The sequence below is a fragment of the Balaenoptera ricei genome, chromosome 3 (assembly GCF_028023285.1).
Source record: "Balaenoptera ricei isolate mBalRic1 chromosome 3, mBalRic1.hap2, whole genome shotgun sequence".
In the NCBI taxonomy this organism is placed as follows: domain Eukaryota; kingdom Metazoa; phylum Chordata; class Mammalia; order Artiodactyla; family Balaenopteridae; genus Balaenoptera; species Balaenoptera ricei.
In genome coordinates, this window is record NC_082641.1 from 11,264,466 (window position 1) to 11,552,823 (window position 288,358).

Below are 288,358 nucleotides of genomic sequence, written 5' to 3' on the forward strand. Positions count from 1 at the left end.
GAAGATGAACTGTACTTAAAGATCAAGATGACACTGATCAGACCACCGATGACCAATTTTGAGATGACCGTCAGAGCTGACTGAGCTGTTTCTGCATGTAGCTCCCTCCTTCAGCTTATAAAAGCTCTTGCCCCCTGGTTGGAGCAGGAGGGGGGAGTCAGCCTTTGGACAGGCGTCCTCCCTCCCCCCGCCCCCCGACCCAGGTTGCAGGCATCCAAAGTAAAGCAAACTTTCTTTTCCATCAACCTTCCCTCTTTATTGGCTTTTGAGTGGTGAGCAGCCGGACCCCACTTTCTGTTACAATTGCAGGGAGGTACAGACCATAGGCAGCAGCACAAGGCTCTGCTCGGTGTTGGATTTCTCCCATAAGATGTATTGTTATAAATTACAAAGAGGCTGGCATGAAATTATACTAAGGTCTATTTAATTCCCAGGTGATTTCTCATTCTCTTTTACAATTCACTTAAAGACCCTCTCATATTATGTAAAAAAGGGATTTAAATTTTTCTGAAATAAGCTATTTGATTTTCATTCACACACAAGACACAGATTTTAGAACATTACATATTTGTTCTTTGTGTTGTACATAATACATATTTGTATTAGCAGTAGCAAGCTTACATCTAAATGCAAACATGTTAGTATTAGCAAGTTTCAAAATAAGTAAATGTGCAATGATGCCATACCTCTAACATCCGCTAAGAAAAGTTGTCTCACCGCTCCAAACACCATGAACATGAGAACGTACTCAAATGTATAGCTGACTGGGGCCTGTGGGTATGAGATTCAAAGAGTGCAACTCATTTTAGCAAACCCTGAATGAATCAGTAAATTATGGTATAGTATAACTGATGTTTATAATATCGAAACATGAGTCTTTAAGAAAATATCAATTTATATTACAAGTACTGGTTTAAAATCAGTGATGCTGAAGGCAATGTGGACCATGTATTGGTTCTTGGAACAGTAAAAGAATCTTAGTGGGAAAACTGGTGAAATGTATATCAAGTCTGCAGTTTGGTTAATAGTCGTGCACCAGTGTTAATCTCCTAGTATAATATTCTGTGTATGATGGAACCTTAAGGGAGGCTGGGTGAAGGGTAATGGAAACTCTCTTTACTATCTCTGCAACTTCTCTGTAAACCTAAAATTGTTCCTAATTAAAAAGTTTATTTTAAAATATGTGACCCCCCCCAAAAAAATAAGATAAAATTCCCCCCCAAAAAAAAGAAAAAAGAAAAGTTGTATCATTATTCCACACTCAGCCCAAATTTATCAGTACATTCCCCACTCTTACATGGTATCCAGAAGGGTCAAATAATATATTCTGCTTTTTTCCACTGAAGACTATTGGTAGGCTTAGCATGGGGAAAACAGATTAGGAAAGCAAACAATACAAATAAAAATAAACCAAAGTAGGCTACAGCAAACTTGACATATTCATTAGCTATATTCTCCAATTAATACTTAATCTTCTAATTTCTAATATAACCAACATTTTTGTTCTCCAAGAACATAATTCAGCTTACAGCAATCATCTTTTTTTAAAGCCCCTCATTTGTGCCACTTATAAATCTTTGTGATCAGTGGTGTGTTGTATCAGTGGTTGTAAGATGTGAACAATCGCAATTTATGATGTTCCTGAGACACTAAAAACATTTTCACTATTTGCTAGAATAGCAGAAAGTTTCATTGATGCATGCAAATGATCTCTTTTCAAATGATAAAACACTAAAATGTTTTATAAGCTCTTTTTCTACAGGCCTCCTGGGATTTGCTGTAAGTATTTGCACAAATAGATTATAAATGGCTACATCACAGCAGACTGAAAGGAGCAAGGTGACGCTAACAGAGTGAACTTAAACTGCACCCAGCAGTATAGACGAGTGTCCAGCCTCAGCTGGATCACAGGTTCTGTTTCACAGTCCTTCACAAACCTCCCCAGCCCGTGACTTCCCACGTAATCTCTTCGGTGTCCTTCACCACGTTTAGTCTTTCTCCCTTCCCAACTACTCGTGGACGCTCTATGTGGTCATTAAAATCGACCCCAGCGCAAAATACTGGGGAAAACCTAATTGGCTTTTGTGTTTGTGATCATATTTGATGTGAATGCTATGCATATTAGCCTAAGCGAAGAAATAAATGAAGAAAGGTATTAACCGTAATCATAAAACGTTACTAGAGCAGGGGCAAGCATCATGCAGCAAATATGTCCTGGCTGTACCCACAGGACACACAGCAAGGAGCAACACGGTGCAGCCCAGTAAGAAACGGCATTTGGCACGCAAACCAAAAGGAGGGCAAGTCTCCCAGGCTGGGCACTGCAACCACCCAACATAAACTCAAGCTTGGAAACCATGAAGCTTGCCTATCAGTCCTGAGCCTTGGGAAACTAAGTGGAGCTCTAAATCAAAACAGGCACAAAGCAGGCACAGGAAGAATACATATGAGGCAACTCCACATGGTGGTTTTATGGTGTTACTAAGAGCGCATAGGACTTTATAAAACTTCAGATTAAATCCTTTAAGGCATTGAAATTATACTATTAGATCGTAATACTGTTGGCATTTTGTAACAAAAACTTTGAAATCCAGGGCATAAGCTATTTTTTAAAGGCTCATTCGAGGACTTTGGAGATTATTCATTCATCATCTGCTAGATCTGCTAGAGTTATTGCTAATAACTGAATTTTAACAGCGTCTGAAGAAAAGAAACGTGACTCTCCTTCTTATCCCCCATCCCGCCCTGCTCAGGATACATCCTTTCTGCCTTCTGGTTCCTTAGTCACTATATTTTCAGGATGCAACTTGTCATTACTGTCTATCTGGCTGCTCAGTTTTATGGTTTTCCAGGCTGAAGAACTGAACCAGAAAAGCCCCTCGGTTGCAGATGGGGTAGCAATGCATTCTGCTCTTGCATTGATAAGGTTCACTGTGTTTAAAGCGCATCACAGAATGAGGCTCCCATTTAAGACAGGTGAGGACCTGTTTGTGGATTCACAGTGTCTTAGCCAAATCTCATAGCTGATTCTAAAGCTAACCTTGAATTCTCTCCTATCCTTCACTGGAGGTATATGTGGACACTTAATACGCACATGTTGGATACAGCAAATGTCAGTCGATTAACCGGAGCGTATAAACTTCAAAAATTACTAGAACTCAACACTAGAGCAATTACAAGCCGAAACTACTACATTTCCTCATACTTTCACAACCTACTGGTTTGTTTATTGGCTTCACCCAATCTGGAAGACCATATTGTGAATATAAGCATACCTTTTGTTTTCCCTTAAGAGGCATTATTTTGACGTGTTGATGGGGGCTACTAATCAACAGTAATCAATTACACAATACAATTTTTAAAAATCACTCCTAATACCTGCAAGAGTAAAGTATTTTAAATGTTAAAGCCATCATGGACCTCACCAGGGCCTGACATAGGAGAAAAAAATTGTGTCGCTGATTTGGAGGTGAGGGGAAACTGTGTCTTTAAGATAAAATTACTCATGTATATATATTTGACTATTTTTATGATTACTAAAGACTTTTGTGTTACAAAAATTTTATAAACTACGTTGTCAGGATGCATAAGTAATTTTTTAATAATGCCACGCCTTTGAACACAAATTTATCATTGACAAAGACATCTTTGATTCTGTGTATTTTGTCTAAACTGGAGAATCCTGCAAGCTACCTAATTATAACATTCATGGTTTGTCTCGTCAGGCCTCTTAACGTTGAATTATTTACAAGATTTTTCCACCGCAAATAGCGTTTAACACAAAGAAGTTCTTCTCGCTCCAGTGACTTAGAAACACATGATTTCCATCAGCCACTATGCTGTAGTTGGCAGCGGTTAGAAAAAGGCTTGCAATTTCATTTAGAAAGCAGCTCTCCTCAGCCCTGTACTCCAGGCCGGTTTCCTGTCACTTTTCCATCAGGCACCAAGCATACCTCCTCCTTTTAGGCAGCAAGATGTGAGTCCCCAGTACTTGTGGGTCTGAGATATTCCCTCCCTCCTTCAGATCTGAAGGAGACGTCACCTCCACAGAGCTGCCTTTCCTTTTGTCCCAATCAAACTAGGTCCCTGCAGGGAAACATCATCCATGGTAGAGATGCTGCTCAAGAACTCCTGGGCTATGGCTCTGCTCTGCCCCCCACCCCCCGATGGGGACGGGGCCTCGCTGATGCTGAGTTGGTTTGATATTTGCCAACATGCCTTTAAAGGGAAGCTCAGAGAAGACTGGGGTAAGTTGCTGTGGAAAGGTGATGAAAACCCCCAAGCATAAAAGGTCAATTCTAATGCGACTTTAAAAGGTAGTCTTCTGCCTCAATTCTGGGAGGACTTTACTTGCACAGCTGCAAGCTGCACAGGGGAACCTGAGGACCAGGAAAAGCCAGGTAAGGATGTGCAGCGGCTGCTCCATCTCAGGGGAGCTCCTCGCTACTGTTATGTTCTGTGTCCTTAGCAAAAAAAAAATACTACTACTACTACTAATAAATTAACAAAGAAATGGGGACACTATAGTGTGGCTTCTACCTGCTAATCCATGACCCCTGAATAGCTGCCATCTCCCTCATGGAATCCAATGTTTTCCTCATAGCACTTAACCCCCAGTCTTTATATCTTTCTCTATGTATTGCTCACACATGTCAGCTTATCCAGTTGTAAACTGAGATCATGTAAAATTACCTGCCTGAATAACTGCTTATTTTCTGTGTCTCGTCCTCTTATGTGAATTCCATGGAATCAGGGACTGTGGAAATTTTTTCCCCACCATCATTCCACCAGGGCGCCAGAGTGCCTGACACGCAGGAGGTGCAACATAAATATCTTATATAAGTCAGTATTGAGACAGATGAAAAAGATGGCTCTATCACCCTGCAATGGCAACGGGACCCTCACTGTAGTTTTCTCCACATCCAAGGCGGTCAGCGACTCTCTCTGTCAACTGGAAAATTCAGTCAGTTGGTCTTCCCTTGATCCCCTGATTCAGTAGGATACTGAGCACCCTTCAGCGGGTGGGAGCTGGGGAGCGGGGAGTGGAGGTGAAGCGGGAAGGGGCCTCACTGGCACCTCCATGCTTTAGTCATGTCCCTTGCTGAATTAGTTCCTAAAAATTTCTAGTTGTTTTCATGGTGTTCTTTTCTACTTTGGGTCTCCAAAACTCATACATATATACCAATGGAGTATATCACAAAATTATAGGAGTTATACATTTTCAAGTTATTTGATTAAAAAAGCCAGTTTTGAAAGCTTATTTCTGGTTACCCAATGGCACTCACCCCCTTGCTCATAAATAGCAATTACAATTCAGACATTCACTAACAACTTTTTATTAATCTGCATTATTTTTATATTTTCATTATGTATTCTTCAAAATAAAATGATTGTTTTACAGCAATTCACACAAATCAACTGATATATTAATTCAGACCAAAAGAAGCTACTCAAATGAAAATAGTATTGTCCAGGATGGGTAGGTATCACATGAACCACTCAGGCCTAATTCTCATCATACTTAGCATAAAATGATACTTGTCACAGAGCAAATCCTAGTGAGAGGGACCCACACTGGTCTCCTTGTAACCCTTCCTCCCTGTAAAAAACTTTTTATCATCAGAAGCATGAAGTTACACAGATCTGAAGTTACCCAATTCTAAGCTGCAATTCTAAGTTAACACTGACCAAGTTCCCTAGTCAACAGGTTATAGATGAAACAATTTTATAATTTATAATCATAATTTAAAATAAAAATATGTGAAAAGTTCCTTAGGTAGTATTTTCCTAATTAATAAAAACTTACGTGAAGTTCCCACCCACTATCTACGACTTTTATCCTTTCTCTACTTTTTTCTTCCAGTTATTACATTTGTTCAAGTCAACTGAAACCTTTACCATTGGATCATACCTGTTTTTATTTTCCATGTTATTTTCTAATTTTTGTCCACACCAGATACATTTTACAGTTATAATCACAGTGTACTTGATATTTTGTTAACTATGTCTTTCAATTAACAGTATGTGCTCACCATTTCTGTGTTATGAAATCTTCATTATTGTTTTTCATGATTGCCAAATGCTTCTAATTTCCTTAAGATAGACTTATTTTTGAACTTTTAGGGTATTTATTTTTTATGCTATTAAATATATATATATATTTCTTCAGTCTTTTAAATTGTTTCCTGGGTATAGATTTTCAGGAGAGAAAATAAGGATCAAGGCATGGAATGTTTTTATGATTCTTTCTGTGCTTAGTTATTTAATCATTTTACCAAAAGAATGGGTCAATTTACATTGCTCAAGGAGGCTGTGAGTGTATCACTTTTACAAAGACCTCACCACGATTCACTTTAGCTTTAATTTTTTAATTCTAACAAATATCAGTTAGTATCTCATTAATAATTATCAGTGGGGTTGAACCCTATTCTAAATGTTTATTCTATAGGATTAACTGAATTGTCTATTCATCTATTCACATTCTTAACCCACCCTTCTATTTCCTTCCATTTTTTTTAAAAGGTCTATTTAATTGGCTACTTGAGCCATGAAAACAAATCTCTTACCTGACCCAAATGCAAAAGGCAACAGAAGCAGAATCAGCACAAACTTGTCATGATACCTTAGAGAATTGGGCTGTCACTAGGACCACTACATTAACAGAAGAATAATCCCTTCAAGGGAAATACCATCTGTTTAGCCTAGTCAGTCCTTGGAGTTGAAGGAAGAAGAAAATGTATTATTGTGGATTTGAGGGCTGTACTTCATTAGAAAGTTGTAAATTTTATTTTTAAATCACCAAATAACTTTTCAGAAAAACACAGTGATTGGTCATGAACGATGAAACAGGCTAAATGTAATCAAGCATCCAACTAGAGTAGGGAACACTGATACAGCTCTCATTGCATGATCAACCTGATTTACACACTGTCCACACAGAAGAAAAAGGTTATGATACTTTAGATCCTGCATTTACTGGGTGAGAGACATGCCCCGTGTTACTTGACATCACAGAGAAGGGCGACCCCACGGAGCACCCAGTGTTCGGGGGCCTGGGCCGTCCTGAGGTCCACAGCAGCGATGTAGTTCAGATCTGTTCGGACTGGCTTCTTGTAGATGGGACAGGAGTACAACCGAGGGTCTCTTACAGCTACAAAAAAAATTCATAAAAATACCTTGATGAATTTCTAATTTAAGCAGCTCCAAGCCCAAACAGAGTGCAGAGCCAAATCTGTGCACTCGGAAGGTCCTTCCAAAGAGAGATGGGTTTAGTAGAATGAGGGAAATTCTTCCTGAGGTCAGATAATCCCTAGATGCGAAGCAGAGGCTACCACAGGTTTCCAGTGGGTGTGACAAGACACCCAGACATCCTCACGTTTACCCCACTCACCCCTTGTCACATGTCCTTGACATTAAGCCCTGCCCATGTGACATGACCGCGAACCTCCCATTGCTTCCTCCCTCTCCTTTCCACCTGTCAATTCAACACCCCTCCAACACCCTGTCCCCTGTACTTCCCCACCAAATCTTGTGCCCACACACCCTCTCTATATTTCCCTTGTGACTTGCCTTTGTCTTTTCATCAGACATCCAGCACCAATGCTCACTATTATTATTGCAAAATCCCATCTTCAACCCTCCGTGCCATAGTCCAAACCACATTTGAAATCACAGGACAGAGAATGTTCCCCACGCCTACCAGGTGTTGAGAATTCTCCATGTGCGCAGACACATAAAAATGGCAGGGAAGCAGGGAGGCCTGGCGCAGTTCGGCTCTCTAAGATTCAATCTACCTTTCTGGAGCAGGGGAACAGAGGGAGCCTCCAAAATCACATATGCGATGAAAGACAATCCGTGTGTCCCTTCTTCAAAGGTCTTCTCTTATGCATTCTGTCCAGCCTTGGAATCCCCATATTGAGGACAGATGCAGGTCTTATGGGGCCTCAAACGTACACAGTTTGGGGGAGGGGCTTCTTTTAAGAAAAAAAACTACAATTTGCAAATATAAAATTAAGCTTTGGAAGGAGCCTCTGCATTGAGCGTTAGAGTTTAACCTTCACCAGCTTCTTGTTAAGTCCACTCTACCTATAGTAGTTTATTTGCACATCTTGTAACACCCATCTCGGGAAGCAGTATATTATTTCCTCTGCTCTCCCAGACTATAAATTATTTCAGGACAAAAGTGGTGTCTGCACTCATCCGTGTACTTCTCTGGAAGGCCAATATTATAAATGACCCTCACATAATTATTGAGATGAAAACATACTTAACTAAGAGGATAACTTAGCTTTGGTGACTTAGTGTAACAAACATGCAACTTTCAAAATGCAATATTAATATATTAATGATACTGAATTTATTTCCCCAAACGAACTTACTCAGTAATTTAGCTTTTCCTAACACACCAAAAATGTAAGGCACTATCAGAAATTAAAGTCTCATTTTTTGACCCAAAATAACCTTCAACCTGCTGTGCCATGTGTTTTTATACCTCCACTAAATTTAATTAATTTTATTGGAAGAAGTTAAACATTTGAATATGATAATATTATACAAAAGTTTCAATATAAGATAATCTAAAGCTGTAATTCTTAACCAGGTGTGATTTTTACCAGGGGACATTTGCCAATATCTAGAGAAATTTTTAGTTATCACAACTGGGAAGGTGCTACTGGCAACAAGTAGGTCGAGGCCAGGAATGCGGCTAACATCCTATAATGCACAAGACAGCCCCTCACAACAAGAGTTATCTGGACCAAAAATGTCAATAATACAAAGGTTGAGAAATGTTGTTCTAAAACAAAGTCATGACATATATACACTAATATGTATAAAATAAATAGCTAATAAGAACCCACTGTATAATAAATAAATTAAATTAAATTTTTTAAAAAATAAAGAAAAACAATAAAGTATTTAAATATTAAAAAAAAAACAAAGATGGTTCAATGTCAGAAAATCTACCCATGTAATTCACCACATTACACAACTAAGATAGAAGGAGATATGATTATCTCAATGTAGAAAACATCGTTTAATAAAGTTCAGTACAATTTATAATTAAAAATTCTGAGCAAACCAGGAATAAAAAGGAACTTCCTAAACTTAGTAAAGGTTATAATATTAAAATTTATAGCATATAATATACTTAGAGAAATTTTACATGGATTTTCTTGAGGCTCAGAAATTTGATCAAAAACATTAAGAAGAGAAAAATAAATAAAATTGGTAAGAATTAGAAGAGCAGAGAATCAACTATCATAATTTGTAAATGATATGACATCTCCCTAGAAAAACAAAATCAACAAACTTTTAGAACAATTAAGAATCTTCACCAACTAGTAAGGATCTTGCTGGATTCAAGATCAACCTGTGCTGGCAACTGCCAACTAAAAGTTTTAATAAAAAATAGGATACAGTTTTTAATATTGACAAAACCATAAAGTATCAGGGAATTAACCAAGAGATCTGTATAGAAAATACTTTAAAACTTTAATAAAAGATATAATAAGGATGATCTGAAAAAATTAAAAAATAAATAAAACAAAGTCGCAGATATTTTACAGTACATTAAAATTATGTATTTGCTTAATCCCATGAAATTAATTATTAGAAACCGTCTAAATTAATGTGACACCTAATTTTAAGTCTAGTTGCTATTTTTTAATTACCATGAGAATGTCATTAGTGATAATAATTAGGCAAACATACAAAAAAATCTGATTAAATAACTGAATGACAGTGAATTTGAGGAGTGCAGTTAATGCTAACTACACTGATATATTTAAACCCTTTAATCCTAAGATCTGAACATATAACAAATATTTAACTAATCGTTCTTCTTGATGCACACTTGACCAACAATCATTTTATAAATCTTGATGTAAGCCCTTGGAGTTTTACATTTGAATCAAGTGATAATTATAATAATTGTACCTTGGGAAGTATTTGATTACTTGGGTTTTAATCCCAAAATAAAAATAGAATTGGAAAAAAGAGCATTCTTTTCAAGAAGCAGTAAAAAAAAAGCAATTCTCTGAAATATTTATCCAATTTTATTTATTTTTAATTGCTTCACAAGGGAAGGAGCCCACACCAAGTCACAGCATGCAGCAACCTTCTGCAGCAGGATTAGAAACCACTGAAAATATGATTTCATGGTAAAAGTGCTGACAGATGCTAAACAAGCACATAAAGAGATGATTTGAAACCGTTACCTCTGGTTAGACAAATAACTTTGGAGACAAAAATAAACATGCTAAGTAGGTAGAACAAACTAGCTAAATATGTTTAAAGCCTTGGGGCTCCAGAAGGAGGAGCAGAGAGAAGAGGGTATCTAAATTGGCAAGCTATGTGCTTTAGGATGCTAAAGGTTTTAATAAAACGCCTTGAGGAAATTTCATTTTCTAACTCTATAACTTCCGTCTCTAGCCTACATTTTTCACCCAAATTAAGTATATCATTACATCATATATTCCTTCTAATATCCAAAATAACCAAGTTACATAGAGATTCCTTATGTCATTCCTTTATTTAGTCCCTCTTTTGCTAATAACATTTAGGTTATTAAACAGTGCACTCTTCCATGTGTTATTTCTTTTAATTCTTCAACAAGCATGAGAGTTATCGTATTAATAATAATAATTTTTTATTGTTATCTATTGTATGCTAATTATGTGCTGGACATTGTCAGTTTAATTCTCTCAACAACCCAATGAGATGGGTACCATGATTAAATCCATTTTACAGATGAGAAAACTGGAAGACATAAGGAGGTGAGTTACTTATCCAAGGTTGCAGAGCTGTAGGTGATGAGTCAAACCTGGCCAGAATGGATCCAGAGCCTAAGTTCTTAATCTCAGCAATAGTGTGACGTACTGTGTGTATGTGTCTCCATATCTTTGCAGAAATATGTAAGTGTGGACCAGAGATAACTGGATACCTGACTTCAACTTGTGGCATAGCTGAGACTCCTCCAAAGCTACATGACTAACTGCTAAGGTGATAAAGCCATGAAAGCACCCCAAATATCCAGGCTCCTGGCTCACTGCCTTTTACCTGAGGACATGTGCCCCCCTATGGGGCAGGGAGGTGACCACCTTAACCTTCAGCATGGGGAGAGGAGGCCACAGGGGGTGACAGCTCTCATCTACATAGGGCAGAGGCCTTTACTGTGTCTACTTCACCAGGTACCTGAGAAATATTAATACATGACTTCAAAATGCAAGGAAACCGTCCTCATTTCCAATTTAGCCTTTATTTTCAAGCTTCATCCCTAAGTGCAGAGTCTTGAGTAGAACACTACCACAAGAATTCCCAGAGACTTGCATTCATCCCACAACAGACAAATGTGATTCTGAGAGTAGCTTTGGTAGCCAGGAATCATAGGCAAATTACCTAATATCTCTAAACCTTCATTTCCCCATCTGCAAAATCGTCATGATACATCTTACAGAGTTGTTGTAAAGACTAAATAAGTTAATATATGTGAATGCCTGGCATAGTATAATGCTTGCAATGCAGTAGTTGCCCAAGATGTGTTAGATTTCTCCCCTCTCTCCCTGTACACACACACACACACACACACATGCACATATACACTTACCTTTTCACTAAAACAAATTCCCCAGTCTCAGGTTCCCCATGACTTTAACACAGTTCAGGTTTACAAACTGAAAGTGGATTAAACGCTGCGGGGCTCAGGAGTTAGGAGGTCTCCAGCTCCGGGTCGCTGCGCGGGGCTATTCCCACCCCCGGCCCACAACTGCACAGTGTTGGATCAAGGTGGGTCCTAGGGCATTCTTAGAAACACTGTTCCTCTAGCAGGAAATAGCCTCATTAGCTGCAGGGACCCTGAGATTCTTCACATCTTACTTAGTGACCAGAGATACATGTGTCTTGCTTTGTTCCCCCCAAATTCTAACCACTGCTTTCCCATCACATGGGCTTCAGCACCGAAGTTATTAGAAGCATCACTCTCTCTCTATAGGAGACATATATTTCCTATAGCTGCCTCTTTTCAACTTCCTTTGAGAACAGAGGATCTAGAGTGGGTACGGGTGGCTTTACTCTCTTGGAGTATTTAGTACTATTTGGGTGACTCTCCCGTGACAAGAAACATAAATAAAATAAACATTTGGGGATATAGCTCAACATATCAATATATCAATTTTGATATATCGATAAACTCAATTTTTAGCTTTGAAATAAATATCTAGACTTCCTTTTAAACACAAATAAACCAGGTCTATATGTAAAATTCAGTGGTGAATTATTTAAACTGAAATTGCCCTTCCTATTAACATAAAAAACAACCCATTACAAGAATTTTAATTTTAAAACACTACACTTTTGGAGCGTCCTCTAGCCATTAATGATGTTAAACCTCTTTAGCTCAATTAGAGCCCTATTTAGTCATCAAAATTGAATGCAAATTAGATTTACAGTACGAAAAGAGCAATGGAATGTTAGTTTTCGATCAGGAACAAAACACCTCTTCCACCACAAAGCTATTTGGCAAAAAGTTTCCACCAACTTCTACTGAAGCCAAAAAAAAAAAAAGAGAATTATAGTTTTCCTTCACTTTTTTCTTAGTACTTTGAATGAGTGAGTCACTTTCTCCTTTGCTTATTTTTATTTCCTCCCCTAACCCTACAGCTAACGAGCGTCACCGATGACTAAAGCCCAGCAGCATGAGTACAGTTCTTCCACACCAACGTATCCTTGAATCATAAAGGGTTGCCTGTATTATAAATTTATTGCTTTATTACTACCATGCTGAGATGTTCAATGTCATGTGGCAATGGATTTTTACAATTTAGTCACAAGAAATAAAGTAACACCTAACTGAACGTGAGAAAGATTTGTCTTTCACTTTATAAGGGAAACATTTTTCCAACAATGTTGACTAGATGCAACAAAATTTCTAAAATAGTACTTTTGGCTAAAAGAACATTTGATTATTATTTCTATAAAATAATCACTGTCCTGGGACTTCACACGGCCGTAAGGATTAATGAACATGAAGCCACAGGCAGTGTGTTTGCTGAAGCCCAGGCAGACACGTGGATACCTTCAGACGCAGCTGGGGTATAATGAGCGACACCCTGTACCAAGAGGGACACTGAGCACCCTTACGTCTCTCTTCTGATGCCCAGCTCTCTTCATGGGCTCCCCTTCCTGCACACACCGTCTTTCTGTTCCTCAAACACAGCGCATTCGTTGCTGCCTCTTGCCTCTGCACTCTTGCCTTTGCCCCATGGATACTAGTCCAATGTTCAATGTTCTCTCCTCAGCAAAGCCTTCCCTGAACCCCTGAATTCTCTCACTCCCTGACACACCATGTGTGTGTGTTCTTTACAGAAACAAGAACTATCTGAAATCGGTATGTTCATTTACACTTGATCCTCATTATTCCTGGGACTTATGTATCTAAAGTCTCACGGAGTCTGAATTACCGATGGCTGCTCGGGGAAATACAGGGTCAGGTTCCTGTAAGCCTCTGGTCACAGCATTTCCATCAACCCATCAATACGTAACCTTGTCTTATGTGTGTTTCTGTTTAAAGTCACCTTATTAATATACACTGTTGTTTCATTCACATTGAACTCAAGGTCGACAGCACTATGACTCATGCCTGATCAAAGCATGTCTAACACACATGTTTTCTCCATAAGGCACATCACCACCTTCTTGCGCTCAGGAACACTAGACAACACTTCAGCACTACACACGGGGGCCATTCTCAACAATGAAAAGCAGAAAAATGTGAAAAACATAGCACGAAATAGACCATGGAAAGGACACTTGTTTATGGTCTGAGCTGAAACAAGAAGCAGAGCACAGGCTTGTTCAACCTCAACTGGGAACACTCATGTCAGGAGACTCAAATGTTTCACTGCTTTGTACATGTCCATGAAAGACTGTGAAAGTGCCACAAGGCATTGACATTGAGGTCACAAATAAATTTTAGAGTGTAGGCAAAATCATACAGAATCCTTGCGTAACAAGGATTGACTATATTTGCTTATTTTTTCAGCTACCTTCCCTCTTTGAGACTGAGCTCCTTGCAAATGGGGATTCTGCTTGGCCTTTTCCCATTGTTGCATCCCCAGCAATAGAGTGGTGTGTGTCAGATGGTCAACACCAGATAAATATTAAAGGCATGACCCAGTGAGCCAAAGCTCTTTCCCTCTGCCAAGAAAGTCTAACTCTAATGCCCTCTCATGCTCACCCTTATTCCCCAAAACTCATCTCAAAAGCAGTCTCCACCAACCTCCCAGGCCTAGCTATGTTCTACTTCTAGATTCCCTGACCATCCTGACAGCATCTCTATCATAACATGTGTCAAATTCTACTTAAATTATTTATTGACTTAATCAGGCTCCCTCACCAGACTGTGAGTCCCTTGTGGGTGTGATCTGATTCATAATTATCTTTGTCTCTTGCGGGTAAGCTTGTGGCTGGTATAATTAGTCATGCAGCAAACATCAATATTTGCCTAAAAAATACCCAAAGTTTATACACTCTCTTCCCTTGACATATGTTTACAAATGTGGTACTTATCTAAGGGATGGAGATACTAAAAGCTCTCTTTTAAAGAGAGATTGTTTTATCCCTTCCTTGTTTAAAGAAAAGTCTTTTGTGCTTCTGTTGTAAAATTAGTACTTCCTTGGGATCCACTATCCTGGCTAAACCTCTTGAGTTTATGGCTTATAGTGATCATCTCACTATGTATATGTATGTCAAATCATCATGTTACACACCTTAAATATATGCAATTTTTATTTAAAAAGGAAAATAAATAAATTTTTTTAAAAATAAAAAGAACAGGGAATCTCCTCATATGGTGAACGGTGGTTACTGCTGAGGAGATGTTAGCTGAGTGAAATGTAACAACAAAAACCTCTAGAAAACATCAAGCCAACAATGGAAAATAGTTAGGTGTTTTTAGACTTGTCAAACAGAGCTTTGATAACTTTGTCAAAGTATTCTTCTTTGACATGTGTGTTTCATAGAAGTGTTATCACATTCATAGGCTGATATGTGAACCCAGCGTTTTACCATTAGCTACTGGATTAAGCTGAATGTCCCTGAATTCAAACTGGATTTCACAACCTGGCTTAAATCTCCAAGCTGGTGGAGACACCACCTCCCGTAGCCCTGTGCAGTCCTGCCTGGAAAGCCTTCTTTCCACCACTTACCTCGTCATCCAAGCCCCATCCATCCTTCCAAGCCCATCCATCCTTCCAAGCCCATCCAGACCCAACTGCCCCTGAGATCCAGCCCCTGACTATTTCATCCCACTGTTATCTCACCCTCCTTTCTCACCACTTATTTACTATTCCAAACACCTGTTTCTTATCTCATTAGCTAATGCTATTTTATCTGCTTTATTAGATAGGCAAGAACTATCTAGAACCATTGCCTCCCAGGAGCGTTCAAGAAAGAGTCCAGCAGTCCGTCAGTACTCATTAAACACAGGTGTGAATGTGAAGCCACTTGATAACATAGTATAATCCTTATCACATGGTAACAAAAATAACGATATCCTGTGTTTATAACATCATCCAACCTGATAATACCAACCATCCCTCAACGTGCAAGACAACTTACTGTTGTTTTCGGCATAAATTCTTATGACAGGCATTAACTCGAAGAGCACTTTCGGTTTGGACTCGATGAGTTTCATGTTCCTCTTGTCCCAGCCAGCACCTTCAAGATACAAGCCGTAGACGTAGATGCCCTCTGTGGGAGGGGCACAAATGTCATCCTTCATCCACTTGGTGACTTCGTTGCAGAGCACCATATTGTCCAGAGCCCAACCTTCGTTGGCCCGAGTTATTTCCTACTCAGGGCAAGAGCAAAAGCAAAGGATGAATGAAATCAGCAACTAGAGGTTTGTGTTAATATAAAGAGCATTATCGTGATGACAGTGTAGCCCCAAATTATCGAGATTCAAAGAAGGTAGGATAGCATTTAAAGAGTTTTAAAAGATTCTCTTATAAGCAATACCCATGTCCTAATTTAACCCCTTGTACTTTAAAAGAAATATCAAATCAAATCAAATATAACAATAACAAATATTGTGAAATCCCAGCTAGCAGCCTGAGAACAAGCGGGATTTATGTTCAGGACAAAGTAACTGCTGGTGTTAAAAAGAGACAATCATTCTCTGTCTTATTCTACTCTTTAAAACTATAGTGAAAGAAGAAAGCCTGGTAGAGGAAAATTATAATAACACAACAAGTGAAAATCAGAGCTATTACCTGTCGCATTGCAGTTAAAAATCCTTGGGGGTTAAAAAAGCCTGTCATCCAGAAGCAGTGGGGCCGGTCATTGAAAACCCAAGAGGTAAACTGGCAGTTTCTTTCAATAAGCTCAGTAAACCAGAAACCCAACGTACTTGAAACCCAAGATTCCTGAAATGCATACATTAAACCATGAATTAATACAGGTTTAATCCTGCTGTGTAACTGGCTACGTTCACAGAAGAAAACAGTGGTGAAATAACAATTTCACTCTTAGAATTTAGAAGTCCCTAAGACATAAATTTTCCTTGGGTTATGACATTTAAGTTTTCAAATTATTCTTCCTCCTTAATGATATGAAATAGGATAGAATCAGCTAGTCATCACATGGATTTCAGATCAATCCAGTTCAGCACACTGTTCAAGACATCTGTTTTCAGTAGAATCTCCTTCCACATACAAATATAGTCATGACCAATTCTGCCATAAAGCAATGAAAACAATTAATTGAATTAAATTTGACAGGTTTCAACTATTTTTCCTTAGGCTACATTTTCAATAGATACACTATAAAATAAGATTTCTATTTATATAAATGTGCTCATGGCCTTATCAGCACTTTAAAATATATTTTGTGAATGATAAATCATAGAAGGCTTTCTCCACTTATCATTTTTTTATGAGGCAAACAACAGTTATTTTCTCAAGTTTTTGTCCCTTAGACTGCACTTTTATTTCCTCTGATGAAGGGGTAGAAATGGAAACACAGGTCTCTTTACCACAAACAAATTAATTGCATTCATTGCCTGTAACGTTCTGCCTGAATTCACGTGTGGAACTCCTACTACTACAACTGGCATGGAAATGTCATTAACGTCAGCAGCAGCCACACTAGAAGGTATCTCCAAATCATATTTTATAACATTTTACCGTAGCTGCAATATTTTATGTGTGAATAAATGTAGTGATCAACCTGGATAAACTACTTGAATTTCAAATATCTTAAGAATTGATATGCCTATTTTTCAAGAGACAGTGAGATTCCCAAAGACTGATAATAAGTAGAATAAAAACCTGTATAAAATGATTTTAATTTAAAAGTGAGGTAACTCGCTCTATCACATCTTTATAGATGTGTTAACTGAAAGAGGTGTGTTTATATGACATTTGATCTGAGGGCACAGGGACCCATTAATGAGGGGATGTCTCCAGGCAAGGATCCCTGTTCCAGAGCCTGCAGGTGCTGACCAAGCTGGGTGAGCTGGTTTAGTGGAAAATGAGCCTGCAAGGGCCAGTGACCATGGAGGTTCTTTCTCTGTCATTGGCAATGAGAAGAGTGAATTCATATAGAAAACTCTCTGGCCTTGGCAATGAATTTTTTGAAGGTGGGGAGAGAAAGGAGTCTGGTCAAAGCTGATTTTGAGTTTCTAGGCTGCGTGACTAGAGGGATGGATGGTGGGTCACCAGATAAGATGGAGAAGACAGTAGAAGAACACTCCCCAGTTACCATATACTGCCTTTGGGACCCACGGCCTTGGAATCTGCCAAAGCCCTGGGTGAGATATCAGAGTCTCAGCACTAAGTGAATCTCTTCTGAGAGACTCTCAGTTCTAACCCCATCCTGTCTCACCATCCCATTTACCTGAGTATCCTCCAGAAGGTTCCAGTCACCCCAGGACCCAATATCGTCTCTATAAGGTGCCCTCCCTGGATAACCCCACCCTCCTGCCTCCCAGGTCCTTCCCCTGGACCCTCAGCATCTTCAGAGCCATGATCAGCAAACGCCTCTACAGAGACACTCAAATACTCATTTTACTTTTCCAAGTAAAAAAAAATGTCTTAAAACCACATCTACCATACAAACTGTTATATGTAGAATGGATAAACAACAGGTCCTACTGTAGAGCACAGGGAACTACATTCAATATCCTGTAATAAACCACAATGGAAAAGAATTTTTTTTAAAAACCCACATCTTGGTGCATATATAGAATGGAATATTACTCAGCCATTAAAAAGAATGAAATAATGCCATTTGCAGCAACACGGATGGACCTAGAGATGATCATATGAAGCCAAGTAAGTCAGAAAGAGAAAGACAAATACCATATATCACTTATATGTTGAATCTAAAATACAACACAAACAAACATACCTACGAAACAGAAACAGATTCACAGACATAGAGAACAGACATGCAGCTGCCAAGGGAGAGGGGCTTCGGGGGAAGGACTGGGAGTTTGGGGTTAGCAGATGCAAACTATTATATATAGGATGGATAAACAACAAGGTCCTACTGTAGAGCACAGGGAACTACATTCAATAGATTGCGATAAACCATAATGAAAAAGAATATGAAACAGAATATATATGTATAACTGAGTCACTTTGCTGTGCAGCAGAAATTAACACAACATTGCAAACCAACTATACTTCAATAAAATTTAAAAAACCCACACCTGTCATTTAGCACAATTAACAATACATAATCAATAAGCATACTGTTAAATTATTATCTTGTTATCTTGAGAGATACATACTCACATATTTACAGACAAAGCAAGGAAAAATGTGTCTCTGGTGTGACTTTTGATATCTGCGTGTGTCTAGGAACGTTCCCTTCTATAAGACTAACATCATGAGCTTTGAAGTCCATGCGCTTGGGTTTACATTCTGATTCTTAGACTTCTAAGGTGTGCGATCTGGGAAAAGATTTAACACCCCCCCAACCTCAAGTTCCTCATCTGTAAAATAAGGGTAATAAATTGCAAGATTTAAATGAAACAGTGCATATAAATTGCCTAGCAGAGAACCTGAGATGTGGGAGATGCTAAATTATTTCCTTCCCTACCTACAATCCAAAAATACAGGGCTCTAAGGAGATTAGTCCCTAAGCAAAAGAACACTCTTAAGTACATTATTCTTACATGCTTTTCACTTGCCAATTACAACTATTCACAACAATAAAGTGATTAGGCAGAATAAGAGCTGAGTTAAACGTACTTTTTTCCACCGAGCAGGAATTCTGGCATCAAACATGCAATTCAGGGCGTCTTGTAGATTTTCACTCATGATGATGGTGCCATCAATGGCAAGTTTTAGCTCGGTCAGGGTGCTTCGGACTAGGGTGAGTACCCTTTGCATTCTGTCTATCTCCTGCCTGAGGAAAATGTTCATCGGCTGGAATGGCCCCATCTTTTGCAGCCTCTCCTTTACCTGCCACGGAGACACCCAGCACGTGAAAAAGTAGACAGCTACTAACGTTGTGTAACTGGTACCCTAGGGCTTTTGAAAGGGCCCCAAATTTTACAGTTCCATAAACAGTAAGCTTTTATTTTTTTTCACTGCCAGAAAACAAAGAAGAAATAAAGAAGAAACGTCTGTTAAATGACCAGCTGATTTTTCATCCCATGTGGCAGAAGACAGGCCTCCATAAATTCACAGAAGAATATACAATCCATGTCCACAAACATGTAGCCTTCCAAACAGCAACTGCACTTACTGGGAAATATTCACTACTGCCACTCCAAGACTTGCAGATACACACATGGACACACACTAGTAGATGTGTACACATACACAATAATTCTTAAGGCTGCCTCAAAACACTAGACTTCTGTTTTAAAAGCTTTCTGTTCTTTCCATCAAAGCATCTATCCATCCACCCACCCATTCATTTCTGTCTTACAAGTATTTATTCAGAGTCTTTTGTGGATCAGATATCATGCCACGTTGAATTGCTTTATCCTAAGCAAATTTAGCAAAAGGAAGGTGTCTCTTCTAAACCCCATACTTACCATGTTTATTTATGTAATTATTATTATATTTTTAAGGCATTTTTATTGCTTTATAAATATTTCAACCACTGTTAGACATGAATGACCACTTTCCTGATACTATAATGAAAGGTGCTTACGAAAGCTGATAGCAGTATTGATTTTCTCCGAGCAAGTGATCAGAGATTCTTCCAAGGGAAATGAGTCCCTTGGTGACAGTTCCTTGAGTTCAGACTGTAGTACTAGCATCCAAAATGGCCTGCTTCATGGAAAATAATAGGATGCTCAAGTAACAAAATGCTGCAGACTTCCTTCTGAAAACCAGGTGGAAAGGGCAATATATAAAGAAACATGGTGGTCTTGTGACAAAAATGTCACAAGGTTAGTCCAGGTCATCTCTTAAGACTACATGGATGGGACTTCCCTGGTGGTCCAGTGGTTAAGACTCAGCACTTCCAGTGCAGAGGGCATGGGTTCAATCCCTGGCTGGGGAACTAAGATCCCGCATGCCGTGGGGTACAGCCAAAAAAAAAAAAAAAAACTGCATGGAAAGTAAGCCACTTACTTTTGCTTTTCTCAAAGACTTAAACATGTTATCAGGGTAAACCTTTTCACAATATTTGCTAAAATGTCAAAAAAAGTTAACTTTCACAATCATCAATTTTGCTTAGAAGTTACTTGCGTATTAAAAAGACAAATCAATTTTCCAAACCCATGAGATGAAGAAGCTGCAGAGTTAACGATATAACTATAGACTCCCTGAAATTAAGAAGGCCTGAATTACACAACATTTTTCTAAATAATCAATGCTTTACTCTAAGAATACATTTTTTTTCCTCTGAACAAATGACAATGTGAAGTGCCTCCAGGGAACATGTTAGAAAACCAATCCTAACCCATCGGTCCACACTTGTAATTTAATTATGAAGATTAACGTTCTCATCAGGTTTCTTTATTATTTCTCTTTTGAGATGATTACATTTATAAATTCAAACACTTCTTTTTCTGGTTCTTCAAGAAGTAAGTTTTTTAAATGATTTTTTTTAATTTCAGAAAAATTATTTTTTGCCCTCCTCCCTTCGTCCTCACTCCCCCAACCAACCAGACACATCCACAGCTGACGTTTTGTCAGGATGCCATCAACTCACTTCAAATGGACCATAGTCCGGGGGCAGCTTCTCTAGCATGTCATCAGCCAGCCGGGCCACCACCGCCTCCCGGGTCTCATCCCCTCCACCAGAGCTGTCCTTGGGCTGCATGCCCAGAATGGTGTCCAGCACGTCCTTGGCCAGCTTGCTCTGGTAGGTGATGTCGGCATTGGGGTGCAGCCAGAACACCTCAGGGCTGTCGTAGGTGGGCAAGCTCTGAACAAACACAGACTGTAAGCACAGACTGCTGACACAAGTACCAGTTAAATTACACTGTCTTAGCAAATAAACACATTTGTATTAGGATAAGCATTTACATGATATGTCTTATTCGTGGCAGGCTGCAACCTCAACAATTTCTCCAGGAAGGAATCAAAAGTTGTCTTGAAAAACAATTAACATAATAGGCTCGTGGTTCTTTAATATCTGCACTTCAAGCAAATTCAATCAAAAAGACGCTATCTTGTTTTATAATATATTTGTAAGATGGAAAGGGAACTATGGATTGGCATTTTGTTTTTTGAAGGTCTCGTCTAATTCAAACCAATTGTTTAAATAAATGGTGTATAACTAATTGTTACTAAAAATGACAGTTTTAGCAATTATGGCCCAATAAGAGCAGAGGTGGGAAATGTACTTTCCCAAGGAGAAGGACAGAGACTAAGAAAAACGAGAAATATTGAAAGAGCAACAAAGTTACAGAGAAAAACAGACAGCAAGAGACAATGAGAAACAGAACTAGCAATTACCAGCAGGTAAATACTCCCCCCGCTACTTGAAAAAAAGAAGATTTACCTACAATTTGACATATAATTTTATGTGTGAATTGTATCCTTAACTTTATTCATGGTTTCCCTCTCTTCTAGTCCACTATTTTATTCCTTTTTACATAATGCCTTTTTATGAGCTACCTCAAATTCATTGTGAAATGAGGCACATGTAAATAAATATAATGGGCAGGTATACCTAAATTTATACCTTCACAGGCATTCTCCTATTCAGTGCTAATGATTTAAAGACACATATAGTACAGTTAAGACAAATATATTTGTAGATTTGAATTAATAAAAGTGTAGGGGTGGTGATATATGATAAACTCATCACACTTATATATCACGGAACCTCTAAATATACTGATAAATTGAGCTCTTGGCGGGCTGTTGTGCTTTACTTTGTTCATCCGGAGATAAACTTTAGAGGCAAAAGAGATCGCTAAATGACGATCTAACGAATTCAAGGTACTGAGACAGAAAATGTAGTTACCTGGAAGGACAAATCAGATTTTTTTCCCCAAATTTCCTGTCAAAATCCTATTCTTACTTAGAGCAGTGCTTCTCAGTTGGAGGTGATTTTGCCCCCGCCAGGGACATTTGGCAATGTCTGGAGACATCGTAGGTTGTCACAACTGGGTAGAGAGTGAAACTGACATCTAGTGGGTAGAGGGGAGAGATGCCGCCAGCCATTCTACACAGGTCAGTCCCCCACTCAAGGAAGCATCCAGCCCTGAACGTCAACGGAGCCGAGGCTGAGAAACCCAGTCTTAGAGGAAGCGCTTCTACAGAGCGCGTTCCTGAACATACTCATAAGCTGTCCATTAGGCCAGGATTAAGGAACAGATGTCACGGGATAAGGCAAGTGGATTGAAACTGAACAGATTGCGTCTAGAGGCTGCCTTTGGGTAGAGAGCTCCAGGGGATTTGCGTAGGTTCCCTGGTTCTAAATCTGCCCAGTCTATCACCTCTCCAAAGAATATTCCTCACTGGGGCATTAAAAGGGGAGGAAAGAAGGGAATTCACATAAAGCACACCCTCAGAACAAATATAAGCAGTTTAATCACTAGGTGACTATAAACATATGAAGACAGCATCTATGGTGCCTGGAACCTTCCACGTTCAGTATGCATCACCGTTAAAATTTATTTGCAAAGAAGTACATACAGTATAAATAAATATCAAAAAAGTCAACTTGCTATAGATACTTGCTCTATACAAAAAATTCTCAAGATGACAAACCTGAATATACTGAAGATAGTTATCCACCGTGCTGCATTTTGGAATATTATATCCGTGGTAAAAGCTAAAATCCGGTCCAAACATATTTTCACTGAACCAAACCTTAGCAAGTGTGTTCAGCAATCTCTTGTCATAGTCATCAGTGACTCTGCCTCCGTACTGAATCTCTCCTATCATGTAGCGTACGGTGGTCCAGGAGACGCCCTGGGAAAATTTATAGAATGATTGTGCACTGACTACTGTCTCACCCCCATTTTCCCTGCCAAGTAACACCCATGTAATCACTGTCACCAATGTCATTTACTCATTCATTTATTCACTCCTCAGTAATGTGAAAAGTGCAGAAAGAAAATTAAATAGGCAGACATGAGGGGTAACTCAAAGCTCGTGATCCTGACTTGAAATAGATTCTCTTGGTACATTCATATGTTTCTATACTTTGATTTCAATAGAAAAAAAATTGTTTAATTTTTGAGAATATAGAGGTTCTTTAAAAAGCACACACTCCAAAAGTAATCTAGACTCTACATGTTCATGTTTTAGGATTTTAAAAAGCACACTTCTTCACCCATTCCCCCCTCCCTCCAAGAGACCCCATTAGGTTGTCTTACTTGTAATGTCAACTTGTCTTTGAGAAGTAAAAACATAATCAAAATTTGTTCCTTTTTTCCCCTAAAATCAAGAGGCTAGTGTGACCCAAGCTGCTATGACTTAAAGAGAATGACTTTGCCAGCACAGAAAATCATCACTCTTACAGGATTTACGCCAAGGCTGGGCGGTCATGTTAGCTCAAGGACCCAAGTCCACAATCACCGGGGGCACGAAGCAGTGTGTGCGCAGTACCTTTTTGAGATCCATGTCGTCTAAGTGGTTTTGGATGAACTGCACCGTGGCATTAAAGTCGGCTTGGTTAAACTCATAGGGTATGTTCCACCCCAGGGGGCCGAACTTGCGCCTCTCCTGGACCGTGGAGTGCAGGAAAGCCACGGCATACAGCATGGGCTGCCACTGGGCTACAGCGCTCACGTCCAGCAGGTCTTGGCTCACGCCTGTTGTGGTCAGTTAGGTGAAAAACTCTATCATCTCTCAAACATCTTTACTTTCTACTACTTTTATAAGCTATTAATTATTTTTGTAAATTCCTGATATTAAACTTCACTTATCTTGAATTACTCTTACCATATTCATATGACAATTATAATTTAACTTTCGGGTACCCAGAGGGCATTCCTCCCTGAAAAATATGCACAGAGATTTGAGGCGGTTGGGGGCTTGCTAACATGGATCAAGTTCTTGCCAACCTAACAAGATAATGTGGGGATAAAATAGAGATGGAAGAATAGTGGCAGTAAAATAAATATTGCTACTATTACTACCACTACTACTACTAATAATAATAATACCTATTACTACTACTACTACTAGGGGCATGTACACAGGTTGCAATGGCTTCTATATACTCTTTTAACAATTTAATATTAATTAAAATCATGTATATAGAAGCCCATTGCTATTGAAAAGTATGAACTATTAGATATAAAATAAGCTGCAAGGATATATTGTACAACACGGGGAATATAGGCAATATTTTATAATAACTATAAATGGAGTAGAGTCTTTAAAAATTGTGGGGCTTCCCTGGTGGCACAGTGGTTGAGAATCTGCCTGCCAATGCAGGGGACACGGTTTCGAGCCCTGGTCTGGGAAGATCCCACATGCCGCGGAGCAACTGGGCCCGTGAGCCACAACTACTGAGCCTGCGCGTCTGGAGCCTGTGCTCCGCAACAGGAGAGGCCGCGATAGTGAGAGGCCCGCGAACCATGATGAAGAGTGGCCCCCACTCGCCACGACCAGAGGAAGCCCTCGCACAGAAACGAAGACCCAACACAGCCAAAAGTAAATAAATAAATTAATTAATTTAAAAAAAATTGTGAATCACTATATTACACACCTGTAACATATAATATTGTACAGCAACTATATCTTAATTAAAAAGAATAATAAAATATAATAATAAAATAAAAAAGAAGCCCATTGCAACCTGAGTATACTCCCCCAAAATAATTATGATTACTATATATGTACATATTACATTGCATATATAATTATAAATTTTTTCACTTGAAATCTTTTTTTACTGACATCATCCTTCCACATCTATTTTATTGGCAAAAATTTGAGACTTGTTGACAACTCCAAAAAAATTTCTTTGTAGATTTTTCAGATTGCTATGTAATAATTATTATATTGATGATTATTATTAAATACACTATTTTAAATTAAATTTATTCCAATTGTCCTGGATAGTTTTTGTTATCACTATTTTACAAGAAAACTGGAACTCAGGTTGCTTGAGTGATTAGCACACAAGAGAACAAAGCATTTGCTCAGGCAGTATCAGAGCCGGGATTTCTAACTCCAAGTCCATACTCTTTCTGTGACCATGAGCCTCAGACAGGGAGCTATGACACAGAAGGAGCAAATGAACAGAGAGTAATCTCAGCTCCAGTTGTGACAGGAGGGGCATTTTGGTCTGGTTTGGTGGCCGTTGTCGGATTTCTAACTTAGCTCACATTCTGACATCCTGACACACAACCTCATGCAATGAAAGCAGAGACCATAATTGTGACTCAGCCTCTCCTCTTGCAAGAGGCTACTGCCCTACATTAGGTATGGAGCACGAAGACCATAAACGACATTATCCATTTTAGATGTTAACATAGAAAGGCAAGTGTCTAGCAGAGAATAGCATAGGCCAAAGTAGAGCGATAGTGGGGAAATAGCAAAAATGTAAGGTGGAAACCTGAGCTCTGATGCCCTAACACGGCCAGAGGATATTCCACATGGAGCAGGACAGAGGGGGCTATCCCCTCACCATCATGTTAAGTCATAGCACCACTTCCTATAACTAATCCTAGCTAATTCATTGTTCATAATTTCTTTAAGAAAACAATTTAAGCACAAGAACTCCTGTAAACTTGGAAGTATTCCTCGACTCACCACCATATGTTCTTTTCAGTCCTGCCCGGAGTCCCTGGGGGGGCTCATTGGCAAATTTAATGGACATCTGAAGGAGGGTAATGGGAAACTGCTTATGAGCCTCGGTCGTCATCCACAGGCGGAAAGCATCATGTACAATCTCGGTTTCTATAATTATGTCCATTAGCTCATCCATGAAATCGAGTCCCAGATGGCAGTTCTGCAAAAGTGCCCATCCTCCCTACATCAACAACAGTACATGGAAATTAGTCGATTTTGTGTTTCACCCAGAGATTTAAATTAGTACGTTCTCTAGAAATTAAGTAATTAAAATTTAATAGAAAAGCATGCTAACTCCTTTAAAGTAATCTAGGTCAAATCTAAGGATATGATCATGTTGAACTGAGATAGGTTACATTTCTTCTTATTCCATGTATGTGTCTCACAGTATACTAGCATGCCACTTGTAGTAATAATATATGGTGGGGGTCATGAACATCACCAAAGTGAAACATAAAAAGAGATAATGGCACTTCCAAGTAAAGATGGTTGACTGAAAACTGTCACTTAGCTCAGCTGCCTCCCCAAATTCCATGAAAAGTACAATGAAGGGACTTTTTTTAAAGGTATGAATTCTGAAGGACAAAGATAGTGAAGGTGAAGACAATGTCAATAACACTGAAAACAGACTCAAGAAAGCTGAACCCTAAACTGACCATTCGGGGAGAGCTGAGACGTAAACTGATTTATACCATATAACTCCCAAAACACTCAAGAAGAGGTGACGAAGTTCCTTCTGGAAGTGGGGGAAGATGATGGCCTAATACAAGAAGATTGAAAGTCCAGACCCCCGACATGTTTCCTTAATGAAAGATGGAAAGTTGATTTTCTTTAGAAGGCAAAACAGACAGGGTTTGCAGTAGAGGACAGCAGCCTGTTAAGAGTGTAGGAACCTCACTGAAAACAGGTAAAGGAAAGCTTACCTATTGAATTTGGAGACCTATTACCTTCCTTCTCCCACTGAGTTCCCAGAATACGGACAGCAAGGTATATACCCTCTAGAATAAGGGAAGAACCTTCTCTGGGGAATCTGACCACTCTAACACCAAGAGCCTTAGAAAATAAAAAGCCATATCTCTTGTATAAATTATTCTATGAGCATAAGAAGATTCTTGTATAAAGCAACACAGGCAAAAATTTAGGTCATGAAATAATAATTTATTCAATACCTAACCTATAGAACATTTTTTTGCTAAAACCATCTACCATACCCAGATCATAACCTTGAGTTGTTTTCTTGACTCTCTGACTCTGGATCACTTAGATTTGATTAGTGTAACCTGAGATATTTTTCTTTCCAAGAAACAAACTAAGCACCAGATCTAAAATCTTACTCAAGTTACATGTAAAACTGATCATTCTGGAATGTCACATATTCCCTTACATTTTCTTCAGAAGTATATAGCACTGCTGAATAAATAACTATTTATTTATCCTATGAAAATTTAATTGACACTATCCACAATTCAAAAAAAAGGGAAATTAAATATAAAACATAACTACAAAAAGGCTTCAGATGCTCTCTTTCATCCAGCATACAAGTGACTCCTGATCTAAGTCTCTTAGGTGAGAACTTGGAAGGTTCGATCTTCACCCACGGAAAGGAATCTTTGGCCAAGGTTGTTTCTTTGGCATTGCCACACTCTGTATGAATGTTTTGTGTTCTTACTGAGCAGATCATCCATTTTGCTATTCTTGGGTAATTGGTTCACTCTGTCATAAAACACTATTGTCTCTGACACTTTTATAAGCATGCTAATAATAATAAAGATTTTTAAAATTTTTTACTTGAAATTAAACTACTAAACAAAAAACACAGATAAATTGAAGGCTAAAAACATTCCATTTAAATTCTAATTTAGTTGCCTGAAGCTATTAGTTACACCATTATTTATTTTAAATTCAAGTTAAATCCATGTCCTGTGAATGTCAGTGTTTTTGCTCTAAGTACAGTACTATGCAGAGGAAGGAAGTCAAGGGGGAGGGAGGATGAGGGGGGAGAGGCCAGAATGGAGGCCCACCAAGCCCTCGTGTCAGACCAGACCTAGGATTCTGAATCATGGATTTATTTTTTCATCTCTAAACATATTTAAATCAGGTGCCTTCTGCCCTCCCCCTCCCAACTACAAACTAAGTGCATCAGACAGAGCACAGCACACATGAGAGACCTCTCCCTTTCACCAAAGCTGGGGGCAGGGCACAGCTTGAGGATGGAAGAGGTAAATATGGAGGTTCTAGAACCCAGTGAGCTCAGTTCCAGACCAGGGGGAGGGGACCAGGATGCAGCATAGTGGTAAGATTCTAGAGTCAGCAGCTGGGACCTAGAACCCAATGGTTTCAGGGTGAGCTTAGTGTTTGGTCTGCTCTGTACACTGTTGAATTTGCAAGCTGCAAAGGGCTCTAGGAGACCCACTTGGAAGGCAACAGGCCAGGTTTCCTGCAAACCTCTGGTACCACCACAGGATAACAGCAGATTCCTGGCCTCTGGGATTGAGGGCAGGCCTAGGGGACCCCAGGGCACAGATGATGCATTCTGGAACTCAAGAAAGGTATGGTGTTGTAGATTCTGGAGAGTTATGGATTCCAAGAGCAGAGCTGGAGGGGTTGGAGCGTATGGCAGAGAGAAGGAACTATGAACCCTATAGAACGTTCGGGACCTGGAGTGGGGTTTAGCGTTATGCAAACTGGTCAGGGAATAGGATGTTCTGATTGGGCAAGTTTTCCATAAGTCAAGGCTCAGCAGAAAAAGTTTTAAGTGTGTCCATTTTTCCATGGAAATTTTCTAATAGATATCATGCTTTTTCCTGTTTAGTAAACAGAATACAATACATAAGTTTAAACTATTAAGGATTCATAAGCTCTCTGCATCGTTATTCTATAACCTGTAATGTCAACATCATAACACAAAAGTAGACATCTGGTCTCACATTCGCCATGGTCTGCTGCAGGAGCTTGCGAGCGTGGACCTCCTGGCCCTGCCCCATGGACACGTAGCGGGTTTCTATTTTTAATCTCTTCCCCAAGGCGATGATGGAACCTGTGGGGTCTGAGCCCATAGACAGGACACAGATGAGTGGTGTCCGTGGATCAGATTCCTCCCATGTCTTTTCCAAGTCCAGGATAACACCTTCCGCATACTTTTCTCCCATGGAGTCCACGATGTACTTACGCGCCTGCCAAAAACAGTACACGAGTCACCAAAACTAGCTCCAGCTCCTTCTTGTGCATAATTCAATGTGGTTTCCAAAATTCATTTTTGTAGACTATCTCAATGATGTCTACAGTAACCCTGCCAGGAAAATAGGGCAGAAGCTTTTTTCTTGTTGGTTTATCTGTTTGTTTGCTTGCTTGCTTATTTGAATCCTCACTCTGTAGAAGCTGAGTTACTTGCCAAAAACACAATCACCCACTTAAAAGACTAGAACCCAGGTTGGCTGACTCCTTATCTGGGACCCGTTTCAATACACCGGCTGCTTCATGCTGTACAAAAGATTTAAAATATTAGGCAACTCTATTATTGAGGATGCTTTAAGGGAAAAGTATATGCATTCAAATAATCAAGTAAACAGTACAATGCCTGGGATTTAATGGGTTCTTAACAAATAGATAATTACTGCTGAGTGACTACTTACGTAGTGAAATTTATTGCATACTTATCAAATTAATTAATTTTTAAAGATTTAATCCAATTGCATTTGGAGCACACGGTACCACTTATTTTTGTATCTCTTAATATTTTTTCAAGGTTGGCCAGATCCTGTATTGAATTCTCTAACCTAAGTATAAATGCCTGCACATTTTTTACAGCTTTCTGAAAGGTACTTTACAAGTTTGCCTGACATGTTCTTTGGCTTCTCCAAAAGTCTACTTGTTTACACATTCATCACAGCCACTGGGCAGTGTGCTTCGTGATCAGGAAGGACTTCAAAGGCTGGACGCTCAGGTGTTCCACAAATTGCAGTTGTTTCTCAGCCACAGGCACCTGGGTACCTGCCATCATTGCAGCATTTCTCAAGATCCAGGTGTTTTGTCCTCTGGCATAGCAAGAAGCTCAAAATGGTCAATCTTGCTATAGAACTCAGCACTGACCCCCACCTGGACATTTCCATCCAAGCTATGAGCTAACTTACTGTTACCTATACATACATCAGGGGCCAGGTGGTAAATATATTAGGCTTTCATGGCCGTACAGACTCTGTTGCCCAACTCAACCTACCACTGCAGCATAAACAAATGATAGTTCATAAATAAATGAGCATGGCTATGTTCCCATAAAAGTTTACAGACACTGGACTTTGAATGTTATATAATTTTCACATATCACAAAATATTATTATTCTTGGCTTTTTTTCAAGCATTTAAAACTATAAAAACCATTCTTAGCTCACAGCTGTACATAAACAGGCAGTAGCACAAGACACCCTCTGATAGCGTGTTCTTCTTGCAACCAGGCTTTTGAATGTCCCTGGACATGCACTCATGCTCAGCCAAAATGCTACGAACAAGCCTGATGTTGCTTGTGGGGAATGGGGATTAAATATGTCCACATTGTCGACCTTGTAATATGCTTCCCCAAATGGTGTCTGGTTGAAAATCACAAAAGGAATCTAATGTGAGAATAAAAACTTCAGAGGAGACAACATTTTTCCAAGGGGCCTTCTAGATCTTGCTTAAGACTTGGGTGTTACCATAAGGGCCAGGGGAAGCCATTAAAGGAATACCATAATGATATTTCTGTTTCTTCTAGAATATACAAGATGGATTAGAGTGGGCAAGAATGAACTACAGGAGACCAGTTAGAAAGACATGGCTGTCATCAGCCTAAGGGTGACAGAGGCCAGAATGAAGATGACAAAGTTACAAAGGGGTGGGAGACACTTAAATTTCAGCACTGAACCCAATAAAGTGTTATATGAAAAAAATAAAAAGGGAAGGAAGGAAGAGTGGGAGGGAAGGGAGGGAGGGAGGGAGGAAGGAGAGAAGGAAGGGGAAAAGAAAAGTCTACTTGAAACTTCTACACTCCCCTTAAATAAGGCAACTGTTTGACAATTCATTTGGTCAGGATAAAAGTAATGACGTTGAGAAGAAAAACCAAAGGAAGGGTGATCTCAGTGCCCTGAGTTGCAAAACTCATTTTTCTTTTCTCAATAAATGATTGAATCTAGTTGTTTTCATGATTCCACAGTACCTAGGTGAACTTGGAGGTGGTTACTCCATATGTTTTTAACACTCCCTCTGGAGAGTGAAGGGGAAAAATTCCTACATTCTATTAGAAACCCCAGCCTACTGTTATTTTATGACTTATTTAAAGAAGTCTGTAAAAAAAAAAAAAAATCAATGTCTGTGAATAGTAGAGTTTAACTTTTAGCTGTGAAGGCAAGACACCACAAGTCTGTTTCATGGGTAAATTTCCATGACGGTAAGGCCAACAGATTAAAAGTCTTTGAAAAGATGGATCTTGTAGAGGCAGGGTTTACATTTAAACCATATGCATCATTCAAAGAAATTTAGGCAAACCTTCTTTCTCACATCGAGGTTTGTGACACATCCTGGGGTAATGGCTACAGATTTGGGGATGCTATACTGCCCTGTAGTCTTCCTCTCCCCTCCCCAGTACCTGAGCAGTCTTCCTATTTAAGAAACATCACTTTACTACTAGCAAAATGGAGTAGCCATATCTTTTTTGAGTTAATATAAAAATGATATGGAAAAACAATGCATTACCTTCACATTAGACCTATATAACCACCTTACAAACATAGTTTCCTCTTTCACTCTTATTGTATCACTTAGACCAAAGAAAATTATTAAATTACTTAGCCCAAATATACACCTCTGTACACTTATTTGTTGTTTATTTTTCCATTTTTCACAATTGTATTGCTAGAAAATTACACAGAAGCCTACACAAAAATTCTCATGGGGATTAACATTTTAAATATTCTTTTAAATTTAAAAGGAAATGTTCCTTTAAAATATTCTCCTATTTTTAAAATATGTACTTTTTACCTGGGCAATGGTTCTGTCGGGACACCAGGATCTAATAAGGAGAAGACGTCTAAAGCAGTCTAGAGATTTATCATAGGCATTTGGAAGGGGTTCCTCCTCAGGGTTTTCCTTATCAAACCAAATTTTCCACATTTTCTCATTTCTCGATATCTGAAAATACCAGGGGATAAGAAAAATGTCACACCACAGAAAAATCTTTCAGTAAGCATTCACAGATATTTTTCCTCTTTCTGACCATTCCAGGCATGTGTGAATGCTATTCCTTGAGTATTTTTTAAAATTTTATATCCTAGCACCAAAAAGTTGAGAGTCTAAAATCAAATGTGATTTGCTCTAAAGTCAGTCTGTACTAACACCAGCCTCCGGCTCCCTCTTAAAGGAGGGAGAGCCCTGGGTTGTGGAATTTCTTCTATGACTTTGTGGGAACAAATCTGCAAAGAATAAAGAAATCAATGGAAATTCATTTTCATTATTTTAAGGAAATCTGTTTTGCTCCATGAGATCCCTTATGATGAAGAACCAAGTCTCAGGCTTCCCTGGTGGCGCAGTGGTTAAGAATCCGCCTGCCAATGCAGGGTACATGGGTTCGAGCCCTGGTCTGGGAAGATCCCACACATTGGGAAGCAACTAGGCCCGTGCGCCACAGCTACTGAGCCTGCACTCTAGAGCCCTCGAGCCACAACTACTCAGCCCACGTGCCACAACTACTGAAGCCCGCTATCCTAGAGCCCGTGCTCCGCAACAAGAGGAGCCACTGCAACGTGCACCGCAACGAGGAGTAGCCCCCGCTCGCCGCAACTAGAGAGAGCCCGCGCGCAGCGAAGACCCAATGCAGCCAAAAATAAAATAAATAAATTTATTATTTTTTAAATTAATTAATTAATTAATTTATCTTTTTATTTTTGGCTGCATTGGGTCTTCATTGCTGTGCGCGGGCTCCCTCTAGTTGCGGCGAGTGGGGGCTACTCTTCGTTGCGGTGCACGGGCTTCTCACTGCGGTGGCTTCTCTTGTTGCGGAGCACAGGCTCTAGGCGTATGGGCTTCAGTAGTCGTGGCTCCCAGGCTCTAGAGCACAGGCTCAGTAGCTGTGGTGCATGGGCTTAGTTGCTCCATGGCATGTGGGATCTTCCTGGACCAGGGCTCGAACCCATGTCCGCTGCACTGGCAGGCGGATTCTTAACCACTGTGTCACCAGGGAAGTCCCAAAATAAAATAAATAAATTTATTAAAAAAAAAAAAAAGAACCAAGTCTCATTCACTTATGTTTCCTCATTTCCCAGGACCATTCTTGGAACAAAAGAAGACATTTAATACATGTTTATTATTGAAGTCTCTTGGTCAATACTCTATTAATCTAGAGTAATTTGAAATACACCACTTAATATCAGCATTAAATGAATAATCACACTTGCTTCCTTTAGGCAATTGATAAAGGAAAAAAACACAGTCCATTATCACTTGAAGCTTAAAAAACCAAAGAGGGGCAAGCATTATATGGGCAAGCATCTCAAAATCATAGAATAAATCACATCGGCAGATAAACATGATCTTATGTTCTCTGGTATATTCCCTTTGATTAAAGCCCCAAGTGTAATCCTTGGAGATCTAATCAAAGGAAAAACCATTTGGGTTCATATTTAGAAAGTATCATGTAAGAATAAAAAAATAACCTCTTTCAATCATGAAAGACTACATAATATGGAGGGATTTCAGGTATAAAGTATAATCTCCAGAAGACAGCTACTTCAATAACTGATAATAGTCCAGGAAAGGTCACTAGGAGTCATCCCATGGGGGAACAAGCTAGAATGCATTAAAATCTCCCCCTCAAAAAGCTATTTAACCCAAAAGAATGGCTTATACCCTAATTACATGGCAATCACCAGGTGTAAGCCAAAACATAAAAAATACAGCAGAACTTAAGCTTCCAGTCAACCTAAACTGGCAAAGTCAAGAATGAGCATTAGGACAAATACCATATGATATCATTTATATGTGGAACCTAAAATACGATACAAATAAATTTATCTATGAAACAGAAACAGACTCACAGACATAGAACACAAACTTAACAGCTACCAAAGGGGAAAGGGGGTGGGGGAGGGAGAAATTAGGAGCTTGGGATTAACAGATACAAACGACTGCATATAAAATAGATAAACAACAAGGTCCTACTACATAGCACAGGGAACTATAGTCGATATCTTGTAATAAACCCTAATGGAAAAGAATATATGTATATATATACACAACTAAATCACTTTCTTGTACACCAGAAACTAACGTAACATTGTAAATCAACTATACTTTAATGATTAAAAAAAAAAAAGCCACCTTGCTGTCCATGCAGCTTCTCGCTGGTCATCAGATTCTCAAGAAGCTATTTCCTGGCTTGTCCCAATTCAACTTTCTATACCCAAGTTCCACAATACCAATATATACACAATTCATCAGGAACTTGCTGCTTATGAAAGGACAACGACTTCTAAAGATAAAAGGCCAGGTGTTTGTGTTAGATTTAGACCCAGATGCCTAGCTAAGGCACTATAACGAAGAGAGGAAGAAGAGAGAAACAAGAGGTAAGAATGGATGTTTATCACTTAGAGGAAGGGTGTTCTTATTACTTTTCATTTCATCTTTAGAAAGACGGCAAAACCTTTTAATCATATCTAATCATTTAATCTAATTGAATCTGTTTTCCCACTTACTTATGGGTCTCTAATTGGTGATACTGACATACCATCCAGGTCAGCGTTGGTTAAACTTCCTGGGTAACTAATTTCTTCCTGCGAGACCAGCCTGCCATGGATGGAGTGTGCTTTATCAGAGTATGAGTGAGCGGTGAGGAAAGTCAAGCACTGGTCATACCATTTTAAGAGTGACAAAGAAATCTCTCTCTTCCCCAAGTAGTGTAGCCAAATGATAAATCAAGAAGCTGCTCACTGTGACGTTATCATAAGTTTACTCAAAGCACAAGTTACCTGATCAAGGACATCAGAAAACTGTCTAAGTTTGCTCAGTTCCACCAAATTCAGCCAGGTCATGTCCAGGATCCATTTAGATGGTTTAGGAGGACAGGCTTTCAAGTCCAACGAGGCACCACCTTTCAAGTTAAACATATTAAGTTATTAAATTTTTCTTTCTTTACTGTAAAACAATCTCTTTATAAAAAACTTTTGCTGAAACTATTTTAATATCAATTATTTTACTACCTGGACATTTATTAAACTCAAAAATAGAAATCATAGTGATGAACAAGCTTTAACATTTAATAAAGGAATAGATGATTTTAGAAAAACACATTTAAGGATCAATAATATAGCTTTGGATTTAGGTAAGTGGTGGATTCTGTCTTAGCTCCACCTGGCCAAGGTCTGGGACAAGCCAGCTCATCTGTCTGGAACTCTGTTTCCAAATATGTACAATGGGAATAATGAAGCCTAGGTGTTGTGCTAATGGCAGAAAATATATAAAGTGAGTGTAAAGCACTCAAAACAGGATTAAGGACAAAGCAGAGGGTCACTAAATGAGCAGCTATTGTCAGCATTAAGAATTGCCAAATATTGGCACAAGCTCATTTTAAGGAGAGAATTTATCTAGAAATGTTAGTAGCACTATCTGTGTTTGAAGGGTTCTCCTCTATAAATCAGTATATTATTTACATCCATTTTGAGCACACCCAAGGGCCCTGTGCTATGTCACTTATTTTTCATCAATCTACCCACAACAAACATTTCCATTCGGTACTGACTCCTATCTTTTTGCTGATGATTTACCTAGGCTCACATAACTCATATAACTCTCACAGCGCCATAAAATAAATGACAGTTTAAAAAGTTATTGTTGCCTATCCCAGAAAAACTAAATGTGTGAACAATCATATTTTAAGTCAAAGAAAGAGTTAGCAAGTCTTCTATAGGATAAAATATACTGTTTAATAAATAACATCTATTAAAATGTTTCAGGGAAAATATGCTCTAACCATAATTCTTAGAAGGATATAACCAATCCATTTGGCTACAATCTTTTTTTGAACAGTGCAGGTCATAAACAAGTAATAATACTCAAGATATTTACTGAGCCAATCTCTACTTTATTCAGGTACCATGGACCCCACGAAATTGCTGTCTTTTGCCGAATCTATCTTAGTAGACGTCCGAGGTAAGTGGAACAAGAGGTAAGTGAAGCCATTTCAGTGAAAATATTAGCTCATAAAAGCAAAACAGATTGCTTGAACACCAGGAAGCAGTTAAAGACCTAAGGACAATGCCACTGTGTTGAAAACTGTCACACCAATTTCCATAGAAACTGTCCATTTTCCAACAAACTGAAAAGAATAAGGTATTACCACAGGATTAGGGAGAAGCTTTTCATGGAAAAGAGTGTTCCTTGAAGCCAAAGATTATTCATTGTTTAACAGAGGGTAGCACTGTCATGAATATCTTGCCTGCCTCAAATGTGTACTTTGGGCAACAAAGAATGTTGTAATGGTAGGGAGTGGGGAACATATTCCTGGATAACATGGTACCAGATTAGGTGGACTTTTGATGAATAAACTGCTGGGATAGGAATAATTCAAAATAAATTCTCAAGATGATTGAGAATTATGCCAGTCCCTTCATCCCTCAAACCCTTGCTTTGGGAGAAAGAAGGTTTAAATCTTTATCATTACACCTTGTAAAAGTGAAACATGCTTACAATGATTTATACAAGTTGTACCTTGTATCGTGAAGTGGTATAACTAGGGCAGACTTAGAAAGTCATCCAGGCTGATGGTTTCCCTTCTTAGAGATGAGTACATTAAAAAATCAGCATCAAAACACTGTTGCTCTCTAAATAACATTTTCAAACAAGTGATTTTAAAGTCCTTACAGAAGGAGTTCATGTCATTGGGCAGCTTTCACCAACATAACTAACAAAGGGAAATCTTATGAAACTCTGTGTCCTAAAGGAGTACAAGAAATAAATAGCTGTTGAATGCCAAAGTCCCACAAAATCCTGTCCAACCTATGCAAGCCTCAGACTAATCGAAATAAACTAAAAAACTAAAGATAATATAACAATGCCTATCATCTGTTGAGCTATTCTATGTGCCAGGGTTTATATAAGTTGTGCGAATTCTCAATAATCCTATTATGTAGATTTGACTATCCTTGTTTCATAGCTGAGGCAACTGAAGCTTGAAAAGTTTAAACTGCTCAAAACCACTCATCCAGAAGGTGGCAAAGCCACTATTTTCCCTTAGAGTCTTCCCAACTCTAAATCCCACGTTTGTTTTGATCACGCCAAATAGTAACACACTTTACAGTATTTCTGGACACTATGTGCAATGTCATTTCCATAGAGAAATGCATCTCATGCCTGAATTGAGGGTGTCAGGAACAACTTTCCCACAGGAAGCTCCATCAGCTGCAGGACCAGAGTCACTGAGGCCAGAAATCATTTATATACGAAGGACTCGCTGAAGAAGGCAACTCTACACCTACATGCCCATCTAAGGTGATGTCTCACCAGACCATTCATCTTCCATGTGCTCTGATTTAGAAAACTTGGAACAAAAAGAAACCTAAGGGGCAAGGGTTCAACGTTTAGAAACAAGAGAGAGAAAGAGAAAGAGAGATCATCCACAAATCATAATTTCTGAGTTTTCAAGTCTAACTAAATGAGTCTTTATTGCTACCATAAGATACATAGATATAGATATAGTTATAGATGCATAAGCATATGTATATGAACATGAATATGCATTTGTGTATGTATAAGTATGACTCTGACCTACATACCCCCATGTGTGCCCTTCTCTACTGCCCCCACTGGGATCCTCTTCAAGTTCCTCTGCAAATCTACTCTCCATGTAGGTGAAGTCAATGAAAATCCACCCCTCCAAAGATAAAGTTGTGCCTTATCTTTAAAGATAAGCCTTTGTTTAGAAAGGTAGAGTAGATAAAACCATTTCGAGCCCAGCATCATTTCCACTGTTCCTTTAAATACTTTTTGTCCAGACATTCAAGAATGTGATAGCAAATGTGTGTTTCCCAGCGTTCCACGGCAGAGGGGACCTGTCTGTGATCAACGCTACAATAGATACAGAGGAAATATCCATGGGATGAGTGGCATGGTCACCTCACCCACTCTGCTCCAGCCGCCCTGGTTGCTTTGCTTTGCCTTCATCATAGGACGCCCTCTCCCACTAGAGGCATTGATGCCACCTCCTCAACCTTTAGCACTTTCTCTAAACATCCCCAGGACCAACATCCCCTGGTCCTTCAGGTCTTGGCCACCTGCCCATCTCTCAGGAATCCTACCCAATTAGAGATCCCATTAAATATCCCATTAAAATTTTTAAACCTTCCCCACTCCACATACTAAACATTCCCCAACTCCCTTATCCTTCTCCGTTTTTCCATAGTGCTTACTAGCTCCTCACATACTGCACAATTTACTTACTGGTTATTATGTTTCAAGTGCCTATTCTGTGTCCTGGCATGCAATAGTTGCCCAATAAATATTCATGCAATTAATGAACAAATAAAATATCTCAGACTTCCCTGGTGGCGCAGTGGTTAAGAATCCACCTGCCAATGCAGGGGACATGGGTTCGATCCCTGGTCCAGGAAGATCCCACATGCCGTGGAGCAACTGAGCCCTTGCGCCACAACTACTGAGCCTGCGCTCTAGAGCCCGCAAGCCACAACTACTGAACCCGCAAGCCACAGCTACTGAAGCCTGCATGCCTAGAGCCCGTGCTCCACAACAAGAGAAGCCACCGCAATGAGAAGCCTGCACACCACAACGAAGAGTAGCCCCCGCTCGCCGCAACTAGAGAAAGCCCGTGAGCAGCAACAAAGACCCAACACAGCCAAAAATAAAAAGATTAATTAATTAGTTAATTAATTTTTAAATGTTAAAAAAAATCTCACATAAATGCAATCTTCAATGAAATGCAAGGAAACTGCTATTGCTAAGAAAAAAATGCACAAGACCTTCACTATAATTCCTATATCTGCACCTGTGCACAATGCTTTCTATTCTAATATTGACCTTTAATAAGGGTGAGAAACTCTTCATGCTTGACTCGGTTCCTCTGCATGTCAATCTTTAGGGTAAGCAGCAGGGTGAACAGAAATTTGTGCTCCTCGTACAACCCCCGAGCCGTGTACTTATAAACCTCATAGGTCATGTGCTCAATGATATTAGCGATCCTCTTGCTTGTAATTGGGCTCTTGACAGACCTGGAGAAGAGAACATTTCAATCAGGCTTGTCCCACCGTTTTCAATTGTCCCTAAAAACAACGTCTTTAATGGAAAATAAGTAACTCTGGAGGACCAATTCTTATTTTTTACACATCAAGAGTAAGCCTCCTAAATCTAAAATAACAAGCACTCTCTCCACATGAAATAGCAGAATCCTCCATGTTGTCTGAATCAATTTTACCTGCGGAGTATTATCACTCACAACAATGTCTGGGGAATTTTCTTGTTTAACAGAAACTTGGGGAAACCAAAGGAATCGATCAGTGGATGAATAGTTGGTAGAGCTTTCTCTAAGCATAAAATGACAAATGAGAATGATTTGTTAACACACTGGTAATTACACTCAACTTAGATTTTAAAAAAAGAAGCAGCTTAGTTGCAAAGGGAAAATAAGTTATCAATGTAATGTCACCGTTCTAACCCACAGATACAGAATTCAGCTTGGCTTCCTGAGTACAGACGTACCTGGCTAAGGAAAGGTCAAACAAGCCAAGAAACTGGCGGAGCGAAGTCTGATACATCTCATTAACCAAGCACATCTCCGTGATGAGGAAGTAGAGGATGCTGCCCCGGGTAGCAACTAAAAGACAAAGAGCAACGTTGCACTTGCTATGAGCGCAGAAAATAAATGACCCACGCACAGATCAGTCTAAACGCTAAATGAAACAAGTTTTATTTGTACGTCTTAGCAATGACTGTCTACCAACAATGGGAGTCTAGAGCAATGTCATCATATATATTTAATTCTTCTTTGTAAGCTTTGAACAAGTAGTCTGCTATTTGGGTTCATTAAATGATACTTTCTGTTTTAGAATCTCTAGATCCCTTATAAATACATTTTATTACACTTTTTCATAGGTAGAAAAGACAAACGGTGGGACAGCATGGGTTGTATTGTAATATCCAGCAAACTGTGTAGGCATTGTTAAGGACCTCATTCTTAAGCTCCATGAGGAAGCCCTGACTAACCTTGGCCTCAAGTTGGTAAACCAAGGCATCGCAAAGATGACACCCCTGACTCTCCACCAGTAGATATTGTTTCAATTATTTTTCCAGAAGACATGCTAAATTACTAAAGGAAATTGAATTCTTTTAGCAGGTTCCCTTTATAACCCATGAACAACACTGATTTGCTGATCTGTGGATAAGGCTGAAGAGTTCCCATGAGACCAGAGAACTACCTGGATTCATGGGAACTCTACAGGACTACAAACAAAATACAGGCTTATTGTTATCAAATGATAAACAACTAGTGAACGGCCCACAAATGCAGCACAAATTCCTCAGACTTCACTAGTTTGCAGTCGGATGTCTTTAATAATTCTCCTCTCTACTTTCCGGTTTAAAAATAAGTTCACAGGAACCTTAAAGAATTTGCCAATAACATGAATTATAAGCACCTAGAAAATTTACACCATTATAAAATTTCTTCATCTCAATTTTACTGAATATTTAAAGAAATGCCACAAAACACAAATGGCCACCCCACGTTGCATAGTCGTTTTCGTAACATCCTTACTTCAATTTCTCTAATTCTCATTTCTCACTTCATTTTCCTGTGACATTCGTCTTTCATTACCAAACTCACCAGGTCTATATTCCTCCCGGGCTGAGTTAATTTGAATTTCTGTCTCAGCTGAAATTTCCAGCTTCTGTGTCACCTCCTCGGCTGTCTTTTTTGTGTTACTCAGCACAAGGATAAGACTCTCATCTTCCACCAGGGACCCCTGGGTACTGGTCAGACGGTAAAGCAAATTATCTTCCAGCTCCTTCATTCTCCTCTTGTTTGCAGTTACAACTTCCATGAGATGAGTTCTTTCCTTCTCCAGTTCCTGTTAATTTGCATAAATATATTTTCTTCTTAATGAACACCTATGGTTTGGCCATTCCTTAAAAAGTTTACCTATGGAGCTGCTCTCGAGTTCCTGTACTGTGGTTGTCATATTTGACTGCAGGAAATACGGACATCAAAATTAGAGGAGGAGAATTAATGGAGGAAAGAAGAATTGGTGGCAAACAATGTAAAATGTGCTAAAAATATTACCAGTATTAACTATTTACCATCTATTTATTTCCTAAAGTCAACTCATTTTTAAGGGACTTCTGTGATCATATTTACTCCTGTTTTGAAACTGAAATTTATTTGAAGACAATATATGCGTCTCAGATTAAATACATTTACCTCTGTTTGGTTTCTTATTTAAAAGAGCTCTATTGTTGTTTGAATGTGATTATTCTCAACTTTTGTGTTGAAATAGTATCCAACTCTGTGACAAGCAAGTGTCCAAAAGTTAGGCAAGCAAACTGTGCTGCTGCTGCAGGTACATTTAAATTGAAAAATCATCTTGACCTGAAAAGAAAAGATGCTGTCCTCTCCAAGAGAACGGACGTTCTGAATCCTTCCTAAAAGACCTTTACGGGTAGCTGGGGAGAGAATGGCTTTGGAAGATTATTGCCCTTAATGGCTATTTCTTCCTTTTGGTAGTTTGGAGAGGGAGAGACAGTGAAAGAGAAGGAAAGAAAAGATGGGGCTGGTGAGGGTGAGGGAAGGGGGAAACAGCCATGACACTCAACAAGCCAAGGGCAGCAGGAGACCCAGAGGCTGGGAGATGCTGCCAGCACCAAGTCAAATTGTACATGAAAGTCAAATTGTTTCATGAGAGACTCTAACTTGAAGTTAATAAAAGATTCAAAAGAGGACCAAAATGTTCATTGCAGCTCTATTTACAATAGCCAGGACATGGAAGCAACCTAAATGTCCGTCATCGGATGAATGGATAAAGAAGATGTGGCACATATATACAATGGCATATTACTCAGCCATAAAAAGAAATGAAATGGAGGTATTTGTAGTGAGGTGGATGGAGTTAGAGTCTGTCATACAGAGTGAAGTAAGTCAGAAAGAGAAAAACAAATACAGTATGCTAACACATATATATGGAATCTAAGGGGAAAAAAAAAAAAAATGGTCATGAAGAACCTAGTGGCAAGACGGGAATAAAGACACAGACCTACTAGAGAATGGAATTGAGGATATGGGGAGTGGGAGGGGTGCGATGTGACAGGGTAAGAGAGTGTCATGGACATATATACACTACCAAATGTAAATAGATAGCTAGTGGGAAGCAGCCGCATAGCACAGGGAGATCAGCTCAGTGCTTTGTGACCACCTAGAGGGGTGGGACAGGGAGGGTGGGAGGGAGGGAGATGCAAGAGGGAAGAGATATGGGAACATATATATATGTATAACTGATTCACTTTGTTATAAAGCAGAAACTAACATACCATTGTAAAGCAATTATACTTCAATAAAGATGTTTAAAAAAAAAAGGATTCAAAAGAGGAAAAGACAATGAGGAAATAGAATTTAAAATTTGAAGAGAAAGATACGCATTAGCAAGTTTGCTTGAAAAGCTTTCTAAATATAGTGTCCATTGACAAGGTACCTATGCTTACCTGCATTACTAAAGTTACGCACATTTCAGTATAAATACCATATGGGGAAACGAAGGTTAAATGCAGGTGACTTGAACAGGAAAGCACGGTCAGCAGTTCCAGTTGTGCGGGTACCTGGGCATGTGAAACCAAGCTCACACTGCTAGAGTAGCTTCAGAAAGGTAAATACTCAGTTAGGTATTCTGGATATGGCTCAGCAGGTTTTGTAGATTCTACTCCCTATCGAGAAAACTAGAAATCTAAAGTTACATGCAGTGATGAATCACACGAAATCATATAAAACATAATGGGACTATTCATTAATTACGTGATTATTTACTTTCTTTCTAATATAACATATAAATTACTTAATAGTTATGCTCCAAGGATTTTTTGGTTTATTGATACATTCTCCAACTCTTAGTACAATGTCCGATACATAGTAGGCTCTCAGTATTGCCCGGTGAATGATTAAATGCTATCCCCCTTTTCAAACTGATAAACTGAAACACATTAGTGTACCAGAAAATCTAGTCATGTCTTAGTGCCAGAAATACAGACATGAAAATTCTCCCTGTGTTAACAAAAACCATGAAGTTAAAAATAAAGGTCATGGTAGCAAAACTGCATGAAGGCAAAAAGCAAAGAGCACTGGCCTCTGCTTTACGTTCCAGCTAGTTAATCACCATTGGTTGAACAGTTATGGTGGGTGAGACCCTACCAGGCTCCCAACTCATGCTCTGAGCACAGTGAGTCAGGTCCGGGAACATTCTAGAAAAAAGAAAAATTCCCTCTTCAAGCAAAACAAAAGCTCAAACTTGCATCAATTCTTAATTCTTTGAGATACAGCAATGCAATTAAGACCTGCTCTTACTGTCTTTGCTTCCATGTGTTATTTGGTTACATTTGAAAGCTTCCTTACTGGTCATTTTATTTTTTTTTTTAACATCTTTAGTGGAGTATAATTGCTTTACATTACTGTGTTAGTTGCTGCTGCATAACAAAGTGAATCAGCTATACATATACATATATCCCCATATCCCCTCCCTCTTGCATCTCCTTCCCACCCTCCCTATCCCACCCCTCTAGGTGGACACAAAGCACCGAGCTGACCTCCCTGTGCTATGCAGCTGCTTCCCACTAGCTATCTATTTTACGTTTCTTAGTGTATATATGTCAATGCCACTCTCTCACTTCGTCCCAGCTTGCCCTTCCCCCTCCCGGTGTCCTCAAGTCCATTCTCTACGTCTGCATCTTTATTCCTGTCCTGCCCCTAGGTTCTTCAGAACCTTTTTTTTTTTTTTAGATTCCATATATATGTGTTAGCATATGGTATTTGTTTTTCTCTTTCTGACTTACTTAACTCTGTATGACAGTCTCTAGGTCCATCCACCTCACTACAAATAACTCAATTTCTTTTTATGGCTGAGTAATATTCCATTGTATATATGTGCCACATCTTCTTTATCCATTTATCTGTTGATGGACACTCAGGTTGCTTCCATGCCCTGGATATTGTAAATAGTGCTGCAATGAACATTGTGGTATATAACTCTTTCTGAATTATGGTTTTCTTAGTGTATATGCACAGTAGTGTGATTGCTGGGTCATATGGTAGTTCTATTTTTAGTTTTTTAAGGAACCTCCATATTGTTCTCCATAGTGGCTGTATCAATTTATATTCCCACCAACAGTGCAAGAGAGTTCCCTTTTCTCCACACCCTCTCCAGCATTTATTGTTTGTAGATTTTTTGATGATGGCCATTCTGACCAGTGTGAGGTGGTACCTCATTGTAGTTTTGATTTGCATTTCTCTAATGATTAGTGATGTTGAGCATCCTTTCATGTGTTTGTTGGCAATCCCCTTACTGGTCATTTTAATTCATTTATTTACTAGATAATAATCTCATATTTGAGATAAGTGACATTTAATGGTTACTATAAAATTCCTTTCCATGGGCAGTTATAATAAATGCACTCACAATATGGTTACACTAGGAAACAAAGTGATAATAAAATTAAATGGAAATAATTCAAATATTTTTTATTGCCATATTCTCAAATTTTACACACTCTTGCCATATTCTTAAATTTTACACACTCTCATTATTGTTTCTGAGTTCCTAAAGGTAAGCCTGATAAAAGTGCTCACATGAAGACAGGGAAGGAAAGTAAAGCAGTGAGAAGAGTGAGCATTTTGACATCAGGAAGACACGTTTAAATTCTAACACCCAGGACTTATTAACTGCATGACCTTGGCCATGTTATGCAAGTCTTTAAGCCTCAGTTTCTTCATCTGCAAAATGGACATAAAACAGCTCAGAGAGTGATTGTGAGGATATCATTAGCAAAGAAGCTCAAAACCAGTGACTGGATCATGACAGCTGCTCAGAAGACGTCTCTTCTCTCTATCCCCTCCCTTCATTCATTTCCAGCATGGATTTTTCAGATGCATTGTAATATTTATTTGGAAATGAGTAGTTTGAAAAGTAAAATTATAAGTTGGTATAAAATAAATCACACTTTAGAATTTCACGTATCATTGTAAAAGCATAATAAAGGAGCTGAAAGGGATTTTTTTTAAAGGAGAACTTTCTAATCTTGCACTTACAATGCTAAGGATGCATGCTTTCATGTCTGCTGGAGATGAGAGCATGGGCTATCAAATCCCAAATCTGCACCAAGTCTTACTGAGCCTTCCTGCATAAGCCTTCCTCCATTTTTTCCCAATTACATAGCAATTGCCCTAATCTAGGCTTTAATTATTGCTCGGGGGACCACACTAACCATGACTGGTCCCCCCGCTGATCTTCTGCTCTGCCATCACCCCCTTTTCTGCTCCTTGTCATTGAGGGCTCTCCCTTTACTATTTGGAAAGGTCCAAAATTTTCAACATAGTTTGCAAAACCTGTTACAACCTACATTTCCAATCTCATCTCCACTTGAGAACTACAGGATTGAGACTAAAATTATGCCTCCATGTTGCTTATGAAAACCATTATTAAGAAAATAAACACACTTATTAGTAATACATACAATAAGGTACAAATTATTCCTTTCCTGATTTTAAAGATAGTAAGTAAAAGCTTGAACATTATTGAGTTGATTATGGTCAATTTAATGTCACTGTTAACAACATTAATTAAATAAAATTGTCAATTAAAGAAATGCTTATATTCCCAAAGGATTAAAATAAGGCTAAGGAGTACATTTCCCCCATAGTTTGAAACTGATGAAATAATATACTCTAAAGTAAATACTACAACCTAAAGTAATATTTGGAATTCCAAAAGCAAATTATTCATTAAATAGCACACCAGTGGCCAAACAGTAGAACAGAACAATAGTTATGGGCCAAAGAAAGATACCTCTGAAAGAAAATAGAACAATTGCTATTTGCTTTTCATTTGAGATTTGAAAATGGAAAACCTACTTTGGGATAAGGTTTTAGGCATATTTTCATTTGTATGACAGATTTAAACATATTTCTGTTGAACTACAACTTTAGTTCCATAATATAGTTCTTTTACAAATTAATACGAAGGGGCAAAGTTAATCAAAATAATTTTGTCTATTTTTCCCACCAAAGGGATTATCTCTTAGCACACACACACACACACACACACACACTCACACACACACACAGACACACACACACATTTGTGCTATGTATTCTATATATTAAGACCACAACATAAAAATTTTATATAAACTGTGATAATGTGAAAAGTATCCCTGAATTGAATAAGAAAGTACATCAGTGATTCAGTACAACTTCATGAAATGTACTATTGATTAATTACATGATCAAAAGTTAAGTGGCTCAACAACGATGCAAATGAAAATTAAAATTCTTTGTGTTCATAAACTTCAACTATAACCAAAGTTTTGGAATCAATAAAAGGAAATAGATGAAAGCCTTCCACAGTTCTCATTTTTAACGTATCACCCAGGCTTTATTCCCAAAAATTCTTTCTCTTCTGTACCTTGCACTGGTAATTAAAATGAAAGATTAAACAACTGAACTCAGAAACAGATTTATTTTTTCTCCACCACCAATAACAATGGTGATAACAACGTCTATTTAGTGTCTTTATTAAGTTATTTCCCATGTCAGTTCCACCAAGTTTAGGTCCTTCCAGCTCCAAAAGAAATAAATCACACACCTGTTTGCTCATCCGAAATTCTGAACAATGATGACCCTTGAGGCTTTGTATTGTGTGGCTAGTAGAAGCTGTTAATTGATATTAATATTTTTCTCCTAATGGTACTCTTTGAGATTCTGTCTTATTCTCTAGGATCAAGGTGAGAGTGACCCGAAGAGACTAGGTTTCTTTAAAGGAAAGTTTCTGGAGGGCTACTGGTTTGTTGCCTATTTAAAATGGTCTGGATACATCACCTTCTGATGACAACAGCAGGCTGTCTAAATATACTCACAGGTACATCAGGTGAACAATTGAATATGACCTTGATGTGAACTTGAACAGCCCATGCATTTAAAAAGGCTGCCTTGAAGCACACAGAAAAGTATAAAGTCAGTTAAAAATCTGCCTTCCTTGTTTTCATATGCTCGGAGGTTTCCCTTTGTCTCTTAAGCAAAAAAACCTGCTCAGGTTGTACAGCTGAGCATTCATGAGACCAGATCCTGCGTGATAATAAGGCTCCTCACTGCCTGTATTCCCAGAACACTGGACAGCTGGTGAATTTATGGACTCAAAGAAGAGTAGCCTTTCCCTTGTATCCTAAGTTACTGTTCCAAGCTGCCTTTCACAAGGAGAATCAACAGACCAGTGAAGGCATAACTCATCCTGACTGAAGATGTTCACCATTTGTTTCAATGTTCCCTACATTTAGGGCATTTCTTAGATGCTTTCCAGCATCAACTTCCTATCTGTGGGATCTTCCTAGCTTTCAAAAGCCCCCTCCTTGGCCCAATAACATTTCATATTGATATTTTTACCATCACCCAAGATGTGATCATAGTAAGAGAGACTTCATTGTCACTGAAGTCAAAGAAACAGTTTGGACTTAACGTTTTATATCTGTGTCCATAGGCACAGACATAGGCTCTTTTCAACTGAGTCACTAGATGATAAAAAAAAATGCCCTGAAAGCACCAGAGATCAACTCAGACCCACTTGCCACCACCCAGGCTGAAAAGATTCAGCAAAGTGAGCAAATTCAGGAGCACGGTGGGCAGAAAAGATGCTGCAAAAGGAAAAGCTGCTGGCGGAAAGTAGACTATGTAAGATCCATCACAAATAAGTCTCGCAGCTCACTTCGCTTTAGAGAAAAAAAAACTACAGATTACGTGTCGTATTCTAATGTGGTTCAGGGTAAGATGACTATTAAAACAGAATGAGTGTCATGTCACTCTGACCACACTTTTGTGAGAATCATTTCCTTTGAGCCTGGGACAAGTTCTGATAATGAGAGGATGGTAAGAGAATAATGTCTGAAGGCACCCAACTTTCCCAGGAAGTAAGGCAAAGCCTGGCCTGGGATCCATATTGGCTTTTCAAGGCTGTTCAGAATCTTCCAGTGAGCTTCATGCCCCCCTTACTTCATCTTAGAGCTCTGCTGCAACAATTACAGGTCAGTCCCGGAGTTGTTGTTGTGTTTTGTGGCAACCAAAAATCTGGGAAGCCAAATTATTCTTTCCAAGGAGACTGTATTCATCTCAGCTGAATAGTAAGAAAGCCAAGGACAAGGATATTATTCAGAGTGCTATCAAAGCCCCTATCTTCCTGAAGCCAGCACTACAGGTGAAAGCAGAGCCTAAAATACGGGCAATGGATACTGCCCTGAAGACTCTCGGGGATGCCCCAGCTCCACAGATTTGCTGTTGATCAAGAACCCCTGTCCTGGGCTTCCCTGGTGGCGCAGTGGTTGAGAATCTGCCTGCCAATGCAGGGGACGCGGGTTCGAGCCCTGGTCTGGAAAGATCCCACATGCCGCGGAGCAACTGGGCCCGTGAGCCACAATTACTGAGCCTGCGCGTCTGGAGCCTGTGCTCCGCAACAAGAGAGGCCGCGACAGTGAGAGGCTCGCGCACCACGATGAAGAGTGGCTCCCGCTTGCCGCAACTAGAGAAAGCCCTCGCACAGAAATGAAGACCCAACATAGCCAAAAATAAATATAAAAATAAATAAATAAATAAAAGATTATTATTAAAAAAAAAAAACTTTAAAAAAAAAGAACCCCTGTCCTTCCTGAAATAAGGGTGTGGCAGCGCTAAACTTCCTCAACCATCTCTACTGAGATTTCAAAAATAAACAAGTATATATTTGGAAGGATGTTACTTCTTCAATAGCCAGTCTGTGGTAGGAACGCTGGCATCGGTTCCTGCCATACTGAGGTCACCAACGATGTGAATTTATGAAGTTGGATTAAATGCTTTTAATGCAACTTCCAACCGTATAACTCTATGATTTATGTACAATAAATTAAAAAGTAAACAGAGAAGATTCATAACAAAAGGAAGAGGGGAAGGAGAGAGAGAGAAAGAGATAAACATAAGGAAGGGCTCAGAAGAGCAAGCATGGTACGACATACAGAAAAGGTAAAAAGAACAGGAGGGACAGATTTCAAAGATTTTGCCAATAGATTTAACCTAAATAAATCTTTAGGTCAGTGTAGAAGGGAGGTATAAAGTAAACCAAACTCCACATTGCCATCGAACAAAGGAAAAAAATCAATAGCAACTTTTAGAGTTCACGCAGTTTCACCAAAGCAGTCCTATTAAAATCCTCCAGATTTCTTTCCTTAAGACTCAAATGTTCCCCAGAGAAAATGCTAACTCAGAACACGGAAATTTATAAATTATTGGCCATTTTTCATTGAGAGAAAACAGATATGGAGTTATGCTTAGAGCATAATGAATCCGGTAGCCCTCAGAAGGTGCACAGTGAAACCTAGTGTCACCAACTTCTATCTTCTCACAACATACACAGAGCTCTCTTGGATAACAAATAAGAATTGGCAATGTCATGTTATCTGAGTAAAATGTTTTAATTTTATATTCCAGAAGTATAATAATGAATCGAACGAAAGAAAAAAATAGATGTGTACTAGAAAGCTAAAAATCAACAGGTGACTAGAATTAATAATAGAACAAACTTCAGAAAAATAAAGTAATATAAATCCAGAACAATCATGCTGATATTGAGACTGATAGTCTCATAGTTACATCAGTCCCCTATATAAAATCAATTGATGATCTATATGATTTATGCGATGCAGATGCAACATATGGGGTAGATAATTGGTTAGTAGTTATTTAAGACACTTGGAAATTAATAATGGAAGAAACATAGGAATTAAAGGAGGGGACTCAATCCTATTACAACTTTCATCATATCATTTTTGTCAATGAAAAAATCGCAACATGATGCAGAAAGAGGGAGGGCCATACTTCACTCACCTGCTTCTCTGTGAGAATGACTCTCCCCAGTAACTGATCTTCTAGACCTTTCATGGTGACAGTGAAGTCAATGATGGAGGTCCGCGCACTTATTTCAGGGGTGTAGGCTGGATTGGGCAGCTTGGTGGTAATGTAGAGTCTGAAGCCATCCATCACATCTACCTCTTTGTCACCAACCTTCACCTTTTTCATAAAAAAGAAAGTTAAAAGTAATAAAACAGAGATACACCTTACTGTGTGCTTTTTGTATAGGATCCAGTATTGCTTTTAACAACTATGTACCTGGAGATCATCTGTATACTAAAAAAGAAATGGTCATTAGGCATTCACAGAGCTTTAAGCCACTAGGATGAAAGGAAAGAAGGATGGAAGTAAGAGAGGAAGGAAGGGAGGGACGGAGGGAGGGAGGGAAGGAAGGCGGGAAGGAAAGAAGTTAATTCAATATACACCATACAATATATATAGAATTTATCACCAAAATTGTTGTGATCATACTGCAGAAGTGAGATGGATTCTGCACCCAAAATTTGGTTCAGAAGTCAAGACTGATGATGTCACTCATGTAACAAAAAGATATGAAAATGTTTATTATTCACATGAGACTTTCTGGAAATATTAGGGTAGGCTCCCAAACAGGTCCAAAAAAGACCTCACTTGAGAGAGTAGGGAGGGGAAGCTGTTCTAGGGTTTTATGGTGGTTACCCAATGGGGCTGGGATGAAGTTTCCCAGACATGGTCATGAGCAGAGAGTTGCATGATTTGAACTTCCCACCAGTGCCAAAGGAGAATGGATCCACGTTTTCTTACCAGTTTGCCCAGATTGGGAATGGAAGGGGAGAGGGGCATGACAGGGCTTGAAAACTGTCCAAAGTCAAACAACACAATGGAGTCAGACTTTATTATACAAGTGAAGTAGATATTCCTGAAAAGACTGCTCTTGATCCCAACTCAGGAAGTGTAGAAGAGAAAAGCAAATGCCTCAAATTTGAATTGCTGCCTATTGAGAAACTGTCTCCTATGTCACATTTACCTGGCCTCATGGTAATTATTCTGCACATTGTCATCTATAGGTTTAACCTACCTTAAAGGTAGACCCAGTCTTAATGAAGTTTCTCTCCAAAACATTATCCAGGGCTGGATCTAGTTCCTCCGCAACATCTTCGATAAGCAAGGGCCTTCCAAGAGAAAGACTGTCTTCTAGGTGGTTTCTGAAGTACTTGTGATTTAGAGATGTGATCTAGAAACAAGATCAAAATGCTGCTCTAAACTGTCTCCATTCTTCACCTTAGCAAACCATCAATCCCTTATTTATTTTTTTAAATTGAAGTATAGTTGATTTACAATGTTGTGTTAGTTTCAGGTGTATAGCAAAGTGATTCAGTTATACATAATTTTTTCAGATTCTTTTCTCTTATAGGTTATTACAAAATGTTGCGTATAGTTCCCTGTGCTCTACAGTAGGTCCTTGTTGGTTATTATTTTACAGATAGTAGTGGGTTTATGTCAATCCTAAACTTCTAATTTATCCATCTCCCCCACTTTTCCCCTTTGGTAACCATAAGTTTGTTTTCTATGTCTGTGGGCCTGTTTCTGTTTTGTATATAACTTCATTTGTATCATTTTTTTTTACATTCCACATATAAGTGATATCATATGATACTTGTCTTTCTCTGTCTGGCTTACTTCACTTCGTATGATAATATCTAGGTCCAGCCATGTTGCTGCAAATAGCATTATTTCATTCTTTTTTTATGGCTGAGTAATATTTCACTGTATAAATATACATCTTCTTTATCCATTCCTCTATTGATGGACATTTAGGTTGCTTCCATGTCTGAGCCATTGTAAATAGCGCTGCAATGAACATTGGGGTGCATGTATCTTTTTGAATTATGGTTTTCTCCAGATATATGCCCAGGAGTGGGATTGCAGGATCATATGGTAGCTCTATTTTTAGTTTTTTAAGGAAGCTCCAGAGCATTTGACTGCATCATTCCCTTTTACTGAGAAGCAAGTAAAGGTCGTATGGCAATGCTGCCTTTTCCTCACCACCACCACATTTGTGACAAATAATCATGGAATAATTATGAAGTGTCTTTATAAAGTGCTGTACACTTAGTGTGATATAGCTCCACCCTGCTCTGTTTATGAATGAGGGCCCTAGGCCCTAACAGAAGGGAGTCTGAAACCTTTGAAAGACGGCATTGGAGAGATCAACAAGAATGCAAATAATGCAATTTTTAGAAATCATTTCTAAATACTAATATCTAAATATTAATAATAAAATTATTTCTAAATATGAAATATTTCTTTATTCTCAGATACTTGTTAATCTGGGGCACTAAAACTGATTAGTAGCATAAATAGACTCAAACCCAGATTACCTGGAGTTCATTTTGGTTTTCTTTATTTTTAACCCAGATCTTCCCTTGAGTCTGTGGATCAATTAACAAAGGGTAGCGAGATGCCTTTGTGACAATAATTCCATTCTGAATGGACAGGTCATCGTTTGGCAGGCCTTGGAGGTTCCATTCACTAATGGTAGGAGCATCAATCAACATCTCATTGAGATTTAGATTGTCTCCAAATGGAATTTCCCGGGCTTTCATTTCCTTCTGCCAGTCATTTAACAGCAGATTGCGAAATTCTTGGTTAAACGGACCAGAATAAGATAGGAAAGCTGTAGCCAACAACACATCCCCTAAAACGGAAAACAAAACATCACTGAAATACTCTGTGATCAGCCCTGTAATTCTGCAGAATTTTAGAAATGAAAAAAAAAAGACAACCATTCTTTCAAACTAAATTTCAGAAACCAAATTGCAACCACAAGTTGCTGTGTCTTGTGAATAGCAGTAGTTTAGTTCATTGTTAAAGAGTACACATGGTCCACCAAGTAATAGCTGCTCGTAGTCAAGCACCGGATTATGTTGACTCTTGTTGGATACGAGAGGATGATTTCTGAGTTTAAGGGATACACCAAAACCTCAGAAGACAGAGCCTCCATTCTAAGTGACCTTGATCGATATGGCCATTCACTCGTAGGAGAACTCAAAAATGACCTGATAATAAGAGGTTTAAATCTAATAAGCGTTGTCTAAATGCCAGACCAATATTCATCCTTTTGAAATAGCTGGACACACACACACACACACACACAGACACACACACACACACGCAGAGGAATTTGAAGTAAAAGAGCGCTGATGTGTATTCTGATTAAAGCTTAAGTTTGCTCACTCCCTATTAGAGTCAACACATAATCTCATTAATAAAGGAATTACATACCTACAAGTCTTTTAGTTTGTGCAGCCAACTCCTTGCTTTGCTCTGTCCATCTTTCTTTTTCTCCTGCCAGCCCCCCGATCAGCGCGGAAGCGGTCTGCATTTTATGTCTGCACCTCTCTGCATCTTCAAGCAAGGTCTAAAAACAGACAGAACCAGAAGAAAACCTTTGTTCAGATAAATATAGCCTGGAGCTCAAAAACATAATTTTAAAACATCATATGTTATCTTCCTTTCTGAGATATGTAAGCCACTTATTCCACAGGAAGCGTAAGATTCCATTTCTGTGGGTCTGTCTCAGCCCAGCCTGTGTCTTAAGCCCTATCTGTGGAACATAGATGGATTCCTCAGGAGGGACCCTAAGCCAACGGGCAAACCCTCCCCAGATGTTAATAAACTGAGAAATAATGGAGATTTGCATCATTTATGATTTTTGAATCTAAAAATTAGAAATAAAATATCAGCATACATGCTAATATCACATAGCACAACAAAATGTAAAGAAACATATCCCTACTTAAAAATGAGGAATATTTCTCATGTTAAAGTTCTAGCATCATTATTGCTTTGTCTAACTCCACATCTCCTTTTACTTTAGGTGAAACTTTAGATAATCTTCAGGTTGTGGAGTCTTGAAGTTCATTCATGAATTCCAGCCACACTGACTCAGTAGGTCCCTCCCTGCTGCTCTTATGTCAGTAAAAGACCTTTGACCGGACTTCCACCCACTATTGCCACTCAGGGCTTTGTTCTTAAAAACAAATGGACCGGGCTTCCCTGGTGGCGCAGTGGTTGAGAATCTGCCTGCCGATGCAGGGGACACGGGTTCAAGCCCTGGTCTGAGAAGATCCCACATGCCGCGGAGCAACTAGGTCCGTGAGCCACAACTACTGAGCCTGCGCGTCTGGAGCCTGTGCTCCGCAACACGAGAGGCCGCGGTAGTGAGAGGCCCGTGCACCGCGATGAAGAGTGGCCCCCGCTTGCCACAACTAGAGAAAGCCCTTGCACAGAAACGAAGACCCAACACAGCCAAAATAAATAAATAAATAAACAAATAAATAATAAAATTAAAAAATATTTTAAAAAAACAAATGGTTCCATTTCTCTATGTTGAAAAGACAGCTGCTAATTCTACTTGTAAAAATGTATACTTATGGTACAATAATGGATATGGCTAAAGATTTAGCTATGTGACCAGTCACTGGAAGTTCTTGTATAATATTTATATATATTTATATAATGTACATATGGCATATATATGCTAAATGTCTAATAATAGAGGATAATTTACATAGATTATGGTATATTGTGAACAAGAATGCTCTGAAGCCATTAAAAATATAATCATTAAGAAAAATAATCATTAAGTTAAAGAAAAACAGTCATTAGTTAAAAATTCAATTTATAAAGCAGTATGTACTGAATTATCTGCTACAATTTTACATGGATTTTAAATATATGTAAATCAGGCATATGTGCAGATATGAAATGATAAAGAGGAAAATATTTTTAGGCTTCATCTCCAGGGTTACCTATGTGTATTTTCTATAAGGAACATGAATTGCTATTGTAATAATAACACAATACAGTGTTTTTCAGAAGCCAGATATTTGTTCCAGTTGGTTCTAGTCTGCTCTGTTTTCCTTCCCACTAGAGTTAATGCAGAAAACCCAAAATCCCAGCTGAGAGGTGTACCCGCACATCGACACCATCCATATTTGTTTGTTTGTTTCTCCCCAAGAAGAAAGATGTCAGCTGGAAGTATAATACGACATCATTTATTTCTGCCTACCTTTAAAACAAACTTTTCATAGGACAGATATTTTTAATATTAAGTTATCCTCCCTAAGTTCCCCATCCCCACTGCCATGTGGCCAAATAAAAAATGGCCAACCCCTCCCCTCCTGGCTGTTGCTTTCTGGAAACCCAGGCTCCTTTGGGGGATTGGGAAATGGGGGAAATGGGGGATGGGAGAGGAGCAAATGAGCACACAGGAGTGAGAAGCAGATTTTCCCTCCGAGCCTGGCTAGGGGAGTGTGCAGAATTGCTTGCGTTCCGTGGCTAGTGCCCCCGGCCCTCTCTCTCCTAGTGCCCCAGAGTCTGACTAGGTGCCCAGAGGCCCTGTGGAAGTGGACCCTCTGCAAAGGCACCGACTGCCCTGTGCACAGAGCGGCAGGACACACACTCCTCCAGGGACGGCACAGACCTGGTTGTGAGGTTACCAGGCGTGACCATAAACTGTAGACTTGAGAGCCCTCCCCTGCCCCCTGTAGTCTATAAGCCCCTGGACTCTCACGGCGCCCCACGGAGGGAGAAGGAGCAACACAATGACTGAAAGTCAAGTTCACTCCAACATGTTGGGAGCAGGTGGGCACACAGCCAGATTTTGTTTTCTTTTTTTTTTTTTAATTAATTTATTTATTTATGGCTGTGTTGGGTCTTCGTTTCTGTGCGAGGGCTTTCTCTAGCTGCGGCAAGCGGGGGCCACTCTTCATCGCAGTGCACGGGCCTCTCACCATCGCGGCCTCTCCCGTTGCGGAGCACAGGCTCCAGACGCGCAGGCTCAGTAGTTGTGGCTCATGGGCCTAGTTGCTCCGCGGCATGTGGGATCTTCCCAGACCAGGGCTCGAACCCGTGTCCCCTGCATTGGCAGGCAGACTCTCAACCACTGCGCCACCAGGGAAGCCCAGATTTTGTTTTCTTAATGAAAAACATTTGACATTTGTTGAGATTCAAGTTTTAAAGTTAGAGCCACACCTTTATAGTAGCCATTCTTACGTGGTCCTTATAATTGCTTACCTAACAAATAGTAGATATTCAAAAACAAAAAAGCTTATTGAGCGAACCAATGCAAAACTGTTAAAACTGAACCATAATAAAATGAGGCCGTAAAAATATTTTTACAGTATGTAGTAGTGCTTCCTGATATAAGTGAGTATCTAAATGGTAGAAATTCACGTGTCTTCCTCACAGTTTCTAAAGTAGACGCCCAAATTGCAAAGTTAATTTTCTCTTCATATTATGGTAGTAAATTTCATAGAACATAAATAACAAACCCAAATAGGTGCTATATAATTACCTCTCTAAAATTTCTGAAAAGCTCTTATTTTGTTTTCAGGAGACTTATCTTTAAGAGGAAATACCATACATCTTGCATATAGTGAAACTGAAATGTTTATCTAAATTCCCTCATTGGGACCCCTATAAGGGAATAGACTAACAGAGCAGTAATCTCAATCCAGCCGAGTGAGGGCTGAGAAGAGGCAGAGGTGGGTTCCGTATAATCATCAAGGAAAGAACAGAGAGAATCTAGCTCTTATTTATCAAGCACAGGTTTTCTCAGAGGCAGATACAGATTTTGTGAGGCCAGATGCTTATCTAAGCTGGGGACCACCTTAAAAAACTCATTAAAGAATTTTTACAAATACAAAATACCAAAGTGAACATGTAATGAGAACTGGGGAAAGAAATCACTACAAAGTCCTGATAATTGAGAAATTCAGGTACCTTTCCTCTGGGATCTCTAGGTATTTTATCTTAATGCTTACACACAAATGCTTGTCAATCATAATCTGGTTTCCCCTCCCCACAGAACTCTCTACAACTCCCAGTAACCCCAGCATTCATGGGGCCTGTGCAAGTGAGGGGCCATAAAACTTACGCTACATTAGGTTTATGTTAAATCTGCCTCTATTACCAGAACGAAGGAGGCCCCAGTGGAGCCAGAATGAGTATAAATCAACTAAACAGCTTGCTGCCCAGTGGAGAGGAAATATACGAGCCTTTGATTCTGAAATGTGCTAAAGCTACAAACATGCATAGGTTGAGAAGGCTGTAGGTGGTCATTGTCACTGGGGCACAGCCACGTGGTCAGGCACATTGGTCCAGCAGAAAGACCCGAGTAGACATCAGAAGATCAAGGTCTAATCCAGCCCTGTGACCAATGCCCATGACCGGGAGCCCTCGGCTTGTCCTCTCTGGGCCTAAGTTCCTTTCTTTAAAATGAGAGTAAAATAAAAATATCTACCCTGCCTACCTTGAAAGATTCTTTCAAATATTAAATGAGATACAGTGGGAGGACGTGATCTGAAAAATATGTTAAAAGTGCTGCACAGGATGCTGTTATCCTCACCGTTAATAAGGAAACTCAGAACTCCCGTGTTCCAGCAGTAACTTCTGTTTTGGCTGAATATCCTGACCTCTTACCAAAGGTCCTCGGTGTCCGTTAGAAACAAACTCCAGGGCTTAGCGAGGGAGTACGTGCCGTGTGTGTATGCATGTATATGTGTATTGTATTGTATATCAGTTAAATGAAGCCCTGCTGGAAACCAAACCCTTGGAGAGAGAAAGCAGGAGAGGGATGAAGGGCTGACCACAGCCAGGAGGGCCTGTGACGTCACCACCCGCCCCAAAGCCCTACGGCAAGAAGACAGTGACCTGCTTTTCGGTCGTGGCCTGTCCATACCCGGCCTGTACCACATCCAGCTCGGCTTGCCTGTCGTCCAGCTCAGCCTGGGCCTTCTGCAGATCCTGCGTGGCCAACACGTAGCGATTCTCCTGCACCAGCAGGTTGGCCTGCACGGGACACACACAGGGTGAAGGGATGGGCAGCGAACCGAACATGCAGCATGTCGGAGTCTGACAGCTCAGTGGCCACGTGTTACACCTGTTCTTTGATCCGCCCCTAGACCCCTCTCAAATCGCACGGTCAGGACCAAACCTTAATGTGAACTTGACGTGTTTGTGAGCAGAAAATTAAAATTCATTAGAGGAGAGTCAGCAAATTTTTTCCATAAAGTGCCAGATAGTAAATAGTTTAGGCTTTTGGGGCCAAGAGGCAAAATGAAGACTATTGTTCAGGTACTTAATTTAAAATCTCACGAGCCATACAAATACAGGTGGTGGGTTAGGTTTGGCCTGTGGACCATAGTTTGCCAATCCCTAAATCAAAACATTGTAATATTAAATGTATATAGGCAAATTACAGAACATTTCAATACTGAGCTGTAGAAAAAAAAATCTGAATATTTAGAACCATCTGCCTAGCAGGGCTGATCACTGTTAGTAAGGATGTTAAAACAAGACGAAGGATGAAACATGATTAACCACTGAACATAAAGATCTAGGTTTTATGGGTGGTGATGGACTTGATGGCATTCCTGTCATTTGCATATATTGCTTGCCATTCAGAAAAGAACAGATACTTGAGCGGTGACCAAATAATAATATTTGCTTTTAGGAAGCTACTAAAAAAGACTCAGAAGACATAATCAAAAGCAATATTGGAAAAAGATGAGGTGTAGAAAATAGTCCATGCTTGCAGGAATTAAAATCCTTTCGAAAAAAATTTGAAATCAGTGTTCTCCCTTTAAGTCTTACTGAAGTAACCCACTCATGTCAAACTATTGCAGCCCCAAAGATCTTGAATATTTTCTAGGACTTTACTCAAGAGGGAGGGGGATATACATATACATATAGCTGATTCACTTCGTTGTACAGGAGAAGCTAACACAACATTGTAAAGCAATGATACTCCAATAAAAATAATAATAATGCTAATTTTTTTAAATGAAGCTCTCAAAAGCTACTAATCAAAGGGTATAAAATCTTCAAATCCAGCCGCTCACCTTAGGAGCCACAGGACTCTGTTAAGATTACTTGAACTCTGCAAGCCTCAGTTTCTCCATTAAGATATTGAAAAACTACCTCCTAGGATTTGTGAGTGTGTGTGTGTGTGTTTGTGTGTGTGTATGTACTACATAAAATAACATATGTAAAAACCCAAGCCTGGGACCTGGCATATAACAAGAGTTTGATAAATAATACAATCGATATTATTATTGTTATTATCCGTGTTCAATATTTAAGACTCTACTGTTGTTATGTTTTGTTTATGTAAACTAACATGTACTGGTTTTCACAGAGTGTCCAAGGAGAAATCCCTTATGAATGAAATTGAATAGAATCTCAATTGCTACTCTTATAATTAAATTTGTTTAAGTTTACTCACTACTAGAAGTCACTTGACCCGTCTATAGGAATTGTAAGATGAAAGAAGAGTCCCTCACCGTCTCCTTCGCTAATTAGTGGTGAAGAGGTTCCCACAGGAGTTTAAGGAGTGTCCTCAATCTCTCTTTACTTGGGAAGCAGGAGTTCGCACGTGAAGCCCCCTCCAGGAATAAGTGAAGTTAGAGCCCCTGGTCTGTATTTCTTAATATATTGAGCAGAGCTGCCCAATGATAACCTGTCCTTTCTTTGTCTTCTACTTCCCTCTAAGCAGTGAATGTGTAGCATCTACATAACTACGTTTATTTTTCTGACAGTGGCAATTAGGAGAGACCTGACAAACTGAAGATTCCCAGATGCTAGATGCTCCTAAGGACATATGGGGCACTCCCAGAACAGGCTTCTCAGAAGAGAAGCATAGGTTCCAGGCACAAGTAAAGGGTCCCTCCTCCTGACGGTGTCCCCTTCACTTCCTACTGTAGGACCTCTGTTGTCCTGGAACTGGGTGGAGCCCGAAATGAACAGAATGTAAGGGAGGAGATGTCATCATCCTTCTTACGTAAGCCTTGTTCAGCGCATCCATTATTTTGTACTGGTTTCAGCTCATTTTATTTAAAGGAACTACAACAAAATAAAAACTCCCCACTGTGAATTCAACTGTAATTCCCTTAAAGACACTTACGTATGCTTAGCCACTGGAAAAATCTGCAAAGCATGCCCTGTACTTTTCACTGGATATGGTTGTTATAATTCAGTCAATATCAGAATGTCCGATTGTGAGCTATGTTGGAGTCTTCAGTGGTCCCCAAATCCACAGTGCCCGACAGCATGACATCAACTATTTGCTCTAAAAATCTCTGAGCCAAATGAATCCCTTCTCTTTTAAGTTGCCCTGGGACCCCAAGGGCCTCCACCACTGAATAAATGGCTCTGATATGGGAACAATGAGAAAATAAAATGGGACTTGCAACTGTATCCCTATGTTCTTTTCATTCTTGATTATTTTTAGCGTGATTATTAAGTTCCTTGGGTAGTTTATAAGTGTACGTGGATTTTAGTTGATGGTTGAGCGAGATCAGGCTTACGAAAAGCAAAATAATCAACAAAGCCATAACGTATGAGCTCTGAGGCATCAGTATTTCATTTTCAAGACAGGTACTTGCCTCTCCATCTGCTAAAGACTGAGTGTCACTGAATGCTGGGGGGATGTGGACAAATGAAGCTGAGAAATGCAATTACTCAAAGGGAAACACTGGTATGCTCTCAAATCACTTTACATAAAGGATGATATGCAGTTTCTTTCCTGGGGGCAAAAGAGGGAGAGGGAATAAACACTATGTTGTCCCTGCAGCCAAGACCAGACACCAGTGACTGTGTCCACGCTGCCTCATTCACAGGAGTCCCTGGCAGGAGATCTTGGACATTGTTGGTGGATCCTATGCTAGAGTTTCCTGTGTTTCTTTTTTTCAAGTTGACATTGTGGGGAAAAAATGTCCAGCAGCCCACAATGGACTTTGTACCCTTGTAGAGAGTCCATGCTTAAGGCTCAGACAATACCGATTGGAGATGGATTACAGAGAAGAAAGAAACATCCTATGCTCGGCCTGCCTATTGCTAGCTCTCCCCGTGGACTTGGGTACAATAAAACCTGAGGCTTCTGTGTTGCATGAAAGACAAGCCCAGTTGACCCAGAGACCCCCCTGCCGGCACACGTCCTGCAGTTCCACCGAGGAGGCTTACCTTCAGGGGCAACACCTCTCTGTTTATAGAAAAGAAGGAAGCCATGGCCTTGGTCCAGGAACAAAGCCCCGCTACATTCCCACATACACGTTTAGCAGTTTCGATGTTGTAGTCTGCCATCTCAAAGTAAGGATTCAAAAATTCTATCACTTCTTCATTGATTGTGTCTTTGGGGAATTGCTATGGAAGAATGGAGTAAAATAAAGTCAAAATACCTCTTTCCATGAAGTCATAATCACATTATGCTCACAATGCCACTGAAACAGTTAAAAAACTGTTAAAACCAAGAATGGATGAATGATATCATATTTTGTTGATATTTCAGGTTATTAGGCAACAATCATATATATTTAGGCATATGAAATGGTACATATATTTAGCATTGTATATAAAAATGTAAAGCATATATATTTAGACATAAATATTTAGCATTTAGCAGCAACCAAATGCTTAATACATTCAGAGGGAGGTTCTATTAAACTCACCTGAAATGTGAAGAAAATAATTTGGACATTAGGCCTTCAGGGTGATGAATTAACTTTAAATCATAGAACTATCAAGATTATGAGAGAACTGTTCTTTTCTGGAGGGATAAAATTTTAAAATAGTAGCAGAAATGGATTATGAGTGCCTTCTTGTATTAAGAGAGAAGACTGACCAAACAATGAAATTGGATCTTTGAAATGTGGTGTTTGATCATCTAACCGAGGATAATTAAATATTTTCCAAGTAGAAAGAAATTTAGCCCCTAAATAATTCAGAGAAATAAGCCTTCACAGAACATACATAACACAGAGCAAAACACACTTTCAATCAGACCTCTTTAAATGCAAGTTTCTTTTATGAGACTTGAAAAATAGTGAAGCCAGAAGAATACCTGGGAACAACAGAAGGATGGTGGTGACAAAAGGCAAATAGCAAGGTAGCTTCCAAGAGCAGTGGCCTTGCACCAGGTATATAAGGCAAGTGCAATTCCACTGCACATTTTTCAGTGGACACTTTTTAAGCTCCGCCCCCAATGCCCAAGGACCACTGCTATTCCACACGCTCATAGTCTGATTAATCACTACCTCCTATCCACTCAAATAGCATGTTATTCCTTCATGGTGGCCCTTACATCACAGAGGCTTATATTTTAATTATCTGAAACGAGTCCGTATGGCCCACTGGTTTCAGAAGCTACTTGGTGTTATAGCTGCTGTAAGGCGCCTCACAAGATGCTCTGGCCATAGCAGCCACTTGGGCAATGATAAATTAAAAACTGAACGAAAGACGGTGCTGAAGAGTGCTTGGGTCATGGATGGGGGATGGGTATTCCCAGTTAGTTGTCTCAAGATCTAAATATTAAAGAGAAAACAATATAACTGCCAGAAGAAAACACAGAAGCATTTATTCGGCCTTAGAGATGGGCAAAGATTTCCTAAACAGAACGCAGAAAGCACTGTAAGGAAAGTATTGATAAATCGGACGATACTTAACTTAAGAGTATCTCCTTATCAAAAGACACCATTAGGGCTTCCCTGGTGGTGCAGTGGTTGAGAATCTGCCTGCCAATGCAGGGGGCACGGGTTCGAGCCCTGGTCTGGGAACATCCCACATGCCGCAGAGCAACTAGGCCCGTGAGCCACAATTACTGAGCCTGCGCGTCTGGAGCCTGTGCTCCGCAACAAGAGAGGCCACGATAATGAGAGGCCCGCGCACCGCGATGAAGAGTGGCCCCCACTTGCCGCAACTAGAGAAAGCCCTCGCACAGAAACGAAGACCCAACACAGCCATAAATAAATAAATTAAAAAAAAAAAAAGAAGAAATACAACCAAATTAATTTAAAAAAAAAAAGACACCATTAATGGAATGAACAACTAAGGCAGAAAGTGGGAGAAGATATTTGCAAACATATAAATGACAAATTACCCATATTTTATATATAAATTCTACAAAATAATAAAAAATTTAAATGTCCAGGCGATCTGTACATTTAAATGTACAGGCACTTAACCAAAGAGTTCCCGAGGGGCTCATAAACTGATGAAAAGATTTTAAGCATCATTTGTCATCAGAGAAATGCAAACTAAACCACAATAATAAGACACCACCACCAACCCATCAGAATAGCTAAAAGTAGAAAATGGTTAAGACATGGAGCAACTTATACACTGCTTGCGGGTATGTAAACTGATAACAACAATTTTTGAAAACTCTTTGGCACTATCTACTAAGGCTGATTAAATGTATAACCTAAGACCCAGAAATTCCACTCCTGAGTATAGAGCCAATAGAAATGAAAACATGCCCACTAAATGACCAATATTCAAAGTAGCTTTTTTAATAATAGCCCAAAACTAGTAACGTCTCAAAAATCCATCAACAATACAAGGACAAACAAATTAAAGTACATTACAGCATTTCACGCTGGTGCTGGTAGATATAAACTTATGAGAAACGATTACTAAATTTTCAGAAATTTTACAGACTTGTTAAATACAGCCATTATTTAAAATTAAATTATAAAAACTTACAATTAAATGTTATTTTGAACAAAAATAATGTATAGTCAAAAGTCATCACCTTCTAATTATTTTGCTACATTTTACTATCTACATTTTTGAGGTCATTTACATTTATTGTATCTACCCAGTGGGACTACCTTATCACAGCATGCTACCATGTACCTCTTCCCAACTCTACATTCAGCAACATTATTTTGGTAGCTTGAAATCAGTCATTGTGGGGATATTTACACTATGAAAATTGGCAAACACTACAAATCAGAGCTTTTTCTTTTTTCTCACCAGAGAACCAGTTGTTAAACATTTGTCACACACTATTGCACACTATTGATATTCATCTACTGAAAAGCTGTGTAGCAATGAAAAAAGAATGAAATATTGTCCTGTGCAACAATAAGAAAGAATCTCACAGACGTGTTGAACGAAAGAGGTCAAAACAAAAGAGTTCATATGATATGATTTCATATACGTAAATTTCAAAACAGGTGAAACTAATTATCGGGATAAAGGTCAGAATAATGTTTATCTTAGGGGAGATTACTGACTGTGTTGGGACACAAAAGAGATTGCTGGGGTCTGGAAATACAAATCTTGATTTCAGTGTTCATTAATAGGTATAGACATATGTAAATACTCATTAAGCTATACTCTTTTTTTAATTAAATTTTTATTTTATATTGGAGTGTAGTTGATTTACAATATACACTTTAAATTTGTGCATTTTATCATATGTAAATGTTACCTCATAATGAAATTTAAAAGATGCAAATTAATACTCGAAAAACTACAATTGAGACTTGTGAAATAAAAATATATATGTACTCATATGCAAATAATATATGCACATATGTTTGGGTTCCTTAAAATGATTTTTTTAACTTTTACTGAAATATGTTGCTGATGATGTTTTAATATGCCTAAAATCTGCCAGGAAAAGCTCTAATACTTACAATGTCTCATATTTGAAAGAGAAATTCTACTCTGAAAAAATACGTAAATATAAGTTGAAAATATGTATGTAGAGTATTATTCAGGCTTAAAACAGAAGGAAATTCTGCCATTTGTGACAACATGGATGGACCATTATGCCAAGTACTATAAGCCAGAGAGAGACAGAGCCTTCATGGTGTCACTTATAATAGCCAACTCATAGAAGCAGAGAGTAGAATGGTGGTAGCCAGGAGCTGGGGGGAGGAAGAAAGGGGAAGATGTTGGTCAAGGGTCAAGGGTCACTTATGCAAGATGAGAAGGTCCTGGGGACCTAATGTACAACAATGTGAATATCGTTAACAATACTGTATTGTTTACTTGAAATTTGCTAGGAGGGCAGATCTTAAATGCTCTCACCACAAAAAACGAAAAAAAAAGAAAGGAAAAAATGGTAATTATGTGAGGTGATGGATATTTAATTGGCTATTTATTGGATTTAGTGGATGGATTTTGGTGAAATCATTTCACAATGTATTAACATATATCAAAACATCAAGTCATACACCTTAATTATATAAAAGTGTTATTTATCAATTATACCCCAATAAAGATGAAAAAAATTAGTAAGTTAAAAATATGTCCATAGAGTAGATTCTCTTCAGAAACGTCTTCTATTAAAGGACCCATATACTCTAATGAAGTCTGAGTCCCCTCCTAGCCCATCATTATTGAACCACCAACCTGTAAATTCTGTAAAAAGTTTCCTGCAGTCATCAGTTTTAAAGATTCCTGCCAGGAAGGAACTGTACAGCCTTTTTCCAGGTCAATTTTCACTGCATTGACTTTCCTCTGAAACAGCAGCAGCACGCAATCCATGATCCTCATGATGAGATGGGGGGGTCGGCCCAGCGTGCGGACAGTAGCAATGTCAGAAGGCTTGATGGTCTGGGGAGGAAAGGAGGTCATCACCCAATCTCAGATAAGAAAAGTGAAAACAAACCTTTACTCTCTAAAGGCTACTACTTCAACAGAGGAAAGCAAGCATTTTTAAGTTTGATGCCGTCATGGGAGCTAGATGCAGATTTAATCCCCAAGAAAAACCACACATCCCCCAAAGTTCACATTCTTACAATTCAAAGTGACAGCCAAAGGAGATACAGTGAGAGACGTGTTCGCAAGCGGATAAGGAGCTGTGACATCTCTAAAATTGTAATGACAACTTAGCGTCAGAAAAAAAACTGTTATCTGAAAGGAAAAGAATCGTCAGCACTTAAGTAGATTCCAGGGATTCTAAACCAGGAAAACTCCAGAATTTGCAGTGCTTTTTTTTTACTCATTAGTTATGTAGGTCAAGAATCTGCCTCCCTCTCTTAAGACTTGTCACCGGGGTCTGACACTAGTTGTAGCCTCAGGGCTGCCACACTGAATAATTAGAGGTTTCTTCGCTGGGAACTAACCTTTAAACGATGGAATTTGAGCAATAGGAATTTCACTAAGCTCTTAGAAAAGTTCTGTTCCATTCCTAGTACAGAGATTCTTATACAGAAAATTACTTAATAGTCACCTAGACTTGTTGTAGTCGATAACTGTTCTATCAAACTCTCTATGGAATAAACATTGGAAAAATATGAAAGATAAGCATATGACACTGTCCTATTTCTAGGACATAGTGTACATTCATTCCTTCCAGGTCTTGAAAAACCTTCCATCTGATTTGCATTGGCATCCCTCCTGTCAAAGAAAGGTACGCAACCCCCTTCCCATCAAAGCTAATGATCTTTTCTCTGAGAATTGGGGAAAAAAAGAAGAAAACCACTGAACTTGGTCATTAGAAATGGAACTATCTACTTTGAAAAGGTTTGTTACAACACACTAGCATTTGTGAATTCTAGACAGCTGGAAGTGAAGGGGAATTTGTGGTAAAGAACTGGAAATTGCAGACAGACCTTAATTTGAGATGCTTGGCTATAAAAGAAAGGAGAGAAATATAATACCTGCCAATAGGGAAAGAAGGATCAAATTAAAGTGGATATAAAAGAGCTGGACATGCTTATTTCACTTTAGCTTTTTATTTGTTTGTTTGTTTTAAAATTTACTTTATTGAAGTATAGTTGATTTACGATGCTGTGTTAGTTTCAGGTGTACAGCACAGTGATTCAGTTATACATATATACATAATAGTTTGCATCTGCTAACCCCAAACTCCCAATCGAACCCTTCCCCACCTCCCCCTTGGCAACCACAAGTCTGTTCTCTGTGTCTGTGAGTCTGTTTCTGTTTCATAGATAATTTCATTTGTGTCATATTTTAGATTCCACATATAGGTGATATCATATGGTATTTGTCTTTCTCTGTCTGACTTACTTTACTTAGTATGATAATCTCTAGGTCCATCCACGTTGCTGCAAATGGCATTATTTCATTCTTTTTTATGGCTGAGTAGTATTCCATTGTATGTATATACCACATCTTCTTTATCCATTCCTCTGTTGATGGACGTTTAGGTTGCTTCCATGTCTTGGCTATTATAAATAGTGCTTCAGTGAAAACTGGGGTGCATGTATCTTTTCAAATTATAGTTTTCTCTGGATATATGCCCAGTAGTGGGATTGCTGGGTCATATGGTAGTTCTATTTTTAGTTTCTTAAGGAACCTCCATACTGTTCTCCACAATGGCTGCACCAATTTACATTCCCACCAAAAATGTAGGAGTGTTCCCTTTTCTCCACACCCTCTCCAGCATTTATTATTTGTAGACTTTTTGATGTTGGCCATTCCGACCCCTGTGAGGTGGTACCTCATTGTACTTTTGATTTGCATTTCTCTAATAATTAGTGGTGTTGTGCATCTTTTCATGTGCCTGTTGGCCATCTGTATGTCTTCTCTGGAGAAATGTCTATTTAGATCTTCTGTCCATTTTTTGATTGGGTTGTTTGTCTTTTTGATATTGAGCTATATGAGCCATTTGTATATTTTGGAAATTAAGCCCTTGTTGGTCTCATCATTTGCAAACATTTTTTCCCAGTCCATAGGTTGTCTTTTTGTTTTGTTTATGGTTTCCGTTGCTGTGCAAAACCTTATAAGTTTGATTAGGTCCTATTTGTTTATTTTCACTTTAGCTTTAAAAGGGGGAATTTTCAAACAGAATTGGGCTCAATTATGTTAGGTACCCAGGTAAAAAGAGTCCGGGAGAGGAGTATATCTGAAGTGCAACCTATTTCAGCTAAGTATTAGATTCCTGTTTTTTTCTGCAGGCAAAGCAATATGGCTGTTATATATAAATACATATTTATATATATTTGTGTCAAGTCAGATAAGCACTGAGATAGGATGAGACACATTCTTTGCTGTTACCTTATTTGTTGTGTAGATTTATGTGGCCTGATGCCAAAAGAGAGTTTGGATGTACCCAGAACTTTCTTAGTATAAATTAGTAGTACCAGACTTCAAGATTTCAAAAGCTCATAAAGAGGCAATAAAATGGAGACAGAACCAATGAAGGAAATTATTGAAAACCTCTCCTATATATCCCCTCACCTTACCCCTGTTCCCACACATTTCTGCATTGATGATTATGTTGAATATTTTAGTGGTAGAGAGTACTAAATTAGAAGGATACTGTAAAATATTTTATAATATCAAAACAAATGCTAAGCTTTTTAAATCTTGGGAAAATGTAAACGTGTAAGAACTGAGATACCATATGCTCAGTTCCTATGATGCTGTTAGGTATCATGAGTTCAATAAAGGTTTAGAAGTTACACGATCATTGTCTTCTCTCTGTTGATCAGAGACTCTCGGTGAAGCCAGAGTACCTTAAAAGGGGCGGGGGGAGGATGAGGTCCAGGATCTTGAAGAGATATCTGCACCTCCATGTTCACTGCAGTATTATTCACAATGGCCAAGATAATGGAAGCAACGTAAATGTCCATTGACGGATGAATGGACAAAGAAAATGTGGTATTTACATACAATGGAATATTATTCAGCCTTTAAAAAAAAAATGGAAATCCTGCCATTTGCAACAATATGGATGGATCTGGAGGACATTATGCCAAGTGAAATAAGCTAAAAAGAAAGACAAATACTGTACCATCTCATTTATACGTGGAATCTAAAACAGATTCATAGAAGCAGACAGTAGAAGGGTGGTTGCCAGGGACTGCAGGAAGAAGCAAATGGGAAGGTGATGGTCAAAGAGTACAAAGTTTTCTACCATACGACCCAGCAATCCCACTACTGGGCATATACCCTGAGAAAACCAGAATTCAAAAAGAGTCATGTACCACAATGTTCACTGCAGCTCTATTTACAATAGCCAGGACATGGAAGCAACCTAAGTGTCCATTGACAGATGAATGGATAAAGAAGATGTGGCACATATATACAATGGAATATTACTCAGCCATAAAAAGAAATGAAATTGAGTTATTTGTAGTGAGGTGGATGGACCTAGAGTCTGTCATACAGAGTGAAGTAAGTCAGAAAGAGAAAAACAAATACTGTGTGCTAACACATATATATGGAATCTAAAAAAAAAAAAAAAAAAATGGTCATGAAGAACCTAGGGGCAAGATGGGAATAAAGACGCAGACCTACTAAAGAATGGACTTGAGGACACGGGGAGGGGGAAGGGTAAGCTGGGACAAAGTGAGAGAGTGGTAGTGTATATATAGACATATATGCACTACCAAATGTAAAATAGATAGCTAGTGGGAAGCAGTCACATAGCACAGGGAGATCAGCTCGGTGCTTTGTGACCACCTAGAGGGGTGGGATAGGGAGAGTGGGAGGGAGGGAGACACAAGAGGGAAGAGATATGGGGATATATGTTTATGTATAACTGATTCACGTTGTTATAAAGCAGAAACTAACACACCATTGTAAAGCAATTATACTCCAATAAAAAGGTTAAAAAAATTTTTTAAAAAGAGTACATAGTTTTCGTTATGCGAGATAAATAAATTCTAGAGCTCTACTACACAGCATAGTGCCCATAGTTATCAATACTTTATTGTATACTTAAAATTTGTTAAGGGGGTAGAGCTTAAGCTGTGTTCTTATCACAAAAAAATAGTAATAATAATAAAGGGAGCAGGAGGAAACTTCGGGCATTGATGGATATATCTATGGCCTTGAAGACGGTGATGGTTTCATAGGTGTACACTCATCCCAAACTCAGTGAGCTATACGCATTAAATACGTACAGCTTTTTATACGTCAATCTTACCTTCATAAATTGGCTTTTTAAAAGTGGGGCGGGGGAGATGAGGTACCCACCAATCTGAGAGACTCAAGACCCTGGAGGGCTTCAAGGATTAAGGAGGACAGTTTAGCCAGTGCAAGGAGGGATGGAGAAAAAATAAGGAAAGATATATCACATAAAAGAGTAGCGTGAAAATTGGAAAGATAAAAAAAGAAGGCAATATCTTCATTGTCTCAAAAGAGTAGAAATTCTCTTATACAGTATGTTGTATATTGACTCAGAAAGCTTAAAGACTTAACTTGGATCAAAAGCATTTAGAAGTGTTTCAGGTGGTGTGCTGAGACGGTGGTGAAAAATAATAATTACATTATCAAGTAATGATGCATGTTCAATGGAGGTTCTATAACTTGAATTAGCAGTGGACACATCAGCAGTGTTCCATTTCTTCAGCCACATTCTAAGCCAGGAATCAATAACATAAGGCAGTAGTTGAGTAAGACTAAAGTAAAAGCAATCGTAAATCCAAAATATCTGAAATTGGGTCTTCAAAACTCGACCAGCCCTTGAAGGTGTGGCCTATTTCACTAAACTCAACATATTTTCTCTGAACCCAACCTCTTTCTTAATTTCACCATGTCTCTTCTTGCCACACAATCGCGCTGAGTAACTGTGTTGGAACTCTGACATTAATGTGGTACGTTAGATCAGTAGTCCTTTATTTGGATAATTCATATACACACTCAGAGAATGTTGTATCTTACCAACCTACTCCAACGTCCGCAATGAATGAGTGAAAAATAAATGTTGTTTTAGAGATTTTATGTGACTTTCCCAATGTCACATAGCTTATTGGTTACAGAGTTGAAATGAGAACCCAGGACTCCAGATCACCATTATATGACACTGCCCATCCTTCATGAGTGAGGAAGATGAGATGTGAAGAGCCATGTGCAATATCTAAAAAACTCAAATAACATCTCCAAGCAGAAAATATTACTTGAAATCATTCCAGTAGAAAGAGCTTTCAGCTGAAGCGGTAGAACATTTCCTTGTTGTTATTCATCTTTTCTGCCTTAATCTTCCTCCAAGGCCCTAAAAGGTGGCATCTGTTATATCACAAAGGCATACCTGCAAGGCTGCTTCTGCTTCTTCTAACGCTGGCTTTGCTGCTTCCAGTTTTTCCTCAGCAATGGCTTTATCTTTAGAGATGCTGTCAACAATGGCCTGGGCTTTGTCCTTCACCTTCTGTACCTCAACTTTGACCTTTTCGGCAGCCTGTGCTTTCATTGTCACTTCTTTTAAGACCTAATTTAATATAAAACAAAAAAGTACATCAAAAATTACCAAAGACCCAGCTGGAAATGCACATTTTTGCCTTGATTTTGTCCACTTACACAATTCTTCGTACATAGAATTAAGAGTATGGTATTCTAATGGAAATAAATAATTTGTACTTCCATGGTTATAATTTAGTGAAGGAGCATACATCATTAACATTTATGAGCTGGGAATTCAAAGTGAATATGGTCCACGTGTCAATGTCTACTCACCGTGTCGGCTTTATCATTGGCCATTTGGAGCTCCTTTTCTTTCACTTCCAATTCTTTGCTCAGGGCTGCAACAGACTCCGAAGCTTCTTTTAGCTTTTCCAATCCAGTATTCATTCTGAGATTAAAAATCCAAGTGGGGAGTGTAAAATGTGTGTTTCTTGGCCACATTTTCTAAGCACTGGTCTATTGATGTATATAGTAATGGTCATATTTGAAGAATAATGTATATACAATAGCAAACCCGAGAGGGCTTGACAAAGAGAGTAAATGTCCAGGCTTGATTCCAGACTAAAGACACTTGTATGTTCTTCATAGACCATGTGTGAAAAGACTAAGTCTGCTAAGAACACTGCGTGACATGAGGAACGACAGTGTCTAGAATCTGTCTCATGCAGGAAACATGCTTAATGAACTTCAGCTAAAAGACAGTAGACTTCAAATGCCTGAAGTCTTATCATGGAGAAAGGGAAATAAATAACTTCTGTTTTTCTAACGAGACCAATGAAGTTAAAAGAAGAAAGATTTGGGATCAAGAAAAGCAACAAATTTAAAGCCATCAGAACAGCCTCGTGAAGGGCCCAACTGCCTGCTTGACTCTGAAATAATGTGATCTTAAAGACAGGAGTCCTCAGAGTCATTCAGTCCAATCACCCACCCAGAGGTCCCTTATGTAACAACCTTGGCTGATTCTTGGCTATATTCAGGCAGAAGATATAAGTGTTCAGAAAAGAGCAAGGCAGAGCAGGGAAATTGGGAACAAACTTCAGTGAATAGGGTTGTTTACTATGCAGAGAACATAAGCATCAAGCAGACTTTTCTATCCCAGACACTCAGAATGTGCAGGAAGAAAGAGATGAGTAGCGCGGGGAGGGGATGTCTGTATTCTCAGCTTTCCTCCAGGTCCACGGTTTCTATTATTGTCATGCAATATTATAGAAAGTGGGAGGCCACATGAAAACCTGGCAACATTTAACCCTATTGGGCAAGAATAAAGCCCCTAGCAACCAGGGAATAATCCTCTGAACAAACTTGAGAGGAAGGTTTCTCAGTCTCAGCACTAGTGGCATTCGGGGCTGAATAACACTTTGCAGTGGAGGGGTGTCCTGTGCACCGTTAGGACGTTTAGCAGCATTCCTGACCCCTAACTCTTCTGATGCCAGTAGCACCTCTCCACCCCCTCCACCTTAGCTGTAACAAACAAAAAGGTCTCCAGTTACTGCAAAACGTCCACTAGGAGCAAATTTGCCCCTAGTTAAAAGCTGTTGCTTTAAAATAACTTTGTATTTGACCCTCACACTTACCTGTTGGCCAGAGTTTGCACTTCCACATGCTTTTCTCCATATATGAACTTATAGCCCTGAATAAAGGAGAGGTATGATTTGGGTGTCACATGGGTAGAACGTCGGAATCTCTGGAAATAATCAACACACTTCTCAGCTACCCCATCCTGGAAGGAGCCCATGCACTGGACCACTTCCTTCTTGGTTTCCAAACTGCAGTCAATATCATAGGAAGAGAGGAAGTGCTCAGACACTAGAAAGAATAAAGACAACAGCATGTGAAATGTGAAAGAGAATTACCATTTTAAAAGTTAACTGGCTTGAGTCACAGATGTAGAAAACAAATTTATGGTTACCAGGGGTGAAAAGAGGTGGGAGGAATAAATTGGGAGATTGGGATTGACATACACACACTACTATATATAGAATAGATAATTAATAAGAACCTACTGAATAATGCAGAGAACTCTATTCAATACTCTGTAATGATCTATATGGGAATAGAATCTAAAAAAAAGTGGATATATGTATATGTATAACTGACTCACTTTGCTGTACAGCAGAAACTAACACAACATTGTAAATCAACTATACTGCAATTAAAAAAAAAGTTTTTTTTTTAAGTTGGGACTTCCCTGGCTGTCCAGTGGTTAAGACTCTTCGCTTCCAATGCAGGCGGCATGGGTTTGATCCCTGGTCGGGGAACTAAGATCCCACATGCCGTGCAGCATGGCCGAAAAGTAAAAAAAAAAAAAAAAAAAAAAAAAAAAAGTTAACTGGATATTTTTAAAAACTTAAGACAATTCTTAGGAATGCATGCCATTTTTATAGCCTCAGCTAGGTAGATATATGTCAGCATTTTTGGCCCCAGGCCTATGACATCAACAATTTTATTTTCCCTTTCATGTACAAAACCATAACAGACTTTAAGCCTATCATAATTCTTTGTTTTCTGGTACATGTACAAAGAAGTCTCTTCTACACAGCTGAAGGTTCTGGTCAGCAGCCAGACTGTTTTATGGTTTACATAAGGACAAAAGTGGTACAAATAACTCAGAAATCAGTGTCCACCTGGTATTCATATTTAACAACCCCATTTATTATTTTTTTTTAACTCAGAACCTTCCATAACCTTAATTCCCCCAGGCTCTGATTGCATTTGGCATGTGGAATGTTCATCACTAAATTTTTTTTTGCCTTGGCCATCTTATTCTTAAATGTGGCAGCTGGCCATCTGTAGTCAATTCTAATTTATGGTATCGTTTAAAAATGTATGAGTAAAAATCTTCTGTTGTAGACCTTTATCTTCCCAACAGTGCCAAACATGGGACCAATTCTAAGACAACATTTCTTATTATAAGAATAGCCCATAAAGTCAGAGCTAATCCATCATCACATATACGTAGAGTGTGTGCTAAGCACCCACCACTATGAAACTTGGTCTCCATCCCAAGGAATTTACAAGGGTTATACATAACCCAGTTAAAAATTGTCACAACCATCTTTATTCATCTTAGAAGAAAATGGCCTACGGATTTCTTTTAAAAGTGCTAAAAGTATTGGAAAATGTACATAAGAGCTGCAAATACAAATATGGCCAATAAGGAGGGAGAGAAAGAGAAGGAATGGAGTGAAAAAACCTATCAGGTGATAGCTAGCAGAGAAATTAAAAAATGGTATCTTCTCACTGTTAGTAATTGATCACTAAATTAAGTTCTTAATGATGTAATTGTGGGGTAGTATTTACATCTATGTAAATAATAGAGACAATTTATCAGCTTGGTTACAAATATAGTTTACTGTAGACAATGAAAGGCAATAAATTAAGACACTCAGAAGTCATTTTTTCATATGAGTTAAGCAACCACTATAAAGAACAATTTAAATTCTAGGAAGTTTAAGTCTGGTTATTGGAAACATATGAACTATTCTTGCCTATGACAAATTGTTTGTAGGTTTTAACCACAATGGCAGCAATATTTACTATGTGCCAGGCATGATACCAAGTGCTTTACCTGGCATTATGGGATATTCTCAGGGACATCCCCACTTTCTGAAAACTTTCTTGTATTTACCATGTAATGATTTTTATCCTTACACGAACAGACAGTATCAATAATGGTAACTTTTTTCTTTATTTAGCAAGTTGTCTTTTTGTGTCTCCAAAAAGTCAAAGAAAAAAAAAAAAATGGAATGGATTCTAAGTATATTTTTCCATAGACCCACAATCTCTAATGCAGGAAAGGTTAAAAAAAGGACCAGTTCCTCTTAGGGTTACCCAAGCCTGCTGAGACTCAGACAAAAGGCCATGGAAAACCCTTTAGTCATCTTCAATATCCAATCACCAAGGCAGCAATGCCAGTTTTGGGGCCCAACTTTAGGCTGATGTCTGAAGTTGGTATAGGTTATATCCTGGTATTGTTTGTTCACTTCACTTGATGTAGAATAAGGTGATGGATGTGTGGGATAGAAGGGAGTACAATGGCCTCAGTCCCTGAATTTTGGTGCCCTCAAATTCCCACTTCATTTGGATTAGAAGAACTGAAGTAATAAAGTGAGAAGGGCACATTAGTTGCCTATCCAGTAGCCATACCCTCTCTTTGTTACTAAAAGAATCTTGATTTTGCTCAGAGTAACAATCTGCCCAACTAAAAGTCTTTGATTCTCCAAACCCTCATGTAGCTGGGAGTGACTCAGTTCTGGCCAAAGACATGCAGACAAAAGTCCCTGGGGAAGAATCCTGTCCTGACATAAAAGGTAAAGCTTCATGAGACACCAACAGACACAAAGCCTTGAGATGCAGCAGCCCTGTTGTGCCTATAAGAACAAGAGGCACACCCTAAGGATGACAGCAAGATAGGAGTAAGGTCCCCACTGGCTTTGTTCTAGGCTGCACATCTGTGCGCTTTCTTGGTAGCAGGAAAACGAAAAAAAAAAAAAAAAACCTACTTGTTTATGCTGCTCTGGTTTTCTCTTACAGCCAAACAGATTCTTAATTGCTACATTCAGAAGGCAAGCATATCTAATCCTGGCAGATCCTAAATCATAAAACTTTATTAATTAATCCTTAGGATATCCTTAAGTGATGGATATCACTATGTATATTTTATAGACAAGGAAAATGAAGCTTAGAGAAGTTTGCCTCTAGGTAGGAGAATTGGAATTCAAAGCCCAAGATGATGAATTCCAATGCCTACAGCACCTTGATTTAGAAATTCAAATACAACAAAACTATATAGAGTTTTTAGACTGTTAACAAACATTTTTTCATTGAAGCCCAAAGTTCAAAAATATCTTCTGATTAATGTGCTTCATAAACAAAATATGCTAGTTTTTCTGGGAAACAGTGGGAACTATATGGTTGGTATTACTTTCTGAGTGGTTATTGTGTGCAGTTGCCTCATTTCTCTTTATGATACACCATTAGTTGTGAGCAGTTGCAGAAGCAGTGGTGACTAACTCATAAGGCCAAAATCTTGTATAGTATAAATCAAGTAATAATTTTCAAAGAGGGACAGTTTATTTACATAACTAAAATGGCCTTCTTTGAAAAGAAATATATGCCATATATATGCTATTGATTTTGTTGAAACTTTAGTTACAAATAAGGATGGCTCATTTTAATAATAATGTGCTGATTTAAAACAGAGTCTAGTAGAACATTATTAATTATCTTTACCTTGGAGAAATCTAAATGAACTTAATTGATTTAGTAGTGACTTTGGAATCACAGTGTTTCATTAAGAAATACAATATCACCAGAATAAAGATAATACAGATACTTAGAAGCAATTCAAAACAACTCCATTTAAAGATAAAAACAAAGATTTGCCAAAACGGAGATTACTAAATGGTGGGAAGGACAAGAATTTTAAGAAATAAAATAAAGCGTATATTTCTTTAAATGTTTCATCTAGAGATTCAGTCCATTTAAATTCATACATATAAAAATCTCACTTTTTTTCAGAAGCAATATAATTACTACAAAATCTAGTATTTATGGTATGTGTGGAATAAAGAGGAGGACACTTGGCTTTTTCTGAGTATCTTTAAATTAGAAAAATGCTCTAAACAATAAGAATAAACTACCCAAAATTAAGAAAATAGTACCATTTACAAGAGCATCAAAAAATAAAATAAAATACTTAGACATAAACTCAACCAATGGTGTGAAAGACTTGTACTGAAAACTATAAAACACTAATAAAAAAATTACAGTAGATATAAATATATAGAAAGACATCATATGTTCACAGGTTGGAAGAATTAATATTGTTAAAATGTCTATACTACCCAAAGTAATTTACAGATTTAATATAACCCTTATCAAAATTCCAAAGGCATTTTATACAGAAATAGAAAATAAAAATGCTAAAATTCATATGGAACCACAGAAGACTCCCAATTTTGAGCAAGGACAAATCAGAATCACTTCCTGATTTCAAAATATATAACAAACCTACAAAAATTAAAACAACATGGTACTAGCATAAACACAGACATGTAGACCAATGGAACAGAATAGAGAGCCCAGAAATAAACCCACACACGTACAGTCATATGATCTTCAACAAGGGTGCCAATAATACACAATGGTGAAAAGATAGCCTCTTCAATAAATGGTGAAAACTGGATATCCATATGCAAGAGAATGAAACTGGACCCTTATCCTACATCATACACAAAAATCAACTCACTCAAAATGGATTAAACACTTAAACATAAGACCTGAACCATAAAAGTCTTAGAAGAAAATGTAGAAGAAAAGCTTCTTAACATTGGTCTTGGTAACAATTTTTTGGATGTGACACCTAAGGCACAGGCAACAAAAGCAAAAGTAGATGAGTGGGATTACAAACTAAAAAGCTTATGTACAGCAAAAAACAATCAATAAATGAACAGGCAACTTATGCAATGGGAGACAATATTTGCAAACCTAATAAAGGGTTAAATATATATATTTTTATATATATTTATATTTTTTATATATATTTTTATATATATATGGAACTCCTACAACTCAATAGCAAAAAACAAGCAACCTGATTAAAATGAGCAAAGGAACTAAACATATTTTTCCAAAGAAGATATACGAATATAAATACCAACAGGTATATGACAAGATGCTCAACATCACTAATCATCAGGGAAATGCAAATCAAAACCACAATGAGAAACTCCTAGAGGAAAACATAGTACAGAGGATACTCTTTGACATAAATCACAGCAATATCTTTTTGGATCCGTCTCCTAGATTAATGGAAATAAAAAATAAACTAAAAAAATGGGACATAAACTTAAAAGCTATTGCACAGCAAAGGAAACCATAAACAAAATGAAAAGACAGCCTACAGAATGGGACAAAATATTTGCAAATGATGCAACCAACAAGGGATTAATCTCCAAAATAAACAAAGAGCTCATACAGCTCAATATCAAAAAACCAAACAACCCAATTGAAAAATGGGCAAAAGATCTAAATAGACATTTCTCCAAAGAATACATACAGTTGGCCAAAAGGTATGAAAAGATGCTCACCATCGCTAGTTATTAGAGAAATGCAAATCAAAACTACAGTGAGGTATCACCTCACACCAGTCAGAATAGCCATCATCAAAAAGTCTACAAATAATAAGTGCTGGAGAGGGTATGGAGAAAAGGAAACCCTCTTACACTGTTGGTGGGAATGTAAATTGGTACAGCCACTACAGAAAACAGTAAGAGGTTTCTCAGAAAGTCAAAAATAGAACTATCATATGATCCAGCAATCCCACTTCTGGGTATATATCCAAAGAAATTGAAATCAAGATCCTGAAGAGATATCTGCACTCCCATGTTCACTGCAGCATTATTCACAATAAACAAGACATGGAAACAGCTCAAGTGTCCATCCACGGATGAATGGATAAAGAAAATGTGGTATTTACATACAATGGAATATTATTCACCCTTTAAAAAAGAAGGAAATTCTGCCATTTGCAAAAACATGGATGAACCTGGAGGGCATTATGCTAAGTGATATAAGCCAGACAACAAGAACAAATAATATATGATGTCACTCACATGAGGAATCTAAAATAATCAAATCATAGAAGCAGAGAGTAGACTGTTGGTTGCCAAGGGCTAGGAGGAGGAAATGGGGAGGTATTAGTCAAAAGATACAAAGTTTCAGTTATACATATGAATAAGCCCTATAGACCTTCTTGTATGCCATAGTGCCTATAGTTACCCATACTGTATTGTATAGTTAAAAAATTTTGCTAAGAGGGTAGATCTTATGTTAAGTGTTCTTATCACAAAACAATCATTATCATCTTCATCATTCAAGTGAGGAGGAATCTTTTGGAGGTAATAATGGATATGTTTATGGCATAGGTTATAGTTTCACAGGTGTATACTTATGTCCAAACTTGTCAAGTTGTATATATTAAATATGCACAGATCTTTTTATGTCATCCATACCTCAATAAAGTGGTTTTTAAAAATTAAAATAAAGTATATCTTAAGGAATAAATAAATAAATTAGAAAAATACACAATAATTTAATACTTTTATAGAAAATATTTATTATAATATAACTGAAATATGCTAAAAATGATATATTTTCTCATTGATGTGACTGGGGATAATAATTTAATTCAGAATCAGGATCATAAAAGCAATTTAAATGGTTTTTCTAGAAACCTTCCTGCTAATTTTCTAAAAAGAATATATAACACTTAAATCCCTAAATGTATTGAAGTACTTCAAATACCTACAGATGGTATTCTTTCAAAATAACATAAGGCAGGTTGGTATTAAGTGTAGATGCTGGTTTTCCCAACAAGATTTTATATTTATAAAAGAAAGGAGGTATGTCTCATGTCTTATAATTATTTTATCCACTACTGTGACTATCACAGTACTATATATTCATGTAGTATACTGGCTCTAAATATTTAGTAGACTAGATTGGAGGCATAGTCACAAAAGCTCACTGGTTATCGAAAGGTTTGAAAAGATTGAAATGCCCAGGTGCATTATATAAAGTTTAAGTGCTAAAGATATAGGAGGTTCAAGAAAAGGGGGAAAAAATATTCCTAAGTGAACAAAGGAAGAGTGAAGGATCTGATGGGTCTTGATTAAGCTTTGGAACTTAGATAAACAAAGATGAGAGAGAAGATTCTTGATAAGGGGGACGATGTGTTGAAGAATAAAGATGATCGAAGGATGCTCAGAAATCAAACAAAAGATGTATATCTGAAAAAAAACAAGAGAAGGTTTGTGTTGGATTAGAGAAGACTGCAAGTAAGTTAGGGCCATATTATTGAAGGATGATGAATTTTGACAGTCTGATCCATTGGTTGAACACTGTAGGTGTTGAATACTGGTAGCTGTTGAAATTGTGAACAAAGATATGTAGTCCTTGAGCCCATGGAGTTTTAGTTTAGCAGGACAGATAAGCATTAATCAAATCATACAACTAAGTACTTAAATTGCAAACTGTGGTTAGTCCCAGGAAGCAAAAGTGCAGAGTGCTGTGAAATATATAACAGGGGAACTGGCTTTGGGGGTGTTGGGAGGGGGTGGGAACAGGGGAAGTTTTTCCTGAGGAAGTGACAGTTAGCTGAGCCAGGAGTATCCAGACAGAGGGAGGAGGGCTCAGGGAGAAAGGGAGGAGGAGGGCATTGCATGGGAAGAAAAAGGCCATATTCAAGAATCAAGGAGAACAGATCAGGAGGAAAAAGTGACCTCAGGTAAGGCTGAGGAGGTAGGTGGGGTCAGCTCTTCCCAGCCTTGAAGGCCAAGCTAGAGACTGCTTTTTCCTAAGAGCGGTGGAAGGTTTTAAATAGAAAGCAACGTGACTGAGTTTATGTTTTTCTCACTGTTCTGTCGGCAGCGTGAGATGGATGAGAGACAGGTGAAAGAGGAGGAGGGATCATTAGAAAGCTATTTGAGTTTTCCAGGTGAGTTACAATGGTAGCTTGGCCTAGGATGCCAGTGAAAGGGAAAGAGTTGGATAGATTCCACCAATATTTAGGAGACAAAGTTGACATGACTTAGTGATGGGGCAGACCTGAGAGTTGAAGAAAAGAAAGGTGTTAAAGACAAAGAGCTTTCTGTTGCCAAGTTTCATGGACCATCGTGGGGCTTCCTGGGAGAGAGTGACCAGAGCTGAACCAGTTCAGTTTTAGACATTTTGAGTTTAAGGAGCCTATGAAACATCTACAAGAACGTATCAAGCAGGCAGTTGAGTGCACAGATTTCAAGCCAGAGGACAGACGAGACCAGAGATAAAAATTGATGGGGCATATTACACAGGAGCCTGTAGATGAGCTTGCCCGGGAAGAGGATCTGGAGCAAAGAAATGAGTCTGCCTTGCCCTCCAATACGCCTGGCTCCACAAATGGCATATGAAGCTCAATAATTACGTTCTGAGTAAACGAAAAAATAGATGCATGCATGAAAGTCAGGACACTTGCTAGGAACTGATGACACAGAAATGAAAGTTTCCCTGCCCTCCGTGTAATCTTGGCTTGGGTTGATGCAATGAGATTTAAAAGAATGGGGAAGATTTGTGAGAAATCAACAAAGGAACAACCTTTTATCTTGTAACAGAAGGGACAATTGAAATAAAGACTTGCCAGGGAGGGCTCCGTTATTTAAATTAAGTCATCCTAATTATAGTATATTACAGTGTTTGTCACCTGAAATTACTTTTATTATTAATAATAATACCTTACATGATATTCTACAAACCACTTGCGTACTAATTATCACAGATCATAGTAAACTTAAAATAGCTCTTAACTACTGTGGTTTTGTGCTCTGCATTTATATCCTACTTCAAGGAATTTTAAAGTTTTACCCTTAGTTGTATTCATATTTTAACAGGATTTAAAATTTTAAATCATGGGTGTTTTCTCAAATCTTGTAAGAGACAACACTGTACATTTGTACTTCAAATATATTAAAATATTTTGTGTTTAAAAGCCACAGATCAGGGCTTCCCTGGTGGCGCAGTGGTTGAGAATCTGCCTGCCAATGCAGGGGACACGGGTTCGAGCCCTGGTCTGGGAAGATCCCACATGCCGCGGAGCAACTAGGCCCGTGAGCCACAACTACTGAGCCTGCGCGTCTGGAGCCTGTGCTCCGCAACAAGAGAGGCCGCGACAGTGAGAGGCCCGCGCACCGCGATGAAGAGTGGCCCCCACTTGCCACAACTAGAGAGAAAGCCCTCGCACAGAAACGAAGACCCAACACAGCCATAAATAAATAAATAAAATAAAATGTGCAAGTCAACCTTTAAAAAAAAAAAAAAAAGCCACAGATCAGAAAAACCATTATTATCAAGAGTAGTGTGCTAAGAATATATATATACTATATATATGTGTGTATATATATACACACACTGGCTATAGCTATTGGCTTCTTGCACCTCTGATAATTACTTCAGCTCCACTGTCCCCAGTTCTCCATCTATAAAGGGCAGGAGACGGTTAATCAGTCGTTCTCCCACTGGGTACCACATAGCCGGAGGGGCAGATGTGGGAGGAGCAGCTGGCAGCACCATGAAAGGGTGAGGCTTCAGAGTCCTTCCTCTCCTCTACTTTTCACTGTTTTATCTATTAGGGTTACCTGTCATGTTTTACTGGAAAACAAGACTCTTCTTAATTATTATTACAACACAATAATCAGACAAAAAGTTTGAAAACTACTGCCCTGAATCAGGGTTCTTCTGAAGTTCTGCTACAATAGGTCAGAGGTGAGACCTAACTATCTCTATCTTTTAAAACAGCCACAGATAATTTCTCACCAAAAGCTGAAAAAACCATAAACTTAAGGGATGATCTCTAACATCTCCTATACAACTTTTGTGTTCAATTTCATGTATAGAATAAGAGAAACATTAATGTTCCCCAGGATGGAAGATGAGACAGAAGCAGAAGCAGCAAGGGCTCCAGTCATAAAAGTCTCTGTTTAACATCCTTTTTCAGGCACAGAAGCCATCAGAGGATGGCTGATAACATTTTCTTCTTTGATTTCCAGCACTGCAGCCACAAGAAGGAAACGTCCAAGAGATACTGGGCTTAAACTACTCTGAGGTTGGCCAACCCACTTAAAAAAGAACACAAAAGAGATTAAAACCTCGGGGTCCTCCTGTGACGTCCCAGAAGCTGCCTGGGGACCAACTGAGACAAAGCTTTCAACCACAGTGAAAACACTAGAATCATTCATTGTAAATTAACCCAAGGGGGCACAGACTGAAGATCTCATTCGCCGATAATCACGCTCTGGGAAGAAAATTGCTGCCAAAGGAGAAAGAGCACAGTCTTGCAAAAATCCTCAAACCTTGGACAAAGTGCCTTTTGGCTCAATCCAGTAGAGAGACAGCAAAGAGCACAGAATATAAATACATACACACACACACACACACACACACACACACACACACAGAGTAAACCAGTAACTCTGATACAAAAATTTCCACCACACTAACCAGCAACTAAGGCATCCTTAGGCCATTGGCTGAACCAGTCAATAGTGCATCCTGAAATAAGGGCAGGAAACTTCAAAGCTCGATTTCGAAATCTCTCCCCCACTGGCGAAAAGCAGAGCACGATGTGAAGGTTCTGTCGGACCCGGCTCATGAAGTAGTCATACAGGTTCTCATTCGTAGGAGGGCGCCTGGGGTACTCTATTTTCATGACTGATATGAGATCACTATTAATTTCATCAATTTCTTCGCGAGCAAATAGGTTGGAGACCTTCGAGAAAAGTGCAGACATTCAAATTCAATACAGGCATATGAAAACAGATCAAAATATATAGCTCAATATGTATAATCTCTTTCCTTCATTTGTGTCCTTAAACTCACCTTTAGAAAATCAACGGAAGTCCTCAAGATGAGATACACCGTGTTTTAAAATACACAAATGATTCTCTTACTAGCTGGAAAGTCATAGCCCGTTAAGGGGGTAAATGGACATATCAAAAATCCAACCGGCTTTCCTTGCAACCTTCTTCTTCCGTTTTTCCATTTCTCACTTGGAGCTTTCAGTAACATTTTCAATGCATAGCTCCACATTTTGATTGGCAGTTTTATTCTTCAAAAACCCGACAGAAAAACCCATTCTTCATACCGATCACCTAATCCCAATAATAGCAACTTATTCAATACTTTAACGGAAGGAAATACAGAGAGCTCTAATATTGGAGGGAATCTGAAGAGGCAAAACACATCAAAAATAAATGAGCTCCTACCTCACCCGATGATAAAACATTATTCATATATTCCAAAAACGATTCATCTTTAATCTCATTGTCCGTGAAAATAAAAGTGATTCCTTTGCCTTGCTGACCAGCTGTTCTATACAAAATCTTCAGGTCTTCCATCAGATTTGATGTGTTGTAGGATCTAAAGAAATATTATCATCGTGTCATCAGCTAAAATATGTTAATGGGAAGGAAAGACCCTTATAACAATGCTTTATGCCATTTGTTTAACCAAAAAATGCTGATATTGTGCCATCAGATAGGTATTTTATTGTATGTAAATGTTACTTGTTCATTATATTTACTTGCAAAAATTAAAATAATTTTTAAAACTCCACATTTTATAAAACATTATATTTTTACACACAAAAAACATCTAGAGTGAAAACTCAACCTGAAGCAAAAGTATAATCTTTAACCACACCATAATGCCATCAGAATGTATATACATGTTTCATTTTGAAAATATTCGTTGGTAAAGGTAAGGGAAATGTCAAATTCTAATATTTACTAAGCACCCATCTGCAATTGATATTTTAGAAGATACCTCATAAATTGAACTAAACTAAACTAAAGCATTTCAAGCCTTCATTATATGGGGTGAGGGAGATGCCCTACTGTAAACTGCACCCTCCTCATTCTCAACACAACTATTTTCATTGCATCTTTGGACGTCACTTGAAAGAGTTTTCTGAGCAATCATTGCACTGTAGTAGAATCGTTGGAAACATTATTAAATATCCCACTCTAAATCTCTCACATGCAAAGCAATCAGTTAGTGGAAGTCAACTTGCAATCATGAAATGTTAGACAATATAGAGTAGCCCATTACTGCCAAAAGTAAAAATTAAAATGTTCCAGTCCTGGAGACTCAGATTCACTAAATTATTATTTGAATTTTGTGTCATTAAATAAACTCAGAGTTCAGAGCACAAGAGCAAGTGGCCTTCTGATTTTTAAAAAGCTACCAAATATTTAACTTGTATACTCTGCATTTTTAACATTTAAAACCTAAACCCTAGAACCAGAAATACCACTACCATGCATCAATATTTCAAGAAGACTGCTAGAAAAGTGAGATCTGAGATACCAGAAAAAATTTTCAGAGACACAGTTCCCTGAAAGAGAGAGAAAGAATAGAGAAAGGGAGGGAGGGAGGAAGGAAGGAAGGAAGGAAGGGGGGTGGGAGGGAGGGACAGGACAAAGGAAAATAGCTCTCCCCAGCTTCTTGTGATATGGGGAAAACTTTCAGTCCAGTCCCCTGGATCTCAAGGACCCCCCTGCCTCAAATAATATGACCTGAGTCATCTAACAAATGGCTGTGCTTCCCAAAGGAGAGGCTCTTGCTTCCTGAGCCTTGGCCATGTGGCTATGCAAAGGCTAAGGCAGTAGGATCGTCTCTGGAAGGTTATGAGAAGCCAGAGAAGGCCCTGACCCTCCTTTTCATCAGTACTGGAGCAGTCGCAATATGACCTGCAGAGGAACCAATTTATTCACAAAGAGAGGATTCGTAAGGTATTTTTTCTGAGGCAGCATGGTGTAGTGAAAGTCGTGGCAGACCAGAAACCAGAAATCTTGTGGTTAATTCCCAGGTTTATCTGGGACTTCAGGCAAATCATAGCCTCTCTGAACCTCAGCTGTGATATGTTCTGCTAACCCACAAAGCCACAAAGTTCTTTTGAAGATCAAATTAGCCTGTGCATGTAGAAGTGCTTTGAAAACTATAAGGTTTTATACAAAATGTTAAGAACAAAAATCTCAGAGTTCAATCCCCTTCCTGTACAGGTTATCTTTTATCTAACATTGCTTCTATCCACAAACTAGAAGAATTATACACAAAGCAACTAAAATTATTTCTCTCTGTTTCAGTACTTGAAAGACACAGTAACGTTTTAGATTGATTCTCCAAGCAGAATCCAGTCATTTAGACCAAATAAAAGGTGTAACAACAACAACTTGAGTATCCGGATCTCCAAACCCAATGTTTAATCATTTCCAACCTTTGTCCCAGCAGGTGGCTATGGCCCTCCATCGGTGAGATAGATCAGTAGCATGTCTTGCCCTACAGCTCCAAGCCAACGCTTAGTCAATGCCCGACAGGCAAGACTCTCACACCTAGAAATTAACTTCTAATAATATTCAGCCCAAATAAACTTCCCAAACTGGCCTCTTGCTTCTCGCCTTATCTTGGTTGACCCTGAAGTTCTGTTTAGCCTCTCTACATGTTCCCTTTCCACTTCCTAATTCTCCCCGCACTGCACACACAGGTCCGAGGACAACTCTTCTGGGGTTCCCTACCCTGATGAGTAGCAGCGCCAACTAGCCAGTATCCCAAGCCAGAACCAGGACGTACCAAGTCCAAAAGCTCCAGCTTCCTAAGGATCTCTTGAATCTTCCCTCTTTTCTCCTCTCTCACCTCCACCACTCGGGACACCACCATCTGTTGCTGAGATCCCTGAGATAGTCTTATAACCCTTCCAGCTTAGCTCCTTCCGCCCACCTTCTCTACATGCAGATGTGACATGCCTCCCCTAGGGGTGACGCGTTAATGGTTTCCCATTGCTCTAGGATGAAGTCCAAATTCCTTATGATATCTTCAAAGACCTCCATGTCTCTTCCTTTCCCACTTCCCACCTTATGCTATATACCAGCCATATTTAAGCGCTTCCAGGTCCTCAAACGTAACTTCACATGTGCTGATCCTTTTGCCTGGAACATTCTTTACTGTTTCTCTTCTCTGAGATAATTCTTACTCATATTCATGTCTCAGCTGAAACATCTCTTTCTCCAGGAAGCCTTTTCTGACCATCCCTTAGACAAGATTAGGAGTCCTTCCCTCATGTTTCAACAGACTCTGGTCTGGTCTGCATTTATTTCCTTATCAGAGAGAGCACCTACGTATCACATCTTATTGAGTGAGTTGCTCAACTGTCCCCATTGAATTGCTGTAAATTCCATGATGACACAGGCCAGGTTTATCTTGCTTACCGTGTATCTCAGCACTGAGTCAGTGCCTGACACACAGTTGGTGTTCAATGAATATTTTTAAATGTATGAATGAGTAAATCAGCATAAACTTTTCATCTGTTTTTCCAGTTTAATAACATTCTTGAAACCTGAATTAACATTTAGTAGGGACAAATTTCTTCTGAAATGCACTAAAAGGAATATACACAACACTCATATCAAGCATAACATGAAAACACGGAGGCACCTGGTCACTGAAATGAGAGGCTAAAATGTTTCCAAAGTAAATCATTCATGCGAAATTTTCATGGTCTATGACAGAGGTTGAAAGGGGAGGATGATAAGTCAACATTCAAGAAGAAAAACGATTATGATTCCCTTATGTATAAGAAAAATGCATTCTTAACTCCAAGTGGCTTCTGAGAACCATTTATCAAAATCCATTTCAGGTTAATTAAGGTGAAAGCGTGTTACCTTGTCAGAATGATCTGGAAGGAAGTGTAGCCAGCAATGAATGAAGCCAACTTGGTCAGGCTCTGCTTTCCCGATCCACCCACCCCCACCAAGAGGGCATTTCCCCGGGGAGTACGAATGACACGTGAGATCTAGAATATGGAACAGAAAAAGCATGTATCATTTAATGTGCAAATATTCCACTTTTTTCCTATTTATTCAACACAGGCATACCTAGGAGATATTGCAGGTTCAGTTCCATACCATCATAATAAAACAAATATTGCAATAAAGCAAGTTTTTGGTTTCCCAGTACACATAAAGTTATGTTTACACTATACTATTAATTTTGCAATAGCATTATGTCTAAAAAAACAATGTACATACCTTAATTGAAAAATACCTTATTGATAAAAAGTGCTAACCATCATCTGAGCCTTCAGTGAGTGATAATCTTTTTTCTGGTAGAGGGTTTGAAGTATTGTGAGAATTACCAAAACATGACACAGCGAAACAAAGTGAGCAAATGTTGGGAAAATGGCACCAATAGACTTGCTTGACACAGGGTAGCCACAAACCTTCAATTTGTAAAAAATTGCATATTTGCTAAGTGCATTAAAGCAAAGGGCAAGAAAATACGGTATGCCTGTATAAGCATTTTGGGAGCTGTACATGTCTTAGGATCAGAATAGAAAGATATACTGGTTGGACTAATGAAGGCATTTCTGAAATATAACAATGTTTAAGAAGTATTGGACAGGGTGGGGAGCGGGGCATGTGCCTTTAGGAAACTAGGATAGGAGGAGACCAGTAGAGAAAAGTCATCAGACAGCCCAGACTCTGGCTTGCTCTGGGTTTTCAAGGAGAGAAATAAAGGGGACTTTGAGGTTTCCTTTTAGTTTGCCAATCTACTTCAGCAGGATAGGAAAAAGAACAGAAATTTCAAAACAGTGTGTATCCTTGGAATACAGAACACACGGTTAATTAGAGTATCCTCCGCATTTGAAAACTAACATAGTTTAAATAGAAGGCAAGAAAATTTCCAAAATATGGCACAGATGATGGAATTTAAAAAGAAGAAAATAAGCATAAACACTCTCCTTATTATTTGGCAAAGACAGTGATACCTAAGGTATCTACTAAGTGATTATGGGTAGACCAGAAGTCTACTCTATGCCAGTCAGTAGCCCCAGACCATTCCAAGTCATATTTGTGGTAAAAGTCCATGATTCTTTGACTTTATTTGTATTTGATAAACTACTTTCACCATCAGGTCTCCAACCCCACCTAAAGGGGATTCACTGTAGAATTCTCTTGGATGCATTTTTCACCTTATATGATGACTGTCTTTCCCTCCTAACTGCAGTTTGAGCCTGCAGTTTTGCTGTAATGCCAGCTTTTCTCTAAACTAATGATAGAAAGCTATATGGGGGCTGAGAAGGGATCACTTCTCTGTTGCTGGCGGAAGCCTTCTGGCACAACCTGGGCTCTGCATTCTGACAAGGTTTGATTAAACATCCTTTTTCAGGATTCCCTCCACTGGCAGGGGCTATACCCTATTCCTATTGGGACTACCATTGCTTTCGGATTATATCCCCAAATTTAGTGTGAGCCCTTGGAAACGGAGACCATTTTTTTGTTGTGGCCCTAAGAACCTGGTCCACCAATCCTGGTAAGATTGGTAGGTGATACGCTCTGCTCTTCCAGCCTCCTACTCATCCTTTCCATGTGATGCTCTCCTAAGTTGCTGTAGGCAGGGGAGGAGTGGTACTGGCAAGAATTCTTAGGATTTTGCCAGTGTCTATTCATATTCTTTCCCTGGTGTTACTTCAAGAGGCATAGATAGATAAGACAGGTAAGAAGCTACTGCAGGCCATCCTAGAATCGTCTGTGTTGTTTCTTGGTTAACTTTTTCAAAATATATAACTTTTTCATAACCATTTCCTTTAGTTGATGCTGGTGATTATATTAGTGTTTTAAATAATTGTTGTTAATCAAGTATAAGGAACTTTCATCCTAACACCTTTTTCTGCAACTGGGCTTAGGTCTTAAACTAAAATTTTCCATTCCCAGTTTCTAGCACATGAGAAACCCTTAAAATATATTCGACAAATGATCATATACAAACAAACAGAAGACTTTAAAAGCAGACTCAAAAAAACTCATCATCTAGTTAAAAACAGAAACTATAAGAGAAAACACAGTCAAGTGAGAACTTCAAATGGGACTATCTTGTCCTATTATCTATAGATTGTAACATAGAGATACTCATTTTTTAATTTCTTTAGCAAATATTTTAAAATTTAATAATGCCCAACCTGCCTTACAGGTGCTCACATCCTGAGAGACCTATTAATAGAAACATGCAATAATGCCCCATGGTGAATGCTGGGGTGGATAGGAATGATGGCAACTGGAGGAAAGAATGCAAAGGAAACAACACTGCTTGTGGAGGCGAGTCTTAGGTGTGGAGCTGGAATTTGATCTAGATCTTGAACGATAACTAGAAGTTTATGATGCAAAGAAAATGGCACACTGGGCAGGCAGTGGGCTCAATTTTAAGAAGACGGAATGGGATGTACAAAGTCTCAGAATCAGCAAAAGGCCTGAGGTGTCCTCATAGGGATGGGAACTTCAGTACCAGGTATGGAAATATCGGGAAATAAGGTGCAAAGCGTTGTTTAGGGCCATACTGGGGACTTGGTTAAATTCTAAACCTATTTATCAAGCATCACAAGTGTGCCTGTCTCAGCAATACTCCATCCTGTGAATATGAAGGGGAATAAAGTGGGTGCCTGCCCTCACAGAGCTTACAGTCTGGCAGAGAAGACAAATACAAACAGATGAGTTCTATACAACACAACACCTGCTGGGAATGCAGCATTGATGAGGTGCTCTGGAATCAGGATGTGTTTAAGCACAAGCAGTTGATTTTTCTGGATTACACCCTAAGCAGAGCACCACCCACAAGGGGTAGAGTGGTAGGCAAGGACTAGATCATGAAAAACAATACACACCATGATTTGAACTTTAACCAAAGAGGCAAAAGAGATTTCGCAGAGATATTCTTGGTTTTAAAAGAAAATTGTTATTTTGATTAAGAAAGGAACTAAGAAACACACTTGGTTTCAGATCACATCCTGTTTTGCTGCAGTTTTCATCTTCAATCCTGTCTCTTGGCTTCTATCATGTCTTATAACTAGGTCACATATTTCAAGGCTCACACCCACATGACAGAGTTTGGATGTAACCGTACACAGAAAGCAAGAGGATAGAAGAGAGGGTTGGCCTAGAAAGCAGTGAGGAATGGAGCATTTTAGCTCAGAAACTCCAATCACGGATTCTTGATTCATGATTCAAAGAATCATTGGATTCTTTGGCCAATCCCAGAGCAGGCACACTAGAGGCTGAGAGTGAGGGAAAACACAGTCAAGGGCCTGTACTGAGGCACACATGCCTTGAATGTCATACCCAAAGTGAAGAAATGCATCATCTGTGCTGCAAAACCCAGAAAAAAAGACAGCTCTAGGGAACATCCTCAAGCACAAGACTAACATAAATAACCTCATTTCAATGTAAGCTGTTATGGAATCCCAAGCCAACCAGATTTTGTCTCCATAGACACCTAGTCATGAAGTTGCCTTCGATATTATTTATTTAGAAAATGTTATTCTTTTTGTCTTCTTCCTTTTAATCATTAAATATGATAGTATCTCCATTCTTCCTTTTGACTTCTAGTCAACTATAAATTAGGAGCTAATTTCAAAATGTTATTTATATTTGGCTTTGGAAGAACATTTGCGCTCATAATTCAGTAGATATCTCAGATTCTGAGAATTCAGTTTCCAAGCTAAGTGTCCTCATGCTGGGGACATCCAACCCCAGAACACACTCTCTGTTCTCCTCCTTCTCCCTGACTTAGTCCGGCCTCCTCAATTTTCAGAGGCAGAGTTGACTAAGTAACCTCTAAAACCCTCTCCAGTTCTAAGATTTTGTAATTATTAGAGGTGACAACTTGTGATTATGAGGTTGTTCCTCATGGTTAAGCCTAAGTAATGGGAGACAGACTCAAATTGTCTTCTTTCTAATTAAAAGGATGTAGTCTGAAAAAATAATTGACATCAATAAAGTGAGAATATCAACGACGAATTTTAAATGGCATTATCTCCCACCATCAATAAATTAGGTCATGTACGTTATCAAGTAAATAATATATTTTACTTCTAACCTTTGAGGGTCAATCATTACAGTGATTGGAAATTGTAACGACTCATATGACAAAGTAGAAAGGCAACTGTACTTTCCTGGTGGATTTCATTGTAACAGAATTTTCATCCCAGCTCAAAATCAACTGTTTATGCACTATTTTTAATTATTATTTCTAATTGTGGTAAAATACACACAACATAAAGTTTACCATTAACCATTTTTAAGGGTATAGTCCAGTGTCATTAAGTACATCCACATTGTTGTGCAACCATCACCACCATCCATCTCCAGGACTCTTCATCTTGCAAAAATAAAACTGTACCATTAAACGCTCCTCATTCACCTCCCCTCAGCCCCCAGCAACCACCATTCTTTCTGTCTCTACGAATTGACTACTCTAGGGACCTCATATAAGTGGAATCATACAGTATTTGTGGTTTTGTGACTGGTTTATTTCACTTAGCATAATGTCCTCAAAACTAATGCCCTATTTTTTATAGTTAGCCTTTGCATTATGCAAAATATAAGCAGACTTTGTGCCTGTGCCTTGAACTCAGATGTCAACCACATTCATTCTATGTAGTGAAAACACTGAGCTGGAAGCAGTATAGCAACAGTGAATAAAATTATCTTATCACACATCTGAAGTACACCTGCTCTGATTTTAAACCTATAGGTGTGACATGTTGCATTCAGTTCAGAAATTAAATTGGAATATAGCATTGGGTTTATTTTTAAACTGAATTTTCTCCTAGAAGAAGAAAATGAAAGAGGAGGGAAAAAATTCTGGTGTAAAGGCAAGTGTCTTGGGGGGTGCTACCGGGCGTGGCCACTGACCTTGACTAAGTGGACCATCGCATCTGCAAAGAACACCAAATCCATGCCAGCGCCACGGATGCTCTCGTTATAGAGCTGCAGGAACATATTCAAACGCTCCTTCAGTTGATCAAAAGATTCAACCGGCTCATAAATTTTGGGCATCTCAGCATCAGCCTCCTCAGACGTTTCACCTGGGGTTGGGGAAGAAAAATCAATTAAGTTTCTTCAAATCACTGGACATTACCACTTCCTTCAACCTAAATTAATACACTCATAGCTCTACAATTTAGCACTGAATAATACTGATTTTTACCCAAATGTCAGAGTATGTATTTTTAGAAAAGAAAAGAAAGCAAACAATAGTAAAAGCATTAACATGTTTGTGATCATATGCAGTCTTAATTCTCAAATGTCTAGAAAAGGTCAATTTCAAATACTGTCATATACATTGAATTTAATTTGAATCCATAATAGACCATTGGCATTTCAAGGATCTTCCCAGAGATACTCGCTAATGAAGATTGAAAAAGTAGGGATTTAATGTCAAAATCAGCAAGAGAAATCAAAAATTAAATTATTTTTTAATGAGAATAAAAAGAAAAAGGTCACTGCATTTGCTTAGGAAAATTTTATGAGTCAGAAATTTTAAGTTAGTGGTGAGAATAGAAGTGAATTTGGGGGAATGGAGGTGAAGGGTTGAGAGAAAATAGAAAAAATGATTTCCTAAATAAATAAACATTGAGTTATCTCACTGGGAAAAGTATTAAAATCACTAAACTTTTTTAAAAATTAGAAACACATAACATACCAGTTTAATACTTTTCCAACTTTGACTATAAAGCATAATGCCAAAGAAAAAGCTAAATTGGGCATATATAAATTCACTATCAGTTAACATTAGTTGAATATACTGATACAGTAACAACTTAGAAATTCACTGGGTACTAGAAGAGTGAGTGGATCTTCCAAATCTAATAGTACATAATTACTTTCAATTGACCCTGTCCTAATATAAAGTATATTAACCTTTTTGTGACAAAGCAAGGAAATTGATTTAACATAATTATTAGGATTGGTCCATTTGCAAGGCTCCCACTAATTGAATTTCAATAGTCACTTCCTTATTTCATAAATGCTCATTTCAAGCTTTGACAAACAAAGTGCTTTGAAGTCACAAAATGTTCTGTGCTTCCCTCTAGACTCATTCACCCCGCCCCCAACCAAACTCCCCACCTCCAACCCCCGCTCCACAATGCTGCAGTTGCGCTTTGCTCCTTGAAAACCGTAATCTACTTACTTATCCTTCTGAATTAGAGGAAATAAAATACATAAATTCTAATTACCTTGTAAATGCTCTTACCTTTACATGATTTTTGGATGTGTGTGACCTGAGTGAAAATAAACTGTATCAGCTTCTTTTTGTGGAAGGATCAGTCCAACTGCATAGCCAGCAATAAACCTCCTTTTGCAATTGTCACTCAGAAACTTAACAGATCACATACATCCTTATCTAATCTAGTAAGGGGCTGCCTGGTCATTTTCAATCATTTAGAAGATATAAATAGCATGTGTTTAAACATGCCTTTTTGAATATGAAAATTAACTTAAAATTCCTCCTCAGTATTAGAAGAGGTTTCTAAAGGAAAGAAAAATATTCCACTTAAGCTCAGTTATTTCTGAAGGAAAAAAATAATTGGAGCCCTACCTCTTTTCATAAGAAAAGTAATATATCTCAATTTTTTATGGAACCATAACCACAAAATCTTCCCTCAACATCACCCACCCCTTTCTAATCGTATTCAATGGCCCTCTCAGAGGATGTGAGGTTTTTCTTTTTATTTTCAGCACCTGGAATACTCGAGTAATAATTATCATAGTTTTGCTATGTTTCATCTGGCAGTGAGTACAGGCCACGGACTGCCCAAGCCATCCACAGATAACATTTCACTTATCCCCCACAGTGCCCCTTGACTCATATATTAATATTTCCATTTTTATAAATGAGGAGAATGAGGTTTGAGAAAGTTCAGAGACTTGCCCAGGTAATGTGTGGGAGATCCCTTCCTTGAATCTACCTCTGTGTGACAGCTGTAAGCCTTTAGCACTGTCTTCTGCCATAGTATGCCTCCCAAATCTACCTTAATATCCGAGACTGATGTGCATTAAAATGATTAATCTTTGAACTCCATGAGCACACATTTATCTACTCATTCTGTATTTACTGAGCACCTAATATGTCCCAGGCTTGTCTCAGTAAAGTTTACTAAACAGAAATTCAACATCCCTGAACTGAACTTCTGTCTTCAGATATCCCTTTGGGGAATTTCAAATTCTGCTTCAATAGTTTACCTGTAGCTTCAGGTGCATCCCTCAAGAAATCCACAAAATAAGTGTCAATTCCGCAATTCACCAAGAGTTTTTTCTCTTCACCAAACTCCTCCTCCACCAAGTTTACTAAAGTCATATCAAACCAGGTCACATCATCAGACACCGTGAAACGATCGGCTATGACACGTTTACACTCATGCTTCCACAGCCTTAACAGTTCCTGTCAAAAGCATCATTAAAATGTGTTATTAATTCCCATTATGCCAGAGATGGGAATTCAAGTGGACGATATCATAGGGCAGCATCCTTCCTGATTTAAGATGCTACATTTTAAAAAGTTAAGATTAACACTACTGGTTTCCTTTTAACATGAACAACAGGTTTGGGAGCACATCAGAAACAAAATTCTAGACTAATGGTTTTCATTTGGTGTGTTAGCACCAAAAAAGGACATTTTGGGGTTGTCAAAATGACGTGGGAGACGTTACTGCTATTTGTACAAGGGATACAAGGATATAAAACATGTTTTGCACAGTCTTAGTATACAACAAATTGTCTATGAATATAACTGTCCTATTAAAAAATAAATAAAATAAAATAAGTTAAAATATACCTAACTTCATTTCAAGTTGGTCTCATTCAAGTATAGTAAATAGAGAGTAGTGTATATTCATTTTCAGCCTTTAAATTAAAACAAAAGCATTCCTAGACAAAATACTAAATCACTCTGAACAACCAACAAACTAATACTCTACATAAAAGTCTTATGTTTGTGATCAATTAGTCTGTTTGGATAAGACACCTACATTCATGTGGCCAGAGCATAATATAAAAAGTTGCATAAAAACAACTCTCATGTATGCAACTGAGATAATTACGAAGATATATTTACTTAACACAGTGTGAAGGAAATTTATGGCAAAACTCTGGATTATCTGCATAAAGCAATCACCTAGTCTAGATAATCCAGGACCCAAAATTAACTGGAAGTTGAGAGAATTAATTGCTCAATATATCTGTTCCTATAGCAAGGATAACAAATGTTTGTCTAAGCTAATTATTTAATACAAAACACTGGTGGAAATTTCTTACCTTGGTAATGTTTTGCAAGTTAGAGGCTTTTAAGCCATTATATTACTAATGATCAAATGTTCTTTGGTTGCCAGAAAATAAAATTTTAGTAAAATATATTTAATGATTCACTTACGACAAAGTTCATGACAAACCAATTGCTGGACCTGTTTATGCTGATTTAAAATAAGCACCAAAAAATGGCTACTCAAAAAGTAATTTTGGAAGACTGCATTCCACAACACTATTAATTTGTCAATAACTCTGAGGGAAAAAAATCAAGTTAACATGTTCACTGCTGTTAAAATGACTCCCAATTCTCTGTAACAAGGAGAGTGAGTTTTCCCCAAAATGTCCTCTTGCAGTCAGTCAGTGTGGTTACCTACTTTGTGAGCATCTGAGGCAAAGCTGGGTTTTTTTTAACAGTCCACATTTGATGTGCCTAGTGACAGTTTGGTTGATATCTCAACTTTTTCGGTGCGTTTAAGTGGAGAAGTCCCCTAAAACCTATTTGCTTAACTACAACCTCGGTTCCAGAAAAGGATGGAAAAACAGGCTGATGTTGCCTTAGCCTTATGCTTTGGCAAAAAAAGGCATACTGGGGGCTTCCCTGGTGGCTCAGTGGTTGAGAATCTACCTGCCAATGCAGGGGACACGGGTTCGAGCCCTGGCCTGGGAAGATCCCACATGCCGCGGAGCAACTGGGCCCGTGAGCCACAACTACTGAGCCTGCGCGTCTGGAGCCTGTGCTCCGCAACAAGAGAGGCCGCGATAGTGAGAGGCCCGCGCACCGCGATGAAGAGTGGCCCCCGCTTGCCGCAAATGGAGAAAGCCCTCGCACAGAAACGAAGACCCAACACAGCCATAAATAATAAATAAATAAATAAATAAGAATTTAAAAAAAAAAAAAAAAAAAAAAGGCATACTGCATTTTTACATACTACATACTTTACAGTTTTACATATTACATACATACTGCATTTTACATACTAGAATTCCCTTTTAGTTCGAAGAGAATTCTTATAATGCTACGAACTGTTTTATTCGAGTGTATGTACAAATGCCCATTTTTCTGTCAAATGAACTTTCTACTCTTCTGTCTCTTTTCAGTTTTACCAATATATGTATTTCTTTTAGTACATCAAGTTATATGGAAAAGAAAGATCATGGATGATTAATAACAAAATGGTTTTATTCTTCAATTTTGAAAGTTTAATTATAAAGATAATTACTTTTTAAAGTTAAAATGTCAGGTTTATAATATGAAGTTTATAATATGAATAATAGGAAGACTTATATAATAAGATCAACAGGGATTCTTTCCATTATTTAGTATAAGAAAATAATGATGAAAAAACAAAATCAATTTTTCCATTTACTCTATTCATTAGAAAATAATTGTATATATTTCCTTAAACATAAACCAAATTTAATTGGAATTTTTTTGGTTAATTTATTTATTTATATATTTTTTATTTTTGGCTGCATTGGGTCTTCGTTGCTGCACGCGGGCTTTCTCTAGTTGTGGTGAGCGGGGGCTACTCTTTGCTGTGGTGCGCGGGTTTCTCACTGCGGTGGCTTCTCTTGAGGAGCACGGGCTCTAGGCGCGCGGCGTTCAGTAGTTGCAGCACACAGGCTCAGTAGTTGTGTCTCATGGGCTCTAGAGCGCAGGCTCAGTAGTTGTGGCGCACGGGCTTAGTTGCTCCGCGGCATGTGGGATCTTCCCGGACCAGGGCTCGAACCCATGTCCCCTGCATTGGCAGGTGGATTCTTAACCACTGTGCCACCAGGGAAGTCCTAATTGGAATTTTTAAAGAAAAAAATTTTGGCATACGTTTCCCTTATTTATGTTCGTGAAAAGCAGCAAAGAAAAAAATATCCATGCTAAAACACCCCAAAATATTTTCATGATGCCACTAAAATTTGCATTACTAAGAATATTTAGAGTTTATAATAAATAACAAAGTTACTTGTTTTACTCTCTTATGTATCACTTACATCTGGTTCCTTGATAACCTCTGAAGTAGTGTTCAACATTCCCTGCCAGATCCTAGAGAGATCTCGAAGGTTAAAAATATAATGGAATTTTGCAGGGGTAGGGCGCATTTTAATCTTAGTCATCTGCCATAGTCGGCGTGTCAGGGGAACCAGTTTCGTCACTGAATCTCTCACTTCTTCTGAGAAGCCCCTTTGGGTACAGTAGTATCCTATCCCAATCACACCTGAAAGGGGAAAAAAGTCATAACATTTTGACTGACAGTTCAAATCACCTAAGTGAAAATGAAAAACATTATAATGCAGAGTACAAATATAATTAAACATTTTAATAGTTAACCACATATTAAAGAAATTTCTATTAATTAATGTTCTTTGGGGTTTTTTTAAACCTACAAAGTAGGTATAGGTTCAAGCAAGTTAGCATTCAAATACTGAAAAGTTGACTAAGAAATACTATTGAAAACTCTAGCTGAACTGATTCAGTATTATTAAATGCGTAACAATGATGAATATATAAAGTTGTCTTAGAAAAAGATTTAAAAAAGGGAGCTTTCATGAATCCTCTAAGATTTCTCCATTCTTTTGTTGCCTTTCCATGCATTATAAAATATTTTCATTTACTTTACAGGTAAAATTTTCCAGGCAAAGAAGAATAATCAAAAGCGATACTAGTCATTCCTTCTAGTCCATTTTACTTCTCCCAAGTTTAGATAATTCCCATGTCATTTGGTTTCCAAACCTTTGCCCACTGCTGTGATTGAAGGCAGATACTGCCGTACTCCACTACCCTAGGGCACTAAGAAGACATTCTAGTCTGCCAGAAATTAATCAGGGTAATCCTAGTTAGTTTTTTCTCAGTTGCAATTTCAGAAATGGTAAATTAGTACCTAACACGAATGCATGCGTAACTTTTTACTTTTTCTGAAAAGAGTGATTCCATAATCAGTTTCTAAACTCATTTTCATTTCTCAGTTAAATAATTATGGTTATCGATTGCGCTAGTGTTTCTTGGGTGAATTTATTTCTGAAACACTGCATATGTAATCAATCAGTAATTTATTACAACCCTATAAATTAGTCTGAGGATCGGACTCTGGCTAATCTCCACTCTGTGCAATATTATTTCTTTGGCCAAAATCATTATATGGGTTGGTTAGGTATCAGCTACATAAACTTTTGGTATGGCATTATATCAATGCAGACCTCAAATATGTGTACCCACGAGGAAAGCATCTCATCGTGTCTAAGACCATTTAATGTTTAACCTCCTGGCTGAAGAAGCTAGCGACAGTTTCTTAAAGAAATACATAGGCAGAAAAAATCTACTTAGCACCTAACTTAGTACACACATAATAAAGTAAATCTTTATATAAACAAAATACACTGCTTGAGAGTGATGAAGCTCGTAGACTAAGAAACCACCCAACGCTCTTTCTGTGTTGACCTCTAGGTGGATATATTCTCACTGGAACCCAAGCAGGGATTCTTCCCTCCCAGGCCCCACTGACGTTCACTTTACCAAAGATCTTGTCCACAGAAGCATCAGAGGGCAACGTGCAGTTAAATATAGAGAACTGCCTCTTGAGCCTTTGGGGTATATCATTGCGTCCGCCCCCAGGATGGGTCATAGCTGCTAAAAACTGTATGTCCACAACGCTGGTGAACTCCCCAGGCTTCTCTAGGTTATAAAATCCATTCTGGTCCATCAGCTGTCGTACTATCTCATTAGTAACCTAAGAAAGACAACTTTCAGAATTAAAATGTCATTCCTTTATATCCCAGGACCTAACTCTTTGAGTGTTTCCAAATAATGGACCTTATTGGAATTTAGGAATTGCAAGTTGAAAAAGTAAAAAATATTTACTCATCAAAAAATAAATCAATGAGGAATTAGGCAAATAAAGTGCACAATAGGATCGATATACCTGGTCTCCCCACTCATTGATTATTGGCATATTCACATCATCAATAAAAACAGTCATCTTCTTTCCTGCTGGAGGGCCATATGTTGTGCCCATGCGTTTATCCACATAGCTCTCTATTGTCTTCTGTTAAACAGAAAAGTCAACAGAAACATCTGTGAAAATATCCCCTAAGACATGGTTAATTATTTTAAAAATCCAGGAACCTTTGAAATGATAAAAATTACTCAGAAAAACCCCCAAATGTCCCTTAATTCTGGAAAGCAGGGCATGAGGTACCTAACTTTTCTTGCATAACGTTTATAACCTTTGAAAATCTGGTTTAATTTAGGAGTAAAGAAAATTCTGATCAATGTAAATCTTGAATGGGATGAGACTCTTCTGTTTATTTCTACAGATTTAGTTTTGTCTTATTGTGCCTATGTTGGTGACAATATAATATAACCCTAACCCCCATTATTCAAAGGTCCAGCCCTCCTCAAAGTTTCCTTATAATCATAGACAAAGCTAAACAGGGCTACTGTCCAAGAGGCTTCTCAGGTCTTGCTCTGAGCTCCACGGGTTGCCATAACCTGAAGACTGTTCTCTCTTTGTTGAGAAATCTGCCAACTGGCTTCTGTAGCCTGACACAATCTGCTCTGGGCAGATGCAATCACACTGAATCACTTCTCTTCCCCTTCACAAAGTGGAGAACAGCTCCCCCTCTTTTCTATCCAATACATTCTGAGCTTAGGTGGTACAGGAGGAAACTGCCCTGTGCTCTATAAAAAAATGTCCTAGCAATGTGGAAAGGAATACTAAAACTGACAGAAGGGGTGTTGGAAGGAGTAAGGGGGACATGAGGGAAGAACCCCAGACTATTGACTACAGTATTAACATTTCCATGGTCATAGAGTGTAGTTTGGAAATCAGTCAGTTGTTCAGAATGTATGTACTAAACAGAGCCAGCACTGCAAAGAAAACAGAAGGGGCTCACACTTCTCATGCTCCAGAAACTCAGTCTTAAAGACCTCATTTTATTCCCACTGATTCACGATTTAAGTCATGTTAAAGATAATGTATAAATATAAGAGAAGGTGGAGGTGTATGGAGATAAAATGCATTCTTATCCTATCCAAAAAAGAGGTTCCTTATTTCATGATGAAGAGCAAACCTGTTAAAATGACATTAATAATCCTTCAGGGTACAACCATGAAAAAAGGCCAAGATATAAACAAAAATCTATACATCTGTCCTTGAAAATTTCCCCAGTTTGGTAATTTCAAATTGTAATTTTCTGTCATCATTTTAACGAACAATAGCAAAAGATGTGAACATTTTTCACCATTTTAAAATAGAAAGATATATAAACGTATCACACAAATTTCCCATGACAACAGTACAATGGCAAGAAGAATTTCATATTGCCCTGACATAAAAAGAAAACTGTTTAAAGTAATGTACTAGGCTAAATTTAGCTCTCCTCAATGAATTTAAATGGATAAAGCAATTAATAATCTCTTGACAACTCCCTATGGCAAACTAGAGCCTTCCAGATATTCCCTCGTCCGTTAATGAGAACTCATAGGCACATGAAGATTTTATGTCTTGGGGGGCCTTCTAAGAGCTGAAAGCCATAGGTGGAACAGATGAAATAATACGGAGTAATAGCTATATACCTGCACTTTCTTCCCCTTCATTATGACCCTAATTTCTTTGAAATAGCAGGAAATTACTAGAAGGAATTCATTTTAATATATAAAATTATTACTTTTCTATATATATAAAATTAAAAAGCTAAGTTGATAGAAACAAAAACAAAGGAGGGAGAAAAATTAAATAGCTTGTGAACCTAGAAGCTGAGACTTCTTCCTGTGTTTAGAACTGCTGCCCATTAAATAGTTGCCAAATGAACTGGGGAGTTTGATAAGATCTCCCGAAAGCCCGAAACACAGTAACTTCATGTTCTACTCCATCATAGATCTATGTGTTTGGGAATATTTAGGAAAGCCGTATACTTGGACTAGTGTCTCCAACTGGACTTCCCCACTTAGATTATCCATGGCATCACAAAATCAACATATCCAAACGCAGACGTCTCTGCCTCATCACAAAATCTGCACCCACCCCAGGTGCTCATCTCAGGGATTAGCACCAACTACCTAAGTCTCAACCAAACATTTTCACATCCAACATCGATAAGTTCTACTGCAATTTAAATACTGCTTTTTAATGTACCTCATCCTCTCTGAAAAATGATATGCCCTTGATCAGTTATTTGTCTTTCTCATATGGATTAAGGTCACAACCTTTTAAATTGCCCTCCCTGCCTCCAGTCAGGCCTGGAAACTTCTTTATAAGTCATATACAATGTCTATATTGTGTGATTTACAATTTTGTCTAGACTCTTCTGTCTCCCCAAAGAAATCAGTTTAAAGAATAATTTATCATCTTTGTAGTATTCTGCCACCCACTTTCTCCCTGGTCTCCTTGATCTACTGTCCCACCTCATCCATCTTTTTGGTGATATAAACCATAGTCCGGTTAATAAAACCAAATAGGTATATTCATTGATTCGATTATTGTCTGTCTCTCCCACTAGAATGCAAGGGAGGCAGGGACCTTGTTTATCTTGTTCATCACTGCCTCCTCAGTGTCTAGAAAGGTGTCTGGTACAATATATTTATCAGTAAATATTTGATACATAGATCAATAAAGACAAGAAACTTGGGAGTCATCTTTAACTTTTTTTCTCTCTCTCCTATCCCTCTCCTCCAACAATATCCACTCAACCAAAAACGAGTCCTGTCTGGTCTGCTTCTCAACCACAATTTGAACGCATCCTTGTGCCCCTTCCATATCTTGGTCCAGGTCAAGCTCTCTCTGGAATTACTGTAACCGCCTCCTTTCAGGTCTCTCTGAGCACAGCCCTCTCTCTTCCACCTGCAGCCAGGATGAACTTGCTGAGTGCTGACGCAGTCCTGCTTAGTATTCCAGCGGTTCCTCATCAGTGACCTACAAGGAACATCAGAATGCTCCCTGCTCACCCTTCAGTCTCATTTCTAAACATTCCTTTTCAGGCTCTTGGTTCCGGCCCATCTCGGTCTTCATTCATTCATCGTCAGTTAACAATAAAACAATAACATGATGCTCCTCTCAGACTGATTTACAGTGTTCATTGAGAGATCCTTATTTACATATTCCTAAAGTAGCCATTTTTGAGCCAAAAAATCTCTCAGCATTAGTATCACCCAAACACAATTTGTGAAATATTGACTTAGATGAATGATCTTCCATAAAAGTCACTTCCCTCAACCCAGCTTATTGGTAAAGAGTTGAAATCTCTAGCAAGGGCCTGGACTAAGGGCAGTTTATGCTGTTCTCTGAGAATAGACGATGACTTGACTCTGAAATAGGAGAAAGGTAGTCAGCATGACATCATCTGAAGCAATCTATGGCACCTAAACAAGTTTCTCACCTCATTGTCTGTCTAGCTCACACATACATGGGATACTAGAGTGAACCCCAGTTGTGACAGTGACATTTTAACACATAAAAAACAGATGGTTAGTCATCCAGATAGACTTAGGAATGGGGCTGAGGAAAGCCATTCTACGTTGCTCTTCTCCATTCCAAATGAAAAGCTCTAAAACTAGGGCAATTCAATTTTCTGAATTAGTTTCTTAATAGACAATTCAGCCTCTGTAATCCCTAAAATATTAACATTATATAAATATTAAATTCCCCCAAGTAATGGTCAACTCTTTCATTACATTTATTCCTGTAATTCCCTAACAAAATGAATCCCCTCCTCCTCTGGGCTCCAGGGTACTTAGATTACTCCATAAGTAGCACTTATCATATCAGCTATACTTGATTGTGCACATGTCTGTTTCCCCAGCCAGGGGAAGGAACATGTACAGTTGAGGAGGTTGTGCACTGCCCAGTTCTTGGGTTCACTATTCACATTATTGTCTCTGTGAATGGGACATAGCACAAAATCTGCGTAAACTGCAATGGCCTTATGCAATAGCTCTGACTGGGTTTAAAGTTAGAAAAAAAGGGGTTAAACTGCTACTTCCCCCACTTATTAGCTTTATGACTTATAAGTCATTTTAAACCACATAAGTCACTGAACCACAGCTCAAAAGTGGGAATGTATATAGAGATACATAAATCATGTATATGTATGTGTGTGTATACACACAACAGAATATTATCCATAAATGATATAATACATGTGAAGGCACTTAGTGAACTTAATACATTATAAAAATGAAAGATATTTTTTATTACTATAGGTATCTCTACATATCAGCACTTAAATCATTTTTCATACATATTACATCCAATCAAATTGAAATATAAAATATACTTAAGTGTAGGCTTCCATGTATCTGCTATTTAGCTAAAAGATAAAAATGGAGAGCTTATGCTTTTTATTAAGAAATCTACTGTCTAAAGAATATCTTTCCATTTTATTGTAACTCATCAAAACCAAATGAAAACAGGCTTCTATTAGTAAAGTTTAAAATTCTCAATAGCATATTATAAAAAGTAAAATTATATCAAAATTAACATGAAAATATAATATTACGTAACTAAAAGCTAAAAATAAAACAAATGCACTGTGATAAATCAGCCATTTGAATATTAATGGGAATAAAGAAAAGCCGTTGGAAGGATCAGATGGGTGAACTAGAAAAGCACAGCGGAAGACATGGGAACTTGGTTTCTCACCCAGGTTCTGCCACCAACTAACTATCTGGGAACTCAAATGAGTACTTCAATCTTCCTCAACCTGAGTGTGTTAATATTAACAGTGAAACCTGACATTTTTAGAGAGCTTTTTACCATAAAAAAACACTTTCATGTATTATATCTTCAGAGTCTCCTCTGGAAACTGGTCTTCAGACTATACTCTGAAGCATAGAAAGGATTTTCTTCAATCACAAGGGCCCCTACAGGAAGCAAGAAGGAGGTTGGAAGGGATTTCAGGAGGCCAGCTCCAACTCCATCAAAGCAAATCCCTTGTTACCTGTTTGATAGATTAGTCTTCTACATAAGATTTCATTAGGAAAAGTGGTTCTGAGTCTAGGAAAAAATGTGGAATTTCCTTCCAAGCTCTCAGTTGTCATTTTTAAAAAACAAAACCTATTGCTACACAAGCATTTGTAAGACGGTTGTTGCATTCAAAATACTTCGAGATTATTTTTAGAACAGAGAAATCTTTTCAGAAATTCTCTTAAGAAATTTTCTTTTTCGTCTTATTTTCTGTATTGTTTACATTTTTAAAGGTATGTGTGAATTACTTTCAAGAATAAAAAAATTAAAACTATATTTGTTTTGAAAAAAAAATCATCTCTCTTAAAAGACTGACTGAAATTTCCTCAGCCAAAAAGAGGGTGACCATATAATTTTGGTCCAAACTTCATACTTTGGATAGTAACAAGGATGCTATTCATTATTCACCTGAGACAACAGAAGTTAACTGGACAGTCCCAGGCAAAGAGGGACATAGAGTCTGTCCTCCTGCTGATAAAAGATGTGAAAGTGACACCATGGTAAAAACAAAGGAAGTTCAGATGAAAACAACCTGTCAAGTAACAGACGTGTGTCCTTGACACATGTGCCATCATGGCAACACGGGAGGGATGGACGGTATCTATTTTCTCATCTACAATTTCAATTTGGTTTGGATCCAAATAAATGGGACACACAGAGACAAATGCTCAGCTCCGTCAGCCCTTGTTTAGCATGAACGGCTGAAAATTATAGTGAGAAAGTTAATTACAGCAGTTTGGCTAATTGAAAGTTTTCTAAAACTAATGAGTCTAGCTTAATTGAAAGCCCTGATGCTTAGCAGTCAAAACAGGCACTAAACAGACCAGATGATCCTGTGATGCTTCTGAACAGAAAAAGAAATAGTGAAGTGTTGAGACCACCTTCTTACTGAAGGATAGGAAGGATTTGCGTTAAACATCAATAGTTGTGAATCAGATAATGGAACCCTAAAGAATACAGATGTTTATGTTTTGAAAACCTGTTTTTTTTCTTCTTCTAATTTATTATACTTCAATACGGTACTGCTTCTAGAAATTTATTACATGGTTTATGAATTTGTATATTAATAAACAGGATGTTTTCTAGATTACGTGTGCCTTTTTCTAGGAAATTAATAAGTATTTCATGCTATAGAGACATAAAGCACAGGTCTTTACCACCTGAGAGGGGTAAATATCACCAAGAGTTACTAGCAAAAATATGTGACAACTCCTTGCCATATACTAAAGAATTTGGCTAGCCTTTGTCCCTGGTTCCTAGGAGGGAGCCTTTAAACCCTTGGAATTTCCCACATAATAAGAACGTCTTTGTTATTCATTGTGGGCCCCTCAGACCACTCATGCCAGAAAGACCAAACTATGATTAGAGTGTTAGGGCTTTAAACCATGTGATACAAGCTGACTTCCCAGGGGGAAGGGGTTTGGAGACTGACTTCAATCACATGGCCAACCAATCATGCCTATGTAATAAAACTTCAGTAAAAACTCTGGACATTGAGGCTCAGGTGAGCTTCCTGGTTGCTGATATACACAGATGTGCCGGGAGAGTAATACATCCTGAGGACAAAGAAGGTTCACATTCGGGACACTCCCAGACCTTGCCCTATGCATCTTCTTTTGGCTGATCCCAATTCATATCTTTTATAATAAAACCATAATCATAAGCATAGCATTTTCCTAAATTCTGTGAGTCATTCTGGTGGATTATCAAAACTGACAGGGTCATAGAAACCTTTCAGTTTGCAGCCAGTTGTTCAAAAGTGTTGGTAGCCTGGGAACCCCTGAGCTTCTGGCTGGTTCTGAAGTGACAGAAGTTTTGTAGGGACTGAGCTCTTCACCTGTGAAGTCTGCACTAACTCCAGGTAGTTGCTGTCAGAATTGCACTGCAGCCCTAAAGATTTAATCCACTCCCGAGAAATGTGAAGAGCTAGATAGCTACCCTACATAATGAAAAAAAAACTCACACTTTGACTTAATGCTTAACAATCTGCATCCACAAGTAAGGTTATATTATAACCTTTAAAGAGATGTTCTCCAAAAGTAAAACAAAGTTTTAAAAATATAAAATAGTATCAAGGGAATGTGTATAATGTTAGCATCTTGCCAGCCTAGGATAATCTAGTGTGCAGTTCCCCAAACACAAAAATACCACTGCTGAGTCACTGCAATTTGGGGTTCACCTCGATCCAGACCTTCCCAACACAACAGTATGTAAATGATATTCATTAATGATAGAAGGCTAGCCAGTTTTGGAAATTCCATCTCTAACAGAGGAGCATAATGTTTTGACAGTCTTATTTAGAAACTTAATCAATGGTCTTAGTTTTTTGGCACTCTGTAGTCACCAATTACATTAAGTGATTAAAAAGTCATGATTTAGCCTTGTTCTCAAGAATTTTCATTGCTCTTTGATATTTTCATTCCAACAACTAAAGAACAACAAAGTTAATCAAAAATGAAGTTCTTTGGATTTAAATTCCCCTAAAAATTTCCCTTCCATTTTCAATTTATTAATGTACCTTTTCCTAACTCTTTTTCATATGTATCTTTTCAAGTGTACCATTTCATACATTTCAATTTATAAAATGTATCTCTTATTAATGTTCTAATAAAGGTATCAGATTATTTGCAAACAATTAAAGCATGGATTGACATTTAAGATTTACTCTCTGGTTTCTTAAATAATTTAGGAATAGGAGAAAAAGAACCAGTTAGCCACTGCAAGCCCTGGCCAATCTTGGCAGTTCCATTGACAAAAGCAATGCAAACTTGAGAGTTGTTCTCTGTTCCTCCTCAATGATATCATAAGAAAAATCTTTAATGTGCTAAGATTCTAAGATTGTATTCCTTGCTGAAATTGATAATAGGAGCCATTGCAGAATGTTAAGTCAGTGAACAACAAGATAAATAGGAACCAGAGATTGGAAAAAGGATAGAAACTAGATTTGAAGAGGATCAGACTTGAAGCAAGACCAGCTTCAAGATTCTTTGATGCTAATACCCTGTTGCGGAATCATGAAGTAGATTATGTAGAGGTAGATAGGGGGAAGGGAGAAAAAGGAAACAACATGAAAAGTATTTCCTCAGATATATTAGCAGCCCTTGACTCAAGAGAGAGACCATCATAGATGACTCCAGTGTGTCTGTCCTAATGACTAGAATAATAGTAACACCCGCAGAAAAGCAGACAGTAGGGAGAAGGAGTAGTTTTAGGTGGGGAATAAATAATATTTCTTTCAATTTTGGATTTTGCATGTTCACAGGCTTTTCTACAGAGATATTCTAAACAGTGTTGAGGCTTTTAACACCATATATAATCTTTTTATTTCTCCATAATTTAAGATTATATGTTGTCATCTAACTAGGGGGAGATTCTATTGCAACAGAAAAATAGAGATAATGGAAGACGTATGTAGGGGATTTACTATGGTGGTGAAAGTGCACATGAAGTTCAGTGGGTACAGCAGAACAGCATGAGATTTGAGCCTCCAAAGCTTATCACAAACCTGGGCTGAACTAGAAGCACCAATGAGCCAGTACCTGAAACATCAGTGGGGTGGTTGCAGAAGAAAAGTTCAGACTCTTGATCATGTGGCTTTCAGGATCGTATTTTGACATAAATCCTTTGATTATGACCGTTTTGGCTGTTCCTTGTTCACCAATTAACAGCACAGCCTAAAACAGGAGTTGAGAAAGAAATCCAAGAAATACAATAAAATTATTGTCATGGGCTGAATTGTGTCCCCACAAAATTTATATGTGGAAGCCCTAACCCCCAGTACCGCAGAATGTGACTACGTTTGGAGACAGGGTCTTTAAAGGGATGATTACATTAAAAATGAGGCCGTTAAGGTGGGCTCTTGTTCAGTCTAACAGGCATCCTTACGAGAAGAGGGAATTTTGACACACAGAAAAACAAGGGATGCACACACAAAGACCATGGGAAGACACAGTGAGAAGACAGCCATCTGCAAGCCAAGGAGAGAGAGAGGGCTCCAAAGAAACTAAACCCACCAACACCTTAACCTTGCATTTCAAGCCTCCAGACTGTACAGAAAGAAATGTTCATTGATTAAGCCACTGAGCCTGTGGTATTTTGTTATGGCAGCCATGGCAAAATAATACAATGATCAAAAGAGAAGGATTTCTCTTTAGAAAAACAAGTCAAAATTCACTTTCTCTCAATACATGAAAAATCATTACTTAATTATGAATTAAAGCTATTCAACTCTAATATTGTTACTGAGGAATAATAAAAGAACTATATTAATTTGGGTAATACTTTTATTTATTCTAAACAGCAACATAAAACATTCTAAAATAAATGCAAGATGCTTCATGTTTTCGTTTTTCTCTTTGTAACATCTTTATTGGAGTATAATTGCTTTACAATGGTGTGTTAGTTTCTGCTGTATAACAAAGTGAATCAGCTATATGTATACATATATCCCCTCCCTCTTGTGTCTCTCTCCCACCCTCCCTATCCCACCCTTCTAGGTGGTCACACGATGCTTCATGTTTTCAAGGTATGTTTTTAAATATGTTACTTTAAATAAAAGTGAAAGAGCCATACCTTGCCCTGTTTAGCAATGGTTTTAATTAGGAAGTCAGTTCTCACATTGTCCACATTTGGCACCAGGATGGAGCCATACTCTGGGGTGACATCAGATGGATACACATATTCCTCAGTACACGTCTTCCAGTGGATCCATTTACCTGATGTGAAAAGAGAACATTTACATCTTCATATTCCTATTAATAACTTAATCCCTAATTATAATGAGCAGACTTCCTTGAATCTCATGAAGTCATCTTCCAAAAACTCCCCACAAAGTAAAATTCATTAAATTCAGACATCTAAGTATTTCAGTATGTGTTTGCTGAGTCAAAATTTCCCAAGAAACTATTCCCAAAGTGGTAATAGTAGGAAATAGTAAGAAGTATCTTGGAATTTTCTTTTTAAACATGTAGGTTTTCAATAACAAAAAGTGTGTATAAAAATACAGGACAGGGGACTTCCCTGGTGGCGCAGTGGTTAAGAATCCACCTGCCAGGGGCTTCCCTGGTGGCGCAGTGGTTAAGAATCCACCTGCCAGGGGCTTCCCTGGTGGCGCAGTGGTTGAGAATCTGCCTGCCAATGCAGGGGACACGGGTTCGAGCCCTGGTCTGGGAAGATCCCACATGCTGCCGAGCAACTAGGCCCGTGAGCCACAACTACTGAGCCTGCGCGTCTGGAGCCTGTGCTCCGCAACGAGAGAGGCCACAATAGTGAGAGGCCCGCGCACCGCGATGAAGAGTGGCCCCCGCTTGCCGCAACTAGAGAAAGCCCGTGCACAGAAACGAAGACCCAACATAGCAATCAATCAATCAATCAATTAAAAAAAAAAAAAAAAAAAAAAGAATCCACCTGCCAATGCAGGGGACACAGGTTTCATCCCCTGTCCAGGAAGATCCCACATGCCACAGAGCAACCTAGCCCGTGCACCATGACTACTGAGCCCGCATACCACAACTACTGAAGCCCGCGCGCCTAGAGCCCGTGCTCCGCAACAAGAGAAGCCACCGCAATGAGAAGCCCACACACTGCAACGAAGAGTAGCCCCCGCTCGCCGCAGCTAAAGAAAGCCTGCGCGCAGCAACAAAGACCCAGTGCAGCCAAAAATAAATAAATAATTTATTAAAAAGAAAAATACAGGACAGTGATAGTCATATGTACCTAAAATCATTTTTCATTACATACTTCCCTAACTGTAAAACCAAAAATAAAACATCCTAGGATGCCATATATAAATATTATGTATATTTGTACTTTATATATGTGTATATATGTACTTTATATATATGTATGCACATTTAAATAAACTTAAAGTATTGCAATACATGCATAGATACAGATGTATAGATATACACACCTATTTCATAAAAATATACCTCATACTTTGTCATTTTTTTATAAGTTGCTGATTATATCGAATGAATGGCTGAAATGGATCTGATTTGGTGATTTTTTAAATTTGTTTTTATTTCATTAAAAGTTCAGTACACGATATATTTAACAAGAAAATATGCATTTGGAACTCAATTGAAATAAATATTTGAAAAAGAAACAATTGACTCTCTTTCATACACACATAAACATTTCCACTTCAATTTTACAGCCAAGAGTTTTAATTACCATTTAGAAATATAGATGATAGCTAGCTAGCTAGCTAGCTAGCTAGATGATAGATAGATAGATGATAGATGATAGACAGATGATAGGTAGATAGAGTGTAAATATTAGCCATTTTGGAAAAAACTGGTCCCACGTGTGATGATGGATAGAAGAGAGGGGCTCACCATCAGATGCGACGTAATAATCAAACATGGTGTCGTCAGGCCCTGCTAGAGGCGGCAGGTCCAAGGCCAGCCTCTCCTGGGAGCGCAGCCACTGCTCCATGCGGCGCCGGCCATCCAGTTCCAGCACTGCCCCGACGCTCCACATCAGGGAGAAGACGTAGAGTCTCCCCAGGTGCTCCGGCGTGACCTCCCCGCCTTGCTCCTGAGCACGGAAGAAACTTTTCTTTTACTTACTTAATTCTCAAACCAAAACTTGGCTTTGACATTTTAATGAAAATAGCAAAGATCTAAAAGGGATAACAGTTTTCCCCCAAAACAAGAACGAGGGAAAGATGAATAAAACGGGAGAACAAATGCAGAACTGATCTCTGGGAATACCAAGCTGGTCTCCGAAATAAATTTTGAATGCTTGTTAGACGACTGCGAACCTGCCCCTAATCCACAAATCTGTGGTTTGCTTTGTGGAAAAAAAAAAAAAGAAATGAAGGAAAAACACAAAATATGCAGTGTCCATGTTTGAAACCTCCCCACTTCCCCATGGTTCTAAGAATCATGTTCAAATATCACAGACTCTGCACAGTACGGCTCAGCTAAAAGGAGAGAGAGTTCTAGAAAGTTGAGCTATTTACCTTGGAAGGGATCAGGCCTTGAAGCATGTTGATGCTTTGCATGATCACAAAGGCCTCCAGCATCTCCATCTGGTGTTCTAAGTTCTGAATACTGAAGTGATACAGGTCTGGAAACGACTTGGTGTACAGCTGACGAAGAATTTCAGCTTCTTGAGGCGAACGTTTTTTAAGAAAACCCTGTTGGTTTGCAGATGAATGCATTAATTAAATTTATTAGCACACCAGAAAAATGGCCATTTTTGGACAAAAGTTTTCTAAATATCGGTTAACAATAATAATAATAATATCTAATGATTATACTGCACTTCTGATGTACCAGACCTTGATATAAATTCTTTCATGTATTACCTCATTTAATGCTCAAAACAACTCTGTGAGGTAGGAATTGTTATTATCCTTTTACAGATGAGGAAACTAAGGCCCAAGGAGTTTAAGCATGACCGGGATCCCACAGCTGGTAGGTGTCAAAATTCAAACCCAGAGTCTGATTCCAACATCCCTACGTTCAGCTACTACACTACACATAACCTCAGGTCTTGAAGCCAAGATGGAGGGAAAAGTCTTCGGCTCTTGATTAAAATATGCTAGGAGAAAATGAGGAGGCATATACATGGAAATAACTTAGAAAAAGAAAAAGGAATGAAAGATGAACAAAGGAAATCCATCCCCAGATTTTTCAAAATAGGAAACAAAGATTTATCACAATTTTATTTCTTCTAATTTAATGAATAACCAATGTAGAAAAAATATCAAAGAATACTCAGGAAAATGGGGAATTTAGTCATTTGGAAACCCAATATTAGGAAACTACATGTGATTCATAACAAAATACCACTTAACACACAATATTTTCTTCAGGTGAGGAAAGTTCCCTTGGCATCAAGAGATCATGTCATTCTTAGAGATTCTGAACAGAAGCAATAAAATGTTGATTCTCAATCATCCATCATTTCACGGATTCAACATGATTGCACAACAACAAAAAGGAAACATAGCACTTTCAAGTTGATGGTGCTATGTAATCAGCGTGGCTCACAGAGGCTTGTGGATTCCCATGAACACAACTTCCCCATTGGTCTGCCCTCTAATAGTTCTCTCAGAGCAGCCCTGCCCTGCTCTAAACACCTCCAGTCTTGTGAGTCTTGCTTCTTGCTAACCATTTGTAAGCAACTTAGCGTTAATGTAAAGGCCTTATTCAGCCTCAACATGGACAGAATATAATAGAAGCTCATTTCATAAATAGCAAACTGTAAATATTCATTAGCTAATAGTGTAAAAGTATTGTTTAAAAGCCTTTGTGAATTTAAAGTATTTGGGGGAAAATCACAAATTCATTTTCACTTGGAGTTTGCCGCATCTGTGGTTACCAAGGCTGAATCCATTGTGGTACTTTAAAAAAAAAATTTTTTTAAAACAATAACTCCTGTACCTTCCTCCTCAGAGATTCTAAATTGATAGATTGAGGTGTGACACAGTCATCTGTATTTTAAAGAACTGTCATTGGTGATTATTCTTGCAAAGCCAGGGTTGAGAACTCTTGCTCTGTATTCTTCTTAAAGGATGGATAATTTAACTGTGAAATCTGAAATCTTCAGAAGCATTTTTAGTGACATATCCAACTGTACTTCAGTATCATTTTGCTTTATAATCCCCTCCTTCTTCACATCTTCATCTACTTGATTTAAAATATGAATTCATAAGTTTTCAATCAAAATTATCTCCAAAAAACTTATGTAAATGAAAATAATAATTTGACCAACAATGTCAAAAAAGATTTTACAGGTGGCTTGTCTAATAAGCATTCTGCCTTACACTATAATATTTATTTAGTAAAATATCTAAGTATGCAAGGCATTCAATTATAATCTTATGATAATCAACATACTCTAACATACATTGGTAGTAATAAAATACTTTATCATGAATTGAAAAGATATTATCTGAAATATTATTTCCAAGTGCAAACTTAAAACTAACGTTATGACTATTGAATCTCATAAAAATTCTTTATATGAAATTTAATAAATTGTCTTCTTCGAGTTAATATTCTAAGACAGTTGCTCCCAAATTTTATGTGAATGAGTACCTTTTTAAAATATCATGAATCCCCAAAGTGATACAATTAAATTTTCCTTATTCACTCACAGTTTGGTGGGATTATTTTTTTTTAATATTTATTTATTTATTTGGCTGCCCTGGGTCTTAGTTGTGGCATGCAGGCTCTTAGTTGCGGCATGCGGGCTCTTAGTTGGGGCATATGGGATCTAGTTCCCTGACCAGGGATTGAACCCGGGCCCCCTGAATTGAGAGCTCAGAGTCTTAACCACTGGACCACCAGAGAAGTCCCTAGTGGGATTATTGATTCACCTAGGCCTTGCAATTATTCCCCAGCCCACGGGGTGTAATTCACAGGTCAAAAATTATTAGAACTGAAGAACCCTGAGCACTGAAGAAACCTGCAAGGGACAACCTGGGCTGAAGGTCCCAGAGCATTCAAGGATCTTCCACAAACATCAGCATTAAAATGCAATTACACCAACAGGTCTGCAGAAAAATCAGCGCACACTCTAAAAGAATGCTAAAGGATCTGTTTCCCTCTTTAATTATACCAAAAAAAAAAAAAAGATTCCAATCATACCTCAAGAATAGGACTCCAACCAAGGACAGAAGAACTCATGAAAACCATCCCATTTCTTGAGACAGTAGCAGGCGAAGCATTGTCAATGTTATGAGGTTCGAAAACAATCTTGCAGTTTGGAGCCATGGGAATCCGATCACCATTGGCAAGGGTTAGAGTTTTGTTATCGTCCAAAACGGAATTCAGATTTTCAATCCAGATGGCATCTACTGGCCCGTCAAGAACTATCCAGATATGCTCCCCTAGAACATCCCACCAAGGGCAGGGAGAAAAGCAAACATACACATATATGCATATATGCATAACTACTATGCTTGAAGAAGTAGTATAATTTGATGTAATTTTCATTAATTTTTAAATAAAGCTTTGATCTAAATGATGATCGTATTTTGTCACCTAGGACTCTTCCTGTTCTTTATATAGCAGTTGTTTGAAGCCCATAATCAAGAAAAAGTCATTAGCTCATTGAACAGATATTCCTTGAGCACCTTCTCTGTATCAGCACAGTTCAAGGGATATTGTGATAAAAAAAGACAACATCCTGCCTTCACAGAGCTGACTTTCTAAGGGGTAGACATGACAATCAAACCAATATGCAAAGAAATATATAAGAAAAATTCAGCAGGATAAGAGGGTGAGGCATTTTAGATAAGGTGGTCAATGAGGTATTTCTGGAGGAGAATGAAGTGATGTAAAGATCTAGAGCTAGAATTTTTCAGGCAGTGGGAACAGTAGTTGCAAAGGTCCTGAAGTGGGTACAAGCTTGGGGTGATCACGTTCCAGGAACAGCAGGAAGTCGAACCTGGTTAGAAAGAAGAAGGGAAGGGGGAAAGGGATGTGAGTGATGTCAGAAAGGCAGAGCCACGGAACCCATTCTGGTCTGCACACGTTTAGTCTGAGATGTCCAACAGACAGCCCATAGAGCTGCTGAGCTGGGAATTCAAGGGCTAGAGATTAAAATGTAGAAGCCATCAGCTTAGAGATGGCATTGAGAACCATGGCCTGGGTAAGTTTCTTCTAGATCATAAGTATAGATAGAGACAAGAGGTCTGAGGACACAAGCACTTCAACGTTTAGACTTCTGGTAGGGTCTCCTCCACTGCTTCCTCCCTCTGGCTGACCTCTCAGTGAAACAGAAGTAGGAGGCGAGTCAGCCGGTAAGGTATCCCTGAAGTCAAGTGGTGGAAGAGTTTCAAGAATAAGAGTGATTAACCGTGCCAGATGCTACTGAGAGCAGGGTTATACTGAGAATCGATAGAATGTCCAACAGAAACGCCCTTGTAAATGTAGGGATTCAGTTTAATAGTTACTCTTAATTTCTTAACCACTAGTTACTCTTACTTACCAACACCATGACCAAGTTTGTAGTTCTAATTTTTATCTCTAATGTAACAACTGTGGAATATTCTAAGTCAAATCAACTGCTATGAAATTCCTAATCGTGCTCATTCAACTAGCAGTTTAAGTAAAATGATGATCTGATCACCAGAGTCCCTGTGATAGAAAAAGTATATGTTGCCTTTCTAAAAAGGACTTAAGAAAAAACCTCTCTAAGCACCTATTCTTTAAGGTAACATTTGGTTACTGGATCTGTGTTTACACAGGATTACTAGAACAAATCAGACACAAAATTTTATTTCATTCCCATAAAACAACAGCAATTTCTAATATGAGCACGCTTTAGAAATGAAGCGTTTTCTTTTCTCTTTTAACAATTGGTGTTGGGTTGATCAGCCACATTCCCTCAAAGAGGACGTCAGTGGTGCCACTTTAAACGTTTTTCAACAGAACACGGTTGCCCAAAGTGTGGACTCGTGAAGTAAGCCCCAAATGTCTTGTCCTCTTCCTATATTCTTATTTGTCCCTGCAATTGCTTGCACTGTGCCTTTCTCTTACTCATTCAGGAGTGAGAGGAGAATTGATATCACCTCTTCCATCTGAGCTTATTTTCTGGGACCATTGGGCTCAAGTCCCTAAGTAAGAGAATATTCAGAGTGAACCACTAGCCCTTAAGGAGTGTGTTTAAACAAAAAACAAACACCCGTGTACATCTAAAAGAGAATAATTTGTTAGACTTCATTTTTTGATATACACAATTTTCTTTCCAAAGAAGCCCATTTCCTCCTGTGATTTTATAGGAGAATCGGTTTTCTAAAAATAGGCCATACTTAAACAAGAGTACCATTTTTTAACTCTTCAGTGAAAACAGTGATGATGAAATCACTTGAATACAGTACTATCAATGTTCCTTAACAGCTTTTTCTATCTATTTTATCCTAAGTTTTCACAGGAATATAGAAATATTTTTTCAAAAGGAAAATAATTCCCTTTGTAACCAAAAAAAATGGGGGGGTGGGTATTTTAAATACACTAATCAGTCATTTCAGTATTTCAACATTCACAAATATCATACTGATTTATAAGTTCTTGGTCTAGGATAAGATATTATATGGAGACTACAGTTGTTCTACTAATTTTAAATAGCCACAAAGGATGTTATTTAGAAGTACATGTCAAAAATTATACTGGTAATTCATCTTCTACCTTTCTTAGCCCTCAATGTTTTCCTCCAAAGAGTAGAAAATATCCCATCGGTCCAATCATTCGTTGCCACGTCAAGCCGACCAAACATCTGTGGAGCCGTCATCGCTTTGGGATTCATCCTCATTTCCCGGTGTGGTTTTCCACAATCTATACCAAGTAAATACAAATTTTAAACAACTCCCATGTAGAATGAACCATCATTAGGCAACATTGCACCAATTTGCAGTGTACTGTCAGCAGGTGTTCAAAACATGAAAAAATGCAAAATTACATTGAAAATACATGTCTTACTGCATTCCAAGTTATCATAATTACCCTCATTATATTTTATTGACTAAAGCACTTTTTATCTTCTGGAAAAGAAAACTGCATGTTACATAAGGGGGAAAATGCTACCATGCTGGAAGTGATGAAGGAATTAATGTAGGATGGAAGTTCTTCAAATTTCACAGCTCAAAAATCTTTTGGTTTATGGTGTATTAGATTAACTCTTATATCTGAAATGTCCCTTAAAGATACCTGATTCTCTCCATTAACAGCTTTGATTTGCTGAGATATGGTCTTGCTCATCTGGAAAAAAATCAGCTAAACTAATGTTACAAAAATCAAGGATTTTTCTTCTGTGGTCAGCTTCAAAAAAGGTATTCAAATCTTTCAAACCCTAAAGCTATTCTTAAATAAGATGGATTCTGTACATAGGGGACGGTAGTTACTAAGTAAAAAACTGAAGAATAAGATTTAAAGTATATTATATGTGGAATCTAAAAAAATGGTACAAAAGAACTTATTTACAAAACAGAAATAGACTCACAGACATAGAAAACAAACTTACGGCTATCACATGGGAAAGGGTGGGGAGGGATAAGTTAAGAGTTTGGGATTAAAATATACACACTACTATATGTAAAATAGATAATCAGCAAGGACCTACTGTATAGCACAGGGAACTCTGCTCAATATTCTGTAATAACCTAAATGGGAAAAGAACTTGAAAAAGAATAGATACATGTATATGTATTAACTGAATCACTTTGCTGTACACCTGAAACTAATACAATATTGTAAATCAACTGTATTTCAGTTTAAAAAGTTTAAAGATTTAAAGTATAAAATCATAAAAATAGAGGCTAAAATATTACATACTGTGTGAAAGATTGACAAACACGGGCACACATACATAGATATGCACACTGGAAAAGGTGTTACATTAAAACCTATCTAGAAAATTAGAGAATAGTTCTCTTTTTCCAAAATCACAAAAAGAATCAGGGTAATTATTTACAATATTTTACAGTGCTGAAATTCAACTTGGTCACAGGTCAGCTTTTTCAATACATGATACCCGTAAGACTGGCAACATTTTTTTAAAAATCTAATCACCCTTTACAAAAGGCCAACAACCTCTTCAAATGTATCATAGGTGAAAACTGGACTTGGTCTGTTGCCCATACAAGAGAAACTATCAAAAATTATTTCATTACGGTTGTAGGTAGAATTGTATCATTTTCATTTAAAATACGATACCATAACATTTTTATAAGAGCACTCTAAGGGAAAATAAAAAGGTTGACTTTTTAAATGTTGGTTAAACGAATTCCTCTTAATTCTTCTCCTAGGCATTTCTTGACTGTCGTGATCACTCCACCTTCATGGACTCTGCCCCAGAGTAAGCACCCTTTTCTTGCTGTCACCTTCTTAGGACCTCCTTATGGAAGTTCCCAGACGGCCCCTCCTGTCCCAGTCTATTCTCTACGCGGCCACCGGATGGTCTTCTATACACAGGGCTAATCACACCACTCCCCAGCTCTATGGCTTCCCATCACCCACAGGATAAAATCTCGGTATTTATTGTGACTTACAAAACTTCTTATGCCATACGCTCTGTACTAATTTGAATTCCCCCTGGAAGCAAAGCCTGAGACAAAGACATGGGAACTGAGAGTCTGGATTCAGGGGAAAGAGAGAGTGAGACAGGAAAGGAGACAAAGCCAATAAAGGGCTCGTTGGTGAGCTGGTCACAGATGGAGTGTCCCTCTAAAAGACAGGAGGTGGGACATTTACCTTCCACTCTTTCCCTCATTGGTTAAGGGTATGGCTGCCTCAGGAGCATTCTCACCCAACCCCTTCTTCCAGGCTGAGCCAGTTCTCTAGCTTCAAGGAAAGTCATAAGGCTGAAAAAACGGGAGACACCACTGGCATCTGGGGGAGAAACTCTCCAACAGCTGTATCTGTAGCAGGGGAGGGCCAAAGGGATGCGGCCCTGGGCACCAATAGCATCTGCTCTACCTCCTCATCTCCCCCACTCCCACAAATTAGATTTCATCCATGCCAGGGAGCTTCTCCAGGCATATCATGCTCTCGCCAGCCCCTCCTACCTGCTCAGCCTCTTCATTCTGCTAAGAATGCCTTTTATCCAGCTACTACTCAACCCGCAAACCTCAGATGAAGTAGCACCTGCTCTGTAAGCCTTTCTAGAATTCCTTAGAAAGGTTTCTGATCTCCTTTGCCTCTGCTCACATCATAATTGTCCAAATCTTCCTCATGTCCAATCTTCCATGCTGAGTTACAATTATCTGTGTCACTACACTACACTGTAAACTCCTTAAAGACATGGCCTTTTTTTTTTTCATGCCTGCTTTCCCATTTCTAATACAGAACCTCAAAGTACAGAACATCAAAGATATTTGATGAACAAATACATGATGAATAAGGGAACAAATAACATACATGGGTCCTGCAGAAGTTCAACCCAATTACTTTCTCAATCTTTTGGATAATCAAAGTTTTCAGTAAAAAGCAATGTCATTTAATATAACAAATGTTTACCCTACATACTAAAACCAAGAACAGGTTAATAAACAGCAAATAGTCTGATAATTTATTCATCTTTGCAAAGAACTTCTCCAAAACCAGTGATGCCATATTGATTACATCATTTAGACATATTATACACAATGTATCTCTATTGTTTAATATTTAGTACTCATTTTGTTCAAGTCATTGTACCCAGTGCATTTGTAGTTTATTGTTAACAGAAGGCAGCTTCATAACAACAACAAAAGTATCTTTAAGCATAATTTGAGAAGGGGAATACATCATTTTAATGCTATGTAAAAATCCCAAAGCAGAACCTTAATAGTACACATGAAAACCATGTGGTAAAAGTTTTGCAGGTGTGACCTCTCAGCTTTGGTGGAGGTAGGTGCTAGCTGAGAGCATAAGCCTGTCTCAGTGTGAAGACCCCCCTGGTAGAGTCCTGAGGTACAGAATTCACTTCGTCCCATAGCTGAGGAAATTGAGACTAAATCTAATGTATGCAGGACCCTAGAATAAATACAGACCATAGTTACCAACCAATATCAATGCATTGGGGTTCCATGAGCTGACTGGAAACCCAGCCAGGCAGCTTTTCCTTGTGGGACAATGTATGATGCATTCTAACAGCCAAAGTTCTGTGAAATTTTGGAACTGCCATGGCTAAGGGCTGCAAATACTTTCAAGAAGGAAGTCGTCAACGTCTAATCAGAACCAGAGAATACAAGAATAATCATGAAAATGGCAATGCCCATTATCCTTAGATAACTTTAGGTTAGGGACTTAGATGTAAAACTTAGGGACATCTGGAAATTAAATACGTTTATTTCACTTCACAAGAAAAATATCTGATTCTGGGTGGGAAATCAGTTTATAATTCGGGTGATTTTTCAGTACATAGAATTTAAGAGTTGGGATTATAATTATAATTATATTTATTGAGAGGTAGCATCTTGTGTTAAGTCATAAGTGGCAAATGGTATGGTTTACGGGGAAAATTCTGAGTTTTTCATTAATGGGCCCTGACCTTAATTTTGAGTCTCATCATTTATCATCTTTTTGACACTGAATATTTCTGAAGTTAAATTTTGATTTTTTTGTACAAAATGGGGATAATAATAGCCACATCTCAAGATCATTTTTAAAACTAAATGGCATAACATATGTAAAACATATAGCACAGTCCATAAAATCACTTTAAAAAAATGTTTTCCCTGAAGCATTATTCAGAAAAGCCAAGATATGGAATCAACCTATGTGTCTACCAATGGATGAATGAATAAAGAAGATGTGGTATATGTACACAATGGAATGTTATTCATCCATGAAAAATAAGGACATCCTGCCATTTGTGAAAACATGGAGGGAACTTGAGAGCATTATGCTAAGTGAAATAAGTCAGACAGAGAAAGACAAATACTGTATGATATCACTTATATGTGGAATCTAAAAATGTCAAACTCAGAGAAACAGATTGTAGAATGGTGGTCACCAGGGATTGGAGGTGAGGGAAATGGGGAGATATTGGAAAAGGGTACAAACTTCCAGTTATAAGATTAACAAATTTGGGGATCTAATGTACAGCATGGTGATTATAGCTAATAATACTGTATCATATAATTGAATATTTCTAGGAAAGTAGATCTTAAATGCTCTCATCACAAAAAAGAAATGGTTATTATGTGATACGATGGTGGTGGTAGCTAATGCTATGGTGATAATAATTTTGCAACATATAAATGTATCAAATCAACACACTGTACACCTTAAACTTGCACATGTTATGTGTCCAAATTATATTTGTATACAATAAAGCTGGAAAAAAACATTTTTCTCCTCTGGTCCATTAATGTACTGTGTTATCTCTAAAATCTACCCAGTAGTCAAAAAAGTAACATCCCCTCCTATAAGAATATGCTAACATACATCTACATTTGTGTCCCTCTTGGGGCATTCACATGTGTCACAACAGTTTAAATGTGTCTCCAGATTGACTGCCCCCTTACCTGCCATGGCGTTCATCAAGGCGTGGATGCAGGTGGTTTTCCCTGCTCCACTAGGCCCCAGGGTCATCATTCCATGCCGTACTCTCTGTGTTTCAAACAACTGGATGACTTTCAGTTTCCAAGGAGGATGGTTGATTAAACCAGCTTCTTCAACCTGAAAGCACAACAAACCGCCCACATTGGGCCACATGAACAGATATCTGGCCTTATCATTGTGCTCAAAATAAGTATAGACATGGAGCGAGGTTAGAGAAATGGGGAATTACTGTTAATGCTTATGAAGTTTCAGTTGGGAAAGATGAAAAAAATTCTGAAGACAGACAGTGGTGAGGTTTGCACAATACTATGAATGTACTTAATGCCACTGAACTGTACACTTAAAAAATAGTTAAAATGGTGCATTTTATGTCATGTGTTTTACCACAATGAAATATATATACTTTTGGCTGCACCACAGGGCTTGTGGGATCTTAGTGCCCCAACCAGGGATGGAACCCGGGTCCACGGCAGTGAAAGCCCGAGTCTAAACCACTGGACTGCCAGGGAATTCCCAATAAAAAATATATTGCATAAAAAATATATATACATAGGCAAAAGCAGGCTGAACATAATCAAAATGATATCCCAGGCAAACAAGAAACACCTACAGTTGACTTTGGGAATTAAATACACTTATATTAACATTTTATTGAATGTATGTATTAGGAGCAACTTAAGAATAAAGGCTCAAATATCAAAATGTATTTTAAATGTTTAATTTAAAAGATGATATTTAATTTAAAAGATAATTTCAAGCATACCAAGTTGACTGATATTCCATATCAATGACAAGCCATCTTTATAAATCTTCTGGATAGTTTTTATCTATCAAACACATGTATGGAAGCTACGCCGCCAAACGCTATTCTGAGTTTAATCTTCTATGAGATTAGTACTATTGGTGTCTTCATTTTATAGGTAAGGAAACTGGGGCACAAAGAGACTAAGCAATTTATCCAAGATTATTAGTTGTTAAGTTATAGAGTAGGGATTGGAACCCAAGAAATTCAGCCCTATGGTCCATGCTCTTAACCATCATGCTATGCTTAAATTCACTAAAAATGATGCTCTTATTTTTACTTAAATAATTTTGGTTAATAATCATGTATCATTTTATGCTATGTATTTTCTCTTCAGATTTTTCTTATGCTATAAATTACTAATGTAAGTCACTTTATAAATTAGTTTATACTTAGCTTTTTAGGCAATGCTACAATTAATTTGGCCATATGATGAAGAAGCCATTTGCAAAATGAATTATCACTTTTACCTGATTAGGAAATTAAGATCTTTATACACTGATATTTAAAGGGGAAATGGCCCTAAAATACTACCATATTGATTTTTATTACAAATATCTTCAAAGAATTGAAATGCATTTTATAAATAGGAGCTAATCACCATTTCTATAAATTTTTTTTTTCAAAACTCTTTTTCATAGGAAAGGAAGTTGAGGCACGAGGTTTTCATGATTCATTTCCATTCCTAGGAAGACTATAAAAAGTTAAAGCTGCACCAAGTATCATGGGAAATCCAGACACCTAATGATACACTTAACATGATGGATCCCCCCAGAGCCCAAGGAAGAAATCACAAGTGATCTTGGGCCTGGGGAAAAAGAATGACAGCTAAGGAGCCACATGAGATCACTGCAAATGACACTCAGTAGCTACAGTCCTGAGACCAAAGCAATGTAGTAAACACCAGGGCCACAGAGAGAAACAAAACAAGCATGGGCAATGCAGCCGGCCAAGCTCCACCGGCCCCTGCTGACCCATCACATTTCATTGGGGATCTGGTGTGGAATGGTCTCCATCAATAATGGGGCCACTAGCACATGGCTAACTGGACCTGTAGCTGAGTGATGGCAGGAGACCCCCTGGGAGGAAAAGCTCTATCAATGGTGAGCAACGGCTTCTCTTAAAACTGTAGTCACAGCCTCAGTGTTGTTCTTGGAACCTGTAGATTTAGTCCACAACAGCTCCACTTGATTCCCATGAAGTTCAGATTAAAGGGACACTGTACTTGATGTCCTGTGAAATATATTACCTGTCTACTAATTGCCATTTCCAGTTCAGGGTAACCGGCCTTGTCCAGAAGAATATTTGGGAAGAGATCTTCAATCAAACTCAAAAATAAGGGTTCATCCTCATCAATCTCAGAAAGAAAATAAAGGGAAATCAGACCAACACTTTTGGCATAAACATGGCAATAACAGATAAACTGAAAATGTCCAATACAGCCCAGATTACTTTGTCACAAACAGTAATAAATAAAATATCACCTCCACTGAAGTTGAGAAATATTTTCATCATGTTTACTAAATTAAAAATTAGTTTTTTAAAAACGAGGGTGGCGGGAGAAGAGAAAAAAAAAAACGGAAGGAAATAGAAGGAAAGAAAATATTGCCTACATGACAACCTTTCCATAAAACAACCAGATTGGGGAGTTTACTAAAAAACCTACAATTTCTCATTTAACTTAAAAATAATTTTTGTAAATGAGAATAGTGGCAAATTCATGAATTGGAATTTGGTTCATACTCTTATTTTGAAATAAAAATATATCATTCTGTCATCCCGTACATGGATCCACTGATACTGGACAACTGATTGTTCAGTCTCTACTGTGAAATCACAGAATGTGAAATTATTACACACTTGTAAAATTCACATACAATTTCCTTCCAAGGTCTACTTTAACCAAGGTGAAAGGGATCTTAGCTCTACAGCACAAAAATTTCAAGGTATTTGGAAATGTAAGATGTGGATTTTTAAAAATCCATTTTAATTCTATTGGAATAGACATGTTAGACTAGAAATGAGTCACCACAAAAACTGCTCCTGAAAAAATGTAATTTAAAGTTATGCTCTATGTAATTTAAATTTATGTTATGCTCTATGTATTTATCTGATAATTAAGCATTTTAAATGAGCACTTTAAATAAATATTTCTAATCTCATTTGTGCTTAAACTGAAATTTAAGTGGGTGGAACATTTCCATCTGTGACTCTTACCAGTTTGGAAAGATTCATATCTCGTAGTACATGCATGACAATCGTGGACTCCGTATCCGTGGGGTTGGCTCTTTTGGCTGCTCCCAGAGTTCGCAGAACAGACAGAATATTACGCAGACCAAAGTCATAATGTACCTGAAGAATATGAGGTACACTGGGCTTATTTTCAATATTAACTTACCCATAGAAACTGTACAAATCTGACAAAGATATAATGAATAAATGCTGATTTTCCTTTAGAAAATTTGTGCAGTTAGTGGGGCAATAAATTTTTTTATCAACAGATTATTTTTTTTAGCAAATGGAGAATACCCAAAAGAATCCTCTCCTGTACCATCATTAATTTAAGCCCTTAGATCAGAACTAATAGATCTTGACAGAGAGAAAGGAATAAATTTCCTCCTGGAGATACATGACCCCTTGAGCCCTTCTTAACCAATCATCCATAAGAAAATTTCCTCATATCTTGAAAGCTAAAATTCTGAACCAGAATTAAACTGAGACCTCACTCATGAACATCATATACGTTTAAAAGACAGGGGTATTGAGGAGAAAGAAAAGTAGCTACATTCCAGGATTACCTAGAGGGGGAAACAATAAGGACAAATCAGAAAGTCAAGCCCCCAGCTTTGTTGTCCCCTTGATAGGTATTTATAAAAAGCTCAATCATGCCAAATTTCAGCACATATAAAGTGAATAATTAAAAACCAATTATCCAACCACTATAGGAAAGAGTATCCCTGGCAGTTGGTCAAACATTTTAAAATAAAACTACCATATCATACAGCAATCCCACTTCAGGGAATATATTCAAAAGAATTGAAAGCAGAGTCTCAAAAAGATATTTAAACACTCATGTTCATAGCAACACTATTCACAATAGCCAGGAGGTGGAAGCAACCCAAATGCCCATCGACTGATGAACGGATAAACAAAACATGGCACACATGTAAAAATAAGAATGTTTTTCAACCAGGAAAAGGAAGCAAGTATAATACTATCACATGCTACACCGTGGATGAAACTTGAGAACATTATACTAAGTTAAATAAGCCAGTCACAAAAAGACAAATACTGTATGGTTCCACTTATACGAGCTATCTAAAGTAGCCAAATACATAGAAACAGAAAGTAGAATTGTGGTTACCAGGGAATGGGGGGAAGGGAAGAGTGGAGTTGTTTAATGGGTATAGAGTTTCAGTTTTGCAAGACAAAAAAGTTATGGAGATCTGTTTCACAACAGTGTGAATTTACTTAACACTACTGAACTATACGCTTAAAAATGGTTAAGATGATAAATTTAATATTTTTTAATCATAATTCTAAAAACCTATAGGGAAAAAAAAACATTACCTGCTAATTGGGAGCAGTATGCATCACTTAATACCAATCGTTTGGAGGATAGAGCACATAAAAATATTCAGACCGAGTTCCTGCCTTCAAGGAGTTTAAATTCTAATTGTGGCAATAAAATAAAAATATGAGCAAGCTTGCATAAAAGTACAATAACAATGACTTGAAAGTACTGGTGAGTGGAATTAATTAAGGAAAACTTATCAGCATTAGAATCAGTTAAATCTGTGGGCATTAAGTGAGAGTCACAGAATGCTCACCAAGGGATCAGCATGGGGCCAATTGTTTTGTACACATGGACTCATTTCATTTCCCTTGTGACCTTGTGACCTTGTGAACAAGGGCAATAGGAGTGAAGGAGGAGAAATGAAACTAGAGAAGAAGAGGGCAGGAGTCAGTGATGTGGGAGTTTCTCTACCTGCAAGAAACAGCAGGGAAAAGGGAAGAATCAGTGAGTAAAGGCTGCAATAATCAGAAGAAACCAAGAATGTTTTAAGTGAGAATGGAATATAGTTGAACCTGTGGGTATAACCTAGATTCAAAGAAGTTTGGATTGAGAGGTTCCTCAAAACCATGAGGACACATGACATATATTATGATGAATGAACAGGTGAGATAAAAAGCAAACATCAATATTCATAACTCTTTGGCTCTTAAGTCAGTTCAGATAGTGTTAACTTCATTTCTATGCCTTAAATGTTAATTTCTTCAAATATACTTAGTAAAACTATGCATGTAAAATTGTTTTTGCCATGATACAACTTTCTACTTTGTATATATGAGGTACCTTGTCAACAACCCCAGTCCACAACTTTTTTTTAATTTTTATTTTATATTAGAGTATAGCTGATTTACAATATTGTGTTAGTTTCAGGTATACAGCAAAGTGATTCAGTTATACATATACATATGTGTATTCTTTTTAAGATTCTTTTCCAGTGTAGGTTATTACAGAATATTGAGTACAGTTCTCTGTGCTATACAGTAGGTCTTTGTTGTATACCTATTTTATATATAGTAGTGTGTATATGTTAAGCCCAAACTCCTAATTTACCCCTCCCCCTGCCTTCCCCTTTGGTAACCATAGGATTGTTTTCTATATCTGTGAGTCTATTTCTGTTTTGTAAATAAATTCCTTTGTATCATTTTTTTAGATTCCACATGTAATTGATATCATATGATATTTGTCTTTCTCTGCCTGACTTCACTTAGTATGATCATCTCTAGGTCCATCCATGTTGCTGCAAATGGCATTATTTCATTCTTTTTTTATGGCTGAGTAATATTCCATTGTATATATGTACCACATCTTCTTTATCCATTCATCTTTTGATGGACATTTATGTTGCTTCCATGTCTTGGCTATTGTAAGCAGTGCTGCAATGAACATTGGGGTGCACATATCGTTTCGAATTACAGTTTTGTCTGGATATATGCCCAGGAGAGGGATTGCTGGGTCATATGGTAGTTCTATTCTTAGTTTTCTGAGGAACCTCCATACTGTTTTCCACAGTGGCTGCACCAACTTACGTTCCCACCAACAGTGTAGAAGGATTCCCTTTACTCCACACCCTCTCCAGCACTGAATAAAAAATTTAAATATGCCTAAGTACATAGGGACCTTCAGAATGTCACACCTGCTTAGAAAGCTGCTCCTCACACAGCTTGTAGAGCGTGAAAAACTTCCTGGCCAAAACAATGTTGTCAATGAAGCCGCAACTAGCCAACTTCACCCTGATGATAATCTGTCGGTCAGGCACCATCATGGCCACGGAGCGGAAGTTAATCTTCAAGTTTTCAGGGAGTTCCTGCCGCCCAGCATAGCCAGGATTCTATACAGAAAATAAAACCCAAGGATGAACGACACAGTCATGGGGTAACAAGCGCAACACATCAGCATGATATTAAAAGATTCATTATGCACACACAACAAATCTGGAATGACAACCAGAAAATTCATTTACATATCTCACTCTCCTTTTCACTGGAGAGACTAAGTCATGAGTTATTAATATGAGCTCTGTTTAACACCAAAGGTTTTCAAACAGGAGTGAAAATTACAATCCCAATTTCCATTCATGGAAAATAAGTGACATATGACCAGGGACATGTGTGAAAACTGTGGTAAGAAGGCTGAAGTTCAGTAGCTCTTCTTGTGGTTCCTTACCATAGTTAGAAAAAGCCCAAATTCAGGGTTCATAGTCACATTATCTCCATCAGTAAAAATAAAAGACTTTTTACGCTCCTTTTTACATGTCAGAATAATGGAAATCTGCTGGGCTGCAACGGAGAGAACTGGTAGGTCGATACGATTAAATTCATCAAAACAACCCCAGGATCCAGACTGAGCCAGTCCTTAGAACGGAAGTTAAATAGAAAATCCAATTAGTACATAATTTTGGAAAGTCAAAGAAAAAGAGCATTATGCAACTGCCAGGTCAAGCCACAGATAAGTTTGCTCAAACATAAAGTTGAACAAATAGATCATACATTAAATGCCTCCAAAATAACTCACAATGTGACCCTTTATCTGTAAACACCCAACCTGCAGGAATAAAGGAACATTACAAAGGCAAGTGATATTGACATTTGACCCACACAACACTGGTAAGATTCAGGTTTCCCAGAAAGTTTTACAAAGTTGGAAAATGACACTAAGATGTAGCCAATTGTTGAAAAATAAATCTTTTTTTTAAGCAAGGCAATGTTTTTGGTTTTTATTTATTTATTTATTTATTTATGGCTGTGTTGGGTCTTCGTTTCTGTGCGAGGGCTTTCTCTAGTTGCGGCAAGCGGGGGCCACTCTTCATCGCGGTGCGCGGGCCTCTCACTATCGCGGCCTCTCTTGTTGCGGAGCACAGGCTCCAGACGCGCAGGCTCAGTAATTGTGGCTCACGGGCCCAGTTGCCCCGCGGCATGTGGGATCCTCCCAGACCAGGGCTCGAACCCGTGTCCCCTGCATTGGCAGGCAGATTCTCAACCACTGCACCACAAGGGAAGCCCGAAAAATAAATCTTAACAAGATACTCCACCTTAGCTTAAATTTCTCATCAAATAAAAAAATATAACCCTCACCTTTAAAAATCCGTCCAAGTCCTCGGAAATCCATCTGGTCCGAACAATTGAAAACCACAACGTATTTCCCAAGACATCGTCCCATATCTTTGGTCGTTTCTGTTTTGCCTGTTCCTGCTGGTCCAGCGGGGGCTCCCCCCATGCTCATTCCCAGAGCTTGAGCCAACGTGATATAACACCTGGAGGGGTAGAGAAATCACTAGAACCACACCACTGGCATCTGGAAGATACTTCTGAGACATCACAGTGACATGATACAGGCACAAAATTGAAAAAAGGAAGATCCTGACCATTACCCCTACATAACCTTTCCAAAACTGCATCCTAAAATACACTTATCCTTATGGATATTAACATGTGTTGAGGAAAAAGGAGGGAGGGAGTGGTCTATGGTCAAATACGTTTGAAAACTCTTAAAAAGGTTCAACAGGATTTTTTATGATAATGGATATTCACAATCTCCAATTATGAAAAAGAGTACATAGCATTTCCAAAACTTATTTGGTAACTTTTTCACAGAAATCTACCAACATCTAAAGAAGAGTATTCTAGGAAACAGACTGGGGGCCATTATGTAGATTAATCCCCTTTTGTATCTAAGAGTCGATGATTTGATGAACTTGGAAACCAATGATCACGTGAGATTCAAATCACACATTGCTAAATAATCACACCTTAAATCTATTTCTGGGAGCATCTACTAAACCTGCAAATACCTTCCACTGTATCTTACACAATGATATTAACAAATAAAAGATTCTGGGGAGAGAATACAAGAATGCCTGTGAAGGAAAACAGCTGATAACTTGCTGATGAATTGATCAATTTCCCAGCATCGCTCAGTGCCGTAGAAGGAGGTAATCTATAATGTAATGCAGTTTAGGGTTTTCTTACGGCTAAACTCTAAAGCATTCATCTGGACTTGAAAAAATTTTTCGAAGAAAATAAAGTGATTATCCAGCATGAAGTGTGGGAATGAGATGTGAGCACACCCATCCGGAGGCGCCTAGGTTCTCAATTTTATTGGGTTTGGGTTCCCAAAAAGGCAGGTAAATGACTCAGCCCCGAATGCAAAAAATGAGCCTGGATTCAAAGAAGGAAATGTGGGTATAAAACCAGAAGGATGGCTGATCTCACTTTGATTCTGCCTTTTAACCCAAGGTCTTATCTTTCTTCTTGAACTCCTGTTATCCCTTGCACAGCAGTCTCTGTAATTACAGCTAACACGTCATAATAGCTCCACCTACACTATGGCACTTAAACCCCACTGAACCCTGCAGGGAAGCCACTTATTTTCACCGTTTTACAGATGAGGAGAGAGGCTCGCAGAGATGGGATAATTTTTCTCAGGGTCACGGCGGAGGGAGCAGAGATTCGAGCCAGTCTGTGTGGCCACAAGCTCTCACGCTGCCCAGCTCTAGGACACGTCCACACTCTCCCGGTAAGGAGTAAACCTCCAGGAACTCTGGCCACCCAGTTGCTCTGTCTTGCAAATCCTCCTTATCATAGGGTCATTTGGGTTTATATTTAAACTGAAGAAGTAGCAAGTTGTTAAGCTGCCAGAAAGAAATCATGCTATTTACATGAAAAAAGGGCAGCCATGCCCCGTGATTTATCCCTCACTTTCTCCAATAGGTGGGACTTCAGTCCAACTGATACCAAGCAGGACCCTGTGGGCCTCCTGGGCACAAAAGCCATTCTGTGTCCCCCTGTTTCTTGATTACAGGAAATAGGCTTCATTCAGCCTCCAAGACCTTCCCTGAGTTCCAAGGAGCAGGTTCAAACAGTTGCTAATTAGGGAAGGGAGGGGATGTAAGACAAGGGAGGAGCAGTCAAAAGAAACAATAGCACAGCCTTGGGGCAGGGTCCTGGTTCCCCACCACGGGATATTCATAACAGTATCTTTGAGCTGTTTTGCAGATACTGAAACCCCGGCCAGGTGGGAGAAGTTAACTGCATGCTGCCCACAAGCACGTAGACCCCGTTGAAACCAGAAGGTGGATGATGCTGACTCCCACTTACCTCCCCACCAACCAATCAGAAGATTGTCCACAGGCTGATCACGCCCTCTCTGAACCATTACTATAAAACTCCTCACTACCCGCTCCAGGTCGGGACACACAGTTTTGAGGGCACTAGCCCGTTGTGGCCCCCTTGACCTGGCAAAGCAATAAAGCTATGCTTTTGTACTTCATCCCAAACTCTGTCTCTGAGAATTAATTTGGTGTTGGGGTACAGAGGCCACTATGCTGGCACCCAAACCCTCTAGGACTTGCCTTTCAGAGACAAGCATGGATCTGCCAGAGCTTCTTCATGTACTTGTTGACATGATTCTCTCCAGAGCATTCTACATGTATGTGTACCTCACCCCCTCCCTTCTCTGCTTTCCTTTCCAGTCTCTGCTGCTTTCCAAAATCTCATCCTTCATGAACGGGTTTGGACTTTATGTGATTTAGTGGCCTTTTAGCAGCTCTACTATACTTTCCTGCCTCCCCACTAGATGGCCATAAGCTCTCTGCTGTCAGGAACTACTTTTATTACCCCCAGCTATTTGCCTAACCCTTGTCACCTAGTATTCTGTGAACATTTGTTGAATAAATGGTTTGTGCTGGTCCAGCCATACACTTTTATCTGCTTCCTCCTGTCCCAATAGCTACTAGAGTTAGAGATGCAGAATGTGACCCTGGCACCAAATGAACAATGACCAACCCCATGACCAAGGGCTCATTAGCAGGCAAGTATAGTATTAAGTATTCATAGTGATCTAGATGCATTTCACCACATGTAAACCAGAAGTGCTTTCAGTTTCTATTCCTAAACAGTATTGATTCTAAAATGCTGAAAAACTTGTCAAGACAACAGGGTATATGCATCAGAAAGTTAATTATCTTTGTTGAGAACTTGGATTAGTTATAGATTCTTTGATTATAGGACAGCCTTAAGGAGAAATGACAGGAAAGGTTGGTAAAGCATGTGTTATCAATGATTAACTCAATATTGAAAAAACAAACAACCCAATCAAAAAATGGACAGAAGATCAAAATAGACATTTTTCCAAAGAAGTCATACAGATGGCCAACAGGCACATGAAAAGATGCTCAATATCGCTAATTATTAGAGAAATGCAAATCAAAACTACAATGAGGTATCACCTCACATCAGTCAGAATGGCCACCATTAAAATGTCTACAAATAACAAATGCTGGAGAGGGTGTGGAGAAAAGGGAACCCTCCTGCACTGTTAGTGGGAATGTAAATTGGTGCAGCCACTATGGAAAATAGTATGGAGGTTCCTTAAAAAACTAAAAACAGAGTCACCATATGGTCCAGCAATCCCACTCCTGGGCATACATCCAGAAAAGACGAAAACTCTAATTCAAAAAGATATGTGCACCGCAATGTTCATAGCTGCAATATTTACAATAGCCAAGACACGGAAACAACCCAAGTGCCCATCAACAGATGATTGGCTTAAGAAGATGTGGTGTGTGTATATATACACACACGCACACACAATGGAATATTACTCACTCACAAAAAAAAAAGAAAAGAAATAGTGCCACATGCAGCAATGTGGATGAACCTAGAGAATACTGGTGAAGTAAGTCAGAGAAAGACAAATGCTATATGATATCGCATATGTGGAATCTAAAAAAAAAAAATACAAATGAATATATATACAAAACAGAAACAGACTCACAAACGTAAAAAAAAACTTACAGTTACCAAGTGGGAGAGAGAGGGAGGGACAAATTAGGAATATGGGATTAGCAGATACACACTACTATACATAAAATAGATAAGTAACAAGGATTTACTGTATAGCACGGGGAATTATATTCAATATCTTATAATAACCTATAATGGAACATAATCTGAAAAAAAAATAACTGAAGCAATCTGCTGTACACTTGAAACTAACACAATATTGTAAATCAACTATACTTCAATTTAAAAAATTCTAGGGCTTCCCTGGTGGCGCAGTGGTTAAGAATCCGCCTGTCAATGCAGGGGACACGGGTTCGAGCCCTGGTCTGGGAAGATCCCACATGCCACAGAGCAACTAAGCCCATGCGCCACAACTACTAAGCCTGTGCTCTAGAGCCTGTGAGCCACAACTCCTGAGCCTGTGTGCCGCAACTACTGAAGCCCATGTGCCTAGAGCCTGTGCTCCACAAGAGAAGCCACCGCAATGAGAAGCCGGCGCACCACAACGAACAGTAGCCCCCGCTCACCGCAACTAGAGAAAGCCCACGTGCAGCAACGAAGACCCAACACAGCCAAAGATAAATAAATAGATAAAATTTTTAAAATAAAAAATAAAAAATTCTAAACATAAAAAAAAAAAGAAAGAATGAAAAACAATAGTCATAGCAACATTATGAATGATGACTAACACTTACTCAGCGGCAGGCCCAGTGCTGGGTCCCTACCTCCATTACCTCTAGTCCACACAATGATTCCAGAAGAAGGGACTCAGAAAGGTTAGCCGTCTTGGCCAAGACCACACAGCCCAGTGGCCAAGACCCAGGTATAACTCACGGAAGCTGTGAGAATATGTCAGAGAAAGAACACACGGCGTGAGGCCTGTCTACGTTTTTTTTTTTTTTTTTTGGCCACACTGCGTGGCTTGTGGGATGTTAGTTCCCCAACTGGGGATCAAACCCAGGTCCTCTACAGTGAGAGCACAGAGTCCTAACCACTGGACCACCAGGGAATTCCCCTGTTTACATTTCTTATCAAGAAGAGGAGATGTCCCCATCAGTCTTCAATTTCTGCTGCCCTCAGTCTTAAGTGATAGCAGTACAGCAAGTCCCCTACATACGAACCTTAAAGTTGCGAACTTTCAAAGATGCGAACGTGCGTTCCATCAACATCAGGCATGAGTGGAATTGCAGCTCGCCCTCCATCTCCTATCGCTGACGATCCTTCAGTTCTACCATCTCCCACCTCCTCTCCCTCCTCCAGTCAGTAACTCTATTTGCCTGTTCACTCGATGCCAGCCCCTGGATGCCAGCTGTTGTACTGTACTTTTCAAGGTACTGTACTGTAAGATTAAACATGGTTTATTTTTTGTGTTTGTTTGTTTTTTACGTATTATTTGTGTGAAAAGTATTATAAATCTATTACAGTACAGTACTATATAGCCGATTGTGTTAGTTGGGTACCTAGGCTAACTTTGCTGGACTTACGAACAAATTGGACTTAACGAACGTGCTCTCAGAATGGAACTCATTTGTATGTAGGGGGCTTACTGTAGTAAGAAAGATTCCAGACTTCTCGACTTGTGCTCAGAAGTAGAAGGAAGGCCTGGTCATGAAAAATACCATGAGCTTTTAGAAAAAGGCACTATATGTTTTTAGCATATTTATTGACTATTTTATCATCTGAAATATCTGCAACTCCATCCAAATGATGTCACGTTTCCCAGAGACTATCGCTATCAACATTGTTGAATTTTCACAGGGCAGTCAGTGAAAAGCTGACAAGATGTCAAGGCCTCTGGCCTTTGTTTTATTCAAGTATTAATCTTAGTGAGGAATTATTTTGTAAAAAGGCAGCCAATCTTGCAATGCAATCCCAATGACCAGCAAAAAATGGTGACTCACTCCTCCCATAATCAACTTAGAGAAGAACAAACAAGTGAACATTTAGAGTGAAACAGGGGGAAACAAACTTTAGAATCACCTCCACTTACATACTTTGCTTTTAAAGTTCTCAAGGTTTTTGATACAGAAATATATACAAGATAATGAATACAGTGAAAAAATCAAGTTGCAAAAAAGTTTGTATAACCTGATACCTATATGTGAAAGTTAAAAAGAATTTTGACATATAAGCATTTGAAATTTCTTAGAAAATAAACTACTAATCATTTTGAAAAGTAGAAAAATTTTCCCCTCATACTTTCAACTTCATATCTTTAGGTACTATTTAATTTTTTCACCACAAAGATGTGACTTTGAAAATAAACATTTCTTCATTCATTTGGGAAATTTTATTTAGTACCTATTATGGAACAGAACTGTTCCTGGAGCAGTGAATAAATCACAGGAAGTCTATACCTGAAAGAGCTGATATCCTAAAGGAAGGAAATAGACTATTTAAAAGTAGAAAACAGGAAAAATAAAGCTGGTTAGGCGGGTTCAGGAGTGTGGGGCTTGCTGCTTCAAATGTGTCAGGTCCAAAGACCCACGTGCAATGACATTCAATCGGAGACCTGGAGAAGAGGAAGTGAGCTATGCCAGTATCGAAGGGAAAAGGGTTCCCGGTTAAGGCAACAGCAAGTGCAAGGGTCCTGAGGCAGCAGTGTGCTGAGACTGTTCAAGGAACAGCCAAGGAGCAAGTAGCTGGAGCTCAATGAGGAAGGAGAAAGAGTAGCAGGGATCAGATCATGGCAGGTCTTATAGGCCAATGTAAGGACACTGGCTTTTACTTTGGGTGAGATGGAAAGACAGTGGAGATCAAGGCAAAGGGATGACAGGATCTGACTTATATTCCAGTGTCTGAATTGAGAGGCAATGGCAGAAGCAGGAAACCAGATAAAAGACTATTGCAGTCATCCAGCCTAGACATTATGGCGGCTTGGACTAACATGATAACAGCAGAGGGGAGAAAAGTGGTCACATCCTAAGAGAGCTCTGAAAGTGGTGGTGACCAAACTTGATGATAGATTGGATAATAAAGTGAGAGAAAGAAAGGCATCAAGGATGCTCCAAGGATTTTGGCTTGAGCAGCTGAAGGATGGAATTGCCATTGGCCAAGCCGGAGAAGAGGGCAGTTTTGTGGGGGGAAAATCAAACATAAGTGTGAATTCCCAGTAAGCATCCAAGAAAACATGTCACATAGGCAAGTGAATGTATGTGTCTGGAGTTCAAGGGAGAAGCCCTGTCAGGGTGCAGAGATTGGGGAGTCCACATCGAGATGATATTTAAAGCCATGTGAGATCACCTGAGGAGTGAGTGATGGAGAAGAGCCTTGGTGCGTTCAGTGATTAGGGGTCAAGAAGATGAAGAGGAGCCAGTAGGAGATGGTCTGAAGGGACAGCCAGAACAAGAGGAACTAGGTGAATGTTGTGTCCTGGAAGCCACGGGAAGAAAGTGTATCAAAAAGGAGACAGCGATCACCTGTGCAAATGCCGCTGACTAGTCAAGGAAGGTCAGAACTAGAAATGACCATTGGATTTAGCAACATGAGGCTCTGGGTGACTGCCCTACCGGGGGAAGAAAGTGTGACGTGCAGAATAATGGTCCCCCAAAGATATCCACATCCCAATCCCTGGAACTTGCAAATATGTTACCTTACACAGCTAAAGGGACTTTGCAGATGCAATTAATGTGAAAGGCCTTGAGATGGGGAGATTATCCTGGATTACGCAGTGGACCCCATCTAGTCTCATGAGTCCTTAAAAAAGGGGAAGAGGGAGGCGGAAGAGTGGGTCAGAGACATGAGACGGGAAAAGGAAAAGAGACTGGAAGCATGAAGGAGCCTCAACCCATGGTTGTGGCTGTGAAGATGAAGGAAGGGGCCACAAGCCAAGGAATACGGCAGCCTCCAGACGCTGGGAACAGCCCTCAGCTGACAGTCCGCAGGGAAGTGGGGACATAGGTCCTGCAACCACAAGAAAAAGAATTCTGCCAACAAACTAAAAAACAAAAAGCAGATTCTCCCCTAGAGACTCCAGGAGGGACCACAGTCCTGCTGACACCTGATGTTAGTCCAACAAGGTGTGCGCCACATTTCTGACGTATGCGACTGTGAAATAATTCGTGTTGTTTAAGCTTCTAAACGTGTGGTCATTTGTTATGAAAGCAACAGAAAACTAATACATAGAACCTGAATGGTGTGAATTCAAGGTAAAATAGATAGAAAAAACTGTGATTTTGAGGCGTTTTGATGGGAGTACAGAAATGGGAGGGAAACTAGAGGATTCACGGTAGGATTTCCTTTCTGGAAGCCATTATAGCACATTGTACGTTGATGAGAATGATCCAGTGGAAAGTGAAAATTGATGCTCCCAGAGAGAAAATAACTGTTTCAGTGGAAGGTGTTGGCTTTGGATGGCAGCACAAAATCCATCCCTGAAACCAGGAGAGAAAGTGGACAGCATAAGGATAGGGGGCTTGGTTGGCAGACATGATGGTGGGGAATGAGCGCAGGTCCTCTCCTGTGGTAGCATCTATCTTCTCAGTAAAACAGGAAATGGGGCCTTCGGTCGAGAGAGGAAGGGAGGAGAATGCTTGAGGTTTGAAAGGAGGGAAGGTGTGAAATAGCTGTTACAAGTGTTTCAAGGAATTCTCCACATTTTGTCATTATTCACCTCTGCACTTCAAAACAAAGAGAACTCCAAAAAAACATCTAAAAGCATCCAGTAGAAACCATCTTTTGTAGAAAATAAACGTATGGTTACCAGGGCATATGGGGGGGAGGGATAAATTGGGAGATTGGGATTGATATACACACACTACTACTGACATATATAAAATAGATAACTAATAAGAACCTAGAGTGTAGCACGGGGAAGTCTACTCAGTACTCTGTAACGGCCTATATGGAAAAGAATCTAAAAAAAGAGTGGATATATGTATATGTACAACTAATTCACTTTGCTGTACACCTGAAACTAACATCTGTAAATCAACTATACTCCAATAAAAATTTAAAAAAAAATCATCTTTAATGAGACATAAGAAGGAATATGGAGTGTATGAAGACAAAGAAAATGTGAGGAGAAAAGGACAGTAAAATCTTCTGCTACTCCTCAATCCTCAGGTAAAAGTGAGCATTTCATTCAGTATCACAACTGAGCCAAAGGCAAAATCTCACAGACGGGGCTATTACGTCAAACTTTTACACTTTGTCTGATAATATTTTCAATCTAATAGCCCAGGGGTTCATCCTGTGAAAATGATTGATATTCAGCTTTAGCTTCTCCTTAGGCCCAATGTTGATTTTAACACTCAGCCATTTTGTCCAACATAAGTATTCAAAGCATCCCTGAACAGCACATATACAATTAACTGATGCCACAAAGCTCAAATTAAACTAAGTGAATTACAGGCTATTAGCCATGGAGGAAGGACCCCTGGAGATAACCTAGTATGTCTTACAGATGAGGAAACTGAGTCCAGGGAAATTGCATGGCGGCTCTGGCTAACACAGTTGGTAAATAACAGGCAGAGGGCAGGACAGGTCAATGTCCACTCCATCACGGTTCACCAATGTTCATACTCAATTTCCTTCCTGCTAAAAAACCACCTTTATTGTCTCTGTAATGACAATAAGTGCCACAGTCCCCTAAAGCAGCCCTCAAAGCCCACGGTGATTTGAACCTATTGATACATAGCGATTAATTCGCTTTTTTCCCATTTGATGTCCACGGAGGTCATTTAAACTTAGACTCTGTAAGACTGAAGGCAAAGGAAGCAAAGTCTGTTTTAGTCACAAACCTACTAAATCCCATGTGGAGACATGTGTGTAAAGCTAAACATACCGAATGTCGAAGACTTTAATATAAAAGAGCCTGTAAACCCTAAAGAGACCGTCAGCCAAAATCCCTTGAGCACCTGGAGAGAATTAGAAGGTTGGGGGTGGAGGATAGAGAGGTTGAGGAGTCACAGAACCCTTCCATCACCTGTCTGTGAGGGGAGTTATAACAAGCCTGTCAGTGCAGCCTAAAAACTCATTCTGGTATATGAACGGCACATCTGTGATGTGAATCATCATCTTGTCGGAATCTTCATTAAAATAAAATCTGCACTGTTTCAGCCACTCAAAGTCTGTAGGGCTCTTGATATGCATGTGACACTGAAATGCAAAAGGTATGTGTTAAAACTGAGATGAGAACCGCTTATTAACTATACACATTAGCATTCAGGTAGATCATAATGTGAAGTTAATGGAACGCAAAGACAGCCCAACTAATTGGGAGATGTCAACTACATCACCATCCAACCCATTCATTTATTGATCAGCAAAAAAAGATACTTTCAAAGATATGAGAAAAGGAGAAGTCAAGAGAAACTCCTAATTGTGCCCCTCAATTTAAATAACCTGATCTATTTTAAGAGGAAGGCGTTCATTTCTTAAATTTCACCCTTAAATGTCCAATACCACAGTCCTAACCATGAAATACAACCTATGAAAAAACACATTTGGCTTACAAAGATAGAACTAAACAATCTCATTAGGAAAGAAAAAGTCATCTCTTATGATTATGATAAAGTCCATTCTTGGGTTTTTTTTTTTAATCCGTTAATTACCCTTCCTAGGATTTGCAGCGAGCCAAAATTTCTAACATCTAAATGGCAGGTTATTGCCCAGCAATGCTTTTGTCTGAATATTTTTAACCAAAATTTTAAGCTACTTTAACCATTTTTCTTTGACAAATAAGAAATCTAAAATTACCCTGAGCTCTTTATTTCTCATTGAGGCAAACAGTGTGCTTAACTATTAAGAGAGGAGATCAGCACATAACAGTTTGAATGCGTTGCCTTTATTTCCATTACATCAGAACCAATCTTTCATAATCTTTTTTAAATAATGGGGTGAGACACGATCCAGAAAATTATTATGAAAATAAGAGCTTCATGCCTGTTATCTAATGTTGTATTTTATAGTAGAGGACAAATTTCATTTCTTTTCACATTTCCTATTTTCTATAGCTATGAAACTCTCTTTTCCATCCCTGTTCTTTCTTTAGAGGCAAAATCCACATGTCTCCTGAATGTCACAAACTATATTAGGAAAGACCATTTGCAATCAATGACATAAAATGTAGCATAACTTGTTAAGTATGTGATTTATGAAGAGCCTTAAAGGTACTAACCAGTTCTACTAGCAGTATCACTTATTATTTCTGTAGCAAGAAACTGGTCATCTTCAATTTAATAATCAAAAGGAGCACAAGACAAATAAAAGCTTTTCAGGATGCTACATGACATTTCAGCATTAAAAATGATTACATAAAGAATTTTAAAATAAAGCCTAATTGCCTCCATAACACCTTAGCCGAGATCATTGGAAAACAGCTGAAATTTCAGCTAAAGACTGAAAAGAAAGTCTGACAAACAATCTCTCATCATGAAGATGCTTCTTTGCCTGAATTTTATCTTTTCTTTGAATTCATTCAAACTATTCCCAGTGGGTAAACAAAGATAGTTACTAGTATTTGCTTTTCTGTATATACCACAGCATTTGTAAAGCATTTACCAGGTCATCAAAGATATCTCTTTGGTGCACATGAATAGTAATCAAAGTCTCATATTTAACTCGTTCCACGGAACTCAGATCCTTGGTTGTCATGTCTATCAATGTGTTCAGTAGCTCCAGGAAAGACTGATTGGTTTTCTGCATGATTTTTTTATCAAACTTGGCATTTCTAAGAGCCTCTTCTGAATCCCGTGTCCATATCATTTGAATTCCTAATAATCCAACCTTATGGAAATAAAAAAGGCTTTATGAGTGCGTATGGCATATGAATATATTTAAATAGAAATCACAATACAGTAAACAGCTGTGATTATTATGCAAATGTCAGGCCATCCTTGATTACATCAACTTGATGGGTTGTTTCAAAACCTATGGAGACTCTATTCATATTGTTTACCTGACAATTAAGTATATTCAGCCTCATGACATGTCTACAGTTTTTTTCTTCTCATTTTAAGTCATATTTCTCCCTAAATAGATTTTTAAGTTACTGGTAGGGAAAGAATACATCTTAAACCTACTTTCCCCAAACTAACACAGGGTTTACACATAGTAGACACAAAATCTCTATTGATCACATGACTAAGAAAATATCATTTTCTGTATTTTATTGCTGAAACATATTTCTCATTTTTCTGGTAAAACACACTCAGTACATTTTATGATTTATGTACTGAAGAGATTCAGTAGGAAAAAAATATTTTAAGTTAAAGAAAACATATCAAATATCTCAATAGCACAAATATATATATATTTATAAATATATATGTATAGATACAGATATATAACACCAAATAATCCATAGTTGAAATCTTTAAGCTTATCTATATTTAACAAATCCTAATGAAAATCTTAATATTGGTCTAGAGTTAAATTATAGGCAGTTGTGTAGTTTACAATAGACAATATCTGAGATCTAAAATGACTATTCTATAAAAAATACTTTCCAATTTCAATACACTGACCTGAGCAGGGAAGGAAGAAAGAAATTCAATCAGTTGGAAACCTGTTTCTTGAATATTTGCAGCTGCCTGGCGAATCACAAGATGTAATGAGGCCTGAGATTCCTCCAAGAGAGAATTAAGCCAAACTTCGACATTGCCCTCTGCCATCACGGGTTTATCCAATTCAATCGTCTCACCCTCTCGAGAGGAAACTGACAGAATGCGATCATAGATCTGTGTTAGAAGCCGAAAAAGAAGCTATATTTACACAAAGAATTGAATTCCTCCATTGCCCTCTTGTCAATGTTATCCTTCCTGTAGAAAGTTAAGCCACATTTTATAAAATAAAAGGCAAAGTATGATACAAAATCAATTCCAAAACAATTTTTTAAAAAGCTATCCATGAAATCGAAAAGGGAATACTAAATCAATTTCAAATAGTCTATACCGGAGAGGGGAAAACTTGTTTTCGAAGAGAAATGTTCAATACAAATGTGATAATCAAAAAAATCTCTAAAGTTTCCCAAGATGAAATAGGACTCTCTAAGCCCCTGTCATCCACACCACGAGATTATCAAGTTGACATTAGCAATGACCTGGTCAAAATGATCAATGCAAACATCTCACAAGGTAATTCCAGTTCTATACGAAACACTGCTCTTTACAGGAGCTGTTGGCTGCACATAATATATTCTAATGCAAACCCAGCTCCTAGTCTGGTCATTTCACTTCAATTTCCATGCAGTATGGCATAATGAGAATATGTGGAGTATTTGGAATTCTAAAATACAGTTCAAATGGTGCTGTGCTATTCACTGACCTTCCGATGTTGGAAGACACATCTCAGAGACTAAATTTCTTGCTTCTATGTAGTCATTAAAAATCATGCCTGTCCTACTTCCCAACTCACCTTACAGGCCACTCATGCCAGTTATACAAAATACAGTTGGCCCTCCATATCCACGGTTTCTGAATCCACAAACTCAACCAACCTCTGATCAATATTTGAAAAAAAATAATTCCAGAAAGTTCCCAAAAGCAAAACTTGAATTTGCCACATGCTGGCAACTATTTACATAACCTTTACATTGTATTGTATTGTAAGTAATCTAGAAACCATGTGTAGGTATATCCAAATATTACAGTATTTTATATGAGACTTAAGCCTCCACAGATTTTGGTATCTGCTGGGGTCCTGGAACCAATCCTCCCCACAGACACCAAGGAACAACTGTGATGCAAACTATAAAGTAAATGCAAATGTTTGTTGTTGTTTTGTTCTCTAGTAAGTGGAATATTGTTCCCTTGGGCCCAGATTTAATCTGTATTAATGAAATCCTCCTTAGTTGTCACAGAAGTGATCTACCAAGAAGCTAGTGAGCCTTAAGTTTCAGGGCCCCTCACTTGCACAGACCCTTCTAGGTCCTGAATATAAATTTGTATGTATAATTTTATAAGATTTAGGATCCACAAAACCAGGATCTGCCCCTGGCTGTAGAAACCTTATGGTAGGAACAGCAACAAGAAAAAAAAAAAAAAAGCAATGCTATTTATTTTTAAGAAGTAATTGCTATGAACAGAGGCTGAAAATGAGGAAGTTTCAATTATCTTCAATGTACAATCAGACAATAAGAAGCTTCACTCTAAGACCATGAAGTCCTGGTGCTAAAGCAGAAGGATTTGAGGAAAACATCAAGAAGAACTTCCTGGGTAATTCAATGCCCTCTTTCAACCCATGCATCCAGTAGATCTACAAGAAAGATCAATTTTCAAACCATTCAATCCATATGGTCTTCTCTTTCTCTCCACCCACCCCCCCTTTGTTGTAGCAACCCAGCCTTTCCCATCCTGACTCTGCAATCACTTTCGAAACTGGTTTCCTTGCCCCCTTCCATTCTGCCTCCTACTCTGAGCCAGAGGCTCTTTCTGAAACACAAATCAGGTCACTGCTCTGCTGAAAACCTCCCACGCCTTTTGTCACATTCATGATGAAGTACATTCCATAGTGTGATGCACTTGGCCTTCTGGAATATGGTCCATGCCTCCTTCTCCCTCTTTTCCCTTTGCTCATTACCCCATGTTGTGGGTTAAGTTGTCTCCTCCAAAAATATATATTGAAGCCCCAACCTCTAGTACCTGTGAGTGGGACCTGATTTGGAAATGGGGTGTTTGAAGATGCAATCAAGTTAAGATGAGGTCATCTTGGATGCTGGTGGACCAGAATCCAATGAGCTTAGAAGAAGAAGGAAATTTAGACACAGACACACAAGGAGAATGTCAAGTGAAGACAAAGGTGGAGATCAAAGTGATGTGTCTGCAAGACAAGGAACACCAAGGATTGCTGACCACCACTAGGAACTAGTAGACAGGCACTAAACAGACTCTCCTGCAGAGCCTCCGGTCGGAACCAACCCTGCCAACACCTTAGTCTGGATGTCTAGCCTCCGGAACTGTGAGAGAATAATTTTGTTGTTTTAATCCATGGAAGCCCTAGGAAAGTAATACACTCCCTCACATACCCACACTTCTGACATCCTAGACTGCCCACACCTCCGGGCCGTTGCACTTGCCCTTCCTCTGGCCAGACGTGCGTCCCTTCCCCACTTGCCTGGCTATGTTCCACTCACCTTCAAAAAATCAGTTCAAACACCACATTCTCCTGCAGGAAGCTTTCTCTTACACCCCTTACACCCAGGTTAGGGCTCACTGGTGGGCATTTCCATGCTCCTTGTGCATCACACAAACACAGCAAGTCAAAAATATCGATGGTTTAATTGCCAAATTTCTCTTGAATGTTGTACTGCATAAAAACAACTGCAGTATGGATTGCGATATATTCTTCCTTGGAACCCCAGGACTGGCATCATGCCTGGCACACAGCGAGGGGCTTGAACTTAAATGACTGGCATTTAATGGCCTCCAATGGACTAGCTCTACCACTGCATGAGCTGCACTCTGTAGACCCCAGCAGAGCACGAGATCCCTGAGGATGGTATATTCCCATTGTCAAGCACAACATCTAGTCCATGGTATTTGCTCAAGAGATGAAAATTGCATGCTGGGATGAATAAATAAATGATACTAAGGTTTGTATGAAACACCATAAGGGGAACTGAATATGTTATCCAACTGGAAGGGCCACTTTTTTTAGGGAATTTGGGGTAAAGGGGTAGATGAGACAATATCTTCTGGCAGCTGGGCAAATGTAGTCTTCCTCATGTTGGATAACTTCTTTTGGGTCCCATACAACTCCATGATTCTAGAAACTTGTTGAGAGTGTTTAAAAAAAAAAAAGGAAAGAAAAGGTTTTCAATGGAGTATGACGAAAAACATGGAGGACCATCATGACAAAAACATCTGAAGCCTGATTAAAACAATCAAGTCACTGTGGCAATTCTGTTCAGTCAAGGAGCTATTTGATGAGCAATTTGTTCCTTTGTTTTGTTGAATTTCTAAACAGTTAACTTGGCATGTGAATCTATGAATGCTACATACGAAGCATTCCTAATCACATTTAAACTATTTGTTATTCAAATCTACACTTTGGATATTAAGAAGTCACATAGTTCTGAAGGCAAATTGGGCCCAAAAGTATCTTTTTAGTCATCGGGTGATATTTAATGGACAGGGAAGTAAATCTTTGTAAACACTATTGGAGAGCAATTTAATAAAGACAGCTGAGATTCTAAGATACCTAAATTGCTGGCCAGCAATTAGAATTAGGCAAACCTTTTCATGGAACTTGACCGTTTTGATGTTGTCAAACACATTCAGCAAATGGGCTTGTATAGTGTGTGTGTCTGATGCCTGCCCCAGAATCTCCAGAAGAGCAGGGTCCGAGACGAAGAAGAACCGAGGAAAGCAAAGCCGTTTTTTCTCCAAGTACCTAAGTGGGGAAGAAAAGATAAACTTCATAAGCACACAAAACAGGTCTTTCTAGGAATAAATTAATCTGGATGGGAAAAAGGGAAAAGACTTTGAGAGAATCTAATTTTCCCACACTGTTCAATGTTTTTGTTTTGTTCTCTGTTTTTATTTTTTTTTTTTTTCATTACTAATTTTGCCAAGTGGGAGTCCATATTCTGATTGGAAGACTATTTTTTTCCAGAATTGATAGAATTTCCTCATTTTTCATAAGTATAATGTATACATTTGACTTAACCTGGAAATATTTGTACTTTCTCTGTAGAAGACAGGAAAATTTACACACAGGGAGTCTTTTGGTTTTGTGTTTGTTTTATTTTGTTTGCAAGCACAGTGCTATGTCAGCTAAAGGCTGACAATTCCAATTCTTAGGATTGTATCTTAAAAGAATCCAATGAATCTATCACTGAAGCAGAAACAAAATCCAGCTGCGTGGAAGGAAGGGTCTGGACACTGTCCTCTGCCTCGAGGAGTTACAAAAACCCAGTGAATGTTTGTTCTTCCTATGATCACCCTACTTTGCTGCACTTTTGTTTCCATATTTAACATACTTCTACTTAGTGATTTTATCGTGATTAGCCAAAGGGCAAGAAAATTATTTATTACTCTTGGAGTTCCTCCAGCCTCCACATATGTTAAGTGTGGGTGTGGGTGTGGGTGTGTCAGTGTATATTGCTAGGTATTAGATTAGGCTCTCATTTTTGTATAATCTTGACCGCTTGTGTATACTACACACTGTTCATATTGTTCTTGGTTGAGTGTAATGAAGTATTTTGCTTCTTCAGATGTTTATCCAAGAAGGAGATCAGAAAAACAGATATATTAATTTTAAAAACAAGGTCTGTATGAGAATATTTACAAGCTCCTGTCCCAATGATGGAAGAAGCCATAAATCCTATAATTTCAACATCAGAGGAAATCTAGTAACTGCTTGGAGAGACGATAAGGCTCCAAACGATCAGTTTTATCTATGCCACAACGTTAGACATGAATTGAGTCTAAGCAAAAGAACACCCATTTGGCTAATCCTGTCTCGTGTCTCCGGTCCCTTTCATCTCTAGGATGCTTAGAGTGAACTTACCCAGTAAGGGATTTCTGGCAGATTTCCAACTGGTCCAGCAAGTGTGGTAACAGCTGCCCCATGGCCTCATCTCCAACACAACATTGAACCACACTGGGCATCTCATGTGCCCGAGTCATGATCTTCACCCAGGATTTATCTATGTTGGAAAAGCGCTTGGCCTCCTATGAACACAAGGTAACAAAGCACACTTGGACACATCTGTGGTCCCAAGGACAGAGTGTCTCACATACCTCCCGCTGAGGTCAGACTTGTAACCGTTCTGGATACCCTGTGCATATATGAAATATCACACATGTTCTATTTCAATTCTCCTTGGGCCTTTTGCACCATAGCGGCCCCTTTCTTAAATAAGCATCTTTAGCTCAACCCTGGGACCCACATTATGTTAACTAAAAGCAGGAAGCAGGTATAAAAATAATAATACAAATTGGGAGATTGGGATTGACATATACACCCTACTATATATAAAATAGATAACTAATAAGAACCTACTGTATAGCACAGGGAATTCTACTCAATACTCTGTAATGGCCTATATGGGAAAAGAATCTAAAAAAAAGAGTGGATATATGTATACGTATAATTGATTCACTTTGCTGTACACCTGAAACTAACATAACATTGTAAATCAACTATAATCCAATAAATATTAAAAATAATAATAATAATAATACAACACAAGATAATTTGGGAGAAAAGCACCCTCCCAACTGTTTTCAATTACCTCCAAATTAAGTGAATCTTATGTTTTTCAAGTTTTCTACACTGAGCATTGAATTATTTGTGTATTTAGAAAACAAACATTTAAAAATAAGATACAAAATTAATTATAGTGTGACCCTAATATTCTGAAATTTTTAAAAATAGATTTTTTAGGAAAAATGGAAAATGTGCAGATTAATTTGAGAGAGTAGGAATTGTGATTTTCTTCCTTAAAACTTTCTGTATTTTACCAATGAGCACATACTATCAAATATGAGAGCAAGAAACTCCACCTAGCTCCTTCAATATTGTATGTGAAAGTTTCCATTAAGTCCAATTTGAGACTCTTCACCCATCAAGAAGAAAAACACGCCCAAATATAAAAGAAAAATAAATACCTAAAATTATAATGTATGGATACATTTCACTGGTAGCCAAAAAATAAATCGGCTAACGCGTCTGCCCTCTATAATTAAACTGAAAACTAACCAAAGAGAAAGCTAAGGAAACCTAAGTGAAGAGAACACTCAACATAATCAGGCTTCCAAAACTCAAATTTATCGTTAACACGTTATAATTTAGCAAACAATTTAAGGCAATTGGATAAGAATCCTTGAGTTTTTTCTTGCAGATTTCCACCCCATTTTACAGTACAGATATAATTGGGTATATTGTAGAGTGTGAGTTATTTTAAACTGTCAGTAGTAGAGAACAAATTATCCTACCACTGTCAAGATAACCACTCTATAATTCTGCACTGTTCCAAGTTCCACCTTCAAATTAGCTGAAGAAGTATATCAATTATGCAAGCATTCATTCTTTGTTTTTTAACCCTCCATTTCCTATAAAACTTCACGGTTTTGAAGCGTTCTTCCTCTCATTTTCACGCCCCTCTTTTCCACAATTACCCTCTCTCTCTTTGAAGAACAGCGGGACAGCAACAACCAAAAGATTGGAGAAGGGGTGGCTCGATGGAGGTTGAAATTTATTGCATTTTTAAGGGCATTCTGAGTTATTAGATAGTTCTCTAAGTTTAAAAACCGAATGAAATCGTAAAGAAATTTCGAAGACCTTGGGAAGCTGCTTGGCAATGTCTCCTCCTACAAAGACGGCTTCTAAGTAAATCCACAAGTTTTGCACCATCATCCAATTCTCAATGATGTCTGTTGAGTTGGAAAGGTATTGCACCCACTTTTGAATCTGGCCTTTGAATGGCATATTGTACCTAAAACGAGAAATACACTCAGAATTTGTTTTTTTAGTTTTTTGTTTTTATTTGTTTATTTAGTTTTTTGTTTTATTTATTTATTTTTTATTTTTATTTTTTGTTTTTATTGTTTTTGTTTTAGTTTTCAAACTAAAGAGGTTTTTAAAAAATCCTGATTTTCACCTATTTCTTCACAACTTTGATTATGTTGCTGGCTTTTAAAATGACGCTACCAAGTGATTCATTCATCACCATATACTGGGCATTGTTAAACCGACATTTTCCCTCTTGACCCAGGGCATAGAGAAGTGGGAGATGCATCATCTAAGCGTTAGACTTGACGCCACCCAGCTGCTGGAACAGTATCATTCTGGTCATTGTTGCTGTCACCAAGGGAATAACATTCTCTCCACTGAGCTTCTGAGCCTATTCCGTGGAGTGTCTTCTCCACTGAGCTTCTGAGCCTATTCCGTGGAGTGTCTTCTCCACTGAGCTTCTGAGCCTATTCCGTGGAGTGTCTTCTCCACTGAGCTTCTGAGCCTATTCCGTGGAGTGTCTTCTCCACTGAGCTTCTGAGCCTATTCCGTGGAATCTCTTGTTTTTCATATAATGTGGAGCCATTACAGAGCTGTTGGCAGGGACCGAACAACAAATTCAGTTTTCAAATAGGATACTATCTGGACTCTCTCTTTAGCCTGCCCTCTTCTGAGCCTCTTTCCAACTTCCCATCCACTCCTGCCCACCCCACTCATGTCTGTGTGTACACATATGCATGAGGCTTTCTGCATGGACACACATAAAGCTTGAGAGCCACTTTTCTTCCTCTCTCATAGTTAATCTATCTTCCCTTTTTCCTCGTGAGGCAGAAACAGACAGTGGTCCCCCAATATCTTTTTCTCCTTCTTCTTTAGATATAGAACCCCGTTTCTACCTAGACTCATAGCTGCCCAGTTAAAATACTGAATTTCCCAGCCTCCTTTGCAGCAATGTGCGGTCCCGGGATTAAGCTCCACATCAATATTTCTCAATCCTAGCTGCACATTCTAATTATCTGATAAATATTAAAAACTATCAGTACCTTAAAACAAAACAAACAAAAAAAAAAACCTACCAATACCTGCCTGGATCCCACCCCTAGGAACTTTGATTCGATCAGTCTGGAATGTGGCCCAGGCTTTGGGATTTTTTAAAGTTCCTTAGGTGTGTCTAGTGTGTAGCCAAGTCTGAAAACCACTCTTCCGGATGGGAAGTGAGCAGCAGCATTGGATGTAAGGGGTAGAAGGAGGAGAAGGGCTACACCTGGTAAAGATGGAGAGTGAGGCAGACAAAGCTTGGGTCCCCAGTGATGTGGTAGAGTCCACACTCCTACCTGAGCCATCAACCTTGGGACATTTTTTTAATTGAGAAAGACATAAACTTCAGTCTTGTTCAAGCGATGTTGTATGTGGTGCTTCTGTTATTTGTAGACAACCCTACTCCTAAACGATTGTACTGCCTTTTGTTGTTTTTCCTCTTCTCCTTCTTCACCCTTTCTTGATCTCTCCAGTCCAACATAATACGGGCTTGAAGTCATCTCAAATATTAGTCATATTGGTGAATGAAATTTTAATTTCCATATTCTTAAGTATTAAGCAGATTGCTTTAATATTCTATACATCTTTCTGGGATTTTTTGTTTGTTTGTTTATGCTTTTCACAAGAATATAGGTCCATAGCAACAGAGATCTTTGTTTTATTCACCCTTCTAACCACAGCACCTAGAAGACCATATGGCACGCGGTAGGTATTCCATAAATTTCTGTTGAATATGCGTTCCTTATACAACTCTGTGGGTTCAATGCCATTGGTAAGAAAAGCTTACCCATTCCTAATGCAGATGATGTTTACTTAATGTATATGTGTACTTCTTCTACCTCCATAGGGTATGTTATCTTCCATCTCTCCTTAATTCTGGTTGGGTGTGACTAGTAACCAAATTCATTAAAACTCACCAAATTCTAAGTAGTTCAGACTCAGTGTTACCAATAGTCTGAACCTCTAAGACCTAATTTTATATTCTATATTACTCATTTCAAACATTTACACAATTACCATATATTTGAGAAAATCCTGGTGAACAAAAAAATTATTTCAAAAAGCACAAGAGGAAGCACTGAACCAAAGAAATCTAAGTTTATCCGTCTCTGGCTCGCACGTCCAAAGCTTGACAGCTCTGCTGCTACCGTCAAATAGAAATGTTAGGCTGGTATCGGTCTGTGCTGTTTTACTTCTCTTTATGAATTAACTTCATTCTCTATCTTAATCTGTCATCTCATTAAAGTATGTACACAACTAAGAGTTTCTAGTCCATAGGTGTTGACAAAAAGGTTTCCAAAGTAATTATTCTAAAACTCAGGATAATTTTCCTTCTGGAATCTAGAGCCTGTCGAGCTGTCAGCTGTGCAGTGAGGCTTGTCAGCAGCAAAGCTGAAATGTTCTGCAAGATCCAAGTGGCTAATTACATGGTGCATGATTTTGTGCAACTGATGGTCTCAGACACATCCCCCAAATAGAGGATAATGAAATAAAAACAGTATTATCCATGCCAAAGCCTAAATTTAAAACGAGTACTTTTAATGTTGAATAGATTGTACGAGGGGTATTGTTGCATTTTTTTAATTAATTTCCCTTGAAGTGTTTGTTATTATGGTCCTCAAACCTCAGGGGAAAGAAGGACGGTTTTCCTACCTGTTGCCCAGTAGGGAGCCCAGTAACATCAAGCTGTCCTCCATGCTGGCGATGATTTCCGATGTACTGTCTCCTCTCAAGAGAAGCTCTCCACGGGTTTTAAAGCTGCCAAATGTGAATGTTTTGTTGTCCCATTCATTAATCACTTGCTTCAGCTTTTGTTCAATGTCCCTCTCTTTCACCGCACTGATACAGATGTCCTATTAAAAGTGCAAGCTCTCATTTTACAACATGAAAGTCACACATCCTTCTCAAATAGTCTTGGTTCAACAGAGGTCCTGTCTATACTCTTTCCTTTATATGTATCTATAAATACTTACATTTCCAGATCTAAACTGCAGTATAATAAATGGTGTGTGTGTATGTAGATATAATATAGATTTATCCTAATTTGTAAAATTTCCCACCAAACTATTCCAGAAAGAAAGAAGACAGAAAAGATATACAGCAGTGGAAGATTTTCAGCCATGATAAAAAAGAAAATCCTGCCATTTGTGACAGCATGGAGGGACCTTGAGGATACCGGGTTAAGCGAGATAAGTCAGACAAAGACAAATATTATATGATAGCCCTTATATGTGGAATCTTAAAAAAACAAACAAAAAACAAAACAACAACAACAACAAAAACTTGAAAAAACAGAAAGTGGAATGGTAGTTACCAGGGGCTGGGGGTGGGGGAATGAGAGAGATGTTATATCTATTTACAGCTAATAGATACATAAGTCCTAGAGATCTAATCCACAGTACAGTGATTATAGACAACAAAACTGTATCCTGGGCTTCCCTGGTGGCGCAGTGGTTGAGAATCTGCCTGCTAATGCAGGGGACACGGGTTCGAACCCTGGTCTGGGAAGATCCCACATGCCGCGGAGCGGCTGGGCCCGTGAGCCACAATTACTGAGCCTGCGCGTCTGCAGCCTGTGCTCCGCAACAGGAGAGGCTGCGATAGTGAGAGACCCGCGCACCGCGATGAAGAGTGGTCCCCGCTCGCCGCAACTGGAGAAAGCCCTCGCACAGAAACGAAGACCCAACACAACCAAAAATTAAAAAAAAAAAAACTGTATCCTAAACATTAAATTTTCTAAAAGACTAGATCTCAATTGTTCCCACCACTAGAAGAAATGATAATTGAGGTGTTCGCTAACACTACAATGGAGATTATATTGCAATATAAATGTATCAAATCACTATGTTGAACACCTTAAACTTACACAATGTTAAATGTCAATTATATCTCAATAAAAATTAGGATAAAAATGATATGCAATAACCTTTTAAATTTTGCAGCTTTCATCAAAGACTCAAAATTTAATGTGTCTCTGATTTAACTCTAAAGTCAAACCAATGCAGTACGAGAGGAGGGAGTGAACAGAAACCTGACTTCTTCCCAGCTCTCTGACCACTCTCCCTGTCTTCTCTGCAGCCTTATCTTCTCCTGCACCATTGGTCAAACCCATCCTTGCCCTCTTCTTGTCCCTCTCTGGATGAGCATATCCACACCCGTGGAGTCAGCAACTTTTGTATCTCCAGGAAAGACCCACGCCCACTGCTTACTGGGCTTCTCTGTTTGGATACATCAAGGGAACCCAAAACACAATCTGTGAAATATCAAACTCATGCCCAAAATCAAGCTCATAGTCTTTGCACTTTGTCATTCCACCTGATCACCTTCCAACACTCCCCATCTCACTCATAAGCACCATCATCCACTTAGATCTCTCAGCAAGAACTCTAGGGTTCATCCTTAGCCCCTCCCGTTTCCCTAGCATGTTCACTCCGTCAAATTCTATCCAATTTTACCTCCTAACGATCTCTTCAATCTTGTCTCCCCTCTTCAGCTTCACTACTTGCCTCCTCATCTGACACATCATTATCTGTTGCCGGGGATATTCAAGTAACCTCCCAACTGGTTTCCCAGCATTCCCCCTTTCTGTTTTCCAATTCTTTCTCCTCACAGCTACCAGGGTGATCTTTACAAAATGCAAATTTAACCACGTCATCCCCCAATCAAAATACATCTCCCAGTTGGCTACCGACTGCTTCAAAGACTGAAATGGATAACACATTCTAGACCCACTCCATCTCCCCAACCTTAGCTGTCTCCTCTCTTGCCCACCTCCACACCTCGGCCTTCTGGTCCCCTAAACACACCTCAGACCCTTCACATATGCTGTTCCACCTGCCTGACATTGTCTTCTCTGCACTTTCCAAGCCCCTTACCCCCTCACCACACAAGCACACCCCGTTCACCCAGCACCCAGTCTTCCTGACCTTCATCGCCCTCGTCCCACCCCCAGAGAGGTCAACCCCATTATTAGAGGCCCTCATAGAGCAGCATACTTTCATTTCAATGGTATTTACTGCAGTTTGTAACTACACCTTCATTTGTATAATTATTTAATTATACAAATTATTTAATGATCTATAAACACAGGAATGTACTCTTATGTCCCCAGCATTTAACACAGAACCTGTTACATAAACGTTTGTTGACGAAATAATAGCTGAGTACCAGGAAAAGAGTTTTGATTGTCCTAGCATGATGTACTGCACCAACAGACCATGATGTAGGAAAACTCTCAAATCCCCTGGGACCTTCCAATCGCCCACCACATCATACGCTCAATCATTGTACCTCTATTTCCTCTTTGTATTTCAGAAGAGGTGCCTCCATGATATGTCTTAACTTAAAAGTTTCATTCCCCACATCTAGACTGTGCCCAGTGAGAGCAATTATCCTTTCCCAGTGCCTTTCCATCATGGCCTTACTGGCCATGCGCTCCAGCAGTGGACAACACTCGCTGAAATCATCAATGGTCTTCTTCAGATCCAGAAAAGCCTGCCAGCCCTTCAAGGCCCGGGGCAGCTTCCGACACCTGCGAAGAAGAGCCGACATGAAAGTTCATTTGAATAGAAGCCTGGAATGTCTCCAATCCAAGACTGTCTGCTAGCATTTCCATCAAAAACAGTCACCACAAATACCCACCACATTGTTAAATCTCATGACTCAGAGGACAGCTGTTAATATAATACACTTTTACATTGCAGAAATTTGCTCCTCCCAATCAGGAATGACTTTTTTCAATTTCCTCATAAAAATTAGGTAAAAGGCATTATTTTATAGAATAGAGGTACTTCCCAATTCAATTCAATTCTCCAAACATGTTTTGAGACCCTACCAAGTACAAAGCACAGCAGAGTGTTTCAGGCTGTCAACTGAAAAGTACAACAAATGACCCTCCATTTTTGGGGGGTTCAACACTTCAAGGATGTAGAAAAATCACAGGGCTCTTGCTTTTATTTCAAATAAATCCTCTAACATAAACTTCAAATGTTGGTAAGTGTAATATAAATAGAGATCAGCTCTCTCTAAGATGCAGGAAAGGCCCTGGCAAGATTCATCCAGGTTTAAAGGATGTGCTTGTCTCACCAGGCACACACAGGGGTAATTAATAAATCGCATTTGACGAGGGTGATGTCAGTGGACAACAGCAATGAAGCATGATGTGCTTTCGAAACATCTGGGTGAAAAAAGAACCCTGACAGCCTATCAAAGAAGAAAGCATTTGAGGTTCAATAGCTCTGGGCATGCTAAACATTAATTTCTCACCTGTTCTGGAACTCTAAAAGTTCACTGCTGATTTTTTCAATATTTACTTCTGACCACAGAATATCGTGATAGCTATTTACAGTTTCTATGACACTGTTGTACAGAGCGTATATTTTCTGTAGAAGATTCAGTTGCTTCTTGATTTCGAGAAGCTGAGGATACTGTGTGATTGGCAGACCAAAAAGCTCCTCTCCTCCAGTATAGGTGATATATTTCCGATAGATATTATCAAATTGATTCTAATAAAAATACAAGTGAAAACTCATCAAAAATGATTTACATGTGAATAAACATGCAAATGAAAAAAAAAGATTGGCCAATAAGCAAACATGTATGATCTCTGAGCACATGTAAATGAGAACTAAATGAGTACAATTAATTACATAGAAACCAATGCTAACCATATCAAATCACAGTTTTTAAAAGGTAAGTACATACTATATTCCACAATGGGCTTCTCTACATTAAGCGGAAAAAAGTATGTGTTTAAAAGACATTGAGGTTTTGGTTCTATAGAAAGTCAAAGAAACTAAAAAGATCACCTGAAATATGATAAGTCTATCACTGGCTTCCTGGGGTTTCAAGTCGCTAGCCATTGGACCATTCTGAAACAAAAAGTTAAAATAAACATAAAATAAAATGAAGCATTTGCATACAAATTTCATGAGCACTATGTATTTGAATATCAAATTTTGTTTATATGCATGTCACATACAGGATAGGAAACTTAGTTTTTTATTTGTAAAAAAGGACTCAGGAAAGTAACTCATTTGGAAATATTTTCAAGGCCAAAAAAAGCCAAGTTAAGGTCACAGCTTTCATATGTCAAGAAATTTTGAAAATTAAAAATATGTGCTATTAATTTATCAGGTGACATGAAGGGTAAATAACTATTCTGTAAGAAGCACAAACAGTGCCTGGTTTGAACTAGAACACTAATGCCACATGACACAGAGTTCACCACTCTAATATCTATTTGTAAAGCGACCTGTAATGTTAACATTCCAATCAGGTTTTCCGACATTAGACCACCTTAAATAACTGGATTTCTGTGCTTCTTCATCCATGAAGTTGGTGGTTTGGCGTGTTACCAGTTAATAAGTACAAATTTTACCCTATACTCTACACATTTCCCTTCTGTAGCACATTGTAATTGGCTGGAAATGGGTCTCTTTAAGCAACATATTCCCAGCAGATAAAAAGTTTTGGGAAGATGGAATTATGAAGTTGCCTGGAAAATGGCAGAAGGAAGTGGAACAAAAGGATGAATACGTTGTTCAATAAAGTTCTTGGTGAAAGTGAAACATGTGTCTTTTATTTTTATCTAAAAAACCGAAGGCACTTTTTGGCCCACCCAATATTATCTTTAAACAACTACACTTTGCATGCTGTAGTCACTCTTCTCCCAAAATACACAGAGAAAGCGAGAGTTGTACCAAATCGTAGTCCAAGTAGAAGTGGTGACAGTCTTGGAGGAAGACCTCCACGGTACTAATAAGCTCTTTCCTGAAACTGGGCTGCAGCGAGACTAATTCAGTCTGCACTTCACTGGCACGTGCCAGAAGCTTCTCCCAAGCGTAACGCAGAGCATCCACTTTGTCCATCTCTTCCTTTGCTATCAGAAGCCCATATTTGTTAAGCAGGGCATAGGATTCCTACACAAAAGAAGAAAAATTTAATTTCTGCTAGTCAGGTGCATAAATATATGCACAGTCATTTTTTAAAGCATTAGAATGGAAAAGATCCACATGACAGGGAAACTGCCCAGAGAGTTCTAGTTACTCTACTTGCAAACTTGGAAAAGCTTAAGTGAGCAACTGAGCCACTTAGCTTCAGTTTCCTCATCTGTAAAACAGGAAAATTCCCTGGCTGCTTCACAGGATTTTCGTGAATATCAAAAAATATATATCAATTTAAATGCATTTTGAAAACTATAAATCATTATACAAATAAAAGGTATTTTTACTTAGGCCCCTAAATTGTATTTGAAGACTACAAAATTAAATCAAGTAAATGAAAAACATAAAACAATTTAACTGCTAATTTTAGAATAACAAAATGAATCAGAGTTTTAACTCTATCCTATTTCACTTTGTTGGTAAAAGGTTCCAACAGTAAGACATTAGAGGGCATTCTTGAATCAGAGCCTAAGCCAAGTTATTGCCCTCAGGGCATTCTTGAATCAGAGCCTAAGCCAAGTTATAATCCTGGACTATTCTCTTGTCTAGAAGATTAAAATAAGGCAAAGTTTGGTTTTCATGAGAAAGGATTTTTCCTAAATATCCCTGGCCTCTTCTCCCACCATTACTCTTCCCCAAAGACATAGAATGAACACCTGATTGTTGATTTGGGGAAAAGATTGTTGATTTGGGCAAGCATAGCCCAGTGCCTCTCTTCCTCTTCCCTCTTTCTCCTTGAAGGCATGCCTCCAGTCTGCACCCCAGTACCAATCAAATCAACAAAGTAACACAGAGACCTGCAGCTTTCCAATGCTGCCTTTGATGGATGACTAAGTACAATTCTGGGACTTCGTACACACAAGGCCATAGTGTGGGTGAATAGGGTGGGGAGATGGGGAAAGTAAGATACAATGGGAATATGGGAGCTGAACACTAAATCAGGTCTTCCAAATAAGTTGTATCAGTACTAAAGATTGCATCTTGAGCTTGACTACTTGACAACAGTTTGTCTTAACTCTCACGTCAGGGGGAAAGGGTTGGCAATTGCTGGACCTCCTCTTCAAACCCCTTCTCCAAACTCCCCTGGTCCAAGTAGGGGGTCTTTGCCTTGATGTTTCAATTCCAAAGAAGAACACAGTGGACGACGTGATTTCCCTGACCCAACACGGTAGAGGTGCAAACCTTCAGTCATCTCTGCCATTTTCACGGTAATTTGAAATTTTTCAAAATTCAAAGAGACGTGCAGAAAATATGAGACCATATGAGTAGGATCCTGACCATCAGAGTTTAAAGCCAGACATTTAAGTTATGGTGTGATGAAAAGATAATGTTTCTATAACTGGAATTGTTCTAACGCTACAGTTATACTAGTCTCGTTTAAAAGAATATAGTAACCCATTCCTGATAAAGCGTTTGCATCTAGAAAAGACAGTAATGATAATAAAAACAAAAGTAATGTGCAACATTAATCAAACTGCGTGATTTCTTTGACCCTCAGTTTCCTTGTTTGGAAGTGGAGTGTTGTAGGAAGTATTAAACGAGCTAATACAGAGTAAACCCATGAATGGACACTGTCAGTGCCCCATCCAGGTCCTGTTTATCAGCTGGTATTTGCAACCCAGATTGTTGGGTGTGTTGGCTATAGGAATCAAGCTGCCTTCTTCCCCTGAAAATTGTCCTCAGCTGATAGGAGCCTCCTCATGAGGAAATAATGGTCAATGACCAACTGATTTGGGGGAATAAAGACAGTCCCCCCTTGCCTCAAAATGGGGCCAACTGTGTGGTACAACTCATGTTCCAGAACACTCCCTGTGAGATCAGGCCGAAGTTAGTCTACAGCTAAGATCACACCCTGGCTTAGCTTCCTCCCACCCCCAACCTCATCCTTTTCTGTTTCGTTCACTCTACTTCTCCCATGAGCACTCAGCAGTAAATCACTTACACAGAAATCCTCATCTCAGGCTCCGCTCTTCAACACCTTAAATGCTGTGTAAAGGACTAGAACTGCCCACACGAGGCACCCTACAGGTTAGGTATCATTACTGAAATCGTTGTTCTTGGGTTTAGCGGCCATTTGTAATTCCAGTCCAGATCTGGTCAACAGTTCATCTAATAGAGCCCAACATATGGAGATGTTTCTATAGAACAAGTGATTATCAGTTACCTCAATAGGTCCCACTTGAAAGTCAATGGAGATTTGCTGCTCCCTAATTTCCTTCAGGGCCACCATAGCAATTCGAATATCATCTAGGTCTTTAATTGGGCGATTCAGTTTCTTACTGAATTCTTCAACAAGTGTAAAAATGTTTTCCATCTCACTTCTGTATTTTCTGTTACAGTGACGGCCAATGACAACCATCCAGGCCTTCGTCTCAGTGGTCAAGGTGAACTTCAAGTCAGCTGTAAAACCCACATGTCCACCGTTCAGTTTGAAAAACTTGACCCAGTATAAGGAGACCCAGTGTAACGGTTTACCAACAGTAAATACTTTGCAGCTGATAGCCCTCTAACACATGAAAAATCAAACTGGAAAAAAAATTAGTTTTTCCCAATCATTATATATTCATTCATGTTATAAAGCCTATTTGCAACAATTCAAAACACATTCCAAAATGGGGAAAAAAAAACAAAACAGTACCTATCAAAACTGTCGGAGCTAAGCCTCAAATCTTTGTTATTGTTATTTATTAAAGAAAGGGTACATTTTAATTCCAAATATGACAGACTTATCCCTTGTTTGAATTAGCATTTATTTTCAAGGTTTAGCAGCAGAGTGTTCAAAATAGTCCAGAATAAATAATTATGCAGAAGAGAATTAAAAACAAATCTACAAGCTGGTCTTAAAGCTTGAGGCCAATAAAAGGAGAGTCAATCTTTAAGATAGCTAGAACTCTCTGGAATACTAATCTAGGTAAAGAGACAGAGTAATACGTTGAATTTTTATGACTGAAAGAAAATGAACCAACCTGTGTACAGAGCAATGGTACCCACACAGATACACTCAGGCTCAGTGTTAATTTCTTGCTCTAGTTTTTGGAAATAGAGAATCTGGGATTCAAATTCAGAAAGCAAGGGGTTTTTCATAATAAACGTCACAATGGTTTCTTCTTTCTCCTTTTGCCAAACGTGATTGTAGCGTTTGAAGCAGTCGGTGGATGTAATAACTTCCTAGAATACAAATAACGTATTTGTGTAGAGAAGGAAGAATCAGAAACGGCATCATGATATAAGTGAACATTTGCCAGTTGCTGGTGGTTCCCATGGATTTATTAAAATGTTTAATTAGTGAACCGTGTGACTAGTTGAAAATGCCACAGGACTGGAACTGGATACAATAGTGTAAATAGTAACCTGGGACTAGTAACAATGTAACTGGTACCATCCTACCAAAAAGAGAGGGGAACAGTTTCTCAGGAAAAAAAAAAGAGAGAGAGAGCGAGTCCATAAAATCTCTTGTGGACCAGGCCCTTTTGATTGGAGCTGGACCTTAGGTCAAAAAACACAGCTCAAATCATGCCACAGAGAGGGTGGTGCTATGGGGGAAAAAAATACTCTGAGGTCACTTTTTCCCATTGCACAAACTCCTCCAAGACTCTCATTGGTGAAATCTACTGGAAGTCTCAATGGAAACCCATTGACTTGTTCCCTAAGGTCAGAGCGTGGAGATTAGATCTAGAGGGACAAATAGAATATATCCAGCGTCAAGCCCCATTGAAAGATTGCATGGAATCACACAAAATGTATAAATACATTAGATAAGGACCGACATCCATACAATATTAAATCTTCCCATGTGTTTCTAAATCTTCTCACCTCTTTTTCTTTAATTCCTTGTTAAGTTTTAGAGAACTCTTCATAAAGACCCTACAAACTTCTCATCATGTACACTCCTAGGTATTTTCCAATGATGTTGTTATTGTAAAAAGGATCTTTTTTCCATTATCCTTATAACTGCATGGATGGCATATAAGTTTTTTTAAAAACTGGTTTTTTAACGAATGGTCTGCTTTGTTACAAAGTGTGCGTCTGTAAGATGAATTGGCTTTCTCGCAACTGGCAAATAAGGAATGATGTCAATATAACAGGAAGGTCACATTGTCAAATGCTGTTTTTCCTAGCATTTCATTTTGTACCCACTAAAGCAGCAAACCAAAGAGGGGGCACAATGCTTTTTGTCTCTTCTTTCTTTTGGGTTAATTTGTTCTCCACTTTGTTTTGAGAATGTTCTTTGCACAGTTAGACCTGATCTTTGTATATTTTATCCTTGTTTCCATAACTCAGTATTTTCAACTGTTTCTTACACCTTGTTACAACTTCTACCAAGTTTCTTTCACCTTTTGATAGTATGTAAAGTTCTATACTGACTATAGCGTTGTTCAACAGGTTAATATTTTACTATGATTGTTATTGTTTTGGGTATTACTCTGGTTACAGAATTTCCTAGGTTGTGTGTGTCTGTCTCAAGCTCTTTTTTCTCATAATCCCTATTATATGTGCAACTTTGCAAAACAGGCTTTTCAGGAATATGTTTATTGCATTACAGCAGAAATACCTATAGTTACCTTTCAACTGACTACTAACTTAACTCTTCTTGGGCCATATGTTTTTTTTAGATTAGCGCTTTTGGATTTACTTGATAGATAATCATATCATCTCCAAATAATTAAAATTTGTCTCCTCATTTCTAATGTTTATACCTCTTGGTAGTCAACTTTTTCTATTGGCTTACATTATAATTTCAGAGTTACATCTGCATGAGAAAAAAAAATTTCAACTGAGATAGAGAGAAAAGTGGCATTATTTGAAAGCATAGAGCATTACCAACGGCATTCTAAATGGTCTGATTATTTTAAGTAAATTTCACCAACCCATACCAAGCAGTAGCTTTACTCTATCTCCCCACGTGCAGCTAAAGATGCCCCTTGAAACCTCAGGATTAATGAGTGTTGACACTTCACACCCACTAAAATGCAGAAAGCTAAGCCTGCCCCCGCTTGTCCCAACTACACCTGATGCCCTGGCACGGGCTGAGATGTTGACATGCACACCCAGAATGCATTGCAACAGCATCTAGACGTATTCACAAATGTATGATGGTTTGGAGAATGAATTACAGATTATCAAAGATCCCTGAATATGGGTAAAATTCCAGAATCCTGAGCTCTTTCAACACCCAAGAGTTTATAATATTAAGAACGTACCTGGGACTTCCCTCGTGGCACAGTGGTTAAGAATCTGCCTGCCAATGCAGGGGACACGGGTTCGAGCCCTGGTCTGGGAAGATCTCACATGCCACGGAGCAACTAGGCCCGTGCACCACATCTGCTGAGCCTGCGCTCTAGAGCCCGTGAGCCACACTACTGAAGCCTGCAAGCCACAGCTACTGAGCCCGGGTGCCACAGCTACTGAAGCCCATGCGCCTAGAGCCCGTGCTCCGCAACAAGAGAAGCCACCGCAATGAGAAGCCCGTGCACCGCAACGAAGAGTAGCCCCCGCTCGCCACAACTAGAGAGAAAGCCCGTGCGCAGCAACAAAGACCCAATGCAGCCTAAATACATAAATAAATAAGTAGATAGATTTATTAAAAAAAAAAAAAAGAACATACCCTAACTAAATAAGTTTTAGACTCTCATTTATTTTATCTGAGTCAATCTTTATTAAACTGGAACTTTTGAAAGCAGAGGTAACCTAAAGCCTAAAGGAAAAATTACTTGAACTACATATGTAGGGCTGATCTACTTAAGTTATTTTAATTGCCATGGTTATTTTGATTGTTTGGTCCAGCTCATCTTTTCAAGCCAGGCAGTGTTATAAGTTGATGGCCAAACTATGGATGTGCTGAATGTAGGTCAGGTTGATATTCTGATCCAACCAGTTACTGTAAGAGGAAAGGGGCTGGGGTCAGAGGAGTTTCTGCGGTCGAGGAAGGGTCAACCACAGAAATTTCAGAAGGGTCTATGGCTGTGGAGAGCCATGTCTAGCACTATGACCAAGTGTGCATATAGTCTTCCAGAAACAATCTGGCCATCCTATCAATCTGGATAAAGTCCTTCAAGTTATTCTAAGTGCCAACCCTTTCTGTTATCTTAAGGAAGACTAAGATCTATACATTTCCTTCACATAATATAAAGGCAAGTGCAACAACAATGACGCAGACATAAGTATCTTGTTGCCTGCAGTACATTAATTTCAACTACTCTGTCTTGCCCTTGGATTTTCATAATAGTGGCTGCTTATATTCAGAGAAAGTAATGGACTTTATTATTGATCTATTTTATTGTATTTTCCATGATTACTGAGACATTTGAAAGCATACTTGAATGTTTATTATCATCATAGAATACTCTACTAAGCACTAGACAAATATTTGTTAAATTGAATTATGTGAACGCAGTCCCTAGGGCAAAATTAAATACAAGACCTTCAAGATATTAAGAAAGGAAAATTGAAAATGCATAAATGCAAAAGCTTCCAGTTCCCTCAGGAATACATTAAAATTAAACTTAATATTTCCTCACATGGTTACAGCAAAGGCAGCTTTTCAAAACACTTTCAAACAAATGAAACTCATTCTATCAAAACTGAGTAATAATAGAAAAGATATATTTACTGAGTGACAACTGTTCCCTCAATAATGAGAAACATTTTTAAAGAGTCAGGAGGTCTTAGTGCCAATGTGAATATTTTCTTTTAAGTAGAAATTGACATCAGGATTTTGAGTCTTTTTAACCACAAAGACAGATTTGCCTGAACAGAAAAGGGAAAGTTGAGAGAAGAGCAGTTTGGAAGAAAAAATTAACCTGAATTTACATCCATGTCCAGTACAAGTATGTGCTGAAAATACTTTTGATATTCTCAGTATTATCTTATTTCCATGATATACATACATGTATACACAATATACATACATTTTCATCTATTTTATAAGATTTGCCCAACTACACAAACATAAAGAACTGAGTGTAAAGCTTATTCTATTTCAAATGATTCAAGTCAGTTCCAGCATCACTGACTCTCTGAAGGTGAACTGCAGCACCCGTCTGACTTGGGGTTTGAGATATCTTGAATTTTTTAACAGACTTATCTGTACTACATAAATACATAAAAAGTTTAAAGGCATTAAACAGAAGACAATATAAAACACAGAAATAATCATTGTCTTTCACCTTGCAATCTAGAACGAAAAACCTTGAGTTAAACAAACATTTGCTGAGCACGTACAAGATCCCATAAGCTGCTCACTGAGGGCACAGTGGGTGAGACTCAGGCTACGTGAAGGACAAGCTTTAATGTTCAGCTTCAATCTTGTTGTAAAGCAAAAGACCCTGGCTGCAGGTCCTCTCGGCCTACCTTTTTGGTGGAGCTGATGATTGTGCTAAGCACAGAGACTAATTTTAGAATCTCTTTGTTGTCAGAAACATTCTTATAATAGTTCCTGTTTTGCACAGGAATGGGTAAGTTCACAGATGCTATCTCAAAGGTATCTAAAAGCAAAAAAAAAAAGAGAGAGAGAAACATTTATATCAACGGTATATAGAACGTGCTTTAAAAAGATGAGTGAATTTCTGTAATGGTAAAGTAAGGACCTCTGAAAAAATCTTCTTTATAAAAGCAATTGAAAACACTGGGCAAATTTGTCAATAATAATTTTTTCAGGACTCTGGACATTAACCAAAGCTTGCAACAATGCAAGGAATTGTTCATTCGAGAAATATTTTGAAATTTGGGTAACAACAGTGAGTTTTGTCGTATGTTAACTGGTTCTACATACACTGCCCCTTGCTGGCTATGTGGCAGCCTCGAGAAACAGGAGCTTTGCAATGACCGTGGCTGTGAAAACCACAGCCGGCAGCAGGTAGCATTCACCAGAGGGACCAGCCTGGGCTTCAGGCTCCTCAAGAAGCCCCATAGAATTGGCCCTACTTGACTTGTCTGGAAGCTCCCTGGGCAAGCCCCATTCAAACAGTTTATCTTTATTTGACCTGACTCAGAACCCACTGACTGAGAAAATCCCTATCCCCAAGGCATTTGTCAAAAAACAATCAGAACAAAACAGAAGCAAACTCATAGATACAGAGAACAAACTAGTCCTTGCCAGAAGGGAGGGGAAAGGAGGATGGGCAAAATCAATAAAGGGGATTAAGAAGTCCAGTTATAAAATAAATAAGTCACAGGATGTAGTGTACAATACAGGGAATATAATCAATAATACTGTAATAACTTTGTATGGTGATAGATGGTAACTAGATTCATAGTGGTGATCATTTCATAATGTCTAAAAATACCAAGTCACTATGTTGAAGTACATAAGTCACTTAGTTATGAAGCAAGTCAACTATACTTCAATTAAAAAAAAAAATCAGTGACATTTAACTTCACAGCTGCCTGAGGCAATGATATCCACTGGGGCAATGGAAAGGGTGGCCAAAAAAGTTAAAGATCTGGGGAATGAGATGTCCACAGAAGGCCTCATAAGGCCCTGACATATTCCTGGGGTTCTAGAAGGTCATATGTATGTACAAAGCTGTGCACATGCCCAGGAAAGACCTAAAAGTGTCCCAATCGTTCATGCTGGCTCATGAATTGAGGTCTTGCACAAATAGTAAATAAAGGCTAGAGCAGTGTTGAAAACTTCCTGAGCTTTCAGGGTGCTCCAGTGCACACACAAACTCCCTAGGCAAAGGATGGAAGCCTTACTGGTTCAAAGCATTAAAGGAAATCTCTGTGCAATCATAGTTAACTGCTAAACTAACCAAGCACAGACTATAGTGGTGCAGTCCACAGGGAAGACAAGTTTTACAGAATTGGTCCAGGAAAGTCAATATAAAACAGTAATAACAATAACAACAACAGACCCTGGGAGAAAGAATCAGATTTGCCACATTATACTCTTTAACATATCAAGTTTTCAACAAAAGTTAAAATTGTGAGACATGCAAAGACACAGGAAAGTCATGCCCACCCAAAGGAACAAAAACAGCCAGTAGAAATATACATGAGAAAGCCCACTATTGGAATTACTAGACAAAAAGAAATTTTTATTGACGTACAGTTGATTGGCAAGATTCTGTTAGATTCAGGTGTACAACATGGTGACTCAAATTTTTTATAGATTGTACTCCATTTAAAGTTATTATAAAATACTGGCTATATTCCCTGGGCCGTATATTTCCTTGTAGCTTATTTATTTACTTATTTTATACATAGTAGTTTGTATCTCTTAATCCCATACCCCTATCTTTTCCTTTCCCCCTTCCCTCTCCCCACTGGTAACCTCAAGTTTGTTCTCTAAATCTGTAAATCTGTTTCTGTTTTGCTATATTCTTTCCTCTGTTTTATTTTTTAGATTCCACATATAAGTGATAACATAGAGCATTTGTCTTTCTCTGTCTGACTTATTTCCCTAACATAATACCCTCCAGGTCCATCCATCTTGTTGCAAATGGCAAAATTTCATTTTTTTATGGCTAATAGCCCATTGTATATATGTGTCACAGCTTCTTAATCCAATTGTCTGTTGATGGGCACTTGGATTGCTTCCTAGCTCTTGTAAATCATGCTGCTATAAACACTGGGGTGTGTGTATTTTTCGAATTACTGTTTTCATTTTTCCAGATGTATACTCAGGAGTGGAAATGCTGAGTCATATGGTAATTCTATTTTTAGTTTTTTTGAGGAACCTCCATCCTGTTCTCCACAGTGGCTGCACCAAGTTACATTCCCACCAACAGTGAAAGTGGGTTCCCTTTTCTCCACATCTCTGCCAACATTTGTTATTTATGTTCTTTTTAATGATGGTCATTTTGACGGGTGTGAGGTGACATCTCATTGTGGTTCTAATTTGCATTTCTCTGATGAGTAGCGATGTTGAGCATCATTTCATGTGCCTGTTGGCCATCTGTATGTCTTCTTAGGGAAAATGTCTATTCAGGTCTTCTGTCCATTTTTCAAACAGGTTGTTTGTTTTTTGATATTGAGTTGTATGAGCTGTTTATATAGTTTCGATATTAACCCCTTATTGGTCATATCACTTGCAAATATTTCCTCCCATTCAGTAGATTATCTTTTCATTTTGTTGATGGTTTCCTTTGCTGTGCAAAAGCTTTCTCACACCATGTACAAAAATAAACTCAAAATGGATTAAAGACCTACAAGTAAGACTGGAAACCATAAAACTAGAAGAAAACATAAGCAGAACACTCTAACATAAATCATAGCAATATTTTTTTATTTGTCTCCTAATGCAAAGGAAACAAAAGCAAAAATAAACAAATGGGACCTAATTAAACTTAGAGAAAATTTAAAATCAGCTATTAAAATATGTTCAAAGAACTACAGAAAACCCTATCTGAAGAATTAAAGTACGAGAAGTATGTCTCAAAAAATAGAGAATATCAATAATGATATAGAAATGTAGAAGAGAATCAAATACAAATTCTGAAGTTGAAAAAACAATAGATGAAATGAATATTCATTCACTTGCAGGGCTCAACGGATTTTAGCTTGTAGAAGAAAGAATCAGTGACCTTGAAGTTAAGTTTCTTAAAATAGAAGGCTAGGTTATTGATGTGAGATATTTCTTCTTTTTTAGTATCAGTGTTTAAGACTATAAATTTCCCTCTAAGCACTGTTTTACTGCATTTCATAAATTTTGGCATTTTGTGTTTTCCTTTGCATTTATCGTAAAACTATTTCCTAATTCCCTTTGTGAGTTCTTCTTTGACTCATTGGTTATTTAGGAGTGTATTGTTTAATTTTCATGTATTAGTGAATTTTCCAGATCTCCTATCACTGATTTTTAATTTCATTTCGCTGTGGTTGGAGGAGATACTTTGTATTATTTCAGTTTTTTAAAATTTAATTTCAATAGTCTCCAGATTGACTTACAGATTCAGCACATCCCAAAAATCATAAATCTTTTTTGTAGAAATTAACAAGCCGATGATTTCAAAATTCATACAGAAATAAGAGATCCAGAATATTCAAAAACAATCTTGAAAAAGAAGAAAACTGTTGGAAGACTCACACTTCCTGACTTCAAAACTTACTTCAAAGCTACAGTAATCAAGACAGTGGGGTTCTGGAATAAGGATAGACATAAGATCAATGGAATAAAATCCAGAGTGCAGAAATAAATGCTTACATCTGCACTTGCAGTTAACTGATTTTCAACAAGGGTCTCAAGAAAATTCAATTGGGAAACAATAGTCTTTGCAACAAATGGTGCTAGGACAACTGAATACCCACACGCAAAAGAATGAATTTGGACCCCTACTTCACTCAAAATGCACCACAGACCTAAATATAAGAGCTAAAAATATAAAATGTTTAAAGAAAACGTAGGAGTAAACCTTCATGACCTTAAGTTAAGCAATAGTTTCTTAAATACACAATCAAAAGCACCAAAAGAAAAAGTAGCTAAACTGGACTGAATCAAAATTAAAACTTTTATACTTCAAAATATACCATTAAGAAAGTGAAGAAACAACCCACAGAATGTAAGAAAATATTTCAAGTTACATATCTGGTAAGGGATTTGTATTCAGAATATATAAACAACTCAACAATAAAAAGACAAATAGTCCAATTTTTAAAAACATGGGCAAAGAATAGACATTTCTCCAAACAAGATATATAAACGGGAAAAAAAAAAAAAAGCCACACATACAGACATGAAAAGATGTTCAATATCATTGGTCTTTATGGAAATGCAAATCAAAACTGCAAGGAGATACCACTTCACACCCACTAGAATGGCTATAATCAAAAGGCAGACAACAACTGTTGGTGAGGATACAAGGAAAAAAAAAAAAGAGAGAGAGACACTCACACATTGCTGGTAGGAAGGTAAAATGGTCTAATTGCTTTGGAAAACAGTTTGGCATTTCCTCAAAATGTTAAGCATAAGTTGCCATATGATTCAGGGCATGACTATCATACCCAAGAAAAATGAAAATATATGTCCACGGAAAAACTTTACACAAATGTTCATAGCATTATCTATTCTTAACAGTCCAAAAGTGGAAATAACCCAAATGCTCATCAACTGATGAATGGATAAAATGTAGTATATCCATACAATGGACTATTATTCAGCAATCAAAAGAAATGATACATAAAAAGAAATGAAGAAATGATATATGCTACAACATAGTTAGAACTTGAAAGTTAGTTACAAAAGACCACATGTAGCATGATTCCATTTATATGAAACGTTCAGAATAGGCAAATCCATAAAGACAGAAAGTAGATTAATGGTTGCCAGGGGCTGGGGGAAGGGAATGAGAAATGACTGCTAATAGGTACAGGGTTTCTTTTGGAGGTGATGAAAATGTTCTAAAATTAGATAGTGGTGATGGTTGTACAACTCTGAATATACTAAAAACCACTGAATTGTATACTTTAAAAGGGTGAATTTTATGTTATGTAAATTATATCTCAAAGCTGTTATTTTTAAAAGGTGCAGCTTATTTCTTTTTTTAACTCTTTTATCATGACAAAAATATATGTATAATTTTTCATTAAACATTTTTCCTCTCAATTTAAGATATAATTCATGATTGAACATATTTCGAGTTTAGAAAATTCTGAATTTTAAGCTATTCTAGGAAGTTAAGCAATGTTTCCAAATAATATAAAAATTGAAATTAACACACTAATATATGATTTTTAGCTTAGATAAATAATATTGTAAGTTGTGGACAAAGTTGTTTTGAGCTGCCTTTAGCCTCCTCAGTAACAGACTATTTTAAAGAGGAACTTGTCTTAGTTTCTTCCTTGTGGTTAGTTCTCAGGGGATATGAGCAGTAATTGAAAATTACACACGCCCTGCTGTTTGCAGGGTTGCTTTAAAAGATACATTTATCATATATCATTAGCAACTTGGATGTCATATGCTACCTAATATTACAGAATATAAATGAAAACCATGAGATCTACAGCAAAAATCACAGCATGTTAGCAAAACAGGACATATAATGGCTCAAAATACAAAATAGCTCTTAAACGTCAGGGAATGTTCATTGTGATGATGACAAGTTTCTCTTTAAACTGTGAAACTAAAATCTTACTTGTCCACTAGTATGTCTTGTGAGATACCCATTTAAAATACACTATTCATGATGGTGATATTAAAATACATGGATCTTTATATTTTATAAACTAGAAATTGGCTCATAGATTAATATTCCGATCTAATCTGATTTGAGAATTGCGTGGAGGGAAAATACCTTTTAGCTCACTATATTTTGATTTAGAATGACTAGTTAGAAAGAACTAAAAGAACATTTACCCTGAGGTTCGTTTTCTCCCATTTCAACATCAGAATCACTGTCTTCGTTACTCTGCAAAGCAGCCATTTTTCTTCCGTGCATCTTTTTCTACAGTGGAAAAGGACACATTATTTCAGTCATAGGTCCTTGAAACATAATAAACCACGCCACCAATCATATGATTCATTTCAATCATATGAAATGATTTCCTCATCCCACACCCACCTTGGACAACAGCTCACTGCTCCACTGTCTAACCCCCTTGGTGACACTGACGATGCACTCCACGGCTCTGTTCAGCGTCTGCTGTATGTCTTCTAGGGCTGGGGCCATGGTGATGTTGGGAATGGCCAGAGTGACGCTGGCCCGGAAAATGGGCAGAGCTTTCTGCTGCATTTTAGAGGTACTGTTACTGTCTGAGTTAACACAAAACAGGGAGGATTTAATCTTTTTAATTTAAAGTTTATTAATTTAGTTAATAAATTTTTAATCTATTTCATTTTTAACCAGAAAAATTAAAGCACCTAGAACAATACATAATAGGTATATCATTGGACAATACTGTATGTATTTGTTGAATGAATGAATAAAAAGTAATGGCGGATCTAGTTTTGCTCAATGTAACAGAGCAGTTCGGTGGAACCCAAGCCATTTTCTGCTGATTACAATCTACAGGTACACTCTCCATAAAGGAAACCCACTGCGTGAAGTCGGACTTAATTATATAAACTCTTGCCTAAAATATTGAAGATGATACTGCCCAAATAACAGGATACAACAAACTAAATGTAGAATAAGTAAGCAAGGAATGAAGAACAAGAATAACTATCGGAACAAGCCAAAGTCAGAATAAATAGCCAGCTTGGAATTTCAAATAAAACATATGTCTTTCCTACCACCGTGAGTATATCCACACTGGGCGCGGTTAAAGAGTGGAGAAGAAATAAAGTGTAATTTACCATTTATACTATACCCAAGGGGCTTTTAAAGTTGGATATAGGAATAGGTGTCTAAATATGGATATGTGTGTGCATGTAACTCTATATATACAGTTGGAAATACCTGTAACATATAAAGTTGGGGAAGACATGACAATATTCGGCATATCAAAAATTGGTAAATTCTAATATTATCCCCATGTCAAATAAAAGAACTATCCTCCATTCTGAAGTAAAATAAAACATAATAAGCCATGCCACCAATCAAAAAATTATTTTAATGTTTCCACTTTTATTCATCCACTTTTAATTAAATATTAGAGATGCTTTCCCTTAAATGCCAATATGCAAAATAAATAAAAAGGTTTTGTTATCCTATTATTGTTTCAATTTTAATTAATTACTGTTACTTTATTTTTTATATTTTTTTAATTTAAAATTTAATTTCAGAATGTCTCTAAATTTGATGGATTTCTGTGGCCCCTCTGGGAAATGCAACACCTATTTCTGAATGGTACCGAGGAGAGATGGTTGTACTGAGAATGAAGAAATCAGTTGGAAAGTACTAAATTGACACGAAAATAGTAAAAACAACTTCTGCTTTGGAGATCATGGCATTAATAAGATCTTTCTCTCTTTATAAGACTGGCTAATAATCTAATAATTTAACAGTGAAATTATCTTTCTGGATATCTTCTTTTTAAAGTATGTATTTTTTTCTTTCACTAATTAAAATAATTCATTTCACACGTTTTCACCTTATAACTAAAAGATTAAACGTGATGCTGATTATTATGTTATTAACAAGAGCTAAGCGACGTTAAGCAAATTACTTAACCTCCCTGGACTCCAGTTTTCTCAGTCTTAAATGAGAGGAATGATAGTGTCTACTTCATAGAATTGTTGGGATAATCCAAGTTCATAATATTTAAACTTACAAGGATGCACTCAAGAAATGGTGGGGTTTTTTATTATTTAAATTTAACAGGAACACACACACACAACCAGCAACCAGGCTTGGCCAGCCAGGGGGCAAATGGTGTGGGATCATTACCCCGGAAGCTGGTCGTGTGGGAGGAATGAATGCGCTTGCGAACGGCCTCTAGCGTGTTCCTTGTAACTTTCAGCAGAGCACCAAGGTTCTGGTGATTGAAGTGAGAGAGCAACTCGCGGGCTCCTTCCTGTAACACCTCGGACTCTTTCTTCTTTCTCACGACTGTCGTCAAAGGCAGGAGGCCCGCCCCAGCATTAAGAGAAGATGTCAAGGTGTCGGAATGTCCTTCTTCTCTTTTTGCTGTTACGTAATGAGAGAAATTGAAAGAGATGGGGACGCGGAGACAGAGAGAGACAGACAGACAGACAGAAAACCATCTATTGCAGTTAAAGAGAAGAAAATTAAGATAAATTACATGCAAGCTGAATAACACTCAAAGGTCACACTTCTTACGAAATGAGGCCATCAAAGGGTAGGAAGAGGAAATCGGGGCACCAGGCAGTCTGAGGAGGCCTCTCCTCCTCGATGTGCGGAAACAGGAGGAGAGGCAGGAGCTGTGGCCACAAAAGAAAGCCAGGGCCTGGGCGCCTGGGTGCTGGTTCTCTGGGTTCTGTCTTCCACCAGTAACCATAAACCCCTGGGGAACAGCGACCCTCCTCAGCCTCTCAGTGTCCTCGTCTGTCCTGCAAACCCTTTGCTCTGGTGTAGACGTACCTCAGTGGGGATTCCAATCCATAATCCATCCTACTCTACTGATAGTGAAAAAACACACATTTAGACCTAAATGCAAAGAGAGCTAACAAGGGCCAATGCAAAGTACATGCTTGTAGAGTTGAACAAAAAGTAATGGGAATGAATGACATGGCATCATTAAAATATGCTCTGAATCATAATTTCAGATTTATAAATGTCTTTATAAAATTGGGAGGGTCTTTTTAGAGTGTCAAATTCATTGCCATGTAGAAAATTAAATTTTAGTTTTCAGTAATGTCCTAGAAAAACAAGACCCTTCCATTACCCCCTCTCTTACCCGAAATTTCATTTTTTGAATCAGTACTATTCATATTGGATACTTTTTCTCTGTCTTCCTTAGATGAAACTTCCACATCCAGCAATATATTTATTAGCTCATTGACTGCTTCCTCCACTAATGAGCTTTTAAAGTGTAATATCTGAGCACCATTTACACAAAGGTCCTATCAAAAAAAAAAAAAAAAATTAGCACCGTGTCATATTTGTTTAACTAGCTCTTGAGGGCACATAGGTTCAGCCTCCAGATGAGATCTTGGTCCCCAACAATGCTTGGCCATGCCTCTCACACTAACCCAGGCCAGGCATCCTGTAAAGGAATGTGTTAAAGACAAGAGAACCAACTGGAGCATAGATGGACCAAAATTACACTTACTTCTCCAGCAATGGAGGAAATAACTCCAAAAGTCATGAACAGCCTCTCTTCCCATGAAGTTTCCTTCATTTCACATAAATCTGCTCTAGCCAGCCTTCCTTCTCTCTTCACCTTTGCCAACAGTCCATCATCAACCCCTAATTAATTTCAGATATTCCCCTGCCTCCAACTGGATTATGCATTTCTCAAGAATGAGATTTAACAAACATAAATGAATATACTGGAGCACTTTAATCAAGACAGACAGACAGATAGAGAGATAGTCAGTGATTTACCACCTAGTTGGAAAACAAGCCCATAAAGCAATAGACTGTGAGTAGGTCATAGTCTCCAGCTCCATCCCAAGTTCCACCATGATTCATCTCAAGATTCTCTCTAATGTGCTCATGGACCCTCCACTCCAAGCATTAGCTTCATGGTTCATTTACCCCCTCATTACCCATGACATTCACGTCCATTCCACTGCTGTAGGGCATATGGCATTTTGATATCATTAAAACTGGAAGATTCTGATGTGTTCTGAAACTATTAAACTTCTTTATCATCAAATAAAGTATAAAATAACTCCCAGCTCAGAACTTCACTTAACTAATAATCACCATCCTTAGCCTACAGACAGTTATGAAAAAGATGCAGGTCAGAGGTTGGGTAAGGGAGGGAATAGAGTTAGCGCCATCCAGCAACAAGTACAGTAACAAGTATAGACTCTGGCACCAAACTACCTGGGTTCAAATCCTAGCTCTGTGTGATTCTGGGAAATCTTGGGCCATGATTCCCACATCTGTAAAATGCTGATTATGGTAGAACCTACATTAGATTGTTGTGAGAATTCCAAAAGGCAATGTATGTAAAATGATAAGAACAGTGCCTGCCACAAAGTAAGTACCGAAGAAGTGCTTGTTATTATTATTGACCAGCAAATCACATACAAACACAGGAGGATGTTTGTTTGCAAAGCTTGCTTATCTCGCTCCATATAAACAATGAACTAACTCCCTGTTCTCTGAGAGATTGCTAACATTTTTTAAAGACTTCATCTTAAATCCTCTGACTCTACAAACCCTCCCCTAAGGACATGATTTCCCACATCGATCATTCCTTTGCCAACAGCTTTTACTCCGTCACCTGTTTCCACAGCCCTACCCAGGAGAAGCCCAACCCAAATGAACCAGGTCATCTACCCTCTCCACTTGCACACACAGGTCATGGCAAGGCAGGTGCTTGGTCCTGGAAATTCATGGTTTCCAAACTCAGGCAGGCCCCTAATGCTACCCAAGGATCATTCTACATGACTCCAGTCATGTTTCTCAACCAGGCCCCATAACTGCTGTGTCCTCAAATTCTTGCGTCCTCAAATCCTTACACCATCCTCTCTCATCGTCCTCAGCTAATAACCTTGATTTCTATAGCACAAAGCAAATGGAGGCCACAACATGGCCCTGACCCCATGCCCTTATCCAGAAGACAAATCAGCCTCCATCATTAACCCCTTTTCCTCCTTTGTCAGTGAATGCAATGTTTATTCTTCTATTTAAGAATACATAGGGACTTCCCTGGTGGTGAAGTGGTTAAGAATCCGCCTGCCAAAGCAGGGGACATGGATTCAAGCCCTGGTCCGGGAAGATCCCACATGCCGCGGAGCAACTAAGCCTGTGCGACACAACTGCTGAGCCCACGCACCTAGAGTCCATGCTCCACAAGAGAAGCTACCGCAATGAGAAGCCCGCACACCGCAAAGAAGAGTAGCTCCCACTGGCCGCAACTAGAGAAAGCCCGTGCACAGCAGTGAAGACCCAACGCGGCCAAAAATAAATTAATTAATTAACTTTTAAAAAAGAATACATAATCACACAATCTGAGTTCTAAGTCACACTCTGCTGCTTCGCCAGACACTATGCTTACCAAACATTCCCTTTTTCCTTCTCTACTTGATTTTCCCCCTCAGCATATGAACATACTCAATGAACTTCAACTCAACATCTTTCTACCATAAGGAGCTTCTGCCTCAGGCCCTTTGCACTTGCTGTTCCCTCTTCCTGGAATGTTTTTCCCCAAAGATATCCAGATGGCTTGCTCCCTCACTTCTTATGTTCAGATGTAATTCCATAAGTCATCCCTGACCATCAACATAAAATCACAACTCTCTGTCAGGTACTCCTTTCCTCCACTATCCTCTTAATTTTTCTCCATTGAACTTATCATCACCTGGCATATTGTTTGTTTATTGGCTTTTTTTGTTTGCTTGTTTTTCTATATCTTCCACTTGAAAGTGGGCATCACAATGGCAAGGATTGCATCAGTTTTTTGTTCACTGTTTTATTCCCAAACAGTGGTTCGCATAGGAGCTCCACAAAACTTGTTGAAGGAATAAATGAATTATAAGAAGTAAACATATTCAAAAGAAAGCATTCTTTTATATTGGTAATCATTCACTTTGGTAATCAAAATGCAAATTAAAATTTGAGAAATAATGGATTAAAGAAAGTTAACTAGACACCCCCAGGAGCCCTTCTGAAGGTCTTTATTCTAAAACGTTAATGTGAAAAGAATCTGAATGGGGAAAGGAACGTACCAGTCTTTACCCCAAGCAGATTGAACACACAGCCCGCCTTTTCCAGCTTTCCCAGCAATGGCTCCAGAACCGTGTGCCACAGAACACCAGTTTGGGAAATGCTGCTCTACAGAAATGTTTAAAGAAGAAATTCTACCCAGAAGCTGTTTAAAACAATTATTTTATTAATTAACCCTAGCTTATTAGAAGCTCTTCAGCAAAATAGCTCTATTCTTCAAAAACTATGGGAAATGAGAAATGTGTTCCATGGCAACTTCCCTCCTACTGATCTGAAAAGAAATGATTTGTTCTTCATGTCTACGTGACCCCCTCAGCTACATTCCTCTTCATTTTCAAATTATCGTCAGAAGGCTCCTCGTTTGAATCACGTCTATCACAGACCAGTCATGCGCAGAGAAAAAAAATTTAATTTACGCTCCTAAAAATGCCCTTTATAGAAAAATGAATCACAAAACAAAATTTAAATAAAAACATCAGTCTTCTAATAACCTTTGTCATTTGGAGAAACTCTTCACAGGTAAGTGGCTCCTCCCTGGGGAGTTGACAAAGAGGCGTGCTACTCATTTCTTCCAGGATGGCATCGATGCGGAACTCGATCAAATCATTGACCCTGTCAATCAGCAACTCCAGGGCCTCTTTGGAAAAAAATAAAAGTGAATAAAAGAGATTAAGCATTTTGTTTAAAAAAAAAAACCCAACATGATTAAATTTCAGTAGCAAAATCAGAATTAAAGTTGCTCCATAGAGCTGTTTCATACTTGGTTTTCTCACACTGTTCTTTTTTTTTTTTTTAATTTTTATTTATTTATTTCTGGCTGTGTTGGGTCTTCGTTTCTGTGCGAGGGCTTTCTCCAGTTGCGGCGAGCGGGGGCCACTCCTCATCGCGGTGCGCGGGCCTCTCACTATCGCGGCCTCTCTTGTTGCGGAGCACAGGCTCCAGACGCGCAGGCTCAGTAATTGTGGCTCACGGGCCCAGTTGCTCCGCGGCATGTGGGATCTTTCCAGACCAGGGCTCGAACCCGCGTCCCCTGCATTGGCAGGCGGAATCTCAACCACTGCGCCACCAGGGAAGCCCCAAAACTCAGCCTTTTGAATTGAAAACTCATAACCATTTAAACAGACTTACTGGTCTTTGCAAAAGCATTTTTCAGGTACATCTTAATGTTCAGTGATGTCCAGGTCAGTGCAGCCAGGCCAGGCTGGAGAGCTTCATCCACCTTTGCCAAATGAGGGACCATCAGTTGCTCTATAATGGGAGGCATTTTTGACTTCACTCTCTGATATTCAGCCAGCATCATCTGCAGGGAAATAGGGGTGAAGTAATCAAATAATATCTCACTTTGAATATCTATTAATAGCTCATTTTTATCCAAAATGATTACTTTTATTTAGGGTCCAGTTGCAGGGCTCCAATAGCAGCCTGGCAAGTAAAGCAGCCAAAACATAATAAGAATAGAACAGGCAAGAAATCTCTCCATAGATACAAATTCCTAATCTAATAAAATACGACTGAGAAAGAGAGAAAAAGAACTTAAGAGCAAGTTAAAGGACAAGAATGTTGTCTGCTTTGTTCAGTGTGCCTGAAACAGTACCTGGCACATAGAAGATGATCAATCAATATTTCTCTGATTAATTAACTAGCTGTTATTAGAACGAGCATTTGTGATCAGAAACTCATGGTCCTCCGTTGAAATTTACCTGCTGTATAATGTTGAATTGTGTCAGTATTTTGTTCACATGTTACCATATTTAAATAAGACTGATAGTACTTCCAGCCTACCTTTTATGGCAATGTTAGTATTAATAATAATTAATTATAAGAAAGCAACTTTAATGTACTTCTTAAATACAATTGTTTTTAAGCTCATCTTTGTAATGTGCGTGTGGGTATTACTTTGTCATTCGATCACTGTTTCCCAAGTTGTTTACGCTGAAATGCAAGCCACAAGAGATTCTATAAGAAAAATGGTCCCTGGGTGGATAAGTTCGGATAACACTGTACACAATATCTCCCTTCTTTGACAGTCACAATTAATAGTAATGATTCTCAGAAAATTGCAAGATGGAAGTAAGAAGCCCAACAGTCTTTGTGAATTTTGTTAAACTCAACATTTCCCATTGGACTACATAATCCTTTCTTCATTTAATACTTTTCCACAATTTCTGTAATATCCTTTCAATTTCCATGAAACACCTAAAGTTGATGGTTCTATTAGCAGCTACTTATACATTTCCTGAACCGTTTATCCACTGTTAACTTTTTTTCAATGTTCATCACTTATTCTATTTGGGAAGCAATTCTTAAAGCAGCCTCCAGCAGCCCTTTTACTTCCTACCTTAATCCTTTAATCCAGGAGGTATTATTCATCCATTTTATAAATGAAAATCTGAGACTTAGAAGGGTGAAGTAATTTGCCCAAAGATAATGCTTTGAATCCAGACTGACTTCAGAATCTGGATTCCTAACTATTAGTCTATGCTGGCTCATCTCTTTCTAGTTTGAACTGCCTTCCAAGGAATAGATGAAGAAAACAAACTCTCAGCTACTTCAGCATATCTGTAGAAGCCTGAAAACTGTTAAATATTCAGCACAATAACTCAGCAACACCTGAGATAGTCCCCGAAACATGTCAATAGATCTGCTCTTACCAGGTACTTGCAGTGAGTGGGAACCTTTAACGCTTTCAACCTCAAGATACGATAAACGTCACCCAGATGATAATTCACTTGCTAGAATTGTCATTTACAACTGTGGCGGTTTTAAATCCTTCTTTGACCCTCCTCCCTTAATGGGGTGGGGTCTATGTCCCCTCTCTTTGAATCTGGGTGGGTTTATGGAGCCCAACAGAAGACAACAGAAATGATGCCATGAGACATCTGAGGTTGTCCAAAAGGCCACGTGGCTTCCTCCCTGCTCACTGTAACACCCACTGTTGGCATCCTGAATTGCATTATAAGAAATTCTACTATCCTGAGCCCTCCATCCTGGAATGCTCACACAGATTCTCCAGTCCTTAGCCCCAACTGAGGGAAACTTCCAGCCATTCCCACCAAAGAACCAGAGAATGAGTCCTTCTTGGACCTTCCAGATCAAACATCTGCCAGCTGAACTAAGTAATCTTAGTCAATGCCACATGGAACTGAAGGACCACCTAGCCAAGCCTTGCTTAAATTCTTTATTCACAGAATCATGAGGTATAATGAAATGGTTGCTTTAAGCCACTGTATTTTGAGATTGTCTGTTACATGCAACAGATAACTGAAACAGCAATTCTGTGGACAAAATTATCATTAGTAATTTTATATTCTGATAAACAGTGTTTCTTAATAAAAATAACTACTTTCTTTTTCCTTTTTTATTTATTTTTTATTGAAGTATAGTTAATTTACAATGTTGTATTAGTTTCAAATGTACAGCAAAGTGATTCAGTCATACACACATACATATATATATATTCTTTTTCAGATTCTTTTCCATTATAGGTTATTACAAGATATTGAGTATAGTTCCCTGTGCTCTACAGTGGGTCCCTGTTGTTTACCTATTTTATATATAGTAAAACTAACTGTTTCTTTACAAATATGTAGATTGACTTAGTTATTTTTCTAACATCCGAGAAAAATCTAAAAGGGAATTCCAACATGCTGACTAGTACTTGATGAGCTTACATTTGAGGAATGTCTGTCCATTGCCAATATTAACTTTTTAATATAACACGAAAGAGTGGGAAAACAGTAGACTACAAGTTTGGGTTCTTGTCTTACTTCTGCCACTTACTAGCTATGAGACCTTGGCTAAGTCATTTAATTTCTCTAAGCCACGGTTTTGTCATCTCTAAAATAATATAATAGTACTCTATTCCAATTACCTAACGTGGCTGTGGAAAATATCAAATGGAATAATGAATATGAAAACGGTTTGAAATGTAAAGCATTATGCAAATGCGTGGCCTTATTGGGCTTGTCCTATGACATTGGCCACTATAAAGTTGTAACAGTGGTTTCCATGCTGTCAAATATCGTGGCAGCACCTCTGACCTCATCTTGAGCATCCTCTGGGCAGCATTTGTCACTGGTGACCATTCCCTCCATCATGAGGTTTTTCTTACCCTTGGCTTCCTTGACACTTGGTTTCCACCTGCCTCAAAGGCCAATCCTTAATTTTACTAGCATATTTGTCCTCTTCTATCAGACCTGTTAATATTGGAACAACTCAGGGTTTAATGTAGGCCCTCTACTCTTCTTTATATTCTCCTCCTTGGAAATCTCATGCAGGACAATGGCTTTAAATAGCAACTGTATTCTAATAACTCTCAAAAATATGCCTTCAACTTTGACTTCTCCACTCAACTCCAGACTTACATATCTATCTGCATGGATAACACCTCTTCTTTGATCTCTAAAAATCATCTTATACTTAAGATGGGAGCTATTGATTCCTTTCTGCCCCCCAAAACAAGCTAGTTCCAGTCTTTGCCATCTCCACGAGTGGAACTTCCATTTGGGGCCGCTGCATGTTACTGAACATGCGTGCAGAATACAACCAGCATAATGATTGAATAATTCCATTGAGTTGCTCACACCAAAAATAAAGGGATCATCCTTGACTTCTCTCATAACCTGCCTGTCGACATCATTCTCTAATTCACTGATCTACTACTCTACTGCATCCTAGTTCAAGCTGCCATCATCTCCATCCTGAACCAGTGCAACAGATCACAAACTAGCTTCACAGTGACCTTTCTTGTCCCCTTAGAATCTGTTCCTCACCCAGCAGAAAGAATGATTTTTATTGTAAAAGACATCATGCCTTTTTCTCCTGCTCAGATTCCTCTAATGGCTTCCTGGTGCACTCAAACGTGTAACCTTGGTTTACAAGCTCTATGACGACCTGGCCCTCGCCAACTCTACATTCTAGCCTCAGTCACTCCACTACAGTCGTCCTGGACACTTTCTGCTTCTCAACAGTGACACACCACCAGATTTTTTTTAATGCACACTGGGGCTAGCCAAGAAGGGAAAATAAATAAAAGTACTATACCTTCATGTTACTGAAGTTCTTTTTGTATACGTCTCGTTTCCGGAAAAGGGCAGCTGCAAATGGTGAAACTTCCAGACCCATCTGTGACATGCACTCTGTTTCTCTAAATAAGGTTAATATCTGAGGATCAAAGTTTACAAACAATTCCCCTGTGCCGGGAGCCTTCACCAATAAAGAAGCCTCAAGTCCTATATGAATTTCTTCAGTCTGTGAGAAGAGATCAACATTATTACTATTAGAGAGTTCAATGCAGACACAGGGTATCTAGCTTGGCCATTTCTGGGAATGAAGGTCATCACATCTTCTTCCATGGATTTGAGCTTCTCAAACTAAAGACAATGGGGTCTCTCACTCTTCTCCTAACTTCACTCTCAGGAAAGAGTCTTCAAGTTCTTGGTGGTGATGTACAGTCAATTCAACAAAGTGCTTGGGTCATAAATCTCTCACACCTGATAAGTGGATACTGCAATAAAGGTGACTTCTCAAAAGCCACTTCACTCCCTGATACTTTCACGCCTACTCAGTTATTTTTCCTAATAAAAGTTTCATGAAACCTACCAAGCTCAGTCTTCAGTTATCTAGAAAAGCAAGGTAAAACACTACAGAGACATCTCTGTCGTTGATTCAGACACCAAAATTTGAACTAGGAAAATGAGATACCATTTTAGAGGGCTTGTTAGGCTGAATTTTATCCTCCAAAATACTTCCTGTCAATCTACAAAGAAATACAAGTGTTGGTAGGGTATGAAATATAATTTGATTAACCTAGTATGGCCAAATAAAATTTAAAACTTTGTTTAACAGGCATACTAGTGTTCACGGACACAATGGAGAAAAAAAAAGAAAGAGAAATCCTAATCATCCAGGTACAGGATCCCTTAAACAGGATCTTCTTCCTTAGGAGTTTATAAATTAAATAAAAATGAGTTTCTGGGGCTTCCCTGGTGGCGCAGTGCTTAAGAATCCGCCTGCCAATGCAGGGGACACGGGTTCGAGCCGAGGTCTGGGAAGATCCCACATGCCGTGGAGCAATTAAGCCCGTGCGCCACAACTACTGAGCCTGTGCTCTAGAGCCCACGAGCCACAACTACTGAGCCCACGTACCACAACTACTGAAGCCCACGTGCCTAGAGCCTGTGCTCCACAACAAGAGAAGCCACCGCAATGAGAAGCCTGCGCACCAAGTCGAAGAGTAGACCCCTGCTCACCGCAACTAGAGAAAGCCCGCATGCAGTAACGAAGACCCAACGCAGCCAAAAAATAAATAAAAAATAAATTTGTTTTTTAAAAAATGAGTTTCTGTTACCTGGCTTAAGATCTTTTTTCCAAAATTAATTATTGTTTTTCTTCAGGGACATATTACACCTTTTGACTGATTACTTAGAGTCAACCAACCCTGTCTTATAAAATACCCACAAACTCAACTTTCTATGGGAATAAAACTGCCCAATGCTAGCAGTTTATAAACTCTTATGGAGACGTCTTTGAAGAGAATACATTCAGAGACTCACTTGCTGAAGCCATGCCCTGTGGTAGAGAACCTCAAACTCCAGGAGGACCTTGGCCACCCTGTTGTAACTGCGAATCACAGGCTTGGCTTCCGCCGTCTGGAGCACAGACGGGTGCTGCTGGAAAAGCTGCATTGGTTGCTGAATCCGGTGGAAGAGCTGTCGGGCCCACAGAATCTTCCCAGCAATGGGAGGCTGGTCTCGAGCCAAAGGAGGATCGTCTTTCTGCTTCGTATACAGCTTCGAGATCATATCAATGTCAGCCCCGTAGTTTTCAAGGATACGCCGGTATTTGTCATCAATTCCAAGATTAGGTATATTCAATCTGATTTTTTTTTTTAAGTGAAAGGCTTGAATTAATGGGATGATATTGAGAAATCTTATTTATTAAAATTTATTGTAAAAACATATGCTGATAGAAGAGAATGAAATATTTGTGTTAGCATATTAAAAAATCAAAATGGAATCAGTCTGTCAATCATATCGCAATAGAGAGGTTATGACTTTTTGGTTTGTTTGTTTCTTTTTTTTTTTTTTTTTGGTTTATGGGATCTTAGTTCCCTGACCAGGGAGTGAACCCAGGCCCTCGGCAATGAGAGTGCAAAGTCCTAACCACTGGACCACCAGGGAATTCCCTAGAGTGTTTTTTGTTTTTTTTAAATAGTATCAATGCTTAAAACCTAGTCAAAACTTTTGGTAAGAGTTTCTTCAAATTACTTAAACATTAAGTGATATTATGATAGGCAGTCACAAGGTACTTCAAAGCTGAGAGGAAATAAAACAAACTCTTAATCCTCTGAAGAACTTTAAAACTGTGGCCTTGTTATTCAGATTGCCAAGAGAGGATTTCCTTCCCACTAGAATATGAAATAATACTAGCAATAATAACGTAAATTAAACCATGTTCATATTACCCCAATTTAGAAAATAGAACTTAGAAAAGTCTTTCAAATTTTTACCTTTCAAATTTCTTTAACATACTTAGAGCTTGATTTGTGTTTTTAATCTTTTCAAACGTAACATCCATGAACTTCTGCAAATCATTCTAAAACAGAATAAAGTCTGATTATGAACAATGAATTAGCATTGCAAAAAATTCTACTTAGCAACAAGATAAAAGAGCTCCCCATCTCTGCAAACACATACAATATAGGACAAAATATAACAGAGAATATAATACGCATCTAAGCTTAAAGAAAGATAAATGTCCAGACGCCAGAACAAAGAGGGACTTGAAGGCCAGAGCAGTCATGGGGTTTGGTGCCATGGCAGGCCCCAGGGATACTGGACCAGATATTTCTTCCACAAACATCACATCTTAGGATCAAGAAATCTTCTTGCACTGAAGAACTGTACAGTTAGCCTATCTAAATAAACACTCAAATTTTTTCACGACATAAAAATATCCGAGTATAAACTATACAGAACTTGGGACACAGTAAATCTTTACTGAGCCCTAAAACTTGCACCTGGTTTCCTTGCTTTTCTAACTTATGGCTTCACAAAGGCCTACACTGAGCTCTTCGTGAACACCTAAGACCTCAATTTAGTCTTCTTTTCTCTCTGAGCCTTAGGTCCATTCTTTCAGTCTTTTGGAGTCTGGTGTGGAATCTTCTAGTCCTCTTAGTTCTGGGCTCTCAGGCCCTACTCAGTTTTCCCTAAGGCGGCTTGCCACCTCAAACAATGGTCCTTTACTAAACAGTGCCTTACTTTGCCCACTGGAGACAATATCCTTCTAGATTTCCAATGGCCCACGCACTGCCTCTCTTTGATATTAGTATAAGCATGAGCCCGAAATCTGGACAGGATCCCAGGCCCTGATGCCCTTGACAGCAGATCCCTGGACACAACCCTGCTCCAAATCACTCATGTACAGTATATCTCACGCTCCCACACACACACCCTCCAGTCTCACATCTTGGAGATGCCACAGTTACTGGTTTTCTCCATTCCATCTCCAAGACTCATCACCCCCGCTCACTACATCCAGAGTCATGGGAAGGTCAGTATACGCCCCCCAGTTTTACAGAAACAAAGGCTGAATTCATGACAGTGCGTGAACTATTTAAAGGAGAGAGTGTAGAAAGGTTAGTTAAGAGAAAGTGGATGGAGAAAGGGAAAAAGAAGTCAGAGGAAAATTGGTCAGCAAGCCAAAGAGAGAAGTGGACCATTTTTGAGATGGAAGACAAAATGAATAAAAGTGTTCAATTAAAAAAAAAATCAAGAAGAATAGGAACTAATGTCTATAACTAGTGCTTTAAAACCAGCCTTTAAGACATTTATAACATTATATTCTCAGTATGATAAAAAGTGGCACAGTCTTGAAACGGTCTCCCCATTACTCTCATTTCCGCTCCGTTTACTTGGAAAACAGAAATCGTGTTCTCACACCAAGCATGGCCTCCTCTCTGGAACCTTTCCTAATCCCCGTCAAGCAACAGTACGGAACTGTTTTTCTCCTAGGTTCACACCCTACCTTATGGGTGGTAGCAATTCTCAGAGTCTATGTAACGTTTTGCAGGTCTGTTCTCTATATAAGTTTCTTTAGAACCTCTTTGGAATATGTCAACTTTTCTTTGAATCCTTACTTCCCAGTACAATATCAGAATATTATACTTTTATAATTAGCCATTTTAGCCACTATTTGCCCTTTTTAAATAATATATTCATTACTCTGTTCTAACATATATGTACTTATATTTCAATCATATCACGTCTGATGTGATTTTTGTGGGCAAATCAGCTTGATTTATTTCTGTATCCATAAGCTACAGCATAGAAGTCTAATACATAAATAATGTACAGTAAATGCATGTTTAATTGCAATAAATCTAGTTCTTATTTTTTTGTTACCTTATCAGTAATTATCTTTCTTTTCCATTTTTTTCTTAAAACAAACATTTTATTGGGTCATTTCGTTTATGTTCCATTTAAAGTAAAACCTGTGCTTTTTTTCAGATCTGATGCCCCTGATATATGTGGGACTGGGATGTGATTTTTTTAAGGTTATACTCCATTTATAGTTATTATAAAATATTGGCTATATTCCCCATGTTGAACAATATATCCTTGTAGCTTATTTTATACCTAATAGTTTATACCTCTTAGTCCCCTACCCCTATATTGCCCCTCCCCCCTTCCCTCTCCCCACTGGTAACCACTAATTTGTTCTCTATTTCTGTGAGTCTGCTTCTCCTTTGTTATATTCACTAATTTGTTGTATTTTTTTGGATTCCCTATATATAAGTGATATCACACAGTATTTGTCTTTCTCCGCTTGACTTATTTCACTTAGCAGTCTACTCCTTATTATTTCGCAACTCATACACTAATTCAGCAAACATTCTGTGCTCTCCAGTTACATAAGGTCCTATCCCCTAGGCCTTGGAGACATAAATAGGAATGAACACAATTCCTGCCCTCAAGGTGTTCACCATCTACCTATATCCCACATACAAACTACTGAAGTACCATGTGATCAGAAACTGCTAGGACACACAAATGAAGATTTGACAAATAAACACTGACCGCGGAGCACAGACTCAGGATCTGCCACCGCCCATCAACAAGAGATCAAGATCCACACTCCTTACGTCTGAATCGGCCCCCAAAAGAGATCAGTGCTTAAATTATTACGGGCAATCTATCTTCCCATCACCTGAAACGTGTCTTATAGCATAATGGTTTAAAACTTGAATCCTAGAGCCAGACGGCCTACCACTTGTCATCTCTGACTTTGGGCAAGTCACTTAACCTCATTGTGCCTCAGTCTCCTCCTCTCCAAAAAGAGGGTAATAAGAGCACCCACTTTATCAGATTATTGCGAGTATTAAATTAATTAACATCTATAAAGTGCTTAGAACAGACCTGACACATAGAATTAGCTAGTTTTTTTATGAATCCTACACTGAACTCATTCCTCCAGAAATGCTTTGGAGCTCTTTTTCCCTTGAAGTGTATACATTTATTTCAAACCAAAAATTCTGGAAAAGAAGAAACAGAATGACCATTTTCCTTTAATAATCAGAAAGGTGCACACTTTAGATCTCACTGGGATGGAAAGAAGTCTGCGTGTTGATTATGGTGGACACCTATTAGGTGGTCTCCCAATCTTACCCTCCCTGGTTCTCCTCATCTGATAATAAACACTCCCAACCACACAAGTGGCTCTCATCCCCTCTGCTTTTACCATATGACCCCACAGTTAACAGGTCCAGGGCAAGGCACCACATTAGAATTGGCTAACCCAACCTTTTCCTTAGGAATTTGGAGATGGGGCTGGTTCCACGATATGTTCTCAGAAGCCGCTGATGGCCATACGCTGCTCCTGTGGGCTGGTCTGGGGGTGGGAGGAGGGACAGGAGGAGGAAGAGAGAATGGGGCTTCGAGACCAAGAGGGGTTCAGGTGCTGAGCCGGTCCTGGTACCACTGTTTCAAGGCCAGCTGTAACCCTGCCTTTGAGATCTGTCAGACATTGCTGATCATTTATTTGCTCAAGCTACCTCTGGCCATAATCATTGCTAAAGTAACAAACAAATGGAAACAAATTTCTACATTCTAATAACACTATGTTTCAACAGAAGATAAAAGTTAATTTTCTAAGATCTAAGATGGAACATATGCAGAAGTCTGTGATCACAGATCATTACCCAAAGCTATATTTATGACCCTTTAATCCATGAAAAAGAGCCTTCAGTCATTAATCTGAAATCACAAAATGCAGGCCAAGCTTGCTATCGGTCACCTCCATGATGAAGATGCCTCTCCCTTCTGAATGGGTAATGATAAGCAGCATTACACAGAACGGAAAAAATAAACACCAGACTGTCAACAGGAGCTTCATTACCCAACCTACATGAAGGTCATTAGTCTGCTTGCAAAACTCTTCATAATCCTGCTCAAAATCCATTTTCCGCTGGTCTAAGAAATTATATTCCTTTTTCTTTATGGTGGCAACAATACCCTGAAATGTTATGAAAGAATTAAGACAATATTTCAATATTCTTGCATTACTTAGGTAAATATGACCTTTAAATATAGAACCTGTGCAATCATTCCCCAAAAATCAACTTAAGAGGAGCCTTATTTCTTTAATTATTCTCATTGCTTCATGTATATTACAGGTAGTATAATACTGCCTAATGCATTCAAATATATCATTTGGAAAGCATTTTCATGAGACTTTATGTATTTCTGAAGAAAAATATCAAATAAAAACCTCACCTGAAAAGTAGGAAAGATGTTCTGTCTAAAAATTTCTTACAAATTACATTGGAAGTAATAAAAAAAAAAAGAAGTCCAGGGAACTTCCCTAGTGGCCCAGTGGTAAAGAATCCACCTTGCAATGCAGGGGACGCAGGTTCGATCCCTGGCGGGGAACTAAGATCCCACATGCCGCGAAGCCACTAAGCCCTCATGCCACAACTACTGAGCTCACGCGCCTCAGCTAGAGAGCCTGCATGCCACAACTACAGAGCCCATGCACCCTGGAGCCTGCACGCCACAATTAGAGAAAGAGAAAACCCGCACACCACAACTAGAGAGAAGCCCGTGCGCCGCAAGGGAAGATCCCGCATGCCTCAACGAAGATCCCACGTGCAACTAAGACCTGACGCAGCCGAAAGAAAGGAAGGGAGGGAGGGAGGGAGGGAGGGAGGAAGGAAGGAAGGAAGGAAGCAAGCAAGCCCAAAGTAGAATTTACTAAAATATTTTTCATTGAAAAGTTTGTCTTCTCAGAAAATAAATAAGACTTTAACAGAATACAAACAACTTAGGAAGAACACAGTTATAACATCTACAGATGAAAAATTATCTTCCAAGCCTCAAATGTCCTAAATAAAATATCAAACCATAATCTACTATTTAAAGAATCTCTAGAATTAATTGTTTCCTCCAAAGCTGCAGTCTGTGACTATAACAGTGCAAATTAGGTAACTCATCTTCTTGAAAATACTATTATCCAAAGTTTCGTTTGCTCTGAATAATGAGCTCTAATTCTCTGTGATCATTCTTAACCAGGTACTAAGCCGTTCTCAAACTCGGGTGCCCACACTGTTGACACAGGCATATAATCTTTATGAAGAATGTTGGGCCAGCTTCCACAAATGCTTCTTCAAAGATATTTCCATTTAAACATCAACTCAAATCTCTCAATAGACAAGAGTGTATAAGCTGCATAACTTCTTGAATCAAGTTTACAAGTTAAAACAACCTACTCTTTCATGACATATAACTACAAAATTAGGTCTATTCAGAAATTGTATATATATAATGTTATAATGCTACCCATCATGTTACAGGAAATGTGTAAAAGAAGTATGGAAAAGCTACATTCCTACATTTTAAGGTGATATTTTAAAAGATTTGCGGCCCTTAGAAAATTCTGCTCTGTGATTGGATTTAACGGTCACTTAAGAGTATTAAGTAAATAAGCTGATTAATCATGACCTTTAAACCAACTAATCAAACTCAATCTACTAAATCATTTATTTGACAAATATTTATTGCACACCTATTATATGCCAGCAAACTCGGAAGATACAGAAATGAACAGAACAAAGAAACATCCCTGCCCTCGGGAATTTACATCCTAGGTTGGGGAGAGAGAGTGGGAATCTATGTAAGTCACAAATAAATGAACAGGATAATTGCAGACAGTGATAAAATAAGTAACACAGAGTGACTGAGGTGAAACAGAGCTCAAGGAAAACTTAACTGAGAGGGTCATTTAAATCAAGATCTAGAGGCCAAGGAGGAAATAACCGTGTGATGATTCAGAGGCAGAACTTTCCAGAAAAAAGGGTCTGCAAGCCCTAAGGTGGGCTGAAGTGACCTGTCCTGTGTCTGGAGTACTTTGAATGAGGAGAAGAGGGGCAGGGGAGGAGCCCAGAGGGGTGGCCAGGGCCCTGAACCCACACAAGCAGCCTGAGCTTCATTTCCATGGCCCCACTTTGAGCTTCTCACATTGGTTCTAATACACGAAAACCTCACCTTACACGTTCATGAACCATCTACATTCTACCTCACTACCTTCTGGTACATCCATTTTCATCAGTATTTCACTTTAGATTTTGAAAGCAATTTTTCTTCCCAGTATTTTTATCAGGTTAGAATAGTCTTTATCTGCATTTAGATGTACCGTTCAACTTCTCCTTCAAAAATAAACTTTGAAATATACTCCAAAGTTATTTTTTCATTAAGAATAAAAACTAACTAGATTCCAAACTGAAAAATAAATGGACATATTCCATCTTTGTCTTGCAGAACTGTCAGTTTCAAAGAATAGATTATCCACCTTGCAGATTACATACAGCTCACCTAAAATATTTCCCACTGTATAGAAAAGGTTTTTTCTTTTTCTCTCCCCAAATCTGATATACTCAGGAAATGAAAAGATTCCTTATATCGACCTAAACTGTTAGAGTAGAAAAATCAATGAGTGACAGTAAATTATATGATCCTTTTCAAATTCAAGTACAAAAAAAAAATTAAGGTTTAGCGCCACTGTCCCCAAACAAGAAAAAACTGACTATATCCACATTAAGAATGTAAAGCACATCGTGTTTGTAAATTGTTTTTTAAAAATCTTCAAAACATTATTAGATCCCTGTGCCCACTTTAAAAACTAAGATTAGTTACACATATATCCTTACAAGATAAAGCTGTCAAAAGTCAAAATAATTAAGAATAGTAGAGCTAAAATAAAATCCAATCCCTATTATTTTTTTTAACATGAGTCCATATAAAATGCTTAACTGCAGATATAATCAGAGACCACTCAGAACTCAGTGTCAACGAGAGCCTGACACACAGTATATGCTTGATTAAATATTTCTTGCATGAATAAATGAAATAATAAGTTATATTTAAACATTTTTCTTGTGCTAATGAAAACGCTTTTGCTAATGATGATTAATTTTAGGCTATAGGGAAGTCATTCTCATAATCACATACCTGAAAAGAATATATTAGCACCATTACACAATTCTCAAATAGATTTAACTTCTTTATTGTTTAAGGGCCATGAGCTTATCTTTTACATCAGAGACTGATTATTTAAAGCTTTCTAAATACAGTCATTTGCATACAACATTAAAGTTTTATTATGGATAAGGGTAGCAAATTTAGTTTTGAAATACAGTACCTGGTATTTAGTGACCATGTTTTCCAGCCCTTCAATCTTAGAATCTTGTAGGACTGAATACGTCTTGAAGGTTGTAAAGATGTCCATTATCTTGGCAAGACGTCTGTGGAAAGTTTCAAATTTTCCAAAAATATACATCTCACTGAATTCAAATTGTTTTTCATTTGGATCTCGTTTAAGCTTTTGTTTGGCCTCGTGAAAGCAGTGCTGGTATTCCTTAAAGTAAAAACCAAAATACAAGAAAGGGAACACAACAAAGATATCAACCTTATTCTCTTAAGTGAAAGCGACAGCAAATTTAGGGTGGAATTACAAAACCTTTCAGTTTCATGCCTCTGTAGCTACTCCTTCATCAGCCTGGGATGTCATCTTTTCCCATCCCCCAACCTAGCAAACTCCTAATTTTTTTTTTTTCTTTTTGGCCACGTGGCATGAGGAACTTCCCTGACCAGAGATCAAACCCACGCACCCTGCATTGGAAGCGTGGAGTCTTAACCACTGGACCACCAGGGAAGTTCAAACTCCTAATTATTCATAAGGTGACTCAAAGATGCAGCCTTTCCCCCTGGGTAACACTGTGTTAGTAGAAGCCTAACTCTTTGTGTATCTCTCCGTTCGTCTACAAGAAGCTTAAGGAAAACTACTTCATCTTTGTATCTCTAGTACTTAGTGTGGTGTTGGGACATAGCAGGCCCCCAAAAAGGGTAAAGTAAGTGAACAAATGTGGGGGACTGATGTATTAACATTCAAGTTTTCTTAACAGTAAAAGATTACCATTCTTTTTAGCAACCACTAATATGATAACTGCTAAATGATTTAAGATGCATTGGCAAAAAACAATGTAAAAATAATTAAAAGTCTAAATATATTATCAAGTTCACCGTTACCTGCTTAAGTTTAATTGCAGATAGTATTTTTTCCACAGCAACATCCTGTGGCTGGCTCCAGATCGAAGCAGTTCCATTGTTGGTAATATAGGCTTTACATGCAGATATCATCTGATTGGTCACCTGGAATTTTCCAATAAAATGATGTCAAGTACATTAAACAGCCATCAAGGATAAATTGGGCTAGAGGGTCCTTAGCTCTCCTACCTCTCAGAGTGTAAAATCTGTAAAATAAATCTTTGGATTTATTGTTTTTCCATCACAACTATGATCAAGCGCTAACCCTCTTTTTTTCCAACTTTACTGAGGTATAATTGACGAACAAAAATTGTATATATTTAAGGTGTACAATGTGAGGCCTGATATACATATACATAATGAAATGATTAGCAAAATCAAGTATTAACACATCCAACACTTCATATAATTACCATTGTGTGTGTGTGTTGAGAAAACTTAAGATATGCTCTCTTAGCAATTTTCAACTGTACAGTACAGTATTAGCCATAGTCACCATGCTGTACATTAGATCCCAGAACTCAGTCACCTTATAACTCAAAGTTTGTAGCCTTTAACCAACATCTCCTCATGTTCCACACTCCCCCAGACCCTGGCAACCACCATTTTACTCCCTGCTTCTATTTGTTCAACTTTTTAAGTTCTACACATCTATTATCAAAATCATTTGTAAAATCACAGAGCTGGAAGCACTACAGAAAATTGCCAATTCAGACCCCTGTGTTAATGCAGGATGAACATCTTGACCAACCAAGAAGGGATTCACTTCCCTACCTAAAAGCTGTCAAGAGCTTCCCCCCGTCTCCTTCTTCGGCAGCCTGCTCTAAAATCTAACTCACGGTTTCCAAGTGCCATGAAACGAATTGTCCACCCTGATCATTTCATGCCACCATGATCTGTAGCAAAAATGTCAAAAGCAGAAGGCAACAGAGAAAAGAGTAAAGATAATGTGTGTAACCGCCAACATTTTATTTATCCCTCCAAACTTAAAAAAAAAAAAAAAGACTTCAGAATTCCTTTGGTGATTTTTTAATAAATTAAAAGGAAAACTAGAGGTCTATACTGTAGGTATGGAATGACATGATGTCTGGGATTTGCAGTGCAAAGGTTAGGTGAAACAAGATCGGCCATGTGTTGATAGTTGATGATCTAGGTGATACGTACATGTACATACAATTCTCTTTCCTTTTGTACCTGCTGCAAATTTTTCATAATCAAAGGTTTTTGAAAATGAGAGAAATGGTGGTTTCACAATTATGTTCCAAAACAAGCCTTGCAAAAGCATGAAACCTGGAGTAATAACACAAATTGACTTTTGAGTCTTCTTCTCAGGGAATACCCCTCCTGACCCCAACGTAACTTTAATGTGTGAAGAAGTTGGAAAAGGGTCTTGTGGATTCCCCTCCTTTCTACCTGAGTACGACAGCAGAAGGAAGTTTCCCATCAAGCTCTCAAGGCTGGATGTCCCTATTCCCAAGAAGAATCATGCCTCTTACTGCATTAGTATTCACAACACAGTCCTGATGAGCCGAAAATGCCTCTATTTTAATACAACATTTAAAACTTTTGCCTTGGTAATGAAAAAGTCATTCACTTCTTAGAGACTGTTCAAAAATGGAAAAAAGCAACCATAAACACTTATGAGTTAGGACATAAGGTTTAAACATCGTTGTTTTTTGGCAGAATCATTATAATTGCTTTATGGATTACTGGAACGTTGCAAGTGGCTTTTATTACCATGATTACTGTTCTAATAACACCAAATAAACAACTGTGGCATCAAATAAATTTGGAACAGTGGCACATAAAATATGAAACTGAAGATAGCCAGTTAAATATAGTTTTTCTTAATTAAAATTTACCCAATAGATAGAAATCATGTGCTAAATAAGGAAAGAAATTCTAAAAAGAATCTTTTCTTTCATTTTTATTATATAAATAATACAATATTTATTATAATAATTACTTTGGGAAATAATGTTTTATGATTTGCTAGAATCAGCCTCCTCTCTCTATTGAGAGATTAAGCTTTTTTTTTTAATTGTAGGGTACATAGACATTGGATTGCGCCAATGTGGTAATTTCTTTTTTAAAAAAAAAGATTTATGGGGTTTTTTTTAATATTTATTTATTTATTTATTTATTTATTTTTGGCTGCCTTGGGTCTTAGTTGTGGTGTGCAGGCTGCTCTCTAGTTGTGGCATGCAGGCTCGGTAGTTGTGGCACAAGGGCTCTCTAGTTGTGGCCTGCGGGCTCTAGAGTGTGCAGGCTTAGTTGCCCCATAGCATGTGGGACCTTAGTTCCCTGACCAGGGACCAAACCTGCGTCCCCCGCATTGGAAGGTGGATTCTTAACCACTGGACCGCCAGGGAAGTCCCATGGTAATTTCTAATTATAAGAAAAAAAAAAATTAACCATTTGGCAAAGAAATCGAAGTGACCATGGACTCTATGCTATGCACTCACCTTTACAAACAGGGACGTGATCTTCTCAGAGGTGTTATAGTAATGAGAGATACTATAGATCATTTTAATTGCATTTATAAGTGCAGGAATGGCATCAATCATGGACATCTGGAAAACATCACAAAAGTTTTCAGGGAAACAGATATCAAGCTCAGCAACATTCCAATAGGCTAATCCTTCCTACTTCATTAGAATAAAATTTAGGTAAAAGATTTTTATTTAAATTTTTAAAATATTATCTATCACTCTAGATAAATAGGATATATTGAGGGGTAATTTTATTTTTATTATTTAGTCATACACAGTTAATCAAATTTTGTTTCAATGCAAGAAACACTAACTTTCTGTTATGGACAAGGAAGTTGTGTTAACAGTTAATTTTGTAATAAATAAAAACAGGTATACATCCTAAAGTTAAAAGATAAAAAAAAAAAGAAGAAAAAAATCAGCCAATAACTCTTCCCACAGTTGTTTGAGTATAGTCCAGGATGTCAACTGCAATATTTAATGGGAAATGGAATATGCAATAAACGTTTTTAAAATATAACGTTGCATGTCCTGTCCATCTTATCTGGATAGATAAATAGATGCTAGATAGACAGATACATGATATAAATATTATATATATATATATGTATAGAGAGAGACACAGAAATAGACATGTATATATATATATATATATATATATATATATATATATATATATAACTTTCTTAAGAATAAAAAGAAGTTTCTAAGACTTTTCCAACAGACAAATATTCACGAACCAAAACTCCACACTCAATTCAGTTAGTGCGAAAGGGTCATCAGTAGACCAAGGGGGTAGAAATCTCTAACTCACAGGGTCACTACTGTACAAGGGGTCACAGCATTTCTCAAGTGTGTACAGATATTTGACATTGTCCTTTGCTTCATTAGCTGCATCAGTGATTCGAATATCCATCTCCCGCCAAGTCTAAGCACAATACAGGAAAGAAATTTTAATGCAATTATTAATAGAGGAAATTCCACTATAACAGCTGCTAAAAGTCATCACAAGTCCCATGGGTCAGATTTTCAGTCTGCCCTGTGCATCTCACATAAAACTGAATCCAGAGGGGTGGGGGGCATTGCCACACTGAAGAGCAATTTAAATTTTTTGACAAAATTTTCAAAGGTATCTCTTCCAGGCCTTCTCTTATGACATCTATTCAATAACTAGGACAAAGCGTCAAGAGGGCAGCACCTCCATTTAAACCTACACCCTTTCTCCTCCACAGACTGCTGAATCCATTTTGCACCTCACTCCCATGTCTATGGTAAAGAACTGAAGGAAGCTTCCAGCCAACAGCCAGCAAGGAACTGAATCCCACGACAATCACATAAGCAACTTGGAAGCAGATCCCAGTCAGGCCTTCAGATGAGCCAACACCCTGAGTGCAACCTCAGGATAGATCTCAAGTCAGATGCTCCCAGCTAAGCTGCACCCAAATCCCTGACCCACAGACTATGAGATAATGTTTGTTGTTTCAGGTGGCTAAGTGTTGGGGTAACTTGTTACACAGGGATATAAAACAAATACACCAGTGTTAAAAAAAAAAAAAAAAAAAAGATAAGGTAAGGTTTCATTATTACTACTCCTCGTTGGTCTGAATTCATAATATATATATAATCATGTTATTATGTTACATCTTAATGACTTGCAATGCCCTCTAATAATACATATACATACATGTACACCAGCCAACAAATACCTTTCATTCAAAGGCAATTTCCACAGTATCCAAAATTATAAAAGGACAGTATAATCCAATCTTAAAGTTGTTTTCATAGAGGTAGAATGACATTTTTCTGTTCCTAATTACTCTATGACATATGCATAGAGAATTTTCATTCCCACTTCATAAAGCAAAAAAGCAACCTTCAGAAGTTTCGACCTGGAAGCAGCAAGCACTGCCAACACAGCCTTCACATCTGGGCTCTTCAACTGATCCAACAGGTAGTTAAATTTAGACAGTCTTTTTTTCCAGTACTCCAACTCTGCTCGGGGCCCAAGGTCATCCGCTTCTTTCCGTAGCTGATTGTTTTCAGCAAGGACCTGCAAATGCACAGAAGGTCCATGAACCAGTGAGTAGGGCTGAAGATATAAAAGTTATACATAAGCAAAATATAAGGAAAGAAGTAAATTCTGCTATCTGAATCGTGATATATTTTTATTCATTTGCATACTTCAAATGACAGCCTTTTACTAACCTAACATGTATCCATTTTTTTAATTTCAACAAAAATTTAGTTGACTCATTCTAACTGAAAACTACTTGTTTAAGGAGCTTTCATGAACTTTTGGAGGACATGACCTCAGAAAGTTTCCTTGGCTATTCACTTAGAACCTCAGAGAAATATAACCTTGGAAAGCCCTCATGCCTTCAGTTGGTTAATTTCCATTATGCTTCCTTATTGATGTAACATCCAGCTTCACTTGGGACTTTTCTGAAAATATTTTTTTAAAGGTTAAGTCTTGCGCTTTGTTTTGGAGGACACACAGAATTAGAAAGCTTCTTGTACTTCTACAGAGATTCTCTCCAAAGTAACTTACACCTTTCAGAAAAAAAATTGGCCAAGTGCAGTCTTTTAGTTATATAAGTATATAAAGTTGTTTACTTTCATCTCCTAGAATTCTTACTATCTCTTAACTAATGACTATAAATTAAAATTGCATTGAACCTTTCACCTTGTTAGGGACTTGTGGTAAAATACTTAGGCAAATAGGAACGGGATGTGACATACCTTCTTCCACTGGCTGTTCAGTAACATGGCATCTGAACTAGTCAGTGTTCAGATAGCTAGTTTCTGATGTCTGGTTTCTGAAAATTACCTGCTCTGTTTGTTTGATCCATACTTTCATACAACCTTCTATTTTTTCCAAAGTCTCAGGGTTATTAGCTAGAGTCAAGTAGTCTAGAGGTTCCTTCAGGGTTTTCAGTTCAAATATGTCACACTTTTGAAGGTTCACCTAATTGAAATGAAAGTTAAATAATCAGATGATGCTATTTTAACACACACACACAAACACACACACTTCTGACTGATCCAGAAGGATCTTAAGGGGATTCTCTCTAGTCTAAACAATCTGCTTCCTGAGAAATGTCCTTGAAAACACAGTAAGACATATTGCATTGGGCACACCCGTAGAGGTGACTGGTTCTGAGGTCAAAATTTGGGTCAAAAAAACCCCAAAAAAAACAAAAAAAAACAGTGAACTAGAGAGAGAGAGACATAATATCACAGAATTTGAGAATTGATAGGGAACTTGGAAATTAAGTAGTCAACTCATGAAACCAAAGAAAGTGGGGGGCCTTCAAAAAAACTGACTGGGGGGGAGGGGTAATTTCTAATCTATCACATTCTTTTTGGAAACTAACCAGAGGAAAAGACGTTCATGTCAATCCTTATGGTTAGCAAGTGCAATGGCAAATACACAGATTCATTTCAGGAGGGCGGGGTGGAGAGGGGTAGGAAAAGAGGTGTGTTGGATTTTGACTTGACAAAGAAACCTAGGATATTTTTAAACACACAGAACCCAGAAACACCTCAATATTTGATAAGGACATTTTCCTTCTGGTAAGAGTGCACCTGGCCCTGGGAGTCCCTAAATTCAGGTCTCAGCCCCCCACTCCTCACTCCTGACACTGCACCCTCCGTCTGCCACATCTCCTGACCTCTCCTTGGTTTTACAGGAGAGGCTTCCAGGCTTCATGAAGTGGCACTGCCTCTCTCCTGTGTGAGGATCCATCCCACATTCTTTAAAACCTCTACCACAGTATGAAGTGGAACCATATGAAAACATTACTCTTTTCAGTAGAACAACTATTTAATTTGGTTCGACTCGCATTTAGGATGGCCTGTATCGTAGTTAATTGCAAATAGAACTCAGATGTTAGCTGGAATCATCCTGCCCCTGTCTGGATAACATTTACTCGACTCTCCCAACCCACATCCTTTAGAAGGCCTATAGCATCCCTCCCTGCCAACATCCCAATAGGTCCCAAAAGGTCTCAGTATTCCCTGGAGAGCAGTGAGCGTTACATTGCCATTGGTCTCATGGGATCCATTTCTCTATCTCCCACTCATGCCTGATCTGGGCTGTCATCTATCATGGTTTTGTATCCACCACCGTCTACCCCAGGTAATCACTAACACAGGTTTACTGTAGGTGGCACAAATTTTATTGAAGCTAAATCCCGCAAATGCCAAACTGATTCTTAAAGGCCCTTTTGGTCACTGGCTGGACCACAGGACCCAACCCACTCTCTCTAGATATGTCCATTCGTCTCTCCTTCTCCCTCCTCTTCAAGACTGCCTCCCATCCCTACCCACCATCACCCCCCCATCTTCTCCCAGCACACACCTATCCCTAACCACCCCCCTCACACACACACACACCACAGACACACACCACAGACACACACACACACCACACACACACACACCACACACACACCACACACACACACACCACACACACACACCACACACACCACACACACACACACCACACACACACACCACACACACACACACACACCACACACACCACACACACACCACACACACACACCACACACACCACACACACACACACCACACACACACACACACCACACACACACACACACCACACACACACACCACACACACCACACACACACACACACCACACACACACCACACACACACACACACACACCACACACACACACACCACACACACCACACACACACACACACACCACACACACACACACACCACACACACACACACCCACACACACACACACACACACACCACACACACACACACACACCCACACACCACACACACACACCACACACACACCACACACACACACCACACACACACACACCACACACACACACACCACACACACACACACACACCACACACACACACACACACCACACACACACACACACCACACACACACACCACACACACACCACACACACCACACACACACACACACACCCCACACACACACACCACACACACACACACCACACACACACACACACACACACACACCACACACACACACACACACCACACACACACACACACACACCACACACACACACACACACACACACACCACACACACACACACACACACACACACACACCACACTCTGGCTCCAAATTCCTTTCCTTCTAGGCTGCAGAGCAACACCAGAAGCACTTCATACTCTTCTCTTTGCAGTCCAACAGCTGACGTGACAGAGTAAAACCCTCCACTGCGGCCAACATTTCTTTGGAACCCCTAATGCACTCATCACTCCAAATTATAGTAATTTAAATCTAGTCACCACCACATCTTCAGGGGGCAATGAAAACACCCATAAAATATTTTCAAGATTTGCAAGTAGTGGAATCAAGACCCTCTAAGAGAAGTATTACACACTTACATATTGATTTGTTCACCATCAGATAATTTCTGAAGGAATAACGTATTTGTTCTTACCTTCTCCTTCAAACTCTCCTGTGCCCTGACCAGGACGCTCACGAAGCCTTCCAGGGAGCCCAGGAACTCCTGCTGAAGGCTGGAGGCCTCCGGAAGGCCCTCGAGCTCACCCCAGCCGTGGCTTGTGGCCCTGAGAGCAGGAATGAAGATGTCAGACAGCAGACGTCTCACACTGTTGAGCAAACCCCCGTCTGCAGTGTCAAGCATGTTGAAGCTCACCTCCTGCAAAACAATCGGGAAAACCTTCATGGTAAAAATTACCTTCAGGGGCTTCCCTGGTGGCGCAGTGGTTGAGGGTCTGCCTGCCGGTGCGGGGGACACGGGTTCGAGCCCTGGTCTGGGAGGATCCCACATGCCGCAGAGCAACTAGGCCCGTGAGCCACAATTACCGAGCCTGCGCGTCTGGAGCTTGTGCTCCGCAACAAGAGAGGCCGCGATAGTGAGAGGCCTGTGCAGCGTGATGAACAGTGGCCCCCACTTGCCGCAACTAGAGAAAGCCCTCGCACAGAAACGAAGACCCAACACAGCCAAAAATAAATAAATTTTTTAAAAATTAAAAAATTAAAAAAAAAAATTATCTTCAACTGCAACCTAGCTACTGAGTCATTTCTGATGGTGTTCATTAACCAAATATCCTATGGGAGTAAATGAAGACCAACCAAATGAGAAAAGCAAAGGCTGTTTATTCAGAGCAAGAATTGATTCCTTGCAATAGCAAGAGAGTCGGCCACCATCACTTGCATTTCAGCAGAGACTCAAAAGCAGGCAGGGGAGTGGGAAAGCTTCTTAGTGGAGAAAAGGGAGGCTCAGGTGGGCCCTGAGGGGAGGTTGTTGGCCTGGGGAAGTTGAAGGTGGGCTCACTAGAAGCGGGGCATCCTATGTGATTGGTTAGGGGTGCACATTTGGCCTTCTCTGGTTGGCCCCAAGGAAGTATGTTGAAAGTACAGACAAAAATTGAGGCTGGCAGTCATGAATCAAGTCCTGGACATTTTGACCAATTGTTAGAGGAGTTATTAATTCATTTCCTAGCTGGCTTCCTACCAGGCTGACACAGCAGTCTGGCTACCTGTGTTGTTTATTGCAGGTAAGGGAGGTTGATTTCCTGGGCAGATTGCTGCGGGTTGTTGGTCAAAGTCTCTTGGTAGATGGTCTGTTTGTATATTGTCTCTCGATCCAGTAAATTATTATTTTGACACCTAGTTAAGACATAAGCTTTATACTCTTCTAAATTGCAATCATCAAAATAAAAGCATGGGGACTCTCCTGGTGGCACAGTGGTTAAGAATCTGCCTGCCAATGCAGGGGACATGGGTTCGATCCCTGGTCCAGGAAGAACTCACATGCCGCGGAGCAACTAAGCCCGTGCACCATAACTATTGAGCCCACGAGCCACAACTACTGAAGCCTGTGTGCCCAGAGCCCATGCTCCGCAACAAGAGAAGCCACCGCAATGAGAAGCCCGCGCACGGCAACGAGGAGTAGCCTCCGCTCGCCGCAACTAGAGAAAGCCCGTGCGCAGCAACGAAGACCCAACGCAGCCAAAATGAATAAATAAATAAATAATTTTTGAAAAAGATTTTAAAATAAATAAATAAAAATAAAAGCATGAAATAAGTAGAATACCAGATGTTTACCAGTTTATTTGCTCCAAGCAGATAATGCACCCACTGAAGGCAGGGGAGACTTGTACAGATGCATTTTATTTTGCAAAGAAAAATAAAGTTATACAGAAGACCCTTGAGTAATGCTGGGGTTACGGGCTCCCACCCTACGAGCAGTTGGAAAATCTGGGTGTAACGTAGAGCCGGCCCTCCATATCCGCAGTTTCTTATCCCTGGTTTCGCATCCTCAGATTCAACCATGGACCATATAGTACTGTAGCATTTACTACTGAAAAAAATCCATGTATAAATGGACCCACACAATTCAAACCTGTGTTGTTCAAGGGTGTATCCGCTGTAATAAATCTTATTTTAAATGTATGAAATATGCCATTAAGTAAATGATGTAGAGGAATTCTTTTTAAAAGGAAAGACCTCACTGTTTTACACACACGCACAGATACACACAATGTTATATCAATTTTTGTTAATAAATTGAATATTAAGTCCTCTTACTCAACAGATTTTAAGGAACTGTCCTCTTAATTGCTTGCTTTAAGTGCTTTTAAAATATTTCTTTGAAAGTAGTTTTAAATACTTAATGAATACGACGGTTGTTTCCATGGGAAGGGCTATTTTGGTAGAATTTACGTGATTTTTGGTAATTTGGGATAAAGGATTGCTGTTGCCTCTTACCTGATGAATGTTCTCAGGGGTGATGGCTCGGGAAGGGTTGGTCCTGATGAAGAACACACAAACCCCAGTAAGAGCAACATCTTTTCCCTCCGTCACGAACACCTTAGGTTTTTTAATCTTTCCAGAAATAAGATTTATTCCTCCTGGAGAGCCAAGTTGCCCTAAAAATGCAGAAGAATTTTAGTTTCATTAATACTATTTCCATGTGGTCGCCTCTTAGAATGAAGTTTCCTTGTTAAAATATTGATATGTTGACTCAGCCACGTGCCCTAGAAGCTCCACCTCTTGGACAATCTCTAGCCTGAGGCCTAAAGGGATCTAAAAGGATCTTCTTTATCATGGTGATCATTTTACGATGGGCAAAAATATCAAATCCCTGCACTGTACACCTGAAACTAATCTAATATTGTAAGTCAATTATACGTCAATAAAATAAATAAATAATAAAAAGTAAATAAAAGGATCTGCTCGATTGCAGACCACAGGTTCATTTCAAAACTGTTGCTCCAGGAAAAAACAGGAATGCAAGAAACCGGAGTAAGAGAGTTTGGTCCAGAGCAGATTCTTGCTGGAGCTACAAAAGTCATCATTCATGGGAGGAAGGGTGAGGAAGGAGACAGCAACTATTGGCATGTGTCCTGTGTCAGGCCCTCTGCTTGGTACCGTGTCTACATTATTAAAACTCCCTACAACCCTGAGAGCAGCTGTGACCCGCTCCAAGTCACACACCAACAGAGCCGACATCAAAAACCTGTTCTGACTACAGAACTCCAGGACCTCCGCCTCCTGCTGTCCTGCTCCAGCTGGCCCTTCAGTATCGCTAGACTCAGGAGGCTGCTGTAGAGGTAGGACAGCACAGTGATGGGTGACGTGGGCTCTGCAGTCAGTCTCCCAGGGTTTCCATCTCGGGCTGAGCTTCCGAGCCACATGACCTGGAGCAAGTTACTTAATCTTTCTGTGCCTCAGTCTTCTCATGTGAGCAAGGCCCAGAGAATGCCAGGCCACTCAGCTCACGACAGGTGCCAGTCAAGTAAAAACTTTGCTGCTACCTCTTAGCTCTAATCTCTGCCCTGCTTCAAGCCTGACTCAGTCAGAAACTATGGTTAACATGATTGGGCAAAAGGGGTGGAAGGAGAAGTTGAGGGAGAAAAGGAGACCCATATGCTCCTCTACCACTGCAAATATTGACCGTCAGAGGCCCCTGCTGCAAGGGTGTTGGGGGATGGAAGGAAGGGGGAGGGCCAAGAGTAGAGAAGATTTAACTTTAGATCAACTAGTTTTGATCAACTGGATATTTTTAGTTTCTGAATTGAGACTGTGTTTGTAATTGGAAACAACCAGGGGCACTTTTTTTATCTAAGAATATCCAGAAAAGGTCATGGGGTTGTCTGGATTTCATTTCAAGGTCAGAAAAAAAGCTACTCCTACCGAAAAGGTTTAAAGGGAGAGTGGGAAACAAAAACAAGCTTGCATTTATGTTTACATCCCATGAACCTTTCTTACTCAATGTAATATTGACACACAAAGGCCAGCTTCACCCAGCGCATAGTTCATGGGTGAACTTATTCACCTGAGCTTATGTTTTGCAATCTGGGATATAATTTAAAATTTTTGTCTTCTGATTTTTTCACTCAAAATGTAATGCCCTTTCTGACCACAAAACATAAAATGGATAATTTTGGGAAAATGCCAGGCACTTATGCATGCATAATTTCCTCAGTTTTTAAACAAAAACCATGGTCATACTGTATTCCAAGAGCGATAACTATTTTCCTTTTCTTCCAAAAGGTCATAAAGGGATTGACCCTATATATGATTTTAATATAATCATAATATATTTGTTTATGTCCCTAGTTTGGCTTTAAAATTGCATTAATTCACATAAAAGTAGAATGGGATATGCCAGTTGAATCCACATAAAGATTTGCAAGTTTTTCTTAAGTGAAAATGGCTAAACTTGTCGCTCAATATTATTCCTTTGAATCACAGTCAGTAGAAAATGAACATGACATGATATTTAACTAAAAAACTACTGTTATTGGCAACAATTCCTAAGTTAAAAAGAAACAGAAAAGAAGCAGATGCCCAAAAGCAGTCCTAGAACATAACTGCACAGAATGAGCTAACATGTAAGGAAGGGAAGTCTCAAAATGTAAATTATTTTATTATTCTCCAGTTGCCAGCACAGCCTGCAAAGGAAAACAAAATACCCCAAATCAAGTTAGAACAACCAGGCTTCATACCCACCACCATTTGTCCTTTGCTTGGGGTGAAAACAGAACCTGTTGCACTGGGCTTCACCCCCCATACCTCACCACTGCCCACCTCTCCCACCCCCCAAGGTAAAAGTGGTCGGTGCTCCCAGTGGCCTCCTGCTTCATGCCATACTTGGATCAATCTAACAACACATTTCTGGGTTATGTCACATCAAATTTAAATACCTGTTTCCGCTACCTCCACATCCTGATAGTAAAACATGAGGTGACGAAGACCTCCACCAGCAAAAAGCTGATCGATTCTTTCAATCTGGGAAAAAGGAAAGGCAAAGTAATGACTGAATCAGAAACCACGTTTAAATCAGCAGTTACTATCATCTTTCTTATCTGCATAGGACTTCAGCAAACCATACAGAAAGGATCCTATCTTTTTAACATAAAACCATGAAAGACTAAATATCTTACCATAATAAAGACTAAATTCACAGAAGTGCTTTGATTAAGCATAAAAATATTTGCGGCATACACACATTTGAAAAAGACTGTCTCTCCATATTGGCTGATTTCCTAAAGTGCTGAGCTGTTAAAGGCAGACATAAATATTGATGAGTGTTTAATTTTTCACCCATTTGCAGATCAGAAAGAGAGAACAAACCTTTCAAAACCCGGTCTAACACACTACAGATAAGTAACATTCAATTCCGATAACTGCAGAAAGCCGCCATGATGAGAACACGTATGATCACGGAATACTCCATCCTATGGCAACTTAGTCCCCCCCATGAGGTTCGCTGTACATCTAGAGGTCTGCCAGCTGGCCTGCTACCAATGGGAGCACTCCTTTAAAACAGTCAATAGCACAATTTTGAATTCAAATGGGAAGAGAAATGATAAGATCTACATACCCATGGGGATGGCTACTGTCAATAAACCAAAAAATAACAAATGTTGGTGAAGATGCGGCGAGATTGAAACCCTGTGCACTGTCAGTGGGACTGTGAAATGGTACAGCTGCTGTGGAAAACAGTGTGGCATTTCCCCGAAAATTAAAAATAGAATTATTATATGATCCAGCAATTCTACTTCTAGGTATACACCCAAAAGAATTGAAAGCAGGGTCTTGAAGAGATATTTGCACACCCACGTTCACAGCAGCATTATTCACAGTAGCCAAAAGGTGGAAGCAGCCCAACTGTTCATTGACAGATGAATAAATAAATAAAATGTGGTATGTACATATGATGGAGTAGTATTCAGCCTCAAAAGGAGAGAAATTCTGACCTATGCTATTACATGGATGAACCTTGAGGACATCTTGCTAAGTGAAGTAAACCAGCCACAAAAAGACAAGTAGTGTATGATTCCACTTATATGATGCATCTAAAGTAGTCAAATTCACAGAGACAGAAAGTAGAATGGTGGTTGCCAGAGGCTGGGAGAGGGGAGGATGGGGAGTTGTTTAAAGAACACAGTTTCAGTTTTGCAAGATGCAAAGAGTTTTGTAGATTGGTTGCACAAGATGAATGTACTTAACACTACTGAACTGTACACTTAAATGATTAAGATGATAAATCTTATGTGTATTTTACCACAATTTAAAATAAAAATTTTCAACAGAAAAAATATAGCCTGAAAATTCAAGTGTGAAAAAAAAGCCCCCTTCAGTTTCTACCATGTTATAGATAAAACCACCATTTGTAAGAAAAAGCAAGTTGCCCTGCTTTCTCTGCTTACATTTCCTTGAGTGAGGATGCCATGGGGATGAAGAGGATGCACTCACTGAGATTAAATTTCAAGCCAAGAATGTGACGGGGGAGCTACTTCCATCAAGGTCAATCTTAAAACTCCCTCCCCGCCCTCCCCTCACCCTCAGGCTCAGTAAGTCTGAGACAGGATGTTGTCTTTAAGCCTCCGGGGGTCCTGACATTCCTGGGTCCTGAATACCGCATAGAGTGTGACTTGGGATTCCTACAGTTCAGAGCTTTTATTCAGTTATTCCACCTGCATTATCCCAAATCCAGATGTCTCTCCAAGCCTGGATCAGCCGTGTGAACTTGTCTCCTTCTATGCCTCCATTTGGGGGGAATAATTTTATCTACTTCCTGGTATTACGAAGATTAAATGGGATAATAGATAAAAATCAGAACAGAGACTGACATATGGTAAATATTCAATAAATGTTAGCTATGAGAAGGAGGAGAGAAAGGAAAAAAAGGACATTCCCTCGCCTAACTGATTCATTCTGTAGTTTAACTATTTTAGTGTTATCCACCCTGAATTGGTCCACTGACCCCAATTAACCCTACCCAAGTGGCACTGCAGGAAGGGATAAAGCCAGCAGAGGGCTAGAGGCGGCTCGTACAGGCTTGGGACAGCCAACTGACCGCAACTCTTCCCAACTCAGTGTTTAGTAACATCATATTGGTAATTTTGGAATCAGCCATGGTGTGAATATTTATACCACAGAATCAGGAAATGCTCAAACTAGTGCCTTCCTCCTTCCCCTTGCCCAAAGCTGGTTGTCAAACATTTACAAGCCTATCACTAAAAAATGTTATCAACAATGTGACATCCCTGTCAACAAAAAAGGCTTCCTTCCTTTCTTCTCTTTATTTCTTTTTTAACGCCTAAAAAGTTTAAAAAAAAAAAACTTCAGGAAACATCACAGCTCCTGGTATGCCTTCCTCCCTGCCCAGGAAACTGTATCTTCCCGTATTTTGGTCTTCCCCACCAACTAAATCACGCCCCAGGCTTTGGAGGGATATCAGGGCAGAAGATGGAAGTCAGGTCAGGAACAAAAGAAACCAGATTCAGCTGCCAAATCAAAGTCAAAGCCAGAAAAGTATGGCACGGTTCAATCTCCCAGGCTAGAACAGGATAAACTCAAAAAAAAAAAAAAAAAAAAAAAAAAAAAAAAAAAAGCCAAGATAAATCAGCAGCTGAGACAAGATTCTGTTCTCTAACCTCAGGTTCCAAAACGATGCCTGAGCCCAGCTTCACTGGATGTAGAGAGACACAGACATCACTGTCAGAATCTCAGAACTCGGGCTTCCCTGGTGGCGCAGTGGTTGAGAGTCCGCCTGCCAATGCAGGGGACACGGGTTCGAGCCCTGGTCTGGGAGGATCCCACATGCCGCGGAGCAGCTGGGCCCATGAGCCACAACTACTGAGCCTGTGCGTCTGGAGCCTGTGCTCCGCAGCAAGAGAGGCTGCAGTAGTAAGAGGCCCGCGCACCGCGATGAGGAGGGGCCCCCGCTTGCCACAACTAGAGAAAGCCCTCGCACAGAAACGAAGACCCAACACAGCCATAAATAAATAAATAAATAAATAAATATTTTAAAAAAAAAAAAAAAAAAAGGAATCTCAGAACTCAAATGTCAATTCTAAGTACCCCATTCAACATGGAGAGCTGGAGAGCCCAAGCTCATTCTGCCACCACCCACACCAAGCCAGAATAGGGTCCTGAGCATGTTGAAACACACACACTTCCCTAAGGCCCAGCACAGACCCTGCCATAGGACAACGTCAGCTGTGCCCTTCATAATCAAGTCAGTGAGAACTCAAATGCATCGCACCTGATTCCCCTCAAGAATGGCATCCTCCACTTCAGTTTTGTTGAGGTCCACGCAGGCAGCTACAATCGCAAATAAGTAGTCATGTCTCCCATCCAGACGAGCCCGCTTGGCTTCCTTCTCTTCCTTCAATCTTTGCTACAAGAAGGGAAGAAAAATGTTATGTGGCAACTGCTGTTCTCAAATGCATTCATTTTGTAATCATTTCATACTACTGTTGCTTTTTCAACTCTTGGGTATTCAGATAACAGACAGCTTAATGGTACCAGTTTTTATGTACTATCTTCTGTTTTTAGAAATAATGTTATTTCTATTATGAAAATAAGATGTGCTCATTGTTTTGAAATTACATAAGCCAAAAGTAGAAATAAAAATCATCTGCCAACCAGAAAGTATTACCGTTAACATTTTGTTCCAAATCTTTACAGACTTAATTTTACGCATATATAAGCATTCAACAGACACACACCAAAATCAAAAAGATCTCCACTTTTGTAAACATTTCCTAGGCTGCTAAAGAAATACTTATTCTTGTACACTATCTCCTATGTTTCTTGTTTGTCTACAGGTTCATATCTGGTTTTGAAATTAATTTCTGAATACCATTGCTTACTTTTTACCTGTTGACTGTTAATTACAATAACAAAGCAAGTCCACTGTAACCAACATTGGCCGTTTGAAGCATATCTTTCCATATGTGCTCTGTTCATACAAACATATGCAAACACATATACACATTTATATTTATATATAGTGTAAAATTTTTTCACGCATTTTTCCCTTAATAATACATCACAGACTTCTTTTTAGTTTAGTACAGACCATTCCAACTCCTGTAATAGCTGCAAAATATTCAACAGTATGGATGTACCATAATCAACCATTTTACCATTGGTGGATATTCAACTTCCAGTTCATTTTTTGAATCAAGTGCATTATCTTTAATGCTGACCAGTAGCTCCTGCTAGGTAGCCCCTCTGGATCCTTTCTTGTATTCAACAGTCATTAAACCTCAAATATGTACAAGCACTCTAGAGGTAAACACTACCCAGTGACCTCAAAAAAACTCATAGCCTGGTTGGCAGAATGTAAGCAGAAAATGTAAATATGAGAGGATGGCATCATGGTTGCTACAGGGGCATCAGATTTATGCAGGGGCATTAATGGGTCTTCAGAGAAGGAGTTGAAGGGAGGATTCCCCATCTAGCCCAGGGCTGAGGAGGGGTGGAGGTACAGGAAAAGTTTCAGGAAGAGGTGGCTTGAGCTCGAGTTGAAGGAGAGTTGGCCACACTCCCTGGGATAGAGGCATTTCTGCACATGCAGAGGCCAAAAGACATAAGAAAACTTAGCAAGTCTAGAAACCACAAGGCAGCCAGGATGGCTGAACTGAAAATAACTAGAAAGGCATAATAGGAGGGACTTCCCTAGTGGTCCAGTGATTAAGACTCCACGCTTCCACTGCAGGGGGCACAGGTTTGATCCCTGGTTGGGGAACTAAGATCCCACATGCCGTGCAGTGAGTCCAAAAAAAAAAAAAAGAAAAAGGCATAATAGGAAATGAGAAAAAAAGTCAGACCATAAAATATCTTATGGGCCATGTTAGAAAGTATAAATATTATCTGAAGTCCATGGAGAGTCACTGATGAGTTTCAAATCAGGAAAGATGTTTAGCTGTCTGTGCTGCATCAAAACATCAGTCATTCTGAAAGCAGTGTGAAAAGTGGATTGGAGGGACTTCCCTGGTGGCGCAGTGGATAAGAATCTGCCTGCCAATGCAGGGGACACGGGTTCGAGCACTGGTCCGGGAAGATCCCACATGCCACGGAGCAACTAAGCCCGTGTGCCACAACTACCGAGCCTGCGCTCTAGAGCCCGCAAGCCACAACTACTGAGCTCACGCACCGCAACTACTGAAGCCCACACGCCTAGAGCCCATGCTCTGAAACAAGAGAAGCCACAGCAAGGAGAAGCCCGCATACCGCAACAAAGAGTAACCCCCGCTCGCCACAACTAGAGAAAGCCCATGTGCAGCAACGAAGACCCAACGCAGCCAAAAATAAATAAAATTAAATCTTAAAAAAAAAAAAAGTGGATTGGAGTGATGCAAGCCTGAAGACAGGAAGGCCAGGCAGGTGGATCGTGGCTGCATTTCCCAGAGTCTGGGACAGTCAGACCATTGGGAATGTCGATCTGGAGCCCAAGGGGAAATTGCATTGCAGAGACAGATACAGATACTGGTTCTCAATACAGCACAATAGACATTATGGGCCAGATCTTTCCTGTAATTGTGTTTACAGGATGACTGCAGCACCCTCACAGCTCTTCTGCAATGTGGTTGTACCACTAACCTATCAAGAAATGGACTCTGTATCCCCTCCTCTTGGATCTGGCTGGCCCTGTGACCAGTTTTCACCAAAAGGATGTGGGAAGAAGTGAGACTATAAAACTTCCTAGGCTAGTCCTTAAGAGACCTTCGGCTTCTGCTTTTGCACTTGGGAATGCTCCCTCAGAACCCAGCCACCAAGCTATGAGAAGTCCAAACCCATGGAGAGACCACACGGAGAAAAGCCAAGGCATTCTGGCTGACAGCCCAGAAGATCTCCTAGCTGATACCCCAGCACCAACTTTCAAACTGTCTTGGACATTCCAACCTAGTCAAGCCAACAGATGACTGCAACCCAGCCAATGCCACATGAAACAGAAGAACCATCCAGCTGAGCCCAGCCACCCACAGAATCAAGAGAGATAATAGATCGTTGTTAAGAAATAACAGATAATTGATAAGAGATAGTTAAGCCATTAGTTCTCTTACGGTTTGTTATGCAGCAGTAGGTAACAGAGTAATCCTTGTTAGAATAATTCCATTGGTTGGACAGAAAGCAAATGGATTCAGACTTGAGAAAAGAATGATTGGTAAAAGAGAAATCATTCATGGAATGAATATCTCCACTTTTTTTTTTTTGGCCATGCCACATGGCATGTGGGATCTTAGTTACTGGACTAGGGATCGAACCTGCACCGCCTGCATTCGAAGCATGGAGTCTTAACCACTGGACCGCCAGGGAAGTCCTATACATGAAACCTATATAATGTTATAAAGCAATGTTACCTCAATAAAAATAAATTTTAAAAAATAATAAAGGTACTGAATATAAACTATTCCTTCCAGAAACTTGACTATAAAGGAAAGAAATGTGGTTACTAGTAGAAAGAGGGGAAGTTAGAGTCAAAGGAGAATTTTTTAAGATACAAAAGGCTTAAGAAAAAGTACAGAGGAAAAAGTTGGGGATTTCCGAGTGATTGAAAGGCAATCGCAAGACATGTGCGATTTATGTTCTTTTTTCCAAAACTGAAGGGAGACAAATTAGTTGGGCTTGGGGGTGGGGATGCAGGGCAAGGTTAAGGTTTAAAAAAAATAAACAATCTACCTACCTTTTTGCCGTTTCCCTGAAAAAAGAACACATGGGTCTTGACACAAAGTATACATTCCATAAACATCAAAAAGAAGTAAATTTAAATCTCTTTTCAACCGTGGCTAAAACCAGGAAAACGTCCTGTTCTTTGTTTTCCACACTCTCGGGCAGGGAGGAATAAAGGCTTTTCTCAGAGTGATCCTTCTGGGTTTGTACTAAATGTCTTCAGCAGCTTGAAGACATGGTGGGCAGCCAAGGGAGCCGGCGATCCAGCAACAAATCAACCAGATGGCAACTGCTGGGCAGCCAAAAAGACATTAAAAAGCTATAGAACCAGGGACTTCCCTGGTGGTCCAGTTGTTAAGACTCTGTGCTCCCAATGCAGGGGCTCCGGGTTCGATCCCTGGTCAGGGAAATAGACCCCGCATGCCGCAACTAAGACCCGGCACAGCCAAACAGATACATATTAAAAAAAAAAAAAAAAGACTAGAGAACTACAAAAGTCAGGATGTAAACCAACTGAAGGCTTCCAAAGAATACAGAAACTTCTATAACATTCTGCCATGGCAACACATTATTCTGTGACCTGATTTTACAGGAATCCAAAGGAAAAAACTATACATTCTAGTGGAAGAAAGGAGAGAGTGGCCTCTAAAACAGAGCACTAATTATTCTGTTTTTACTTAAATATCACAGATGAAAAAAACTTCCAAAGCAATTTTACATATAAAAGCAAATTATCAATGCGTTTTTAAAGAAAATGTTTTCAAAGCTATAGTTAAAAGCACATTAAGCATTGAATATGTTCCTACATAAACTATTCTATCTCCTGATAAGTAATATGAAGTGAACCCCAGTGCCATGTAGATGAAACAGTGCAATGTTTATCGATGTCAACTTTCATTGCCTTATACCAAGGTATGCTGGCACAATGAGGGACTTTTATTTTACTACCACAAAAAGTCAATAATGTCAAATAAATATTTGGTGACGGGATCAGTGCACTGTCACTCCCTAAACTTAAACTTGCAGCTTTCTGGCTGCCAGGGAACCGTAACACCAAGCACTCAGATGACTAGCTGGAGGCGGCTTGTCCCGTCGCCTCTGAAGCATCCAGGACACTTGGAGAGGGAGGGCAGAGTGGGATGACAAAGGCGAGAGGCGAACCATGGAATTCTTTTTTTTTTTTTTTTTTTTTTTTTAAGAATTACGGTAAAATTGGGCTTCCCTGGTGACGCAGTGGTTAAGAGTCCGCCTGCCAATGCAGGGGACACGGGTTCGAGCCCTGGTCCGGGAAGAACCCACATGCCGCAGAGCAACTAAGCCCGTGCGCCACAACTACTGAGCCTGCGCTCTAGAGCCCGCGAGCCACAGCTACTGAGCCCACGTGCCACAACTACTGAAGCCCGCGTGCCTGGAGCCCGCGCTCCGCAACAAGAGAAGCCACGGCAACGAGGAGTAGCCCCTGCTCGCCGCAAATGGAGAAAGCCCGCGCACAGTAACGAACACCCAATGCAGCCAAAGATAAATAAATATTAAAAAAAAAAAAAAGAATTATGTTAAAATTGTTTTGTGTTGCATGCACAAGCACCAACTGATGGGAGTGGGGAGGGTGGCCAGAAACCTATTCAGTGTCCAAGGAAATCCAGAACAGTATTTAACACATTTCTGCAACTTGGTAACAAGGAATGTTACTACCACCTTGGGATGAAAGAGGGACTAATGTGCTACCTCCCAAGAAACAAGTGGTGCTTTCAAGATGGGGCAACTTCATGTACACAAATAAGCCCTGGTGCCAGAGTGGGGTCCAGACCCAGGGCTGCCAATAATTGTAAGACTTTGCATCTGTCATTTAACCATTCCAGGCTTCAGGTTCTGCAACTCCAAAATCAAAGTGTTGGACTATGCGACAGCTAAGCTCTGTTTCTTCTCTGGCATTTGGGCTGCTTCTCATTGGTTCAGAAGTTAAGACAGACAAGAGACTTGAGGGGTTTTTTTGGTTTTTTGTTTGTTTTGGTTCTTGGGATCTTTTGATTGGATCGGGAGGTGTCTGGGGTGAAACTTGAGATTTTAAAATGTGAATCCCAACAAAGACCCAATGCCATGTGCTTTCATAATAAAGCTCTGTGACTTTTTCACATGACAAACCCATCCTTCCAATTTTTTTTAATACACTAAACTTTGCCTTTAACTCTGTAGAACCAAAGCCCAGGTCTACATGTTCATGTACGTAAACCGTGCATGAACCACACACATTTCATTTTGGCTCCAGGTTAAAATCCCCAACTCCAACAGAGACCTGACCCTTGTCTGTAAAATGGGGATAAAAGTCCAAACTCGAAGGTATTTGCAAAGATTAAATTGGGTGTGGTTTGGGGATAATACTAAGGCAATCAGCGCATGAATTAAAACGGCATGACGGAGACTTTGACCCTGGACATCAAAATTCAGGTGACAAAACTTCTTAATCATGATATTTTAGTTGTACAAATGCTTAAACTCCCTCCACCATTAGAAAGCCCCGTCCTGTTGGCGGCATTGTTTCAGATCCAGGCCCACCCCACTCATGTCACTGGCAACGAGAAATGGATGGAGGACGGAGCTGTCGGGTCTAAGAAACCCTTTGTTGGCTGAGCAAGGACACCCTTGTCCCCAGCCCTCCTGAAGATGTCAGGGTACATTTTGCTCTCTTTGCCCCGGTTGCATTGCTAGCTATGGATCAGCAAGTCATCATTTGCTTGCTGTGCTTAGGTTTAATTGTCACAAAAGCCCTATGAAGCAGACATTATTATTTCCACACAAGGAAATCAGGACTATAGACCACAAACAACTTTCCCAAGAGCACACTGCTAAGTAAGTGGCGGGGCTGGGCTTCAAGCCCTGGCATGTCTGCAGGGCCAGGCCACGACATGGGGTGTCCCAGGCAACTAAGAATTTTGCATCCATTCAAACTGATAGCCCACAAACATTCTCTAAATTTCCACTCGTTATCTAGAGCACTCTTGGGAGGAGACCCCATATACACTGCATGGGTTATAGAAGGATTTGTGTACTCCACAAAGTTAACTGACACCACTTTCTGAATTACACTGGTAATATTTTAGTGCCCAGATGGACTGGTGCCCAGCCGGCTTCCAGCTGGCGTGCTCTGTGTCCAGCTCCCCTACCACACTACTGTGTCTCAGCAAATGGTAACTCCCCACCCCATCCTCGCCTCCTGAAGTGCCTAGGACTCAGGCTCCCTGCCTGGGTGGGCAGCCAGTAGGCTGGGCTCCCTGCTTCCCCCAACCCATTACTGGACAATTTCACTTTTATCTATATCATACTATTCACACCATGTCTTCATATGACGCTTTTGCACAGCAAAGAGAGTGAGGCAAGGGATAGGTTCTGCAGCCAAAAAATATGCATATATTTCTTTGTTGAAAAAAAAAAGTTTTTCTAGGCGATATGATTAGCCTAGTTGCAGATCTGAATTTAAGAAAGAGATCTGTTTTAATGTGAGTCTGTTGCATATTTTTGAGTGAATTTATTTCCATTTTTTTATTTGGGTGTTTTGTTCTCTCATGTGTATGTGTGCTTATAGCAATGTAACAAACATAGCAGGGGAGAGTATAACAGAGATTTAAATCCCCACTGGAGATCATTGTAAATAATGTGGAGTCTACAAATTACAATTGAAACTCCTTATCTTAGATCACCAAAGTAAATACCTCTGAGACAGATTTCACTTTGGCTCTCAGTATCAATCTCAAGGCCAGAGATAATTAATCACCTGATGAAACAGTGCCAAAGAGACCAAGGACATGCGTTTGATCATCTTAAGCCAGTTAGCTTCACTTTATTCCATTTTCCCCAGCTATGGATGAATCAGGGCAAACCCATGAGCAGAGGGAAAATTACTCCAAGTGTAGGCCTAAGCTAAAATGCCTGGTTATCGGTAAAAGATGCCTTTCTTTTTCTTTTTTTAAGAGAGATATCCAAATGGCCCAGGCTAGTTTAACTCACTTGTCTGATATATATATAACCTGATCCTTCTTGCCTCCTGAGGGGTAAAATAAAATAAATATCACCTGAATCTCATCATTCCTACAAGAGTATCAGCTCCACAGGGAGGGATAGTTTCTATTTTGATTTTTGCAATATCTCCAGAGCCCAGAACAGTGCCTGGCACTTAGTAAAACCTCAACTGATATCTAATCCAGGAATGATTAACCAAGTTTATCATTTACAAGTCACTCTCAAGTAATTAAGGGCTGGTGCAAATTATTCTAGCTCCGTGTGAGTCCATGATTGCAGGTGCAGAATTCAGTCAACAAGCTCCTGGGTCTTCCATGCTGTTATGACTTCAGCATAAACCACCACACGGAATTCCACCATTAGTATGGAGTATGGCTCTCCCTCAATTCACAGCAAATATAACTAACCTCACTTAGCCTCCATCCCATTTAAATGTGCTGAATTACAGAAACTGAGGGAAGTAGTTCTCCTACTCATTCCTACAAATGAAAGAGCCCTCTCCACAAAGTTAACCCAATTTCCACGTCTTTAAACAAAGAAAAGCCTCCCTTTTTGGCTTCCAGCATTTTCCCTTTAACCCACAGGGCCCCGTTTCCTCTCTGGGAGAGGCTCCTCTGTGATGCTTCCTGGACCGCCAAACCTGCTCGTTAATTGGCTGGAAGAACCACAGTTTAGCAACTCTCAACTCCTAACTGTACTTTTCGCGTCTTAACTTGCCTTGCGTTTCATTTCTCCAGGTGAAGGGCCACAGCTGCAGAGGAAGCACCACACCTCCTTCCCACACGAACAGCACTTGAGCAAAGTGGTGCCTGGAAGGGAAGACACTCCACGCTGGCTAATCCACTCACAGCAGGTGCTACAGTGAAGCCCTCTTTTATTTAACAAGAGCGCCCTCCCCTTCGCTTGCAAAGAGCTAGCACTTAAACGGAGAGGGCTCCATCAATTTTCTTTTGTGCTGAAAGTAAGCTCTGGAACTTTGTGTATGTTTGCTGGAGTTTTCAGGGCCCCTAAATCTCCCCATTTACCAACTCCCTTATCGGTCATTCTTTCCAAGCAAATAAAAGATCCCTCTTTACCTTTCACTATATGTGGATTTTTCACCCAGGCAGACCCAAAACCTGCTAAAGGGGTATCCCATTCACCACAACCTTCTCTCCCCCCAATATTACATTATCCAAACTCTAACTTAGAGCCCATTTTCTACACCCCAAATTTCTGGACCTGATCAAGACTTAGTGTGGGCCTTCACATGGCCATATATTCTATCTTCCCCCAGTCCTACACTGGTTTTACTCTAAAACCAGGAGTAAATTCTTGTAGAATTCCAAGAGTCCCCTCTGGCAGCAGGGGCCATATAATTCAAGTGGTTTTCGCTCATCTGCTAAAAAGTACGTATATATAATGTCATCATTCACATTATATATGGCACAGGGGTGAAATTCCAAAACCTCCTTTGTTTATCACAATGAACCAGAGTGATTACAGCAGATGCTCATCAGAATCACCTGGGAACTTTAAAATGCTGATTCCTTTGCCTCCCAAGAAACTCTGACCCCTCTTGCCCGGCACGGGGACCTGGCATTGGTGTTTCTCAAAAGTTCCCCTGGCGACGATAGTGGCAGCCCAGCCTGAGAACGCCGCTCCAACGGAAAGCATTTTATGACTTGATCATGATTGACTAGTGCTACCACGTCCTCACTTGAAGTAAGAACTCAATAAAGTCCAAGGGCATAAATCTGGGATCCCTGCCACTCTAGACCTTTTTTGTTTCTTGTTACTAGAGTTGTGCAAAAATTGACAGGAAGGGCAACTTTCAGCTCAACCCCACGAGGCCCGGAAGTGCTCTTCCCCACTGTACCGTGAAGCACAGCACCCGGCACAAAGCAGGCGTTCAACAGATACTCGTGGAATCGATAGGTCTGCACCTAGAGTCGCATCCTCCCGGGGTCTGGCTACGGTGTAAGTACGAGGTGGCCCCATGGGGCACTGACTCCTTCAGGTTCAGAAGCCCTCACCTGGGCACTAAAAAGCAGCACCTGCCCCCTCCCCACAGCTACATCCTAGAGCCATTCACCTCCCAGCGCTCCAGGGAAGTTGTTTTGACCTGTGCATGTGACATGTGTTCAAAGGACCAAACATGTCTGGGCCTGATTAAGAGGATTCTGAAACCGGTTTGGCTATTTTGCCAAAGAATAACAACACTGACATCCTTTCAGCTTTCAAAACATATCTGAGAGCAAAGGTTCTTTCCTTGTCTTGGCTTCGACTGTGCACCCGCAGGGCAACAACGGCCCCTCCCTGGGGAGTTTCTCAGTAGGGGAATGAGCTGCCCTCTCTCCCCCGCCAGTCGCTAGCCCCCCTGCGAGAATCACTGTTTAGAGAAACCTAGCAATCTGAAATTCAAGGAGCAACAGTATTCTCTAGCATCAGTACATCAGTGGAAACATGAACGATATACACTCCAGCAGCAGGGAGAAAACCTGTCTCCATTTCAAAACTAGCTTTGCAATGAGGTGAATTTAGGTCAAGAGGACGGTCATAAATCTTTCAAGTGTTTTTTTTTCTCAAGTTCAACAAAGTCAACCAGCAAAATTATATATTTCAGTTTAATTTTAGGGCAAGAAAGAAAAACAAAGTCCGTAAGTCTGGAATTCATGTCCCTTGTATGCTTGGAAGTTGGTACTGAGCATTCTTCATCAAAGAGAAAAGCAAAAAAGAAGGCAGACATCATATCTGAGCCATATTTTTGTACATAAGTGAGTCAATATATACAGAATTATTTCAAGCTTTCTCATTGAAAAGCATTTGTGTTTATTATACAGCAAAAAGGATATATGGCTTGACTTTTCTAAACCCAGAGAGCTTATGGTTTATTTGGATGTGTATTCTGAATACAGTCAATTATTATATTACAATAACCTAATTATAATATGGCATCATTACAGTAATATTTCCAGACTAAGGTTAAATATAGAGAGATTTACAGTTTGTATGTTAAGTGGTTTTGGATTCTTTCTCATTGATTATTTTAGATGACAAAGTTATAATTTAATAAATTATCAAATCAATGCACTAAACAAAAAAATGTGTAATTATTTACATAATACACTGCAACAGTATTAAGGTAATTCTGTTAACATCATACGTCAGGGAGGTGAACAGAACCAGCATCCTAAATATATAGAAACTTCCAAAAAACATACACCCAGAAGGTCATTCGTGCCAAAAGAGAACCTAATTCATTAATTATACTTGAGATTTTATCAGCAGTTTTAATTTTTTAGACTTGGTACTGAAGCATGGAAAAGTGAAATGAAGAATTGGAAATACATTCAGACATGTGAAAAGTTTAATTCACTCGATTGCACAAGCATAAATTAAGGTGTGTTTAGTGCCAGATTCTGTGTTACCAGAAGCCTGTTTAAAAATGAAGGAAGCATCATCCTTGTCCTCCAGGGACTCACAAGTAGACAAATGTCATTTCACTGCAGTGATGTGACGAGGGCTCTAGCCGCCAGAGGAGCAAAGCGCTGAGAGGGCCTAGGGAAGGGAGCCCCTGCCGCCTCCTCAAAGTGTCAGGGAGGCTTCTCAGAGGAGGCGACACTTGCATTCGGTCTTAAAGAATAAGTGTTTGCAGCCAAACAAGTTTAAGGGCTTGGCTGGAAGATGTTGACCTTGGGAAGGATGCGTCAGAATGGTGGGGCGAGGGAAAGTGGAGGGTGGCTGGTGGCAGAGTGCTTAGGAAATGCAGAGACAGCATTCCTGTGTCTTGTGGTGGAAAAGCAGGCTGCAAGAGCGGCCAGGATCACCTGGCTGCTGGGGACGCATAAAAGATACAGCAATCAAGCCCTGAGGAAGCATGCCTCGATGTTGAGAACAGAGTTCTGGAGAACCCTCCATTTTCTTCTGACGTTAATCAGCCGTGGAAGAGGCTCCAAACATCTCTTTATGCACCTGCGTAATCAAAAGCTGCTGATGAGTCCTAGGCTAGGGAAGCTCATTCTTCAATGTGACTCCAAAGGCACATCCTTGCATCTCATGATCTGTGACCACATTTCTGGGCCTTTAGAAGGCGGGGAGGGGTGTCATTTCAAAGGGCTTAGAAAACTTGCAGCCTAGAATCTGCCTTAATTATCTCTCATCACCAACAAAAGCTTACAGGTCGGGGAGAATGCAGTCACCAAAGCAGTCTGAATGGGTTTTTTTCCAGCAGGCAAGCATCATCTCAAAAGCTGAAACCTGTATTTCTACAAGTAGTTCTAGTTTATGTGGCAATGTGCAGAGAGGCCTAAAGATGCACTCCCCTTTTTTTTTTAACTTGAAATATCAACATATAGCCTTATGGGCTACCCAAAAATTAGTAGACAAACTGTTTCTCACAAATTCATCTGAATATAACTTTGAACTTTTTTAAGGTTTTTTGCACACAGGTGCAAGAGATGATGATCTAAGACACACGTGCAAGCTTACAAACAGCAACTCCTTACCGTTAAAACACAGGTGATGCTCTGCTTCCAGAACTGTCTCCTATCGATCCTAAACATCACAGCAATCTGTTCAGCTTATGGACTCTTCCAGAATGATCTTCTAACCCCTGGGAGCCCTCGTCATCATTCAACAGGCTTTCAAATGAAAAGTCCCTTGGAGGACCAGAAGCTCACGTTTACATGTCTAATTTGAAGATATTAGCCACCATACACACGGAATAAAAATTAAAAGCGCACCTATACTCTCCTTGTTTTCCTTCTACAGTCCCTCCCCTTTGCCCTCTCCTCTGTTCCAAAGCCTTGTGTTGTTAGGGTAATACTGTTTACCTGCTTGCTATACAGTTTAACTGTGCCTCTCACTCATGCTTATCAACCAATCAAAGCATTTGAACTGCTGGGTTGCAACACAACCTCTGATGTTCATTTAATTCTATACACTGCCCAACAGTAAACTTGGAGTCCATAGAGATATTTGAATCATTTCTTTGAACAATGAGTAACTTTAAACCGTATCAAAATAGAAAGCAGAGAAGCCACAGCTCTGAATAAGTTGTACGAGAAATTCAGTCTTTGTCTAAACAGCTGTGTGGTTAACTACCAGCATTGTGACTGTAACCATCAAACAGGCTGATTGTAACCCAAAGGAGCCATTTTCTCCCCGTAAAGAACAAGCAGCCTATTTCATAGGCAAATAGAAAATGATGTCCATAAATTACTTGCGCTCACACAGTTGTACATACAAATAAACCAAGGTAATTTATTCTTTGTGACTAAACATCTTGATAATCCTCACTGTAAAGATATGATGGGAAATCATAGGCAATGTGATTTGAGAGATCTAGTCTGTGTGATTTATCTCATCAAGATGAATAAAAGGCAGGACAGTTAAGGTTGGGCATGTTGAATCCAGGATCTAGTCCTTGAAGTTCAAGTTTCAGGAACTCAAATCCAATCAGGTCATCCAAGGATAAAACAGGAAATAGGGAACCCATCCCACCAATATCCTGCTAATTAACCTCACAAGAGACTGATTTGAAAGCCAGGATGCTAATCTGGTATTGACACCTACCACTAATTTGGATGCTAATTTGGCACCTGAACTTGGGAAATTCACCTGCTCAACAGCCAATATTAGGCGTGGCCTCCATATGTAGAGTTAACAGAGAGATAGCATTTAGACCTAAATATTGTTTGGTAAACAAAGCGCTAGAGCACAGGAAGTTAGAGTTTGTTTATGGAATGCTTTTTAAATCAGCCTCCGGGTATTAGTAAGCAGCTGTTTTCTGTTCTAATGATGAATGAAGACAGTATGTAGAAGTAGTCATTCTCCTCTGTGCGGTGTTGAAAGGTCACCAGCAAATCGCAGAATTTTCTCATCCTCCTTGTTCAGCATCTAAGTATCAGTCCCAAGAATCCTGTGTCAACACATGACCTCAGGACAGAGGTCACAATTCATTACATCATCCATTCTCTTTCATCAGTTACATTGAAATTGGAGCTTCCCTAATGGTATTTTAGGCACCATCCTCATTTCATCAGCAGCCCATTTACAACGTTCTCTCTTGGGAAGAGTTACTTTCTGGGAAGACTTCCACAGATGGCTGACGGCATTCATTCTGTGTTTGTCAGGCGTCACCATGGCTCTCTCGAGGCTTTGCAGTAAACTGCAAAGTCTTCAACCTCTGTGGCTGAATTTCAGCCTCAAAGTGGGCAAGGCAGAGGCAGTAGGTATCTTAAGGAATCCCCTTGAGTAAAGGAAGCTCACTGAGAATTGTCATTCAGCAGCACAAACAAAGCAAAGCACAAGCCTGAATGTGCATCTGATCACCTGCCCTTAATTGCCAGCCTGCAATAAAATTGGTTTCTGGTCATTGAAGAAGAGTGAGACGCTCAGAGGGAGACCCAAGAGGGTTTTCCCATGAGTAGTTTCCACCAGGCAACAGCTCCAGCGGGCAACACTCCTCCTACAGGAACTTTTAAACTGAGGAGACCTGCAGTCCTATCTTTGTGGACGATGCACTGTTTCAGGCTGAGACTACTGGCCATTCCCAAATCCTAAGTCATAATGAGAGAACAAGAGCGGACAACGGGCCTCATGCAGGCAGGAGACTTCATCCAGAAATGCAAGAACCTTCAGGCAAAGTTTAAAGTTTCACTTTCATTCATTCACTCAACAAATGTGAGTACCTTTTATGGGGCCAGGCACTGTACTACATACTAAGCTAACCAAAACACACACTTAGTCAAGCACTAAAAAATATTAATTGTAAGATGGATAATTATTTTATAGAACACTCAAAGAGAAAAAATAAAATGCTGTCAATTACACTTAAATACAACCTCAGTTTTAAGCTGCATTCTGAATTCACAGATGTTAAAATGTGAAAAATGTACATCTCAGAACCAATGAAAAGCCAACGTTCCTGCCTTCACTGGGGGAAGATATAAAATAAATAAACATAAATGCATACATAATTATAAATAAAATATGATTACAAATTGTGGAAAGTGCCATAAAAAAAGAAAATTGGGAGCAAGCTTCACTTGGATCTGTGTTTTGAATTATTGCCATTTTATGCTTACATTCCAAAGTGTGAAATTTCCTGAACTCATTCCTAAATTACAAAGAGTTACCTACTTTGGGCCTTGCAGCCCTGTATGTACAACCTATGCCATGTGGTATAATAAAAAATTGCAAGCACTGGGGTCAGACACACCTGGATTTAAATCCCAGCTCTGTTCTCTTTTAGCTATATGACATCAGAGCTTTTGTTTCCTAAATGGTACATTAGAAATAAACCCACCTGCCTAACAGACTTGTGATGATTTAAATATATGTAAAACTCCTGGATCCTCACAGGCACATAATACATGAAAAATATGACTATATTTTTTATTTGCAGAACAGTTATGACTACAATTAGTGACAATACCAATGTAGGGTACAAACTCCCAAGGAATTTAAACTAACCCAATCTAGAGCTATCTGGAAATTTTGCTCTTGATTTCCCAATATGTCCTAAGAGAAAGAGTAGATCCAGGTTTTATTGGTTACCATCTACACATTTTTCATAGGTTTTTACTTCTAAATGTCCTACCGACGCCCAGCAGAATTAAACACATTCATCAGTTTGATGGCCTTGTAAACATTGATACAGGGGCAGCATATAAAAATGGTAAATGAGTTCAGTGGGATGAGAAAGTACCATATTTCATCCATTCTGAGTTGCACATTTTTTTGCACCTTTTACCATATTGAAATTGGGTGCACCTGCTATGCACCCTTATAACTGTTGGTCAACAGCAATCATGACATAGTTGTCATTGCCAGAGTTTGCATAGACTCAGTGGCACTCCGGACAGCACGACAAGGCCACTGCAGCACCTCAATATCACAGTCAACAAACTACTGAAGATCCATTTGAGGGAGGAATGTGTGTCCTGGTTGTTTTCTGAAAATCTTCCACTGACACCTTCTGGGAAGATCAAGAAAACACCAGCATCACAACTTACAGAATGAATGACAGTAGACAGAAAGAAAATCCCAGGAGAGTCAGACCCTGAATGTGAAGAAGTTTTCGAAATTTCTTAACCTATTCATTGCACCTATTTTTGTACGGATGCATGAGGGTGACATACAATTTTTTTTAAATCTATGTTTAATTAAGTCTGAAAGAGCTTTTTTCGATTAAAATAAAGTTCTAAGAAAGCAGTGCATCCTAGATTAACCGATAGTCGTTTTTCTTAGTGGTAAAGGAAACAGTGGTGTGTCTTTTATCTGATAATGGCTTAGATCAGATGAAATACAGTTTTATGATATCTAATGATCAAAGAAAACTTCTTGGAGAAGGTAGGATTTAAGTCAAGCTCTGAACAACAGTTAAGATTCAAATAGGAAGAGGTAGGGCATAACATATGGGGAAAATATCACCAGCAAAGCACAGAGGTTGGAGTTCAAAAGAAAGCCTTTCTTGTGCTGCAGTTATGAGGAAACATGAGTGATTAATCTCGGAAAGGTATGCGGAGGCTGAACTGCCTTTGCTGGCATTAGGGAGTCATTGAAGAATAAGCTGATGAAAGTCTTGATTAGGAAGATTATGCTGAAGGATGGGAGTAAAGAAAGACGGAAGTCAGAATCCTAGGCCCGAGGAAATAAAGGATTTGACAGACGGGCGGAGGCAGTGGTCACCCAAGCCACTCAAAAACAAACAAGTAAATAAAGAAAGGCAAGTCCTCTTATCCCATCCACCATTTTGCCACCCCTGAGCTACTCCTGTATAGAAATCCTGGTTGAAGGAGTGGGAAGGAACAGAGAAATGGAACTTGACAATTGGTAATGGGGGAAGTAGACACATTTGTCCAAGGTGATTCCATTTTATCAAGCTTGGTAAAGTGAAGAATCATAATAACCCAACAGGAATGGGGGAATTTAGAGAAAGCGTGCACGTTGAAGACAAGATGACTAAAGAAATGGAAATAAAGCTCTGGTTCTTTGCTCTTCCTATTGGTCTTTTCATCTTGAAAACGTGAAGGTCAGTGTATGAAAGACCAAAAACAACCAGCACCTTTTTCTTTATTTCTAAATTCATAATAGAAAGGAAAAACTCATAATTAAAAGAGAATACAAGAGCCAATCATATACGAATTCAATAATTATTTGAGCTGCTTCCTCTCAAAAAAAATTTTTGAAAGCTTAAATTAAGTGGTGTGGTTAGTTGGTTTTGCCACCATTTCCATGAGTTGAAATTGCGCAGCAAAAGCAAAAAAAGACACGTAAGTTTTCTGAAAGCCTCATCTGCCAAAATTCAAGAGAGGAAAGAAGAAACACAGGTGAAATCCCAGAGGATGATACAGAAAGCTGATGCATTTAGAGTAAAGCATACACTAAACAGAACATCCAAGTTGTGCAGGTATACAATGAAGGAAGAGAGATGCTCGATGCTAAAAGCACATTCCAGATGTTATTTTGTATAGTACCTTTCAAGCAGAAAGTGTACGAATTAGGAATTTTGGGCACTGGGAGCGGGGTATATACATATCATCAAGAAAATCTCAGGAACAACCTTCTGACTTCTTGTCTTCCCCCTGGTGACACTTCAACATATTCATAGAAACAGTGTTGTCCTGGCTTTGGGAAGCCATGTTTTTGATCTTGACTCCCACATACTAGGTGGTTGTGTGATGTTGATAAACCACCAGGCATACTGGTCCCATTTTCCCCGTGAACAACATACAGTAGGTGGCCAGATGATCTTACAAGTACTGTCCAGCTCTAAGCAAGATGCATGAACTAAGTGAGTGATCTCTGCCACTTGGATCCCAAGCACACAGCATCTTAAAGTAATCGAAACATTATTTTAACATGAATTTTACACATACAATCTTACAACGTGGCATACAAAACACTGAAAAAATTATGATATCATTGGAATCATCTGAAATGAGGCTGATCACTTTAACAGTACAGTGCTATAACATCTTTGATATTACTGTTTTCCCCATAGGAATTTTTTCCCATTCTAGATGCCCAATTTTGAACAAATGACATCCTCTGGACCATGACACTTGTTCTTTGTATATAAAGCTATAGTGCTTTCAATGGAATATTACTCAGCCATAAAAAAGAATGAAATAATGCCATTTGCAGCAATATAGATGGACCTAGAGCTTATCATACGAAGTGAAGTAAGTCAGACTGAGAATAATGAATATCATATGATATCGCTAATATGTGGAATCTAAAAAAATGACACAAATGAACTTATTTACAAAACAGAAATAGACTCACAGACATAGAAAACAAACTTACGGTTACCAAAGGGGGAAGGGGAGGAGGGACAAACTAGGAGCTTGGGATTAAAATACACACACTACTATATATAAAACAGATAACCAATAAGGACCTACTGTATAGCACAGGGGACTATACTCAGTATCTTATAATAACCTATAACGGAAAAGAATCTAAAAAAGAATAGATAGAGATGTATATGTATGACCGAGTCACTTTGCTGTACACCTGAAACTAACACAACATTGTTAATCAACATTTCAATAAAAATTTTAAAAAATAAAAAAAATAAAGCTGTAATGCTTTACAAGATTCTCCTCCCAAACCAAAGCACAAGCAAGCTCAGGGGCTCCGAATGAAGATATGGAAATCAAATTTTGGCTGCAAATCACGGAGTTCATGGTAATAAGTCCACCCAGTATCCTGCTTTTGGGTTGGCTGCTTAGCATGGTTATAATTTTTCATATTAACCCTTTCCAGATCAGTTATCCCACAGGCTCTTTGTTTAAGACCAAAATTTTAGCATTATTGCACACACAACTGAGAAAAATAATATTTCTTTAACTAGAATCTTGTTTGTAGTTATAATCTAAAGGATGAGCAACAGCTTGGGAATGATCCTATGCCTTAATTACATGTTTTCTCCGAAATCCAAGGTTCAAACAAATATAAGACCAGTATTAATTAGAGAGATAGGAAGAGAATCCCTATTAATGGGATAGTTCTTGCTTTATAAAAGCAGCAGACACAAATGATCTTTACCTTTATGTTACCTTTTAGTTGCTACTGTTGCACACATGGGCTTTCTAAGGCACCAAGGCATGATCCTTTTCCTGAATATAAAACAACAGAAACTCCAACTCATATTCCATCTCTTTTGGTTCTGATTTAGTGTATCGGGTATTTATTTAGGGGAAAAATATATTTCATTACCTAAGTCACTGCCCATCCCCAGATCTGCCCTCTGGTACTGAAGACATCAGGGACCAGTGAATAATAGTGAGAGGTCCCTCAGCTCCCATCCGCCTGCTCCCACTGACTCTCGCCAACAGATACAGACAAGCCTCCAGGAACCCAAGACTACAGCTACAGGATGAGGACCAGGGGCCCAAGGTTGACTGGAGGACCATTTTAAGGGCTATCTGCTGTTATCACAGTTGTGCTTGTTTTGTTAAACAGGGCAAGAAAAAAGTAGAGAATCAGGTTCACCAGCAAACATCAAAATTCTTACTTAATCCTGCATCTAGTTCCTCTTTGCTTTTCTCTTGTGCTAAAATGTCATGAAATGGCAACCTCAAAATCGTGTTCCTTTCCTTTAGAGAATGAAGTCACATGTCATTCAGTGTAAAAATCAAACCCTAATATTAGAGATGATTAGTTGATTCACTCAAGATACATCTTCTAAAAGCAATAAAGAAGAACACCTCCCAGGGCTTCTAGTACCACCCCATCAGAAGTGCATTAATTAGCCACCATCATGGGGAACCTCCCAGTGTATGAGAGCTTGACTTTGCAAACCCTCATTTACTATGATATTTATCATAAATACAAACCCATGAAAATAACCAAGACGTATTTATAAACACCAGTGGTTAGCACTCATACCCATGCCAGGGTGTCTGGCAGTAAAATGAGACACACAGATTCGTGAGGCAGAAAAACTTTGGATTACAAGAATGTGATCAGATACAGAAAATCTATGTATCTGAAACCAAGCAGTAATTTCTCCAAAGAATGTTTTGTCTCTCTTTGAAAAGCTTAAGGGTAAACTTGGGGAGACATCAAAGGAAGATGTGTCCAGTCAGAGCCGAGAATGATCGCTTCAGAAAGAAAGCAGCTGATAGAAGGTCAGAGTTCGAGGGGAGGCTCAGATGCTTTGCTTTTGGTGACCTCTGACCTCCACCAATACCACTGCAAACTCTGAGAGGTCAAGGATGGGTCTGTCTGCATCACAGCTGTGTTTCTGGATCTTTGCACTGCTCATCAAGTGAATGAACAGTCCCATGTATAACCTCATCCAGCAGCTAATTAGGTCTTTAAACCCCAAACAACCTACAGCTACAAATAAGTTACTCTGCTACCAAGAGAGCAAAATTTATTTTGCCAATGAAGACAAAAATAACCCAGTTTATTTACCTGTTCATATTTTCTAGACTTCACCTTTCTTAAAGACCGTAACATAATTTGTAATAAATGTCATTACTGCCTATAGGTTTCACAAGGCAAATCTCAAACACTGCTGTTTCCTTCAACAGCAAAAGTGTGAAAATATCATTTGAGAGAGGAAACATAAACTCCATTACTGCATACATAAAGAATAAATTCATGGGCTTCCCTGGTGGCGCAGGGGTTGAGAATCTGCCTGCTAATGCAGGGGACACGGGTTCGAGCCCTGGTCTGGGAAGATCCCACATGCCGCGGAGCAACTAAGCCCGTGAGCCACAACTACTGAGCTTGCGCGTCTGGAGCCTGTGCTCCGCAACAAGAGAGGCCGCGATAGTGAGAGGCCCGTGCACCGCGATGAAGAGTGGCCTCTGCTTGCCACAACTGGAGAAAGCCCTCGCACAGAAACGAAGACCCAACACAGCCATAAATAAATAAATAAATAAAAATTTAAAAAAAAAAAGAATAAATTCATTTTATTGCTAACAAAACTAAGTTATATAAATGCTATGCATCCCAAATGTTCTTTCTAAGCTTCTTTAGGATGAGTTTTCATGCTTACGACTTACAAAACCAGCATCACAACTTTCCTGACAGAGTGCTGATGAAAGGACACCCAATTAATATTAATATGTATACATGCATTTCCTATCATAAGTACACTTAACAATGCTTTATAATGCAACATCTAGTTCCTGCTACTTAATTGCCAGCTCCCTGGTTTTTCCATCTGTTACTAAGTCTTCCACCAAAAAAACAGTTGACGTTGGGTCTTGTATTCAAAGGCAGCTCCCAGGTAGATTCAAATATCCAAGTAAAATGGTACAATTAATTACATAAATAAACTTCCATTGATTAAGTCCATTATTACGGGGACATAAATGTACCAGGTATGAAAACGTGGAGGCCAGGATAAGGCAAGGTTTTTGACAATGTAGCCCTTACCTGGTGATTTAGTATTTGACATGAAATTAATCTGAACAATTATTTTCTTTGTATTGTTTTAACTTTCAAACATTTCATCATCAAAAATATGGGAACGTTCTTGTTTAAAAGTAACCAAAGATGCAAAGAAAAATGCTAAGGATAAAACCTGGTTGTATAATTCCTTCCCTATTTCCGTATTTTAGGTGTGATTTAAGTAAAAGTGTTATATATTTTAAGAAAATGTTTTAGTATAGCTCATTAATCTCATCAAAGTCAACCACCATTATATTTATTGAGCTTCTCTGATACACCCAACATAACGTTATTCAAGTATAAGATATAAAGAGTTTATAATCTAGCAAAGGTGACAAAACCACAATTAGTCAATAATAAAGCACTAAATTATAAGAACCTATCAAGGTATATTGGAATCCAGGCTGCGATATCAAGTCGATGTGTGTAAAATATACCCTTAATATGCAATAAGGTTTAAAAGATAAGAACTTTTCATAAAAGTCAGTTTTGAGGGAATTCTCTGGAGGTCCAGTGGTCAGGGCTCTGAGCTTTCACTGCCAGGGGCCAGGGTTCAATCCCTGGTTGGGGAACTAAGATCCTGCAAGCTGCACAGTGCAGCCAAAAATTTAAAACGAAAAAAAAAAAAAAAAAAAAAAACACGCAGTTTTGAAATTAGTCTAAATCACTTAATTAAAGTAGGAGCAATAGTACACTTAAAAACTAAAGGGAAAAATTAAAAAGCTAAAAATTCTGTACCATTTTTCTTTCACAACAGAAGATAAAGGAAAATATGTTCTTGCAGTTAAGTGTTCTGAAAGTGAGCTAGAGCAGGCCAGGAGAAAATACTTTCTGCTTTTCCACTTCCTCCCCCTTTACCAAAGCAAAGGGTTAACATGTGAATCTGCTCCAAGAGAAAATTCTAGAAGGAAGACAGTGCCTCCCTGTTCCCCATGAAACCACCCCAGCATTCATATCACTGCCATTTCCTGAGGGAGGCCTATCCCACCTTCTACATCTGGGTCTTCCTCATTCTCTCTTAACCTCCCCCTCTGCTTCAGTCTCCCTCCTTTCTCAACCTCAAGCCTAAAGGAAAATCACCTCTCAACCAAATCTCACGTGCTCTCTTGTACATCATCACCGATCCTCTTGCCATTCTGAGCATCATTTTGAAACAAATCAGGATCACACCATCAACCAGAAGACTAGGGCAGACCACAGAATCATTGTTTGGCGAGTGGGTATTTCAGCCAAACAACAGAAGGAAGAAAACATGGTGTGCCCAACTGCTTATTACATTATAATAACAAAGCACAGAAACACAAAAATTGAAGGTGTTAATTCACTGAGTGATGTAGGCTAATAGGAGAAAATCTATCGCTTTTCTAATGCAGAAAATACACAAAGCCGAAAACAGCAGTCTCCTAAGAGAAAATGTGAGGCAATTACGAATATAAGAACTACCAGTGAAGGCGATTTTCCTCCCAAATGTTATCCTCATTGGGGAATTACATTTGACCTTTAAAAAAAAAAAAAAATTAATGAAATGGAAAACATTTTTAAGTCACAAGAATTTGTCCTGTAGAAAGTTTTCCAAGTGGTAAGCAGTCTATCAGACTTTATTTTTCTCTAATTAGTTCCATTCAACTCTTATAGAGATTCAATCTCATTAAAATCAGGTCAAAACTCTCATTTAAATATTAAAATTTTATTCTGATATATAGGGAAAAGCAAGACTTGAAGGGGAGGGGAAGTCCTGGCCAAAAATGTGCAACAGTGAAGAAAGAAAAGAGCTTCAAGCCATTTCCTTCCCTTTCCTACAAACCTCCCCCTTGGGCAAGGACATCACCCATCGCCCGCTCTCGCCAATGAGGGTCCACGTTCTTCTCCAAACGAACCTTCAGAATCTGTCTGAAACCCACTTCCCTCCTTCTGTTCAGATTAAAGTTCCATTCATGTGTCAAGGGTCTGTCCCCATGTCCCTTCCTCTATGGAGTCCTTCCTGAATCTCAAGGTTCCCTGCTCTGAAATTCTATTGCTCACTCCTTGATTCAAACAGTTTTCATCCTGAATAATAATTACATTTTACAAATATAATTTGTACTAGGATATTTTTTGAAATAAAGGTTTTGAATATTGTGAATCGCAGCATCTCACACATAGCAGGTGATCATTTTTAAATTAACCTATAGTGTATATAGTAATAAACCAAAAATGATATTTCTTTCTGTTAAGTAGTACCTCTATTTTTTTAACCCTGTTGAAGGTGTTTTTCATGCCACTGTTGTTTTCCTTTTTTAATGTGTTGCATGGGTAGTAGTAGTGTTATTTGGGGTGCGCAGCAGAAGGAAGCATTGATAAATGTGAAAGGCAATTCCAGCCCCGCCTGTGTCACTTTTTTTCCTCTGTGTCCCTAGTTAAATACAGGATGCATACTTACTTATTCTGCATTTCTACTTTCCTTAATTAGCCTAGACTGAAGCTTGAGGTTTACACCACAATCAACTCTAACATTTTTTTCTTGCACTGAAATATACAAGCAGGTGCTCTTTTTTTATTATCAGTTTACTGAGTGATTATCAAATGCGACAGAATTGCAGACTGGAATTTTGTGAACTGAATTATTCATTAGAGTGAATTTCAATACACTGAGCATCAACTTACCATTGCTCGGAGCCATCAGCTAAAGTTTACAAATATTTTCCTTACAGGGAATTGTTGTTGCAATAGTATTTCTAGCAGGGGAATGTCAAGTTGGTAAAGCTGTACTATTAACAATGGATCTGTGGACACATGAAAGGAACACTGTGCCTGCAATCATCAGGCTTAAGCTTATCAGGCTTTTCTTTTCCTTTTTAAGAAGAAATCTTCAGAATTCCAGTTACAAGATTTACAGCATTTCAGTCTTATGCCCTTTAAGATCTTATGTTTGGAGGTTAATAAAATAGATTGATCCAGAGATACTACCTGTTGGGGTCTTTTCTTTTTTCCTTTCAAACGCAGTACGTTAGACGATGCAGTCTAAGCTATGGAAAGAGGGATATGGAAACAGCTGACTACTAGTGCATGTTAGCTGCCTGCCATCCAGCGGCTGGAAGTATAATTCACCCACACCCACTGCCCAATGAGCTAAGGAAATGATGAACGGAGCCATGTCTCATAAGTACATCAAAGGCTAACAATAATATACATTTACTGTCTCATATTTATGTAAAGACAGAATGATGGGAAAATTATTGAATGCTTTAGTGGAAGTGAAGCCAAAGTCTCCTCCTTTATAATTCTAAGCCACAAGAAACTTATCTTTATGTTCAAACTGTTTCCCTTTAAAAAATTCCCAATTTAGAAAATTTGCCTATCTATGTCATATGAACCAAACTAAATAATAAAATGATTACCAATGATAAAAATAGATCTGACTGCATGGGATACAGCACATTGAAGGGGCAAAAATTTTGATATCAATCTCTAGGGAAGAAAAACATGCAAATATGTCCATAGTGATCCCAGTATTGTTACAGTTACATAGTGAATTCATTCTGAATGATTTTTATCATTTTCACTCATGTAAAATGTAATACCATTCTCTTGTTTTAAATCTTTAACCTCTTTTAAACAATTATAATACTAATGTTTTTAAATAGTTTTTGACGATTATTTATTATAAAAATGAGGCACATTTATTGTAAAAAGGTAAAAAAAATAAATATCACCATAATCTGAGCATTATTAACTGTGTGCTTTCTAAGAGAAATGCTCTGATTCCCATCTCCTTTTTCTTAAAAAAATATTTTATATGTATATATACACATACACACATGTATGTATATATGTATATGCATATGTACACCTTTAATTTTAGTTTACAAGATATCATGAAAATGTTCTCATATTACTGAATAGTCTTCGAATTATGATTTAATGGTTACATATCATATTGTTAGACAGGCCTTAATTTATTTAGCCAATACTTTTTTTTTAGCTTTTAGATTGGTTCCAATTTTTTACTGTCATAAACAACAATATAATGAATATCTCTGTGGTCAAATCCTTGCATAGATCTCTGCTTATTTATTTCAATAAATTATTAGAAAAAATTATTCCTTATAAATTATATCCACTGGTTCCCATGAGAAATTAATTTTGTTTCATCTTTGCCTATATGATAGATGAGAAATGGCTGTTATGCCATTGCTAGTTTAATTCGCAAGTCTTTGACAACAGTGAAGCTAAACATTTCTTAAATATTTATTGGCCATTTGGGGTGGGGGATTTGTAAATTGCCTGTCCGTGTCCCTATTTTTCTCCTAGTGATTTTCTTTCTCCTGATTTATAATTGCTCTTTTTAAGATTGGATAAAGATAGCACACATACAGAAAATGAACAGCTGCTTCAATATTACTATCATACAAAGTAGAATTAAAGACAAAAGCCTAAAAGATTTGGACCAAGAAAAGCATTTTACTTTTATAAAAGGTATAATCCACTACGAGTATATGGTAGCTATGTACTGAATAACAGTCCTAAAGTAAAATAAGCAAAACCTGGTAGAAATACAGGCAACATTAACAGAAAAGCTATAATAAAAGGCTGTTCTAAAAGAATGTCATAGAAATACCCTGACACTCCCCAAATAATATTAGTCTTTTAAAGTGCTGTAGATGGTCAACAAAAGTAATCATTTGTTAGAACACAGAAACCACACAAGTCACAATCTCCAACAATAATTTTGTAAATTGGAAATTAATCTTGAAGGAATTTTATTCTCTCAACTGCTTTAAAGTTTAGAAAATCTTCTTTTAAATTACTATTGGATTCTTGCAGAACTCCAAAGTGCAAATAGAGGCCATTTGGAATGTCATAAATCCCACTAAAGACTCAAGAGGACTGAATAACAGAGAGGGAAGGGACTGCATTCACTCCCAGCATCCCGGGAACATAGGGCAGAGGTCACGAGAGGGGCACCCCTAGTCAGCCTGAGTTGGCACCCCTAATTCAGGGACGGGGCTCTGCCTCTTCATGCCTTGAGTGCAGGTCTTTCAGGACCAACCCAGAGCCCACAAGTCCTTGGAGCCCCCCAGGTGCTTGGGAGAATAGATGGGGCCCCAAAGTGAGTCCAGGGCAGAGAGAACAGGTGAGAACTGGAGGTGGTATTACCACCTAAAGTCTCCTTATTCATTCTTTAACTGGTTCTCAGCTCCCTTTCTGGAATTCTAGGTGTGTTCTATCAAGATTCCTCATTCCTCTCTCCAGGAAAGGAGCTCCCAAATCTGGACTCACTCCGTGCTACAGTTGAATATGAAGGTCAGAGTAGAAAATAAGTGCTCAGATGAGGAAACACAGTCAGAAAGGTAAAGTGACTTGTCCAAAGCCTGTGGACAAAGTGTCCATGTTCATAACAGCATTATAAGTCCTCTTTTTAAGATGCTTCTCCCATTACTTCCACTAATCCTTGACTCTCAAATCCCTTGCCAGCTGACTCGCATCTTACCTCCTCCAAGAATGGTGCCCTGATTGACACTGACCCTGAGTACTCCTCTACAGAGAAATTGATCCTTAAAGCCTTTACTATTTGTATCTGTCATTGTTTTACTTTGAATACAAAGCATGTGGCAATGTGTATAGATTCTTTTCTATAACAGATAAGCACCTGAATTCTTGTGTGTAAATGGAATATTAGAAAATCAAATAATTGATTTGAACCAAGAGATGCTGGAGGTCAAATATCAGCCAAGGTCACACTATGTGACATAGTCTCCAGATGCCCCCTGACTCTCAATGCTGCCTCAGCTACCACCACAAATAGGCTGTAAACACGCTTGACCTTGTTTCACTCCCCCTAGATTTCAAGTCCCAAACTAGGGCACCTGACTGAAGGCCCTGAACCAAGGCAGCAGCCACAGGAATGGAGATGACACAGAACTGGCAGAACCTGCTGGCTGAGTAGCAGTTGGGGATAAGAAGATCTGAAGGAGATGCCAAGATTTCTCATTTGAACAACAAGGTAAGTGGTCAAGCTATTATCTGAGATAAGAATTCGGTGAAGATGAGCCGTTTGGAGGGCAAATTGATGAGTTTCACTTGGGGCATGTTGAATTCGAGGTCTCTAAGTGTTCCAATGAAAAGCTGAAAATGCAAATCTGTATTTCAGGAAAGAAATGGGGGCTTAACGACATGCATCTAAGAATCATCAGCATAAAAGGGATACTCATGTAATCACCCCAAGAAGAAGGTAAAAACTGAGAAGAGAGGTGAACGTGGGGCATCAGGGATCAGTGAGTTCAGCGTGAGTTGAGAAAAAGGAACAAATTATAGAAACTGAGAACAGTCAGAGAGGCAGCAGGAGAGGCAAGAAAGAGGAATGTATTGGAACTCAAGGCAAAAAAGAAAAATGTTTCAAAGAAAGAAAAAAAGGAGCCAAGAGTGTTAAAGCTCAATCCAAATGTCCCTCAAGAAGGGACTGTTTGGGCTTCCCTGGTGGCACAGTGGTTAAGAATCTGCCTGCCAATGCAGGGGACACGGGTTCGAGCCCTGGTCTGGGAAGATCCCACATGTCGCGGAGCAACTAAGCCCGTGAGCCACAACTACTGAGCCTGCGCGTCTGGAGCCTGTGCTCCGCAACAGGAGAGGCCGCGATGGTGAGAGGCCCGCGCACCGCGATGAAGAGTGGCCCCCGCTCGCCGCAACTGGAGAAAGCCCTCGCACAGAAACGAAGACCCAACACAGCCATAAATTAATTAATTAATTAAAAAAAAAAAAAAAGAAGGGACTGTTTGAGTAAAACATGATACAGCCACACAGCGGAGCAGAGAGGCACGGGGAGACCTCTGTATCCTGCTATGTGTGATCCCTCAGACACAGGTGAAAAAAAGCACAGAGCAGAGCAGTGTGTTGTACGCCACTTTTGGTGTAAAAAGGTGGAACACACAAATGCAGGCGTGCACACGTATTTGCTTATATTTTTAAAATCGAACGATGGAAGAATAAGCCAAAAACCTAAAATCAAAAAGTTACCTATAAGGGGAGAAGACAACGATGAAAACTGCAACTCCCTAAACGCACCATATTTTATAGTTTTGACTTATCACAGTTCAACACATAATCATAAAACACAGTGTATCGAATTCTTTTTAAAAACAATCTCTAAAAATGGAAAGTAAATTGAAAAAGAAATGGCTCTGGGAATTCCCTGGAGGGCCAGTGGTTAGGAGTTGGCGCTTTCACTGCAGGGGCCCAGGTTCGATCCCTGGTCAAAGAACTAAGATCCCACAAGCCACGTGGCATGGCCAAAATAAAAAGAAATGGCCCTAATTATGTCTCAAGTTGGTGGCTTAACCACAAACAGAAGAACTATTTTAAGCAACTTTAAAATGAAGTAATTTTTTGTGTATATCTATGATATACACTGAAGATTGAAAGAACCTCAAAGAAGTATTAAATTGTTTTCAGTAATCATATTGTTGGTAATAATAATATGATTGTTATTGGAAATATATAATGGATAGTCTATATCCTACCATATAGTAGGATAAAGCAAATAAGCAACTAGGGTAATGTCATTAGGAACTAAGATTTTCAGTGTAAAAGAAAAGAAACACAAACATAAAAATCAAATAAGTAAAAAGTGGTTAATCTTTTTTTTTTTTTTTTTTTTTTTTTTTTTGGCTGCTTTGGGTCTTTGTTGCTGTGCGCAGGCTTTCTCTGGTTGCAGTGAGCGGGGGCTACTCCTCGTCGCAGTGTGCGGGCTTCTCATTGCAGTGGCTTCTCTTTGTTGCGGAGCATGGGCTCTAGGTACGTGGGCTTCAGTAGTTGTGGCACGTGGGCTCAGTAGTTGTGGCTCACGGGCTCTAGAGCTCAGGCTCAGTAGTTGTGGCACATGGGCTTAGTTGCTCTGTGGCATGTGGGATCTTCCCGGATAAGGGCTCAAACCTGTGTCCCCTGCATTGGCAGGAGGATTCTTAACCACTGTGCCACCAGAGAAGTCCCAAAGCTGGTTAATCTTAATTTTGATTGGAAATATCTTTATGAACTCAGATGTATGTTTCTCCTTTTGAAAACAACATATTTCCTTGCTCTATCCACTGAAATAGTGATAAACAACGATCAATTCAGCAGCAATGAACACCCCTAGGACCCAGACTAGAGTCTCTAAATACATCCCCTATGAAATGGAACCAGAGTTCCTTGGATTCCTAGAGTGGGGCAGGAAATACACAAGGTGATCCTGGAGCATCTTCATACCAGAAAGCACGGAAGCTGTCAAAGACAACTGAAGTCATGTCAAAGGACACAGGAGCCAACTTGCAGCATCTCCCATGGACCAAAGAAGAAACGTAAACAATAAAAACAATAATGACTGCAGTGGATTGAAACAGAAAATATACAAGATCCATGATTTCATGGTGATATTTGAAAAGCAAAAACCAAAAACACTTTGGTCATTTCAGGAAGTTGCTATGGCACCAACTTACTTTGAAAACTGATAAAGGGAAAGGATCAATCATTGTTCCTGCTTTTCCAGAACAAACTGTATTTCACAGCAATCAAACAGCTTATGAGATGGGTCGAATTTAAAGAAAAATTCTAGCTTTAAAATGCAGAATAAATGAGAGTAAGTCACCATTTGAACCCTTAATGAAGCAGTGAATCTAGGCAGCAAGTGTCAATAGATGCTAAAACCGGGACTTCCCTGGTGGCACAGTGGTTAAGAATCCCCCTGCAGGGGACACGGGTTCGAGCGCTCATCTAGGAAGATCCCACATGCCCCGGAGCAACTAAGCCCGTGTGCCACACCTACTGAGCCTGAGCTCTAGAGCCCCTGAGCCACAACTACTGAGCCTGCATACCGCAACTACTGAAGCCCGCGTGCCTAGAGCCCGTGCTCCGCAGCAAGAGAAGCCACCGCAATGAGAAGCCCGCACACCGCAATGAAGAGTAGCCCCCGCTTGCCACAACTAGAGAAAGCCTGCACGCAGGAATGAAGACCCAACACAGCCAAAAATAAATTAATTTTTTTTAAAAATAGATGTTAAAACCATTGGATGGAAGATTGATGGAGAATTTTACAGTAGAAAAATGAGGGCAAATTCATTGATCAATCTTAACGTCACTACAAGTGAGATTACAAGACGTTATGCCCCTTAATGCAATGTAATAAGAGCTACACAGCACTGCCTATGAAATATTCTTGTCAAAATAAAAAAAAAGAAGTGATTCTGATCAAGCTTCTATATCAAACTACCATTTAAGGGAAAGGTGGGGACAGAGGAAATTGTTAAATGACACCATGATGATGAGGTCAGCCAAACTCACAACAGGGAAAACTCTAACAGTATAAATAACACTGTTTCTTCAACCAGCAAGAAGTGACACTTAAAAGAAGAGGGGGGGAGGAGGCGCTGCTATAGAGTGAAAGAGATTTACAAGACACACCAACCGAGGGCAGTATACTAACCTTCTAATAAACCAACAGTTTCCAAATTGTTTAAATAAAAGGACATGGAATGAGTACTAAAGATACTGAGAATAGGTGGGTGTGATAAATGATACTGTGATTTTTTGGTCTTTACTTGTTAAAGATACATACTCATGTATTTTTAGGTGAAATGATGTGATGTTTGGGATTTGCTTTAAAATCACCCAGCAACAACAAAGGAGAAGAATAAATAAAACAATTCTCCAAAACTGTCAGAGAATGTGGCTAATTGTTGAGGTGGGTGATGAGTATCATGGAGGTTTCATTCGACTTTTTTGTCTATTTTTGTGTATTCTTTAAATTTTCCATAATAAAAAGCTCTAAAAATAATTTTTTTAAATGTTTACAGTGTTTAAATTGACATGGAGTCCAAGTAGGAGAAGGATTGAGAAGTATCCATCTGATGTGAGAGAATAATGTGAACACTGTGAAGTGAACAGAAATCACATTGTCATGTTGCTTTGGGGTTCCAGGCTTCTTCCTCACCCCAAACCCCCTCTCTCTACACCCCTTTATACCATCGCTCTAGTTACACCACAATGTCCAAAACACCTGTCTGGTCCCAGTCTTCCTATGTTGGGAAAAATGCCCTGTGTCTTGTCCATTTGCTAAGTTCCTATTCTTTGCTTCCAACTTGCTTAGGACTCACCTTAGGAAAGATTTCCTCAACATCACCCGCTGCTCTCCATCCTTACACCCTTCCACGCTTGCACACAGCACAATGTAATGTAATCGTGTGTTCAGATAATTCTCTCCCCTCTACGAGACTGAGCCCTTCAAGCACTTATTGTTGGGGGTATATTAATAATATTTAACAACCTATACAAGAAAAAAAATCAATATATAAACCAACATATAAATTGGATGTTTTAATACATTCCCTTTTATCTCTAGAGAAAATAAATTATATATATTATAAAACAACTAAGTCTTATAGCACATCAGCTTAAAATACATATCTGGTCTAAGGCATTATTTGATATAATCAATAATTTCCAACAAATCTCCCCCATTGATTTGACAGTCATTAAGTGGCATAGTCTTGGAGAATTTTTAATATCAGCTCTATTATTCATGGGGCTGGATATTCACCCAGTTTCTACTGAATTAATGGCAAATATATTCAAAATTTTCCTAGCCCTCCTAATACTGGGATTCTTACATATTCAAAATCTCCACTAACCACAGTGGTAGGCCGAATATCATTATTCAGCCCCCAAAACCGTCCATGTCCTGACCCGTAAACCTATGAATTACTGTACATGAAAAAAGTGACTTCGCAAAGGCGAATAAACTAAGGATCTGGGGAAGGGAGAGGATATCCTGGATTATCCAGGTGGGCTCACTGTCATCACAAGGGTCTGTCTAAGCAGGAAACAGGAGGGTCAGACTCAAGAGAGAAGTTGATGTGATAAAGGACGGGGTGTTGGAACAATGCCAGGAGGGGGCCATGAGCCAAGCAATGCAAGTGACCTTGAGAAACCACAAAAGGAAAGGAAATGGATTCACCTCCAGAATCCCGACGGAATGCCTGCCAACACCTTGATTTTACCCAGTGAAATGGACTTTGGACTTCTGACCTCCAAAATTGTATGAGAAGAAATGTGGGTTAAGTCACCAAGTTAGTGGTCATTTGTTACAGCAGCAATAGGAAACTAATAAACAACTAAGTCTTCAGGGTGTTTGTTGGCATGTCGTATTTAAGGTCGAACCCAACCATTCAGGTTCTGTGAGAGATGGGGCACTGGTGTGGGTAAGAGGGATGGCTCTAGGCTGGGTTGCCTCCTGTAGAACTTTGGTGTAAAGTATCTTCTCTATGCTTCAGTTTTCTCCTTCATAAAATGGTGGGGGGAAGAGGATGCTAATTATGGTACCCAAATTAATTTTCTTTTAGAACATGTTTGGCACAGAACAGCGAGATATATAGATATATATATAGATATATATAGATATATATATTCGTTAATGCCTATGATAGGTTGGCATTGGCATTGAGGGGTTTTAATGAACTTTTCCAGGGATGTTGAAAAGCAACTTCCCTGGCCCCATACCACCCCGACAAGTCCCATGCATCCTCTAGGGTCTCTCTCCAGCTCAGGAGTACCCATGATGTCCAGGGAGACTGACACTCCAAATGAATGCCTGGGTGGCCCCCATTTGCTGCTCACACTCTTCCCCTGGCTTTCTTAGAGCCAAAGTCCTAAGGAGACCAGTTTCTACAAGAGTGCACAGCCACAGCTTCATGGGCCAGATGGGCACCAGGTGTTTGCCCACTGGGGTGCCAATGCTACCACCACTATTCACTGTTTCCCCACCGCCTCTGAGCCCACTGGGAGAGGCATGTGGATGACCCAGAAGCCATGGAGAGCGTGTCTAGGTGGTTAGGAGGCTGGTAGGGACTAGGACGGCTGAATGGCATGCTCCCTTGGGACTTCCCAGGAGGTGGGGAGTATTGATGGAGCACAGACTGACCCTCTGGAGTCCACATGGGGAGGGGGCAAATAGCAGGCATCCAAGAGGCAGAACTTTAGGGGCACTGACGGACTTGGGCACCAACTAAAAGAAGAGATGCCAATCCACAGCTCTGTCCAGGCAGAAGTCTTTAAATTGCTGGATAATGGAGAAGAATCATGGACTCCCAGTGAGGGGACAGAGAGTACCCAGGGCAACAACGGGGCCCTTGAGAGTTCAGAAGCAAGGGTTTACTTACCATATGGAATGGAGGTACCCAACATTTCAACAATTAGTATGGCTGTACCAGTATGTATCTGCTGAATTTCAGCCTTGTCTGAAATTCCATCTTGTATTCTGCAGTGGATATCGAAGATTCACTCATTCAACATCCATGCTAATCCATTTCTAGTATTTGGTTTTTGTACTGTAGTAACTTGACAGCTAAAAACTACATTTCCCAGACCCCTTTGCATCTCCCTTGCAGCTAGGGATCCATATGTCACTTAGGTTCTTCCCATCAGGTGAACTTGCATGAGATTTTGAATCAGACCAAGCTCTGATGGGAGGTAGGGTGTGAGACATCCACTTTGCTAGTGCGAATTATGGCAGAGGTGATGTGGCCATGGGACCAGAACCAGGCTGGCAGTTCACTGATCAAGTAGACGCCACGTTTCCTTCAGTGGCCCAGCTCTGTGGTGTGGCTTTGGAAGCTCAGCTGCTTATTTTTATATTTTATACTGTTTATTTTGTTCAAAACTTCACACTCGATTCAGTGTGACAGCTGTACCCCTTGATAAAGTCCTTTGCACTTTAAACAGGAAAGTGGATGCTGATATCTATAACTGAGAACAATGACCAAGCAAATGGTACCAGAAATGAAATTCAGGAAACAGCTCCCCACAGGAATGTGGAATCTGAGCTTGGCTACCTGTATCCAGATGCTTTCAGACACTGGGACACTAACAGCCACAGCACACAGTGGCAAAGCAGTTACTTAGATAGTCACTTGTGGTGGTCCGGAATGAAGTGACATGGAAGGCCATGGCCTTAGAAACCCCAAGGTCTCCTGCAATTAACGATTACGGGGAACGTAAAGAATACAGCGCTGTAGGGTGGCAGTCACTGAGCGAGGTAACTGCACCGGGGAAAGGAGATTCCCAGACCCTTGGAAATTAGTGAATCCTGCTCTGAGCTGGCAAAGCATGCCATCGTGGGCCACCAGTCAAAGCAGGGGAGTCTGGGGTTAGTGACAAACGGTGTTTGACTCCAAGTCTCTCTCCAGTGGACCCAGTGGATACACAGACTCATCCTGTGACCCAGTGGGCAACTGAACTCATCCAGTGGTTGCTTCCACAATGCCTAAGTGTATAATCAGAATAGACATCCTTGGCAAATGGCACAATCCCCCATTTTTTCAGGTATAGATTCTCCTGGAACAACCTCTCCCACTAAAAACAGAAAGCAGTGCCACCGTCAAAGATATGACAGGCGCAGGTGGCAATCCCTACCACAAATCCTTTTAATTCTCCTCTTCTACCAGTACCTCTCTCAAGACAAATGACTCTGGAGCAGGGCTCCTCAATCTTGGCACCCCTGATATCGGGGGTGGATAAATCTTGCACTGTGGGACGGTCAGCAGCGTCCCTGGCTTCTAGCCACTAGGTGCCAGTAGCACACCCTCTCCAGTTGTGATGTTGTCTCCAGACATTACCAAATGCCCCCTGCGGGACAAAATTGCTTTTGGGTGAGAAGCTCTGAACGACACGAAATAAGCTTAGTCAGAGATTGACCCTAATTACAGCTGCTGTTTCCAAATATGATTTCTTGAACTAGAAAGAAGCACAAGTTTTGTTGAGCCTCTTTGGCTTTTGGAAGCAATATATCCCATACTGGGGGGCACTGCTCCTGCCATGGACATAGTAATGTATAATGCTTCCAGCTCTGAGTCGGGGCGCGGGGAGGCCAGAGCAAGACACGGCTCCATCTGGTGCAAGCCCCTCTGACCCTCTGACCCAGCTTGAAGTTCCCGGGGAAGATGGAATGCTGCAGAGAGGCCTGGGAAGAAAATCATAGCAGAGGCCCCCTGCCCGCTTTGGAAATAACTCTTCTCTTCCTGAAACAGCTCCTAGCTTGCTACTGGGGCCGGTAGAAACTCCAAGTGCCATGGTACCTGAAATTCCCCTCATAAACCCAGTGTTTTCTGATCCTTCAGGTCATAAATGTGGGCTTTTGCAATGACTGTCCACCAGATCCGGAAGACACAGGTAAGTTCCGTGAGCAGGGAGCTCACATTCCCGGGGCAGCTACACCTGGGCACCTAGGCACCACCGCCTCTCTCACAACCCACACATGGGGCCTCTTGGGAAGCAGAGGTCACTTTTGTGTCTCCTCCTCAGCAGCGTGCAGGGCTTCTGGTTTGCTCCGACTCTTAAACCTGAAAGGTGCAATCTTACAAGATCAGTTTCCTCGCAGGACAGATTAGGAAACTGGTCCCTGGAGAAGTTCAGTCACTTCTCCCATATGAGGGAGGCAGGTGGTGACTGGCCAGGATGAGAACTCAGGGCTCCTTGTTTATGGTCTTTTTGCACATTCGAAGGTAGAGAGTTGGTCTAAGATTCTCTAGTAAGAAGTGATTCTGCATCCTACCTCAGCCCTTTCCTTAATATTAACCATACCTAGAGAAAGAAAATCTAGCCATCTGCTGCATTTCATGACATTGTTAAACTTCTAGAAAAACAGAGGAAGTTTCAACTACATAACACAAAACCTTTTCATCTGTCCAGCTCTGTTTCATTGCTCTGTCCTTAGATGGTTTACCCAGCCTCCTCGAGTTTATAGGAATCTTTATTCATGTCCAAGCTAATCATAATCATCCTTGATTTGCTTTAAATTCACATAAGTGAATGGAGTAGAATCATGACCATAATGCTTTGTGCAGGAAGTTAAAGGTAAGCCATCTAGACTTTTTTTAAGATATGAGTGCAATTAGAGTCAGTATCATTTGCCCAAGTGACTTCATCACCTATGAAAAATAACATCTATAAGTTTCACACAAAATGTACTGGTCTGATTACATAAAATTTCATGGTATTTTCCCAAAAGGGTAATAATATTAAAATTCAAATGCATTTTGCTTCAATTCCTTAACCTTGAGCAGTAAGTCACTGAAATATTTTTAGGCTTCTCCACAAGATGGGGCTACTCTCCAAGCAATTCTGTTGCTAAGCAGTGTGGCATCTTGAAAACGTTTGATTATAAAGTGTCACTCACGTTAGCTGTCTTGATAGGATGGCTCATTAACTGCAACTCTAGGAATCATTAATTAAGGTGAAGGATAAGGATTTCTAGCACCATTTGAGGAGATGTAACTTCTCAGCCTCTGCTTGTTCATGCAATGGTCTTCAAGTCCAGGCTTGCATTCTACAGCCCCCCAGTTCTCGACTTCACTAGGAAGGCCAGTGTGAAGGGCACTCTTCCATCTCTGTTCCCAGTGATCTGCACCTCCTTATTCCCTGATCCCCTCCGAACAAAACGCCATGCCTTCACGCAGACTATGGACGCAAACAAAGCCGGTCTTGAGAAAGAGATGGACAAGAGTGAAGCAGACACCCCACGTGTGCAGAGGTGAGAGTCCAGGGTACTTGACAGTCCTGACTCTTGCCCTTTTCTCAGATCCAGCCTCCTTGCTGCCCACACTGTGATTCCCCAGGGCAACCCTGGCCACTCGGGCTTTAACCCTTCTCTGCTTTCGTTGGTTTAGGTTTCTGCAACCAAAAGGATCCTAATTATGCACGATATCACCATTAGAAGGAATCTTGCAGGAAGCATTTACTAGAAAATATATTAAAATCCATAACCAATATTTATTTAGTTCCTTGATGGGCTCCCGTGAGCAGAATCTGGGCTAAACACACTAAGCAAGGTCACTGAGTCCCACACTTTCAAGCACCACCTCTCATCCGTTCAGCCTCACCTGTCTCTGAGGCCCTGGACCACCTGTTCTGGCCCAGCTGTGGCTTTGTATCCAACTCTGGGTGGGCGCTGACCACCTTTGCATACACACGGCCCACAACAGTTCTTGCTTCATTTCCAGACTGTATGCCTCTCACCTCCTGCCCAGGGTTTCCCTGTTGCCACAAGACACCTGGAATCTGCTTGTCACCCATGACGCACAACCAGAAGAAAAAGGGAATTAATTAATGTCAGTGAAGCAAACGTTCACCAGTGGGAAAGCGCAGCACGAGGCAAGTTCTCCCTGCCCCCTCCTGCTGCATGGCCAGCCCCATGCGCCCAGCGGCCTCGTGGCAAACAGTCCCACCACACTGCTAACTGGAAGCATCCAGCTAAACAACACACCCTCCTACTGGTTTTCCCTCCTTCCCTACCTCACTCCTCTTTCCCCTCAACGCTTGCTTTCCTGGGATGGCACTCCTAACAAATTGGTAACACAAATCCATGCCCCGGCTCTGCTTTTTTAGGGGACTCATTCCAAGATGTTCTTGATTTAAATGAGGTCTATGGTCAAGTTAGAAGCTGAACATGGTAGAGACGAAAAATTCCTGGCTAGTTTTCTTTTCAGTAACTGAAAATGCAATAGGACACCACAGTAACTGGACACGAGACATGAAGCAATTCATCCCCCTGTAAGTGGGTTACACTGAGCATTGCTGTAGTAACAGATGAGCAACCGATTTCCCACACAAGAGAATGAAGGGAAAGGTCCTATTAGCAAATGAACTAACTTTAGTGCCTCGTTATATACCAAATATGAGCGAATTTAATGAGATGCTTCAATGGGACTTCTCAAATAGTAACTACTTTGCCTGGAGAAAAATGAACACGTCGTGATAAGCCTGTTACACAGAAACCAAAACTAAAAAAGGCCAAATTCAAGGAAGCCACTTCCTGGGCAGCCACTAGATGGAGAGCTTAACCATCCCTTGGATTCTTTACCTAAAAGAGACACTGCCAGCTTGGCTCTGCCCTTATTCTGGTTGTTAAGACTGCTATTTGACAAATAAAGATCTACTTACAATAACCTGAGAATGTAAGAACTGTCTAAATTTTAAAAGTTGAGAATTTTTTTATTATAGATAATACAAAAGTAGGATAAACATAAAGCATAGAGAACGTTTTAGTTGTCCATTGGCTGTATTTTGTTCCAGTTGCTCCATTAGCTTCCTACTCTTTGGAGGGAGGCATTATCATAGTGTCTGATGAGGGCTTTGGCTTTGTTTTACTTTACTTTGAAGGGGTATGGGTGTTTGCTGTTTTGTTTTTTTTTTACTATTTTAATTTTATTGGAGTATAGTTGATCTACAATGTTGTTAGTTTCAGTTGTACAGCAAAGTGATTCAGTTAAACATATACATGTATTCACTCTTTTTTAGATTCTTTTCTCACAGAGGTTATCACAGAATATTGAGTAGAGTTCCCTGTGCTATACAGTAGGTCCTTGTTAGTCATCTATCGTATATTTTGTAGTGTGTGTGTGTTCATCCCAAGCTCCTGATTTATCCCTCCCCCTAACATTTCCCCTTTAGTAACCATAAGTTTGTTTTCGATACATATAAACCTGCTTCTATATTGTAAATAAGTTCATTTGCATTTTTTTATTAGATTCCACATATAAGTGATATCATATATTTGTCTTTCTCTTTCTGACTTGCTTCCCTTAGTATGATAATCTCTAGGTCCATTCATGCTTCTGCAAATGGCATTATTTCATTCTTTTTTATGGCTAATATTCCATTGTATACATATATACCACATCTTCATCCATTAGGTGTTTGCTGTTTAAATAAGGTGTTTTGATAACCAAAAAAAATCTCCTAAAGAGTATTTCTCAAATGAAGCCAGGGAAAATGGAGGCCTGAGAAGACAGAAAGTGCTGGGAGCAGGGGGTGCCAGTGGGTAGAGGACGTGAAGCCAGCAGATGGGAGCAGAGGCATAGGGTTGTTGTGATAACAACAGCATATATATATTTTTTAATTATTAATGTGGGAAATAGCTTACGACAAAAATCTTCCCAGCTTCATAATAAGAGATTCGTAAAATAACTTACTGTAGAGGTATACGATAGAATTCGACACAGCCATGAAAAATCACGTTCAAGAGGCATTTTAATGAAATTGAGATATGTTTATGATGTGTCATAAAATGAAAAGAAATAGGGCTCTGAAAGAGTATGAATCAATTTTTGTAAAAAAAATTTTTTTAATTAGAAATAAATTACATATACATGTATGTGGGGACAGAGGGAGAGACTATTGACAGTGATTATTTCTGAGACTGAGAGGTTGGCTTAATTATTTTTATGGGTTTTTTTTTGCTTCTCTGTACTTCCTAGGTTTACCTCTGTCTTATTTTTATTTTAATTACTAGCATTACTCTCTATCTGGCCCTGTTCTAAGCACTTTATAAATATCAACTCACCAGATCCTCACAGCTTGCTTATGAAGTAGTTACTGTTACTTTCCCCATTTTTACAGGTTAAAACATTGATGCACAGGGAAGTCAAGTTACCTACTGGAGGTTACACAGCTAATGAGTGCTGGAGCTAGGATTCAGACCCAGGAAATCTGGCTCCAGATTCTGTGTTGTTAAACTAATTTTAAAAAGAAAGAGAGAGAGAGGATTTTTTTAAAAAGGAAGGAAGCAAAGAAGAAAGGGAGGAAACTCTTTGCCGCAAGGGAACAATACACATTTGCTTTAAAAAAAAAAAAAAAATTTAAAAACCATTTAATGCCTCTAAAATTTTATTTTTAAAAGAAATCTGTTTTTTTTTTTAACATCCTTATTGGAGTATAATTGCTTTACAATGTTGTGTTCGTTTCTGCTGTATAACAAAGTGAATCTAAAAGGAAAAATATAAACTGAGAAAAACAGATAGCATTGAAGTGGCTAATCCTAAATAAATTCACCGCAGGAATTCAGAATCATGCAAGTAAACTGTCTTAAACAAGAGGCTCTTCATTTTCTTTTCTGAATACTTCGTGCTGGCAGCTCCCCTCTCAGAGCACAACCTGCGTTGTCCAGGGGCTGGATTTACCTCTCTACCCTAAACAAGTCAGTTCTCTGCCTCTCCAGAGCATGCCTCAACCTGACCAGCACGAAAGTCATCTTTTTTTTTTTTTGAACCATGTAAAAGAAAACCAACTTGTAAAACAGGGGGAAAAGGCATAATACCCAAGCTGAAACTATGGCAAACCTTAAATATGAGTTCACACTCTTTAAGTCTGTCTCCTTCAAGACCAAGGGCTGAAAATGAACCAATGACATCTTGCCGCCCAAACCAATCAGCCAGTTGGGAGCCTGCTCTGCTGGGCTCTGTGTAAGAAGGGAAAGCGCTCGCTCGCCTGAACTGTTCCCTTTCCCCTAGATGCATGCTTTTCATGGGCTTTGGAGGAGAGGAAGGAAAAGGGGGGAGGCGGAGGGGAGGGGAGGAAACGGGAGCAGGAAGGATCCTGGAGGGATGCGGAAGAGGGTGAGAGAAAGGAGAGGAAGGAGAAGACAGAAAAGAGACGGGCAGGGTGCGGGAGCTCTTCATTTTTCTACTACTGTGGTTGACATGGCGAGGAAGGGGTCACAAACATATGCTGAAACTCACAAAGCCTAAACACAAGAAGAGAACTATTTCTTTCTTATCCTCTGTCTCTAGGTGCAGACTTCAGGCAAATATCATCTGCAAAAAGTGGTGAATGGGTCCTTACCTCTAAAAACAGTCAGGATTAAATCTGCTAAAGAAGTTTGAGTGTTATATGTAACAAGCATTCAGCAAAATCCTTTGTTTCACTGCAATATCCTCCAGTACACAGAGCAGGAATTAACAGACTTTGTTAAAAAGTAATCTTACTATAAATAAAGCAAGTGCTGTTTAGGTGATGAAGACCCAAGCCCCAGAAGCTGCAAGGTAGCGTAACAAACCCCCAAGGAATGCCACAGATGTTCATTTGCCCATTCAGCTCATCCAGGTACCTAGCTTCCAGGAAACAGGTATTTTTTAAGTAGTCAAGGATTAAGTTGTTTTCAAATAATTGTTCAAAGGAGCTCTCTACTCCACAGCACGAACGGTTTGTCTGGTCTGCATCCACCAAAGATTGGCTGGGTGGTGGTTGCTACTTGAGCTGCAGGAACAGGAATTGCTGAGCTAAACTAAGCAGCTGTGAAGAGCCTGGAATTCTCCAAAACCCCAATGTTCTGCACAGGATGACTGATTACCCCCACTCTCCCCCAATGAACACACTACTCCCACCATGTCCCTCAGACCTCAATCAGAAAAATCCACCCAGGGAATTCCCTGGCGGTCCAGTGGTTAGGACTCTGCATTTCCACTACAGGGGGCAACGGTTCAGTCCTTGGTCGGGGAACTAAGATTCCGCAAGCCACAAGCCGTGCGAGACCAAAAATAAAATATCCACCCAATTCCCAGATTACCCACAAAATTGCACACAGCACATTTAAGAAATCCAGAGGAGGATGGAGATAAAGGTGAGAATGAAGGAAAACCCATGATATCTCTTTTCAGAATTTCTGTATCACTGGTTTTTTGGGTTTGTTTTTTAATTTATTTATTTATTTATTTTGGGCTGCTTTAGGTCTTCGTTGCTGCGCGCGGGCTTTCTCTAGTTGCAGTGAGCGGGGGCTACTCTTTGTTGCGGTGCGCGGGCTTCTCATTGCAGTGGCTTCTCTCGTTGCGGAGCACGGGCCCTAGGCACATGGGCTTCAGTAGTTGTGGCTCGCGGGCTCTAGAGCGCAGGCTCAGTAGTTGCGGCGCATGGGCTTAGTTGCTCCGCAGCATGTGGGATCTTCCCAGACCAGGGATCAAACCCATGTCCCCTGCATTGGCAGGTGGATTCCCAACCACTGCACCACCAAGGAAGTTCTGTATCACTGTTTTAAAAGATCATTTGCACCTATCTTTGCTCTTAAGACTTTGTCCAAAACAAATAAATATTTAACCTAATCTCTTTATACTTATTCATTTACTGACCATGTGCTAGGCCCTGTTTTATTTGTTTGGTGCCAGTGGCCTTAAAACTTGACTTTAAACATCTATTTTGAAGAAATTCCACTGCAAGAATGTCTCTCTATCCTCTATCTGGGGGGATTCCCTTGTAATGGAGCTGGACTTATGTATAACATACTTAATAAAGAACTGCCAAGTCATTGGTATTCTACTGCCATCTAATGTTATTTCCCAGTCCTAAAAGGAGATCAAGAAGGTAAGAATACATTATTAGCCATTTTTAAATCTTTATGGTAAATTTAAAATAGTAGCTCACAGGGCTTCCTTGGTGGCGCAGTGGTTGAAAATCTGCCTGCCAATGCAGGGAACACGGGTTCGAGCCCTGGTCTGGGAAGATCCCACATGCCACGGAGCAACTAGGCCGTGAGCCACAATTACTGAGCCTGCACGTCTGGAGCCTGTGCTCCGCAACAAGAGAGGCCGCGATAGTGAGAGGCCCGCGCACCGCGATGAAGAGTGGCCCCCGCTTGCCGCAACTGGAGAAAGCCCTCGCGCAGAAACAAAGACCCAACACAGCCATAAATAAATAAATAAAATTAAAAAAAAAAAAATTAGCTCACTGGGCATATATTACTACATAGTTACCAAAACATAACTAAAACTCCCAGGATGAAACTTAATCAGCCTCTCCTAAACCGTCTATCACTATGGAGGCCGCTAGGTAATGACCCAGTTACTTCTTCAGATGCCTTAATTATCCCAGAAACACCAAAGCTCTTTTTTGAGAAGTGGAAATCTATTTCTGTTATTCATTAACACCCTTAAAGTGTATATAAGCCAATGATAGGGAGATGGGGAGTCACAAACACAGGGCATGATTAAGGTCCTCAATGAAGGGCCAGTGGGCGCCTACTTTTTTCCTTAGCGGTGTCTGTCTACACATGCTTAGCTTTAAAATGGAAATCTAGAATTCTAACAAAGATTAAATTAGGTCCCAAAGTCATTATGAAGTTAATGAACAAATATAACCATGATGCAGATGCTACAACAGGTTCCTAAAGAAGTTAAATATGCTGTGCTTTCATTACTCTCTAAGTTTTCTCTTTAAGCAGGTGGAACATATTTTCAAGGTAAATGAAGGGACTGGGAGGGGTTTCTCATTTTTAAGCTTCTAGGTCTCCGTAAGCCTGGAAAAGGATACTAAATACCCAAGGGTTCTGAGATGAATTTTCTCAGCAAAAAGAAAATCAAATATGCCACCCACTTTATTATCAACTGTGAAGGTAACAAAATAGAGATGACAGAGAGTTTAGTCTCATGAAAAGACTACTCAGTTAATAAACCTTTATAATTGCCTAATATACTCAGCATTGGGCTAGACACGGACAGACATAGGTGTTTCCCCTAATAGCATAAGGGCAAAAATAAAATGAATCCTATGGTCCATCCTCAAAAAAAGTTTGAAAAGCATGAGCATGGCTACAAAAAGAGATTTGCTGCATGGGTGGTTCTGGAATCAGCTCTGCTAATTAACAGTCACACCCCCATGCAGTAAGGTACCCAGAAGCCAGCTGTGATGCCCTAGCCTCTTGAGGTCTAGATGAATCTGGCCAAGCACCCATTCCATGCCCTTTCTAAGACTTCAGTAGACCCCCAAGGGGCTGAAGGGCTCAAGATAACCCCAGCTCTGTGGTCCTTCCTCTAGGGGTCCAGATGTACAACGCAGCACATTGCTCAAACTCTAGGAAACAACAAAGTAGCTTGTGAATAGAGCAGACCCCATAGAGCAAAAGGGGGAAGACAGTTTCCCAATGAACCCTGGGCATTCCCACTCTCAGGCTCCCTGCTCATCCCTCGCCTGGGGGATTTTCCCATGACTCTTCCACTGCACTTGACCCAGCCCCCATCTGCAGGCATCCCCCAGCCTTCGTCCAGCCTCCATCTCTCCTCACCCCTCACCCACCCAGACAGTGAGCCTGCTGTAAGCTCCTCTCCTGCGTTTTTCTGGCTTTGCCCTCAGGTCTCATCTCCTATCTCTAGTGACTTAACAAGCGTTTGTTTTTCCCAAACAAAGACAATTTCCTCCCTCAAAAGGAATTCCGCCATTGACATAATTAATTATGTACACTGGCCTTCCTGGAAAAGTACTATCATCCATTCTGAAATGGTCGAAATAATAGTATACATTAAAGAAAGGTAGACCTTTAAAATCATGACTATAAGAAACTTCAGCAAAATAGTCATATCATGAAGAAAGACAGAAGAGTAGTATCCTGTTGTAAAATGACTCATTACGCATTACAAACATGAAAAGATACCTAACCCCAGACACAACAACTATGTATAATCAAAGTCTGCTATGACACGGAAAATAGGCTTAATCATTCTTCATCATTACTAAAAGGAGCCACCATAGGGCTGACAGGCTTCTCCACTTATAAACTTCGATGGAAAAGGAGTCGTAACCTAGCTGGAGAGCAAGGACCTCATCTGAGAGCTCTTTGTCCAGCTCCGCCTCTTTGCTCACCTAATCCGTCTGTCTGCTGCCCTTACCGCTTTGCCTGGAACATCTCTTCTCCCTGCATGGCTAGCTGTTCGCCTCCTCAGGTTCACTTGGAACAGCTGTGCAGGTTCATTGTCACAATCCGTCTTCAGCAGCATCTGTCCATCACACATGAGTGGCAGCGAACCCGTATCAATGCAGGTAGGCTGACCACATGCCAGGATCTCCCGGTCACGCGCTGGTCCTCAGACAAGACTTGGAGTGGCTGATGGAGGCCAATTTCAGGCTTTGCCCACACTGATTCCCCTGTGCTCTCCATGCATTTTGAGTAACCACATGCACTTTTTGCTGAGTCGGTTTTCATTTTAACTTGTTTAGGATTTTCAGCAGTGTTTGGCATGCTTGTCTTCCCAATGAGATGGTTAAACCTTTTTGAGAACAAAGACCCGTACCTTCAGTTTCTTTTACATCCGCCACATTGCCTTGTAGAGCACAGCACGTGTAACATGCTTTTTTTTTAACTTTTTATTTTATATTGGAGTCCAGTTGATTAACAATGCTGTGTGAGTTTCAGGTGTGTAGCAAAGTGATTCAGTTATACATATACATGTATCCTTTTTCAAATTCTTTTCCCATTTAGGTTGTTACATAATATTGAGCAGAGTTCCCTGTGCTATACAGTAGGTTCATTTAACAAATGATGCTGGATGCCCCACCACCAAAGCCAGCCCGAGGGAAAACTGGGACAAAGGCAGAATTAGTCTTTAGCCCCTTCCTTCCTTCCTTCCTTCCACCTCCTCTCTCCTTCTCCCCTCCCATCCTCCACCAGAGCCAAGAGCTCCCAAGTAACCCATTATAGCACTTACTTAGGCCAGTGTGGGGTGGATCTCGATTTAGTGGGGTCTGAGGTTTACTCAAATTGGGGGTCCCACATTAAGAAAGAGAAAACAGAATTATAAACACAAAATTAGGCATTAAAGTGAATATTTACCTAGAAAGAAAAAATAAAATATAACAAATTACACATTTTTTAAGGCTGGTAACACAAAAGCCAGGAAATAAATAACAGAATATTTGTATTAATTTCCTGGAAGACTTTTATGTCAAAATAGATATACATAGAGATACATAGAGATATGGTTTTGGCCGAAAACTCTTTGATTTCCTCTTCTTACAACAACTTTGCAATGTCTTCTATAGAATGAATACAAAGATAATTTAGTCCTTCCTCCAGCAGGGATGACTGAAATTTGTCTTTTATTATGGAGAGACGGGGTACTCAAAACACCCAAGTTCCCAGACAGATGTACTGGCTATTTACAGTTTACAGGTTTGTACCCTACAAACACAGGAATTCTGATCAACTCTATTTTGCATAATTTCTATCATAAAGGGAAAAAAATGTATACTGTGTTTACAATTATATTATTACATTATCAAGAACGGTCACGACAGACGAGAATTTGCATTTTTGAACAGATATTGATGAGAACCCAGTCCTCTGCTCTGGGCACATTTGGTGATTCAGTGTTTCCCTAGACTAGCTTCTGGCTCATCCATTTCAAACCTGGTTTCTCCCCCATGGAGCCCATCCTTCCAAGCTGGGCACCACAGAACACCTTCACGTTGAACATGACCTCAGCCCTGGACCTTTAGGTCATGAATCTGGCCAAGTGGACACCACAGGAGGAACGCATAGCAGAGACATAGAGCAAAATATATTCGTGCCAGCTCTTTGACATATCCCCCCAAACCTGCAGGAGAGGTTTTCTCAACTCAGCTTCCCCTTGCATCTCAAAAATGCCTGTTGCCATTCCAACTTCACCCAAGAACAGGGAAGGTTGAATGAAGGTGAAGTTAAAATGGAAAGAGACTTACTCACTTCTTCACCAATGGCGGTTAAGATATCTTACTTCGGGCTTCCCTGGTGGCGCAGTGGTTGAGAGTCTGCCTGCCAGTGCAGGGGACACGGGTTCAAGCCCTGCTCTGGGAGGATCCCACATGCCGCGGAGTGACTGGGCCCGTGAGCCACAACTACTGAGCCTGCGCGTCTGGAGCCTGTGCTCCGCAACAAGAGAGGCCGCGACAGTGAGAGGCCCGCGCACCGTGATGAAGAGTGGCCCCCACTTGCCGCAACTAGAGAAAGCCCTCGCACAGAAACGAAGACCCAGCACAGCCATAAATAAATAAATAAATAAATAAATAAAATTAAAAAAAAAAAAAAAGATATCTTACTTCTGCACATTGTACAAAAACGTACATCCATTGAACACATTCCTGGGTCCGCCCCGTGCAAGTGGGGGGCCTGAAACCTAACCTTCATTAGTTTCACTGTAAACCACTTCTAGACTATCCTCACTAAGCTGGGAAAATGAATAACACTTATTAAGTGCCTTCTCTCACACTGTGTTTTACATTTACTAACTCATTTCATTCTAAACATTATCTTGTGAGGAAGGTAATATTTCCATTTTATAGATGAAAACATTGAGGTGCATGGAAGTTTCTCAGAGGACATCCAAAACCACTACTGTCATGACTGCTTCCAGTGAGGGAGCTAGTAGACAGGACTGGGATAAAGACATGCTTTAAATTGTTTATGTCATTTGAGGGGTTTTTTCTTTATTTTCCATGACTATTGACTACTTCTTAAATTTAAAACTATATATTTTAAAGAAAAAAATAAGAATTCATACTAAAAGGGAAATTACTAATAATAGATTGATGCATTTTATCACTGTTATGTGTTGAATTGTGTCCCTCCCAGAAAAGGTATGTTGAAGTCCCCCAAGACCTCAGGATATGACCTTATTTGAATATAGGGTCCTTGTAAATTGTACCAAGTTAAGAGCAGGTCATTGGGATGGGCCCTCGTCCAATAAAATTGGTGTCCTTATGAGAGGTGGACATTCTTCCCATTGAGAGGTGGGGTCTCCGCCCTCAAAATGAGGAGGGAGGAAGTCGTGACTGTTTTGACCACAGCAGAAGTAACTCCCGTGTTTAGGTCATAAAGGTCATGCAGCTTCTACCTTGGTCTCTGGAATTCTCCTCTTGGATGCTCTCAGCCACTATGAAAGCAGCCAGCTTCCCTGAGACCGCCTTGCTGTGAGGAAGCCTATTCAGAGAGACCAACCAGGCGGGGCCGTGTCTCAAACCAGCCGTGTCTGACCTAAGACACACGAAGAGAGAGAGATGCCTGTCCAGTCCCAGCTACACCAGCGCCCCAAATGCCATAGGAGGGACCCTCAAGCCAGAGCCACCCAGCTGAGCCCATTCCTGGCTTCCTGACCCACAGAAATTGGAAGAGATAACACGATTGTTGCTATTTCAAGCCACTGAGTTTGGGGGTGACCTGATGTGCAGCATGATAACCAGCAGAACCTCCAACTCTCCAGAGCTTCCACTCTCACCTGAAAGGAAATGCTTCGAATACTGCTGCTTAGTGTCTATCTAAACATCATTTACCGGGAAGTAGCCGTGTCAAATCTAAGTCAAGGTTCCTCCTGGCCCAGCTGCTCCTTATCTGAAAGGTAACAGCCACCTTTCTGCCAAGACGTCTCCTGAGTCCCCAACACAGCCCCTGACACTTGGTCGACCCTCTTCTGGGAAGGCTGCCAGAGTCGGGGATGACCGCTCCCTCTGGGCTAGGCCTCGCTTTGCTTCTTTGTAATGAGCAATAACATGGACACCTCAGGACACCACTGCATCACAAACTCTTAGTCTTTACCCAAATAAGCTGAACAATGTTCAGAAGTGGCCCACCCAGCTTTCAGCCCTCCAAGAGTAAGATTCTTTTATTTTTTCCAACGTCCAAGCAGTCCAAGGAACTCTATGACTACTCCCTTGGGGATGGGTGCAGGAGGCTTCACCCACATCCCACAGCCAAGGCCTGTTGGCCCAACCTGGAGGCTGCTTCAAGAAAGGAAGACATTCTGACTCTTCATATTATCTCACCTGGGGCAGAAATGTTAGCCCATGGGCACCCAATCATAATTCTACTACCCCATCTGGGGTAGGAACAATGGCAGGCTTTCTCTAAATGGCCTTATTAAAATAGCATAACCTCTGGGCAGGCATAAACTTTGTCAGGAATCTGACAAGCATCACATGTTCACCCTCCTTTCTCGATATGTATAATCCACCTCCTGCAAGACAGGCCCAAATCACTTACCCAAGTTACTCAAAACCAGGAGGCAGCAGTCACAATTTGTTCACCTCATCTGGTCCCCAAAGAAAAGGGGAGAATAATCATTAATTGTGTAGTGAGTGTTAGGGGAACTTCAAAATCATCACGGGCAATTTGAGAAGAGGGTCCACAGGAAAGCATGCAATACATACTGTAGGAGGGGAAGTAGGGGAAGGGAGGGAGGAGGAGGGAGGGAGGAAGGAGGAGAGAAGCAAGAAGAGAGGGAGGAAGAAAGTGGGGGGAGGGGAGGAAAAATGGAGACAGAAAAGAAAGTCAAATTCCCCAGAGCCCTTCCACAGTACTCCAAACACAGTAGGTACTTAAGGCAGTGTGTTTTGAATTGAACCAAACTGCTCAAGTATCCTCTAATTCTATCTTTCCTACCCCAGCCTGACTCTCGAAGCATTTTCTCTAGAGAGGAGTTAATACGGAAAGAAAGCATTCATTCAGATTCTAACCAACAAACCACCCATGGGACCTGGTGATGGGGTGGGCCTGGCCCTGAGGGGAAGGGACACCTGGATCCAAGCATCATCTTGAATGTTGACCTTCTCCCAGGAGTGTCATGCAATAGCCTGGGAAACCAAAATATCCCTGGTGGGCAGTTTACTCTTGAGCTGAAGCTCTTGATTTTTATTCGTAAACAAAGTAAGGAGTGAGCAGTTGTTCCGCCCTTTTTCTGTCTGTTTGTTAAAAGTAAGGCTACAAAGAGTAAAGCCAAATGCAAACAGCAGAGAGGTATAAATAAACAGCCTTGGTGCTCAGTGCCAGGAAAGAGCTTAGCGTGACTAAAAGAGAAAATGTAACAGGTAAACTTCCTCCTGACATTTCTCCTGCAGCGGGAACCAATTCCTCGAAATAGCCCTATTCATAGCAGCCTTTTTCTAATGCTATACTAGCCTCAGACAAGGAAGATGAACGGCGTCCTCTATCCTCCCCAGGGAATTGAAAGCTCCGAGGCCGTCCCATTTCCCAGCTGTAACAATGTATATGTCTCAGTGTCCACTTGCTTTTATTTTTCCTAAATAATGTAACCACAGAAATCCATATTGACACTGGGCAGGAACTTGTGGGGCCCTTCTGGGTACAAAAGACCCTCCGTGTCCCCCATTTCTTGTTTGTAGAAAAGGCTTTAGTCTCCTAGACCTTCCCTGAGTTCCAAAGAGCTGACTTAAGCAGTTACTAACTAGGGAAGTGAGGGAATGCAGAAACAAAGGAAAAGCAGTCAAGCAAGAAAAGTAATGATACCTTCAACAGAGTCCTGTTCCCCCTCAAGGGATACTCATAACCATCTGACACGTATCTTTGAATTGTTGTTCTGCAGAAACTAAGGTGGAGGTGGGGGAAGATGGAGGACGGAAGATGGTGACTACAAGTGGACGATGGTGACGACATGCTGAGCGCAAGCGCAGATCCCAGACTGATCGGAACCAGAAGGCTGATGATTAAGATTCCCAAAACATCACCCTGTTACCTCACCAGCAACCAATCAGAAGGAAATCCATGAGCTGCATCCCTCACCCCAAACGTTGCCTTTAAAAACCCTCCCCTGGGGCTTCCCTGGTGGTGCAGTGGTTGAGAATCTGCCTGCCAATGCAGGGAACACGGGTTCGAGCCCTGGTCTGGGAAGATCGCACATGCCATGGAGCAACTAGGCCCGTGAGCCACAACTGCTGAGCCTGCGCGTCTGGAGCCTGTGCTCCGCAACAACAGAGGCCGCGACAGTGAGAGGCCCACGCACCGCGATTTAGAGTGGCCCCCACTCGCCGCAACTGGAGAAAGCCCTCGCACAGAAACGAAGACCCAACACAGCCATAAAATAAAAATAAAAAATAAATATTCAATAAATATTCAAATGTCCAATGTTCATTGCAGCACTATTTACAATAGCCAGGTCATGGAAGCAACCTAAATGCCCACAGACAGACGAATGGATAAAGAAATTGTGGTACATATATATAATGGAATATTACTCAGCCATAAAAAGGAACAAAATTGAGTCATTTGTTGAGACGTGGATGGATCTAGAGACTGTCATACAGAGTGAAGTAAGTCAGAAAGAGAAAAACAAATATCGTATATTAACGCATGTATGTGGAACCTAGAAAAATGGTACAGATGAACCGGTTTGCAGGGCAGAAGTTGAGACACAGATGTAGAGAACAAATGTATGGACACCAAGGGGGGAAAACCGCGGTGGGGTGGGGATGGTGGTGTGCTAAATTGTGCGATTGGGATTGACATGTATACACTGATGTGTATAAAATTGATGACTGATTAAAAAAAAAAACAAAAAACCTCCCCTGAAAGCCACAGGGAGTGTGTATATATATATATATATATATATATATATTTAACAATATGTTTGCATTTTACTTAACTATATAACTTAACTATATACTGATAATTTATATTTAAATATATAAATATAATTTACCATATGTATATTCATTATGAAAAAATTTTAAATAAAGGGGAAAAAAAGAAAACGAAAATCCTCTTTAATGCCACCAGCCAGAGATCAATATTTTGGTATATGTCCTTCTACTCTGTTTTCTATACATATTTACATACCTTTTTTATTTTTATAAAATTGGAATGATATTGTTTTAGTGGCCTACTTTTTTCAGTCTTAAAGTGAGCATAAGTAATAAAACATAAGAATATGCTATAAGGCTAATAGCCATATTTTTATATTCTTACAGGGTTAAACTTGATAAATTTATGTAAGATTATATAATATATGGATTTTCAATTAAGGAATACAAAAAAGACATTGGTTTATAGGTATTAGCAGTTGCAATGCCATCTGTCATTTCAGGGTCTATTTTTCTGGACAGAAAATGGGTAAAAGAGTCACTAAAAAGATTAAAGTGAACTAATGAGTATTTGTCTTAATGAAACACAAAGTAGATATACTGGAAATTCCAAGTACTTATGACATAAATTATATGAAAATAAGAATATTAATATGAGTCTACCATAGCAAGATGCTCACAAGAATAAAACAGGTAATTTTCCACAAGGTAAATATCTACAGAGGGGAGGAAAATGTCGAAGTATTATATATATAAACTATATACATTGCTCTTAATTAAGTCAGTAATACAATTTATGTTTATTAAATCATGACAGGATGCATATTTTATTGATTAGCATAATATATTCCTAAGTAACACAGTTAGAGATAGTGTAAATGATAAAATGTATAATGTAACCACAGAAATCCATATTGAAACTGAGCAGGACCTTGCCGGGCCCTCCTGCGTACAAAAAGACCCTCCGTGTCCCCCATTTCTTGTTTGTAGAAAAGGCTTTAGTCTCCTAGACCTTCCCTGAATTCCAAAAAGCAGGAATCACTTTTGGAGATAAATGCAAAAACAAGTACCTGGGGGCTTCCCTGGTGGCGCAGGGGTTGAGAATCTGCCTGCCAATGCAGGGGACACGGGTTCGAGCCCTGGTCTGGGAAGATCCCACATGCCGCGGAGCAACTAAGCCCGTGCGCCACAACTACTGAGCCTGCGTGTCTGGAGCCTGTGCTCCGCAACAAGAGAGGCCGCGATAGTGAGAGGCCCGCGCACCGCGATGAAGAGTGGCCCCCGCTCGCCGCAACTAGAGAAAGCCCTCACACAGAAACGAAGACCCAACACAGCCAGAAATAAATAAATAAATAAATAAATAAATAAATAAATAAATAAATAAATAAAAAGACAAGTACCTGGATTTTTCTTTCCACTCCACAATATTCATTTAAGAGAGCGAGCAAGGCCAAATGAAGCGAAAGCTGATTTAAACGCACAGAGTTCGTTTCCGGCCCTTTCTCACCTGCTGTGCACTCAGGCCAAAGTAAAAGACACCAGGAAACTGCCCAATGGGGCTTCCTCTGCCCCTCACCCCTCTCCCTCTCTCCAAGGAAACTAAACACTGGCTTTTGTCCAAACCCAAGGGCTAATGAGAGCTAGTTACAGCCAACAACTTCCCACCAGAGCTGCCTCCGCCACACCTGGACCTATTTGATGCTCGCTATGGGTCAAGGGTTGCTTGGGTCCCCACGCAGCCCACTAGTGGCCTTTCCGCAGCAAGCTGAGGATAAAGGGGAGAGGTGGTCGCTGAACCTAGGCGTTTGTATGAGTGCCCTGGCCTCCTGAGCAAAACACGCCAAACTCAGAACGCGGCAACTCTAGCCGCTCAGGCTCACGAAGGCGCTTTCAGGACCCACGCCCTGAAGCTGAAGCCCGCCCCGCCCGTGCGCGGACCCCGTGGAGCCGCGAGCCCCCGGCAGCTGGGAGGCCGCGCGTGGGCCGTGGCGGGGCGGGCCGAGCGTGGGAGCCGCGCGGAGCGAGCACGCACAGTACCAGCTTGTCCATGGCGCTGCCCTCCGGCGCTCCGCGGGGACACGCCACGGGTGGGGGCCGGCCGGCCCGCGCTGCTCCCCGGCGTCCGCTCGGACTGCTTCTCGCTCCGCTCACCGGGCTGTTTGCGGCTCAGGCGGTCGCCGTGGCGACGAGCGTTGCTCCGCCTGGACCGGGTTCCCTCCTCCCGCTCCTGATGCTCCAGCGCCTCCCCGGGCTGGGGGGTCCGGAGGCACTTACGCCGCAGCGAGCTCGCCGCCGGCTCCCGGAGAGCGGAAATCCAGAGGTTTCGGCTACCGAGCCCCAGATGCCGTTTCGGTTGGCTCTGAGCTGAATATTCCTGCTAGCATCAACCAAGTCCCCTTGTTTGGAATGTCTGTTCTGAATTTTATGTTTCTAGCATCGGGAGAAAAATTTTCTAAATGAGATTTAGAATGTTTCAACTTTAATTCGCACATCTTCCCACAGTCTTGACTCATACTTTGGTTCCTCTCGTTGTGTCCTTGTCAGGTATCTTCACAGCTGATTCTTCAGCCTAAAACTCACTGGAAATGTTTAACCTTGAGTTTTAACCTGAAGGTGACACAGATAATTTCCTAAATGCTGTCTGCCTGTCAGAACAGTAGCTGCATTGGCATGTGTGAAGATTCCAGGAACTTTGCCCTAAACGACTTTACAAAGGAGAATATAAATATTTTATCTCTGCAAATTGTCCTCTCTCAGTGGGACTAGGACTGCCCGTTAGAAATATGTTTGCCACATGTGTCCGTTTATAGCTCTAGGAGCCACATTTTTAACAAGTAAAAAGAAACAGGTGCAATTATTTTAGCAATGTTTCATTTAACCCTATATATCCAAAATATTATTTCAACATGTTATCAATAGAACAATTATTCGTGAGATATTTTAGATTCTTTTTATCAACTGTAACCGAGCAGGACCCTATGGGGCCTTCCTGGGACAGGCCTTCTCCCATATCCTCTGCTTTAGCTCCTCTCTGAAGTACCTACGCAGCCGTATCTGATGCACATTTCCTGAGTTGTTTTGCAGATGTGAACCACGAGCTTGTGTTAACTATACTACATCCTCAAATTTTTATGTGTATTTTACACAAACAGTAGGTTTCAGATCAGACCGGTCTCATTTCAAATGCTCAATAGTTAATACGACTGCTGGCTACTATATTAAACAGTTCAAATCTACTAGACTATAAATTCTAGGGAGACCAGCTCCAAATCTCCATGGGAAGGAGAAGATTGCATCTGTTCATAAGGGTTACTAAATACCGATTAGCTCTTGAACCATTGTTCAAATTCTTACTAGGAAAAAAACCATTAAGCAGTACCAACTCTAAACACTCTTCAGAAACTAAGAAAATTTTAAATGACTTTTTTTGGTTCTAGGGAGTGTCATCATCCTGTTTCTCTCAGTAGCCTATTGTCAGAGTTCATTGTGCACCCAGTAATCACCTTGGAAGATTTAAAACCAGGCCCTCAAGAAAAGAGTTATTCTTTTAACAGAGATGAAAACTCAGCTTGGCCAGGAAAGACAGCCCAGGAAAAGAGGGTGTCGGTAGTGGGTAGGTCTGAGAAGGGGAAATGAGAGCTAACACTCTTCTAGGTCATGATTGTGAGTTAGATCATATCTTAAGACACCCTCTAAACTTGGCCATTATCACTATTATCACTATATTACAGAGGAGACAGAGAGTTACCCAGGACCATCACCAGAAGGAGATTGTGACCCCTGAAACTTGGCTCCATCTGGTGTTTAACCTCTGGACTATACAGGCACCTCAGATATATTGCATGTTCAATTCCAGGCCACTGCAATAAAGCAAATACTGCAATAAAGTGAGTCACATGAATTTTTTGGTTTCTCAGTGCATAGAAAATTTATGTCTATGCCATACTGTGGTCTATTAAATGTGCGATAGTATTATGTCCAAGCAGTGTACATACCTTAGTTTAAAAATACTTTATTGCTAAAATATGCTAACCATCATCTGAGCCTTCAGCCAGTTGTAATTTTTTTGCAATAGTAACACCAAAGATCACCGGTCACAGATCACCATAACAAATATAATAATGATGAAGAAGTTTGAAATATTTCAAGAATTACCAAAATGTGACACAGAGACACCAAGTGAGTAAAAGCTGTTGGAAAAGTTGTGCTGTTAGATTTGCTCCACACAACGTTGCCATAAACCTTCACTTTGTAAAAAAAAAAAAAACCCACTATCTGCGAAGCCCGATAAAGCAAAGAGCAATAAAACAAGGTACACCTGCGTTGAGGTGACAGAAGGTGAGAGTGAGGGGCTAGGAGGAGAGAGGGGCACCTCCAGAGATGATGACACACCAACACAAGTCTGGCTGATTTCAGAAAGAAAGCCAGGGCTAACATTTTCAAAAGAGTCCTGCAGTTCCCTGGTCTGTACCATCTTAGGCAAAACTGTGAACTAGATATTTTTGTCTTTGGTCTTCTCTTCCTGCTAAAAATTCTTCTTTGCTTTCAGAGGGGTATACGTTGTTCAGGATCCCCAAGCTAGAGCAGACCTCCTTGGGTCTGGCCTGGGTCCCAGACCTTCCCTAGCTATAGGGGTCCATAACTTCCTGCCCGGGGCACCACCCTCAGAGGACGCCCTTCTGGCTTCCTAATAGTCTAGATTAATCCCAGCAGTTAGTTGTTGCTGGGCAGATAGCTGTCTCAGCCCGTTCTCCCGCCCCTCCTGTACCTGTTCTCTTAAACTTGACCTTCTGGAGATGGAGTCAGCCCAGTGATAGGAACCTTGAGTGAGATGACAAGGTGGCAGGGAAGATGCTTGGGCCAGAGGACCCTGCAGGTTCCTTAGGTCCTGCCCTCTCTGACCATGGCTGGAAATAACCCCACCATTGAAGGAATTGGGCAAATCTGCTTTAAGGAAAATAATTCAATTTTTTTCCCTAAAAAATTTTAAAGTAAACCTCAAACTAAAATCCCCACTTAAATTGGTCTTTTAACAAGAGATCCATCCTTAGTGCTTCTGTTGCCCAACACACAGTAGGTGTTCAAAAAATAGCTCTTGAATTTAAGAAAACCAAATGAATGAACACGTAGCAATTTATTTATTGTCCACCCACACAGAATCAAAGACACCAAGACTAATTACATAGAATCATGAGATTTCAGATCTGACAATAACTAAAGTAGATCACAATTTTATTGTATAGAAAAGATTATCACTGTGTGGAAAAGAAAACAAAGATCAACTTGTCAGAGGCCACAAAGCTGTGTAATAACTAAGACAGGACTAGAAACCAAGTCTCCTTTTTTGTACTGTGTTTTATAATCTATTTTAAGACAAAAATTATACAGTTTTTTCCTCCACATGTGATTTTCAAAATCACAATGCTTTACAATGCTTTGTCAGCAATGTAGCATTCCACGAAATTGACTGTATTTGTCTGTCACTAAAATGATATAATGGTAACTTCTAATTTTTAAAAAAAATTGATTACTGGAGAGAATTTTGTTAACCATTTTACTTCCATAATTTGGAGGGGAAACTTTTGTTGCTGGTCACAAATTGTGGGCTAGCAAGCATCAATAGACAGTGAAGGAATTATTAGTTCACAAATCAATATTAAGTTGAATTATAGACTTGGCAGTGGAAGAAGTCACTGTTGGTTGGCTAACTCACACATTTTTCAGTCTCATTAAGAAGAATAAGATTGGCAAAGAAACATCTACCTCTCCTGTATACGCAGGAAATGGCTAATATTTCCCAGGGTCCCTTGTAGTTACAGGTGGCTGTGTGGCATGATTCTGGCTGGTGAACCATAAAAGTCAGTCTACTAGGGCTCCTGGGAATGCCTTTGCTTTCCTCAGGAAAGGGACAGATTCAGCCGTCCCCTTCACACCTTCTTGCAATTGGAATGCAACCATGATTCCTGGAGCTGTTGCAATCAGCTACATTATGACTGTCTTAGTCAGTTGGAGCTACTATAAAGAAGTATCATAGACTGGATAACTTATAAGCAACATAAACATTTCTCATAGTTCTAGGGGTTGGAAGTCTGAAATTAAGGTGCCGGCCTGGTCTGGTTCTGATGAGAGCTCTCTTCCAGGTTACCAATGCTGACTTCTCATTGTATCTTCACATGACAGAAAGAGAGCTAGCTAACTCACTGGCCTCTTCTTATAAGGGCACTAACCCCATTTATGAGGGCTCCATCCTCATGACCTAATGAAGTCCCAAAGGCCCCACCTTTTAATAACATCATATTAGAATTAGGGTTTCAACATATGAAATTTAGGGGGGACACAAATATTCAGTCCTTTGTAATGACCATCAGGGAACAGCCCTTTGAATTACAAAAATGATAGCTTTAATGTCTTTGAGTCTGAACCAACAATAGCAACTGCCACTTCCAGACCACTTGTTAGATGGGGAATTAAAGCTTTGTACATGGTGTTTTCTGTTCCCTGCAACTGAAAGCATTCCTAAGTGATATGGCAACTGCCAACCATTAGATTTTTTGTGGGTCAATTTTATTTTACAAACATGAATTATGCATTGGACAGTCTCACACTAGAGGTAACTTTCACCACTGTCCCAACCTGAGGCAAGGAGGTGCGGCAGAGGTGAAACAATCCATGAATAAAACCTCTAGCTGGTTTTATTCAGATCCTCCCAAATACAGCTGCTGGGCAGGTGGCATCTCTTCTACTCCGTGACCACCACCATCTCCCTTGGTGTCCAGAATCCCAACTCTGTTTTGCAGGCAGGGGTTAAAAGGACTTACAAATACCCTTGGATACTGAAGCAGGGATATCCTCCCTTTTGGTAAGATGAGCCAAGCAAAGCCTCCAGGCACAAGTGGGCATCAGTCCTGCTAGAAGTTGAGCAGGTGCCTGGAGGTGAGCCATCCTTTGGATGATGGTAATGAGAAGGGCTGCAGGCGTGGCTCCTCTCCACAGGCATCATTCAGAGATGTTCCCGTAAGGAGCTGTGGGTGTTGGCCAAGCCACTCTCTGCAGATGCCTTTTTCCCCTCTGGTCCTCCATGGCCCACGAGGCCCAAGGGCACCATCCTCGGGGGCCCTCCAGCCACTTGGCTGCTGCACATGCTCTTTCCGGTCTCACCCAGCTCTGCTTCCCTGCTGGTAACAGCCAGGTGCTCCAGCATGACTGCTCCGTGGAGTGTAGGCTGCGACATTCCTGCCAGCTTCCACAGAGGGGTGGTGCCCGAAGGCACTCTAGCGGGCATTTTTCCTCTTTGACCCCCATCCAAATCCCCTCCCTGTATTTGGAGAATTTCCCACCAAGCAGAGCTCTCTTTCCCATATAGAAGCCAAAAGTACCAAATATTCTCCCGACCTCCTTACCGCTAGGGCACCAGCAGGTGACCCAGGCATGTGACCCAATCAATTGCATCAACCTTGGACTTGGACCAGGAGCTGATGACCCAAAGATGTGGGACCGTGGAGAATGCATTCTGGTGGAGAGTGCCAGCAACAACCCTGAGTAAATTTCCTAGCCAGCCGTGGCAGCAGTGGCCCCCTAAGCAGTGCGTCCAGTAGCAGGTCAGGGAGGTAGCAGTATCCTCAACAGGCTGGTTTTGTGGCAGGTGTCTGAGCAGCTCCTGGCTGCGGCCGACAGATCCTCCGGGCCACTTTCCAAGCATCACTGTCCAACTTTCTCAGCTATTCTGAGCTGCCCAATTGTCCTTTTAATCCAGCCCTTTTTTCTTTTTCTTTTTCTTTTTCTTTTTTTTTTTTTTTTTTTGCTTCAGTCCAGTAAACAAAAAATTTGCAACAGTAAATTTCTGTTGATTGTGATTGAGAACCATGATTTTGACAGCCGTACATTTAATACTGCTCCATCCGCTAAGTCCTCTTAACAACATTAACTGGAGGCTGGTGTGTGCGTAATGACCTTTATTCAAGTTGGGAAATACTAATGAATAGAAGAATTACAGAAGGAAGGAAGGAAGGAGAGATTTAAAGTAACGTAGAAAATATAAACTTCTCAGATTTGGGGGGCCATTTTTTTTAAATCTTTATTGGAGTATAGTTGCTTTACAATGTTGTGTTAGTCTGTGCTGTACAGCAAAGTGAATCAGCTATACGTATACATATATCCCCTCTTTTCTGGATTTCCTTCCCATTTAGGTCACCACAGAGCCTTGAGTAGAGTTCCCTGTGCTATACAATAGGTTCTCGTTAGTTATCTATTTTATACATAGTAGTGTATATATGTCAATCCCAATCTCCCAATTCATCCCACCCCTCCTTCCCCCCTGGGGGCCAATTTTAAAGAGTTAAGCTCTTCAAAGGGAGTTTCTTCCTAGGGAAAAGGGGAGCAGTTTGCAAGTTCCTAGCCTTCTTTACCAATTTCAAAGGTGTAGCAGTCAGAGTTCTACCAGAGAAACTGAACCAGGAGAATACACACGTATATAAACATGTGCACGCACATATGCACACACACACACACCACACAAGTAAACTATATACATTTACATATAAAGAGATCTATTTCAAGGAATTGGCTTCCACAGTTGTGAGGGCTGGCAGGCCTAAAATCCTTAGGGCAGGCTGTCAAGATCAGGCTGGAAACTCCTGGGCTGGGGAAGAAGCCAGAGCCCACAGGCAACTCCTTCTTCCTCAGGGAAACCTCAGCTTCGCTCTAACGACCTTTCAACAATTATCAGTTGCTCAAAATCAATCTGATAGAAAACAAACATAAGGCAGATGTATTTTGCAGTGCATTCTTTGCAAAATTTTAGGGATACAAATACTTTTATAATTAAAACTTAAACTTTGCACTAAAAATAAAATCTTATAATATGGTAAGCAACACACACAGGATAAATGCTTTTTTTTAATCTGAGAAAACATAAAATTACCACAGGATTAAACTGAAAAGGTACGCACTGAAAAAGAAACAGAAAAGAATTTTCCATTGTATCATATATTTATAGAATCATGGTTTACCAAAATATTTCTATCTAAAGATGGAGAAAATATTACCTATAAAACCAGTAGACAGACCTCAATATCTAATGTAACAAGTAGGGTGTGCAATTACAATGTGTTAAATGCTATCATCAAATGTATGTAATAAAGCTACATCTATTTTTTGCCAAAGTGCAATGTTCTAATAAAATAATGACACTTTATAAAAAGAATTTACATTTTAATCAAAACAATATTTTCCACCTATAGCTGAATATAGCCAATTCATTACTTAAATGTTTGAAAAAAATTAACGATGAAAATCAAAAATGGTATAAATGCATGAAGAGTTCCTTGTTATTTAAATTGCCTTTACACTGTGTAGTTTAGTTTGGGCCTTTGGGTATGGCCTTAGATTATCAAAAACAAATGAGATAGTCTATCAAAGAAACAGCTGCTTTCTGGTATGTGGATGACCTCACTAATAATTTTTAATATTGAAGTGTTAAAGCAATTTCTTAGTCAAATTGAAAAGAGCATGTGTCAAAGTTTTATTTAACATTTTCCACAAGAGAAGAGCCAGCCAATTCAAAGATATCCCTTCTGTTAGAGATATTTATAGAAAAAAAAAAAGTTGGCTGTTAAGAAAAATTTTCCAAAACTTGGAAATAAGAAAGAAAGAAGCTTGTGTGACTTTTCAGTCTCAGAGTAGAAAATCGTTTAATAATTGGTCCACCCAAGGATTATTTAATTCTTCAGAAGAATGCATCTGTGTCTGAATTATTACCATTAATTAGAGAGTAGACTGTGAAGTTACAGGTTAACTAGTAGGTTTCTGTCCTGTACAAATGAAATGATTTCTGTCTGGGAGAAAGTATAATCACAAAAGTTACCATTTTATTGTCATGTAGCACATTAACTAGTTTTGCATTCATAAGTCAGCATTCTTCCAATTGATGATATTCAATATATCCCATAATTTTTAAACTAGCTGGATCTCTCATTAATGTGTTAAATAAATCTGTGACACATGCTGTTTTATATTTATGTAAGAATTAAGAATCCTGCTTTTAGATGTTTTGAGTTATACTTCGATATGATACAATATAAAATATGCACGGTGACCTCAGACTCCTAAAAAGGCATATGGTCAGTTGTGTGGGTAGGCACATAACTTTCCAAAAGGATATCTTAACCTCCTTAAAGTCTATCAGAAAATTGCTCCAGAATGCTAATTTTTTCCCAGGAGTTGTTATAAATTATGTCTGCAAAAAAAAATGTATGTACCAGATCTTGTTTGGGACAGTTTGCTTTCTGAGTTGCCTTTTTAAATTTGGAAAACATTGTGTATTTCGTCTACCATCAATAGACAGAAATAACCATAGAATTACACTCTTTCACAGGATTATACTGGGGGAGGAATATCAGGAAGGACAATGCCAGAGAATTCTTAGAATTGGGCACTTAAAAAATTTCTCCTGCCAATAAAGAGGAGACTTTATCGCATGCCTCTGACATACTTCATAGTCTGTATTCTCCTTTATGAAAACTCAAGCCAGAAAGGGAAAGTGAATTTCAAAATGTCTCATCTTTGTCAAGTTGTTTTAATGAAATGAACAGAAACCCACTGGAATGGGTTTAAGCAAAGAGGAGGATGGACACGTGTGCACTCGGCAGGAGGTTGCTGCCCCAGGACTCCCCAGTTTACAAGTCCTTAATCCAAGCGCCCAGCAGAGACAGACAGACAAGGATGCCTTAACCCCAGTTCCTGGAGAGAGAGTTTTGGATCTCATCCCCACCCTGATCCAATCAGCTCTGGCCAGTGGGGTCCGCAAGACCTAGAGACTGAAGGAAGGAAGGGCCTGGAATAAACAGACACCCAGGAGGGGTCACTGCAATCCAAGAGCATCCTCTCCAAGGATGTGAAAACTTTCTTCTCACTTTTCCAACCTCCATCTCACACCATAACATTCCATGTATTTCTTCATTCATTCATCAATCAAACATGTTGTGAATACTGGCCATGTGCCAGGAGCTGTACTAGGGACAAAGAAAGAATAAGACACAATCCCTGCCGGTTTTTTTTTACTGTCAAATGAAAGTCCATTAAATTTCTTGAACAAATAAAAACATTTCAGTTCAAGAAATATGTCTGTTCTTAACGACCAAACATATTAAAACTTCTGATTTCTCTCAAACCAGTTCCTCATTTGATCCGTGGACCCTGGATGTGGTCACTGCAGACCGGCCCACAGTCAGGCTGACATCATCTTCTTTATCCCAGGACTCTTAGATTAAGAAAATCAAGGTCAGTCTGGATAGAAAAACTTTTCTTACAGTAATTTAATTTCAAAATTGGACTTTAAGAGAAAGATTTAAGTGTAAATCAACTATACTTCAATTTTTAAAAAAATAAAATTTAAGGGGACTTCCCCGGTGGTGCAGTGGTTAAGAATCCACCCGCCAATGCAGGGGACACGGGTTCGAGCCCTGGTCCAGGAAGATCCCACATGCTGCGGAGCAGCTAACCCCATGCGCCACAACTACTGAGCCTGCACTCTAGAACCCACGAGCCACAACTACTGAAGCCCATGTGCCTAGAGCCTGTGCTCCGCAACAAGAGAAGCCACCACAATGAGAAGCCCGCACACTGCAACGAGGAGTAGCCCCTGCTGGCCACAACTAGAGAAAGTCCGTGCGCAGCAACGAAGACCCAACCCAGCCAAAAATTAATTAATTAAATAAAATTTTAAAAAGAAAAGACTTAAGTAGTAGATAAAGACTTAAATAAAATTAATATTTTACCTTAATGTAATTTTTAAGACTTAAATGACTCACTTTATGCCACTTGTCATTACTACTATTGAGACAACTGCTGTTCATTCTTTTGAGTTTTGCTCAGCAGGGCAAGAATGGTGTGATAAGATCTTGAGGAATCCCTGTTCCTTCTAAGGTGACAAATCCATTGTGTTTAGGTAAACCTGGGGATAGGCCACCTCAAGACTTTAAACATACAAAGTCTCATAATTCAGACTCCACAAAACTGGACATTTGTGATAATACAAACAAAGGCTGGGCTCCTGTGTCTTTTCATTATTTGTAAAGAAAGGATTTGCTGAGTAAATGAATGGTGTATACAAAATTTATTTGAGGGGGAAAAAATAGCCTGTTGAATACTTCTGTAAGTAATTACAGTTTTCAAATATTTGTAAGCGTTCCAGGGAACTACATATTTATAAATCATTGATACATTAATTGGAAAGCATTCTTATATAGTCATCTAATCTGATTCCCTCGGGACTCCTGCTAGGCAGTGCTTTGCTATCCCGAGCCTAATTGCTGTGTATAGTTAAAAGTAATAAACATTGTACTATTGGACTCAGGTCAGGCTGCCCCAAAATATGCCAAAGTGGCATATGGATTATTTTGAATTAAAATTACTTGAGAAAGAGCTGGTGCAAGGACACTTGGACCCTCCTCTCTGTCCTCATGAAAGCAGTAAGTAAATCTCCCATATGAAAGCTACATTCCCAGCACCAGAAGATGGGGAGACAGCCTTATCACCCACCAGAGGTATTCTGCTTAAGTTCTTCACTAATTAGTACCCAGGCATAAGTTTCTTTGTCTTGTTAGCTTTTCACAATTTATTGTTTCTTTGTTTAAAAAGTATGAAAGCTGTCTGCTTTGGTCATTTTTTTTTTTTTTTGATTCTGATCTATGAGAATCCATACTTCCGTACAAAAGTAATTAAAATTGTTTTTTCTCCTGTTAATCTATCTTATGTCAATTTAATTATTAGGACAGCCAAAAGCACCAAAAGGGGTAGGGGAAAATTTTTTACAAGATACCTTAAATGAATGAATGCTTCAATAGAAATTCTCTACGTGACAGAACCACCAAAAAAATACAATAAAATACTTCCCTCTTGTTAACTCCTACCTTACATTTAGGTTTTCAGAAAGTTAAATTTGAGCAACCAAGACCTTGGTCATGCTCCTAGGAGGCTTAATGAGGCAGATGACATTCTCAGTTTAAGGAACTGAAAGGAGAAATAGGTGAGGCAAACACTAAGCAATACACTCAACTCCATTCCATTTCCACCAGGATCTTTCCTTGGTAGTGTTTGAAGAAGGTGGCTAAAACTTTTTTTTCTTTTTCAATTTATTCTTACTTATTTTATTTTTATTCTTTGGTGTCTTAAGTACATTCCCCCTTTTAAATTTTTCATAATAACCATTTATTGAATGAAGCCAATATTTGGGAAAAATTCATTGCCAGAGAGTAAACATACAATGTTCTTTTTGTCTTCATTTTTCCAAAACATTCATTTATTTCCCTCTAAATCATTACAGAGGTGGTTGTGTATATTTTATTTATTTATTTATTTTTCAGAAATTGTTTGTCCTTTTTTAAATTCATTTTTTATTTTTTTAAATTTTTAAAAAATTTTTTGGCCGTGCCACGTGGCATGTGGGATCCTAATTCCCCAACCAGGGATTGAACCTGCGCCCCCTGCATTTGAAGCACGGAGTCTTAGCTACGGAACCCTCAGGGAAGTCCTGGTTGTGTATATTTTACAACATGAATCATAAACAGTGAGAGTTAAAATCCTGGGAAGTGTAGACCTACCTCAAGTTAAATAAAGGATCCGCCATCCTTAGATTCACTATAGAAATGCAGTGGCTGTATTACTCTTTTCAAAACTAGCTTTCATTAAATGGATTTTTGAAGAGCTTTTAGTTCTAAGAAATGCGTTTCTGTGTCCACCAATAACAATTTTATTAATACCACATGGCACATGTCCCTTAAACTATGGCAAGACCTATTTCCTGAATTCCACAGGCAGAAGGTACTAGAATGTGTATACTGGGTTCTCAATTTACTACAGCATGATTTAGTTTGCTTAAAAGGCTGTGGCACGGCATGGAATGTAACAACGAGGATTAACGTTCAAGCTACTCTGAGTGTGCATATTTTAACAAGATGTGATTTAAAATTCTGAGAAACACAGATGGTTGATCGAGTGCAGAACTGTGACGGATGGAAGATCACATATGAGTGCTGAGCCCAATTACAAACATCAAAAACCTCTTGGATTAGCACTCATTATCATGTTGTTTTGGTTGTCCTGCAACAAGAACTTAATGGCTGATGACATTACAGTTCAACAATACATTACCCTATTTTGTGAAAGATTCATCCTCTCCACTTTCTTTCCTTCTTTTGGCAGAGTTTAACAGTAAAGGGTGTGAGAAGTTGAGTAGCATCTCCCCACTCCTTCTAGTGGATCTTTCCAAGACCCTTCATCATACTGTGATGTATAATAGAAAATATATAGTTGTTCTTCATTCCTAAAACTCCTGGTATTTTCTGTGATGAGAGAGATAAAGATGTCTTCTGTTATGTTAACGAGATGACTTTTGGAAAACTCCTAAGGATTATGGTTGGTTGCCAGGAGAACTAACCAAGTGATTAGAGGGTTGAAACTTCTAGTTCCACCCCCCTGACCTCCAGGGAGGGGAGAGAGCTGAAGGTTGAGTTCAATAGCCAATGGCCAATATTTTAACCAATCATGCCCATGTACTGAAGCCTCCCTAAAAACCCAGAATGACAGGATTCAGAGAGCTTCTGGTTGGTGAAGACGTGGAGATGTGGGAGAGTGGTGTGCCCCCCAGAGAGTATGGAAACTCCTCGCCCTTTCCCCATACCTTGCCCTGTGCATCTCTTCCATCTGGCTGTTCCTGAGTTATTGCCTTTTATAATAAACTGGTAATCTAGTAAGTAAAATATTTCTCTGAGTTCTGTGAGTTGCTCTAGCAAATTAATCAAACCCAAGGAGGGGGTCAATGGAACCTCCAATCTATAGCCGGCAGGTCAATAGTAAAGGTGAAAATCTTGACTTTCCATTGACATCTGAAGTGCGGGTAGAGGGTAGTCTTGTGGGACAGAGCCCTTAACCTGTGAGATCTGATGCTATCTCCAGGTAGAATGTCATAACTGAGTTGAATTGTAGGACACCCAGCTGGTGTCGGAGAATTGCTTGGTGTGGGGGGCAAAACCCACACATTGTAATTGGAGTCAGAATCAGTAGACCCTTTCACACTCAGCTCTGGTAATGTGGTAGTTAGTCAACTATTAAAGCCTTAGCCATCCCTTGCAGTTGGGTTGGCCAGTTACCATCTTTACTTCCTGGACATTCCACCTCTTTCTACACCTTGTCTGCTACATTCCCTGCCTATAGTTACAGCCCACGTGTAGGTTTGGCCCTTTCCAGACCTTGAAAGCACTAGAAGGAAGACTATAAAGAGTCCCAAACCAGAACTTAGTTCAGGGCTTCTTGGGCTTGACTCTTGTTCTAGACACTGGGCTTTTTCTCCACTCCACTGAGTGCCTTACCTTGTTTTGTGCAGACCCAGCTCCCAAAAGACAAGGATCCTCCCTTGTTCCTTCAGGCACTTCAGGACCTGGGCCCTTATACATCGACACAAAAGCACCTTGGAACTACACATCGGTTTGTGGGTATGTGTATGAGCCTATGAATGAAAGAAAAAAGAATCTACTGTTGAAATTCTTTCTTCTGTTTCCTGGTTTCTAGGAGATGCCTTTCAAAAAGAATATATTAATTCTATCTTGATTTCTGAACAGAATAATGTCTGTGAGTCCCTGGGTCCTCTTTGATATCATTCAGTATTTTTTTTTTTTTTTTTTGGACACTAATTACACAACAGGAACAAAAATATGTAGGCACTGAGATACAAGGCAAGTAAGATAAATATGGCCCCCACTCTCAAAAAGCCACCAGTCAACCAATAGATATAATATAGTGAAATCCTTAAGTAATAGAAGTACATATGTGCAAGGTATAGGCATCAAGGAAAGTAGTAAGAGAAGAACATTCGCAAATGGTAAGTAGTTCTGAACAGATCTAAGTAACTGTAGGCAAACATATTTGAACATGTCTATATGTTGGGGGGCGGGGGTTATAAATTAGTGTAGATGGGTGAGCAGTACACAGTGTATAAATGGAACCTATCGGTCTGATTTTTCTCGATTTCTTCCTAAAATGACCTGCAATCACATGGTGTTAAATAATTATGCAATAAATGAATAAACACATAAACGAAGGAGTGAATCTTTGTATTTTATAAGCACATGGGATGCTCGTCCTCCCATTTTAAGTTCATTTACTGGAGTAAACTCCCACTCTGAGTTCTGTTTCAATGACCTAGGCATGGAGATTTTGGTTTCCAGTGTCATTGAAAGGTAAACAGAAATTACTTTATTTGAATTAAAATAAGGGGAATCATTTCATTCTCTGCCTATCCAGATCCTCCCTGTTCCTCTGGGTAATGTACCCATCATTTTTGCTTCCTGTGTGTCACCACAATTTCTGAACTTCTAACCCCCCACTGCCTGGGCTCTCATTTGCCCACTTTCTTGTCTCCTTAACAAGACTATAAAGTCATTGAGAACATGATATTCTGCCCTCATGCTTTGCACATTGAAGTCTCTCCAGAAATGTGTAGGAGGTGGGAAAATAAAGAGACAGAGGGAACACATGAAAAGATGCTCAACATCAGTTAGCCATTAGTGAAATGCAAATGAAAACCACAGTGAGGTAGCACTTCACACTAGGGTGGCTAAAATTTAAGACAGACAATAACAAGTGTTGGTAAGGATGTGGAGGTACTAGAACCCTCATTCATTGCTGGTGAGAATGTCAGATGGTCCAGCCACTTTGGCAAACAGTCTGATAGTTCCTCAAAATGCTAAACACAGATTTATCATATGACCCAGCTATTCTACTCCTAAGTACAGACCCAAGAGAATGAAAACATATGTTCAAACAAAAATTTGGACACAAATGTTCATAGCAGCATTATTCATAATAGCCAAAAGTGGAAATAACCTAAATCCCTCAATAATATTCTGTTACCTGGAAATACCACATTATTCATCCAACTGATGAATGAATGAACAAAATGTGATATATCCATACAATGACATATTATTTGTTAATAAAAAGGAATGAAGTGCTGGTACATGCTAGAACATGGATGAATCCTAAAAATATAATGATAAATGCAGGAAGCCTGTCACAGAAGACCACATATTGTATAATTCCATTTATGTGAAATGTCCAGAATAGGCAAATCCATACCAAAGAGACAGAAAGTAGATTAGTGGTTACCTAAGGTTGGGGAGAAGCGGTGGAGGAATGGTGAATGATTCCCAACAGGGAGAGGTAGCTTTCTGGTGTGTTGAAAATATTCTAAACTAGGATTGTGGTGATGGCTGCACAATGCCTTGAATATACTAAAAATCACTGAACTGTATCTTTTAAATGGGTGAATTTCATATCATATGAAATAAAAATACCAATAACGTTATAAAAAGAGAAAAGGAAATGCTTCATGTGACTTCAGGTCAAATCAGTGAGACACATTGTTGAATGGAAACACTAACATAAAAAATAACACTCCCCACAGAAATAAGCCTCATAAAAGCAGCATTTTCTGAAGGCAACAAATTTCCTTGTTTCACCCACTCTGGGAATTAGAATCTTGAATGATAAGTACGAAGGAGCTACTAAGTTCAGAAAATTATCCATAACAACACATATGGATTTGGTGAGAATGAATTTAGTCCATGGAGGAAAAACTAAATGTAGTTTGCAATATACTTGACTTAAGCATAATTATACACCCCAAAGAGTAATGATATAGAGTAGGAGGAAATGAACTTCAAGTTAGTAATTTCTGACTTCCCCATTAGGAATAATGTGAGGGTAAGAAAATGTTTTCTGTGCAGGTCCATATTTATGCTGGTCCTAGTGGGTGTTTCTGTGAATCCAGTGGTGCTGTTGCCTTGAACTGGTCCGTTCTCAGATGTCACTTTCTTACTGCAGAACCTCTATTATTTGCAGAAATTTCTTAACCTCTGCTCAAACTTTACTTATCCTCTAGGACTTGATCAGTGGCATGCCCAAAATGATCTACTGATCATTTTTTACTGCCCCTGAAATGGTTTCTGTTTCTCCGTGGGCACAGACTGGACCCTCAGCTGGCCCCAGAACTCCTTTCTGTCCTTTTAGGTCCTGCATTCTACCCCATGCTGAAGCTGGTAATGTTCCTCTACTTTGGGCAAGAAGAGTGATTTAGCTCAACCTGCCTTGGAAGCCATGATTGGGGTCTCCTTTCAAATGTCCCTGGAACGAAAATAACACAGAGGTTGACCCTAGGTGGTAATTGCTTGGGTTGCCCTCCAGTGCTTGGAATAGAGGGGACAATTGGGTTTCTTCCTCTTTCTCCTTCCTCCCACCCTCTGTTTTTTCCCTGATGCCATGTTTTCTGGGCTCTTGGTTCTCCAGAGCCGCCATGTTTGCCCCAACAATTCACACCCTGAATTTTGCCTCAAGTTTTTGGGACAAGAGCAGAGAACTGGGCAGTCTTACTAGTCAGAAGGAAGGGGAAGGAGAGTGGAAGTCAGAGGATCTATCAGGACCATAACACCTAACACCCCCAGAGCATAAATAGACTCAAGAGTTGGGGTCAAGACAACATACTCTGCTCTGTAACTGCCTAAATGCTGATGGCAAAGATTTTAACTGAGCTGAGTGGTTCCACTACAAATCTGTTTTCCATCTCACAGCTGGGTTCTGAATGCTTCTTGACAATCATGTTCTTAATCACTACATGATTTCCTTTCCATCCCTCTCTGCAGCTGTTGTAAGCCTTCATCATTTCTCTCAGTTCCCCACCTCCACCCCTACCCTCCTCTCTCCCCACAGTGTATTTCACCTTCAGTGAAAAGGAGGCACTGCGGGCTGTGACCTCCGTCAGCATCCCTTCCTTTGGCTCAAAATCCCTTCCCCTGCCCTGACGTGGGTCACCCTTTCTCCTTCTGGTCTCTCTCAGGGAAGAGTCCTGAACACCACCAAAAATCAGCCCCCCACCCCTTATAGGATAAATAGGTCAATGCACAGATGGAGATTTGAGTCCTGACACGACCCTTACCAGCTTTGCAGCGTTGAGCAGGTGTTAAGCTTTCTGTGCTTCAGTTCCTATAAAATGGGGATAATAAGATTACCTAGCTTATAGGGCAATTGTAAGGATTTAATTCATTTTAATTTATCTGGGTAAAGACCATGCCTGGCACATAATAAACCCTAAAGGTTCACTATTATTATCTCTGTCTATTAATAGGAGTGGGTATTATATCATATATATATTAATTAATGTGTAGTAATTCATGTGTATTAATATCAATTATAGTTAATTATTATTTGTGAATCTTCAAAAGGGGAATGAAGTGCCATCTCTACTTCCATATGCACCATTAATTCCTAGCCCAACCTGACTTCTGCCCTTTGCCTCTCCTGAAAGAGTCTTTGTCAACAGCCTCCTTGTTGCTAAATCCTGTGAGTTCTTTTCACTTCTTCTACTTATCCTCTCCATAGTTTTTAATTCTATTGACCACACTCATCATCTTTAAATGGTTTCTTCTACTTCCAAGCCTCCATACTCCTCTAGTTCTCCTTTTATCTCCCTGACCTTCCTTCTCAGTTCCCTTGTGAGTTTCTTTTCCTCTACCTGTCCCATAAATGTTAGCCAGACTCCTCTCTTCTCTCTCCACATCTACTTCCTGGATGGTCTCATGTGTGAGACCCATGGCTTCAATTTCCTTCTTTTGTCCTCTAGGCTCTAGGGCAGTGCTGTCCAATTTTGTGATTGTTATGGGTTGAATTATGCTCCCCAAAAAGGCATGTTCAAGTCCTAACCCCAGTTCAAGTGATGGCATCCTTATTTGGAAACAGGATCTTTGCACATGTCATCAAGTTAAGATGAAGTCATACTAGATTAGGGTGGGCCCTTAAATCCAATGGCTGGTGCTGTTATAAGGAGAGAAAGATTTGGAGACATGTCCACAAGGAAGAATTCCGTATGAAGATGGGAGCAGAGATTTGAGCAGAGATTGCACAGCTAAGGAAGGCCAAGGACGGCTGCCAACACCAGAAGCTAAGAAAACGTGATGGAACAGAGTCTCTCCCAGAGCCTCTAGAGGGAGCATGGCCAGCTGACACTGTCATTTCAGACTTGAAAACCCTCCAGAACTGAGAGAATGAATTCCTGTTGTTTTAAGCCACTCAGTTTGTGGTAATTTGTTAATGACAGCCTTAATACAGCATTGATGGAAATGTTTTATATCTGCATTGCCCAACACAGCATCCACTAGCCACAGGTGGCTACCACTTGGAATGTGACTGGTATGACTAAAGAACTGCATTTATAATTGCATTTCCTCTTAATTTAAATTTAAATAGGAATATGTGACTGGTGGCTACCATCTTGGACAGCGGCAGCTCTAGACCCACATAGCAACTGTCGGCAGGACACCTCCTCTGGGACATCCCACAAGCAACCCAAACTCTCTTAATATGCTCACGACAAATGTCTCCCCCTCAAACTGCTCCTCCTTCTGTCTCAGAAAAGATGCCTCTTTCACAACCCAAACCACGGGTGTCCTCCTTGGCTCCCCTTCTCCCTTGGCTTCCACATGCAGCAAGACACCAAGTCTATCTCCTATTTCCTCTCCTAGGACAACACAGCTTAACATGGCCCTTCTTGATCTGGCCCCTCCAGACTCCTCTGGCCACCATCTCCTCCCGGGAGTCCTCACTGGAACCAAAACTAGATTATGTGCCCCTTTTGTGCTCTTATAGTGCAGAACTCTCCTACTGCAGGAGGGTTAACAGTATTGAAATAACCCCTTTGTCTTGTCTGTCTGTCCATTATTGGCTATTTTTACATTACCTAGCTCCATGCCTGGCATGTGGTGGGCAACCTAATAAATATTTGATGAATTGATGAATGAGTGAATGAACGAATGAAGAGAATTAAACAGTGTAGGTTGTCAGGGGGAAATTGTTAGCATGGTTGCTAATTAGGGGTACTAGAAAAAAATAAAACACAGAGTAGATTAAAAATTTGCTTTGGTGGCATCCAAGTGATACTAATTACAGTTATTTATGCGAAATCTAACTTTTTATGCCTAATTATCATGCAGCAAAAGCAAGGATTATGTATATCATTAGATGTGTCAGATCAACTCGGTTGGGTTTTATTTTATTATAATAGTGAATTATGCACATATGCTTAGACTACATAAATTACTATGGATGGGCTGGCTGTCTGTTCCCACCCTTGAAAGAGTTTCTTTCCTCTACTGCTCACTCCATAATATCTGCAACTTTGGGGCACCGTGAAAATAAGTGATGGGAAGAGAAATAGGTGATGACTTGTGACCATGCAGAATACAAAGCAGTTATGAGTTGATTGTGATGTTGGTACTGTTTCTATGTTATCCATCATTATAATGCACTTGACAGCCACAGAGGGTTTCAGCGGCATCATTTTATTTAATCATCTCTTCAATCCTGTAAATAATTAAAACTCTCAGAGTTTTAGTGATTTGTTCTCATAAATGTCAGTGTCAGGAAAATAGCCCATGTTAAGACAGGTTCTGAAAGAATGGGGCTAAAAGATAACTACATTTTAAGTTATACTTACCAAGGTTTTTATTAAGCATTTTTTATACACACTTATCAACAACACCACAGTGATTTTGGTATTATTATTCTCTTTTTTACAGATAAGTCCATCAAGGGTCAGAGAGGTTGATCAACTTAAAGTCTCAAGGATGGTAAATGATGATTTTTGAACCCATGCTTTTTTCCACTCTACTTAGTTTATGCCTAATGGTCCATGTTTTATCAAGAAAGTAGGAATAAAGACATCTTTTTAGTCAGGGGGTGCTGGCCTGTATCTGCAAAACAGCTCAAGGGATATGGCTCAGAATATTATCTACACCCTTTGAGGAGACACTAAAGATCCTTGACTTTGTTTAATGGCTAAGCTATTGTTATTTCATCTTGTTTGGCTGCTTTCCTTTGCTTCTGCACTTTCTCATTTTTTTCTGATTAAATTTATTCTTTGATTAAAGTTTTTCTATAGGCAAGAGGCAAGCAGAGGACATGGGGGCAGGGAGCCCTGTCTCTGGGAGGCCCCATAGGATCCTGCTGGGTTTTAAAGGCTTGAGAAAAGGAAGTGGAAAAGGTTTTAAACAGTTGCTATGGGCTTCACCGAAGGACCCCATCGGGGTAAAGCCTAAGCATATTTTTAAGCATTCCTGAAAGCCTGGCTGAAAAATCTCTCTCTTAAATCATACGGTGCATTAAAGATAGCCAGAAATTCTTTGGTCCCCCTCCCACTGAGAGGCGGGATCTATTTCCACTTCCCTTGAATCTGGCTGACCTGTGATCAAATTTGAGCACTAAAATAGGAAAGCGATGCTGCTTGATTTCCGATGGTAGGCTGCAGGAAGCTTGACAGGTGCACCTTGGTCTCTAGGAGCCCTGTCTCTGGGCTCCCTGAGCCGCCATGCTGGGGGATCAAGTGTTGGCACCCCAGCTGACAGTCCCAGCAGAGTCCAGCCTTCCAGCCATCCCCACTGAGGTGCCAGACTCATGAGTAAAGCTGTCTTGGGCCCTCCAGGCCAGCCCATCTGCCAGCTGAATACCACCGAGAGGCCTCAGTGAAGGCCACATGGAGCAGAATAATTGCACAGCTGAGCCCTGCCCAAATTCCTCACCCACAGAATTGTTTCAAGCCAGCAAGTTTTGGGGTACTTTGGTACACCGCAAAAGATAACTAGAGTGTGCCACAAGTTCATTTTGTAGTTTCCTCCCTTCATAGTGCCAAACAAATAAACAGCCAAGGTCCAGGCTAATAAATAGTCAAAATGAAACAAACAAGCCCTCCACTCTTTCATATGGCAATTCACACACGCACACACGTACACACACACACACACACGATCCTGGCCAATTTGTATTTCAGACAAATAGCCTTTCAACGGATTGATTTGAAATGTCACCCATAAAATAATTTTTCCTTTGAAAGTTATCAAACAACACTGTTAAAAAGAAAATGTCTGTGAAAGCACAGCTGGGACAGATAGGACATTCTTTTCATAATTTCACCATTTCCATTTGTGGCACCCAACAGCTTTTTGAGTGTTCAACTCCAATTTGAAAAAGAAATAAGAGATAACATCTGCTTTCTCCCCTGTCTTTACACACATTTAATCACACCCAGATACGCGGGTTCTTCTCTCACGTTACTCCGGTTGACCCTCCGATGACGCTGACATGAACGTGGCATTTTCTGAAGAGCCATCGCACAATGTGGGCCAGGAATGCAGAAGAGCTGAGTGGACGGGGTGGGGGGAACGACTCTAACCTCGGTGGACAAAACAGTTACCCACGCTGAGCAATGAGCCCAGCACAAAGGCTGCAGCTGTTTGCAAAGGCACCCGCAGTATTTCTGACACGGCAGATCCTACCGGTGATGTCAGACTTTTTTCTTAAACAAAAGTGAAATGTGAGAAGGTGAAAAATTACCCCACCGTTGGAAGATGTTTTCCCTTGTTTCGGGAACTGTATCCTTAAACAACTACGTTTTTCCGCACTCTGGATGTCCCCCAGGTCTGTGAAAGTCTACATTTCTTGACAAAAACCTACCCGTTGGCTCCCTGTGTTCTTGGTTATCTCACCACCCTGTCACGCAAGTCACTGAGCAGGGAAAATGAGTCACGGGCTCTAAAGCAAACCGAATTCATTGAATTACACGTTGGAAAAGAGCCGAAGTGAGTCACCGTCGCATCCCTCGCTCTGCCTGGGGTAGCACCACACCTAGACCACTCCGGCCAGAAGAGAAGGAACCGTGTTTTTTAATAAGCTGGTCAGAGGAGGATCATTTACAACAATAATAAACCTCATTCCTATATATACTCGTGTTCCAACCACAACAACTAAGCGCTGCAAATTTGGACCCCAAAGTATAAACGAAAGAGCAGAACTATGCAAAGCGGGGAGCCCAGCTCATGCAGCGCTTTTGTGCAAATAAGAAAAAGTGATCCCCAGGGATGAAGGAATTAGGGGAAGCCCCCTCACTGGGGCAGAAGCTGCCTTGGTCCTGTATGCAGAACTGGGGAAGCCAAGCAATAGATTCAGCCCACTCACCACCGCCCCACACACACACACAACTCCCCACCCCGGCTCCTGAGCAAAGAACAAGCCCAGGACCAAGTGCAGTGCCTGGGAAGAAGTAACTGCAACTTTTGATGCCTCCCTCTCCCCCCTGTGAAAATCTATCTTTTCCTGCTTTATCCCCATGGTTCCTGTTGCTGACACTTGGTAACACTAATTCTTTTTTAATCTGTCACCGAATACATCTGAGAGCTGACGAGTAATATATCTTTATCCCACTGGGTACCGGGCAGGTGCTCAATATCCCCTCACTAAAGGGATGAATGACTCTGGGAAAGAATGAACACAGCCTTCCCACATTCACATCTCATATTTTCCTCACTCTAACTAAAGGCAAGAGTACGACCTCACCTCCCCTGAGGGAAAATGACCAACCACATTTTGTTCTCCAGAGCAGAATTCCAAGGTGGAAAGGGGAATTCTTGAACACAGGGACCATTGTGGCGATGGGATCTGAATCCTTGCTGGCACCATTTTCCTTCCTCCCTCCTTCCGTTTGGATGTCATTCCAGAGCCGTCTCTCTCACCAAGTAGTGCCCTAGACCAGACCATCGAGAGGAGAGGAGGAGAGCATCCTTTCTAACCCCTCAGAGCCCTCTTACATAAAGAGAAGAGGCTGCCTTTCCAGTTCCAGTGGTCATAGCCACCTTTCCTCTTGGGGACAATATTGAAATCAGAGCACCGCCACCAAAACCACTTACCCAGGGCAGACCTTCTGGACCACTCCCCAGCCTGGCATTATCAGCCTCCTAACAGGCCACAGAGACAGCTGCCAAATGACCCCATCACTTTGATGTAAGGGGCCACCTGTCATAGCCGCAGATCAGAAACTGAATGTCCAGTTCAGTCCAGTTCAGGCCAGCCCAGTGGTCCACACGGTGTCTGTCTTTGCTGTTTGTTATTGACATTTAATTGCACAACCCCATTTACATGAAAGATCCAGAATAGCTAAATCCATAGAGATGGAATGCAGACTGGTGGTTTCCAGAAGCTGGAGGTAAGGAGGAACAGGGAGTGACGCCCCAATGGGTGTGGGGTTTCATTTTCAGGAGATGAACATGTTTTGGAACTAGATAGAGGTGGCGGTTACACAATACTGTAAATGAACTAAATGCCAGTGAATTGTCCACTTTCACATGGTTAATTTATGGTATGGTGATTTCACCTCAATTTTTTTTAAGTAAATACCAAAAAAAAAAAAAGAGAGAGAAAGAGAGACTTCTATCGGATTTCTGGCTTCACTTCAGAAACTAGAAGGTCTGGCGGTGCTAGCCCTATCCGCACGTGGCAACAACCAGCTGGTGCAGAGCATGAGCTGCCTGACTGAGGGAGGGGCACTTGCCCCCCACGTTGTCCTTCACCCAGGCCTCATCTGAGCGTGTGAGCCCTGCCCCTACCCACAAGGGAGCGACTTATTTTCTGCAGAGTCTAAACAGAGTTCCCACTGAGCTGCCATCTTCAGATGAGTGTGAGGGAAGATCATAAGTCAAGGTCTGAGAACACAGCTGGGAGACAAATAGGAAGAGGCCAGGAGGCCGTGACCAGGGAAAGAGATACAAGGACAAGCGAGGACCAGTGTGTTCTTGGTCACTCTGCCTGGAAGAGCATCTCCTCCACCCTCCCAGAGTCTCCATCCTTTTACCCTGCTTTGTTTTCCTTCCCAGCTCTCACTACTACCTGATTTACTCTGCATATTAGTTTCCTAGGGCTGTCGTAACAAATGACCACAAGTTGGGTGGCTTAAACAACAGAGGGTTATTCTCTCACAATTCCGGAGGACAGAAGTCCTAGATCAGGGTGTCAGCAGGGCTGTACCCACTCCAGAATCTCTAGGGGAGAATTCTTCCTGCCTCTTCCAGCTTCTGGTGGGTCCAGGTGTTCCTTGACTTGTGGCAGCAACACTCCAGTCTCTGCCCCATGTTCCCATCGCTTTCTTCCATCTGTTTCTACGTCTCCAACCTCCCTCTCCTTTCTCTTATAAAGACGTCAGTCATTGAATTTAGGGCTCATCCTAAATCCAGGATGATGTCATCTTGAGACCCTTAACTTAATTACATCTGCAAAGATGCTATTGCCCAATAAGATCTCAATCACAGGTACCAAGGGTTAGGATTTGGACATAAATTTTCTTCGGAGAGGGCCACAATTCCACCCATTAGGCTATGTCCTTTTTTGTTTACTATGTGACTCTTGTTGTGAAGTGTCATGAGAGTGGGGAGTCTGCCCATTTGTTTCCATGTCGGATCCCCATGGCCTGGAACAACGCCTGGCACGTGGCTCCTCAGTAAACACTTACGGCAGGAAGGAATGAGGCAGCTTGTGTGGGGGACGATGTTGGCTCAAGCCAAGTCAGCCAATAGCCGGTTCAATAGGAAGGCACAATGATAGCCGACTGGTATGTGAACGTCAGCTACGAATATCAGGTAGACCCCAGGGATGAAGGTCGCTGGCTAGCCGGGAGCCGTCAGGGGAAAATGAGGAGGGCTCCAGTTGGACTAAGAGGTTTGTCATTGAACCCACAAGCCTGTGCCGATACTGAGTCCTGGCACACCAGCTCAGAGACACAGAACCCTGGTCTGCAGTGGTGGCTGGACAAAAAAACTTTGGGAAGAGTGAAGATGACCTCCCACCCCCACTGGGATATCTGCAGTAATTCCAGCCCAAGGGGACACTCAGCCTGTGGGTACCAACCACTTGCTTCAGAATCACCTGGGCTGGCGGGGGGGCGGAATACACCGGCAGTCCAGTGGTTAGGACTCCAGCTTCCACTGCAGGGACAAGGGTTAGATCCCTTGTTGGGGAACTAAGATCCCGCGTGCCACATGGCACAACAACAACAAAAAAAAGAATCACCTGGGGATATGAGGTAAAACTGCACATTCTGGGGCCTTTCCCCAGACCTTCCCAATCAGAATTCCTGGAAGGGGTCTAGGTGATTGATTGCTGAGAACACTAAAGTTAGAGAACCAATGAACCTCGGTCTCTCGTAATGGTCACCCCTGGGATTTTCCCCTCCTCAGTTGTCAGCGTCCCACATGATTGCTATTTGCTATGACCACTGTCCTCACTTTAGGCAGTTGCCCCAGAATCGGTTGACCTGCCCCAATTTCTTGTCTCTCTATTTTCTTTTTCATACTGTCACCAGAGTTAAAACATAACAGAGATGGCACTATTTCTGCCCCTACACCCTTCAATGGTTTCTCCATCATATAGAGAATAGACACAGCTGACCACCCACCCAACAGCCATTTCTCCCTTATTTTGTTCTAATAGAACCCAACAGAACGCTGATTTCATTCAGGCACTGTGGGAAAATGTGCTCATGGAAAGTGGGCCCTCCCCCACCACAGGGGACTAATTGTGATGGGTCTCCAATCAGTCATCATAATATCGTTGCCATTTGCCAGGGATTGGTTCAGAGAGAGACAGGTGACCCGGTTCTGTCCAGTGAGACATGATGGGTGCCTGCTGGGGTCTTCTGGGATTCTTGACCCTGATAAAAAGAGACAGGAAAGGAAAAAGTCACCATTTTCCCCTCTGTAGCCAATGCCTCTGGCTCCCTGTAGCGCATGTCTTGGCCCACCTTGATCTCACCTGCAGCCATGGTGGATGTTCTTAGTTATGGCTGTTTGAGCTCTTCACCTTCACAGCGTTGGTGAGGGAGGCATTCCTACCCTAGGGTTCTGGGGATGGCTGAACACCCAACACTGGACAGATGAGATCAACAGCAGTTTATAGTCACATCTACTCATGCCTGGCGAGGGGGTAGGAAACAGCACACCACGCAGGGCACACAGGGCTGCACTTCGGAACACAGTGAACAAGCATGGCCTTGGGAGGCAGGGCTTGTAGTATCCAAAAGAGGGGGCGAACCCCTTTGTTCTCCCAGGAGACTAGGCTAGGCTTGTTTGGATGACTCTGTGGTCTGGCAGGAAACTGAAGTCCTTACTCAGGGATAAGCAGCAGCAGGGCCTGGTCCTGGGATAAGGAAGGTTGTCTGGCTAATGGACCTTATCTGTGGGAGCAGGGTGGGGAGGAGAACTGGCCCTCCCAGCTTCAGATAACGAGGCAGCACATACTACTGAACCTTAATTTCAGGCCTAGCACCACCATGCTGGGCATTGTCAGGCGCTCATACTCACCCTGAGCTGACAGCCTCCCACCTCAAGCCCACACCCTGAACTCCTTTACACCTTGGCCTCCGAGTCTTCTCCTGTGCTGCTGCTTTCACGTCCCTTCCAGCCACTGGGGAAGAGGAGCAGTGGATGGAGATCCAGGAGCCTTACCTTCCAGCTGGGCGATCCTGGCCCCGCTCTGCACACTTCCCAGTAGATCCCGGCAGAACTTAGCCCCTGGTGCCCACAGTGGCAGCCCAATGACACGCTCTTGTATTGGTTTTTCCCCCTTCCCTGTCTCATGTCCCCAGTCCCTCACTCCTGCTTCCTGGACCAGCTCCCAAATAAATGGTATCAGGCTCTGCTTTTCAGGGAACCCAGAAAACACAACTCCCCTGTACCTGGACACAGGTTTATGAAGAAATGGTGTCTTGTACTTTGAGGACAGAGCTCAGGATGAAAGCCAACATGCTCAGGATGATGGAATGGAAATATGAGAAGAGTCGGGGCCTCCTGGTGACATCCCTGAGAAGCTGACCCCAACCAGCTCTTTCCCTCCATTCTTGTTGGAAGGAGATGATGAACCTCCCCATTCCATCATTTAGGCCCCTTTCACTGGAGCCCCCTAAGTGATCCCTAAGATGTTCCAGAACGTCTGTGTCAGTAAAGGCAAAAGAACCACTTTAATTTTAGACCAGCAAAGCCAGGAGTCTCAGATAGAAGGTCAGCTGGAAGTGTCAGCTGTCACAGAACAATCTCTCGGGAATCCTGCAGAAGGAGTCCAAATGCATCATCTGCCAAAGCCCGTCCCCAAGTCACAATATGTGACGAGTGTAACTATTTGTCATAACTTTGTCCATTCTCGTTCCATCTTGTTGTCTTCAGCTGTCACTGGAATTTCACTAACATGATTCTAGCCACAGAACTGTGGAGGAAATTCTTTGTCAGATTTGCACAAGCACAATTATAGCCACGAACGACTGAGTTTCTCATGACAACAGCCTCTGGAAATCAACCACATTCAAGCATCTCAGCTGCGCGTCAGCTACTGCCATGCAACTGGCATGTGGGGTTTTGCATGGAATCTGTAAAACGTTAAATAAGACGGAGGCTCTGGAAACACGGTTCCCTGGTGTTCTCTGTGCTGAGCAATAATGTGAGTGATTAGAGATCTATTTTTACTCTTTGGAAGATACTAATTAGCATTTAGCTGATTTACCCCAATTAGACAAATAAATAGTTGTTTAATGAGAAACCTTCACAAGTTAGATGGCTCCCATTACCCTCCCAGAGGAACTAAAGAGACCTCCACAAATTCTGGCGGAGGAGTGAGTGTTTCCTATATATTTATAGGGATTTACGAGCATGAACAATTAGCATATGTTGTCAGATTTTAGCTTGTTCTCTCTCGTATTAGTAACAATACCTACAAAAGTTCTAGGCGCTCCGTAGCACTTGCTGAATTGTCTTGATTGCTGCCCTATAATACTCACTGAGCCTCTACCCTTAGCTGAACCGGAGGTACAATGACCCATAGGCTGCCCTGTCTTCTAGCTTTCAGCATCAGAGCTGTCCAATCGGGAGCAGGACACGGCCCCTCTGTGTCTTGGTATCCTCGTATGAAAATGGGGACAGTAACACCCAGCTTCGTGTCCTCCAGCCTGTGCTGGCACACAGAACCCCACTCTTAGAAGGGCCAGGAGCTTGCTTTAACGCAATGCGATTGCCATCTTGAGATTCTTAATACTTTTTGAACAGGGGTCCCACATTTTCATTTTTCACTGGACCACACAAATTGCACAGCCCAGCTTGGGGACAGGAAAATACATTGCAGAGGTTTATAAGGATTAAATAAGGGAATGTATTTAAAGTACGTAACACAAAGCTTCACGTAGGATAAGTTCTCCAAAATGGTATAACCATCCCAACTAGGTAGTTAAATCCAAAACACATGTATTTTCTGAAGGCCTCCTACCCATCTAATCTAAGGACAATTAGTTAAATTCTGCTGACCTTTCTTTTAAAAATGCTGTGAGTACGTTTCTGACCTCAGCTTTGAATCTCAATTTTCAAACAATTGACATGGTCTGCTTTATTCCTCCCAATCCTTTTTGTCAAAACATCCTTCTTGGGCTTCCCTGGT

General features: G+C 39.7%; 1 protein-coding gene across 1 annotated transcript; it reads right to left on the bottom strand.

The window, feature by feature from the left end:
• Positions 1–6,998: 6,998 nt before the first annotated feature.
• DNAH5 (dynein axonemal heavy chain 5) lies at positions 6,999–207,713 on the bottom strand. Its single transcript, XM_059916759.1, has 79 exons — positions 207,705–207,713; positions 207,309–207,443; positions 203,959–204,043; positions 201,518–201,678; positions 199,221–199,442; positions 196,556–196,693; positions 195,602–195,778; positions 194,543–194,656; positions 193,702–193,809; positions 191,219–191,341; positions 190,332–190,547; positions 187,044–187,151; positions 183,148–183,233; positions 182,192–182,513; positions 180,681–180,887; positions 176,766–176,937; positions 176,129–176,274; positions 172,693–172,858; positions 171,723–171,962; positions 169,956–170,146; positions 169,751–169,838; positions 163,810–163,943; positions 159,426–159,627; positions 158,624–158,859; positions 156,217–156,435; positions 155,323–155,385; positions 154,781–155,019; positions 153,806–154,046; positions 151,169–151,368; positions 148,307–148,460; positions 146,531–146,694; positions 145,255–145,411; positions 141,547–141,759; positions 140,582–140,806; positions 139,005–139,177; positions 129,371–129,549; positions 128,463–128,650; positions 127,933–128,127; positions 124,943–125,077; positions 123,975–124,082; positions 121,887–122,040; positions 117,067–117,213; positions 114,523–114,764; positions 111,885–112,061; positions 111,256–111,457; positions 109,490–109,632; positions 108,457–108,591; positions 99,878–100,000; positions 99,472–99,685; positions 97,953–98,176; positions 94,905–95,103; positions 92,574–92,746; positions 87,549–87,679; positions 84,096–84,249; positions 83,332–83,599; positions 72,873–73,104; positions 71,572–71,686; positions 71,150–71,326; positions 65,557–65,760; positions 61,378–61,557; positions 58,069–58,206; positions 53,635–53,770; positions 52,731–53,047; positions 51,428–51,583; positions 50,347–50,529; positions 41,077–41,320; positions 39,954–40,068; positions 39,276–39,466; positions 35,216–35,337; positions 32,235–32,384; positions 29,153–29,398; positions 26,187–26,406; positions 24,030–24,235; positions 23,187–23,390; positions 21,175–21,390; positions 19,254–19,466; positions 16,269–16,421; positions 15,616–15,847; positions 6,999–7,150 (listed from the first exon to the last, which is right to left on the bottom strand). The coding sequence occupies exons 1-79, from the start codon at positions 207,711–207,713 to the stop codon at positions 6,999–7,001; spliced, it is 13,827 nt and encodes a 4,608-aa protein (XP_059772742.1).
• Between the last annotated feature and the right edge of the window lie 80,645 nt (positions 207,714–288,358).

Coding starts and splice junctions, on each gene's coding strand:
- DNAH5 (XM_059916759.1), bottom strand. Junction 194,657..195,601: donor CCAGGTCGAAACTTCTGAAG/GTTGCTTTTTTG, acceptor TATTGTGCTTAG/ACTTGGCGGGAGATGGATAT. Junction 176,938..180,680: donor AGAACTTCAGTAACATGAAG/GTATAGTACTTT, acceptor ATTTCCCTGCAG/ATGATGCTGGCTGAATATCA.